Genomic DNA, 288,358 nt, shown 5'->3' on the forward strand with positions numbered 1-288,358 from the left:
TTGACTGCACTTTTCCTTCCCTCAGTTATGACCTGTCACTCTGTCCCCATAGCCTGATGCTGTCACCTCCATCTTCACTGTAGAGATGGCATTAGGCAGGTGGTGAGCAGTCCTTGGTCCTCTCCAGACATTCTGCTTGGTCTTCTGTCTAAAGAGTACAATGTTTGTCTCATCAGATTATTGAATCGTTCCTTTGATGTTCTCAGGCTGTCATTTGTCTTTTGCTCAAGAGTATCTTCTGCCTGGCCACTCTACCATAAACGCTTGTTTTATGGAGCGCTGCTGAGATGGCTGTCCCTCCTATAGTTTCTATCATCTCAGCAGTGTACATCTGAAGTTTTGTTGTAGTGACCATTAGGTTTTCAGTCACTTATCTGGCAAAGGCCTTTCCTTCCCAGTTACTCAGACTGGCCATCTCTAGAAAGTGTCCTGGTGGCTACAAACTTCTTCCGTTTCACAATTCTTGTGGCTGCTCTGCTCCTGAGAACACTCAAAGCTTTACAAATGGCTTTATCTCTTTGTGCTGACCTTTGCCTCACCACAATTTGATCACAGGGGTCTACAGAGGGTCCATTGAATTCCATGGCTTGGTGTTTCTCCTGACATACAATGTCATGAATATACTGTATTTTATTAATATTGACAATCAGGTAAAGGTGGGGACATCTTCAGGGCTTCATCTAGTTAAGAAATCCCACCCTGAGTCGAGAGGGTGCTGCTCCTGCTAATGTCATCACTTCAGTGAGTTCACAGGCCAGAAGACGAGTGACGTCACTTCCCTGCTAATTAAGCTCCACCTCTTCTGGGACACTACTATAAAATGTCACCAATAGTAGGTGTTTATTACAGATCTGTGACTGAGGAAGACGAAGCTCCGACTCACAAGTAACTTTAACTTTATAGCCTTTGATTGCAGCAGACGTCATCATTGTGCTCCGTCTTTGTGCATTTTATTTCATCTTCATCATTAAACGGGGTATTTCAGGGTGGTACCCCAACTCTTTGTGCCCGCTCTCTCTGCTTATTTTCACAATACACATATACAGTATACAGTATGTCTAATGTGGTGGACGGCCAGGATTGACCATGTGCCCTTGGCTGCTTGACCTTAATTTGTGTTTAAACAAATCACTGTCTTTATGTGTAAATGTACATAATTCATAATTTATTAAGTGTGTTTTACTCTGAGGCTGCACTCATAGAAATGTTCAAGACAGCAGGAGCAGATTGAGATGTTCTGATGTTATAAAGCACTGACACTGAGCTCAATTTGATTCCATTAACGTCTTCTCTGTTCTCAAATAAACAATTCATTTGTGCACTGAGTCGGCTTAGCCATTTAAAACACATTTCTTTTCATTAATCTTAAGTTGAGCAAAGCAAAGGAAATAAAAAGAATCGCAAAGTTAAGTGAAAAAAGGACCTTTTAGGAGTGTACATGGAAAAAGTATAAGGAGTATAACATTTCAACTTAAATTTCCAAAACATCTGATTAAAAACAGCTCATTATTTAGAGAGTTTGTTATCACTCATCTAATCACTGTGAAAGGCACTATATAGTAAAAAATACTTAACAATAAAGGATGGCAGATTGAATGTTAAAGAGCAGGCCTTCTTCAGTGTCATCTTATTGTCACTCTGGTCCTCCTCATGGACTTTAATCACAAACTCAATGTCACCAGACGCTGTACCAGATTGATTTGTACCATTGTAATATCAACCCTGTTTAAATGAATGGTGTCTCACTGTGCTAATAAGCAATCTAATATTTACCTTTAACATTCAAGAACTCTGTTTATTATGAGAGTGTCAGCTATTCAATTAACAGTAAAGGCTTAGAGGTAAATATAAAAGAGCAGGCCTTCTTCAGGCATCTTACTGTCTGTGTTACTGTCATTCTGATCCTTCTAATGGACTCTTAACAATGAACACCAAATGACTAGATGACACACCTGATGGAGTCCATGTCATGATCACACAGTGGCTGATCTTCTCCAGAATCTTTGTTAGACCTGTCAGCTCCTTTCTCAGGTCCTCAAATGAGTAACCAACGGTGACAGTGAAGCTCAGCGAGCCTCCAGCAGCAGGAAGGACACAGCGAGATGAGAAGTCTGCATCAGGAGAGAAGAGGGGACGAGATTTCAGAAAGGAGACATTAAAAAGTCAGTAATGCATATAAGAGGGGGCTCTTCTGAATTAAGGATCAGTGGGGTGGGTAGTCAGCGTGGGTTTAGATGGTGAGAATGCCTGTCTTGTCTTGTCGGTTATTTATGAGAGAATATTTGGTGGAGTGTAGTGGAGCATCAGAGATTATTGCTTTTCACGCTGGACTCCAAGAGAAGCGAGTCAAGATAAAGGGATTGGAGGGACAGATGGGTCCAGAATTGACTTGGCACACAAAACAAGGCATTGAGATTTTATGTTTATGAGACAAACAATTAAATTAAATGTAAAGGTTAACACATGTAGGGAGAAAGCTCTTCAATATGATTATATAATTGATGGTCCACAGCTCAGAAGTGTGACTTGTGAGGAAATCCTGGGAGCCTTTGAGTCTTCATCACCATCATCAACCATACAAAATAAAGAAAGCTACATCAAGCTGAGTTACATAGTGACCACTATATATGTAGTGTGAATCAAGAAGAGAATCTCCCTAACCTTTGCAAAACACAGTCGACATTGGGACCATTGTGTTCAATGTGAGAGAAAAGCACACAAGATGAATGTAAGATGAGAGAAGACTGGACTGTGGGGTCTGAGCTGTGAGGAAATGCTGAAGGATTTGAATCTCACCAGTTTAAGGATGGAGACATCAGAAGGTGGCATTTGAAAAGAATTTGGAAACTGTCCTTTATTAGATGTTATTTTTACATTTCATAAAAATTCCCTTTTTCACGCAGACAGCTATATGTTCATCTGTCTGTCATGTACATGAAGTTACCAACTTTGAGATATTTGTAAACAGAATATTTCAGTCTGTGCTAAGCTGAATGGCCTGTTCTTGTTCTGCTGTACAAACTCCTCAAATCTTTTAAATTTCACTCAGGTTCCACACACCCCAGTCTGATCAGACTACCTGTGAAGTGTCACTCTCACCTGCAGGAAGTGGAGATGGTCCTTGGTCTCTGAAAGCTCCTTCAGCTCAGCTTCTCTCCTCTTCAGCTCCTCAATCTCCTTCTCTGTTCGCTCCATGATTTGTTCAGCATTCTCAGTTTCTCTCTTTTCTTGTTCTTTGATCCTCTCATTCAGTTTCTTGTGGGCTTCCTCAATGTGCCATATCAGAGCAGTGAAGCTCTTCTCATTTTCTTCCATCTCTCTTTGCACAGACATCTGATTGTATAGAAGAAAATTTTAAAATTGTGTCATCTAATAAAAATAACCAATCATAAGACACATTTGTTGCTATTTTGATGCTGTTAAGGACATTTTGAATTGGCTGGAGTGACTGGTGGTACTTTATTTGCAGAAAGAATGTCAGTTGCAGACCGCCACCCAGACAATATGTTCACTCCACTATGCCGAGTAACATCATCACTCTACTGATACTCCTATTAAGGAAGCTGCAGGACTTTATGGGATACACAGTCATGAAAGGCATCCTTGCAAAGGATCTTGAGAGCCATTGGCAGGAGCTGCTGGAGAACAGCTCTTCTGTCTTGTGAGGACTCCATTTGACCTGGGAGTTTAAATACAAGTTTCCATTTAGAATGGGTATCTCCTTGGGGTTAGGAGTGGAGTAGGACAACACACAACTAGCATAAAGAAGAAGAAGAAGAAGAAGAAGAATTATAGAGTACTAAACCTATGTGTTGAAAGGTAATTGTGTGGAAATAAAAGAGTTTTTCTCATACAAAGACTAACATGTAATAGTTGCGGTCTACTTTGGAGTCACCATATTAAACCTGTGAAATGGAGATATTAAATATGAAGGTCCAGGTGTTTGCCAAAGGGCTTCAGATTTCACTTAATTTCGTGAACTGCTTGCTTACCGTAGATAGTCGCGTATAAGTCGAAAAATGTATGCCTTAAAATTCATTCAAAAAAACAGAGTCGGCTTATCCACGGGGCAATACAATTTTCCATAGAATTTGGGTAATGTACACTCAACGCTTCACGGTATTAAGTCACCGGTCATCTGCCGTTTCCCATGGTCTTTGAAATAATTATAAGCCAGCAATACTATTGCTAATTAGCTAGTTTTTTTTTTTCTAATTTCATTAAATAATTCTTTAAACTGTGAAAAACTTGAATTTGAGCATTAGCTTTTGCAGGTTTTGGATAACAAACATACCATTAGCTGCCACGTGAAACCAGATTTGGAATCAAAAGGACCAAGGTAACGCGCGCGATGGCGGTAACCGGAAACATACACTCAACATTCATTTGGTGCAACATTTTGCAGCTCTTTATTAAATTTGCATTGAATTGTTTCTGTACACACAGTATATCTAATTTAGGTCCATCTGTTATAAAAGTTGTTTAAATTAGCGTCCACCATTAATATTCCATTAAATCGCCTAGCATCTAATGCTTATAAACAGGTTTTACTTAAATTACCAAACACGAGTCTATGAAATTTGAAATCCACTGACTGTAATTTGTAGTGCCAACTATCATAAAACATGGACCAACTGCAATACAATGAACATTTCATTTTAATTTTCTATTGCTCAAGCTAAACGAGGTGAAGTCCAGCTGACTTGAGCTGTTGGCTATCGCTCTATTAGTTGATAACCACTGTCCTCCGATACTGCGGTTCAGTTAAGTTTCACCTTCCTGATATGCTTTGACTGCTCAATTAGGTCTATACTCAGTGGGGGTTAGTCATTATTGTAAGAGTGGATGTTAAGAGTCCGCTACTCTCCTTACCAGAATTCGGCGTCGGTTTTTCTTGGCTTGCAGGCGACCTCGGTAGTGTAGCCGACTGAGTCTTCGATGTGTGGAAAGGCACAAAGAGATGCTCACCCCAGTTTTGTGGACTATTTGCCAGTTATATTTATTTCTTTAAGAACACAACTGTGGAGATACCACACGGAGCTACACAAAAAAACACTTCTCTTTTTTTTTTCTTTATCTCCCAACTCCAAACACCAAATTTCTCCTCCCTTAAACAATGTATCAATTAACTTTATTGGAATTTCCTGATATGAACTCCTGCTTACATTATAAAGGAAATGCGAAACAATGGAACCGCAATTCGTTGGAAGAAGCTTGAAGACACCGCGTGCTCTGCATTATTAGCCTATGTATATTAATTGCAGTTTATTAGTAAAATAGATCAATATATTAAGTTAAACTTCTTACCGGTATGATCATGACTTCTGAACAGAAGACAAGAGCTTTGTATCCAGCATCATTCACACTAAAAGTTATTCAGCGTGCTGAGGAAACTAATAATTGTGTGGCTGGCAGAGAGTTTTGCATTAGCGAAAAATTTGTAAGAGATTGGATAAAAAATACGTTTTCTCCACAAGCAATGCCAAAGTCTAAGAAAGCATTGTGTTTTGGACTTTCGCCTTTCAGTGGACTGGAAAAGGACTTGAATGACTCGATTGTGGAATGCAGGCAAAATGGATACATTGTGACTCATTCGAGCATTCAGATACGGGCACTTCAATTGGCAAAAGCAGGAAAGTATTTAACGATCGATGGTAAGCTGTGATGATGTGGGTTCTGCTCCATGCTCCCATCGGCTGTTCGGGAGCCCTTGAACCCAACACCGTCGATAGATATAGATATAACCGATATAACTAGACAGTGAGACAACAATAGCAATAGAGCAAGGGGATGATGAAAAAGTGAACAGTGCTTTTATTTAAAACAGTCAATCAAAATCAGTGTTCAAAGTAAACAGTGCAGTGATTCAAAAGAACTCTTCATTAAATAAATAATCCATAAAGCAAACGTGGAGGTTTAAAAATCAATAAAATAGAAAAACAATCCTTTAAAAACCAGAGGTTAAAACATTGCTGGAAGCAGTCTTTAAAATCAATGAGCCTCTTTTAAACTAGCATCTCACCTGCTTCTCCCAGTTGGGCTTTACAGCAGGCGAGACGTTCTCTCAGCAGCTGTCCTTTCTCTCACACACACACACACAGGTCTGGAGTCCTCCCGATTCTGGCTTCGGTTTGGCATTCATCCCAGGCCTGAGACTTGGAACCTTGGCATCCAGGACGCCCACATCAAGGACTTCACCTCCGAGCCTCCCGACTCCCGCTGCCGTCCTGGCCTTACGCGGACAGTCTTTCCTTCTTTGGTCACTCCCGCTACATGATCGCTCAGCGGGAGCAACTTCTGCTTCGACTAACACCCAGGCTTCCACACAGCTGCCTGTGAGCTTATCGTTTGCTCGTTTGCCCAATCACCACCTTAGTCTTTCTTTCTCTTCCTTGTTTTTTTTTTTTCTCCATTTTTCCTTCCTCTCTAACTGACTCGCGCTTCTCTTTATATGCAGAGAGGACATAGCAGCTGCAGCACATTAGCCACAGGAACAATCATGGATGTGGGCAGTCCCTCACCTGTGCGCTAGGTGAGAAACGCCCACACCGCAGATCGCCCTGTGGCTCGCTACAGCCACCACGCCCCCTCACTAAGCTGCAAGCGCGGTGATTATTTATTTAAAAACTAAAACAGTCTTTGCTAAGAGAGCTGTGGACCCATAACACCACATAAGCCTTTGTTGGAATTTCAAGCATCGGCTGGTTGGCGTACCCGGTTTATGAACAGATATGGGCTGCGTCTTCGTCAGGGAACAAAAATCGCTCAGAAGCTGCCGAAAGATCTAGAAGAAAAGGTCAGTTCCTTTCATAAATTTATTATCAAGCAAAGGCAAAGGCATGACTTTGATCTCAGTAACATTGGTAACATGGATGAAACGCCAATGACATTTGATTTGCCGAGGAATTGAACTGCATCAGGTATTGGTGAGAAGACCGTACTTATTAAGACAACAGGCCATGAAAAAACCCAAGATTTTTCCTCGACATATGCGGGTCATAACAAATTTAGCAATTTTCGGCTTAAAAATACACTCGACTTATCTGCGAGATTGACTAATATGCGAGTATCTATGGTATTTACCTTTTGCAATTTTTCTTTTCTATTTTAAACCACAGAGTTGTGAGCCTTAATTTCCATGTTTGGTGTATTTCTGTTTCATTTATGAACTTTTCATTAATACTAATTAATTTGCTATTTTAATTATTGTTCTACTTGTATGATGACACCTGGTGGGGTATTAATATCTGGGAAGTAAATGTAAGGTAATAGATGCCTGCTGTCCAAGATCATCAACCCCAAAGCTGGAGGTGTTCTGCTGATTATAGAACTTGGCACAGCTGGACAGTGACTCATATAACTCTGCGACAGAAGGCAGAGATGAAAAGCCCTAAAAGGTCACATCCTAACCAGTCACTAGAATGACGAAGAAATGATAATATGGGATTTATTTATTAGGGAATTTAGATGAAACTTTACTCCAAAAACAGGGAGTTTCATATGCTGTTTTGCCTTTTGGTACACATGTGAAAAACCTCCCTGATTGGGTGGATAGGTTCCTGTTCAGAGCACAGAAGGAAGGATCCAGTTGTCATTGTCAAATGTGTCCAGTTCTAAGTGAACAATTATAAGAGGTTGGATCAGACCATCAGTTCTACAGGACAATTTAAAAACTTAGGTATAAAGCTGAGGAGAAGTAGTATCATAGTGATCAGACGTTCTGCCTATGCCACACACAAGTCTATAGGGTGGTCCATATCTAACTATGCAACTTTTAATGGAAGCTGAAAAAAAAAAAGTACAGGTTGAGAAATCCAGAAAATCTCAAAAGCATAAGACACAGCTAAATGAACACAAGAACTTTACAAACTCGCAGAGCACATTCACAATGAAACTGTGGGAGACCCTCGGGATTTATAGGGCGGAAGGGAAGCTCCTGCTGGTGATTGGCAGATGGTCCACCTCATGGTGAGCCACACACAAACCACATGGAATGTAACACAAGCAGCTTATAGACAAAGTCAAATACAAAGAATAAAGCAGATACTCAACCAAATCAACATTAACACAAATAAATAAACAAAAAAGACATGAAACAAGACTTTGAACACCAGCTAGTGGAAGGAATCCTGACTAAAAAATGTTGCGGTCAGCATGGGTGTAGAGAGGGGATTTCATGCATCACTAATAAGCAGGAATTCTAGGAGGAAACAACAAAATCAGATGAGCATAGAACCATAAACCAAACTGAAGGTCGGTCTGTGAGGTTGGCTCTCTTTCACTTCTACTTCTTCAACTGTCACCTCTGTGCCTGGATTGGACTACACAGTGTTGAGTGACACATTGTGCCCGCCTACTTTCTTTGAATTAAAGACACCCCCCAGTGGTCTGGTCCTGCTCCATTTAGTACTTTAGTACACTAGATGGCGCTGGTCTGTTTAATGTGAGTCTTTGTTAAATAAATTAGGTTGTATGAATTTGTTCGGTCTGGGCACAGAAATGTGTGTGAAGAGTTCTGACTCTGCATGGATATGAACTTCTCTTAAATTAATCCTGGCAGAACTGGGCACAAGAGTGTGCTACCTTGGACAGTCTGCCAGCTCATTCCAAGATCAAACCCACACTAGCAATCCCAATGAGCCAATTTGGGGTTTCTGCCAATTAACCAAACTAGTAGAGTGTTGTACCGTGTTAGCCATATGAAGGGGCCTTAGCTGCCTCGAAAACTTGCATTTGTAATCTATTTAGTTAGCCAATAAAAGGTGTCAGTTCACCCTACTTTCTTCTGAATTAACCAAATAGAAATATGAGGCTGGAATAACTGGAGGAAACACACTGAGATACTGGAAGAATGGGTCAACACCACATGGAAAGTGAATGGAGGACAGTGGATCTGAAATTCTACAGATTCCACCACAAGACAACTTTACTGTCCTTTGTCAAAAAATGTTAAAGCTGAAGTAAAACATTTGGAGGTGTATGTCATGTAAAGTCTGCACTCAGTCAAACAGTGGAGATCCTTAAGCTGTGGAGTCTAATAAAACTGAGTAATACCAGAATTAACAAGAGAAGACCATTGTGACCTCCAGAATAAATCAAGAATATGCCAGGTCTCCAAATGAGGCCTTGTACAGGAATGGACAGGATCTCCAATCAGAATGTAACCTACTGACAACAAAAGAACCCGAGCAACTCATCTTTAAATCACAGTGAACATGGAGAGAGGCCTAAGAAGATCTTAGGTCAGCAATCGACAAGCAGGAAGTTTGTAATGCAGTTACAGAAATTAGAACCACAACTGGAGATAAAGTCATGAAGCATAAAAATATAACACACATTTAGCAAGTACTATAAGTCGTTATATTCTACTCAGTTAAAAGAAGATACACAATCGGAGGAGTTCTTTGATGTAATGCAAATACAACAGCTGGACACTCTTAGAGCAGAGGAACTGGACAAACCTCAGATACTATAAGAACTACTGGATTCTATAAACTCACTCCAAAGTGGGAAAACAACAGGCCCTGATTGCAATCCAGTGGAATTTTATAAAGAAATTTTTCAACTAAGTTAGTTCAATTATTATTTACAAAGTTTACAGAAGCTACAGACAACAAAATTCTACCTCAACTATTCACCAAGAATTAATTCTTGTTTTTTTCAAAGATATATAAGTATTTATCACAATGTGCATCATACAGACCAATTTCACTTCTGAATAATATAATAACACAAGGCCAAACCAAATTTATTAAAGGCTGTCAATTACCTTGAAACCTTCATTTTCTGTTTAATGTAATATACTCATTCATAAAATCTAACACAGCAGAGATCTTATTATCTTTGGACACAGAGAAAGCCTTTGACTGAGATGAATGGCAGTTTTTTTTCACCACACTGCACATGTCTGCATATTTAACAGCCAACAAAGTCTCACTTAGAAGTTCTGTTCAAAGCTTTTTTAAAATAGGGCAAGATCTTATTAATTCAACTTTAGAATAAGCATTCACAGCAGAGGAAAGGATATTATGCCTTTTAATTTATGTATTGATTTATTTACTTTCATAAATTATTGTTGGTCCTCTATTTCTTGGGTTCCTGTTTGGCAGTTTTTTTTTATTTTTTATTTCGTTCCTGTTTTCTATTTTAACTTTTGGATTTTTTTTTATTATTATTTTTTAGTTTGACATTTAAACTTATTTCATGTGTAAGTTGAACTTGATTGCATGCAATGCTACTTTCTTGAAAAAAAAAATGACCATTAATGAACGTTGTTCCCGCTGATCTAATTCAGAACATCAGCATCGACCTTCAGTGTGAGTTTCTGTCAGTAGAGTTAAGTCCCCTTTAAGCAGCTGATGGAATATCAGAGGACTTTAGGGTGATGCTGTCTGAATCTCTACTGAATAACACTTGGGATTCTGTCAACAGTGAAAGGCCATGAAGGACACCACACAACATCTTCTCTAACTCTCTCTTCTCGTGTCCCTACTCATCATCACCAGTGAAGCTCTGCTGCTCTTCAAGTTTTCATTTATTTCTCTCCTCTTTGATATAAAGTGTTGTCTTTATATTCCACTCACCTTCATCTCATCCATCACCCTCCTCGTCTCCTTCTGTGTCTTCTCTCTCTCCTCAAATCTCCTCTTGATGTCACTCAGTGTCGCCCCCAGCTGTTTCTGTTTGGACACACAAGAGGACACGCGTGGTCAGATCAGAATTCACGTTCACTTTGTGATTTCTTCTTCTCTTTCTGATTTCTGATATTTTCACAACACATTTGTTTTACATTTCATGACACAACTTAGACTTGAATTAATAAACAGGAATGACAAAAAGATTAAAAGAAAAAAGTGTGTGTGTGTTTGAGACGCTGCTCTGAACTGATTCAACCCACTTTAGTTTTCTTACTGAATTTATGAAGTGACCCTAACAGCAGCTAAAGTCTTCTCCTTCACACAGTTATGGTGATGTCAATTCCCAGAATTCATCCACTGGCTTTATCTTAATTACCAAGTTACAGTCAGAAGTTCTCAAACTCTGAGCAGGTGAACTCCTGACTTGTTTTATGGTCATTCAGGTGGAGGTGATGCTTTGTCCAGATTGCTGTGTCCATGGAGAGCTTCCTTTCCTTGCGTTTCTTTCTTTCTTTCTTTCTTTCTTTCTTTCTTTCTTTCTTTCTTTCTTTCTTTCTTTCTTTCTATACATATATATATGTGTATATATATATATATATATATATATATATATATATATATACTGAGTATACTTTATACATAAAATATATGTTGTTGTACCTTGTGTAACTGATTAACCTTTATGGCACAATATCAATTCAATTCATTTACGGTCATTACAGAATTTGCATTTAATAATCTTCTTGTGGGAAAAGGCTGACTCGGATAAATAAGTAGATCCGAATAATGCAGTCAAGTTTCACATACGCCTTCCATTGCGTCTAATGATCGAGTGACTCACCCGGATCAATGCTTTGGTGTGTCTGCCTTTGCTTTTGAATTCAGCTGAGTGAAAAATGATGGCTGTCCAATTAACTGCAATTTTAGTTCCCTCTCCTTTCTCTTTCTCAGATCGCTTTTTGGAAGGAAGTCAGTTTTGTAGTTTTTATGAACAATTCGAAAGAGCCTTTGCACATTTTCCTTCTTTGGAATAGCAATGACAGATTGACAGATCAGACAAATGCACTTCAATTGTGACAATGTGAGAAAAAAATCCTCTTCCAATTCCACACCCAGCCCATACCCTTCCAAACAAATTTTTTTAAATCCCTTCTTTAGTCGATATAAATTGGAAGGCTAACTAGATCACTTAGATAGCTGGAGTTTTGCAGTAGCCCAAGCGTTTGATCGTGTGTACGAAATGACAGAAGAAGAGATCTCAGACTGGCCGCCCTGTATGTCAATCAAGTGGCAAATGCCATAGGGAGGATATATGATAGACTAACGTTTAAAAAAATTTTTTTTGAATGCAACGCAATCTAACTGCACTACCTTTGCGATCTACCAGTCGATCGCGATCAGCGCATTGGGCACCCCCTGTTCTAACAGATTCTGTTTTTTCTCTCTCTGCCTTTTCTCTTTATGGCTGTGGGATGCACTGCAGTTTACAGTTTTTGAGGATTCACTCCAAATGGTTTTCTCTTGCTGGAAAAAATGTACACTTGCTGTATAAACTGAGATCACTTGATCTCTTCCTTCAGCAATTCACTAGAGATGTTGTATGTGGGGTCTTTCTTACTTGTGTACTTTGGTTTCCTTTACCAGGCAGGGCTGAGTGTGACACCCACATGCAACTCTGCTACAGGTGGTCTTCAGCTCTTACAGACTGGCTCTACGTTACCCTTTGGAGTGGAATAGATCATTTAACCTTTGTGATGTCCACAATAAGGGTCTTACTACAGGGTAGAAGCTAATCCAGGGGCAGAGATCAGAGTTCTAGTGCCTCCAAAGGGTTATAAAGGTCGGAGTGGACTTGCTGCTGTAGGTGTCTTGGATGCACAGAAATCCAGCATTTTTACTGCTACTTTCTGCTAAGTGTTGTCTACCAAGCTTGTAAGGGGTCGGGTTTTGGTTCTTTCTTCAATCACAAAGTGATAAAGAGTGACATGCTGAGACATCGCTGGATGACATTTTGCCTGTGGTTGATCAGACGGATCAGATGACACCCAAAACTGTGAAGGAGAGTCCTGGTGAAGTGAACTGAACTCTGACCTGAAGTTACGAGTCAATAAAAGAGGGGCAGGCAGCGGCAGCTTAAGAAAATGAGCTTCTGACCAAGCAATGTGAGTCTGTCCTATAAGTGGATGTCTGTCTGAGGAATTGATTTATGTTAAAGAACCCAAATCAACTGATAGACAAACAATAACAAACATAAGTAGACCAAGAATTAGGTGCTGGTATTAGTGACCTGGCTCATAGTAAACTGAAAAATATCAGGCCCCTTCACAGACTTCAATGTTGTTTAAGATGTTGGTTGCTAAACACGTACTCACCTGTGAGCCAAGCACTTAAATATTACAGCGAGGACACAGCCACATTTGTGTCACTTACTGAGACCTGGCAGAGCCAATGTGACACTATTCCTTTATTTGAAGAAGCACCAAATATTGGACACAATGCAAGTGTCTTTATCTGAACTTACTGTACACTTTGGTTGTGTAGTGGTGATGGGTGGTTTTAAAACTGACTGAGATGGTCAAACTTACTGTTCTAGCAAGTTCCTTACACTCCTGCTGGACTTGTTAGAGTTTTGTGAAAGCTCAGAGTCTTCGTCATAATCGTACATTAGGTGGGATTATCACTCAGGGGTTTGACATTCATAATGTCCTTATTGTTGCAATAAATAAAATGATCTCTAATCACTAATGAAGTACACGATTAGTTATTTCGTTAAAATAAGAATATCTACATGGGAATAGTATATCAAAATTTTTGAACTGATTTATCTTACACTTAACTCTGGAGAACAACATAGATTGACATGTGACTATGATGTGTCTCTTAAAAGGCCTTGAGATCAGCCCAAATTTAACCTCAAATTCTTTAATAATGGACAAACAAGACAAACACAAACAACCCGCTAAGCACACGTACCACGTGTCTCTATTGAAGTGTCAAGCCTTGTGTTGAATTACGTTTATGATGACATTGCATGGTCACTTACTACGCTTACATCAGCCAATGGTAACATCATCTCGTTAAGAACATCTCATGAGGGTCCGAATGTCAGACATTTCTACGAGTAGCCCACGTGACGCTCGCACCCATGCCAGTGGACAGTTGTGGTCTGCAGGTTGTAGTTTGAACTTCACTGCCTGAGATGCTCAAAGAGAAACTGATCAGAGCACAAAGAACGTCAACTCAGTTTAATGAGAGCACTCGGCTCACTCGACTGTCCATTAATAACTTTGAGTGTCTCATCCTGGACTGTTTCACGCCTTACACACAGTGCCACTAGGATAGGCTCCACTGCCCCTCCTATCTATAAATATGACATTTACATTTTTACATTTATTTGCTTGACAAAAGCTTTTATCCAAAGAGACTTACAAAAGCGGTAAACATAATCGAGTAACATTAGGCCTGGGCCTGTTTGTTTAGCACGTGTAGCAGGACAGTTGATACAAGTTGATTACCACACGTGAGAAGATGTGACGACTAACAAATATCACTGGCCAACACACATTTTGGTGCCTCAAATGTCAGACCTGTTTCTTTGTATATTTGACCTGCTATTTCCAAAAATGGCCCCAGTTTTCCTCTATCAGCTCTAGTTTTTGGGGTACAGAACACATGCCATATACCACTCTTTACTCAGTTCGCCCATAAAAAATCAGGATATTTTAATGTAGTGTAGTCTTTTAAACCTGATGGAAACCTATTAAATATTAAAAGAAAAGTGTGAAGAAAATCTACTTATTTCATACTAAAAGCACAGATTTATGATACAAACTTTCTAAGTCATTCGACACACAAGAAGCTCCTTTTGAAAGACTTCCGAGAGTGGGACATGCCAGGACAATCTCGCAGAAGATTCCAACAATAGTCGGCCATCATGTGTGCATCCCATCTTCCTTGGTATCTGACTTCCATTGTTTGTATGCCTTGCTGAAATCTCTCACTTTGCTCTTCACTTAAGTCACCAGGGTTCTCTGAAAAGCCATCTAAGTGACTGTGCAGATGATGGACTTTAACACTCCTGTGACAGCCAAGCCTGTTGAAGTGAAAGAGTACGTCCTCAACTAAGTGTGTGTAGTTGTCTGCCTTCTTGTTGCCAAGAATGTTTATCACAACAAGAACAAATGAAGACCAGGCCTGTGATTCGATGTCATTCATTGATGTTATGAAGTGTGGGTCCTTTAGAAGATGTCTGATCTGTGGACCATCAAACAGTCCTGCCTTCAGTTATTCCGTGGTAAGTCCAGGTAACTTATCTTATGCACTACTGTGTGTATTTAATGCACCAACTGTCTTTATTCAGAGTCTTTACAAATTGTGTCATCAGGCCTAGTTGTATATGATTCTGTCTCGTGCTACCAAAGGTTCATTGATTACATTTTGTCCTCCAACCACCACATATTCCCTCGGAGGCCAATCTTTTGGATGTAGAACTACAGTTGGAAATAAAATGACATGTAAACACTCACTATATCTGCTAACTTGTATGCCAAAATACAAACCAGATAACAGAAGAACAAGTCGAAAAACTCGTTAGAATTTAAATTTCCCATTATGACATCCCAATTCTGCAGAAGAGATCTTTTAAAGAGCGGAGTAAAATTTTATAAATTAAATCATATCTAAGAAACTAGAGCTGATGTGGTCTATCCGATGCAATTTGTTGAATCAGTGCCCCAAATAACCCGAGGAACAGGCCTAAAAACCAAGACACCAAGAAAACAAAAAATTTTGTTGGGCTATTTAATCATAGCTTATAATCAATAAATCAATTAAACTTAAACAACAAACATTTATTCTATCAGTTTGACATATTCACAGCACAGATACAGCACAGATGGGCCTTCAATTAGTCAGCAGTATGGGTGAAGGTGGGCAGCTCGTCACACCAAGTGGAAACTACACAGTAAAAGAGTGGCGATTGAGACCCGATAACACGCAGAGGTGACATCACCAGACGCTGTTCACTGGCAGACCGAGTGGGAGAGAAGGAGCAGAGGACTTCAGCAGGGTCTCCATACACTCAGGTGCTGACCCACTGACTACTCTGTAGGCAACAATCAGGGTCTTAAGATGGATGAATGGATTTCTTTGTCTCACTACGTCACAAATCCCTTAACTCCTGTTACAGTATTTAGTTTAGTTATATTAAACTCACCTCTTTTTCTTCTCTTTCCGTCTCCAGCTCCACCATTTCATGATTTTTATGTCCAGTCACCACACACATCATGCAGATACACGTCTCATCAGTTTTACAAAATATTTCCAGACTTTTCTGATGTTTCACACAGAGTTTCTCTTTCAGATTTCTATCAGGATTAACCAACATGTGGTGCTTCAAGGCGTCTCCTTCATAGTGAAGCTGCAGGTGAGTCTGACAGTAGGAGGCCATGCAGGTTAGACAGGACTTCACCGCTCTGAACTTCTTCCCAGTACAGAAGTCACACTCCACGTCTCCAGTGCCAACATATTTCTGAGATGGAGGAGGACTGATTGTCATCTTCTTTAATTTCTTGATGACTTCATTCAGTAGAGTGTTTCTGTTCAGCTCAGGCCTCGAAGTTTTCTCTGCACTGAGGACAGCTGCACACTCGGCTCTGATCCCAGCAGTCCGTGAGGCACTTCAGACAGAAACTGTGACCACAGGGGATGACGACGGGTCAGTCAGGGTGTCCAGACACACCGAGCAGGTGAACTCGTCCTGTGATACACACAGCTGGGCTTCAGCCATAATCAGTTTGCAAAGAGGCAGGCACAGAGAGTCAGTCAGACAAACAAGGAAGTGACTTGTGAAGAAACCAAAGTGAAAGTGTCTGTGATCAGTGAGGAGGAGGAGGAGATTTCAAGAGAAAGCTGAGAGCTCACAGACAGAACATCTGAGGAGACACTGAGGGTGAACAGTTAATGTGAGACAGGAGCTCAGAGAGTGAAGACCACAAAGTGACAGAAGAGATGACCTGTCACAGGGGTCTGCTAAAGTGTAATTCACGTCAGTATTTCTTATTTATTTATTATGTGTTACAGAGGGTCCACGGCTTCTAAAAAACTTGGCCAGCTTTTAAAATCAGAAAGCCATGTCAGTATCCGTGTGCACGATTGCACGACCACGGGAGTTAATGAGGTAATTGGGACGAAAGTGGGTGTGATTGTTCTCATTTGCTTCATTGGCTTCGCACAGAGACGTATACATATGGGCCAGCACAAGTGGAGAGGGGAGAAAGATATGAAATAACGATCAGAAGATGGCGGTTAAAAGAAGTGAAAGGAAGTCAAGGGCAGACGATCAACACACCTGCATGAAGAAGGCAGCACGAGCTGGGGCTCCATGAGGTGGCGCAGGCTGAGGCACCCTAGGGGCTGTGGTTCACCCCACTAAATAATCATCTAGAGTGAGGCGAGCAGGACAGAAGACCTCCTAATGGATCTGAGGTGCGACCATGTGATCACGAAGGAAGACAGAACTTGTGCTGACCTCGGACAGTCTGGCTGTGCAGTGTGGAGGCGGCCATGACAGGGGTTGGCAGAAAGCAGTTCATGCTGCGGAGTCTCCGCTGGCAACACAAGTGATGGGTGAGGCCGGAGACAGAAGGAGGTGAGCTGAGATCACATGACAAGAGACCTTGCATTTGTAACCTGGATTTATTATGGATTTTATCCCCCTCATCACTGATTTTAAGGATATATTTGTGTACTTTTTTCAGAACACTGCACATGTTGACAATTTTGATTTTACTTTTGACTGTTTTTCAATAAAAGCACTCGAGCACTTTCCACCATCCCCAACTTCAATGAGATTTGTCCGCTCATCTCGATCATAACTATCGACGGCGTTGGTTCATCAGACTCCTATGTGGGAAGAGGGAGTCTGGAGGGCCGTATCATCACATATTACATACTGAAGTCCACATCAGAGTCCATGTTAGTCCTCTTTATTAGTCAAAATGTCCATCCCATAATAAGTTCTCGTGTCCAGCTTATCAGAGTTGTGTGAATGTTGTTGGTGATAAGAATCGACTGTCTGATGTTAATCCACTCAAATAATGAACTTTTTTTTCTTTGTCCATGCCAGTAATTTATCAGATTATTCAGTAAAGACCCCACCTGTTAGACTCTCTTTAGGTAACTGAAGACCACTCAGTCTAAGAAACAGAATCATAGGATTCATTAATAAACACAAGGATTGTAGAAATAAAACTGAGGTAACAGACGGGACACCAGATGGACAGACTGAGAGACAGACAGACAGACAGACATGTAACTCACAGCAGGCTCGCCGCTCTCGGCTCCTTCACAGTTTTTAGATTTTCTCGGTTATTCAAGTCGTTTTACCTCAGGATTTGTGAGACTTAATCAAGTCTCTTGAACAGGCTCGTCTACTCCTGCACCCTACGATTAACACACACAGATCCTAGTCCAGGGGTGGCCAACCAGTCAGAGACCAAGAGCCACATTTTTACTGTGTTAACGCAAAGAGCCACATCATACACATGGGCACACATGAACACCACCCTTCCCTTTCTCACACACACCACTGCTCAGCCAGATTTACTGTAAATGTCACACACCAACATGATAATGACAGAAATTGACTCCTATAGTACTAAAACCACAGGCCAGTCATTTTCAACAATGAACATTGTGTGCACTGCCTCACACACACAAGCTCTCAGTTCAACCAAGTCCACAAACAAAAATATAATAATTTACAAAAGGGTTTTTCTTTTACTATGCATTTTGCTTAGTGGGACTTCTGGCATTCCTTGCCTTGAACAATCCTCTTCAAATCTGGCTTGTATTCCGCTGTTGCCACTCGAAGCAATTCTTTCACATGGGTATCAGGCAGAACAGATCGATGCTTTGATTTCACATGTTTCAGGGTAGAAAACACAGACTCGCAGACGTATGTTGACCCAAACATTGACAGTATCTTAAGCGTAGCCCGTTTGACATTGGAATATTTTTCCATTGGCACACTTTTCCAGAACTCAACGGTCCCTTCCCTTAAAGCAGGTTTCAGTTGGTCCTCCTCACAAAGATCAATCATCTCCAACTCAGCCGCAGCCTCATCTGTGACTAACGGGCTTTCAAACAGTCAGTCTCCGCATTAAATGGGTCGACGAGGAACGTAATCTGTGGCCTTTTCAGTTGTAGATCACAGAACCTGGTCACAATGCTTTCATGCAGGTTTTCAACAAGTGTTGCATATCTGGCTCTTTGCTTATTCAAGGCGGCACTGGTGACTTGCCCGATGGCTTTTAGAAGAGTGGGAAAATGCGTTAAATATCCCTTTTGAATATGAGCCTTGAACAGCTTCAGTTTGTTGACAAACGCAAACACACTTTGCACCAGGTCAGGCAGCATTTTTAACTTACTCTGCAGGGTCAGTTCAGTCTGTCCAAGTGACACAGCATGTCGACCAAAAAGGCCAGATCCATAATCCACTTGAGGTCAGAGAGCTCGGGATAGTCTTTGTCCTTCTCTTCTATTAACAGTTTCACAGCATCCAAAAGCTCAAAGAAGCGAGAGAGTACTTGGCCTTTTGACAGCCACCTCACAGTGCCGTGCAGCGGCAGGTCACCTGGAAGCCCTTGGTCCAGCTCAGCGATGAGATTCTTGAAATGCCTGTGGTTAAGCGCATGTGTGCAGATGTAGTTGACGATTTCCATCAAAGGCTTCATGACGTTGTCTAAATTCAATGATTTAGACACGAGTTGCTCCCTGTGGATGATGCAGTGGAAATTCCAAAACTCAGGAAATGTTTGGTCAGCTTTGCACAGCCCCACAAGCCAGTTCACAGATCTGATCATGGCTGGCACTCCATCCGTGGCTATTGCAGTTAGTTTCGGTATGGACAGATTTGCTTTCGCAAATACAGCCATCATTGTTTCTTTTACATCTATGCCATGGGTTCTGTCTTTTAATGGCACAATATCTAGGAGTTCTTCTTTGATCACACAATCGTTTGACACAGACTGTGCAAATATTGCCAACTGAGGCTTGACTTCTATGTCAAATCATCCAGTGCGACACTAAAATACTCACATGCTTGAAGGTCAGAATTCAACTGTGACTCAATAGCCGTGTTAACGTCCGATATTCTGTGTTCAACAGTGTGGCGGGACAGTTGGACGTCTAATACCATGTGCTTTAGTTTGTCGTTTTCAGGGGACAAGATTTCAACAACGTCACTGACGCATTTTTTAACAAACTCTCCTTCATTGTATGGCTTTTTAGCCCATGCAGTGTTCCAAGCCAGTTGATACGATACGAGTGTTACAGACTCTGAGCGCTTCGTAAATTTTCAGAAAAACTGTATCTGCTTTTCTGCCTGAGTTTTCAAAGTGACCAACTTATGCTTGCGAAGTTCAGTCCCTTTTGAAAATTCCTGGTCGATGTTAGCATGGAGTAAGCTGAAGTGGCGCTGAAGATTTGAAGCTTTGAAATGCGCTAATGATGCCTGACATATAAGGCAGAATGGCTTGCCATTACGTTCAACAAGAAAATATAAACTCTCCCACTCTGTTAAAAACGTCCTGTGTTCATCTTCATATTTTCGTTTTGCTATGCATTTTTTCCCTGCCATTTTGAGAGCGAACTTGACACAAATTGTTTACTTAAATGATCTTGCCCCTACTAGGAAACTTTGTGGTATTTTCATCTCACGCACATGCACATTTGACGAAAATACCGTATTAACCTCAAGCGAAGTGAACACGAACATTAAAAAAAAAACCACAAACACAAACTTCGATATGAACGTAAGAGCAGCATGAAACCAGGCAAAGAGTGGCTCGGGAGCCACGGGTTAACCACTGCTGTCCTAGTCACACAATTGGGTATATGTGATGCCCTGATTCCAGTCCCGCTGTAGTAGCCCACCTCAGACTCATTCCACTTAAGTACATAAGAGTGACCCCCTCCAGCCTGTCACTTCTCTGTGCTCCACACTGAGATTCGCTGTCACCAGCACTAACACATGTACAGATGTCTCTGAGACACATGAAGGCTCGTATAACATTTGGTGTTCCCAACTAAGGGGGTCTTACTTCTGCCACCCTTGCTCTTCTGTAACTAGCAGACACACCACATGCACTTCAGATCAGGTCATCTACCTCAAACTAAACATATTCAGGCCTGGCCAGTACTTGGATTGGAGACCATCTTGGAAAAGCTTGGGTGTCTGATAGAGAGAGGTGTTGGTGTGGCCAATAGGGGGCTTACCCAGTGGTCTGAATGTGGATCCCAATGCCCCAGTGCAGTGACGAGGACACTGTGCTGTATAAATGGTGCTGGTGAGGCGGCCTTCTGCTGTTATGCACCTAAAATCTGGAATAGCCTGCCAATAGGAATTCGCCAGGCTGATACAGTAGAGCACTTTAAAACACTGCTGAAAACACATTACTGTAACATGGCCTTTTTATAACTTCATTTTAATCGTAATTTAACTTAATCCTGATACTCTGTATGTTCAATTCATCATAACAACTATTCATGGTGGCTCTAAAATCGGTACTGACCCCTACTCTCTTTTCTGTTTCTTTTTCCGGTTTCTTTGTGGTGGTGGCCTGCGCCACCTCCACCTACTCAAAGCTTCATGATGCTCCAACAATGATGGACGGATTAAAAGGAAGAAGTCTACGTGACCATCATCATCATCAAGCCCTTCTGTGAGAACCCTAAATCCAAAGAGGACTGTTTCATTTATGTTAGGTAGAATTCCCAGAGGGGACTGGGCGGTATCATGGTCTGGAATCCCTACAGATTTTATTTTTTCTCCAGCCGTCTGGAGTTTTTTTGTTTTTTCTGTCCCCCCTGGCCATTGAACCTTACTCTTATTCGATGTTAATGTTGATTTATTTTTTATAATTATGTCTTTCATTTTTCTATTCTTTAATATGTAAAGCACTTTGAGCTACTGTTTGTATGAAAATGTGCTATATAAATAAATGTTGTTGTTGTTGTTGCTGTCCTTTAGATGAGGCATAACACTGAAGTCCCGACTCTCTGTGGTTATTAAAGATCCCTGTGTATCCTCCATGACGATATCTTGGCTAAATTGCCCTCCAAGGCCTTGTCATTGTGTCCCCCTAATCGTCCCCTCTCTCTCTCATTAGCTAACTGTTTCTCTCACCACTTCACCATCTAATAGCTCATGTGTGGTGAGCATACTGGCACAAAAATGGCTGCCGTCACATCATCAGGTGGATGCTGCACATTAGTGGTGGTTGAAGTGGATCCCCACTCACTGTTTTGAAGAGCTTTGAGTAGTGAGAAAAACACAATCTATCTATATATAATTCACTAAGGCAAGACAACCATGGAAAGCACGCCAGAAGGGGCGTGGACCGACAAGGGAGACACCTATGGCACGCAGGAAGGAGCCACGCCCACCAACTCCAAGACCATTGGATACGACGACAACTCACAGAGCCACGCCCACCAACTCCAAGACCAGTGGATACGACGACAACTCACAGAGCCACGCCCACCAACTTGTATGCGACGACACAGAAAAGCCGGCGTCATTTATATTCGTCTGTCGTAGAGGTCACATGCAGCTCCGACCCACGTTGACTTAATAGAGGCATGTTTCTCACGGAGGTGAATCGCTATATGCGGCGTGTAAATCTGTTTGCGAGGGGTATCCCAGGGGATCCTTAAAACGTTCCTTTACAACTGAGGTTAAAACACAATGAAGTGAGCAGTCTTTAAAAAACGAGTTTTCGGTTACGACGCACGACCGCGTGCACCACAGCAAACTGTTTTACACGCTACATACAGCAATTCGCATCCGCGATGAACATGCGTCTTCTTAGATACTCCTGCACTTTGTACACACCCCCCTCCCACCGTGGTCCGGTGTCTTGGTGGATTATATATAGAAAGGCAGCCAAAACCGCACAGAGCAATGAAAAGTCTACGTTAGTCACAGGTGCATCTGGACTGTACAAAGACGACAACGACTCAAGTGACGAGTTGGAGGTGGGCACATGAGCCGGCAATGCATACTGAACGAGAAACCAGCAGACTAGCATGACGGAGGGAGCGGATGTCCTTCTCCTCTCCTCCCGTTCCACCCTGAGAGCCGCACAGACGATTGTGTGTTGGTTCGTTCCGTGCATTGGTTAAAACCCAATGAAGGAAGCAGTCTTTAAAAACCAATAAGCCCTGTGCCTCTGTTTCATTACCGTCTCACCTGCTTCACCAATGCAGGCCCCGCAACAGGCGATCTGGCGGCGTCATTCCCATGTCCCGCCGGGCAGCCAACCGGGTAACCAAAGTCTTTGGGTTCAGGGGGGAGTATGGTTACAAAGCTGAAACTTAAAGGAATTGACGGAAGGGCACCACCAGGTGTGAAGCCTTTCCTTCATTTGACTCAACACAGGAAACCTCACCCGGCCCGGACACGGAGAGTACTGACAGATTGATAGCTCTTTCTCGATTCTGTGGGTGGTGGTGCATGGCAGTTCTTAGTGGGTGGAGCAATTTGGCTGGTTATTTCCGAAAACGAACGAGACTCCCGCCTGCCAAATAGTTACATGACCCAACAGCGGTCGGTGTCCAAATTCTTAGAGGGACAAGTGGCTTTCAGCCACGTGAGATTGAGCATTAACAGGTCTGTGATGCACTTGTATGTCCGGTACTGCACGCTACACTGAATGGATCAACGTGTGTCTACCCGGCGTGGGGAGGCCGTTGAACCCCATTCGTGATGGAGACCGTGGCTTCCAATTGTTCCCCATGACGAGAAATTCCCAGTACGTGCGTGTCATACGCTCGCACTGATTACGTCCCTGCCCTTTGTAAAGCCCCTCATGGTCGGGTGACTTGGTGGATTATATATAAAAAAGCAGCCGGAACCGCAAAGAACAATGAAAAATCAACATGGAAACCGACTGAGGCGGTGTTTGGAAAATTAACAGTCAACGTGACTCACAGGTGCGTGTGGACTGTACACACAGGTAGGGAGTTGGGGGCGGGCACATAAGCGAGCAGTGCGTACTGAACAAGCACCATTCAACCCTGTCCTTCACTTTAGAAGGAGAAAGCGCGACGGCGCTCCTCCGGTTTTCAGTCACGGACAATTGTATGTTGGTTCGTAGCGTGCATTGCTGCAATGTTACTTTTCTTGGTGGTTTATTAAATTACAGATTTTTCAAATGTTTATTTTTTCCCCTGTGCTTAAAAATCATTTTAAAAGCGTCCTGATATGCTACGCCGTGGGTTGGCTAATAAAAATATAAAGAATTATTATTATTATTCAAATGCAACCTTTCAACGTTGATAACACCCTGGGCAAGAAAGCAGCAACTTCCAACATCTGTTCTCCTAATATTTGCTTCAGTCACTCAAGAAATAAAGACAAAGTATAGAAATGTAAAAGGAATGTGTCATTTAATAAACTGGGATGAAATGTAAGTGATCAGCATGGACCTCAGCAAAATCATTTACAGTGCACCCCTATTTGAATGTACTTCATGTATTAATAAAATGCATTATATTTCCCAGTCCAACAGATGGCACATTACAAACATTTGTAGTAATAGAATGTATGGGATGCTGCAATGACAAATAACAATCTGTATGTCTCTGTTATATACAGTTTAGTATGGGATTTGTAAAGTCTGTGTCGATATTTGAGATGTGCCATCTGTTGGAATGATGAATTTAACATGATGTCTCTGTTACACACCCTTTAGTGTTGGATTTGTAAAAGCAGTGTTAATATTTGTGATGTACCATTTGCTGGAGTGACAAATACAATTAATTTTATTACTATAAATGTTTGTGTTGTGCCATCTGTTGTAATGAGAAAGACAGAGGAACCGAATTGACACGTAGATACACAGACAAAGAGACACTTTTCCTTTTATTAAGGTGGATAATGTTGAGAATTTTGATTAGGGATCAATATGCTTTATTATTAGATTTAGTGCTATTAGCTATTAAAAGTGTAGGCCTGAGACAACTTTAAAAGGTCACCATTTATGTCAGCAGAAGGGTCCTGGCCTGCCAGCCTTTTCACAGGCAGATCTTGTTTTGTGAACGCCGGTGCTGAGCCGCTCACTGACAAAAGACAAACTGCAGGCAGGGTATGAGAGGCCAAACAGGCCAAAAATCATATATTCTTGTACGAAAACTATTGGTTTATGTGTGAACACTATTGATTTATGAATAATTACTATCGGTTTGCATGCATACTTAGTTGGTTTGCATGTGAACAATACATTCATATGAACTATATTGGTTTGTGTTCGTATATTAAAGGTTTGCACGTGAACCATATCCGTTTGTATATGCATAGCACTGGTTTGCATATGAACCATATTGATTCGCGTGTGTATATCACTGGTTCCAGTACGTTTGTTATTGGTTTGTGAGTGAACTGCATCGGTTTACGCTCACATGTTATTGGTTTGTTTATGAATGAGATCGGTTTGCATTCTGTGCCGATCTAATGATGGATTTGTGTATGCACTATATTGGTTTCATGCATATCTTATACTGGTTTCATGTAGGTAACATATGGGTTTTGCGCTTGAACTCTAAGTTGTATTTGTGTACCATGTCGGTTTCTTGTATAAAACATACTGTTTATGCGTGCGCACCCTATCACAACTTTGTGTATGAACTATATCGGTTCTGTGTGCGAACTATATTGATTGTTCATGTGATCTTCAGTGGAAATGGGCAGGGCAAGAAACAGGAACTCAGGGGCCGGTAGAGTCATGGAGCGTGTTGAGAAGCTTACAAGAGACGGATCTGGGTTTATTTTAAACAGCCTAGTATTTTTTTTTCCGCACAATAGGTTTGCGAAAGGACTTGCTGGTAATTATTACTATTTAACAGAATCTGCCATTGAGTCTGTAATGAACACAAGGTTGAAGTTAAGTACGTATTTGGTTGTCTTTTTATTCACTTCCAGCTACATGCTTGGTTGCAACTCGCGACTTTACTTTTTCACACAGCTTTTGCAAACTAGTTACTTATTGTAAAGGCAAAATATTCTACATTTATGACTGATGCCTTTATCCAGCATAACATTTAGTTACTACTGGTTACATTTCTTATTCCCAGTGATCCCACATCCGATCTGCCTAGAGAGGTGAAGTGAAATGCTCATGGTCACACAGTGCCACTATCAGGAATTGAACTGACAAATGCAGGGTTTAGAGGACAAAGCCCTTACCACATTGCCCCAATGCTTCCACATCTACAACATGTATATTGTATGACATAATATTATCAGTCGTGTCCATTCTTTGAAAGGTTAAATATTCCACATTTAGGACCAGTATAGTTGAGTTACATCATACTGGGCCCCCTTATCTTTTACAGTTTTGTGACAAGGTATATGCGTTTTATAAGCTGCAGCCAAGATTTGCCCTGCCCAGTATGAGTACCTACGTATTTCCACTCCAAAATCTGATAAATTGGATTTATTGTGATATTTAACACAAGAATTAACAAAGCCTACGAAAAATCTCATAGATCTGGCCCAACTTAAATCCATTCGCTCCTCTCCGTCAGCGTCTTTTGTCCTGTAAATGTGCAGATAAAGACAAGCAGCAAGCAGCCTGCTATTCCATCCCCCCACCTCCACAGAACATGCACAAAGTTCTCCCAGCTCATGCCTTGATTATCTGGGAGTGAAGTGCTGGAGTTGTAGAGTGGAAATAATAGATCGTTATTTGGAAAACATGCATTTCGTGTGTGTTCCGTTTCTACAATAATCTGTGTAAACACATTGTTAAAACAGAAATGTTTTCATATTTTAGTAATAAATGTTACAAAATGTAGGCAAAAACTATATAATGTATGAAGCCTGAAGTCCGAAGATCAAATAAACACTTTCACAAAAGGTTCAAGGAAAACACAACAGCTTCTGTGGCATAGCGATAAGATTTGCTGACTTGTAATCAAGAGGTCATCAGTTCCATCCCCACTGCCTCCTATATTTGCCATTTTGAGTAGTGAGCTGCTCTTATTGTTAATATTATACAGTACACACATACATTTGGTTTGCATCTGTAACAGACTGTGTACATTTATAGGACTTGTAAAAGTTACCTCTTTTTTCAGTTTTATTCTCTCGGTCAAGATCACAATACATACTACTGCCCTAGGGATCTGACACTGTTAGTTTTTATTTGAAACTGGGAGGAACTGTAGATTTGAATGGTCTTTTGAGGCAATGGAACTGGACATTCTCTGATCTGGAGGGATAAAAGCTGACACACAAACATTGGTGAATCTGCCTTATTCGTATCTCATTGTCACTTGATTTTTTGGGTGTTCCTGCTCACGCTGAATTAGTATGCACCTTATGGTCCATAATGTCAAAGTCACACTGACAGAAAAACAGAGACATAGGTGTATTATCATGGCATTTCTCTCTACTTATCCTTTACCTGTTTTCTCAAGGGTAAGTGTTCTCGTCAAGTTTGTTATTGGGTTGGTCTGCTGTTGCACTTTAAGATGAACACACACATACATAGCTATATGCATACACACAAACCCTAACCACAACAGCGCCCCACGAATGACACACACACGCTAATTAACCTCTAGCACTTTAAACCAGGCAAGTGCTTTAGGAATAACAGCATGTCACTCAGCACTTCAAGAGACTTACTTATTATCGGCACGAACAACATATGATATTTTAGTGATATCTCAGACCTAAATATTGCTTTTGGTCTACAAGAATATAAACATACATAGACTCAGCACTCTTGACTATAGGCCATTTATCAGCCAAAAAAACCTTCTTCTCTTGTATAATAATAATACCACTGGAACAAAGAATTCTAGAAAATAGGTACTGATAGGAAAGTCTGAATATATAGATAGATAGATAGATAGATAGATAGATAGATAGATAGATAGATAGATAGTCTTTAGAAAAAGTTTATGAAAAAAAGTTAGAGATGACAAGGATGAATGTCCCAGGGAGGCGTTTGATTTAGCAATCAATGTTCATGATGCTTTTCGGACGACCAGTGCCATCTTCATCCGTACCTCTTCTTCTCCTTCTGTACTTTCTTCTTCTCCTTCTTCTCTTTGCTTCTCTTCTGTCTGATGTTGTGTTGGCACTTTTTCTATAGTGTCGTTTCTTGTGACTGAAGACAGAGAGATATAATTAAAGTTGGTAAAAAATCTTTTATTAATACACACCAGGCAAGGGTAAGATGACAGAGAAGCACAGTTCTAGGACACCTGCCCTTCATCTGCCTCGAGGGGTCGGTGTCCCAAATCTTTTATAGGGCCTTTGTCTTATGACTTTAGTTGCACAAGAATTTCAAACCGTTACATCTTACAACATTTTGCATGGATCAGCATTTACCACATCCTTTAAGTTCATCAGTTGGTCACTTGTGGTTTTAGTTCATCAGTTGGTCACTTGTGTTTTTTTGTTCGTTAGGAGAAACAAGAAATTCCACTTGTCATGTGCACTATGGACAAGACAGGGTCTGCATGGCTTTTTGTCACATACACCAGATTGATCAATACTTTTATTAATTTTCCACAGTTGCTTTCAAAATGAGGCATATTTATTATAAAGTTTCATTCCATGGTTTCACAACACATGAATGTTCCATGCACCTGATTGGCTGGCTGTCAATATGATGGATGAATTGTGCTCCCCAGGTAATAAAGTTCTTTGATATTGCCTCGGTTTTTCCTTTCAGAGGCCGTAAACCCAATTGATGTCCCAGATGCCCATCCGTAAAGTAATCAATAGCCTGAGGTATCAGCTCAGGCTTCCTTTCCCAGGCTGTAAACCAAATTAGCACTAAGCTATGAACAACTGTCATAAAAGTGAGGTATAAGGAAGAGGATACGTCTTTTTATTATAATGCCTCCTACATCTGAATTAATCTTGTTGGAACTAAGCAAAATATAATACAGAATAAGAAGTAGATTTTATACACCATAACAATAGGTATATATGATATTTGAAATAACTCATTTTATGACCTGTAAAGTACATTTTGGAAAACATTGTGGCATGGATGCAACATTATTCACATTATTCATATTCATTTGCATAACATGTTCTGGTTGTAATCAGTGACCACATGTTTTTTTTTCCCGATCTTGCCAGTCCCCACATGTTGCTGTATGCTGTTTCTTTTGTACTCCAGGGCATGCAGAGGAAAGAATAGTACAGAAAGGTCAGTTCAGCGCTATATGCAATCATCAAATTTAAATTCACAAACACGCAAGGACAGTCCTTCCTACATTTACGACATGTGTACCTGTTGCAATGTACACACTTCTCTCTATGCTGTGGTTTCTATTACACACCTGAAAAAAAGAGACAATATATGTGACATTTTGTAGAAATCATTTTATGACCTGAATAGTACCAATCAGAAAACATCACACAAATGCAATATTATTTGAAAATGAACAGCATTAGATTGGGTGTGAATTTATACTGGCGCTGTTACTTAAAGTCAGATCAGGAGGGGCGGGGTTAGTACAGCGTGATCGTGATTGAGAGAATAAAACTGAAAAAAGCTAACTTTTACAAGTACAATAAATTTATACCCAATGTCCCATATATTTGTCTCTTTCTTTTTTTCTCCATGCTGCATTGACATTGTGCACCAGAAGGCGTGAACTTATTCAGTGTGAGCAGGAACACGCAGGTGGCCAGTTGCTGTGTGCTATAACAAGCTTCACCTGGCGATCAACGGACATGTACTGTACAAGGCATGTATGGGGTCCAATGAGAAAAGAAGAGTGTTCATGGCACACCTTGCAGAAGAACTTCGTTGTCGCATCTTACTAGAAAAAGCGATGGAAAAAGAAAAGGAGGATGCAACATCAACAAGCTTCTGTTCCAAGACAGCCGCTTTCCCCTGGAAAGTAAACTGAGTCAGCAGACCATCCCTCTTGAAGAAACGTGGCCTCTCCCAAAAGAGGTCCCAGTGGTCTACAAACTCGATGCTTTGACTCTCGCAGAAGCCTTTCAGTCATATGTTTAACGCCAGCAAACGACTGTAATACTCATTTGATCTTCTAACGAGAGGTAAGGGACCCGAGCAAATTCTTGCACCTGGGGTCTTCTCCTTCATGGCTTTAATTAGTGCTGTGAAGTCCGCCTTGAGAATCACAGACTGTCGGTGTCTCACATCGTTAACCCCGGCGTGTATCACAATGGATCCCACTGCACTGTTCTTGTACCTCTCGAAGACTGTTGGCACACATCTCATAACATCTCGGACACAAGCACTGGGAAAACCAGAGACAAAAGATTTCTGATTAGGGCATGTAATGTTTAGGTTTCTTACGATTGAATCACCAATCCCAAATAGATCACCCGGAGTTATAAGCAAACTGGGGGCACTGAGAAGGTCAAACCAGTTCTGGGTGGAGATGCTTGCCTGTGCCGATGGAGACGTTCTAGCCTTAAACCCCGCCTGCATAGCTGAAACAGGCCGAGATTCTTCATCGTTGGCGTCGTTGCTCCGATGACGAGGCGCGGGAGTGAAGCTCACTTGGCCTTGAAAGTGAGCGGCACAGCGTGGAATCGATATAACCGAACTGCAATTTGCTCTGGCGATTTCTGATGTCGGGGAGGATTTTTCCAGCAGATACTTCAGGTGCCTCCATCTGGACAGGAGTTTCTTCATCTGGATGTCGATCTTCGACGACAGGGTTCATCTCTCCATTGGTCAATGTTTGCTTCCGCTTCATGCCCTAGGAAAGAATGAATGAATGTGTTTCAGCTTTTATCCCTCCAGATCAGAGAATGTCCAGTTCCATTGCTTCAAAATACCACTCACATCTACAGTTATTCCCAGTTTCAAATAAAAACTAACAGTATCAGATCCCAGGGGCAGTAGTAAGCATTGTGATCGTGACTGAGAGAATAAAAGTGAAAAAAAGGCAACTTTTACCAGTCCTATAAATGTACACTGTCTGTTACAGATGCAAACCAAATGTATGTGTGTACTGTATAATATTAACAATAAGAGCAGCTCACTACTGAAAACGGCAAATATAGGAGGCAGACGGGATTGAACCAGGGACTCTAGATCACAAGTTAGCAAATCTTACAGCTACCCCCCGGAAACTGTTGTATCGGCCTTGAACCTTTTGTGAAAGTGTTTATTTGATCTTTGGAGTTCAGGCTTCATACATTATATATTTTATGCCTACGTTTTGCCATTTACTACTAAAATATGAAAACATTTCTGTTTTAACAATGTGTTTACACAGATTACTGTAGAAACAGAACACACATGAAATGCATATGTTCCAAATAACAATCTATTATTTCCACTCTAAAACTTCAGCACTTCACACCCAGATAATCAATCAGGGCATGAGCTGGGAGAAGTTTGTGCACGTTCTGACGGTGAGGGGATGGGAATACAGGCTGCTTGCTGATTGTCTTTATCTGCATATTTGCAGGACAAAACACGCTGATGGAAAGGTGCTAAGGGATTTAAGGTGGGCCAGATCTACAAGTTTTTCGTAGGCTCTGGTAATTCTAGTGTTAATGGGCACTGTAAAGTGTTAAATCATATTGGGCCACCTTAATTTTCCCAGTTTTGTGACAAAACAGATTCCTTTGTTAAATTAAAGTTGTCTTTAACATTTTTGACCTGTGCAGAACCAAAATGTGGAGTGAGTTGTCAGACCCCTGATGATCTTCTAGATGTTGCAGAGTCCAGAATCTCCTCCCCATATGTTTCAGCAACTAAAAGATCAACGCAGTGAACATGCCTGCCCAGCTGCTATGAAGATTTGTATTACTCCGGGACAAGGAACTGAGGGTGAGCAACATAGCAGCCGATTGACTGCTGAGGTGGGTAAGCGGGTCCAGGGAAAAGATGGAGAATGGCGAGATGTTCAAGAGAAGGGAAGGCTCCTTAGGGAACTTTCAGGAAAATGAAAGAAGGAGAGGCTGAGTGCAGTGGGAATTAAATAGGAGCTGGCGCAAGAAAGGTGTTTTGGGAAGAAGTACAAGTGGGCAAAACAACAGGAAAGTTTGGGGCATAGCTGGAGTGCTGTCTTGTTGTTTCAAAATAAAACTTCCAATTCAGAGTCCCTCACTACTGCCATCCTGTTGGTCATTACAATACATTGCTCATCTCGTTTATTATGTTTATTTATCAAAATTTATGCTAAAAAGAATTTTATTCACAGTGTATTTGTTGGTTGAAACATGATTGAAATTTGCAACTTACTGTACTGTCATTTATATACAAAACAATTTCTTATCCAGATGTGGATATGAGAAAGAGAAATGTCTGCCATTCATTTTGATATTCAGAACATGCAAATTAAGTTAAGTATGAAGAATTGATGGCCATTTTAATCAAAGTTGTGATTAGTGTAAAGTAAAACTTTCACTTTGGTTTCTTCACAAGTCACTTCCTTGTTTGTCTGACTGATTCTCTCTGCCTGCCTCTCCTCAGACTGATGATGGATGAAGCCCCGCTGTTTGTATCACAGGATGAGTTCCCCTGCTCAGTGTGTCTGGACACCCTGACTGACCCGTGTCACTGCATTGTGGTCACAGTTTCTGTCTGAAGTGCCTCACAGACTGCTGGGATCAGAGCCAAGAGTACAGCTGTCCTCAGTGCAGACACACCTTCACCACAAGGCCTGAGCTGAACAGAAACACAATAAAGCAGTAACCCAGAAGCACCACAAGCTGGTTGATCCTGATAGAAATCTGAAGGAGAAACTCTTTGCAAAACATCAGAAGAGCCTGGAAATATTCTGTTAAACTGATGATTTGAGTATCTACACGATGTGTGTGGTAACTGGTGTGGCAGTAATGACCATCACCACGTGGGTGACTCAAAATCTCTAAGAGAAAGCAGGGATGAGGATGTTTATATCACATAGGATTTATTCTCTTTGATTCGGGAGCATTGCTATTACAGGACACTATAACAAGATGCACACAGCATTTCTGCTAATTAAGGTCTTTTATACACAAGGAAATGTTACATAATTTGATTAGTTATTTCATACAAAGATTCTTATCATCATTGGCGGCTTCCAGTTGCTAGCCGGAAACAGGGCAAAAGAAGCCTCAGCAGATTATAACTTAGCATGGTCAGGAGAAACACACACATTTGTCCCACAATCAGATCACTGATTTCCAGCATAGCGTGTGTGCTTTGCCATTTTCAGTTCCTTCCTTTATCAGCACAGACGTTGATGGCAGCTTCCGTCCTCATTCACCAAACAAAATATGGTTTCCTGCTGACAGCCTAAAGCATTCTGCCTGCATCCTGTCTCATATGCCCCGGCTACTTGATAACACCTTTACATTACAGAATACATTTTACTAAATGTGTTTAATTATTTTAAGAAATAAAATTTAAACGTCATAACTATTAAAATTATCACAATACCACACTGGACATAAAAATCATGAAATGGTTGAGCTGAAGACAGAAAGAGAAGAAACCAAAGTGAGTGGGGCTTACTGTTTAAAGCAAACAACATGAATAACAGGAGTTAAGTGATTTATAAATGTAAAGTTAAAAACAATATCTGTTCATCCATTTCTTATACCTGATTTTATAAGTTTAAAGAGTATGGAGATGGAACCTGTCCTGGAGAGATTGGGTGTGAGACGTGAAACAGCCCAGGATGAGACACCCGGCACATCCATGAGCAGTGGAGTGAGCTGAGGGTCCTCGTTACACTGAGCCGAGTTTCTTTGGGCTCAATCAGTTTCTTTATTTTGAGTCATCTAAGGCAGTGGTGGGCAAACTACAGCCTGCAGACCAGAACTGTGCCCTAACTCGGTGTGAGCGTCACTTCAGCTGTTTGTAGAAATATCTCACACTCTGACATCTTATTAAGATGAAGCTACAGCTGGCTGGTGTAAGTTAGTAAGTCACCATACTGTGTCACCCACCACATCGTTCAACACCCCCGGGTTTGACCACATGAATGAGACAATCGTCACACACAGCACAATTGTCTTCAGCTGCCTGCTGGCCTTTGTCTTGTTTGTGTGTTTTTAAATAATTTGTGTTGGCGTTTGGGCTGATCTCAGGCCTTTTTAAGAGATGCGTTATAGTCCCACGTTAACCAATCTCTATTGTATTTCAGAGTTAAGTTCAAGATACTTTCAATAAATTTAATTCAGAGATTGTGATGTTAATTAAATAAGTAACAAAGCACAGAGATCATCTCATTTAGCAGAGCAGTAAGGACACTTTGAATGTTAATTCCTGAATGCGTGGCGGGTCAGCTGCCTTCACGCGTCAGGTGGGCAGCAGTGGCACTCACAGTGCAATGCAATCTGGTTTGTACCTCTCGTCATTGTGAGTGGCCGTACTGTAGACATATCAGCAACACAATCACCTGGGGAGCGATCAGCTGATGCCGGTACCTCACTTTGATTTTGATACAAAGGATCTGAAGTTCAAGATCAAAAGCGAGAGTTCAACAAGTCGGAGTCTGATTCAGTGGTAATACACAAAACGTCGTCCATGGAGTATTTTTTACTTTATGCATTCACTTCACTGACTTGTCAGATGTCGAAGTCATTTTAGATGTTGTTTGCTCTTCACTACTCATGAATTTACAAAGAATCAAGGTCAAATCATCAAAGATAGCACAGAGAGTCAAACTGCACAATGTATAGTACACTAAGTTTAGGTAAAAGGCACTTACATGTTGACCACCATTTGGTGCTGCTTCAATTAAAGAAATTGTGTCAGATTGTCTATGAAAGGTCTCAGTATGTGGACACGGATTTTGCTGTGTCCTCAGAATAATGTTAAAGCAGCTCAGTTCAGAGGTGAACACGTGTTTAGCAAACAACATCTAAAACAGCAATGAAGTGTATATTGAATGAAGTGGCCTTATATTTTTCAAGTTAAAATGAATCGGTTCACTACTTTGGTAATCTGACTCTAATTCTGGGTCTATTGTTATAAGAGGTCTACCTCTTCTACGCAGTGGTGTGCTGGGGAGGGAACATAAAGATGAAGGACGCCTCACGCCTGGACAAACTTGTTAAGGAAGGCAGGCTCTATTGTAGGAATGAAGCTGGACAGTTTAACATCTGTGGCAGAGTGACGAGCATTAAGCAAACTCCTGTCAATCATGAAGAATCCACTGCATCCACTGAACAGGATCATCTCCAGGCAGAGGAGCAGCTTCATCAACAGACTGTTGTCACCGTCCTGCTCCACTGACAGACTGAGGAGACCCCACACTATGCGACTCTTCAATTCCACCCGCTGGTAAACGTTAACATTATACAAAATAATACATGCATTTTTATTACTTTAATTTAATATATATATATATATATATTTTTTTTGTATTAATATACTGCTGCTGGATTATGTGAATTTCCCCTTGGGATTAATAAAGTATCTATCTATCTATCTATCTATCTATCTATCTATCTATCTATCTATCTATCTATCTATCTATCTATCTATCTATCTATCTATCTATCTAAGTAGTTATATGCATGCGGCTTCTATCAAAATGATTTATGACCCTTAAGCCCCGCCCCCTGTAACGCAATACCTGATTGGTTCAGGAAACTGTCAGGGGCCTTTTGATGGATTTCTGCCCCTCATCGGAAAGACCTAGCCCCAACCCCGGCACCTGATTGATTCAGGAAACTGTCAAGGGCCTTTTGATGAATGTCTGCCCCTCCTTGAACCCACCCCCGGCACCTGATTGGTTCAGGAAACTATCAAGGGCCTTTTGATGGATGTCTGCCCCCTCGTTGAACCCACCCCCCGGCAGCTGTTTGGTTCAGGAAACTGTCAGAGGCATTTTGATGGATGTCTGTTCCCTGCTTGAACTCATCCCATAGCCACCTGCTTAATTAAACAAACTGTCAAGGGCAATTTGATGGATGTCTGCCCCCCACCCCTCCTTGAACAGGCATGCCCAGGGCATGTCCTGACAAATCCAGGCAAGTTTCTATCCAGACCCTGCCGTCCACCTTTTCTGAAAGGGCTGTATAAAAAAGCGGATCATCTTCAGTTCTAAAGACTCTGTGAAGAAAAATCGAATCTATGCCCAATACCCTGGTGAAGCGTCCGTTCCGCAGAATCTATTTGAATGATTGTTTGAGAAGGGTTAAAAGATGTTTGGTGCCTGAGTTTCTTGAAGCTGAAGCTCGGTCTAAGTTGCGCGAAACACAGCTGCTATCAGAGGACAACAAGGAAAACTGTCTGCCGGCTTTAGTATTGAAGGACTGAATTCTGCAAATTGAAACGGCGGTCGAGTAACACACTATGAGGGCTGAAACGTAACTCGATTCGAGTGATGACGCCATGGAAAACCCTCCTTTATTTTAAGCCACACCCTTCCCTTTTATCATAAATACATAGCCTGTTAGTCAGAGGACCAAAAGGAGGACCATTTAAAGTTCCCCAGCATGTCGACAGCTACAGACTTTGAAATGACGGGAATCGGCGTAACACCCTCTGGGGTCCCGCCTGAAGCTCCAAAGCCTGAAGCTTCATGGTCTGAGACTTCATGGCCTGAGTCTTCATGGCCTGAATCTTACCAGTTCCATAACTCGGTCCGGACTGACAGACTTCAAGATCCCCAAGAATCTGACCTCCGGTATTTTAGTATACGACCCAATTACAGTCTCTGGTCAAGAGACCTTGAGCCGGATTGTGGATTCCATTCTCCAGGTCCTGGGTGGTCTTCTCCCATCTTCGCTAATGATGATCAGATGGATAACCCCGTCTCCGCCAAGGGTGCTCAGATGGATAGCACCGTCTCTGATAAGGGTACTCAGACAGACATCTCTTACCTAGCTCCAGGACAACCGTGGGTGATCAGACAAGATCTGGAGGAACCGATGTCGATCAAACTGTCTGAGACACAGATGGAGTGCTGCCTGAAACCTGGAAAAAGGCTCAGCAAATTGTTAAAGGGCTGATGACATGTCTGCTGGATATCATCGCCTACTACGACCAGAAAAAAGAATGTCAAGGCTGCGAGATAGCCCATCCCAGCCAAGAGGTATTCTTCAAAAGCTCCAGCAGAGCGTTAACTACGGCTATTTCATCAGAATTTAGAACCTGGAGCGCATTATTAATGAGATCAAATCTTCTCCTTCTGTACTTTCTTCTTCTCCTTCTTCTCTTTGCTTCTCTTCTGTCTGATGTTGTGTTGGCACTTTTTCTATAGTGTCGTTTCTTGTGACTGAAGACAGAGAGATATAATTAAAGTTGGTAAAAAATCTTTTATTAATACACACCAGGCAAGGGTAAGATGACAGAGAAGCACAGTTCTAGGACACCTGCCCTTCATCTGCCTCGAGGGGTCGGTGTCCCAAATCTTTTATAGGGCCTTTGTCTTATGACTTTAGTTGCACAAGAATTTCAAACCGTTACATCTTACAACATTTTGCATGGATCAGCATTTACCACATCCTTTAAGTTCATCAGTTGGTCACTTGTGGTTTTAGTTCATCAGTTGGTCACTTGTGTTTTTTTGTTCGTTAGGAGAAACAAGAAATTCCACTTGTCATGTGCACTATGGACAAGACAGGGTCTGCATGGCTTTTTGTCACATACACCAGATTGATCAATACTTTTTATTATTTTTCCACAGTTGCTTTCAAAATGAGGCATATTTATTATAAAGTTTCATTCCATGGTTTCACAACACATGAATGTTCCATGCACCTGATTGGCTGGCTGTCAATATGATGGATGAATTGTGCTCCCCAGGTAATAAAGTTCTTTGATATTGCCTCGGTTTTTCCTTTCAGAGGCCGTAAACCCAATTGATGTCCCAGATGCCCATCCGTAAAGTAATCAATAGCCTGAGGTATCAGCTCAGGCTTCCTTTCCCAGGCTGTAAACCAAATTAGCACTAAGCTATGAACAACTGTCATAAAAGTGAGGTATAAGGAAAAGGATACGTCTTTTTTATTATAATGCCTCCTACATCTGAATTCATCTTGTTGGAACTAAGCAAAATATAATACAGAATAAGAAGTAGATTTTATACACCATAACAATAGGTATATATGATATTTGAAATAACTCATTTTATGACCTGTAAAGTACATTTTGGAAAACATTGTGGCATGGATGCAACATTATTCACATTATTCATATTCATTCGCATAACATGTTCTGGTTGTAATCAGTGACCACATGTTTTTTTTTCCCGATCTTGCCAGTCCCCACATGTTGCTGTATGCTGTTTCTTTTGTACTCCAGGGCATGCAGAGGAAAGAATAGTACAGAAAGGTCAGTTCAGCGCTATATGCAATTATCAATTTTAAATTCACAAACACGCAAGGACAGTCCTTCCTACATTTACGACATGTGTACCTGTTGCAATGTACACACTTCTCTCTATGCTGTGGTTTCTATTACACACCTGAAAAAAAGAGACAATATATGTGACATTTTGTAGAAATCATTTTATGACCTGAATAGTACCAATCAGAAAACATCACACAAATGCAATATTATTTGAAAATGAACAGCATTAGATTGGGTGTGAATTTATACTGGCGCTGTTACTTAAAGTCAGATCAGGAGGGGCGGGGTTAGTACAGCGTGATCGTGATTGAGAGAATAAAACTGAAAAAAGCTAACTTTTACAAGTACAATAAATTTATACCCAATGTCCCATATATTTGTCTCTTTCTTTTTTTCTCCATGCTGCATTGACATTGTGCACCAGAAGGCGTGAACTTATTCAGTGTGAGCAGGAACACGCAGGTGGCCAGTTGCTGTGTGCTATAACAAGCTTGACCTGGCGGCGATCAACGGACATGTACTGTACAAGGCATGTATGGGGTCCAATGAGAAAAGAAGAGTGTTCATGGCACACCTTGCAGAAGAACTTCGTTGTCGCATCTTACTAGAAAAAGCGATGGAAAAAGAAAAGGAGGATGCAACATCAACAAGCTTCTGTTCCAAGACAGCCGCTTTCCCCTGGAAAGTAAACTGAGTCAGCAGACCATCCCTCTTGAAGAAACGTGGCCTCTCCCAAAAGAGGTCCCAGTGGTCTACAAACTCGATGCTTTGACTCTCGCAGAAGCCTTTCAGTCATATGTTTAACGCCAGCAAACGACTGTAATACTCATTTGATCTTCTAACGAGAGGTAAGGGACCCGAGCAAATTCTTGCACCTGGGGTCTTCTCCTTCATGGCTTTAATTAGTGCTGTGAAGTCCGCCTTGAGAATCACAGACTGTCGGTGTCTCACATCGTTAACCCCGGCGTGTATCACAATGGATCCCACTGCACTGTTCTTGTGCCTCTTGAAGACTGTTGGCACACATCTCATAACATCTCGGACACAAGCACTGGGAAAACCAGAGACAAAAGATTTCTGATTAGGGCATGTAATGTTTAGGTTTCTTACGATTGAATCACCAATCCCAAATAGATCACCCGGAGTTATAAGCAAACTGGGGGCACTGAGAAGGTCAAACCAGTTCTGGGTGGAGATGCTTGCCTGTGCCGATGGAGACGTTCTAGCCTTAAACCCCCGCCTGCATAGCTGAAACAGGCCAGATTCTTCATTGTTGGCGTCGTTGCTTCGACGACAAGGCGCAGGGGTGAAGCTCACTTGGCCTTGAAAGTGAGCGGCACAGCGTGGAGTCGATATAAACGAACTGCGATTTGCTCTGACGATTTCTGATGTCGGGGAGGATTTTTCCAGCAGATACTTCAGGTGCCTCCATCTGGACAGGAGTTTCTTCATCTGGATGTCGATCTTCGACGACAGGGTTCATCTCTCCATTGGTCATTATTTGCTTCCGCTTCATGCCCTAGGAAAGAATGAATGAATGTGTTTCAGCTTTTATCCCTCCAGATCAGAGAATGTCCAGTTCCATTGCTTCAAAATACCACTCACATCTACAGTTATTCCCAGTTTCAAATAAAAACTAACAGTATCAGATCCCAGGGGGGCGGTAGTAAGCATTGTGATCGTGACGGAGAGAATAAAAGTGAAAAAAAAAAATGGTAACTTTTACAAGTCCTATAAATGTACACTGTCTGTTACAGATGCAAACCAAATGTATGTGTGTACTGTATAATATTAACAATAAGAGCAGCTCACTACTGAAAACGGCAAATATAGGAGGCAGACGGGATTGAACCAGGGACTCTAGATCACAAGTTAGCAAATCTTACAGCTACCCCCCGGAAACTGTTGTATCGGCCTTGAACCTTTTGTGAAAGTGTTTATTTGATCTTTGGACTTCAGGCTTCATACATTATATAGTTTCTGCCTACATTTTGTCATTTACTATTAAAATATGAAAACATTTCTGTTTTAACAATGTGTTTACACAGATTATCGTAGAAACAGAACACACATGAAATGCATGTGTTCCAAGTAACGATCTATTATTTCCACTCTAAAACTCCAGCTCTTCACTACCAGATAATCAAGCAAGGCATGAGCTGGGAGAAGTTTGTGCACGTTCTGCGGCGGTGGGGGGATGGGAATACAGGCTGCTTGCTGCTTGTCTTTATCTGCACATTTGCAGGACAAAACACGCTGATGGAAAGGTGCGAAGGGATTTAAGGTGGGCCGGATCTACAAGTTTTTTCGTAGGCTCTGGTAATTCTAGTGTTAATGGGCACTGTAAAGTGTTAAAACATATTGGGCCACCTTAATTTTCCCAGTTTTGTTACAAAACAGATTCCTTTGTTAAATTAAAGTTGTCTTTAACATTTTTGACCTGTGCAGAACCAAAATGTGGAGTGAGTTGTCAGACCCCTGATGATCTTCTAGATGTTGCAGAGTCCAGAATCTCCTCCCCATATGTTTCAGCAACTAAAAGATCAACGCAGTGAACATGCCTGCCCAGCTGCTATGAAGATTTGTATTACTCCGGGGACAAGGAACTGAGGGGTGAGCAACATAGCAGCCGATTGACTGCTGAGGTGGGTAAGCGGGTACAGGGACAAGATGGAGAATGGCGAGATGTTCAAGAGAAGGGAAGGCTCCTTAGGGAACTTTCAGGAAAATGAAAGAAGGAGAGGCTGAGTGCAGTGGGAATTAAATAGGAGCTGGCACAAGAAAGGTCTTTTGGGAAGAAGTACAAGTGGGCAAAAACAACAGGAAAGTTTGGGGCGTAGCTGGAGTGCTGTCTTGTTGCTTCAAAATAAAACTTCCAGTTCAGAGTCCCTCACTACTGCCATCCTGTTGGTCATTACAATACATTGCTCATCTCGTTTATTATGTTTATTTATCAAAATTATGCTAAAAAGAATTTTATTCACAGTGTATTTGTTGGTTGAAACATGATTGAAATTTGCAACTTACTGTACTGTCATTTATATACAAAACAATTTCTTATCCAGATGTGAATATGAGAAAGAGAAATGTCTGCCATTCATTTTGATATTCAGAACATGCAAATTAAGTTAAGTATGAAGAATTGATGGCCATTTTAATCAAAGTTGTGATTAGTGTAAAGTAGAACTTTCACTTTGGTTTCTTCACAAGTCACTTCCTTGTTTGTCTGACTGATTCTCTCTGCCTGCCTCTCCTCAGACTGATGATGGATGAAGCCCCGCTGTTTGTATCACAGGATGAGTTCCCCTGCTCAGTGTGTCTGGACACCCTGACTGACCCCGTGTCACTGCATTGTGGTCACAGTTTCTGTCTGAAGTGCCTCACAGACTGCTGGGATCAGAGCCAAGAGTGCAGCTGTCCTCAGTGCAGACACACCTTCACCACAAGGCCTGAGCTGAACAGAAACACAATAAAGCAGTAACCCAGAAGCACCACAAGCTGGTTGATCCTGATAGAAATCTGAAGGAGAAACTCTTTGCAAAACATCAGAAGAGCCTGGAGATATTCTGTAAAACTGATGATTTGTGTATCTGCACGATGTGTGTGGTAACTGGTGTGGCAGTAATGACCATCACCACGTGGGTGACTCAAAATCTCTAAGAGAAAGCAGGGATGAGGATGTTTATATCACATAGGATTTATTCTCTTTGATTCGGGAGCATTGCTATTACAGGACACTATAACAAGATGCACACAGCATTTCTGCTAATTAAGGTCTTTTATACACAAGGAAATGTTACATAATTTGATTAGTTATTTCATACAAAGATTCTTATCATCATTGGCGGCTTCCAGTTGCTAGCCGGAAACAGGGCAAAAGAAGCCTCAGCAGATTATAACTTAGCATGGTCAGGAGAAACACACACATTTGTCCCACAATCAGATCACTGATTTCCAGCATAGCGTGTGTGCTTTGCCATTTTCAGTTCCTTCCTTTATCAGCACAGACGTTGATGGCAGCTTCCGTCCTCATTCAGCAAACAAAATATGGTTTCCTGCTGACAGCCTAAAGCATTCTGCCTGCATCCTGTCTCATATGCCCCGGGCTACTTGAAAATGCCTTTACATTACAGAGTACATTTTACTAAATGTGTTTAATTATTTTAAGAAATAAAATTTAAACGTCATAACTATTAAAATTCTCACAATACCACACTGGACATAAAAATCATGAAATGGTTGAGCTGGAGACAGAAAGAGAAGAAAACAAAGTGAGTGGGGCTTACTGTTTAAAGCAAAAACATAAATAACAGAAGTTAAGTGATTTATAAATGTAAAGTTAAAAACAATATCTATTCATCCATCTCTTATACCTGATTTAATAAGTTTAAAGAGTAGGGAGATGGAGCCTGTCCTGGTGAGATTGGGTGCGAGGCGTGAAACAGCCCAGGATGAGACACCCGGTACATCCATGAGCAGTGGAGTGAGCTGAGGGTCCTCGTTACACTGAGCCGAGTTTCTTTGGGCTCTAATCAGTTTCTTTATTTTGAGTATCTAAGGCAGTGGTGGGCAAACTACAGCCTGCAGACCAGAACTGTGCCCTGACTTGGGTGTGAGCGTCACTTCAGCTGTTTGTAGAAATATCTCACACTCTGACATCTTATTAAGATGAAGCTACAGCTGGCTGGTGTAAGTTTAGTAAGTCACCATACTGTGTCACCCACCACATCGTTCAACACCCCGGGTTTGACCACATGAACGAGACAATCGCCACACACAGCACAAGTGTCTTCAGCTGCCTGCTGGCCTTTGTCTTGTTGGTGTGTTTTTAAAGAATTTGTGTTGGCGTTTGGGCTGATCTCAGGCCTTTTTAAGAGATGCGTTATAGTCCCACGTTAACCAACCTCTATTGTATTTCAGAGTTAGGTTGAAGATACTTTCAATAAATTTAATTCAGAAATTGTGATGTTAATTAAATAAGTAACAAAGCACAGAGATCATCTCATTTAGCAGAGCAGTAAGGACACTTTGAATGTCAATTCCTGAATGCGTGGCGGGTCAGCTGCCTTCACGCGTCAGGTGGGCAGCAGTGGCACTCACAGTGCAATGCAATCTGGTTTGTACCTCTCGTCATTGTGAGTGGCCGTACTGTAGACATATCAGCAACACAATCACCTGGGGTGCAATCAGCTGATGCCGGTACCTCACTTTGATTTTGATACAAAGGATCTGAAGTTCAAGATCAAAAGCGAGAGTTCAACAAGTCGGAGTCTGATTCAGTGGTAATACACAAACGTCGTCCATGGAGTATTTTTTACTTTATGCATTCACTTCACTGACTCGTCAGATGTCGAAGTCATTTAAGATGTTGTTTGCTCTTCACTACTCATGAATTTACAAAGAATCAAGGTCAAATCATCAAAGATAGCACAGAGAGTCAAACTGCACAATGTATAGTACACTAAGTTTAGGTAAAAGGCACTTACATGTTGACCACCATTTGGTGCTGCTTCAATTAAAGAAATTGTGTCAGATTGTCTATGAAAGGTCTCAGTATGTGGACACGGATTTTCCTGTGTCCTCAGAATAATGTTAAAGCAGCTCAGTTCAGAGGTGAACACGTGTTTAGCAAACAACATCTAAAACAGCAATGAAGTGTATATTGAATGAAGTGGCCTTATATTTTTCAAGTTAAAATGAATCGGTTCACTACTTTGGTAATCTGACTCTAATTCTGGGTCTATTGTTATAAGAGGTCTACCTCTTCTACGCAGTGGTGTGCTGGGGAGGGAACATAAAGATGAAGGACGCCTCACGCCTGGACAAACTTGTTAAGGAAGGCAGGCTCTATTGTAGGAATGAAGCTGGACAGTTTAACATCTGTGGCAGAGTGACGAGCATTAAGCAAACTCCTGTCAATCATGAAGAATCCACTGCATCCACTGAACAGGATCATCTCCAGGCAGAGGAGTAGCTTCATCAACAGACTGTTGTCACCGTCCTGCTCCACTGACAGACTGAGGAGACCCCACACTATGCGACTCTTCAATTCCACCCGCTGGTAAACGTTAACATTATACAAAGTTATTGTCTGTTTTTTACATGCATTTTTATTACTCTTTAATTTAATATATATATATATATATATATTTTTTGTATTAATATACTGCTGCTGGATTATGTGAATTTCCCCTTGGGATTAATAAAGTATCTATCTATCTATCTATCTATCTATCTATCTATCTATCTATCTATCTATCTATCTATCTATCTATCTATCTATCTATCTATCTATCTAAGTAGTTATATGCATGCGGCTTCTATCAAAAAGATTTATGACCCTTAAGCCCCACCCCTGTAACGCAATACCTGATTGGTTCAGGAAACTGTCAGGGGCCTTTTGATGAATTTCTGCCCTCTCATTGAACCCACCCCCCGGCAGCTGTTTGGTTCAGGAAACTGTCAGAGGCATTTTGATGGATGTCTGTTCCCTGCTTGAACTCATCCCATAGCCACCTGCTTAATTAAACAAACTGTCAAGGGCAATTTGATGGATGTCTGCCCCCCACCCCTCCTTGAACAGGCATGCCCAGGGCATGTCCTGACAAATCCAGGCAAGTTTCTATCCAGACCCTGCCGTCCACCTTTTCTGAAAGGGCTGTATAAAAAAGCGGATCATCTTCAGTTCTAAAGACTCTGTGAAGAAAAATCGAATCTATGCCCAATACCCTGGTGAAGCGTCCGTTCCGCAGAATCTATTTGAATGATCATTTGAGAAGGGTTAAAAGATGTTTGGTGCCTGAGTTTCTTGAAGCTGAAGCTCGGTCTAAGTTGCGCGAAACACAGCTGCTATCAGAGGACAACAAGGAAAACTGTCTGCCGGCTTTAGTATTGAAGGACTGAATTCTGCAAATTGAAACGGCGGTCGAGTAACACACTATGAGGGCTGAAACGTAACTCGATTCGAGTGATGACGCCATGGAAAACCCTCCTTTATTTTAAGCCACACCCTTCCCTTTTATCATAAATACATAGCCTGTTAGTCAGAGGACCAAAAGGAGGACCATTTAAAGTTCCCCAGCATGTCGACAGCTACAGACTTTGAAATGACGGGAATCGGCGTAACACCCTCTGGGGTCCCGCCTGAAGCTCCAAAGCCTGAAGCTTCATGGTCTGAGACTTCATGGCCTGAGTCTTCATGGCCTGAATCTTACCAGTTCCATAACTCGGTCCGGACTGACAGACTTCAAGATCCCCAAGAATCTGACCTCCGGTATTTTAGTATACGACCCAATTACAGTCTCTGGTCAAGAGACCTTGAGCCGGATTGTGGATTCCATTCTCCAGGTCCTGGGTGGTCTTCTCCCATCTTCGCTAATGATGATCAGATGGATAACCCCGTCTCCGCCAAGGGTGCTCAGATGGATAGCACCGTCTCTGATAAGGGTACTCAGACAGACATCTCTTACCTAGCTCCAGGACAACCGTGGGTGATCAGACAAGATCTGGAGGAACCGATGTCGATCAAACTGTCTGAGACACAGATGGAGTGCTGCCTGAAACCTGGAAAAAGGCTCAGCAAATTGTTAAAGGGCTGATGACATGTCTGCTGGATATCATCGCCTACTACGACCAGAAAAAAGAATGTCAAGGCTGCGAGATAGCCCATCCCAGCCAAGAGGTATTCTTCAAAAGCTCCAGCAGAGCGTTAACTACGGCTATTTCATCAGAATTTAGAACCTGGAGCGCATTATTAATGAGATCAAAATTGTCGATCGGATGTGTCACCGGATGTGGTAATTGAACAATTTGAGGAGATCGCGGAGGGGTGGGAATTTTAGGGGGCTTTATGGAATATTCTAAGTTATCAGACATCTCTTTTAATAGTCTCAGGTTTTCACTGGACGGTCTTTTCCTACCTTTACGCCCTTCAGGATGTTCACACTCACTGCCACTACCGTCACTGCTTCCGCTAGAGCTGTTTTCAGGCATGACCTAAATTTAATCAAAGGCTACAATTATGAACACAGAATATAATATGCAATTGTGAACACTGAATATAATATGCAATTATGAACACAGAATATAATATTTTGCAAAAAATATTATTTTCATAAAAAATAATATAAAGCGGCTCCATTATTTACGGGTTAGTTGGATGTAAAAGGCATTCATATGCATCAAGTCTAAACACATTTCGGGTGTGGAGTTGTACACAGGAGCCTCCAATTCTACAAAGTCCACCAGTAATTGGCGATGTCGCGCTGTCAGCCGCTCCAGTCTTTGTCGATGTCTCCATTGGTGTTTAGGACAGAGGGAATAACGGTTTATAGGCCGATATCCATGTTTAATAAAGTATCTATCTATCTATCTATCTATCTATCTATCTATCTATCTATCTATCTATCTATCTATCTATCTATCTATCTATCTATCTATCTATCTATCTATCTATCTATCAAAAAGAGGGCGCCAGAGAATACTGGACATCGATCTCAGAGAGAGGAGGGGTTTGTAGAGTTTGTCAGTTACGATACAGGTTTAGATTTTCTGAACTGTCCAGCACTTGCATTAGAATACCCGGGGGACTGGGGTCTGTAAATAAAATGTATGAACTTTCCTCATTTCACATTGTATGCCTTCAATAAACTGAAATGACACTTACTGCGATTGGTCAACCCTGAGGAAGCCCTTTGAGAAACTTCTTCACTGTGTAAAGGACTAGCTTCTAAAAACAAAACAAAAGTCCTAAGCTTCCAAGGTTTGCCTCGCTTCATTAAAAAACACGCGTGCTGTCTCTTTAAATCAATCCATCCACACATACAACCACAGCTCATGCGTTATCACCCTGCAGACTCTATTCCGCTAGATGCTTGTCCATATAAAAAATTCTATTTTACGTTAGCTAGACAGAATCTCGAACTAAATAGGTTATTTTGTAACTACCTGAAACCTCAATCCCTACACCAAGATAATAACTTTATCAAAACAGACACCCTAGTTCTTAATCCTATTCATTTACACATGAACAATACACTGGAGATGTCGCCCGGACTTTGGACACAAGCGCGTGCCCTAGCTCGCGCACACACGCACGAGTGCTCTGAAGCACCTAGACAAGCACCTTGCAAGCCTAAAGCATTTTAAAAAAGGGTCTTACCTGAATCTGTATAATAAATCGGAGACTCTACGGGGATATAACCCTCTAAAAATATCAAAAAAGCATTCAAACCTCCATTTTTAAAAACATGCTCGTTTAACGCTTATAAGAATCATAAAAGGGACTTACCTTGATTCGGAGACAGACCGCTTTCTGCAGGGATTCCTGTATGAACGCTAATTATTTTTCATTTAGTTCTAGTCGTTAAAAGTAGAAATCATTAAGAAGTTCATCAAAACGCACCGTCATGGCTGAAATTCATCTTGTCGTTCTCAAGGCGAACGGAGATATGGGTTTGGTTATGAAGTCCTCTCTTTTTATTGAGAAAAGAGTGGTATTTCGGAAGTGCTTTAATTATAAAATATTTAAAAGGGGATGAAAAAAGGTTTTAGACCAATTTTAAACCATCTCTCTTTATAGAGCGGTATTTTGGAAGTGCTTTATGATAGCAAATGTTTGCCAATCATTTGAACCGGACACAAGCAATGCTCGTTGCCGCGTCTTTTGAATGTCTCCTAAAAACATCCTTTGTTTTACAAGCTGCATTCCGCAAGGTAAGGCAATTTTTCACATCGGACGCATCCTGTTGCCTAGGTGCTGTGAATCGCTCCCTCCTCCTTTCCCCTACTCCGCCGTCTCTGTGCTGTGAAAAGCATTTCTGTATCCTCAGAGGTCCGATCTGTTTAAGGCTTTGGCTTTAAGATCCGAGGGACAAATGCCAGCGTGATTTCGAATCCTGCTTCTGGTAAATATTTGTGTTCCGTTCACTCTGGGATTATCTGAGTACAATTCTAACTTTGCGAAAGCACGGTGAATAGTTTTCTAAATGTGTTTCCTTAGGGGCAGCTGATTATTTAAAATCGGATGTAATGGATGGAACAGGGCTTTTTTAAGATATACAAAATATACATCCGAGGCTAGATTTTAGGACATCTCAAACATTCTTTCAAAGGTGATTTTTAAATCCTATTTAACTGTGTGGGTGATTTTAAATCCTTTAACTTTTAAAGTTACACACATAACTTGTTCTCCCAGCTGAGCATCTGCACGAACGTGCAAGCTTGATGCGCGCTCCCGTTCCGGGTTCGGGTGGGGGGTTGACAAGCATGCGCTCGCAGAACACAGCAAGGGGTGGGGGTGTTTCTGTCAGCAGAGCTCCGTCCTCATAGAGTTTGCAGCTATAGACGTGTGCCTGTTTGCGGGGCCGTGCAGGGGGGGCTGTCCGGCTCTCTCTGTCTACACAGAGCCTGTCAGTTTTGAGAGTCTCTGTTTGTACAGAGATTGAGAGAGAGCAGCGGCTGCTAAAAGCCGGGCTGCTTATCTTTCGAACTATACGCACTTGCCTGCGTGTACGCTTAGAGCTTCAGCCTGAGAGTCTCAGGCTGAGGTTATCTGCTCAGCTCTCATGCGTCAAGAGTGCAGGGTTACTAACAGCTTTTTAGAGTTCCATGTACTCTACTGTGTAGAGAGAGCCGGCAACTCGTATTTCGAGCTTGCCTGCGTGTACGCTTGGAGCTTCGACCCCTGGGCATCTCAGGGGTGCACGCAGAGGCTCAGCTCTCAGCTCTCACGCGTCAACTACGTAGAGAGAGTTAAGGGACAGCTTGTCAGCGCAGAGAATGTCTGGGGGCTTGACTTAGATAAAATAAAAAAACGGTTTACAAGTGCTAAACTAAGGTTTAGATCTTTAAAGTCATAGATTATTTGAAATAATAGATAGATACAGGAGTTCTTACCCAAACCGTAGAGGCAGGTAGCTCTGCCCCTTGAAACGCTTGTGCGTGTGTCCTCGCAAGAAGTGTGCCTGGAAGTGGAGGGGGCCAACCAACATGTACTGCCCAGCTATCAGGGGCTGCCTCACCAGGGGCCGTGGCAGGGCCTTCATGCTGGGGACATGGTGGTCGGGATGGCAGGGTCTGGATAGAAACCTGCTGGGATTTGTCAGGACAGGCCCTGGGCATGTCTGGTCTTGTCGAGGGTCCGAGGAAGAGGGGGGCTGGGTTCAAGCAGGGGACAGACATCCATCAAAAGGCCCTTGACAGTTTCCTGAACCAATCAGGTGCCAGGGGCGGGTTCAACGAGGGAGCAGACATCCATCAAAAGGCCCTTGATAGTTTCCTGAACCAATCAGGTGCCGGGGGCGGGTTCAACGAGGGGGCAGACATCCATCAAAAGGCCCCTGACAGTTTCCTGAACCAATCAGGTGCCGGGGGCGGGTCTAGGTTAAGTGGAGGGACCGGGACTTCCGGCCTTGCGTCATATGGGGCTGAACTTCCGGCATTGTGTCATAGGGCGGGACTTCCGGTATGACGTCACAGGGGCGGGGCTTAAGGGACATAAATCATTTTGACAGAAGCCGCATGCATATAACTATGTATCTATCTATCTATCTATCTATCTATCTATCTATCTATCTATCTATCTATCTATCTATCGCTGTTGTCAGTTGATTGTCTATCATTTGACTTGGATTCATTTACATAATTCAATTCCTTATATGCCTCTGAAGACAGACATCCACTTTTAGGACAGACTGGCATTAAGTGGTTTGGCACATTTTGCTTTATCTGCTGCTGTCAGCCCCTCTTTCGCTGACCCTTAGCTTCACATTACTGTCAGTTCTCCTCACTGGGTCTCTCCTTGACACTCAGTTTCAGGTCTCTTCTTATCAGACTGACCAAAGACAGACAAATGATACCCAGTGATATTTCAGGATGGCACTGCTCATCATTAGGTGAGTGAATGAAAAAACAAAATTTAAACTCTAGCAAACTTAGTGGATAAGACTTTGCACCATTTATCAAGATTGGACTTATGTGAGCCCATGAAAACTACGACAAAATACTCACTTCCTCCTTTATAAGTCTTTATATGCACCAGAGAACTGATCACTGCCCGCTCTCTGCCAGGATTAGCTTCTGCCCCATAGAAGAAACCTTATTGCCACAAAGGCCGAGTGATCCCCTTTAATCCTAAGACTAATGTGGTAGTAGGTGTTAAGAGAAGAGAGGCAATAGGGAAAGTATCTCAATAGAATAACTAAAGAAGGAAATCAAGTGATCAGAGATTACCAGTAGTTGTAATTTTTACTGCCAGCAAAAGAGGACCAGTGTGTGTAAAACCTCAAAGACTGTGACCTGCAATACACATCCACAGCCACAGGGGGAAAAGGCCAATAGAGACAAAAGTATCAGGATGAAGAAGGTCAAAGTGCAGTGAAAGTCCATCCACCTGAAGTGATCATAAACCAAGCCATAGGTTCACCTAATCTGATTCTGAGAACTGCTGGCTGTAACTCGGCAGTTTAAATAAAGCCAGTGAATGAATTCTACCATAACTGAAAGTAATGACCTGTGTGAAGGGGAAAGCTTTAGCTGTTGTAAGGGTCTCTTCATCAATTCAGTAAGAAAACTAAAGTGGGCTTAGAGCAGTGACTCCCTCTGACAGACACACACACACACACACAGAGGAGTGCCACTAATCTGTGTTCAAATCCATGTTACTATGAGAGTGTAGGCTCTAGACCAGGGGTGGGCAAATTACGGCCCATGGGCCACATCTGGCCCGTTGATCTTTTTAATTCGGCCCACCGAAGATTGGCACAAAATTGCCCAAATCAAATCATATAATTATGACTGCATTCATTTGACCTTGTCCTGTAATGCCTGGCATTCCACCAGGTGGCGCATTAGGCGCAGTGATACATTGACTTGATTTTGCGGAGCCCGGGTTACTCTCTGTTATTACTCAACTACAGCTCTGAACCCATCTGCAACAATAAGCGGGCCAAAGAAAAGAAAAGTCGACAGCGAGTGCCGAGTGTTTAATAAGGAATGGACAAGTAAATACTTTTTCACTGTCTGGTGAAAGGCTGTATGTCTTATTTGCCAAGAAACTGTTGTGGTTTTAAAGAAATACAACATCAGCCGTCACTTTTCCACCAAGCATGCTAATTACGCTAACAACCAGTCAACGCAAGAACGGACGGCTACCGCTCAGAGGTAAACTCCTTTATCCGACAAACTGTCATCCAAGAATCAAGCATGAAGGCAAGTTATGTGCAGGCATTCAAATTAGCAAAGACCAGCAAGCCTTTCTCCGAAGGGGAGTTTCTCAAAGAGCGCATGGTAGAGACAGCAGGTATCTTGTGTCCTGAAAGCAAAAACAAATTTGAAAAAATGAGCTTATCACGCAGGACAGTGACTCGCCGTGTTGAGCTAATTAACGTGGACTTAGCTAGCAAGTTAAACAAAAAAGCGGAGTCATTGACATTGTATTCCTTGGCACTGGACGAAAGTAATGACATAAAGGACACCGCTCAGCTTTTAATTTTTATCAGAGGGATAAATGACAATTTTGAGATAACGGAGGAGTTTTTGGCCATGGAATCCCTAAAGGAGAAAACACGGCGAGAGGACTTGTATGACAGCATGTCGGGGATCATCAATAGGCACAAACTACCTTGGAGTATGCTTGCCAACATTACCACAGATGGATCACGAAATCTGACTGGAAAAAACGTTGAGTAGCTCAAAAGAATCCAGGAGAGGGTGAAGGAGGACAACCCTGAGCAGGAGGTCATTTTCTTACACTGCCTAATCCACCAGGAAGCACTTTGTAAATCCGTATTGCAGCTTGACTACGTAGTGAAGCCAGTTGTAAAACTCGTTAACTTTATTAGGGGATTTCAGCATCGTCAGTTTATTAAGTTTCTTGAAAAAATTGACGCGGATCACCGGGACTTCCTTTACCACTACAATGTCCGCTGGTTATGTTTGGGGAAAGCATGTCGACGAGTGTGCGAGCTCAAACAGGAGATTATCTCATTTTTGGAGCTACTTGAGAAAGCTGACGATTTGCCTGAGCTGAGTGACGCAGATTGGCTTTGTGATTTAGCTTTTGCTGTGGACATACTGACACACATGAATGAGCTGAACGTGAAGCTACAAGGGAAAGACCAGTTTGTGCACGAAATGTACACAAATGTCAGAGCCAAACGTGCTTTACAATTCAAGCAGAGCTGGACCTCAAAGACAGAGCCCCTCACCTGCTGATTGATATGTAAGCTGATGTCTTCACAGGACCAATCGACTGCCTCCCTGACACCATACATTTGAACCTGGACAGGTTAGTACAGCCAGTCCAATGTTCTCCACATCATGTGCCAGTTAATATGAAGGATGTTGTCCAGCATGACAAATATGAAGCTGATGGCCATATTGCCTCGGTGTCTGAACTGACTGATTGGATCAGCAAGATCGTAATTGTGATGAAGCCTGATGAATTGTGGGTGAGCATAGACCCAACATTTGTGAATCAAGCACTGCGACCTTCTCACGATATTATGTCCACTCAGGAGGATGTACTGTAGGCTCTTTACCTTAGTTCAGCTCAAAGAGGTTGACTCCTCACCAATCCAATAAACAGTGAAGCTCAGTCTCTCTCTGCTGTCACAAAGGACTCATCTCTGAGACGTCAAGTTAATTAAAGACAATACAGAATGAGCCCCATAATGCCGTCTCCAGTTCTCCATTGCAGATGGCCAGTTCTGTAATTCAATGGTGGTCTGTACAGACTGTCCCAAGTGAGCCGGCACTCTCTTGCCTCCCAGTGTATCCCTCAGGGGTATCTGCATATTTCAGACTGGTATCGGACTTGAACTCACACTTTTTCTACCAGAGCTCCTTCCCTTCTGCAGACTCATATAGCAGATGTTTAGTCTCTCGGTGTCCTCCAGTTTTCCTCCATCACTTTACCTAAAATAAATGAGTTTGATTAAATATAAGTAGTGGCAAAAATGGTTTCATTTTACTCCAATTTTCATTTGAATTGCAGTACTCAAAAAAAGTGAGTATGCAAGGCTGGAAAGTAATGACTTTATAACAAATACATGCTACAATCCATGTATCTTTATTTATTTGAACATACACAGATAGTCACAACAATTGAGTTATATTTTCAAAGGAAAATTAAATCAAATGTCTGAGGATAACTTTTACTGAATTACTGACATTCAAATGTCAATGAAAATTGTCTTTTCTTTTTTTAAACTTTCTTCAAAAAGTATTTCTCAATCAATGTCCCAGGAATGAGTGCTAAACGAGAAGGAAACAGAGTGAAAGAGTGAAATCCTGCAGCAGGTGCCGCTCTTCAAACACGTCCTGCATTTACGCCAACATATCCGCTTAAATGAATGGCCGCCTATTCACTACTTCTCAGTATGCGATAGCAAAAACACTGAAATAAAATAGCAAAAACACTGAAATAAAATAGGACATAGGAAATCAAACATCGCTAAATAAATCACAGTGTTAAAAATTAACCAGAAAATACATTACCTGTGCAGAACACAAATTAAATAAGAGGTCAAATAATACCGTGACGGTTAGGCAGACTTCTTTATATGTTGTTTACAGGTCGTAGTTTAGGACAAACACCATATCGTTCTCAAAATTATCTCAAAGTGTCATTATCTTTTTCTGTGTAAAATAAAAGTTTTAAATGATAAAATATATGATATATGATATATATATGATATATATGATATATATATATATATATATATATATATATATATATATATATATATATATATATATATATATATATATATAAATACAGAACTATCCGAGAAATGTGCTTGCTTTTTATAGCTGTGTGTGTATATATGTAGATATGTATGTATATGTATATATATGTTTATATATGTGTGTATATATGCGTATATATATATATATATGTATTTGTGTGTATATATGTGTGTGTGTGTATGTATGTATGTATGTGTGTATGTATATGTATGTATATATATATATATGTTTATGTGTGTGTGTGTAAATAAATAAATATATATATATATATATGTGTATGTATATATATATATGTGTATATATATATATAAGGAGGTTATTAGAAAGACGCTACCTTGTTCGCTATGTTTCCCACATAAAGGGAAAGGTTTTGTGAGAACAACAAATGCTTATGTCTGTAACTATATGGAATGAAATACTAGTTATTCAATACGAAATTATTATGCTTTATACTTACACATTCGTAGTACAATAGCTCTTATTACGGATAAAAGTTACAGCTGGATGCGTTGTTGTAAAGACCAAGAAATCGAAGTGAGAGGAAGTGCCATCCATCCTCTTCCGCTTATCCAAGGGCGGATCACAGGGGCAGCAGCTTGAGCAGAGAGGCCCTGACTTCCCTCTCCCCGGCCACTTCTTCCAGCTCTTCCGCGAGAATCCCAAGGCGTTCCCAGGCCAGCCGGGAGACATCCAGCGTGTCCTGGGTCTTCCCCAAAGCCTCCTTCCAGTTGGACGTGCCCAGAACACCTCATCAGGGAGGCGTCCAGGAGGCATCCTGATCAGATGCCCGAGCCACCTCATCTGACTCCTCTCGTGTCATTAAATTTAACTTAACTTAAATGTGTTCAATTCACAGTATAGTTTTTTTTTACTTAGAATAAGTTATTAAAAATGTTTACATTTTAAGAAAAATAATAAGTTAACTTTATTCTTGAATTTTTTAATGAATTCGAATTAAATACTCAATAAAAAGTGTAAAACCCATTTTTATGAATTAAGGTAATTATTATTTTGTGTATAGTTAGCTATTTTTTATTATTATTTTCCACACATGCAAGATTTACTTTTTACAGTGTTCATTCAAATCTGTCCTCCAAACCTCTCTGCTGGGCACAAAGAGCTCAGACCTAAAGCTGCAGACACCTTCTGTGCGCTCAGCCAACTGAGGAGCTGCGGTTCAATCAGATGTTTGATTTGTAAAAAGCCAGCACTGATCAGGTGTCGTCTCAGAGATGTTGGCTCTGCTGCCATGTTAGAGACGACTGGCATTTCTAAAGTCCAATATCAATTCAGAGAACTTTCCTCAATATGACCGCCCAGCTGTTGTCAGATTCTCAGCACACTTCAGTGAAAGTCTGAAACATTTCTAATGGTGAAGGAGCCACCGTCCATTAAGTAAATCGCTCGGTCCAATTTCAGGTCACCCACTTGGCACAGGAGGGCACACACTAATGGTTTCAGGGACACCGCCGTATGACCAGAGAGCAGCTTTGGCAGAGTTTGTAGCCTGAAATCATTTCTTCTTCTACAAATGTCTGCCAGTCCTTGTCCTCCTTCACTCCTGCTCAAGTACAAAACACCTTCATTCAGCCAATGTCTGCCATTCAAATAAAGTTAATGAACTCTCTTTACACTTCAGTAATCAAATCAGGGGGGATCCAGGCATGCCAACCTGTGCCAGAGAGCAGATGCCACGCTGTTGTTTCTTATTGGCGTCTGCCTTTCCATATGACAGTCAGGTGAGTGGCCATCGTCAGCATTGTAGTCACTTTGCGACATTTTCTACAACTCCCCCCCATTTCTTATCATCCCTGTTTATTCCTCCCAGTTCTTCATACCATCCCCTGTCCATTTCAGTCCAGATGGCAGTGAAGGTAAAGGACCCCTACAGATTCCCAGTAATACTGCAGAGCTCTTAGTCCAATTCACATGAGCTGCGGACCCCCTTTGGACCCCATCCAGCACAGATAGCAGCCCATCTACATCTTGTCACTTTGCAGCTACCACTGTGAGGTCACCTGCATATGTCAAGATCTTCAAAAGAGCTGCACACCCAGGGACAGACAATCCAGCCACTGGTGTCCTTCATTTGATGAGCAGGGTCTTCACAGTGAGGGCTTATGTCTGACAAGGAGCAACCCTGTCTAACCCCTCGATCAACTCTAAACAGAGCACTAAGACCACCACTGATTATCAGGACACCCTGAATGTCACTATACCCTGTGAGATTTGCCCGGACACCACCAGTTGGAAACCACATCATTATAAAAGTCACACGTTTATTTAACATTTTCCACTGCATAGTACGGCACAGCACGGTTCAGTACAGCTCACCTTGGTTCGGCTCAGTTCGGCTCAGTTTGCGTTTCGACTGCAGTTTAGTACCGCTTTAGAGTGGGCGGATTATTCACGTGTCGTTATAGTTGCGCCGCCTCTACTGCCGTCACATCATCGTAAACACGCCACAAACAAACACACAACAATGGAGCATATCGACGGAATGGTGTTCTTCATTCTCGGCATGTGGATGTTTTTAACAGCAAGACAAAGTAGTTTGTTTCAAAAGAGGCTGATGGCAGCCAAAGAAAACACAGCTAAAAAAAACAAGAGAGTTTTGGAACTTTTACAACAACACGCAGACAACGACAACACTTTAGCTCGACGACGCGCAAGGGTAAGCATCTAAAAAAAGCACAACACTAGCTAACTTTTCTCACTGTTGCAAAGCATAAAATGAACTTAACTGCCAGTGTAACATTAAAATGCTGATTCTGTATATTACAGATCTTCCACATTTTGCAAAAAATTGCTGCAACAGACCATCTGTTTGGACATTTAACCGTGCCTCAGAGTGGTGGGATGTGATAGTTTCCGGTTTTACAAACACTCAGTGGCTGGAGAATTTTCGAATGTCTGAAGAAACATTCATCCACTTATGCAACAAACTGTGTCCAGCGATGGAGAGACGGGACACAAACTTCCGTGTGTGTGTACCTTTAAAGAAAAGAATAGCCATCGCACTGTGGAAGCTTGCAACCGGTGCTGAGTACAGAAGTGCTGGACATCTTTTTGGTGTAAGCATAACAACTGTGTGTCGGTGTGTTCAGGAGTTCTGTGCAGCAGCAGAAACCCTGTTGGTACCAGAGCTAATTTGTTATCCAGATCAGGAAAGGTTTAAAGAAATGGCTGCCTACATTGAGAACAGGCGGGGGCTCCCACACTGTATTGGTGCTATTGATGGATCACACATCCCCATCATAGCACCAGAGGAATATCACTGTGACTATTTCAACCGTAAAGGCTGTCACTCCATCATCCTTCAAGGTGTTGTGGATGGAACGGGACTTTTCTGGAATGTTTTCACGGGACTTCCTGGAAGCCTGCATGATGCTCGGGTTTTGAGACTGTCAACACTGTGGGAGTTGGCAAGCCGTGGAAACCACATACCAGCTAACACCAGAAACATAGGTGGGGTGACTGCTGGCTACTACATTCTAGGAGACTCTGCCTATCCCTTGCAGAACTGGCTCTTAAAACCATTCATTGACACTGGACACCTGACAGCAGAACAGCAGGTCTACAACATGAAAATCTGCAGAGCACGCGTAGTTGTTGAAAATGCCTTTGGTCGATTAAAAGGAAGATGGCGATGCATTATGAAAAGAAATGACTGTGCTGTCAACCTTGTGAAGTCCATGGTGCTGACATGTTGTGCTCTACATAACCTTTGTGAGAGTCATGGTGAGACCTATGAGAATGCTTGGGATTTACCCGCAGCAGCAGAGACTGTGGTGGCAGTGCCACAGGCTGTAGAGGAGGAGGGCAGGGATGTCCGTGCAGGTCTGATGCGTGACTTGAATAGCTAACTATTCACGTTGCATGTTCTGTAAAGTGTATTATCAATAAATTTTTAAACAACATTTCAAAGTTTACAATGTATTCCTTGTTTTTTTAAATTGTTTTGGCTTGTATCGTGGCGGCATTAATCATTTGTCTTTATCAAGAGGTACATTACCTGCTCATACAATAATAAATCTTTAATATAGTCTTGGGGTACACGTATTTGATCAGATTGTTTTTATTAAAGCAAAACAATTATAAAAGGTAAAAATATGAACAGAAAACACTAAAAAAAATACAAAGTGCAAAAAGTATATACATAAGTATATACATAAGAAACTGTTAACAGTGTGCAGACATGTAGTGCAAACAGTATCAAAAAACAAACACACACACATGCCTATGGGATTAGTCAGCAAGAGAGTTCCTATTCCCGTCGGCCACTCATTGCCTGGACAAGCATCCCCATAACATTAAGGAATGCTTGATTGAAAGCAGCCGTCTGAGAGTGTTCCTCTGCCCTCAAGGCCGCTTCCTGCTCCCTCGCTTGTTTGGCCTCTTCAAGTGCCATCTGCAAGTGCCGCTCCCTCTTGGCACGGTTCAGCTCCTGCTGCTGAATGTCTGCCACCTGCATCTCTCTCAATGCAGCAAGATGTTCCTGATAGTGCAGGCTCCGTTTCCTCTTGCCTGGACCAAAGCGTAGAGAATTGGAGTAAAAATGGGAGAAATTATTTTTTTAATTATTTTGATTTTACTCAATGAAATTTACAGTATTTATGGCATTATATGGTAATATTATACTATTTATGGTAAGCAACAGGAATTCATGAGACACGGTATATAGGATATATATCCTATAGTGTGATATCCTATTTGTACATACTATGATATATGAAATATCAAATTTGTATCATACCCGTTACCACACGCTGTGGTGTCGTCGTGCCGCTGGAGGTTGATGGTGATGGTGTTGGCGGGTGTGGTGGAGACGCTGCTAGCACCGCTTGGGAAGAGGAGTCGTCGTTGCATGAAGAAAAAATTGCAAGTGAATCGATTGTGGACAATGAGTCTGAAACGCAGTTTGTCTAATCAGTTGGGAATGCACAACTTACTGCAACACACCAAAAAAAAAAACATGAACATCATGAACAATAGCACTACCACTGATAAATGTTAGCTACTAGGACTTCGTGCTTCATTAGGCCATGATTTTTCAGTCAAATTGCGATATAAAATAAGAATCGACGGTCAATTAACTCAGTAAAGTTAAGATTTCAAACGTTATATTAACACAACGTACCATCCTCGATCGTGTTCTCCAACAACAATGGCGTGGCCCAGTCCAACAATGGCGTGGCCAAGTCCAGGACACCCTCCCTTCCATTGTTCGCTGGTCTATCTCCGTAGATTGCGTCCATTTGGTCGAACCACTTCCACGAGCGCCTGTTTGAACCACTCCGGCTGTTGTGGTCCTTTATACTCCTGTAGTCGCTCTTCATTTTTTTTAACTTGTCTCTACACTGTTTGTAAGTCCGATGGTAGCCGTGTGCGCCCAAGAGCTTAGCGACCTCCTGAAAAACTTTTTCATTCCGCGTCGCCCATCCAGCTCTCGCTGGATCCGCTTCTCGGCTACCAACGAGAGGAACGTCTGTACTTCCTCAATAGACCACGAACCAGCCATTTTTGGTTAAAACAAAATGGTGCGTCCGAACCTTCGCTGGCTGTGCTAAAAATCTAGCGGGTCTGTTGTGTCTCGTGTCGTAAGTTCAGTGACGCAGTAATGACGATTTTCTCCGGCCTATCAGTAAACCAGCAGAGTTTACACGTCACGTTTTGGTAACGGTTCGGCGCTTGGAACCTCGGCTGAGGTGGTACTAAAAAAAAGGACCAGGTACCAGGTACTGTTCCCAGTGGAAAACCCCCCAAAAGTGAGCTGAACTGAACCGTGTCGTGCCGTACTATGCAGTGGAAAAGTGCCAAAATAAACACAGTCCAAATCACAAACAGTGTACTCAACACTAATTCTTCCTGTTTTCAGGCTTCTCTCAATGTCCTTGGCTGCCCTTCTCCTCCTGGGAGCTTCGTCCTGCTCCCTCTCCCAACTCTTGCTCCTCGACTATTAAGAGGCAGCGCCTTTTATTCCCACCCGGTTGCATTCCAGGTGGCTGGAAACGATCTTCCGGCAGCAGTTCCTGGTGTGGCGGAAGTGCTGCCCTTTGCCCCGGAACCACTCTGGGTGTCCCTGGCAGATTCATCCGCCATCTTGCCTGGTGTGGCGGAAGTGACAATTCTTCCAGTCTGATAAGGCTTACGGCGCCCCCTGGCGGTGGCCACTGGTCCCAATGGGTTAAACTCTTTTTGTCCCTTTTACCCGTGGTCCTCTTTTTATCCAGGGCGGTTGCCCTCTCATGACCCAGAAGCTATAAATGTCTCTTTCCGGTCCCACCAAGTATCCCGGCCAGGTAATAACCCTGGCAATCTGCTACAACACCTAAATCATGGAAACTAAGAAAGGTGGGAATCTAAATCCCATTAGTGCTCACCACAGGTACTGGTGCTGCACCTGATCAAAAGCCTTCTTCTGGTCCAAGGAAATGAGATCAGCACGTAATCCAAACAGGTAGGAGATATCAAATGTATCCTTAATAAAAAAATGTTGTCATATGTGGACCTGTTTGGTAGACAGTGACTCTGATCAGGGTGGGCCACACAGCCCAAAACCTCCTTCAGTCTCATAGCCAATGCTCTCGACAATAATCAGCACAAAGCAAGGCTACTGGCCTCTAGTTCTTAATGCTACACGGACCACAAGTATTAGAATGAGGCCAACAACAAATGTTTTCTACAGATCATGGTGTAAACCTTTATCAAAGCAACTCTTGAAGAACAGTGAGCAGGTCCAATGCCATTGACCCCAAAACAACCTGTGAAATTCTACAGTGAGCCCATCAGTGTCGGGGGCTTTACTAGTGTTTATGCTTCACTCTCAGGGAGTCACACACTTGTGCTATCTTAAGGGGGATCTCACAACCAGCGACATTAAGACTCCCGATTTTAAAATCGTTCTTTGGTTAAATAGATAATGAAAACAAGGAGAAGTGCTAGAATAACAGCGAGTAATATAAAAAGTGCAGAATACAGAGACATATTAACAGGTTGTTAGATTAGCAGAGTCATATAACTTTTTATAAAAAATTTTAAGTCTCCACTGCTCCTTGTCCGAAAAAACCTCAGTGCTAACTCAATACAATCACCGTTTAACAGAGGAAATAAATAATTTAATGTCCGCAAAAAAAATTCTGCACATCCACTCTTTTCCTCTTTGTCAATTCTGTAGAATCCAAATCCTTCTGTGGTGTCCTGACTGCTTTCTGACACCACAGAGGAGTCCGTTAAATCAGCGTCCGCCCTGTAGTCTCAAACTGAGGACACTTCCATGTCAGCTGCACCCTCAGCCTCTTCAAAGCTCCTCTTTTTAAAAGCAACTTGTTCATCTGCCCCACCGTGTCTCTGAACGGCCTTTGGTATGTCGAGAGGACTGGCGGAGCAGATACACTCCATGTCCGTATCCACCCGTATGCCTGGGACCACCGATTCATTAACAGAGCCCGAGGACTCCAAGACCCCCGACTCACTAGCTGTGTCGGCTGGCTCCGATACCGGGGGTCCTGATTGTTATTATCCTTAATCACTTTGAGGTCGGCATTAAGTGAATCGCTGATCAATTGGACCAACGCAGACTGATCACTAGTGGCGTCTTCATTCTGATCAACAGCAGCCCCTCTGCTACTCCCTGCGGTGTTATTAACTGCAGACACCTTCTCTGTCGTATCTGTCTGATCTCCAGGGGGGCCGGGGGTCTCATCAGGGGTCAGTTGTTTACCTGTATCTGTAGCCTCATAAATGTCTGTGCAGTCTCCTGCTCCATGAGCAGCTTTGACACATTTAAAGCATTTCATTGTCCTGAGCTGACAAAGATAACATATTCGTGATCAGAACCTCAACGCCACTTTGAACTCCTCCGCTGTATTTTTAAAATCATTCAAACTTGCCTCCTTAAAGACATCACCTGTTTCAATTGGGGCGCTTTACACCCTAAAGGTATTCATTTAATCTACGAGATTGATGGTCCATAGCAAGACAGCTCTCTTTAAAGGGTCTCGTTAGAGAGAAAAGAAGGGACATTAGAAAAGGAGATCTTTGTTGGTGGAGTAATAAGAGACATTACAGAAGTTAAAGTTTCCCTGATAACAACTCCATGATCTACCAATCTGTGGACAAATTCTGTTGTAGCAACGAACACAAGCAGCACGCTGGTCACTGGTGAGGCTGAACGAACATTCACAGCCCGCCACATTCCCTACAGCTAACACACAGTCTACTGGAGAACAGGAGGTCGCTTCTGGCATTAGCTTCACTCCAGGTTGGCAGGTGAGCTTTACAAATTCACCGTCCAGAAAACGGACACCCCCTGAGGAGGCCATTCTGACCTTCCTCAAAATAAAAGACCCCAAAACAAAGATAAATAGATAGAGACAGAATATCAATGAAGAACAAAAAGCAGGAAAAGAAACAAACAGCAGAATCACAAACCTTCAAACTCTCCGACTCTCACTTTATCACAGAGCTCTGCCCACCCAAACTCACACAAAAGAAAGAAAGAAAGAAAGAAAGAAAGAAAGAAAGAAAGAAAGAAAGAAAGAAAGAAAGAAAGAAAGAGTTTGAGTTTTAAAATACCTTTTATTAAACATTCAACAATCATTACAAAATCAACAAACCATCAATAAAAAAGAACATCCTATGTAACCTATGAATGCGTATTTTGCTGTAGTATCCTAATAGTTAATTCACAAAACAAAAACACACTCGTCATTAACAATTTTACAAATTGCGTTATTTGCACACCACTGTTCTATAAATGTATGCAAATTATGGTCATCGTATAAAACTTGAAATCTCATAAAATTCTTATTTTTAATTGTGCTTTAAAGAAACCCACCAAGTCAGACTCCCTGTCACTCTTAATTTTTTCTTCCTCGTGATATAAATGGCAAGCTTAGCCTGTCCCAATAAAAAATTTGCTAATCTGCCAACATTCTTTTTTGCTTTCACATTAGCCAAACCATATATAAAAATCTGATTGGTAAAATAAACACCCAAAACATTAAAGACACTGTCAAGTACAGATAAAAGAGGTTGAATCCTAAAACAGTAAAGTAAACAGTGAAACAGTCTCTCTCTGTTGGCATAAAGGACACAGCTCTGAGATGTTGGGGTTAATTAAGGACAAAAAAGAGTTAACTGCCACAATCCCATGAACAATTCTCCATTGCAGATCGCCAGTTCTCTTATTCAATGGTGGACTGTACAGACTCTCCCAAATGGGGCCGACACCCTCTACCCTCCCAATTTATCCCTCCAGGGTGTATCCGGGTATCTGCATAGTTGGGGCTGATATCGAGCTTGGACACACACTTTATAGAGCTCCTTCCCTTCTGCAGAGTCAAAAGGAAGATATTTAGTTCTTCTCCTGCCATTTTCCCCCATCAAGTTCTCATTGGCATTAATTAACAAATTTGGAAATGCAGACAAAGGCTCTGGGTAATCTGTAGCATTAAAAAAGTCTTTCAATAAATCCTTAGCAGCTGAAGGTATATTCAAAAAAAAAAATCTTTCTGCTGTGCGCACTGATTCAGACCTAAAGCTGCAGCCACTGACTCTGCGCTCAGCCAACTGAGTAGCTGTGGTTGAATCAATGTTTAATTTGTAGAATACCAGCTCTGATCAGGCGTTGTTTCAGAGATGTTGATTCTACAGCCATGGTAGAGACAACTGGCAATTCTAAAGTCCAATATAAATTTAAGGATCTTTCCTCAATGCGACAATCCAACTGTTGCCAGATTCTCAATATACTTCGATAAAAATCTGAAACATTACCTATGGGGAAGGAATCACTGTCCATTAAGAAAAGCGCGCGGTCCAATTTCAGGTTGCCAACTTGGCACGAGAGCACACGCTAGTGGCTTCCAGGACACAGCCATATGACCATAAAGCAGTTTTTGCAGAGTTTGCAGTCTGAACGCATTTTTCTGCTAAAAATGTCCACCAGTCCTTGTCCTCCTGCACTCCTGGGTAGATGCAAAATACCTCGGTACAGCCAATGCTTCCCATTCCAAAAAAAACTAATCAACTCTCTTTGCACTTCAGTAATCAGGTCAGGTGGGGGTTCCAGGCATGCCAACCTGTGCCATAGAGCAGATGCGACAAGGTTGTTTATGATCAGCGTCCATCCTCTATAAGACAGTTGGGGAAGTAGCCATCTCCAGCGTTGTAAACGGTTTCTGACCTTTTCTGTAACGCCTTCCCAATTCTTACTGTCACTGTTTATGCCTCCTAGATGTAATCCCAGGTATTTAAGACCATCTCTTGTCCATTTCAGTCCAGAAGGCAATGAAGAAAAGGACCCATCCAGTTACCCAATAGTACTGCAGAGCTCTTGGTCCAATTGACTTTAGCTGATGATTCTTTTTGGAACTCATCCAGCACAGATACCAGCCCATCCACATCTTGTTGTGTTCCAACTAATACTACGAGATCATCTGCATATGCTGAGACCTTCAAAGGCACTGAACACTCAGGAACAGTCAGTCCACCCACCACTTTCCTTAATTTGATCAGCAGGGGTTCTATAGCCAGGGCATACAACATGCCAGATAAAGAGCAACCCTGTCTAATCCCTCTATCTACTTTAAACGGGCGCTCAGCCCACCATTAATTTTCAGTACACCCTGAATGTCACTGTAGAGCACCCGGACCATGGAAACAAAGCAGGGTGGGAAACCAAATCCCATTAGTACTCGCCAAAGGTACTGATGCTCCACCCGATCAAAAGCCTTCTCCTGGTCCAAGGAAATTAGACCACCATGTAAACCAAACAATTTGCAGATTTCAAATGTATCCCTGATAAAAAAAGATGTTGTCATATATGGACCTGTTTGGTACACAGTAACTCTGATCAGGGTGAATGACATGACCCAACACCTCCTTCATTCTCGTAGCCAACACTTTAGAAAATATTTTATAGTCAGTACAAAGCAAGGCTACTGGCCTCCAGTTCTTAATATTACAGAGATCTCCTTTTTTTGGAATGAGGGCAACAACAGCTCTTCTACAGCTCAAGGGAGGAGACCTTTATCTAAACACTCTTGAAGAACCGCAAGTAGGTCTGGTCCGATGAACTCCCAAAACAGCCTGTAGAATTCACAGTAAGTCCATCAATACCTGGAGCTTTCCCAGTGTTTAAACTTGCCAATGCCCGAGAGTTCTTCAAGGGTAAGCCTCTCTGTAAGGCTGGTAACTCCTCCACTGGCACCTGCGGCAGTCCCTTAGTAAAACCCAACAAGCAGGGTCCTGTTCCATCAGCTCAGATGAGAAAAGCTTAGAATAAAAATCAACGGCAAATGCCCTAATTTGAGAAGAGCTTCTCATCTCACTTCCAGAGGGGTCATGTAAACAATGAATCATTCTGCTTTGGCCCTGTTTTCTTTCCAGCCCAAAAAAGTACTTGGTTGGAGCATCACACTCAGTTTCCGCTTGAAAACGGGCTCTAACCAAAGCACCTTGTACTTTATAATCAGTCAGTTGTGCGAGGGCAGCCTTTCTCACTTTTATCATGTCCAGGTTCTCACTGCCCTTAGAGGAGTCCAAGTCCTGCTGGAGTGCTGCTATCTCTTCCTCCAGTGCTTTCATAGAATCATTCAAACTCCTTGTGACATTCAGAGTATACTGCTGACAGAACTGGCGAATCTGCACTTTACCAACATCCCACCACTGACTCAGAGAAGAGAACTGACATATCCTTTCACCCCACTGTGTCCAAAAGTACCTAAAACAATTTTTAAAATGGGAGTCCTGACATAAAAGCTCATTAAAATGCCAATGAGAGCTTTTTGACTTTAAAGATGAAGAAGAACATTGCAGGTAACTAATGCATGATCAGAAAGGCTTGTTGGCACAATGACACATGAATTAAAACGGTTAAGATGATGGTTAAAAGTATAAAACCGATCAAGCCTGGCAAGTGAAAGGGTGCCACCACGCACCTGTGCCCACGTATACTGCCTGTCGCCCCATTCAGAGCCCTCCACACATCCTTCAATTCATATCGCTCAATGAGCGCTTTCAGCTCTCTGGCAGATCGCGGGTGGGGCTCTGCATGATTCTGTCCAGTGCATCATTAAGGGTGCAGTTAAAATCCCCACCTAAAAACACACATTCATCCGGGTCACACTCTGATAAAGTACGCTCAAGACATTTAAAAAAGCGCACTCTTTCACTGCCAATTGTTGGTGCATAAACGTTAATAAAAACCAACCTGCTGTTGTCCAAGTCAATTTTTACTTTAAGCATCCGCCCTTTTATCACTTCGAAGGCAGACACCGATGTCGGACACACTTGTTTAGATATACCAATGGCAACACCAGAGCTGCGTGTTGACCCATGACTAAAAAAAACGTCTCCTCCCCAGCATTTCTGCCACTCAATTTCTAGAGCAGTTTCACTGTGCGTCTCCTGAAGGTAAGCCACTGTCAGATGCTTCCCTCTCAGGAAGTCGCACACTTTCGCGATCTTAAGAGGGCTCTTACAACCTGCAACATTAAGACTCCCAATTTTAAAATCGTACATTGTTAAAATTGATAATGCAACCAACAAAAATGCTATAATACCATTAAGTAAGATATGAATTGCAGATTTTGAGCCATTGTTAACAAGTTGTTAAATTAGCAGTGGTACGTAACTTTCTTAAAATACTTCGAAGCCTCCACCCCTCCTTGTCTGAAAAAACCTCAGTGCCCGATCGTTGCTTCATTAACCGTTTAACGGAGGAAATAAATAATTTAACATCCGGAAAAAAATTCTGTACATCCACTCTTTTCCCCTTTGTTTCAACCAGAAAGGCTCTAATTCTGTAGAATCCATATCCCTCTGTGGTGTCCTGACTACTTTCTGACACAACAGAGGAATCAGTTAAATACCCGTCCTCCCCACAATCTGAAACCGAGGACGCTTCAGTGTCAGCCGCAGCTGCAGTCTCTTCAAAGCTTCTTTTTTTAAAAGCAACTTGCTCGTCTGCCCCACAGTGTCTTTTAACAGCCTTCGGTGTTTTGAAAGTACTGTCGCAGCCGACACACTCCATTTCCATATCACCCCATATGCTTGGGACCACTGATTCTATAGTAGAGTCCGATACCTCCAAAACACCCGACTCATTAACAGTGTTTCCAGACTCTGATACAGGGAGGTCTTGGTTTTCATTATCCCTATTCAGTTTGGGATCGGCATTAAGTGAATCGCTGATCAATTGGACCAACGCAGTCTGATCGCTAGCAGCGTCTTCATTTTGAGCAACAGCTATCCCGCCGCTACTTTCCGCTGTGTTATTAAATGCAGACGCCGTCTCTGCCGCATCCGTCTGATCCCCAGGGCGGTCGGGGGTCTCATCTGGGGTCAGTTGCTTGCCTAATTCTGCAGTTTAACAACATCTTTGCAATCTCTAGCTACATGACCAGCTTTGCCACATTTAAAGCATTTCATCGGTTCCGAGGTGACAAAGATAACGTATTCGTAACCATCCACTCGGAACCTCAACGCTACGTTTAACTCATCTGATGTATTTTTTAAAATCATTAAAACTTGCCTCCGAAAAGACATCACATGCTTCAACTGGGGTGCTTTACATCCCAAAGGTATTCGTTTAATCTGCGAGATTAACGGTCCATAGCGAGATAGCTCTCTTTCCAGGGTCTCGTTAGATAGTAAAGGAGGTACATTAGATAGTGTAATCTTTTTTGCTGGAGTTGTAAGAGGCATTACAGGAGTTAAAGTGTCCTTTATAACAACTCCATTTTCTACCAATCTATGGACAAAATCCGTTGCAGCAACAAACACTACCACCGAGCTGCTCATTCCATGTTGTTTGGTGAGTTTTTTGAAACCACCGTTCCGAAAACGGACTCCTCCTGAGAAGGCCATTCTGGCCTTCCTCAGAATAAACCAATCCAACAAAAAGATAAACAGTTAGAGACAGAATAACAATTAAGAACAAAAAATCAGGAAAAACAAACAGTAAAATCACAAACCTTCAAACTCTCCCGCTCTCATTCTCACTTTCTCACAGAGCTCTGCCCATTCACCACTCTCACGAGAGAAAGAAAGAAAGAAAGAAAGAAAAAAAGAAGGAAAGAAAGAAAGTGTGATCTCCTCTCCACACTTTGATCCGTGTCACATCTCTGTCTCCATGACAACATAATCCATCTCTCCATCTTTTTTTATCCCCTTAATCAAAGTGAGGGTCTTGAAGAGCCTAATCTGGCAGCCCAGATAGCAAGGCAGGAACCCACCTTGCAGTCCTTTGCAGGACCCCCAGTCCCCCAACACTCACACAAGAATGACATCTGAGGCAATTATTGAAATCTTTGGGACCTGCTGACATGTGAAGAAAACACACATCCATACAGGACCAGGACCAGCATTTGAACTGAGGTCTTTGGGGATGAGAGGCTGCAGCTCCATGTGAGGAAACTGAAACCTTCGTGTGGGAGACGTGTGTTGTGTTATGAGATAAGAGTTGAGTTATGGACTCTCCTGATGTTGTGGAGTTTTCCTGAATTGATGAAAAATATAAAAACAAATAACAGGGAGAGTCAGCTGAACAGAAAAGAGAACTTGAGGGGGACGAATGGCACAAATCTGTAAGAAGACCAAAAGAAAACGAGAGAAACTACATGGAGATCTACAGGAGAGCAATGACATGAAAAGTGTGGCACTGTAACTCTAAGTCACATCATGAGAGGTTACTGGCTTCATTTAGGTTTAAAAAGTTCATTTTGAATTATCCAGTTTGACTGTAAACTTAGTGGCTGGTCAGTGTCAGATATAAAGAAATCCTGTATGTAGACAGTGATGAGAAGTGCAATTTAAATACAAGAACTGAGTTCATTCACTTTAATAAAAAAACAAGTGTCAGTCTGTGTCTCTGTCATTCCAACAGATGGCACAAATGGATTTTACTACTACAAATATTTGTAGTAGTAAAATGATGCACCATCTGCTGGAATGAAAAATGCAATGCATTTCATTGCTATAAATATTTGTAAATAGATAGATAGATAGATAGATAGATAGATAGATAGATAGATAGATAGATAGATAGATAGATAGATAGATAGATAGATAGATAGATAGATAGTGAAGCTGTGTGTTGTGGTGGTGAAGGCTTTGGCCTTCAAACCCAGATGTTGTTGGTTCAAGTCCCACTCCTAACACCACTGTCTGACCCTGAGGTGGTCACTTCACCTGGCTGAGAAATGGAAGTAGTTGTACCACAAATGTCAGATAAAGACATCAGCCCAATAAATAAATGTAAATTTACAAATATCTCAGAGCAGAGTCAGGCAGGTGTAGCACAGAGTCGAACACATCAGTCAGGAAAGGCAGGAAAAACCAAAATGATGGAGGAGTCGCCTTTGATGTCAGAGAGAAGTTCAACTCAGTCAGGTGGAGAGCGGCGTCTCAGTGTCGATGTGTGGATCTGACTTTTCTTCCTCAGAGATTGAGGTCTCATATTAGGATGGTGTTACAGACAATGCTGATTAGAGTTAAACAGTTAAATTATATTAAAAAAGCAAATTTACAGGGAGATATTATACTCCTGGTGGGCTTGAATTGCCCAAATATGAATTGAGCTAACCTGGCAACTTGTGGATTAGAAGAACAGGATTTTGTGAACATAACCAGAAGCTGATTTTTAAGACACCAACGAGGAGCAATTGTCCTGATGTGAAGGTCTGTAATAACAAAGGTGGAGGTGAGGACTGTTAGAATGCAGCAGCGCTGTGCTGTGCCACCATGCAACCTCTCAATTTAAGTGTCATATCTCAAAATACAGTGAATTGAGAAAGTCTTCAGGCTCTTTCTTCACACTTTGTTGTGTTATGGATTTAATTTTTCATGGATGAATTTCCCATTTTTTCCCACTGAATCCACATTCAATAACTCATCATGACAAAGTGAAAACGTGTTAACAGAAAGGTTAATAAATTTATTCTGAATCCCAAACTGAACTCTCTCCTTCCTAGACGTATTCAGACCCTTTCTTGTGTCACTCCATACTGCACTCTGGTCCATCCTGTCTGCTTGAGACATGTCCAGAACTTGAGTGGAGTCCACCACTGAACTGAGTGGCCATCGTTTAGAAAGTCAGTTGCATTTCTGTGTCTTGAAGTTCCTACAATTCACACTGCATCTGAGGAGAAAATGTAAGCCATGAAGTCCAAAGAACTCTCTGTAGACCTCCACAAAGATCACATTCTGGTAAGATGGAGATCAGGGCGAGAGGATCAAATCATTTCTAATACTTATTAGTGTCCGCAGGAGCACAGTGGCTTCAGAAATTGAGACACAGAAGACTTTTAGGACCATTAGGACTCTTCCCAGAGTTGGCCATCCAGCCAAACTGAGTTACTGGACATGAACGGTCTTGGGTCAGGGAGGTGACTAAGAATCCAATGGTCACTATAATAGAGCTTCAGATGTCCTCCACTGACATAGGAGACTTTGTCAGAAGGATGACCATCTCAGCAGGACTCCATCAGTAAGGTGTTCATGGTTGAGTATTTAACGGAAGGCACTCTTGACAGTTTAGAGGACTCTGAGGACATGAAGAGACTCTCTGGTCTGATGAGACTCACTGAACAAGAGCAGGCACTGCTCATCACCTGCCTAATGCCAAAATTAAGAGGAAGAGTGGAGGTGGCCGCATCATGCCAGGGGAACAGGGAGATGGGACAGAAAGAAGGGAAGGTAGACTGCAGCCAAACACAGAGAGGTCCCTGAAGAAGACCTGCTTCAGAGTGGGCTGATAGTTCAATGACCTGAAGCAATGAGCCAAGACAATGATGGAGTGGCTTCAGGACAAGAGTGTCCTTGAGTGTTCCTGGTTTAGACCTCATCAACTGAGCAATTCATATTCTAAAGAAGATCCAGAAGTTAAAATCTGTGCAGTCAACATGACAAGAATAGAGGAGATGACTGAGTTCCTCAATAAACTCATCACTTAGTTTTCAGAATGGCGACGCTTGAAGAAATCAGTGTCTTGGCTCCTCAAGTTTAAAGACTTAAAATGAAAGAAAAACATTTGAAGTAGAAGTCAGCCAATCTAAAGGTAACCTAGAAAAACAAGAAGCACATGAAGAGGTGCAAACGGACGGTAACACCAAACCCGATGTCACTAGAAGACTCGGCTAAAGCTGAAACAGAACTTGGCCACCTCAGTCCACGACAAGAACTTCCAGAAGAATTAAAGGCTTTAAAGAAAAGGACTTGTGTGATAAAGAACAGTCAGATCTTCAAACTGGAGCAAGTCACACAAGATGGAGTAGTGAGAGCTGGAGCAAGACTCAGCAAAGCTGAAATGCCAGATGAAGCTGAACATCCTGCAATTCTACACAAATATTCACATATTGCCCCCCTTATATTCCAGCACATTCATAAAGAAATTGGTCATTGTGGGCACAACTATATACTGGCACAGCTACACCAGAAATACTGGACACCTCAAGTAAAGTCAACTAACAGATAAATCATTTCAAAGTGACCAACATGAGAAGATACAATAAGAAAGCAGGGGAACTAAAATGGCAGATTTGCTGAAGAACATTTGTTTCCTCACCAGCCGCCTTTCTCCAATATCAGAGTTGAATATTTTGGTCCTTCACAAGTTAAAAAATGACAAAGTCAGGCCAGGAGGTGGAGAGTAATCTTCACGTGTCTGACAATCAGAGCTGTGCACTCCGAGATGGCACTCAGCTTAGACTCTGATTCTTATATCAACACCACACGGCGATTCACATGTAAAGGAGGACAAGTTAGAATGACACGCTCAGATAACGGGACAAACGTCATTGGAGCTGAAAGAGAGCAACGTGAAGCAATTAAAGATCTCGAGCAAGAAAACATCAGCAACGCTGTGATGAAGAAAGAATTCAATTTTAATGTCTTTTGGATGAAAGTGTCTGCTAAGTGAGTAAATGTAAATGTAATATATATTAATTATAAAATTAAAATGGTAAAAATTAAAGAAAAAAAATAAAAAGGCAGGCTTGATAAAACAAAAATCTCAAGCGACCAAAATCCAACAAACCTAAACCTGAGCAGGAGAACAAAAGGACCACCAAACATCAAAATGTAAAGCAGAGCTCACCAGACATGACAGAGCCCAGTGTTGGAGTGGCTCTTTCATCTGCAGCTTCTTCTTAAAAATGCCTGGGGGCGGAGCTCCAGCTGCAGTGTTATATGACCCCGCCCCCTGGGCTCCACATGAAGCACACATAAAAAAATAAGAGGGACAATAAAACTAACAAAACATATAAACATGAGATTAATAAACTATACATCAACACACCATACCTACAACAACAAAATCAATACAATTTATAAAACAATTCATAAAAATAGCAAAAGATTAAAGAAAAAGCAAAAGGCAAAATGAAATCCAAAACGAAACATCACAGTTGACTTCCGTCCTCAATGCTCTTCACCTTCTTGTGGTGTCCATGAGTGTCAAATTCACCATTTAATGTCCATCTTTATTAGTAACTGAACATCCGAGGGCACAGCGGACACACAGCAGACACACAGGGGCACACGGGACACATGACAGAGCGCAGACACTCAGATGTGGAATGGAGAGCACTGCTCAGGTCTAAATGATCGATTTCACTGCTAGACTTACAAATCAAATATTCAATCCAAATCAACATCTTATTTGTTACTCACCCCATTGTCTTGAGAATTAAAAAGCATATTCTGACTTTTCAGTGCTACTAAGAAATGGATCATCAATACAGTGTTATATCTTCAGATCAGACAACACAGGAGATGTGACCAGAGGTGGTGACAAGTCAGAAGGTCACAGATGAGCAGATTTGAAAATGTCAGTCATCCTTATTGTTTATTCACCAAACACCATTGGGAGTTTATTAAACAAAATTTAAATAATTATTAAATGTGTATTTTGTTAATACATAACTGTTATTAAAAAGATTAATTAAAATAAATGTTCTTTTCCCATATAGAATCTTACATAACCTAACAAAGCTACACTGTCCTTAAAGGAATGACACTATTAAGAAATCTCCACTAAATATCCATTTGATCAAACCCAAATCTTTCCTCCCCCTCAGCCTTGCCATTTATTTAATATTGAGAGTGGCCACTAGAGGGGCAGTTTGGCTACAAAGAATCAGCTCACCTGTCAGCTCTGAAGGTCATGTGACTGTGTGATCGTGTCACCTTATTTTGCTCTTAATTCATTTAAATCTTAAATAGATAGATAGATATTAGTTTTAGATATAATATTTAAAATTCTTCATTTCAGGTGTTTTATTCTGTGTGTTTTTACTTTATTCTTATTTCTTTTACACTGCACTGTATTCTTTTCTCCCCCCTTCACTGCTGACCTTTCCCATGTGTGTAATATGGCGGGTGTCCACTAGAGGCGCCACTGCACTTCAGTCCCACCCCTCAGTCCTCCTGTTAAAGTCTCCATTCGTCGGACTCTCTGATTGTTTCTCATTCTCTACTTTCATGTTTCACTGCTAAGGATTTCACTGAATGCTTTCTGCTTTTATCTTTTCAATTTCCTTTTTATAAAATTTAGAGTGGTCACAAGAGGCAGTAGTGTGGCTACTGACCAATCAGTGACCCCTTCTGTCCAACCCTGGATAAGGCGGCAGCTACACATGTGCACCAATGTCAAGTGTGTGGTAACTGACAAAGAAATAATTTTTTTAAATGTTGACTATGAATCAACAGTGACCCCTTCTGGTCAGACCACACCTCACTGTGACACACACACACTTGACTGGCTACTCAAACCCACACTCGCCACACTTGCCCCGCATTCTCATCCACAAATTCACTTACAAAGGTGCTGCCCCCCAACCCACCCATCCTGTAAATTTAATTTCACCCCAAACTACAAACACAAAAAGTGCCTGTACTTGTGGGGTCATCAAGAGACCAGTGGAGGGTACTTGTCAGTGGTCTACTTGTGTCAGATGGCTTATTGTTACACTGGAGTAATCATTAAACCAAAACCCTGGACAGAGGGGCTCAGTGAAGGAGGTGTTGAACCTGTGCAGGAGGGTCATTGTGGGTGAGATGCTGTAAAATGACAGAGAGCCAGCAGGCCAGTCCAGATACACACCTATTCTGGAGCTGTAGGAGGCGCTGATTACACTTGTATTGTTATTGTGATGCACAAATTACTTGGAATGAGAACAAAGCAAACTCCAGGATTTGTTGTTGTTTCCAAGGCTGCACTCCCAGCCCTCTCCTTTCCTGCTCAGTCCATTATATGCGACTCCAATCCTCATGAAGTCTCCAATGCACTTCACCTCCCAGTAACAGCAAGTCCCAGTCAGAGCCTCTCTGCACAGAACTTGGACACAGTAGTCAAATCTGTCAGGATGATCAGGATATCCAGCCTTTGTCCCCTTAAATGTCACCTTCTTGTTCCCTTCAGACAGACCGAGGTCTCTGTGTGCTGTGTTGATGTCCAGTGTGACAGGACAGAAGTTTGTAAAGAGAGAAAAGAAAACGAGTGAGGAAATCTGGGAGTGTGTAGTGGAACTGGGGGAGAAGTACGACTCAGACAATTAACAAGAGCCAATCAGGAGCTGTGCTGACAAGACCCTAATAATAAAGAGCTCATCTGATGGGACAGAATCTGTGGGAAAATCTTAAGAGGACAGATTATCTCATATCTTTCCCACAGAAATAAATCCAAAGCCAAGAAAGTAGCAGAGATAAAAAGCGAAATTACTAAAATAGATGAAGAACACAAAAGACTACCAAGCGAGACTCTACATAAGAGGAGGCAGGCTCTACATTCAGAATTAAACCTCTTGACAACTAAAGAAACTGAACAACTAATCTACAAATCCAGACATCATTATTATGAACATGGAGAGAAAGCTAATAAGCTTATAGCTCAACAAATTCACAAGCAAGAAGTGCGCAACGCAATCTCGGTAATCACTAATCACGAACGGAGATAAAATCATCGAACACAAAAATATAATGCACTCTTTCAGAGACTAATATAAATCCCTATATACTACTGAGTTTAAAGATGACAATATAGAATCTAATGTATTTCTGGATACATTACAGATACCACAGATAGACGCTTTTAGTGTGGAGGAACTTGATAAACCTCTGCATTATCAGAATTACTAGATGCTATAAAGTCACTCCAAGGTGGAAAGCAGCAGGCCCTGATGGCTACCCTGCAGAGTTTTACAAGAAATTCTCCGCTCAGCTAGCTCCCCTCCTATTAGCAACATTTACAGAAGCCAGAGATAACCAATTTCTTCCTCAAACCTTTCGCCAAGCACTAATCACTGTTTTCCAAAACAAAATAAGGACTTATTACAATGTGCATCATACAGACCAATTTCACTTCTGAATAACGACGTTAAAATACTCTCTAAAATCATAGCTAGAAGGATGGAGAAAGTGCTCCCTCGTAATATCACAAGACCAAACTGGATTTATTAGGGGCCGACACTTATCTTCAAATCTTCGCCTGTTTAATGTAATATACTCACCAACTAAATCAAACACCCCAGAAATATTATTATCATTGGATGCAGAAAAAGCATTCGACATGATTGAATGGAAATACCTTTTACTACATTGGAGAAGTTTGGGTTTGGCCCGAACATTTGTGCATGGATTAAATTACTGTATACTAACCCAGAAGCTTCAGTTTGCATCAATAACATTTGCTCAGACTACTTTAAACTAGAGCGTGGCACTAGACAAGGATGCCCTTGTCACCACTGCTGTTTGCATTGCCATTGAACCACTGGCAATACATTGTCGAAATACTGATCAGATAAAGGGGATTAGCAGAGAAGGACTGGAACAGAAAATCTCATTATATGCAGATGACATGGTACTGTATATATCGGACCCAGAAAATTCTGTGCCTGCAGTCTTAGCAGCACTCACAGAATTTCAAAAGATCTCTGGTCTCAGAATTAATCTGAATAAAAGTGTACTCTTTCCAGTGAATTCTCAAGCATATAATATTAGATTAGACACCCTACCTTTTATCATTGCAGAACAGTTTAAATACCTGGGGTAAACATCACAAGTAAACATAAAGCTCTTTATCAACAAAATTTCACGTCTGCATGGAAAAAATTAAACAAGACTTGCATAGATGGTCAACCCTTCATCTCACACTAGCTGGAAGAATTAACACTGTTAAGATGAATATTCTTCCTAAGCTCCTTTTTATTTCAAAACATCCAATATACATTAATAAATCATTCTTTAAGCAATTAGATTCAACAATAACCTCATTTATTTGGAATTCAAAACATCCACGCATCAAAAGAGCGACCCTACAAAGACAAAAGGCAGAAGGCGGCATGGCTCTACCTAACTTCCAGTTTTATTACTGGGCAGCAAATATACAGGCGATAAGAACCTGGACACAAATAGAAGAACATACACAGGCTTGGACCGCAATAGAAGTAAAATCCTGCAGTACTTCTTTGTATTCCTTGCTCTGTGCTCCAATAAACACACGTTATCGGCAATACACTAATAACCCAATTGTGCTCCACTCACTTAGAATCTGGAACCAATGTAGAAAGCATTTTAAGACGGAGAAGCTTCTATCTGTGGCACCCTGCAAGAGAACCACCTCTTTCAACCTTCACAAACATATGCAGTTTTAATATCTGGAAAAATTTGGAATTAACTTGCTTAGAGATCTTTATATAGACAACGTCTTTGCATCCTATGAACAATTACATTCCAAATTTAACATTCCAGCTACACATTTCTTTCACTATCTTCAAATCAGGAACTTTGTTAAACAGAACCTTCCAGATTTTCCTCATCTTGCACCCTCATCCATGCTGGAAAAATATTGCTCAATCTCAAGGACTTAGACTCCATCTCTACAATATATAAAATCATTTTACAATCCCTCCTTTCAAAGATCCAAGAGGACACTGGGAAAAGATCTCTCAATTAATATATCAGAAAAGGAGTGGAAAGTAGCAATGCAGAGAATTCACTCAAGCTCCATATGCAAAGCATACAATTATACAACTCAAAATTATATATCGAGCACATCTGTCTCGACTAAAACTCTCCAAAATGTTTCCAGGACATGATCCAACCTGCGAACGCTGCAACCAAGTCCCAGCCTCACTGGGTCACATGTTCTGGGCCTGCACCAAATTAACATTATTCTGGACAAAAATTTTAATTACCTCTCAGACAGCCTTGGACTCACAATCCCTCCTAACCCATTAACAGCTGTGTTTGGGGTTCTTCCAGAGGGTTTAAAGTGGAGAAAGACAAACAAATTGTGATTGCATTCACTACACTTGGCACGCAGACTTATTCTGATAAACTGGAAGAACCCAAACTCTCCTCTTTAAGTCAGTGGGAAACTGATGTGTTATATTATTTGAAATTGGAAAAATCAAATACTCAGTTAGAGGATCGTACAGACTTTTTCAAAACATGGCAGGATCTAATCAGTAATATTTTAAAATAAGTTCATAAAGCACAGAGAACTTATTAATTTAGGTATGTTTACAAGCCTTAAATTTTACACCGTTTGGCTTGCTCTCTCTCTCAGGGTGGGGATCGATCTGTTCTTAACTAATTTTTTTTTGTAAAAACTTGATTGCTTTGTATGGATTGTAATAAAATTAATAAAATAAAAAAATAAAATAAAAGAATCTGTGGGAATTTAACATAAACTTTTGGATATCACAATAAATCCAAATCCGAATCCCTTTGATTCTCCGGTACTTCATGTGCAGGAATCTGATTTGGTAGATTTGGAGCTCCTTATAACGGAACACAACATCACAGACAAACAACAGAAAGAGCTGAAGTGAAAAAGACAAACTTCAATCCAATTTGTAGAATAATCCAATTATAAAGGAGATGTGCCGATAGTGATGTGCCAGTGAGTGTGAGTGTGTAGTGTGTATTCCCGAGTCACACACACATGTCTTCACACTGTACACACACCTTCACACAGTCTCTGACAGAACAAATGAACACACACAGAAGATGGCTAAGTCACTGCTGGGAGAGGCTGTCACTCTGGCTAAGAAACTCTGGAGGTGTCTGTTAGTTTGAGTTTGAATTGACTGAAGCGTTTTGAATAAATAACAGTTTCTCTTCCATGGAGAAAAGAATGGTTGTTCTCTTGCAATGTTGTCTGCTTTAACTTATTTCATATAAATTTGAGATTCTTTTTAAATCCAGTGCTTTAGGCTGTGTCTGTATATCCATATACTGTACATGTATATGTTAATGGTGGTGGACATTTTGTATTTTATGTGAATTACACTGAGCTGCTTTCATTGAAAGCCATGTGATGTATAAATGGTTTATTATTATTATCAGTATTGTAAGGGAATGACTGGAATGCAGAAAGAAAAAACCACAGGAAGTGCAAAGAAAAAAATAAGGCAATAGAAAAAGGACAAAGGACACTGGAGGTCAGACTATTGTTAGAGGTGGATATCGCGCAGTTGGCAGGATTTCATTTTTTTATTTCCCATGAGTTCACTTGACACTTAAAAGACTCAAGTCCAACAGACTGCTTTGTTGCCTCCCTGTCTTGAATCTCAATATCCCATAATGCACCAGTCATTAGACCCCTGTCACTTTCAGGTCATCAGCCCCACCACACTCACATAATGCTTTCATATCATAAGCCTGACCTGAGATATTAAAAGTGAAATGATGATAAATTCAATGAATTGACAGACTCACATTGTAAAAACTCCTGTCTGCTCTGAGGTTCAGTATGCTGTAGGGTGGATTGGAGCTTCACAACCTGAAAATACAAAGAAAAGAGAAGAATGGACAATGATTAGGGCTGTCAGTAGATTGATTTTTCTAATTTCTTTTAATTGAAATTTGTTGATGCGATTAATTGTGATTAATCGCACATTACAGTGCATATTTCACAAAACAATTACAGATAAACTAGGTGTTATTACCTGTACTTACTGTGTTATACTCTGGTTGAGCACTTAATTGTAATAGTCATTCCACAGTTAATATGCATACCTCCTTAGAAAAATTGTGGAATAACAATTACATACTTAATTAACTTAATTATAATTTTACACTGTATTACACAGTAACTACAAAAAATAACATCCTGTAATTATGCAGCTAATGAGATGGTAAGTACAGCGTAATTATAGACACTTAATCTAAAGTGATTCTGGTTAATTATTATATTATATGAACTACATCATCAGATCAGCTATAAATATAATAATGTCAGTATTGTGATATGCTGGAAATAACTCTCAGAGGATTTCCGAAATTCCATTCAGATATTTGACAAACAACAGACAGTATTTTGGACATGTCTATAATGTTGCTCAAGGCCACTGTCTCATTATTTTAACCTTCTTAACCAGTTGCTAAGGCACACAAGTTTGTTCACATTTTCAGATTTCAGAGTAGATCTCTTTTTGTGCACAATATGAAATAGAAAAAAGGCAATTCCACAATGCAGCATCGAACAGGAACATCAAAGACTGATTTTGAAATGCTTGCAAAAATAACAAACCACCTGAGTCACAAAATCCTAATTCTATTGTCAAATTTTCTGCTAATAATTTTGCTTGTTTGTATTTATTAATATTTTGCTTCTATTTTACGAAATAAATAACATTACTGGGCACCGCATTGAGTTGCTTCGGTGATGACTAATCATGTTTATGTTGAATGCTGTCAGTTGCAGGAGCTCAAGAATGAATGTCTAGTAAAAGAAGGCCATTTTTTATCGAGGCAACTGTTATTACATTACAGCTTTAGGTGCCACAGTGTTCTCAGCCTCTTTAATGCATGGTTTGAAGAAGTGATCACTTACATAAAATAACCCTAAAAGCAGTAATTGAAATTCAGAAATTAAAAATCTCAGGATCTAATCTCCTTGCAAATAATCCACACACAAAGAGCTGCCTATCTGTGTTAGAAAGTTAGCTTAATAACAAGACACTTTATCATCACTTCAACAATTACATAAACAACAACACAGCAATCCACTAGCAGACATCTGGAAGCTCATAACTCACCTGCACAGTTCCAGTGGTTTCTCCAGCCAGGTCAGTTTATTGAACTCTGCAGATGTTAACATGGCCAGCTCTTCATTGTCGTGTGTGTGTACTACTTTGATTTTACACAGAGAGATGTCTGAAATATTAGTTTGAAAATGAAACTTTCTTCCGAGAAGAATCATAAGTGTCTCTTCCATTGTTCCATTAACAACTTATTCCTACATGAATTGAGAAGTGCAATGCTCCTGACCATGATATGTATGGGATAAACATTTGTATATAGCATATAACGTAAAAAGTTCAGTTCAGGACATTGCAGCAGACTGCATGAGATGAGATGAAATGAGAGAAGGAGAGCAGATCAGTCCAGGTCAAATGAGAAAGAGGTGACCAGAGAAGGAACGAGATGGTACATTATGGAATCTCATCATAACTTCGTGTTATTTTAAGGATCAAGGCTTTTAAATTAAGCTCAGCCATTAATGTATTCATTCTGACAGCTCTAGTTAAGGTGCACACACGTCTGACCTGTTAACCCTCGTCACCTCACTTTCTGTTTTCCTCTCTTGAGTTATCAGTTGGCCACAGCTCAGCAGTTCTGTTCATGACAGTCATTGTTAAGTTCAATTTATGTTCATCAATGCTGAACTGCTTTAGCGTACAGATTTGTTTAAACACACAGTATCATTATATGTAGACATTATATAGTTTATAATTTATAAAGTCTGTTAATGTGTTTCACCTGTGAACTTGTTATGTGCACTCAGTGGAGTGTTCAGGTGGTCCTGAAGTGGTCAGGGTTCTAATGCACTCCTCTGATTTGCTGATCTTTATCACCAAAATATATGAAGAAATACTCTCACTCTGTGAAACTCTCTTTAATGTCAGTGGGTGTAATGAGTCTGAGTATACGACACCACACTTAGAAAACACATGAGCCTGTGGAAGCATGGCGGAAAATGGATTAACGTGAACTTTTAATGAGGAGCCCATCTGACAGAATGTAAAGGACAGAGAAGACAGCAGAAGCTCATTCAGATTTATGATATCACAAAGCACTGAAGTTGATCCCAATTCAGTTTAATTTATGTTGTCACTGCTTTCAAGTTCACAACACTTCATTTGTACACTGAGCAGGCCCTGCCAGTTTATTTCAACTTTCTGTTCCTTATTTTATGTTGATTGTTATGCAGAGCAAATGGAAATAATCATAATGTGAAATGAAAAAGTAGCTTTTAAGGGAGTAAACAGAAAAAAATATCTCACCATATATAAAGCAATGAAATGTATGAAATTTGGCATCTTAGTTAGGACATAATGTTATCCAGTGTCCACTAGAGGGCAGCAATGTCCAAGAAACAGAAGAAACAAGAAGAACAAAGAAAGAGGAATGTAAGGATTGGCATGTCCGGTGCACTGAGGTTCATAAATGTACAGCATGATCAACACAGATGGACATACCATTGTAACATTAACGCTGTTTAAAAACTGGTGTCTCACTGTGCTAATAAAAAAACAAATATTTACCTTAAACATTCAAGAATTCTGTTTAATATGAGAGTGCAATATCACTCAGCTAGTCCATCTCAGTGTCCCTGTGATTGTCACCCTGGTCCTTCTAATGGAGTTCAATAAAACATGAACAAAACATGAAAATCACAGTACCTGGTGGAGTCCATGTCATGATGTCCCAGTGGCTGATCTTCTGGAGACTCTTTTTTAGACTTGACAGCTCATTTTGCAGGACCTCGGAAGAAAAGTCAGCAGTGACAGTGAAGCTGAGCGAGTCTCCATCAGCAGGAAGAACACAGCAAGATGAGAAAGTCTGCATAAGGAGAGAAGAGGGGACAAGGAGAAATAAAAAGGAACATTAATGAGAAGGACCTCCTCTTAATAAACATCAGAGTGGTGGACAGTCATCTTGGGTTTAGATAGAGAGATTACTTTTCATTCATTTAATGTTTCATTATAATGGACCATTACATGTCATCGTCCTTGGCTTTCAAAAAGCTTACCACACAGAAGCCCATAAGAGGCGAGTCATCGGACTGTAGATAAGTGGACTGAGGGGGCAGAAGACAAGCAGAGGCAGATACAGTTAATTACATAGATAGATCATATCAGGGATATTGTGTGTTAGAGAAATGACAAAACAGCAGAAAAGAAACTCGAGATGAAGAGAGACCAGACTGGACTGTGGGGTTTGAACTGTGAGGAAATGCTGAAGGATTTGAATGTCATCAGTTAAAGGACAGAAACATGAGAAGGTGACATGACAGGAGTGTTTAAAGATATGAAGGAGTTGGTGTCTTTTTTGTCAGGTGGTGTCATTTAAAATGACTCTTATTAAGAATAAATTTCATTCAAATTTAATTCCACAAACAAACAACTGTAGATTGACCTGCTTGTCATGTAGATTAAGGTACTAAGAACTTTGAGATTTTGCATATTTTTTGCAAATATTAGTCAAATATAAAATAGATCTGAATCATCCGTCCTTACCATTTGTAAAAGTCCTCAGATATTTTGAATTTGACTATAAATGTTCTCAGGTCCCACACACCCCAGTCTCATCAGACTCCCTGTGAAGTGTCGCTCTCACCTGCAGGAACTGGAGATGGTCCTTGGTCTCTGAAAGCTCCTTCAGCTCATCTTCTCTCCTCTTCAGCTCCTTCATCTCCCTCTCCAGATGCTCCATGACTCCTTCAGCCTTCTCCACATTTCTCTTTTCTTGTTCTCTGATCTTCTCAGTCAGTTTCTTATAGGCTTCCTTAATGCAGCGAATCAGATCAGTGAAGCTCTTGTCATGTTCCTCCATCTTTTGTTCCACAGAGATCTGATTGGACAGGAGAAAAATAATGACTTGAGCCATCTAGTTAAAAAAAAGCACATGCAACATTAGATGTTGTAAAGGAGTGTTTGAATTAGGAGAAAAGCAGTTTCCCTTGGTATGCTGGGTAGAAGCATCTTTTTAAGGCATCTGCAGGACTGTAGGGAATGTGCACTCTTAAAATTCAGCTCTGTAATATCAATGAGAGCCACTGGCAGAACAGCTGTATTGTCCTGTGAGTGTTACACAGATCTGCCTTTAAAAAGAGCTTCTCCTGGTCTTGCTGGGATTGAGAGTTGAGCTGGAAAATATAGTGGGGGTGGGAAGAAAAAGGAAAAGAAGAGGAAAAATGGTTTATATATATATAGATTTATATATTGTGTCGAGTGGGACACCCAAGAGGACTGGAGGAGGGCTTACGCCTCCTTCAGACCATGAGGGGGCAACCACCCTGGTGGCTTTGGGGACCACAAGGACAGAGCTTAGAGGCTCAAGCCTATAGGAGCCCATAGTCACCGCCCAGGGGGGGCCCAATGCTTTAGGAGCCCTGGCCCTCAGCACTTCTGCCACACCCATAAGTGCTGGGGGGAAGAAGACTAGAGGTTCCCGAAGTGCTTCAGGGTGCGTAGCCGGTATTTCCGCCACACTTGGGAGTGCCGGCGAAAGCTAATTGGGAGGCATCTGGAGCATGTCCGGGTTTGTATAAAAGGGGCTGCCTCCCTCCATTGGGATGCTTGAATAGGGTGGAGGCAAGACACAGCTCAGGAGGAGAGGAGTGGAGGCAGACCAGAGAAAGAGAGGCATTGTGAAGCCTGGACTTTGGGGGCGTTTTGGGATTGTGTGTGGCACTTTATTTGTAAATATTCTAAATAAACGTGTGTTGGGTGAACTAACGATGTCTGCCAGTCTGTGTCTGGGCCAGTTTCCACTATATATATATAACATAGGAAGGAGTTGGTTGTCCACTGCCGTGTCAATTACAAGTCCACAGTCAAGTCAAGTTGGGAAGCATGCACTGGTACATGGCACTGGTTGCCGCACCCACTACACAATGAAACATCTCTGGACCGTGGTTTGCAACCCCCAGGCAGACACACAGTCAAGTCCCACCCTCTGGAAATGACTATCTATCAGTGGCAGCCAGGTGTTATGTGGGTGACCCCTTGGCCTAGTCCAGCCACTCGGGTCCCCAACAATGAGGATCTTATGAGCTGGATCACCATCGGCGGAAATGCGCCACATGGCCGTAGTGTGGTTACTGATGCTCCTTCACAATGCAGGTAATGTGCCTCATTCCGGACTCCATGAGCAACCACTCATTGAACACAAAGTCAAACCAATGGTACCCAAGGATCTTTCGGAGAGACACAGTACCAAAGGAGTCCAGCCTTCGTCTCAGGTCACTGGATAGTGTCCGTGTCTCACAACCTTACAGAAAGACCGGAAGCATCAGGACTCTAAAGACTTGGACCTTCGTCCTTTTGCATAGATATCAGGAGCACCACACACACCTTTCCAGCGATCTCATGACCCCCCATGCTCTCTGAATCCGTCTACTGACTTCATAGGAAGAGTCACCAGAGACATGAATGTCACTGCCAAGGTACGTAAACCTTTCAACAAGGTCAACACTCTCTCCTCAAACAGACACACTGCTGATAGCCGTGCTCAAGAGGTCATTAAAGGCCTGGATCTTGGTTTTTATCAGGACCCTCGCAAGTCCAGACACTCAGACTCCTGTCTCAGTCTCTCGAGCGCCCATATCAGAGCCTCCATTGACTCTGTGGTGATCAAAGCATCGTCAGCAAAGTCAAGATCCCTGAACCCTTCTTCACCAACAGATTCCCCACAGCCGCTGGACCTAATGACCTTGCCCAACACCCAGTCCATGCAAGCATTGAACAGAGTAGGAGCAGAACACACCCCTGACAAACCCCAGAATCAACTGGGAAAAACGCAGAGGTTCTGTCTCCACTCTGCACAGCAATCACAGTACCAGTGTACAGGCTGGCTATGAAATCCAGCAACCTCGAGGGAATCCTCAGGATGTCCCACAGGGCAGCTCGATCAACTGAGTTGAATGCTCTGCGAAAATTGACAAAGGCTGCAAAGAAACTCTGCCAATATTTGCGTTTGTGCTCTATGAGAATGCTCAGTACCAGGATGTGGTCGAAGGTAGACTTCATAAGCATAAAACCAGACTATTCTGTAGGTGAGCAAGTAATCATGGATCCTATTGAGGATGACCCTGGCAAGGACCTTACCCAGCACTGAGAGCAGTATTATCCCCTGTAGTTGCTGCAATCCAGGCGATCACCCTTCCCTTTCCAGATAGGGACGACAAGTCCCATTTTCCAGTCAGTTGGGATGATGCCAGTCTCCCAAATGGAAGCAAAGATTGCTTGCAATGCCAGGAGGACAGCCTTACCACCAGCCTGGAGAAGTTTACCCCGGATACCACAGATCCCTGCAGCCTTTTACCCCATCAGCTGGTTCACCACCTGTGCAATCTCAGTGAGATTGGGTGGTTCACAGCTAATTGGAGGATCAGCCTCAAGAACCGTGGACAAGAGATATCCAACGTCCTAGCCGGATGATCAGCTTTGAACAACTGCTCAAAGTAGCCAGCCTAGAAGTTCACAACTGCAGTGTCATCCATAAGGACCGTTCCATCAGCTGCCCTGACTGCGACACTCTGAGGAACAGATTCAGATGTGCATAATGCTTCGACTCCTCTGTAAGCAGGACGTGGGTCGCTAGACCACAGATGGTGTGTGACTTGCTCACAGATTCCTCTAACAAACGCCTCTTTATCTGCACTGAGAGCTCTCGCAGCCATCCTTCTCAGTTCCCGGTACAGACCAGAGTTGCCATTGAACTATGCACTACGACTCCTCTCAATGATATCCAGGATGCCCTGCGAGATGAAACACCTCCTTCTGGGAACACCGGTAACACCAACAGAACCCTCAGCAATCTTAAGAGTCTTGTCATGGAAGGTCTCCCACATCACATCAGGATCGACAGTCGTTCCCACATCTGAAAGTTCTTCACACAAACTGCATGCAAACTCATTAGAAACAGCCTGGCCAAGTCCAGGTTCATTTTCCTAGTTGGTGGTAACTTACTGGACCTAAGCTGGATCCAAAGAGTAGCAACAACAAGTCTGTGGTCAGAATTCACAAACTGGGTACTTCTGTAGACCCTGCAGCCTCCAGCATCTGCCTATGAGGTTGTGATCGATCTCCTTCAATGCACCACCATTATTGGAGTACCAAGTCCAATGATGCGGTTCAAGTGCTTTGGAATCAGGATCCAGCGATTCACAGCCCCTGACCTTTTGCAAAGTCAAGGATCATAGAGCCACTTTCACCACGGTCACCAGAACCATGGGGACCGAGACAATCCTCATAGCCAGCCCTGTCAGTTCCAGTGGCTGTTTTGAAGTCACCCATGACCAGAGGAGTGTCACCTCGTGGGGAGCCATCAACCACCGAGTGAAGCTGTGAATAAAATATCTCCCTCTCCAAGGCATCACTCACTGCGGTCGAAGCATACACTGAGACAACAGACAAGGCACCCATGGAGTGCCGTAATCTGAGTATCATAATATGCTCGTTGAAAGGAGTGACATTGAACACCATTGGAAGAAGCCAATCCACTACAGCAACAGCTACTCTCTGAGTATGACAGCCATCAGATTGACCAGACCAATAAAAAGTGTACCCGCCCTCAGAGATCTGGCCAGTCCCTGGTCTGCACACCTCAGAGAGTGCCTCCACTGAAATATGGAGTTTACGCAGCTCGTTCAACAGCAGAGGAAGATGATCATCTTGCCAGAGAGACAAGACGTTCCACGTGCCCACCTGTATGGGCCGCCTCAAATTGGGACCCAAGTGCTGCTGTGCATCGGGTGACGCCTCAGCACCACACCAGTTCCGATCCCCAACAGACCTGACCCTACTGGCTCTCCAATGGTTTCAACTCTTCCAGGGGATGGGGCTCCCGAGGTCTTTTCCCCATCCCCTTCATGATGCGAGTAGACTTCCTATGGGCGGCTGCAGCAGAGCTACTCCCGCGAAGAGCAAAAAGGAGTCCTTTCTGTAGTCTCGGAGCTTTGTGAAGTTTTTTTACGGTGGCTGGAGTGCCAATCCTGCCACCAAACCCCTATGATTTCCCTGCAAGTTGGAGGACCGCTTGCAGGGCCAGATGCAGTTTAGCGTCATTCCCAGGACAAGTCCGCAGGCTCACTCTTTAATGTGTCAGTTGCTTTAAAACCGTTCGCTATCCTGGCCTTGAGCTCATTTTCTGTCTTTTCCTCAAGGAAGACTATCTGCTCTTTTAATCTGAAGAAGAGTGCCAATGCAAGATGACGTCAGCGTCACAGTTTGCTTGCTGTGTGTTTTGAGTGCTGAACTGACAGCTTTTGTTTGAAAATGATTACAATTGTTCCTGTCTTCATAACAATAAATCAGATGTTTTTCGGCAACCTGGACTCACCTCCCTCTTTCTTGTACAAGTCTGTGATCCACATATCACTACATACTCTCTATATATTTTGTTTTTGGACCAGAGACTTTTGTGTAATTGTTTTGTTCTGGTTTGGTGTGGGAGCTGTCACCATGTCAATCTAATGAGATCAAGATATTAAACATGAGTGTCTACATGCTGGACAGAGGGTTTCTGATTTCATTTAATTTCACAAACTGTTTGCTCATCAACCTTCACCCATCTCTTTTTACGCCAGGTCAATGTATTTTTATTTCCTTCATTTAACTTTTTATTATTACTAATAACTGCCATTGCAACAATGGCTCGTACTAATATGGCTCACCCAGATGTCATTGGCATGAGATTTAGTGTGCAGGTGGGTCACCGTCAGTTGTAAATGTAGGGTATGAGGTGTACACTATCCAGGATCATCAACACCAAAGCTTGAGGTGTTCAGCTGTTTTAAGGGTCTTGCAGAGCTGGAAAGTCACTCTGATATCTTTGATATCTTCCTCCAAACACAGAGAGTTTCTGTATGATGTGTTGCCTTCTGGGTACTCAGGTACAAAGCCTCTGTGGACAGCCAGATTGGCTCGTGCCCAGAGCAGCAGAGGATCCAGGTGTTATTATCAAGCATGTGCAGTTGCCATTGAATAACTGAAATATGTGGGTCAGACTGCCAGTTCTGCAGGTCAAATTTAAAGACCTCGGTACAAAGTTGAGGAGCAGAACTGACAAAGTGATCATCTCAGGACTTCTACCTGTGTCACAGCAGTTCTTATGACATTAGGAAGATTAGAAGGCTTAATGAACATCTGATAATTTTTATTTGGCAAGAAGTTGGGATGGCTTATATTTCAATTGGAGGGTCACTAATGTAAGTTTAATACTGTATGTAGGACAAATAAATTAATGAAAGCAATTATTAGGAAATAATTTGAGAAACAAAGATCAAGAAGATGAGTGTCAGTGAGCAATCAGTGTGGGCTTAGACAGGGATTTCATGTTTCACTAATGTGCAGGAAATCTATAAGGTAATCAGTAAAGCATAAAAGTATAAACTCTGATGGAGGTCAGTCTGGCAGGAGGGCTCTCTGTCAGTCACTTGTTCATCCTTAACTGTCACATCAGTGTCTTTATTGGACGGCGCCACGATGAGTGACACTTTGTGCCCCGCCCACTGTCTCTGAACAGAAGGACACACACAGTTTACTGGTCCTGCTGCATTTAGTACTTTAATACAAAAGATGGCACTAAGCTAATTAATGTAAGTTCGTGCTAAATAAATCAGTTTGTAAACGTTCAGTCAGTCCGGGCACAGAAATGTGTGTGAAGAGTTCATCATTTATCAGAAGAGAACATTCTCATAAATGAATCATAAAGAATAGGGCAAAAAACAAGGATCAACTCTGGACAGTGTACCAGTGAAAAATGTGATGGGGTCCTAAAGAAACTGACAATGGAAATCATAATGGGTCAATTTACAGTCGCTGTCAATGAACCAACCTGACATGTGAGGATATGGTAGGGGGGACTGGAATAGCTGGAGGAAACCCACGGAGAAACTGGAAGAAGTGGGAAACTCCACATGGACAACTAATGGTGATCTGGAAGGCAACAGAAGTGGCCGTTTCAGCTCCTTACTGTTTTTTGTCATGAAATATGAATGGTTAAATAAAACAGGTGGAGGTGCCTGTCATTTGCACTCAGCCAAGCAGCCTAACACCATGTTATGTTAACACCTATGGAGTCCAATAAGGCTGTGACATATCAAAATGAACAAGAAAAGACCATTAAGGAAAGTGGTGCGGCCTAATCCAGTTCAGAACATCAGTGGCAACCTTCATTAAGAGTTAATGTTAGGGGGGGTGAAATGACCTTTGAGAGGTGGAATGAGATTTATTGAGGACATAAGGATCTAATTTTGTAAAAAATAAAATATGAAATACTGTCTGCAGCAAAATGCTGTGAAGGACACAATAAAACATCTTCACTCCTTCTCCATGTCATTGTCCTCACACGTCATTACCAGAAACTCTCACAACCCTTTTAGTTTTTTTCCTCTCTTTGATATGAAGTGTCATTTTAATTCCACTCACCTTCATCTTCTCCACTGTCCTCCTCATCTCCTTAAGTTTCTTCTCTTTCTCTTCAAGTCTCCTCCTAATTTCACTCCATGTCACCCCCAGCTGTTTCTGTTTGGACACACAAGAGGACACATGGGGGTCTTATCAGAATTCTCTTCCACTTTCTGAGCTCATGGTGTCATTTTGAGTGATTAAATTTGTACAACACATTTGTTTCCCATTCCATGACACAGCTTACTGTTTCTGTCACACTTGTCCTCATATTGACACAGTAGGTGACACTCAGAGATTTAATGAAACAAATATGAATATCACACAAACATTCAAATAAAGGTTTAATTTAACACTTTAATTCAAGATGGAGTTTTGGCTTGAAGAGAGCTACAAATAAAGGAGACAGTCTGAAGGCTCACTGGTGTACGAGTCAGTCCCTGAGATTTAGAGGACATCACATCGACAACCAGGATATCAGAGCTTCACACATAAAAACTGAAGAAACCTGCAAACCCAGGAGACCTCGGATGGCTAAGAACTCCAATTGTAGGACCAACAAGGCCATTGTGGAGTTGAGACTTGTGAGAACTTTCTCAAATGTTTGGTCATTTTATGGAATCAATTGAGATAAGGATACTGAGGAGTTCAGTAAAAAGTTAAATCCAAAGAGAATTTTAATGAGCTCACATAAATCTGACAATAAATTGAATACATAACCTGTGAAAATACTTTAAAAAAATCAGGAAATTTGACAACATTTAAAATTTTATTCTTTAAATGTTCATAGGCACCACCAGTGCAGCAGCAGACAGATGGGACTGTATCTGCAGGCACAGTGAGGTGAAGACTTTTGGAGGATGACCGCATGGTGGATGGTATCAAAAAGGGCAGCAAAGAAGCCAAGAAAAACATCAGGGACAGATTGATGTTCTGCAAATGGTGCAGGTACAGGGATCGGACTGCTGGAGTAAAGTCATTTTCTCTGATGAATCCCCCTTCTGACTGCTGGGGGCATCCAGAAAAAAGAAAAGGTGAGAGGCGCTATAATCAGTCCTGTGTCTGGCCAACAGTTAAGGATCCTGAGACCATTCATGTCATGTGGGTTTGCTTTTCAGCCAATGCAGTGAGCTCACTCTCAATTTTGCCCAGGAACACAGCCATGAATAAAGAATGGGACCAAAATATCCTCAGAGAGCAACTCCTCCCAACCATTCCAATAAAAGTTTGGTGACTAACAACAATGGAGCACCAGGCCATAAGGCAAAAGTGAGAACTAAGTGGCTCTGAGAACAAAACATTGAAATTTAGGGTCCATGGCCAGGAAACTCCCCAGATCTTAATCCCATTGAGAACTTGTGGTCAATCTTCAAGAGGCAGGTGGACAAACAAAAACCCACCAATTCAGACAAACTCCAAGCATTGATTATGTAAAAATGGGCTGCCATCAGTCAGGATTTGGCCCAGAAGTTGATTGACAGTATGGCAGGGTGAATTGCAGAGGTCTTGGAAAAAAAAAGACAGGCCAACACTGCCAATATTGGCTTCTTCCATAAACTTCATGTCATTGTCAATAAAAGCCTTTGAAAATTTTGAAATGCTTGTGATTATACTTCAGAATACCATAGAAACATCTGACAGAAAGATCTAAAAACACTGAAGCAGCAAACTTTGTGAAAACCAATACATCGGTCATTCTCAAAACTTTTGGCCACAACTGTAGATGTGTTTATGAAAGGCCAGTCTTAGACGTTCATGAAGTGGAACAAGCCACAATAACAATAAAAGTGTAAAAGGTAACTTAGAAATATCTAGTCTGCGGGGGATAAATCAAAATAAAATTGTCAATACATTGGAAACAGGAGAGCTAACAACTTCACAAGGTAATCATAAAGAAAACACATTAATGGCAGTTGTGTGGAGGAGCACATAAATATGATGTGACTGTGACAATGTGTTTTGAACACTCATAAAATTAAAATGGCTGGAGACTTTAATTGTGTTTTAAATCCAGACCTAGGGCTTCATGCATAACGCCATGCACAGAATTCACAGTAAAACATGGTGAACAGAGAAAAGTGGAAATGTGCGTACACACAAAAAAATTCAGATGCACAAAACCCTGCATAAGCCAACTTCCACGCACTTCAGCTCCATAAATCCCGGTCCACATAAAAAATAACGCATGTGCACGGGCTTGTTGCCCATCCACGACTTCTCCCAGAGTTACGGCCCTTGGAATATTCAAATTAATTTAAATAACCCCTTTAAATTCAACGTTGTATGAAGAGGCAATGGTAAAAACATGGGGAAAACAGAAGAATTTCAGCAAATACAAAGTGGAAGCAAAGAAAAACATACTATTTGTTATCTTAAGCAGTAGTATAAACAACAACAGGAAGTTGATCGAGTGGTACAGACACTCAAAAGTTCCAAGTTGAGAAAGTGGTACAGTGGCCGAAATAAAAACAATGATCAGATATCAAAGTCGCCATGAAAAGGTGAGTCATTGCCCACCGTCTGAGTATCATATGGAGAGTATTAAGGTACAGAAAAATAAAAAAAAAAAAGTATGGACATAATGTAGGAAAAAAGTTCAAAATGTCAAGTTTAATCTGAAAATTTCCACTTTAATCCCATAGTTTATTTTGTCAATAAAGTAGAATGTCGTAAACCTCATCTTAAAATCGATGTTTAATTTACTAGAGTTTCTCAAATCACATCATTACTAAGTAGCACTTTAAATGCTTCATATTCTATGTGTTCTTCTATGTGCTACACATGTATGAATCAATACGTGCTTCTTAGGGCCGATTTATACTTCACGCTCAGAACGCGTACGCGCCTGCATCATGGCTGCCACGCATTCCCAGCGTACATTTCACGCGTCCTCTGAGCAGGTCCTCAGAAATTTACACACCACGTGCACGAGTTGCAGTACCAGCAAAAAGTCGTGGGGAGCAGTGTGCTAAAAGTCGGAACGTGACGTCAGAGTCTCTGTTTACTATCTACATGTGACAGAAAGCCTCTATGGAGATCCTACAGGGATCGATGTGCGTGCTTCGCTGTTCGATGAATGGTTCGATGTGGTGAAGCAAAATGCTGACACAGATACATTTGTGGTGCTTTTATATTCAAGCGTCACATATTCCCGATCGTAATGACACGATGCATTTTAAAAGTCTCACATAACACCTTTGTGCCGTCTTTTTTTTTTTTTGCAACTTCACAACAGCAATACAATGTATAGTGCTGTATTTGAGCCACTGAGAAAAAAATTAAGGACACGGTGAAAATGTGTATTTTGCGATTAAAGTGGAAATTTTGGCTTTAATCTCGATTTGTTCACTTTAACCACGTAGTTTAGTTCTGCTTAAAGCAGACGGTCATAAACGTCATCCCAGTTTTTAATCGCTACAAGCTCCTTGGACCTGACAGCTGCGGCAAGCAGCAAAAGATCACCACACAGAACAAATTAAATGTATGATATTCCAACTCTCTGCACATTTAGAATCTTTAGATTTATACTTGATATCACTTTCATGATGGAATGCATTAAAGTGTGTATGTTACATTTTACATATAATTTAGTTTAAATAATGAATACTATTAATAATTACACACATGGGGGGAATAATTACAAACATGGGGGTGTCACGGTGGTGGAGCGATAGCACTGCTGTCTCGCAGGGAGTTATGTTGCTGGTATTTCCTGCTTGTATTCCACACTGTGCTTTGGTTTCCTTCCAAAGATATGCAGATTTGGGGATTTGGTGCAGCTAAAATGACGCTAGTGTATGTGTGTGCTTGTATTCACCTTGCGATGAGCTGAGACCTCGTCCAGGGATTGTTTCTCAGTCGTGCCCAATGCTTGCTGGAATGGACACATCCCTGGATTTATGGATTTAATCATTAAACATCCTTTTCAGAGATATTGCGGTAAGGTATAATCGGAATTTAATAAGTGTTCTAGGCAATTCACTACACAGAGAAGCCAAACATGTTCTCACCATGATAATATCTCGCACTGCCACCTGGTGAATTCCTTCAGATTTAAATAAAGTACGCGTGCAAGTATAACCACTACAATGCTTGTGCAGCAGGAGCATCCTCTGCACCATGCATCTCGTCGCGTGAAGTATAACTCTGGCCTTAAAGGGACTTTCTCTTATGCCAACAGGAGCATGCAGGCACTGATCTCCACACACAATATATTACATTCATGATATTACAGCTCTCTGAACATTTTAGAATACTAACATATCATTTTCATTATGAAATTCATTAAAGCATGTGTTAAACATGGGGGCACAGTGGCGCAGTGGTAGCAGTGAGCTGGCACCCCGTCCAGGGACTGTTTCTGCCTCCCTCAATATGCTTGCTGGGATGTGTGTGACCCTTGATGAAATAAATTATAGCAGCAGCACTGTCTCTGTCAAATGTACCAACCCCCAATTCCTGTCCTTAAGTTTTTTTTTCTGCATGTAACCAATCGCCACAATATAAGCTCTGTGATAAATATCAAATCATCTGTATGCTTAGAAAACTGATTTTCCAAAACTTTTAAGGAACATTGAAAAATGTTTGTGATGCGTGTTTAATTATTCCATCCATCTATCCATCCAGGGATGCACCAGTCCCAACAAGCATCAAATTGAAGCAGGAACAATCCCTAAATGGGGTGCCAGCTCATCACTACGGTTGCGCCACCGTGCCCTACATGTTTAATTATTATCAATATACATTATTTACATTTTTAAGGCATTTTTAAGAGGACTGATTATCTCATATCTCTAACACTAAAATAAATTGGAATCCAAGAAGGTATCAGAGTTAATCAGTGAAATTGCCAGAATAGATCAAGAACACGGCAAGTGTCCAAATGAGGCACTTTCTAAGAAAAAAATTGGCTTTGCAATCCAAATTCAACCTCTTGACTACAAATGAGATGGAACAACTCATTATTACATTGCGACATCATTACTATCAACACGTAGAGAAGGATAAGAAGATTTTAGCTCAACAAATCCACAAGCAGGAAGTTTGCAATGCAATATCAGTAATTACACAGATAGAGATAAAATCATTGACCATTAAAATATAATGCACACATTTAGAGACTACTATACGTCCTTATATTCTACTGAGTTTAAAGAAGACAAGACACAATCTAAGGAGTTTGTTGATGCAAACTAGATACTCTCAGGGCAGAGGAATTAGATACACCTCTGGCACTATCAGAATTACTAGACACAATGAACTCACTTCACAGTGAGAAAGTAGAAGGCCCTGATGGCAACCCTGTTGAATTTTATAAAAAAAATATCAATTAAGTTAGCTCCCCTTTTATCAGCAACATTTATAAAAGCCAGAGACAGTAAAATCTACTTCAGTCTTTTCAACAGGCATTAATTGCTGTCTTTCCTAAGAAAAATAAAGACTCATTACAATGTATATTATGCAGACCAGTCTCACTACTGAATAACGATGTTAAGATACTTTCCAAAGTTCTAGCCAGAAGGATTGAGAAAGTGGTTCCTTTTAGTAATATCACAAGACTAAAACAGATTTATTAAAGGTAGACATTTAACTTCCACTCTTCAACGCCTGTTTAACGTGATAAATTCACTCATAAAGTCCAACACCCTGGAGATATTATTATCGTTGGATGCAGAAAAATCATTCAATACAGTTTAATATTTCAGCATAGATCAAACTACTGTACATCAGACCAGAAGCTTCAGTTTGTATTAAAAACATTATTTCCGAATACTTAAAACTAGAAAGCGGTACTAGACAAGGATGCCCTCTGTCACCACCGCTATTTGCAATTGCCAATGAGCCATTGGCTGTTCACTTTTGAAATGCATGAGAGAAGGACTTGAACAGAAAATATCACAATATGCAAAATATATGATACTCTACTGTATATATCAGACCTTCAGTTTTCTGGGCCTGCAGTCCTAACAGTACTAGCAGAATTTCAAAAAATATTTGAACTCTCTAGAACACAACATTAGATTGGACACCTTCTCTTTAATCATTGTAGATCAGTTCATATACCTAGGGGTAAGCATTACAAGTTAATTTAAAGCCCTTTTTTAACCAAATTTTGCTTTCTGCATTGAAAAACTTTAAGAAGATGTGCATAGATGGTCTGCCCTCCATCTCACTTTAGCTGGGAGAATTAACACTGTCAAGATGAATATCCTCCCTAAGCTTCTGTTTCTATTTCAAAGCATCCCGCTATTAACAAATAATTTTTAAGAAATTAGACTCAATCATAACCTCATTTATTTGGAATTCTAAACATCAATCTATCCAAAGGGCGACCCTGCAATGAACTAAGGCAGAAGATGGCATTGCTCTACCTAACTTTAAATTTTATTACTGAGCGGCACATATACAAGTTACTAAAACCTGGACATGGACACAAACAGATGAATACACACAAGCTTGGATTGCAATAGAAATAAAATCCTGCAGTGCTTCTTTATATTCCTTGCTTTGTGCCCCAATAAATACAAGCTATTGTCAATATACTAACAACCCAATTGTCCAACTTTAACTCAGAATATGGAACCAAGGTAGGAAGCACTTCTTGACACCACTAGGACAGCATTTTTTCACTTAAGAAACATAGCTAAAGTTAGACCTCTTATATCATTGAAAGATGCAGAGAAATTAATTCACGCTTTTGTTTTCAGTCGACTAGATTACTGTAATGCACTCCTCTCAGGACTACCCAAAAAAGACATAAATCGTTTACAATGAGTGCAGAATGCAGCTGCTAGAATCCTAACTGGGAACAGAAAATCTGAACACATTTCTCCAGTTTTAATGTCACTACACTGGTTACCTGTGTCATTCAGAATTGACTTTAAAATTCTGCTTATGGTTTATAAAGCCTTAAATATTCTCGCCCCATCTTATATATCGGAATGCCTGACACCTTATATTCCAAATCGTAACCTTAGATCCTCAAATGAGTGTCTCCTTATAATTCTAAAAGCTAAACTTAAAAGAAGTGGTGAGGCTGGCGGCCTTCTGCTGCTATGCACCTCAAATCTGGAATAGCCTGCCAATAGGAATTCGCCAGGCTGATACAGTAGAGCACTTTAAAACACTGCTGAAAACACATTACTTTAACATGGCCTTTTTATAACTTCATTTTAATCGTAATTTAACTTAATCCTGATACTCTGTATGTTCAATTCTTCATAATAACTATTCATGGTGGCTCTAAAATCCGTACTGACCCCAACTCTCTCTTCTGTTTCTTTTTCCGGTTTCTTTGTGGTGGCGACCTGCGACACCACCACCTACTCAAAGCATCATGATGCACCAACGTTGATGGACTGAAAGCCAGAAGTCTACGTGACCATCATCATCAGGTCCTTCCATGAAAACCCTAAATACAAAGAGGACTGTTTCATTTATGTTCGGTAGATTGCCCAGAGGGGACTGGGCGGTCTCTTGGCCTGAAACCCCTACAGATTTTATTTTTTTTTTCTCCAGCCTTTGGAGTTTTTTTGTTTTTTCTGTCCACCCTGGCCATCGGACCTTACTCTTATTCTATGTTAATTAATGTTGACTTATGTTTATTTTTTATTGTGTCTTCTATTTCTCTATTCATTTTGTAAAGCACTTTGAGCTACATTTTTTTGTATGAATACGTGCTATATAAATAAATGTTGATTGATTGATTGATTGATTGATGGAGAAGCTATTATCTGTGGCACCATGACACAATAGCCACCTCTTTCCACCTTCTCAAACTCAAACTAAACTTTTTAATTTTTGGAAAATGTACGGGATTCAATCATTTAGAGATCTGTATATAGATAATGTCTTTGAATTCTACAAACAATTTCACTTAGAGTTTAGCTTCCCTTCAACATAATTTGTGCACTATTTCCAAATTGTTAAATCAAATCTGCCCAATTTTCCTCACCTCCCACCTTTTTATTACAGAAGAAATATTGATCAGTCTTGAAGACTCAGAAAGAATTTCATTAATATATAAAAATATTTTAAAGTCACTTCCTTTCAAAGATTCAAGGGTACAGTGGAAAAAAAAATCTCTTACTGAACATTTCAGAAATGGAGTGGAAGGCAGCCATGCACAGAATTCACTCGAGCTCCCATATGCACAAAACATACAATTATTCAACTTAAAATGATATATTGAGCACATCTGTCTTGTTTAAAATTGTCCAAAATGTTCCCAGGGTCAGATCCAACCTGCAAACGCTGAAATCAAGTTCCAGCCTCACTGGGTCACATGTTTTGGGCCTGCACCAAATTAACTTCATTCTGGACCAGAATCTTTAACTGCTTCTCAGACAGCCTTGGGGTCACAGTTCCTCCTGATCCACTAATAGCTGTGCTTGGTGGGCTCACAGAGGGGCTTAAAGTGGAGAAGGAGAAACAAATTGTAATCGCCTTTACTTCACTACTAACATGTAGACCTATTCAGGAAGAGTCCCAGCCCACCTCAGTGGTAACTGATATTACAGTATATACTATTTGAAATTGGAAAAAAACAAATTCTCACTTAGAAGATCTGTTCAAAAACATGGCCAATCTAATCAATAGCAGTTTAGAATAAGCTTTTTATATTGGGGAAAAGGATTCTCTTCCCATTTTTCTACTCTTGTTTTTAGTCTGGCTGTTGGCCTTCCTCTCTTTCTTTTTGGTAGTTTTGTTAAGCTTGACTTGATTGTATGGAATGCTACATGTTTTTAATAAAACCAATAAAAAAAAATAACTGGCAATGTGTGTTGGTGGTGTGGCATTTCTTTAATAACCGACTGCTTCAAATCTGAACTTATAGTGGGGGGTACAGGGATTTGACCGGAGAGCAACGAGGGTACAGGCCTGACATTAGGAATGTGTTACAGACCCCCAAATACAGATGAGGTGTCAACAGGCATATACAGCTTTAAATGGCTGAGGCCCCACTTATTGCACATATCTGCAGTTATGTGAACAAACACACCAGAGTGCACATTAAGATCTCAAGATGTCAGTTTACTAAACAGTCCAAGGATTCATAAAGCAACAGAGGGAGGCTGAGCTTCTAGCTGCAGGGCCCCATAGTTGTGAACTCATAGGTCATATATGAGAGACCCCTTCACTCTCTGGCTGAAAACTCACCACTTTAGTCTGACATACTTATCTGATTAGGGCTGACTGTTAGTTGTGCTTATTACACCTCTGTTTGTTAAGCTTTTGGATGACAATTTAAGTAGTATAATAATTATGAACTCTTACTAAACCTTCTCTGTTCTCTTTCTCTCCTCATTTCGGTAGTCTGCTGTTCCACTTCTCTACTGTCAAGCTTTTTAGTAGCCCATGACTAAGACAACTGAGGTATTGGGAGCCTTGAAACTGAAGAGTTAAAGGACTGATTAGCCTGCCCAGCACAGACGTGTACGGCAGAAGGACCAGCAGGAGGTTGGTGGCCAGTACACTAAATTTCAGACATATGAAGGTGTCTTTTTCTGCTCTGCCGTTGACTCCCCAGAGGTTTATTTCCTCCAGGGTTGCTGATGATTATAGTTTTTGTTTCTTTTCCTCTTTTGTCAATGGGGGAATCCTGCTTGATCCTTTTGTGTTGCTCAGTTGAAGTTGCTTTGTTTTATGTGTGTTTAAAGTAATCTTTTTTTTTTATGTGCGTTGTGGAGGACTGCCGGCTTCGTGCTCCGGCCCTCACCCCCAGGCCGCCAGGAGGAGCTCTCCCGACAGCAGGATCGTGCCCCGAGTTCCAGCAGGGCCTTATGGACTATGTAGTGTTTTTACACAGCCCTGCTGGATACCTTGGGGGCCACCAGGAGTCGCTGTGGGGGGGCTTATGGGCTATTTTGTGCCCTATGACCCGGGAGTGCGTCGCGGTCATGTGATAGGAAGGAATGACGGGTTGAAGTAAAGGACTGATTGCAATGACCCGGAAGGAATAAGGAACTGTGGACTGTTGGGACAAGAACACCTCCGGGTCAGGGGCTATAAAAGGGCGGTGCCTCAGTCCAGACAACGAGCTGAGCTGGGAGGTAGAGGAGCAAGTGTCTGGGCGAGGAGGAGAGTTTATTGTTAGAAGAGATTATTGTGTTTGTTGTACTAATTTATGAGTAGTGTGGAGGGTGCTTGGTGCAATGTGAAAAAGGAAAATAAAAAGTCTGGGATTTTTATCCGGTGTCTGGAGTTGTACCTGAGGGTTCAAGGGAGCACTAGCACCCCCTACTGCCACAGCATATGTTTTGTAATTTATAAAGTCTGTAATGGTATTTTAACTGTCAAATTGTCTCCAGTGCTGTGGGCCTGCCATGATGAATACAATACAAAAAAATACTGCAAATTGAAAAAAACACCCCCAAGTTTTTAATAATTTACAGGGGATTTGATAGTAATGGTGGAGTTTAATTATCCAAATATTAACTGAGAAACCTTATAAAAAATGATGCGCACATTGGAGATGGGCAGCATGGTGGCGCAGTGGGTAGCGCTGCTGCCTCACAGTTAGGAGACCTGGGTTCGCTTCCTGGGTCATCCCTGTGTAGAGTTTGCATGTTCTCCCCGTGTCTACGTGGATTTCCTCCCACAGTCCAAAGACATGCAGGTGAGGTGCATTAGTGCTTCTAAATTGACCCTAGTGTGTGCTTGTGTGTGGCAGAAAAGTAATGAGACTGGCAACACTGCAAGCAACCTGGCAACGCTGCGCTGTTGTCCTTGATAGAGCACGTGTATCAGTACCCTCCCATAGCTCAGTGCGAGTTTCAACTCCTTCTGTTAACTACGTGATTTTTGTGACTGCTATTAGCGAAGTTGTGTTTTTGGTTGTGCGTCACACAAAATGGAACAGCGGAATTTGGAGCAACGTTGTGCCATTAATCGGCAAGTGTGACATTTGAAAAGTTAAAACAGGCCTATGGGGAACATTCTTTATCCCGAGCTCAAGTTTTTCAGGGAGGACTTCAACTTCGAAAACCAATGAAAACATCGAACGTGTGAACACTCTTGTGAGATCAGACTGTCGTTTAACATTAAGAATGTTGAGTGAACAATTAAATTTGAACAGATTTACCGTTCATCAAATTTTGACTGAACATTTGCACATGCGAAAGGTCTGTGCCAAAATGGTTCAGAAAAACCTGACAACTGAGCAGAAGGACAATCGAAAAAACGCATTCCTGTGGTTCCCCAGCCCCCTTATTCACCTGACCTCAGTCCGTGGGACTTTTTCCTTTTTCCTAAACTGAAAAATGTCCTTAAAGGACGTCATTTTGGGACTTTAGAAAACATCCAAAAGAGTGTAACGGACTTGCTGAAGACCATACCGGTTAAAGACTTCCAGCGCTGCTACCAACAGTGGGTACAACGTCTCCATCGGTGTGTAGCTGCCCAAGGGAACTACTTTGAAGGGGATAACATTGATGTTTGAAAAAAATAAAAACTTTGGTAAATAAAAAATCAGTCTAATTACTTTTCTACCACACCTCGTATGTGTGCGCCCTGCATGGGGTTTGTTTCCTGCCGTGCGCCCTGTGTTGGCTGGGATTGGCTCCGGTGACCCTGTAGTTAGGATACAGCGGGTTGCATAATGGGTGGATGGACATTGGAGTTGATCATTTAATTCCTGGATGGTATAAAAGGTATAAAAGCAGGGCATACAAGGTGGGAAAGGTCTGCAAAACTGGGAGCATTATGGAATTTTAAAAGAGCTGTAATGTGGATCAACAATGTCAGGTTTGGATCTGAGGTAGCGTGCACCATGTCAGCATAAAGACATTATTTTTCAACACCTTTCCATATGATTCCTTATATCTCTAACTACTTCTGGAAATGAACAGTTAAGGGTTCAATAGCAACTAAAAAAATTAATGGATAGTGATAATAGACATCCCCGTCAAGTTCCACTGTCTAAACTGAAAGAGTCACAATGGATCTTATGGAAGAACTACCGTACAGTAACTTAATCCATGTATAACCACAGAGTCCAAACCCAAATCATATTCAAGTAAAAAATAAAGAAAAACAGGGGAAAGCAACAAGGTGCATGTCAGGAGTTAAGGACATGTCCTACTGCGACAGACACAGAGAATTAAACTCATTCAGTCTCAAGTAGAGGACCTAATCCAGGATCCTCAAACACATTGATAAAGTAGATCCTGCAACATTCTTTTACTTAACGGTGAATTACATTCTCCAAGTCATCAGTGGAAATTAAAGGGAAGTGCAACTGAAGATAGGAAGCTCTTCTTTAGACAAACAGTTGTGGAACTCTGGAACAAACTACCGAGACATGGAGTTGAGGCAGAAACCTTGAAAACCTTTAAGAAGAATCTGAGTGAGATATCAGGGCACCTTAGCTATTAGCTAAACAAATGGGCTTGATGGACTGAATGGTCTCATCTCGTTTGTCAAATTTCTTATGTTCTGCTGTTTTCCTGCTAATTTTCAGACCTTCTAGGCTGTATTCCCATTTCACAACTGAATTTACTTGTGTTTTGTCTGACCTCACTATATGATGATCATGTAGTGTAGATGGTGGATTATAATCTTCACATATATTTGGAAATAAATACACTTAGTAAATATTTTACACAACTGCTAGACTTGGTGGGGTTCTTTCCAGGCTGTTAAAGGTCAGAGTCTATCTCACAATCATACAATGTGATTATCACTTAAGGAGCCTGATCAATAATTAGGTGCAGAATTACATAATAATTTAATTAAGTGAGAATATGTTTATTACAAAGCCACTTAAAAATCTATGCATATTATAAGAATTTTAGATCTAATCCCAGACATCAATATTAACTGACATGTGAATGTAACGTGTCTCTTAGAGAGGCCTGAGGTACTCCAGACACAAGTGATCAGAACACAATGAACCTCCGCTCAGTTTATTGAGAGCACTCAGCTCACTCGACTGTCCATGGATCACACTGTGTATCTCATCCTGGACTCTTTCATGTCTTCCACCCAGTCTCACCAAGAAAGGCTCCAGCTCCCTGCTCTCCGATACAGGCAAATTCTGAATCCCCAGAATAAAGGAATAGATTTCTCTGACAAGCTACATTTGTGTATCAATTAACTCCCTTTTTTATTTTGCTTCCATTAAACACTAAACTCCACTCACCTGTTTTCCTTCTCTTTCCGTCTCCAGGTTGACCTTTTCATGACCATAATGTTCAGTCACCGCACACATCATGCAGATACACGTCTCATCAGTTTTACAAAACACCTCCAGACTTTTCTGATGTTTCACACAGAGTTTCTTCTTCAGATTTCTATCAGGATCAACCAGCTTGTGTCCCTCCCAGGCTGCTATTTCATAGTGAAGCTGCAGGTGAGCCTGACAGAAAGAGGCCATGCAGGTTAGACAGGACTTCACCGCTCTGAACTTCTTTCCAGTACAGAAGTCACACTCCATATCTCCAAGACTGGTATGATTCTGAGACAAATGAGGAGTGAGTCTTGGTCTCTTAAATTTCTTGATGACTTTATTCAGCAGAGTGTTTATTCGCAGAGCAGGCCTCGCAGTGAAGTTCTCTCTGCAATGAGGACAGCTGCACACATGGCTGTGATCCCAGTAGTCGGTGAGGCACTTCAGACAGAAATTGTGACCACAGGGGATGGTGATGGGGTCAGTCAGGGTTTCCTGACAAATCAAGCAGGTGAACTCGTCCTGTGATACAAACAGGTGGGCTTCAGCCATCATCAGTCTGAGGAGAGGCAGGCAGAGAGAATCAGTCAGACAAAAAAGGAAGTGACTTGTGAAGAAATGAAAGTGAAAGTTTGTGGTGAGTGAGGTGGAAGAAGAGGAGATTTAAAGAGAAAGCTGAGAGCTCACAGACAGAACATCTGAGGAGACACTGAGGGTGAACAGTTAATGTGAGACAGGAGCTCAGAGTGTGAAGACCACAAAGTGAGAGAAGAGATGACCTGTCACAGGGGATCTGCTAAAGATTAATTTGAGTCAGTATTTCTTATTTATTTATTACACACTGCTGTCCACATTAGACACACTCAGAGCTCAGTGCACAATTACAAATGGAATAAAATGAAAATAAAACACAACACATCAGTCAGTAGAGTCAGATTTGTAATGTGATGGCCAGGCAGCCCTCAGCAGACCAAGACAGTGAGCTGTTAAACTGAGGATTCATTCCATTCATGTCGGTGCTCTTTATTAATCCAGTTGTCCATCCCACAATAAGTTCTCTTCTCTAACTTATCAAAGTTGTAGGAATGTTAAGAGGAGAAGAAGCAAATGTCAGTGTATCAAATAATTCATAATCAGTTGTACTTTTGTCAATGCCAGTAATTCATTTTATTATTCAGTAAAGCCCCCACTTAATTTTCTTTAATTTTCTCTGTAGTTGAAATTCATTGCTATTAGACTTCCATCAACACAACTGAAGCCCACTCAATTTAAGAAACAGAATAATCCATCCATCCATCCATCCATCCATCCATCCATCCATCTATCCATCCATCTATCCATCCATCTATTTTCAAACATATTTGTATTGAGCAGGACTCTGGGGAAATTGGAGCCTCAGTAACCATTGGTGTGTAGGCAGGAACAACCCCTGGACAGGGTGCCAGTCCATCACATGGTGAACACACACACACACACACCTGACGCCATCTGAGCCATTTACAGTATGTCAATATTTTATCAGGGTCATACCTACATAATCCTTGTGTTTATAATAAACTGTACATTGGCCAGAGACTTTGTGTGTGTGTGTGTGTGTGAGTGAGACCTGCCAAGGATAAGCTTCCTTTTCAGAGTTGGTTGCTGTCTTGCATATTTGGCTGCCATGGTGGGCTCCTCATGACCCTGTACTTCAATAATTACTAATTATGATCCTGTTTACAATCATGTCAATCAGTTCTTATTATATAGCGCCATCCCCTTGCTGACCAAACATAACCCACTTTAATAAGAAAACTCATAAACGTGTTAATGTTCAGCTCAGCTCTATCACAGTGTGGTTTGGGAAATGTAGGCATGCGGATCGCAAGATACTTCAGAGGATTGTTAAGCCAGCTGAGGACAGACTTCATCGGTGTGTATCTCCCCTTCTCCCCTCGATACAAAACGCCTACAGCACACAGAACCTCCTCAAGGCATCCAGCATTTTGACTGACCCCTCACACCTATCATATTGGCTTTTTGAGCTCTTGCCGTCTAGCAGACAGAATCACAGCATCTGAGTCGTTCAGACTGTGACAGTTTCTCCCCCATGCTGTCTGACTCCGTAATGCATTAGCACCTCTTACTACTTGATGTTGAACTATGAACTTTGCACTATTTACACATTTGAAAACTGTCTAAATCAAATGCACAAATTTCACTTTATTAGTGGTGAACACTTACTTCATTCCAGATGTAAATTTGTTATTTGCTTACATTGCTAATCCTGTGATGACCTGTTTGACAATCAGTTTCCTCATGCATAATGTTGTGTGCAGAATTCAAATTAAAACATAGCATATGGGTAAAAACAGAAATGTGCATATGCACAAAATAATCCAGATGCATAAATCTGTGCGTACACCAACTTTCATGTTCTTCTGCTACAAAAATCCCGGTCAACGCAAAAAGTAACGCAAGTAATTCCTCCCTGAATTTTAAATATTCAAATCCATATAAATAGCCCCTTATGGCAGGAACAAACCCCATGCAGGGTGCCAGCCCACCGTAGTCATCTTAAAATCATTTAATTTAATAGTTTCTCAAATCCCATCGTAACTAAATTAGCATGTTAAATGCTTTGCATTCTATGTACTCTTACGTGTTTGAATCAGTATGTGTTTCTGAAACGGGCTTTCTCTTACGCCCACAAGACACAGAATCCATCTCATTCATGATTTTACACCTCTCTTAACAGTTTAACTACTAAGATGTATACTTGATATTATTTTCATGATGATAGAAATTAAAGCATGCATAAAACATTGAGGCATGTTAGCGTAATGGTAGTGATGAGCTGGCTCCCACTCCAGAGTTTGTTCCTGTCTCCCGCAAGAAGCCTGCTGTGCCAAGCGCAACTTCGATGAAATAATTTACTGCAGCAATACTGTCTCTGATTCCTCTCCTTCCTTTTCTTTCACCAAAAAACCAATTGCCAAACAATTAGCTCTTTAATAAATGTCAAGCCATCTGTAAGCTTAGAATGCAGATTCTTCAAAACCTTTAATGAACATTAAAATATCTTCATAGTACAAATGTAATTATTCCATCTATCTATCCATTCAGGGTCGTGTCAGCCCCAGCAAAAATACAGAGCGAGGCAGGAACAATCCCTGAATGGGGTGCCAGCTCATCGTTGCTGCTGCACCACAAAGTCCTATTTAATCATTAACATTATACATTATTTATGTATATTACATTATTTATACATTGTTATGTATTTGTATAATGATATATATACTTTAATGCATTTCATCCTTAAAATGATATTAAGAGCTCCACAAAGATAGCACCTCAAAATCTAAATCGATTTTGACGCCAGTTATCATCATCTGTAAATAAGCGCTTTCTTTTATTGAATTGAATTGAATTCTTTTATTGTTATTGTATGGTACAATATGCAAATTCTCCATAAACGTATTTTCATATAAAATGGTAAAATAACAACAACAACAACAATAATAGTAATAGGATGAAAAACAGTGACAAATCTACAATATGAAAGCATAAGTGGCTCAGGTTGTGTAATATTACAACTGTAATGCAAGTTTACAGTGAGGTCATTGTACTTATAAATACAAACAGTTCTACAATATAGATTATTTTAATGAAGTTTAAAACTTATCTGTATAATGTAATAAACATGTTTTACTGCATTCCATCTTAAAAAAGATATCAAGAGCTCCAAGAAAATATCACTTGGAAATCGTATTCGACTTAGAAGCCAGTCGTCATGATATGTAAATACACGCTTTATAATGTGGCTCAGGTTGTGCAATATTATAACTGCAGGTCAAGTTTACAGTGAGGTAATTGTACTTATAAGTACAAACAGTTCTACCAGGAGCACTTGATGGACTGACTGAGTGCATTTAGAGCTCTTGGGATGAAACTGTTTCTGAACCATGAGGTCCGTACAGGAAAGGTTCTGAAGCATTTGCCGAATGGGATAAGTTCAAATAGAATGTGCACATGACTGAGACAGTCTGTGCTAGAAGCTCTATCCCAATATTTCTCCCCACTCTTGACACAATCTGTCGTAGAGCATTCTGATCAGCTGCTTTATCACTGTGATTCCACACTCAGATGCAGTGGGTTAAATACTCTGAGTGGTGCATTGACAGTGACAATGCTAAAGCGGCTATAGTATTTGGAATAGTTTGGCCATTCTGTGAACCATTGTATGGTTACAGGTTGATTACAATCAGATGCCTTAAACTAATAAACAACATGCAGTTAATTACAGTGTGTTTGATAAAGCCTTGTCAGGGATGTGAATCTAAAATATAAAGGGAAACCACACTGGAACAGTAGCACTGCTTTGACGCTGGGTGTCGCCAGTTTGCAAAACCAATTGGAGGACTTACATATGCATGGGGGTTGCTGGCATGTGCGTGGCTTAATGCCAAGTTTAGTTTTTATACATCATAATGTGTGCATGGGAACGGACGTACACAACATTTTTGTGCATACGCACTGTTTATACATGAAGCCCCAGGTGTTTAAGGAATTAGACATCTGTCACACATCGAGACACAGATTTGATCAAGGTTGAATGCAATCTGTGATTACAGGACGGCTATCAGATTGTGACATGTCAAAGAAGAAAAAGTCAGACAGGATGAACAAATCTCAATTATTTATTTATCACGTTATGTGACAACAGCACAGACACACAAGCAGCATGCCCGCTTGACTCAATCAGCCCATTGAGGTTGTTCATCTTGCCCTTTATCCTTTTGACACTTCTCTTTCACTATCACCCCTCACTCCTTCTGTACTTTCTCCAAATCCCTTTAATCCCTTCAGGCTCCAAGAAGGTGACATATTTAGAACTTACAGTCGCCACCTGCTGCCACGGCCTGTAATGCAGGATGGAGTGTCTCTCTACTTGAACCTTTATCTACCTATTTATACAGGCAGATGTCAGTTAACATGCAACATATAGGAATTGTTAATTAATCCTTGAAATGTGTGTGTCAGTGAAAAGATAAAAGCATTCACAAGTATCAATTGTGATTGTCACTTTAAATGTTGAAAGTGATGGTGAAGTTAGTCAGGTTTTGGTGACTTTAACAAACATGAAGCAGGGAGGTGGAGGTGCAGTTTAATGTCTGACGTGATATCAAGTGCCTCAGTAAAACACCAAACCCAATCAGTATGGCCAGTGACTGACAAACCGGTGATTCCTTGTCTTCAGATATTCACAGACAATTTAATCAGAGGCAACAGACCCCTTGAGTGACCAGTGACCCCTTTTGTGTCCATCCCCAAATGGAGGAACACAAAAATGTCTTTTGAGAGGACAGCAGTCTAGATACTTTTGTCACTTTGCTCACACATAAAGCCATCTGTCAACAGCACTTGATAGTTAGCCTTTCACTTGTGCTGCTCCAGCAGGTCCACATTTGTCCTACTTAACAAGTGACATTCATGGGACACAGCAGTTGTTGGGGTCTCGGGCTATAATATATGTGCTGTTGCAAGAAAAAGTAAGTGACCCCTTTGGAATTACCTGGAATTGATTCCTACTAAAATGCGATCTGATCTTCATCTAAGTGACAATTCAAGGCAAACACACTCTGACTACACTAATGACACCCTAACTGCTCTACTTTCCATGTTGTTATTAAGCACATTGAGTCACCGTGTAGGCTGGAAACACTAACTGTGCCCTTGATTTGAAGATCCTGTCGATCCTCCTTTATCAGCCACAACCTCCACCAAACGTTTACTGTCGCTGATTATTAAACCTGCACAATGGTGAGGATGACTTATGGACCATTTCTTAAGTAGTTTTAACAACAGCTGCTCTGAAGGCAGAAGAGACAAAGCCTTTATGGGAAGATTTCTTAAATATGTCCAGTAGTGGTTCTGTAGCAACAACTGGTGAGCTTTACAAAAAATGAGTTGGTAGAGTTGGTCTAAACAACTGATTAAAAGTTTCATTTCAGAAATTAAATCTAAAATCTTCTCAATTTAAACTTATTAAAGTGAACAAAGGCAAGGTCTGACTTGATCTGATCCAATGTCTTTAAAGCTGGAGGCTTAATGTTAACTTCTACGCTACTGCGTTTATTATTAAAAACATTTATACAATCATTGCTACTAGGTTCCTTGTGGAATTGCCAGGCAGTTCTGATTTCTTATTTTTAGATCAACTATTAAACTTGTACTTTTCTAAGTACAACTATAGAGAAATTTATATATTCATCTATTTTTTTGTAGCAGTATTTGTCCTCTTTTGTATTCAGATCTGTCTTATGCCAGTCAATTCTTTCAGTCAATGCAGACCAGAAAGCCTGTAATTTTGGAGATCTCCATTTGCACCCTAATTCACCACTTTCTAAATTGAGACAGCGTGTATTATCATTAAATATCGACAAATTCAGTATTTTTAGAGAAAACATGCTTTCTCTAAATCCATGGCAGCTGATATGTTTGATTTTTTTTCTCCATATTCAGGTTTGAGTTTCTAAAGATGTCACCAAACCTTGAAGTATGACTATTATCTGGACACCTCATAGCTGTGTTTCCAAACAGAGTGTTTATCGACAAAGGAAGGAGATCAGAAATAATTCAAATGATCTACAATGGCACTGATCTAGACAGCACTGTATGAGTTATGAGGCCGGAGCACTTTGTCCACCAGATGCTGGAAGGTTGCTGGAGCCCCGTGTAACCCAAATGGAAGGACACGATACTGCCAGTGTCCGCTAGGGGTACTAAACACGTTTTTTTCCTTCGCAGTATCTGTTAAAGGAACCTGCCAGTACCCTTTTATCATGTCCAGTGTGGTCAAATATCGAGCCTGTCCATGTAGTGATCTCTTAGGTTCGTAGTTTAATCAATTCACAGGATTGAAAGATATAATAACTTTTTAATAGACAGACTTTATAGACATTTATTGTACATGTTACTACTCGTTCTCTAGTTCATGTCCATTCTCTCACTTGCATCCGCATTCACAGGCATTACTAATCACTCTGTAAGTATCCCTTAATAGACCTTACTAATCAACTATCATTACAGTCCAAACCTCTCGAGGAGGTCGTCCACTTGTGGCATTGGATAGGCATCAAATTGGGAGACTTGATTAAGCCGACAGAAGTCATTGTAGAACCTCCAACTCCCGTCAGGCTTACCGACAAGCACAATGGGGCTGGACCAGAAACTATAACTTTCCTCAATCACACCTAGTTCCAGCATGCGCTTGATTTCAAGTTCCACTTCAGCCCTTTTTGCCTTGGGAAGACGATATGGGCGTTCTTGGACAATAACCCTGGGCTCTGTCACAATGCTGTGCTCAACCAGAGAGGTCCCTCCAGGGTTCTCACTGACTACCTCCCGAATGGCCTGGATAACTGTTTCCAGCTCCTGCCGTTGTATAGGACTTAAGTCCATACCAAAGTTAAGGCTGTGTGCGTGAGCGAAGAGTGAGAGGGGCTGGCTGGAGGAGGGGCAAGAAACTTAGAGTGGGAGGTAGGCACTTGGACCATGACCTGATCTCCCGGGTGGAACTCCCGAAGAGACGTGCCGCGGTTGTAGTAACGGGCCTGTGCTGCTTGAGCCTCTTCCATGTGACTTTTAAGGAAAGGTCGAATCTTTCCAAATCTATCGCGTAACTGCGCGATATACTCTAATATGTTTGTAGAGGGAAGATCCCCTTCATCCCATTCTTCTTTTAGAATATTTAATATGCCCCGAGGTTGTCGCCCATACAGTAATTCAAAAAGGGAGAATCCCGTGGAGGCTTGTGGGACTTCCCGATTTGCAAAAAGGATGAGGGGGAGTAGCTGATCCCAGTTCCTTCCATCCTCGCTGACCACCTTACGCAGCATTTGTTTGAGAGTCTGATTAAACCTCTCCATTAATCCGTCGGTTTGAGGATGATACACCACGGTCTTTAAATGCTTTATTTTAAGTAACTTGGCAGTCTCCTTGAACGTCTCCGAGGTGAAAGGGGTCCCCTGGTCCATCAAGACTTCCTTGGGGATCCCCATGCGCGCAAAGACCCCTAGTAATTCCCGCACGATGGCTTTAGAGGTAGCTGAGCACAATGGAACAGCTTCTGGATATTTGGTAGCGTAATCCACGAGGACTAAAATATACTTGTGTCCTCAAGATAAGGGCTCCAGGAGACCAATCAAGTCGACCCTGATTCTGTGGAAGGGAACATCAATCAGGGGAATAGGAATGAGAGAAGCACGGTCCCTCCTAGGAATTTGTCGCAATTGACACTCTGTGCAAGAAATGCAAAAGCGACGAACCTCCTCACTGATTCCCGGCCAGTAAAAGCGGAGCTTGATCCACTCCAGAGTTTTCTCGGTGCCCAGATGGCCACTTAGGATGTGGGCGTGTGCTAGCTCGTAGACCTGCTGTCAGAAGGTCCGTGGGATTAGCAGTAGCCTTCTCTCCCGACCCTCATTCTCAGCTACACGATAAAGAAAGTCATTCTCCAACACAAAGTGAGTACCCTGTGGCATCGGCTGATTAGTGCGCTGGCTGTTGAATAGGACCACTGCATTTTTTGCAAACTTAAGGGAGTCATCATTCCACTATTCCCTTTTAAAAGAAGCCGGCGTCTCTCTAAATTGAAATCGTAAAAGGGAGAGAGGGTCAGGATTGACCTCAAGGGGCGTGGTTTCCTCCCGTTCCGTCTCGGTGCTGGAGGATGACGTATCTGTACGCGATGGTCCGGGAGTTGCCATGTCACTCAAGGGAGCCGCTTTGTCTCTTTCTGCCGGCTGATTACACGACGTGGAGGCAACTTGAGACGGCTCATTCCCTAAGTTGACCTCAGGAGTGGTATGTGTCTCGCCGCTTTTAATTTTAGACCAGTCCCGCCCTAGTATCACCGGGTGTGGAGAATCAGGAAGGACCGCCACGGTTAATTTCTGAACCGACCCTCCGTAGCTGACAACACAACAGGCGGACCTGTACCAGCAGATTTCTCCATGGACACAGGTTATACTGGTCTTAAATTTTAAGTATTGTCACGGCAGCACAAATCGGCGGGCAACAATGGTAATGTTTACGATCACCATTCCCGTTGTGGGATTGCCAAAGGGTTAGTCAGAGCGCACCAATCCCCTCTCCTCCTCCACCTGCATTCCACCTCGCCTCCAAGCAGGTTGCGCGCCCGCGAGTCCGGATACGCTGGCACAAGCTCCGGACAGTATCTAGTTCTTGGGACATACTCCAGGTGAGTTCGACACAGGTACGGTTTTGCTCCCCCCGAGTGTGAGGCCGTCCTTTGTATCTCCAGAAGCTCTATGAGATCAGCCATGTTCTTAAACTGCGCACCCCAGACCGGCTGGGTGAAGCCATGGGGTAGCGCTCTCAGAAACAGATAGCAGGCTACCTGCTCTATTATTTGGTAGAGCTTATTCTCAGTTGGCCGTAACCACTGCATTACCATTGCCCAGAGGGACCAGGCTTATCCGTGGGTCAGCCGCTCTGGGACCAACCTCCAATATTTTAATTTTTTCACCTGCCAGTCTGGGGCACCCCTAGGTGGTATTTGGGCTCTGGTTTCACAGGGAGGGGGCACTCTCCTCTGAGAGAACATAGTAAGCACCTTTTGTATCCCCCCTCCGGAGCAGCCCATCTCTGTGAGCCCCCCACCGGACTCTCCCAGGCCTCTTTAGGTTGCCCAGTTAAGTGTGCCGGGAGCGGAGCTCGTACCGGGTCTTACCGAACCACGGGACACCCTCCCCGCCTGAAAACTCGGCCCTGGTACACTCCCACCTAAGTACAGTGCAGGTCCTGTCCCCTTCTCCACCGGGACTTCTCCATCCTGCCGACTACGCCAGTGTCACAAAAGCCACGATGAGACAAAGCAAGTTTTGGGGCAGCCACCCATAAAATTTGTTCTCCTGGCTGCAAAGTGTTCTTTTCAAATGATAGCACTGCTGTGCACAAAACCGAGTCCAATACAGAACTGAGGGCATAGGGAAAAGGAGGAGGTTTTTAAAGGGGAAGACAGGAAGTGAGATCATAGGGGTCGGGCTCATTGAGGTCTTCAGCCATTGGTTCGAGCCCAGACGTGACATCACAGGAACCGGAGCCGGCAAGATCTCCTTCGATAGGCTCGGTCCCGGAAGTGACGTCAGGAGAGCCAGGTGGAATCTCCCGGGAATGGCCTGCAGGCAAGGAAGAAAAAAAGTCTGTGCACTCTGCCACATCCTGGTATGTCTCAGAACTGTCCTTACCTGAGCCCTTTAGCTGCCTCCCATTCGCAAGTGTGTGACACTGTATACATTAGGGTTATGTAACATGCTGCAATTACAAAAGAAATCATTCCGACATCTAAATTGTCCCTAGTGTGTGCTTGGTGTGTGGGTGTGTGTATGCCCTGTGGTGGGCTGGCACCCTGCCCGGGGTTTGTATCCTGCCTTGAGCCCTGTGTTTGCTGAGATTGGCTCCAGCAGACCCCCATGACCATGTAGTTAGGATATAGCGGGTTGGATAATGGATGGATGGATCAGTCCAACAAGAAAGCTAGCGCCCTCTGTTGGATACAGACGTCCCAGAGCATTTCTTTTTACTCCTACTTGTCTCAAAGTACAATTAGAATCATACCAAGCTGAACTGAATCAATGGTCCAGTAACTCAAGCATTCAAGAAACCGTGTTTTTTTTAATCTTCTTACGACTATTCACAAGGCCGCCCATTCTATACATTTTAAATATCGTAGCGTTTTCACTAAATGGATAGAGTTTTATATAGGAACTCTTTCATTTCCTGCCACAGCAGGCCCAAAGAATACTGAGAATGATGTGGATGAATATATAACAGTTATCACGAGAACAGTGGAAATACTTTCTGAAGAGGTTTTGATGTCATTATCCTTTTTACAAATCATATTTCTCTAAAATTCAGATTGTTGTCACACATGACTGATAAAATGGGAATGGAGCTGCAGTGTGAATGGGGAGTTTTTTGTTTTCAAATGCCAAGTTGTGCCCGGTGGTTTATCAACGGTGAAGTTGTCCTCAACAAAATGGAGACGTTCATGAATCAGAAATAAAAATAACAATAATAATTAATCATAATAAATGGTACAAAGTAGAACACTTCACACTCCATAACTATTAATGATATAAAATAACTGTATTGAACCCTGAACACACCAAACCCAGACCTGCACTAACAGAGGCCTAAGAAATTCTTGACAATTTGGGACTCACTGAAAATAATAAACTGCAATACAAAAGGAAACACAAAAATAATTTGCTCCAAAATGAAAGGTCCTGAAGGGTTTAGATGGGATGGAGTTTGAATAACGTGGTGGAATTCTGAGAGAACACAACAAAAGCAGATGGCTGATGAGGTTATTGATGTGAATTTCTACTTACTGTGGCTTGAACAAAGTATGGTGCTTATCCTGCTTTTATATCGTGTGAGCTCAGAAGAAATGGATTATGTCCTAATGGGTGACAATGGAGCAATTTGGGCAAAGGGGCCAGCAGTCTGTGTACATCTGTGATCCAAAGAATGGCCGGCATGTCAGTATTGTAATTGTGTCTGTTAATATCTGTTAATAAAGTGGTAAAGTGGGCCCCGTGACCGATGAAGACTCACCAGACAGCATTCCTATTGGCTACTTTATTCACTAACATGCACTTCCTGGTTATGGTGTGTTTCTAATGTAGAACAGCAGCCGGAGAGCTGACAGACACACCAAGTCCTGCTGCAGTCTCAGGTTTGGCCTCACAACTCCTGCTGAAGTCGAGGGGCCACAGCGTCATATTGAATAAAGTCACGTCATCACTTCACCGGATATCAGGGACATAAACAGGTAAGGAGAGCAAAACTAAAAAACTGCAGAGTAACGTGTGATATTCTAGTCAAGCAGGACCCTGGAGGGTGGCAGGTGACTTTCAGAATCTCGTATTTGACTGTTGGTAACAAAGACGTTAAATTATACTGAGCTGATGGAGCAGGATGGAGTTACCTGGCCTGGAGATCTTAAACAATATTGACATGTATATTTTTGTGTAGCACAGTTTCACACCTATGTGTGTGCTTTACAAATAGCAACAGAAAAATGAAAGCTATTATGAAGCCCATCCTGAATACATCTACAGTTTGTTTCTGTGTCAAAGAATTGAAAACTGATGGCTTTGTCACAAATCCCCAAAGTGGCCCATAATAATCACAGTTCCTGAGAAGTCCCTGCTTGTCAGTTGAGGTGCAGCCTTGTGTTTCCTGTAAATCCTGTTTTTCTGGTCTTACTTGAGTGCAGTTCTCACAGATCACGTGGTTTCACCTGCACGGCGCTCACAGGCTCTGCACCAGTTCATCGCTCATTGTATCTCAAGGCTGGCAGTTTCTAGTTCTTATTGGTCTTGTTTGGTCTTTTCACAAATCCGTCAAACATGCTGTGTGTTCCAAAGTCAATATTAGTTTTGTTTCTGTTTACTTCATGTCATTTGTAGGATGATCCTTTTAGTTTAAAGTTGATGTTTCCCAGCTGTCGTCTGTGTTGGCCTCAAGAAGGCTTTAAGCTGATTGCTCTACATGAGGGTCAAACGGCTCGCTTAGTTGAAGTCATCTGGAAATGACTCGGGTGAAGCTGGGATTGAACTGGTCAGAGCGTCCAAGCTTAGTGTCCATCTGCCAGTGAAGTGAACAGTTAAACAAGCGAGTTTCTCCAAGTCTGCTCTTCACCTCTCCATTTGTAACGCTGTGTCCTTTTGGCAGAGAAATCTCAAGAGTCCACCGGTTTCAAAACCCCCTTTAGCAGTTCTGTGTGAGTGATGTGAGGAGTCCCCATTGTGAGAGCGGACACAGACAGATGTCATTAGCAGGCATTAAATAAGATGGCCACATGCATCGCCTGACTCAGGACCAGACAAGCTCTCTGACGGTTCCATGTTCTTTTGAACTGACATCAAACCTGAAGCAGTCTTACATAGTTAAAAATAACTTATATAGTACAGTTCACTTCTCTTAAGATAAAAATAATAATAAAGCTAAATAGTGGTAATAAAAATCCTTAGCGGCTCAGAGACCACAGGGGTGCTGTGCAATGACTGACCCAGCACTCGGACCTCTAAAGGTCACGTGAAAGGCCCCCTCAGGGATTAATACAAGGCACCAAATATCAGATGTGTCAGCCCTGCGTATGTGGAGCCTCTGGTGAGGCGCTCTGCTCCTTCTCAGCCACTCGGGTCTGCCATGAACAGCGTCTGGTGATGGCGCCTCTGTGGGGTATCAAGTCTCAGTCCAGACTCTCTTCCTGTGGAGTTCTCAGTTGGTGGACTGAGGTGCAAACCTCCATCTGACCTGCTGACTCCCTCAATGCATTTAAGAAGAGCCGTCTGTGTTGTGAACAGAAAAAGGGTCAGAAACAAGGAAAACACACAATAACTATGGTCTGTCATCTTTTATATTGTTGGTGGGCTTGTTGTTTAAGTTTAACTACTTTATTGATTATAATCTATGATTGTTCATTATTAGTTATCACAACTTTCACTTGTGCCAATCATCTTTTGGCACCCTAACCCTAACCCTAACCTACAACACTTGCCAGCCTAATGTTACTCGATTATGTTTACCTTTGTTGTAAAACACTTTGGATAAAAGTGTCTGCTTTAAATGTAAATGTAAATCTTTATGCCAAATTAAACAAATAAATAAATAGGCTGTTGAACTGACAAGGCTTTCCTGCAGTCCTGGCACTGATGTTATGGACTCCTCCATATTTGAAGATGTGGAGCTGCAGATGCCTCTTGTCTGAATTTGAAGACAAATAACAGAGAAACAAGCAGAACAAACGACTCTTTAACGTTATTACTTTAGCCGGCCCCATAACATAGCCAGCAAAATTTGACATCCACTGCACATAACAGACAAATTGTCACAAAGTACGATGTGAAGGAGAGCAGCTGAAAGTTTTACTAATTAGGAGAGCAAGTTAACCTTTAAAAATAGCAAAAAAGTTATCTGCAGGGTCATTTGTGATCTCCTGACTCCCTCCTTCAGTAATTCTACAGAGAAGTTGTATGTGGGGTCTCTCCTGCTTGTGCAACTTGCTTTCATTTCATGAATGTGATACCCACGTCCATCTCCATTACAGATGGTCTTCAGTTCTTACAGTCTGCCACTATGTTACCCTTTGGAGTAGAAGAGATCATTTAGCCTTTGTGATGGCCACAATAAGGGTCTTACTACAGGCCAGAAGCTAATCCAGGGTCAGAAGTCAGAGTTCTAGTGCTTGTAAAGGGTTATAAAGGAAGGAGTGGACTTGCTGCTGTAGGTGTTTTGGATGTGCAGAAATCCAACCTTTTTACTGATAATTGCTGCTAAGTGTTGAGTCCATCAGGTTGAGTTTTGGCTCCTTCTTCAGTTACAAAGTGATAAAGTGTGCCATACTGAGATATCGCTGGGTGTCATATGCCTGTGGTTGATCAGACTGATCAGATGACACCCAAAACTACACGTCAAGGAGAGTCCTGGTGAAGTGAACTGACATCTGAGCTGAAGTCAATAAAAGTGACAGGCTGTGGCAGCTTAAGAAAATGAGCTTCTGACCAAGTATTGTGAGTCTGTCCTATAAGTGGACGTCTGTCTTCAGAGCCATCTGAGGAATTGATTTATGTTAAACAATGTGATAGCCAAATAAAAAAATTAATTAAATAGACCAAGAATTAAGTGCCAGTATTAGTGATCTGATTCATACTAAATTGAAAATAATAAGGCCACTTCATAGACTTCATTGTTTTTAAGAAGTTGGTTGCTTAAAATTCATTTGTCTGTGAACATAAGAATGTGGCAGCACTACAAAGTGTCTCTGTTCATTTGTCCAAACCTGGTGTTTTGTTAAGTTTTGAATGACACTCCATGGTGACTTACTACTCATCTTTTTAAGAACACCTCAGGAGGGTCAGAATGTTAGATGTTTCAATGAGTAGCCCACATGATGATCACACCCCTGCCAGTGGTTCTGGTCTGCAGGCTGTAGATTGAAAAAAAAAAAAACTGATTAAAGAACAAAGAAAGTCAACTCAGTTTAATGAGAGCACTCAGCTGACTTGACTGTCCATGGATAACATCGGGTGTCTCATCCTGGGCTGTTTCATGCCTTCCACCCAGTCTCACTAGGACAGGCTCCAGCTCCCTGCTATCTGTATTTGAAATCTGAGGGTTTAAAGATGGATGAATGGATTTCTCTGTTACACTAAATTGCAAATCCCTTTACTCGGAGTGGTGGTTCTGAGGCTAGGGATCTGCACTGGCAATTAGAAGATTGCCGGTTCGAATCCCGTAAATGCCAAAAGGGACTTTGCTCTGTTGGGCCCTTAAGCAAGGCCCTTAACCTGCAATTGCTGAGCGCTTTAAATAGTGAGAAAAGTGCTATATAAATGCAAAGAATTATTAACTCCTGTTATTCAATTTCTATCCATTTAACATTCAACTCCCATCACCTCTTTTTTTCTCTTTCTGTCTCTAGCTCAGCCATTTTATGCCCATTATGTCCAGTCAGCACACACATCACCCAGATACACGTCTCATCAGTTTTACAGAATATCTCCAAACTCTTCTGATGTTTCTCACAGAGTTTCTCCTTCAGATTTCTATCAGGATCAACCAGCTTGTGGTGCCTCAGGGCGTCTCCTTCATAGTGAGGCTGCAGGTGAGTCTGACAGTAGGAGGCCATGCAGGTTAGACAGGACTTCACCACTCTGAACTTCTTACCAGTACAGAAATCACACTCCACATCTCCAGGGCCAGCATTATTCTGAGATGGAGGAGGACTGAATCCTGTCTTCTTTCATTTCTTGATGACTTCATTCAGCAGAGTGTTTCTGTTCAGCTCAGGCCTTGTGGTGAAGGTGTGTCTGCACTGAGGACAGCTGCATTCTTGGCTCTGATTCCAGCAGTCTGTGAGGCACTTCAAACAGAAATTGTGACCACAGAGGATGGTCCAGACACACCGAGGAGGTGAACTCGTCCTGTGATACAAACAGCTGGGCTTCAGCCATTGTCAGTCTGAGGAGAGGCAGGCAGAGAGAATCAGTCAGACAAACAAGGAAGTGACTTGTGAGGAAACCAAAGGGAAAGTTTGTCTGAGCTCAGTGAGGAGGAGGAGGAGGAGGAGATTTAAAGAGAAAGCTGAGAGCTCACAGAGAGAACATCTGAGGAGACACTGAGGGTGAACAGTTAATTGACTGATTGAAGTTAATCCATCAAATGATTATTTTTTGTTGTTTCTTTGTCCATGTCAGTAATTTATCAGATTTTTAAGTGAAGCCCTCAGCTGTTAGACTTCATTAAGGTAACTGAAGCCACTTAGTTTAAAAAACAGAATAATAGGATTCATTAATAAGGACAAGGATAATAGGAATAAGAAAACTTCTTAAAAATTAACCTAACAGACAAGACACCAGACAGACAGACAGACAGACACGTAACACAGAGCAGGCCCTCGCTGCTTTCAGCTCCTTTACAGGATTTGTAGATTTTCTTAGTTATTTACGCTGTATTATCACAGGATTTGTGAGATTTAAACAAATCTGTCGACTAGGCTGGTGTACCACTGCGCCCTACGATTAACACACACGCACTCACACACACAGAGCCTATTCACATAATTAGGTATAAGTGATGCCCTGCTGCTCCCTGCACTACCTCTAATTATTAAACATTTCAAAATTTTTCTTGAACAAGCAAAAAATCCTAACCTTTGACATGCAGTACAACATATTTTCCAACTTACTCACTTCTTTGCGCTTAACGTGGCTATGCAGCTGGCCTGCGTCCATTCCTCTTTTATCCTGCCTGTCTGAAGTCTCCACACCTCAGGGATCGGCCCGTTTGATGATCAGGTTATGACTTCTTGATGATGTCTGTGTCAGTTTCATGTTATTGGACAGCCATGTTGGGCTTTGAGACATTTACATGTAGTATCAAACATAATAGATTACTCCATATTTTTATTTAAATATATCAACTACAGTAATTATGACAACTGATATTCACAAAAATATGGAACTGAACACCATACATAAATTTCGATGTTTATTTTTTATAGTTTCTTTATATTTTTATTGTCACTACGCTCGGTAATTTAGGTTTGGTTAACATTAACAATATATGGTTGTTCTTTCTCCTGTTAATAAAGCCATTGAAGATCATGTGAATTATTTCTGATCTCCTTCCTTTGTCAATAAACACTCAGTTAGGAAACACAGCTATGAGGTGTCCAGATAATAGTCATACTTCAAGGTCTGGTGACATCTTTAGAAACAAACCCAAATATGGAGAAAAAAAAATCAAATGTATCAGCTGCCATGGATTTAGAGAAAGCTGGTATTCTCTAACAAAACTGAATTGATGTGAAAAGGAATTTGTCGATATTTAATGATAATACAAGCTGTCTCAAATTAGAAAGTGGTGAACTAGGGCACAAATGTCAAAGTTGGAGGCTTTCTGGTGTGCATGGACTGGGAGAATTGACTGGCATAAGAAAGATCTGAATATGAAAGGGGATCATTACTGCTACAAAAATAGATGAAAATTTTAAATATCTCTGGAGTTGTATTTAAAAAAGTGCCTGGCAATTCCACAAGAAACCTAGTTAGTAGCAAGGACTGTATAAATGTTTGTAATTATAAAATCATAACATAAAACATAAAAGTTAATATTCAGCCTCCAGCTTGAATGACATTGGATCAGATCAGGTCAGTCCTTGTATTTGTCACTTTAATAAGTGACAAATTAATCAGATTGCATGTTATTAGGAATCAGTTCCAGGGGATTCCAAAGAGGGGTCATTTACTATTTCTTGCAACAGTATATATATTACAGCCCGAGACCCCAATAACTGCTGTGTCCCGTGAATGTCACTTGTTAGGTAGGACAAACATGAGGACCTGCAGGAGCTGCACAAGTGAAAGGATGAGTATGAAGTGCTATTGACAGATGGCTTTATGTATGAGCACAAAATGACAAAAGTATCTAGACCGCTGTCCTCTCAAAAGACATTTTTGTGTTCCTCCATTGGAGATGGACACAAAAGGGGTCATTGGTAACTCAAGGGGTCTGTCTCCTCTGACTAAATTGTCTGTGAATATCTGAAGATGAGGAATTATCGGTTTGTCAGGCACCGGCCATACTGATGGGATTTGGTGTTTTACCGAGGCACTTGATATAACGTCAGATATTAAACTGCACCTCCACCTTCCTGCTTTCATGTTTGTCAAAGTCACTCAAACCTGACTAACTTCACCATCACTGTCAACATTTAAAGTGACAATCACAACTGATACCTGTGAACACTTTTATATTTCCACTGACACACACATTCCGAAGATTATTTAACAATTCCTAAATGTTGTATGACAACTGGAATCAGCCTGTAAAAATAGTAGATAAAGGTTCAAGTAGAGAGACACTCCTTCCTGCATTACAGGCTCGGCAGCAGATGGCAACTGTGAGTTCTAAATCTGTCACCTTCTTGGAGTCTGAAGGGATTAAAATAATGTGGAGAAAATACAGAAGAAGTGAGGGGTGATAGTGAGAGAGAAGGGTGTCAGGGGGAGAAAGGGCAAGATGAAAAAACTCAAAGAGCAGAGTGAGTCAATCGGGCATGCAGCTTGTATATCTGTGCTGTTGTTATATAATGAGATAAAAACATTTAGAGAAATTATTATTTAAAGAAATAATTCAGATTTGTTTATCCTGTCTGACTTTTTCTTCTCTGACTTGTTACAATCTGAAAGCCATCCTATGATCACAGATTGCTTTCCTCGTTGATCAAATCTGTGTCCTGATGTGTGACAGACGTCTAATTCTTTAAACACCTGGTCATCAGACAGGCCATCACGTGATCAGCAATATAAGCAGATAACAAATAAACATCTGCAATGTACTGTTTAGCACTAAAAAACTGCAATTTGTGCATTTGATTTAGACAGTTTTCAGATGTGTAAATAGTGTAAAGTTCATAGTTCAAGATCAAGTAGTGAGAGGTGTTGAGGAGTCAGACAGCATGGAGGAAGAGAAACTGTCACAGTCTGAATGACTCAAAGGCTGTGAATCCGTCTGTTAAATGGCAAGAGCTCAAAAAGCCAATATGATGGACATGAGGGGTCAGCCACAATGCTGGATGTCTTGTGAAGGTTGTGTGTGCTGTAGGTGTCTTGTATGGAGTGCAGTGACACAGCGATGAAGTCCGTCCTCAGCTGTCTTAGCAGTCCTCTGTAGTAACTTGTGATCCACAGCACTACAGCTCCACACCATGATGGAGCTGGTCAGCACATAACACATTCATGAGTGTGCTCAGTAAAGTGGCTTATGTTTGGGCAGTGAAAGGATGGCGCTATATAATAAGGACTGATTGGCAAGACTTTGAACAGGAAGATAATTAGCAATTATTATAAGTAGGGTCAGGAGAGGCCAACCATGGTAGCCGAATATGAAAGACAGCAATCAGCTTTGAAAAGGAAACTTGTCCTTAGCAGGGCCCACTTACACACACATACACACACTCGCACACTCACACACACACATACACACACTGATGCCATCTGAGCTAATTACAGTATGTCAATATTTAAACATGGTCATACTTACATAATCTCTCTGTTTATAATAAACTGTAAATTGGCAAGTGAGTGTGTGTGTGTGTGTGTGTATGTTCACCTTGTGATGAACTGGCAGCCTGTCCAGGGGTTGCTCCTGCTAGCACTTCAATAGTTACTGAGGCTCCAGTTTCCCCATAGCCCCGCTCAGTACAAACACATTTAAAAATGGATGGATGGGTGGATTATTCTGTTTTTTATAATGAGTGGGCTTCAGTTACTTTGATGGACGTCTAATAGCAGGGAACTTCAACTACAGAGAAAGATAAGGAAAATAAAGTGGGGTCTTTAGTGAATAATAAAATGAAATAATGGCATTCACAAAAGGAACAACTGATTAATTATTTCATAAACTGACATTTGCTTCTTCTCCTCCTAACATTCCTACAACTTTGATGTGTTAGAGAAGAGAACTTACTATGGGATGGACAACTGGATTACTAAACAGCACCGACATGAGTAGAGTGAATCCTCAGTTTAACAGCTCGCTGTCTTGGTGTGTTGAGGGCTGCCTGGCTGTCACATTACAAATCTGTTTATGATGATTTATGTGTTGTGTCTTCTTTTTACTTTACTCCATTTGTAAATGTTTATTGAGTTCTGAGTCTGTCGTAAGTAGACTGCAGTGTGTAATAAATAAATAAGAAACACTGACATGAATTGTACTTTAGCAGACCCCCTTATGACAGGTCATCTCTTCTGTCACTTTGTGGTCTTCACTCTCTGAGCTCCTGTCTCACATTAACTGTTCATCCTCAGTGTCTCCTCAGATGTTCTCTCTGTCAGCTCTCAGGTTTCTATTTAAATCTCCTCCTCCTCCTCCTCACTGAGCACAGACAAACTTTCACTTTCATTTCTTCACAAGTCACTTCCTTGTTTGTCTGACTGATTCTCTCTGCCTGATTCTCCTCAGACTGACGATGGCTGAAACCCAGCTGTGTGGATTACAGGACGAGTTCACCTGCTCGGTGTGTCTGGACACCCTGACTGATCCCGTCATCTTCCCCTGTGGACATAATTTCTGTCTGAAGTGCCTCACGGACTGCTGGGATCAAAGCCAAGAGTGCAGCTGTCCTCATTGCGCAAGGCCTGAGCTGAACAGAAACACTCTGCTGAATGAAGTCATGAAGAAAATGAAGAGACCAAGACTCAGTCCTCATCCATCTCAGAATTATGCCGGCTCTGGAGAAGTGGAGTGTGACTTCTGTACTGGAAAGAAGTTGAGAGCGGTGAAGTCCTGTCTAACCTGCATGGCCTCCTACTGTCAGACTCACCTGCAGCCTCACTATGAAGTAGCGGTCCTGAAGCACCACAAGCTGGTTGATTCTGATGGAAATCTAAAGGAAAAACTCTGTGGGAAACATTGGAAAAGTCTGGAGCTGTTTTGCAGAACCGAGGAGACATGCATCTGCATGATGTGTGGAATTACTGAACACAACAGTCATGAAAAAGTTGAGCTGGAGACGGAAAGAGAAGGAAAACAGGTGAGTGGAGTTTAGTGATTAATGGAAGCAAATTAAAAAAAAGGAGTTAAGTGATACACAAATGTAGCTTGGCAGACCAATAATCCCTCCAATCAGTGGGTATTTCTGCCACTCCAAGCAGTCCTACGCCATGACAGCCTTGAACCATGGGGTGGGGGTCAGCTGAACCCCTTCTACCTGATCAGGTCCAGGGTACCCAGAGACACAATTTCTCTGGCACCTGGAGATGAGAGCGCAGATTTCCCACCCTCCCTGCTGGGCACCTGGATGCTGACTTTCCTACAAACAGGCCTGGTCTCGGAAACATCCTCCTGGGAGGTATGACAAAGAAAGATGACATCCGTTGGAGGTGCTTTCTAACCGCCTTGCCTGCCTTTCCTAGTTGATCATGCCAGTAACATGTGCCAGTCTCAGAGATTAAGCCATGCATGTCTAAGTGCAAACGGAAGTGACAGTGAAACTGCGAATGGCACATCACATCAGTTATGGTCTCTTTGATCGCTCCATGTTACTTAGATAACTGTGGTAATTCTAGAGCTAATACATGCAAACAAGAGCTGACTCCTGTCCTGGGGAGGATGCATGCATTTATCAGGCCAAAAACCCACCCGAGTCCCCGTTCCCAGTCAGCTTTGGTGACTCTACATAACCTCGGGTAGATTGCGGGCCCCCAGTGGTGTCAACGACTCATTCGAATGTCTGCCCTATCAACTGTCAATGGTACTTTCTGTGCCCACAATGGTGACCATGGGTAACAGAGAATCAGTGTTCAACTCAGAAAAAGGAGCCTGAGAATTGGCTACCACATCCAAGGCAGGCAGCAGAAAAATAACAATGCAGGTCTCTTTGAACCCTGTAACTGGAATGAGTATACTTTAAATACTTGCACGAGAATCCATTGGAGGGAAAGTCTGGTAAAGTTTGGTGCCAGTAGCTGCCGTAATTCCAGCTCCAATAGCATATATTAAAGTAACTGCAGTTACAAAGCTCGTAGTTAGATCTTGGGATCGAGCTGGCGGTCCGCTGTGAGGTAAGCAGCCACTTGTCCCAGCCCCTACTTCTCAACGTCCCCTCGATGCTCGACTGAGTGTCTCACAGGGTCCGAAGCGTTTACTGTGAAAAAATTAGAGTGTTACAACCACAGTGAGGAAAAATGGAATAGGACTCTGTTTCTATTTTGTGGGTTTCCTGAACCGGAGCCATGATTAAGAGGGATTGCCGGGGGCATTCGTATTGTGTCACTAAAGATGAAATTCTTGGACTGGAGCTAGAAGAGCAAGAGTGAAGGCATTTGCCAAGAATGTTTTCATTAATCAAGAATGAAAGGCTTAGGATGGAAGATGATCAGATCCCATAATAGTTCAGACCATAAACAATGCCAAATGGCAATCTGGCGAGGTTCTTTCCTGAGACCCGTCGGGCAACCAACCGGGAAAAAAAAGTCTTTGAGTTCTGGGAGGAGTATGGCTACAAAGCTGAAACGTAATGGATTGACAGAAGGGCACCACCATGGAGTGGACCCTGTGGGTTAATTTGACTCAATACTGGAAACCTCACCCGGCCCGAACACGGAGAGGATTGACAGACTGATAGCTCTTTCTTGATTCTGTGGGTGGTGGTGCGATTTGTTTGGTTAATTCCAATAATGAACGAGACTCCCTTCTGCTAAATAGTTATGTGACCCCCGAGTGGTCAGTGTCCAACTTCTTAGAGGGACAAGTGGCTTTCAGCCATGTGAGATTGAGCAATAATAGGTCTGTGATGCCCTTAGATGTCTGGGGCTGCATGTGTGATACACTGAATGGATCAACATCTATGGGTAAACCGTTGAACCCCATTCGCGATGGGGAATGGGGTTTATAAATGTTCCCCACCAATGAGAATCACGCCAGGATCAGGTCTCCTCAGAGTCTCGTTATTTGGGAATGCAGTACAAAGTGGGTAGTAAACTCCATCCAAGGCTAACATGAGCACGAGACCGATAGCCAACAAGTAGTGTAAGGGAAAGTTGTAAAGAACTATGAAGAGAGGGTTCAAGAGGGCGTGGACTGACCAAGAGGTAAACGGTAAACAGGTGGGGTTTGTGCCATCCACATAGAGGATTAAACCCAGCGGGACATCTGGGTTGACCATCCCAGTGTCAGTGGATTCTTCAGCCCCATTCCATCCAACCCTGCACAGCTGCCCTTTCCCCCCATTCTCTGGGGTGGGGAGGGGTGTTCTGGGCACAGGGCCCCCTGTTCTCTCCAACATGGATGTCTCCCTGGGGACGGACTGGGGTGCACCCATGTACCTTGTGGCGCCAGGGGTTAGCGGCAAAGTCAGCTCCCCACCCGACATGTCTTGAAACATGGACCATGGAGTCTAAAACATGCACGAGTCAGAGGGTGTTGCTCAACAACAACAACAACAACAGCAACATTTATTTATACAGCACATTTTCATACAAAAAAAATGTAGCTCAAAGTGCTTTACATAATGAAGAATAGAAAAATAAAAAACACACCAAGTCAGGGACTATCCAGACGTCCCAGCCAGGCAGTGTCCCCAGTCATCTGTGACACTGTACATTAGGAGAATATTTTAATCTAGTAATAAGTCTTGCAATTTTAATAATTTACCATGGGTGGGGGGAGGCTTACATTTCTGTAGCGCTTTGTGACTGTATGGTTTTTAACAGCTGCAGACTTAACTCAAAAAAAGAATCGGCTTTCATAACAACTGCATGTGATTTCCTAGGGTTTGATATTCCATAACGATTTGCGACTGTTTGCTTTTTAACTACTCCAGGCTTAGCTGAAGATCTGCATTTTAGTTTAAAATCATTAATTGAGCCCTTGATCTCATTATAAACAAAAAGGAGGTGTGCATATTAGGATTCCCAATAAATACTTTCTTTAATATTACTAGCGCTGATTCTCACTTGCTTGGCTATGTAATACAAGCGTGACAAGTGTATATTTTTAATGAGGTTCTATTATTTTATATTTAGTTTTGAATCTAATTAAGTCACATGTGAAGGGTGGCATAAGTTTCATAATTGATCATTTCTGGTGGGTCTAATGCTGTCAATTGGTCATTTTTCTCTCCCTTTTTGACAGTTCTAGTCTGATAGTATTACTTATTAACTCGGTCTGTAGCGATAACTAACTATTGATCTATCCTAAAACTGAATGAAAGAGCTCAAGATAGGAAGTAATAAAATACACTGGTTTAATGAAACGGCCCAAAAAGTCTGACTTCACTGGTTATCTAACCAATGTTGGAAGAAGAGAGGGGACAGAAAAAGAAAAACAAAAGGAGAAGATGGAGTTAAACTTTAAAAAGCAATAAATTCCTGAATCTCTCGGTTCGTTTTCAACTTACAAAAGCCTAGATCACATGTATTGCAAAAATCATGAATCTTTGCCCTAAGATTCCTCAATTCATGCTTAAGAGCACCATCAAATCCTCCTTCCGACACTCATCCCAATCACCTTATTACTTACATCCTTAAATATGGGACCCCGTTGACGAACAACATTAAAACTTGGACTAGGCCCAGTAACAGGCTCCAAACTAGCCACATACCGAGTCATCTAATTAGTGATGTGCATGAATGGATGAATGAGATTCCCACTGTCCCCACCTACTATTTAGTGAAACCACAGCCAAGGGAATGGGCTTAGTAGAATCAGCGGAAAAAGAAGACCCTGTTGACCTTGACTCTAGTTTGGCACTGTGATGAGACATGAGAGGTGCTGAAGAAATGGGATACCCCCGGGCTTGCCCAGGGTGTCGCCAGTGAAATTCCACTACTCTTACCATGTTTTCACTCACCCAGTGAGGCAGGAGGGGGAGCTGGAGTCAAGCACCGAGCCACCATGAAGTGTGACCCGCTTCGGGGACAGTGGCAGGTGGGGAATTTGACTGGGATGGTATACCTTTCGAAATGTAGTGGAGGTGTCAGGGACGCCAGAAACCTCCCGTGGAGCAGAAGGTCAAGAGCTCGTTTGATCATGATTTTCAGTATGAGTACAGACCATGAAAGCAGGGCCTCGGGATCCTTCTGGCTTTTAAGCAGGATGTGTCAGAAAAGTTACCACAGGGTTAACTGGCTTGTGGCGGCCAAATGTTCATAGCAACGTCAATGTCGGCTCTTTCTATCATTGAGAAGCAGAATTCACCAAGCGTTGGATTGTTCACCAACTAATATGGAATGTGAGCTGGGTTTTTGTGAGACAGGTTAGTTTTACCCTACTGATGATGGTGTAGTCGCAATAGCAATCCTACTCAGTACGAGAGAAACTGTAGGTTCAGACATTTGGTGTATGTGCTTGGCTGAGGAGCCAATGGTGCAAAGCTACCATCTGTGGAATTATGGCTGAACACCTCGAAGTCAGAAACCCTCCTAAATGTGACGATACTCTAGTGCTGCGGAGCCTCCGTAGGCCAGGGATAGCTGGAAGCCACCCTCCCCCATGGGGGTCAGAATGGTGCTGAGGGCCATCCGAAACAGGGCCAGGGAGTGGCCCTGATGAGCAGCCACTCCCTCTTCATCTTTCACACAGCATGTTCATGGAGAATCCGATGCTAAATCATTCATAGACGACCTGATTCTGGGTTGGGGTGTCGTATGTACCAGAGAAGCTCCCTTGCTGCAATCTATTGAAAGTTAGCCCTCAAGACAAGATTTTGTCCCCTTCCCCTTCCCCACCCACAACACTTACATGCCCAGAAGATGGCCCAGGAACTTTGTACACGTGACTGGCTGGGTACATGACCAGATGTCCGTTTGCCTCTGGCCCAGGGCTGTGAAATCCCTGAACTCTGATTTAAGGTCGGTGGTGGGGTTTAATAGTCAAAAAGGCAGAGGGTCATGTAACTTAACCTTTAAACCACCAAAACCAGCTATATTCAGTTCCCAATGCAATTTGCCAGCACGCCCGAGCCGAGTATATTCGTCAAAGAACATTCATTGAATGCCGCAACCAGCTAAAGTCGGTTTGCAGTGCAATTTGGAAGCATGACAGGGGGCCGAGTAAATTCAGCGACGTACATTCATTAAACAGTGCAACTGGCTAAAGTTGTCTCCCAGTTAAGTTTGCCAGCACGCTGGACCAAGTATATTTGGCAATGTAAATTCATTGAATGCTGCAACTGGCCATAGTCGTTTCCCAAAGCAATTTGCCAGCATGCCGGAGCTGATCAGTCAGTGCTGTACATTCGTTATGCAGCCAGCTCATGACCACTGCTGACCTCAGCAGAACTGCAGCATCACTGTCCCTGGAATTGAGCCGCTGCACTAGATGAGCCTGTAAGCATCAGCGTTGGCCTCTTTGTGTTTGCGTGCAGCCAGTTCAAGCGCAGTTGGCTTGGTGATTTACTGAATTTCATCAACGGCATCAGTTACATATTGTACATATAATAATAGATTGTTGCAGTAGGAGGGCAATGGGACATGCCAGCTGGGAGGCAGATGGTCGTGTAACCGAGGTGAGCAAAGGGTCATGTAGTTTGCAACAGGGGCTGGAAAATATTCTAAGTCCCCTCAGGTGCAGAAGGTCAAGCAAGTTCAGAGACAGAAGGTCATGTAGTATGCAAGGCACATGTAAACCTGCTTCTGCCCACCTGTCCTGGCTACGTGACCCTCTTCCTCTGAGTTCACATTACCCTCTGCAGGGTTGGCAAAAGTAGGTTTACAATTGTTTGCAAGGAAAAATACATGCAGGTCATGATTATTCCAGCAAACTCACAGCTGTAAACCTACTTTTACGCACCCCTGTATATAGTACCATATATTCTGCTTATAGTGATGTTTTCTGTCACTCTCTGAAAATCCCCTTTATCTCAGACACATTTCAAAACTGAACAATGGCTCAATTGCAATTGCAAATAGCAGTGGAGACAGGGAGCATCCGTGTCTAGTCTGAACTAGTCTGAAATAATATTAATATATTCTGAAGCTTCTAGTCTGGTATACAGTAGTTTGATCCCTGCACATATGTTAGGGCAAAACCCAAATTTGTGTAATGTGGTACATAGGTAGTCCTATTCAATCATATCCAATGCTTTTTCTGCATCCAAAGACAATATGATCTCCAGGGTGTTTGATTTTGTTGGTGGATATATTACATTAAACAGGCATTGAAGATTGGAAGCTAAGAGTCCGGCTTTAATAATTCCAGTTTGGTCTTGTGATATTTCAGAAGGAAGCACTTTCTCAGTCCTTCTAGTTACGGCTTTGGAGAGTATCTTAATATCATTATTCAGAAGTGAAATTGGTCTCTATGATGCACATTGTAATAAGTGCTTATTTTTCTTAGGAAAGATGGTAATTAATGCTTGACAAAGTCTGAGGAAGATTTTATTGTCAGTGACTTTTAAGAATGTTGCTAATAAAAGGGGATCTAACTTAATTGAATTTGTTTTATAAAATTCATCAGGGTAACCTTCAGGGCCTGCTCCATTCCCACTCTCAAGTGAGTTCACAGTGTCTAGTAATTCTGTGTGTGTCAGAGGTTTATCTAGTTCCTTTTCACTAAGAGTATCTAGCTGTGGTATCTGTAATACATCAAAAAACTCCTTAGATTATGTCTTGTCTTCTTTAAACTCGAATATAAATACTTATAGTAGTCTCTAAATGTGTGCATTATATTTCTATGGTCAATAATTTTATCTCTCTGTGTTGATAATTACTGATGTTGTATTCTGAACTTCCTGCTTGTGGATTTCTTGAGGTAAGATCTTATTATCCTTCTCTCCATGGTCATAGTAATTGTCGCAATTTAAAAATGAGTTGTTCCATCTCATTTGTTGTCAAGAGGTTGGATTCGAAATCTTTTCCTATAAAGTGCCTCATTTGGAGACCTGCCATGTTCTTTATCTTTTCTAGTAATTTCACTGATTAACTCTGACACCTTCTTGGTTTCCAATCTATTTTTGTGGAAGAGATTTGAGACAATCTTTCCATTTAAAAATGCCTTCAGAGTTTCTCAGAATATTCCTGTAAAGACCTCTGAGGATGCACTTGTCTCTAAAAAAATCAATTTGCTTGGATATAAATTTTGTGAAGTTCTCATCAGCTAATAACAGGGGTTTAAGATGCCAGCTTCAAGATGAGTATGTGGGGCACAGTGATTTCAGCCCATGATCAGAGGGGCATGGTGGGAGATAACAATAGAGTCGTACTTACAAGATGTAATTGTGGGCAATACATTGTTATCTATAAAGAAATAATCAATTCTTGAGTAACAATGATGTACTGGTGAGAAGAAGGAATATGCTCTTGAGTTTGGATTTAGAAATCTCCAGGGGTCTTATAAGTTGTGATCAGTTACAAACTGTGTGATTGTCTTTACAGTGTTAGATGTTATAGCCCCTGTAGTTGAAGACTCATGCAGGTCTGGAATTAAAACACAATTAAAGTCTCCAACCATTTAAATTTTATGAGTGTTCAAATCTCATTGTCACAGTCACATCACATTTATGTGCTCCTCCATATAACTGCCATTAATGTGTTTTCTTTATGATTACCTTGTGTGGTTGTTTGTTCTCCTGTTTCCAATGTATTGACGGTTTTATTTTGAAATCTCCCCTGTAGATTAAACATTTCAAAGATACCTTTTATATTTTTTTATATCATTATCACAGCCTGTTCTTCTTCATGAACTTCTAAGCCTGGCTTTTCATGAACACATCTATAGGGTCAAGCTCATGTTATTTTTGGTCATTTTCACTATCATTGTGATATTTCACTCTTTTCTAACTTACTATTATGATTATAATCTTTTCATTTATTAGTGTTATGTTTTTGTTTTCCATTCAGTAGTTTGATTATATTGTCAAGTATTCCTTCTGTGCTGCTTTGGTGACAGTAAAAATTATGAGGTGAAGCCCACCCATCACCGTTCATTTCTCATCATTCATTAAGTTATTCTCCTTTTTTTTGCTTTTCTGACTCTTTTTTCTTTAGTTCTTGTTTCACTTTTCCATTTTCCAAGTCACACATTGTTATTTTGGTTGTGATTTTCACCGCCTTAAGAACAGCTATGTAGTTCGCATGACCTCTTATTTTTTATTTATTCTATTTCATTTTCTTAGAAAACTGGGTTCATTTATCTGAAGAAAGAGTTTTTGCGCACTTGAAACAGGCTGACTGTGTTTTTTGAAGCATTAGATATTTAGGTTTGTTGACTTAATAAAAGCCATTGACCACTGATACAGACATGAAGTAAGTAAGTGGATCAGTCTGACCAAACTGACTCAACGGTCTTTTCTTATTATTTTGAGACTTGTTTTGTCTTGTTCTGCAGTTTTATTCCAGCCTCTTGTCTAACTGATTATATGCTCAGACTCTCACTACTTGAAACAATTGAGAATTTGTTATGACTCTGTAGTTCATTGGCTCATTATCACCGTATTGATGTTATTTTGGGTGGCACGGTGGCGCAGTGGTAGTGCTGCTGCTGCCTCTCAGTTAGGAGACCTGGGTTCGCTTCCCGGGTCCTACCTGCATTGAGTCTGCATGTTCTCCCCGTGTCTGTGTGGGTTTCCTCTGGGTGCTCCAGTTTCCTTCTATAGTCCAAAAACATGCAGGTCAGGTGCACTGGCAATCCTAAATTGTCTCTAGTGCGGGTGGGTGTGTGTGTGTGTGTGCGCTCCCTGCGGTGGGCTGGCGCCCTACCCGGGGTTTGTTTCCTGCCTTGCGCCCTGTGTTGGCTCCAGCAGACCCTTATGACCCTGTATTTAGGATATAGCGGGTTGGATAATGGATGGATGATGTCATTTTGATATTTGATCTATATATATATATATATATATATATATATATATATATATATATATATATATATATATATATATATATATATATATATACTATTCTGATTGTTTCTGTTACTTTTGTTCATATTATATTTACATATTTCTCTTTAAAGTTTATGACTGTTTTTGTATTAGTGTATATTTTTGACTTTGTTGATATTAATATTCAGTTTAAAACTTAATGAAATTTACTGCCTGTCCTGTTCATGACTGTCTAAACCTGGACTTTTCTAAACATGTGAAAAGTCCACGACTGACCTCCTTGTTTGTCTTCCCATGTAACCCATGCCATGGGTGCCGCTGCCATCTGCTGTAAAAATCACCCTGTGCCCTTCCATCTTAAACCCATTGTGAGCCTCATGTTAAACTCTCTGATCTTTCCAGTCCTCCCAGGAGTGTCTTGTGTCACAGACGGCACTTCTGATAAGACCACCATGTGTCTTCTACTCCTAATCTCAGCTCCTCACAAGTTTCTTACACAATTGCCAGCCTTTTCTTCCTTTTGTCACTTACTGTGACGTTAATAATGACAACTGGACCTGCTCCACTTTGAAAAATAGCCAATCCACATGCCCTCTAAGCCTTAAATCAGCCCACTGTGTAGCAAATCGTTTGCTCTTCTCCATAATAAACAACAACAACATTTATTTCTATAGCACATTTTCATACAAATGATGGAGCTCAAAATGCTTTACATGATGAAAAAAGAAAAGGGTAAAATATAAAAATACAGCTAGGTAATACTAAATAACAAAGAATAAAAGACAGAATAAAAAAAACTCCAGAGGCATGGAAAAAAAACCAAAATCTGCAGGGGCTCCAGCTCCCACTAGGCATTCTACCCAACATCAATGAGTTACAATCTGAGTAAGTTAGCTTTCATGTGTCTTCTTATTTATAGAATTAGATTAGAAATGTTGGCCAATTTCCGGATGTTCTGTTTAAATATTTCCTCAATTTACTGTCAGATTTCTCTGAGTTCATTAAACTTTTCACTTTATCCTGAACTCCTCAGACTCACTCGTGTCTTCTCGGCCTCACTTATCTCACTTGACTCCATAAAATGACCAAACACTTGACAAAGTTCTCACAAGTCTCAACTCCACAATGGCCTTGTTGGTCCTACAATTGCAGTCCTTAGCCATCCGAGGTCTCCTGGGTTTGCAGGTTTCTTCAGTTTTTGTGTGTGAAGCTCTGATATCCTGGTTGTCAATGTGATGTCCCCTAAATCTCAAAGACTGAATCGTACACCAGTGAGCCTTCAGACTGTCTCCTTTATTTGTAGCTCTCTTCAAGTCTAAACTCCATCTTGAACTGAAGTGTTAAATGAAACCTTTATTTGAATGTTTGTGTGATATTCATATTACTTTAATTAAATCTCTGAGTGTCACCTACTGTGTCAATATGAGGACAAGTGTGACAGAAACAGTAAGTTGTGTCATGGAATTTGAAAATATAGTATTGCACATATTTAAGCACTCAGAATGACACCAAAAGTGGAAGTGAATTCTGATAAGACCCCCGTGTGTCCTCTTGTGTGTCCAAACAGAAACATCTGGGGGCGACACAGAGTGAAATTAGGAAAAGACTTGAGGAGAAAGAGAAGAAACTGAAGGAGACAAGGAGGACAGTGGCGGAGATGAAGGTGAGTGGAATTAAGACAACACTTCGTATCAAAGAGAGGAAAAAAAAAGTGAAAGAGTTGTGGGAATTTGTGGTAATGACGTGTATGGGCAGGAAATGGAGAAGGAGAGAAGATGTTTTATTGTGTCCTTCATGGCATTTTGCTGCTGATGGCATTTAATTTTTTATTCATTAAAAATTCAGACAACAAGACCCTAATGTCCTCAGGTTTCTCATTCCTCCTCTTAAAGGTGACTTCGCTCACCCTAACAATAGCTCATAATGAAGGTTGGCACTGATGTTCTGAACTGGATTAGGCAGCACCACTTTCCCTAATGGTCGTTTATTGTTCATTTTGATATGTCCCAGCTTTATTGGACTCCATAGGTGTTAACATAACATGGTGTTAGGCTGCTTGACTGAGTGCTGATAACCTGCATCTCCAACTGTTTATTTAACCACATATTTTATGACAAAGGACAGTAAGGAGGTGCAGTGGGCACTTCTGTTCCAGATCACCATTAGTTGTCCATGTGGAGTTTACCACTTCTTCCAGTTTCTCTGTGGGTTTCCTCCAGCTACTCTAGTTCCCCCCTACCACATCCTCACATGTCAGGTTGGTTTATTGGAAGAGACTGTAAATTGCCCCATTAGGATTTCCAGTGTGGGTTTCTTTAGGACTCTGCCACATTCACTGGCACACTAGCATGAGTTGCTCCTTGTTTTATGCCCTATTCTTCTAGGATTCATTTATGAGAGAGTTCTCTTCTGATAAAGGATGAACACGTCACACACATTTCTGTGCCTGGACTGGCTGAACTTTTCCAAATTGATTTATTTATCATGGACTTACATTAATGGGCTTAGTGCCATCTGTTGTATTAAAGTATTAAATGCAGCAGGACCAGTAAACAGGGTTTGTCCTTCTGTTCAGAGACAGTGGGCGGGGCACAAAGTGTCATTCATTGTGGCACAGTCCAATAAAAACACTGAAGTAACAGTCAAGGATGAACAAGTGACTGAAAGAGAGCCCTCCTGCCAGACTGACCTCCATCAGAGTTTATACTTTTATGCTTTTCTGATTACCTTATAGAATTCCTGCACATTAGTGAAACATGAAATCCCTGTCTATGCCCAATCTGACTGCTCACTGACACTCCTCTTCTTGATCTTTGTCACTCAATTGATTTGTGCTACATATTAAACTTACATTAGTGCCCCTCAAGTTAAAATGTAAGCCGTCCCTATTTCTTCCAACACTAAAATTATCAGATGTGCATTAAGCCTTCTAATCTTCCTAATCTCATGAGAACTGTTGTGGCACAGGTAGAAGTTCTGAGATGACCACTTGTCAGTTCTGCTCCTCTACTTTGTAGGAACTCTTTAAATTTGTCCTGCAGAACTGGCAGTCCGACCCACCTATTTCAGTTGTGCAATGGCAACTGCACATGCTTAATAATGACATCTGGTACTCTGCTGCTCTGGCCATGAGCCTATCCGGCTATCCAGAGAGGTTTTGTACCTGAGTACCCAGAAAGCAGCACGTCATACAGAAACTCTCTGTGTTTGAAGGAAGATATCAGAGTGATTGTCCAGCTCTGCAAAGCCCTGAAAACAGATGAACACCTCCAGCTCTGGGGTTGATGATCTTGGACAGTGTGCACCTCATACCCCACACTTACAACTGATGGTGACCCACCTGCACACTAAACCTCACGCCAATGACATCTGAGTGAGCCATACAAGTATGAGCTATCGTTGAAATGGCAGTTATTAGTAATAATGAAAAGTTAAATGAAGGAAATAAAAATACATCAACCCGTCATATAAAGTCTTACAAGTCTGAGGTTTATAATGTAAAACAGATGGGTGAAGGATGATGAGCAAAGAGTTCATGAAATTAAATGAAATCAGAAACCCCTTGACCAGCATCTAGACAATCATGTTTAATGTCTTGATCTCATTAATTTGGCATGGTGACAGCTCACACACCAAACCAGAACAAAACCATTATACACAAGTCTCTGACCCAAAAGAAATATATAGAGAGAGTAAGTGGTGATATTTGGGTCACAGAGTTGTATTAGAATGAGGGAGTTCAGGTTGCTGAAAAACATCTGCTTTATTGTTGCGAAGACAGGAGCAGTTGTCGTCATTTTCAAACAAAAGCTGTCAGTTCAGCACTTAAAACACACAGCAAGCAAACTTCTTCTTCTTGTCCTTCTTTTTCTTCTTCCAGCTTCACTCTCAATCCCAGCATGACCAGGAGAAGCTCATTTTTAAAGGCAGGTCTATGTAACAATAGAGCTGTCCTGCCAATGGCTCTCGTACATATGGAGGAGCCAATTATTAAGAGTAAACCTTCCCTACAGTCTTGCAGATGCTGTTACCCAGCATACCAAGGAAAACTATTGTCTGGGAGACTAGGAGATGGTCTGCAACTGATTTTCTCCTAATTCAAACTCTCCTTTATGACATCAAAATACCAACAAAGGTGTCTTATGCTTTTTTTAAGTAGCTGGCTCAATTCAATATTTTTCTCCCATTCAATCAGATCTCAGTGAAACAAAAGATGGAAGAACATGACAAGAGCTTCACTGATCTGATTCAATGCATTGAGGAAGCCCATAAGAAACTGACTGAGAAGTTCAGAGAACAAGAAAAGAGAAATGTTGAGAAGGCTAAAAAAGTCATGGAGCAACTGGAGAAGGAGATCAAGGAGCTGAAGAGAAAAGACTCTGAGCTGAACAAGCTTTCAGAAATGAAGGACCACGTCCACTTCCTGCAGGTGAGAGCGACACTTTACAGTGAGACAAGTCTTGCTTCTTGAAAAATCTTTGCTGATTGTGACAGGTACCTTCTTGGTATGCTCAAATATGTTTTGGTTTTACTGCATCACATAGGAACTCTGAGAAATAGACATTTATATGTTTACTGACAATAGCGTATTTAGTCCCATTTATGTTTCACATAAGATATTAAATTCAACAGAATTATAAGTGCTTTTCTCCCGATTTTCTTTTGTATTCGATGTCTGGTGCATCACATTGCAGTGTCCAACAGTAGTCAGCAAGCATTTATTGATTCCACTTGCCCTGGTATCGTTTCTCCATCGTAGCAATGTCCTGCTGAAACCTTTCACTGTGTTCGTCACTGACAGCACCGAGATTTGCAGGGAAGAAGTCTAAGTGTGAGTGGAGGAAATGAATCTTGAGTGACATGTTGCTCTTCATTATCTTGTATGCTTTGAGAAGTTTGTCTACCAGCTGAAAGTAGTTTGGGGCTCTGTAATTGCCCAGAAAATTGTCAACAACGTCTTTGAATTCTTTCCAGACAATTTTTTTCCGGTCCAACTAACAGATCTTCAAACCGCTTGTCACTCATAACATGTCTGATCTGGGGGCAAACAAAAATGCCCTCTTTGATCTTGGCATCAGTTATTCTTGGGAACATCTGTCTTAAATAACGAAATCCTTCGCCTTCCTTGTTTAGTGCTTTCACAAATTTCTTCATCAGTCCCAGTTTTATGTGAAGATGAGGCAAAAATATCTTTGCCGGGTCAACAAGCGATTCATGTGCTACATTTTTCTATCCTGGAACTAACTTTTTACGGAGTGGCCAGTTCTGTCGAGAATAGTGCGACTCTTTAGCACGGCTGTCCCATTCACAACAGTACTTTGTATAGCCGAGCTGCACTCCTAGTAACACAGCAACAACTTTAAGATCTCCACAGATATTCCAGTTGTACTTGCTATACTGGACGAGCTTCAGCAACAGTTCTATATTCTCATACGTTTCTTTCATGTGTGCTGCATAGCCAACAGGTACTGAAGGATAAAGGTTGCCATTGTGTAGCAAAACAGATTTCAGGCTTAACAATGACGGATCAATGAAGAGACGCCACTCTTCCAGGTTGTGATCACAACCTAAGGCCGAGAGCAATCCTTCAATGTCACAACAGAAACATATATCATGATGTGGGCCTCGAAACACATAAAATGCAGTTTCAAACCCAGCAGCTCAGGTTTTGCTGTGTTCCCCAAATCTCTGACCAAATCGTTCAATTCGGACTGTGTTATCAGATGTGGATCGCCTGATGAGCACGGTTCAAAATCCAGGTCAATGTCACTGTCAGTACCCTGCATTGCAGTTTCTTCATCTGGTTCATCTAAGGTTCAATCCCCTGGTAGTTTTGGAATTGGAAGACTGTCGTCATGTGGCACGGGTCTCATTGCTGAAGGCAGAGGAGGATATTCAATTGACTTCTTGTTTTTGGCAGAGGAAGCAGACACATTAGTCAAAAAGAAGTAACAGTCTGTCACATGCTCTTTCTGTTCTCGCCATATTATGTCTTTCTAGTGCCTCTGAGCCAGGATCTCAGACTGACAGCACATGTTTCACAGCAAATGTGAGGCATCCATTCCTTGTCTTGATCACCAGCCAAACTACAGATGATAAGCTTTCTTCACAAGAGCAGTTATCCAACGTCTCTGAGGCACAAGTGTATATTCGCCACAGATACAGCAGAATATATCGAGGCTGTTATGACACTGACGAGACATATCACCATGATGACACCAAAACGTCTATAGCATCAAGCTTACTTACTGTTCTATTGTTAGAGATACTATACTTTACTATACTGATACTATACATACACACTGACTATCTATATTAACCAAAGGAGCAGGATTGGTGTATGCAAGCCACCTTTATAGCATGTGAGACAACGTCAAGCTCGTTCCGACCTGCCCAGGATGTCAACTTCCACAGAACAGCTTCCAACTTGGCCTGATGCCATACCTGGACATGACCAGGCTGCACAAACCATTGTTGATAAGTCACTTATGGGAGCAAAAATGTTTGGATACAAATATAAGAAAAAATCAAAACTGAAATGGTATGTGATGGGTAAATGTTGATGTGATATTCGTGATCAGCACCCAAAACTCTATAAGAAACACCCAACAGGGTTCAAAAAGCAAAACCTTTGTTGTGCAGTGTATTCAAAGTCAAATTCAAAAGATCTGAGGAGTTTTTACAAATGGCAAGAACAGGCCATTCAGTTCAATTTCTTATTTGACTAATATTTATTACATTTATGAAAAAAACTCTCAAAGTTCCTGCCTTTATCTACAGTACCTGACAGGCAGGTCAGTCTATAGTTGTCTGTTTGAGAAATTAAATCTGTATGAAATTTATTCTTAATAAGAGTCATTTTAAGATGACACCTGACAAAAAAGACACCAACTCCATAAACTCTCCTGTCATGTCACCTCCTCATGTCTCTGTCCTTTAACTGATGACATTCAAATCCTTCAGCATTACCTCACAGCTCAAACCCCACAGTCCAGTCTACACGACAGATTACAGAACTGTGATGAGCACAAAAGGCTCCCAAATCTTTCTGACAAGTCACACAATTTCTAGCTGTGGACCTTCTAGTGTAGGATTATACTGAATAGTGTGCGTAAGTCTTTGGATTTAATTTAATTGCAAAATTTCCCCCTTTGGACAAATGTACAACCGATCTATCTATCTATCTATCTATCTATCTATCTATCTATCTATCTATCTATCTATCTATCTATCTATCTATCTATCTAATTACGTTTATCTGCCCCTGCCTATCCGTTGCCCCCTCAGTCCATTTATCTACATTCCTATGACTGATCTCTTATGGACTTCTGTGTGAAAAGCTTTTTGAACATCAAGGCCAATGACATCTAATCATCCATTATAATGAAACAGTCTCTTAAAAATAAATAGTAAACGAATGAAAAGTATTCTCTCTATCTAAACCCAAGATGACTACCCACCACACTGATGTTTAGTTAAGTGTAGGTCCTTCTTATTAATGTTACTTTTTATTTCTCCTTGTTCCCTCTTCTCTCCTGATGCAGACTTTTTCATCTCGCTGTGTCCTTCCCCCTAATAGAGACTCACTCAGCTTCACTGTCATACTTGACTTTTCTTCTGAGGACCTGCTAGAGGAGCTGTCAGGTCTAAAAACGAGTATGGAGAAGATCAGCAAGTGGGACATCCCGATATGGACTCCACCAGGTACTGTTCCTGTTCATGTTTTGTTAAACTCCATAAGGAGGACCAGAGTGACAATAAAAGGGACACTGAGATGCATAAAGAAGGCCAGCTCTTTTACATTTATCTCTAAGCCTTTACTGTTACGACTGTTTTACTGTTTCTTACAGTGACTAGCTAAGTGATATCACACTCTCATATTGAGGAGAATTTTTGAATGTTTAAAGTAAATATTTGATTTCTTATTTACACAGTGAAACACCCATTTTTAAAAAAGGTTAATATTACAATGGTATGTCTATCTGTTTTGATCATGATGTAGATTTATGAACCTCGGTGTACCTGACATTGGCATTTCTAAATTGGCCCTAGTGTGTGGGTGTGTTTGTGTGTGTCCTGCGGTGGGTGGGTTGGCACCATGCCCAGGATTGCTTCCTGCCTTGTGCCCTATGTTGGCTGGGATTGGCTCCAGCAGACCCCCGTGACCCTGTGTTCGGATTCAGCGGGTTGGAAAATGGATGGATGGATGGATGGATGGATGGTGTACCTGACAAGCTAGCCCTTACATTCCTCTTTCTTTGTGCTTTTATGTTTCTTCTGTTCCTTGGACATTGCCACACTTTAATGGACACTGGATGACATAATACCCTGGCACAGATGCTGGACACCAGACTTTCCATTACTTTAAAATGAACTAAATGAGCTTCTGCTCAGATGGGTTTCATTTCATTCAGTTTCAGTCTCTCAGTCGCGATCATGATCTTACCCCCCCACCTCGCCACCTAACACTGCTATTTTCACATAAAGAGCGCTATAGCTTTGCACTCTGTAGAAAGTAAGTAAATAAATCCAAATAAATAACATCTGGACAGTGTATGTGCCCTAAAAAGAAGTCAGAGTGCATTCTCGTACCAATGCTGGCGAACTGAAGTGTCTATGTGCACTTTTTGTGGCATTACACGTGTATATTTTGAGCATGCCCATGTCGCTCAAACACAGGAAGCTCTGCAATGTAATTGTGACTTTCTTTTTTCTTCGGTTATGGTCTTGAATAAAAGTGCACTTGTTTTGTTATACTTGTACATCACCATTTATATGTTACTTTCATAAAAGCCTTATCGAATGTTATTTATTTGGATTTATTTACTTACTACCTACAAAGTGCAGAGCTATAGCGCGTCTTTATGTGAAAACAACAGTGTCAGATGGGGAGGGGGGCTAGGGTAGGATCATGAACACGACTGAGAGAATGAAACTGAATAATTAAAAAAAAAAAAAAACAAAGCTAACCTTTACAAGTATCATACATTTACACCGGCTGTTACAGACTGAAATCAAATGTATGTTTTTATTCTAAAATTGTAGGAATAAAAGCAGCTGACTTCTCATAACAGACTCATCGGGGATCAAACCCGTGAAGTTTTGAGTACCAGTCAACAGTTGATCACGTTGCACCACTGAAGCAGTCGTAGTAAATACGTGTCAATGTCGCACCCTAACGCGTGTTGTTTTTCTGCAGTTATATCTTTGAATAAAAGCGTACGTGTTCTGTTATATTTGTACCTTTTGTGAAAGTGTTTCTTTGATATTTGGACTTCAGGCTTCACACATTATAAACTTCATGTCTACATTTTGCAAATTATTACTTAAACATGAAAAACGTTTCTTTTTTAACGATGTGTTTACATAGATCGTTTTAGACACGGAACACACATGAAATGCATGTGTTCCAAATAACAATATGATATTTATAAAAGGTGTCATTTTGCTTGACTTCTCATTCTATACAACTCCAAGTAACTGACACGCAGGTAAACAGACTTGAGCTGAGAAAATTGTGCCTCGGAGGGGGATGTGATAGCAGGCTGCTTGCTGCTTATCAACACATTTACAGGACAAAAGATGCTGACGGAGAGGTGAGAAGCGATTTAAGGTGGGATGGATCTTCGAGTTTTTTCGTAGGTTCTGGTAATTCTAGTGTTAAAAAGCCTGAGGACGCTGTGGTGCTTAAAGCTGTAATGTAACAACAGTTGCCTCAATAACAAAAGGCCTTCATATACTAGACATTTATTCTAGAGCTCCTGCAGCTATAAGTATTCAAAATAAACACGATGAGTAATCACAGAAGCAACTCTATGTTGTGCCAAGTAATGTAATTTATTTCATAAAATAGCTACAAACTATTAATAAATACAAACAAGCAAAAAAATTGAATTACAACCTGACAATAAAATTAGGAGGTTGTGACTCAGGTGGTTTATTATTTAATTTCAAAATCAGTCTTTGATGCTCTTGTTCGATACTACATTGTGCAGCTGCCTTTTTACTTTTTCATGTTGCGCACAAAAAGAGATCTACTTTGGAATTTAAAAATGTGAACAAACTTGTGTGCCTTAGCAACTGGTTAAGAAGGTAAAATAATGATGTCAGTGGCCTTGAGCGAAGTTACAGACATGTCCAAAATACTGTCTGTTGTTTGAAATAACCTTAACAATGAATGAAATTCCTGAAATTCACTGACAATTAATTCCACTATATAACAATACTAAAATTATTATATTTATAGCTGATCTGATGATGTAGTTCATAGGATATAATAAACCATAATCACTTTAGATTAAGTGTCCATAATTATGCTGTACGTACGATTGAATTTATTTGTATAATTACAGAGTAACTGGGTGTTATTACCTAGTACTTACCTTGTAATACAGTGTAACACTATAATTAAATACTAAATTATAATTCTTATTCCACAATTTTTCTAAGGATGTATGCACAGCATTACACAGTAAGTACCAGGTAATAACACCTAGTTACTCTGTAATAATTCTATGAAACATGTGCTGTAATGTGTAATTAATTACAAATAATTTCATAGAAGTTCAATTGAATGCAATTAAAAAAATATTCTACTAACAACCCTAATCGTAACATTTTCCATTCTCTCTCGTTTCTTTGTATTTTCAGGTCGTGAAGCTCCAATCTTCACACTACAGCCTCCTGAACCTCAGAGCAGAGAGGAATTTTTACAATGTGAGTCTGTCAATTCATTGAATTTATCATCATTTCACTTTTAATATCTCAGGTCACTCTTATAATATGAAAGTGTAGCCATCGGAAAGTATTATGTGAGTGTGGTGTGACTGAAAAGCTCAAAGTGATAAGGGTCCTGTCACTGGTGCATTATGGGATATTGAGATTCAGGATAGCGAAGCACCAAAGCACTCTTTTAGACTGGAGTCTCTTAAGTGGCAAGTGATCTCATGGGAAATAAAAATGAAATCCAGCCAATTATGCCATATCCACCTCTAACAACAGTCTGACCTCCAGTGTCTTTTGTCCTTTTTCTATTCTGTTATTTTTTTCTTTGCACTTCCTGCTGTTTTCTCTTTCTATATTCCAGTGTCTCCTTTCTGATGCTTTTCAACTTCAGTCATTCCCTTATAATTTTGATAATAATAATCAATTTATACATCACATGGCATTAAATGAAATCAGCTTAGTATGTTTCACATAAAAATACAATGTACACCAACATTAACATATACATTAACAGTATGGGCAGTCCCCGGGTTATAGCATCACTAAGAAGGCAGAAAGAAATTAAATATTTCACAGCCAATTCTTATTCAGTTTCACAAACCCGTAATTGAAAGTGTAATCGCATTCTCCATTGGTGTCTGGTTTGGCTCACCAAAGTTACACTTCATAAATAAATGAAAGTGTGTTGCTGTTCTCCTCATCTGTGCAGACCTGTAGACATCTCGTGTCACTAACCGTGTCATAAGGACCACCACGGACTCCTCTCAGCAGCTCATCACTTCTTCACACAAACTCCCAAACGCTTCTGTCAATTCAAACTCAAACTAACAGACACCTCCAGAGTTTCTTAGCCAGAGCGACAGCCTCTCCCAGCAGTAACTTAGTCATCTTCTGTGTGTATTCATGTGTCAGAGACTGTGTGAAGGTGTGTGTGTGTGTGTACAGTGTGAGGACATGTGTGTGTGTGAGCACGGGAATACACACTACACACTCTCACTGGCACATCACTATCAGCACATCTCCTTTATAATTGGATTATTCTACAACTTGGTTTGAAGTTTGTCTTGCTATTTCTATTATTTGTCTGTGATGTTGTGTTCCGTTATATGGAGCTCCAAATCTACCAAGTCAAATTCCTGCACATGAAGTACTGGAGAATAAATGGGATTTAGATTTATTGTGATTCTAGAATTTTATTTTAAATCCCCACAGATTCTGTCCAATCAGAACCCAGCCACAGGGGATGCACAAATAGTGTGTTTCTTTGTGCCGATCCCAAGCCCAGATAAATGGGGAGGGTTACGTCAGCAAGGGCATCCGGTGTAAAATTTTGCCAATTCAACTTGCGGACAACAATACAAATTTCCATACCGGATCGGTCGAGCCCTAAGTTAACAATGACCGCCACCAGTACTGTTAGCCAAAGAAGAACAAGAGGGGGAGACATATCCGGAGGCAGGAGGAGAGGAGGAAAGTAAAGAGAGTGGAACTGAGGCTAGGAACTTTGAATGTTGGCTGTATGACTGTAAGGGGAGAGATTAGCAGATATGATGGAGAGAAGGAAGGTTGATATATCATGCGTGCAAGAGACTAAATGGAAGGGGAGTAAGGCCAGGTGGATCGGAGGTGGATTCAAATTGTTCTATAATGGTGTGGATGGGAGGAGAAATGGAGTAGGGGATATTCTGAAGAAACAGTAGGTTAAGAGTGTTCTGGAGGTAAAGAGAGTATCAGATTGCGAAGCTGGAAATTGGAGGTGTGATAATGAATGTTGTTCGTGCATATGCACCGCAAGTTGGGTGTGCAATGAATGAGAAAGAATATTTTTGGAGTGAGTTGGATGAAGTGATGAACAGTGTACCCAAGGGACAGAAAGTGGTGATTGGAGTGGATTTCAATGGGCATGTTGGTGAAGGGAACAGTGGAGACGAGGAGGTGATGGGTAGGTATGAAGGAATGAAGAAGGTCAGAAGATAGTGGATTTTGCCAAAAAGATGGACATGGTTGTGGTGAATAAATATTTTAAGAAGTGTGAGGAACATAGGGTGATGTACAAGAGTGGAGGAAGATGCACACAGGTAGATTACATCCTATGAAGAAGAGTTGATCTGAGGGAGATTGAAGACTGCAAAGTGGTGACAGGGGAGATCAAGAAGAGGAGAAGAGTGAGGGCAGAGCCAAGGATCAAATGGTGGAAACTGAAAAAGGAAGACTCCAAGTTTGAGTTTAAGGAGGAGGTGAGACAGGCACTGGGTGGCAGTGAAGAATTACCAGACAGCTGGGAAACTACAGCAGATGTAGTAAGGGTGACAGCAAGAAGGGTGCTTGGCATGACATCTGGAAAGAGGAAGGAGGAAAAGGAAACCTTGTGATTGATTGGGGAAGTACAGGAGAGTATACAGAGGAAGAGGATGGCAAAAAAGAAGTGGGATAGTCAGAGAGATGCAGAAAGTAGACAAGAGCACAAGGAGATAAGGCGGAAGGTGAAGAGAGAGGTGGCGAAGGCTAAAGAAAAGCATATGATGAGTTGTATGAGAGATTAGACATTAAGGAGGGAGAAGAGGACTGGTGGGCTAGACAGAGGGACTTGAGCTGGGAAAGATGAGCAGCAGGTTAGGGTGATAAAGAATAAAGATGTGCCTCTAGAGGAGCTGTGGTATTGTATGAGGAAGTTGGGAATGACAGAGAAGTACGTAAGAGTTGTACAGGATATGTAAGAGGGCAGTGTGACCGTTGTGAGGTCTGCGGTAGGAGTGACGGATGCATTCAAGGTGGAGGTGGGATTACATCAGTGATCGGCTCTGAGTCCTTTCTTATTTGCAATGGTGATGGACATGTTGACAGACAAGATTAGACAGGAGTCCTCGTGGACTGTGATGTTTGCTGATGACATTGTGATCTGTAGCGATAGTAGGGAGCAGGTTGAGGAGACCCTGGAGTGGTGGAGATCTGCTCTGGAGAGGAGAGGAATGAAGTTCAGTAGGAACAAGACAGAATACATGTGTGTGAATGAGAGAGAGGTCAGTGGAATGGTGAGGATGCAGGGAGTAGAACTGGCGAAGGTGGATGAGTTTAAATACTTAGGATCAACAGTACAGAGTAATGGGGATTGTGGAAGAGATGTGAAAAAGAGAATGCAGGCAGGGTGGAATTGGTGGAGAAGAGTGTCAGGAGTGATTTGTGACAGACGAGTATCAGCAAAAGTGAAAGGGAAGGTCTACAGGACAGTAGTGAGACCAGCTATGTTACATGAGCTGGAGACGGTGGCACTGACCAGAAAGCAGGAGACAGAGCTGGAGGTGGCAGAGTTAAAGATGTTAAGATTTGCACTGGGTGTGATGAGGATGAATAGGATTAGAAATGAGGACATTAGAGGATCAGCTCAAGTTGGACGGTTGGGAGACAAATTCAGAGAGGCAAGATTGCGTTGGTTTGGACATGAGATGCTGGGTATATTGGGAGAAGGATGCTAATGATAGATCTGCAAGGGAAGAGAAAAAGAGGAAGGCCTAAGAGAAGGTTTATGGATGTGGTGAGAGAGGACATGGAGGTGATGAGTGTAACAGAACAAGATGCAGAAGAGGATGATCCGCTGTGGCAACCCCTAATGGGTGAAGCTGAAAGAAGAAGAAGAAGATTCTGTCCAATCAGATGAGCTCTTTACTAGTAGTGTCTCGTCACCGCAGCTCCTAATTGGTTCTTGTTAATTATCTGTGTTTTGCTCCGCCCCCAGTCCCATTACACACTCCCAGATTTCCTCACTCATTTTCTTTTCTCTCCTTTCAGACTTCTGTCCCATCACACTGGATATCAACACGGCACACAGAGACCTCCGTCTGTCTGAATGGAACAAGAAGGTGACATATGAGTGGACAAAAGCCGAATATCCTGATCATACTAACAGATTTGACTACTGGGCCCAAGTTCTGTGCAGAGAGGGTCTGACTGGGACTCGCTGTTACTGGGAGGTGGAGTGCAGTGGAGACTTCATGATGATTGGAGTCGCATATAAAGGACTGGGCAGGAAAGGAGAGGGTAGGGAGTGCGGCCTTGGAAACAACGAAAAGTCCTGGAGTTTGCGGTGGACTCAATCCCAGTACTCTGTGTGGCACAATAACAAGCGGACTCTAATTAGCGCCCCCTACAGCCCCAGAATAGGTGTGTATCTGGACTGGCCTGCTGGCTCTCTGTCATTTTATAGCGTCTCACACACAATGACCCTCCTGCACAGATTCAACACCTCCTTCACTGAGCCCCTCTATCCAGGGTTTTGGTTTGGTCATAACTCCAGTGTAATAATCTGTCATTTGACACCATGTGACCAGTGACCAGTACCCTCCACCGGTCACATGATGTCCCTACAAGCGCAGGTCCTCTTTGTGTTTGTAGTCTGGTGTGAAATTAAATTTATAAGATGGGTGGGTTGGTATCACCACCTTTGTGATTGAATTTGTGGATGAGAATGAGTGGCGAGTGAAGCTGTCAGGGTCTCCATTATCATTGGGTTTGAGTAGCTAATCAGTTGTGTGTGTCACAAATACCAGTCTGACCAGCAGCCAGCAGCAGGGGTTGATTCACAGCCACATGTCCTTCAGGCTGACACCAAAACAATTACTAAGGCCCCCAAGTGTCAGTGAATGTCAGCTGTTAAGTAGGACAGGCGTGTGGTCCTGCTGGATCAGCACAACTGAAAGGCGCTATACAGACTCAGTATGGAGAGCTCTTGAATAGTGACTATATATAGGAGCAGAGAGTGACAGATGGGACTGGAGTGTTGTCCACTCACCAGACATTTTGTGACCCTCCATTGGTCACTCAAAGGGTCCTTCACTTCAGAATGAATTCACTGTGAATGTCTGAAGATGAGGACTCACCAATCAGTCAGATGTCAGCCATACTGACAGAGTTTGGTGTTTTAGTTGATGTCACATTAAACTTTAAACTGCACCTCCTCCTTGTCCCCAGATTTGTCACTCTTGGTACCCTGAAAGCTCCAGGATTTTCAAAAAATGAATTCTTTGTCAGTTGGCACACACTTGACATGGGTGCACATGTGTGGTTTTGCAGTGGACTGGCACCCCATCCTGGGTTGGCCCACCTTGTCAACTAACCTGAAATTGAAAAGCGGATAAGAAAGACAACGAATTGACAGAAGGGGTCACTGATTGGTCAGTCGCCAAAGTACTGCCCCTTGTGGCCACTCTAAATATTACACAGCAATTTATACAAAAAAGAAAACAAAAAGATAAAAGCAGAAAGCATTCAGTGAAATCCTGAGCAGTGAAACAAGAAAGGAGAGTTTGAGAAACAATCAGAGAGTCAGACGAATGGAGACTTTAACAGGAGGACTGAGGGGTGGGACTGAAGTGCAGTCCGCCATATTACACACATGGGAAAGGTCAGCAGTGAACGGGAGAACAGAATACAGTGCAGTGTAAAAGAAATAAGAATAAAGTAAAAACACAAGAATAAAACATCTTAAATAAAGAACTTTGAATATTATATCTAAAACTAATAAATATTTAAATGAATTAAGAGCAAAATAAGAGTGACGCGATCACACAGTCACATGACCTTCAGAGCTGACAGGTCAGCTGATTCTTCTGTTGCCAAACTGCCCCCTCTAGTGGCCACTCTCAGTATTAAATGAATGGCAAGGCTGAGGGGGAGGAAAGATTTGGGTTTGATCAAATGGATATTTAGTGGAGATTTCTTAATATTGTCATTACCTTTAAGGACAGTGCAGCTTTGTTAGGTTATGTAAGATTCTATATGGGAAAAGAACATTTATTTTAATAAAGCTTTTTAATAATCGTTATGTATTAACAAAATACAAATCTAATAACTGTTTACATTTTGTATAATAAACTCCCGATGGTGTTTGGTGAATAAACATTAAGGATGACTGACATTTGTCAAATCTGCTCCTCTGTGACCTTCTGACTTGTCACCACCTCTGGTCACATCTCCTGTGTTGTCTGATCTGAAGATATAACACTCCGTATTGATGATCCATTTCTTAGTAGCACTGAAAAAGTCAGAATATGCTTTTTAATTCTGAAGACAATGGAGTGAGTAACAAATAAGATGTTGATTTGGATTGAATATTTGATTTGTACGTCTAGCAGTGAAATCGATCATTTAGACCTGAGCAGTGCTCTCCATTCCACATCTGAGTGTCTGCGCTCTGTCATGTGTCCTGTGTGCCCCCGTGTGCCCCTTTGTGTCCTCGTATACCCACTCCAGCCTGACACCCCCACACTATTGAGATGTTCAGTTACTAATAAAGATGGACATTAAATGGTGAATTTGACACTCATGGACACCACAAGACGTTGAAGTGCATTGAGGACTGAAGTCAGCTGTGATGTTTCATTTTGGGTTTCATTTCTGCCTTAAATGAGTTTATTTTTACATTAATCTTTTTGTTATTTATATTAATTGTTTTGTAAATGGTATTGATTTTGTTGTTGTATGTATGGTGATTTGACGTGTATTTTGTTTTATTAATCTCATGTTTATGTATTTTGTTAGTTTTGTTGTCCTTCATTTTCTTTTGTGTTTTTCTTGTGGAGCCCAGGAGGAGGAGGAGCTCCGCCCACAGGGGTATTTAAGAAGAAGCTGCAAATGAAAGAGCCGATCCAACACTGGGCTTTGTCCTGTCTGGTGGGCTCTGCTTTTCAGTTTGATGTTTGGTGGCCCTTTTGGTCTCCTGCTCTGGTTTTGGTTTGTTGGATTTTGGTATCTTGAGGTTTTTGTTTTATTATGCTTGCCTTTTATTTATTTTTTTTTTTTTTTGTAAGTGTATTTTACTCCATTCTTTAATTTTTATCATTTAAATGTTCAGTAAGCTGTGTTTAAGATATTTTAGTTTTTCTATGTTTTCATTTACTCATTTAGCAGACACTTTTATCCAAAAGACATTAAAATTGATTTCTTTCTTCATCACAGCGTTGCTGATGTTTTCATACTCGAGATCTTTAATTGCTTCACGTTGCTCTCTTTCAGCTCCAATGACGTTTGTCCCGTTATCTGAGTGTGTCATTCTAACTTGTCCTCTTCTACACGTGAATCGGCGTGTGGTGTTGATATAAGAATCAGAGGCTAAGCTGAGTGCCGTCTCTGTGTGTGCAGCTCTGATTGTCAGACACGTGAAGATTACTCCGCACCTCTGACCTGACTTCATCATCTTTTAACTTGTGAAGGACCAAAATAATCAACTCTGACATCGGAGAAAGGCAGCTGGTGAGGAAACAAACGATCTTCAGCAAATCTGCCATTTTAGTTCCCCTGCTTTCTTATTGTATCTTCTCATGTTGGACACTTTGAAATGATTTATCTGTTAGTTGACTTTACTTGAGGTGTCCAGTATTTCTGGTGTAGCTGTGCCAGTATATACTGTATTTGTGTCCACAATGGCCGATTTCTTTATGAATGTGCTACAATATAAGGTGGTCAGTATGTGAATATTTGTGTAGAATTACAGGATGTTCAGCTTCATCTGGCATTGCAGCTTTGCCAAGTCTTCCTCCAGCTCTCACTACTCCATCTTGTATGACTTGCTCCAGTTTGAAGATCTGATTGTTCTTTATCTCACAAACCCTTTTCTTTAAAGGCTTTAATTCTTCTGGTAGTTCTTCTCATTGACTGAGGTGGCCAAGTTCTGTTTTAGCTTAAGCCAAGTCTTCTGGTGACAATGGGTTTGGTGTTACCGTCAGTTTGGACCTCTTCATGTGCTCGACAGTGAGTGTTTCTTGTTCTTCTGGGTTACCTTTAGATTGGCTGACTTCTACTTGAAATGTTTTCTTTCATTTTAAGTCTTTAAACTTGAGGAAGCCACTGATTTCTTCAAGCGTCGCCATTCTGAAAACTAAGTGATGAGTTTATTGAGGGGCTCAGTCACCTCCTCTATTCATGTCATGTTGACTGCACAGATGTTAACTTCTGGATCTTCTTCAGAAAGTAAATCGCTCAGTTGATGAGGTCTAAACCAGGATCACTCAAGGACACTCTTCTCCTGAAGCCACTCCATCATTGTCTTGGCTCTTTGCTTCAGGTCATTGAACTATCAGCCCACTCTGCAGCAGGTCTTCTGCAAGGACCTCTCTGTGCTTGGCTGCAGACCTCCTTCCCTTCATTCTGTCCTGTCACCCTGTCCCCCTGGCATGATGCTGGCACCTCCACTCTTCATCTTAATGATGGTATTAGGCAGGTGATGAGCAGTGCCTGCTCTTGGTCAGTGAGTCTCATCAGACCAGATAGTCTCTTCATGTCCTCAGAGTCCTCTAAACTGTTGAGTGCCTACCATTAAACACTCAACCATGAACACCTGACTGATGGAGTCCTGCTGAGATGGTCATCCTTCTGACAAAATCTCCTATCTCAGCTGAGGACATCTGAAGCTCTCTTAGAGTGACGGTTGGGTTCTCAGTCACCTCCATGACCCAAAACCTTTCTTGTCCAGTAACTCAGTTTGTCTGGACAGCCAATTCTAAGAAGAGTCCTGGTGGCCCTAAACGTCTTCTGTGTCTGAATTTCTGAAGCCACTGTGCTCCTGAGGACACTCATACGTGTTAGAAATGGTTTGATCCCCTCACCCTGATCTCCATCTTACCAGAATGTGATCTTGGTGGAGGTCTACAGAGAGTTTTTTGGACTTCAAGGCTTACGTTTTCTCCTGACATGCAGTGTGAATTGTAGGACCTTCTAGACACAGAAACACGACTGACTTTCTAAACGACGGCCACTCAGTTCAGTGGTGGACTCCAGTGAAGTTCTGGATATTTCTCAAGTAGACAGGATGGACCAGAGTCCAGTTTAGAGAGACAGAAGAAGGGGTCTGAATACGTCTAGGAAGAAGAAAGTTCAATTTGTGATTCTGAATATATTTATTAACCTTTCTGTTAACATGACTTCACTTTGTTATGATGAGTTATTAAATGTTGATTCAGTGGGCAAAAATTGGAAATTCATACATGAAAAATTAAATTTACAACACAATAAAGTGTGAAGAAAGAGTCTGAAGACTTTCTAAATACACTGTATTTTGAGATATGATACATAAATTGAGAGGTTGCATGGTTGCACAGCGCTGCTGCATTTCATCAATCCTCACATCCACCCTGATTATTACAGACCTTCACATTGTGACAATCGCTCCTCATTGGTGTGTTAAAAATCAGCCACTGGTTAAGTCCACAAACTCATGTTCTTCTGCTCCTCTCTTTGTCAGGTTAGCTCAGTTCATATTTGGGCAATTCAAGCGCACCAGGACTATAATATCTCCTTGTACATTTCCCTTTTTAAGATTATTTAACTAATTAAATTATCAGTATTGTCTTTAACACCGTCCTAATATGACACCCCAATCTCTGACGAGGTCAAGTCAGATCCACACATCCACACTGAGATGTTGCTCTCCACCTGAGTGAGTTGAACTTCTCTTTGACATCAATGGCGATTCCTCCACCATTTTGGTTTTTCCTGCCTTTCCTGACTGATGTGTACGACTCTGTGCTACACCAGCCTGACTCTGTTCTGAGTTATTTGTAAATTTACATTTATTTATTGGGCTGATGTCTTTATATGACATTTGTGATACAATTACTTCCATTTCTTTTCTTTTTCCAAATAGAGCCCAGGCAGGTGAAGTGACCACCTCAGGGTCAGACAGTGGTGTCAGGAGTGGGATTTGAACCAACAACCTCAGGGTTTGAAGGCCAAAGCCTTCACCACCACAGTCTACAGTTTATCTGTCTATCTATCTACAAATATGTGTAGCAATAAATTGCATTACATTTTTCATTCTAACAGATGGTGAATCATTTTACTACTACAAATGTTTGTGATGCTCCATTTGTGCCATCTGTTGGAATGACAGAGATGTAGCAGCTGGACAGATGCACAGACAGACACTTGTCCTTTTATTAAACTGCATGAACTCTGTTCTTGTATTTAACTTCCACTTCTCATCACTCTCTGCTTACAGAATTTCTTGAAGTCTGACACTGACCAGCCAGTAAGTTTACAGTCAAACTGGATAATTCAAAATGATTTTTTAAATCCTGAATAAAGCCTGTAACATTTCATGATGTGACTCAGAGCTACAGAGCCACACTTTCCATTTCATTGCTCTCCTGCAGATCTCCATGTAGCGTCTCTCATTTTCTTTTTGTGTTTTTCTAACAGATTTGTGCCTTTTGTCCCCCTCAGGTTCTCCTTTCTCTTCAGCTGACTCTCCCTGTTATTTGTTTTTATATTTTAAATCAAATCAAGAAAACTCCACAACATCAGGAGAGTCCATAACTCAAGTCTTATTATCTTATTATAACACACCACACGTCTCCCACACAGAGGTTTCAGTTTCCTCACACGGAGCTGCAGCCTCTCATCCCCAAAGACCTCAGTTGAAATGCTGGTCCTGATCCTGTATGGATGTGTGTTTTCTCCACATGTCCGCACATCCCAAAGATTTAATTATCTGCCTCAGATGTCATTCGTTTGTGTGTGTTGGGGGACTAGGGGTCCTGTAATGGACTGCAGGGTGGGTTCCTGCCTTGGTCTTCGGGCTGCCAGGTTAGGATCCTCAAGACCCTCATTTTGATTGAGGGGATAAAAAAAAAGATGGAGAGATGGATTATGTTGTCATGGAGACAGAGATGTGACCCTGGTCAAAACGTGAAGAGGGGATCAGACTTCTTTCTTTCTTACTTTCTTTCTTTCTCTCGTGAGAGTGCTGAGTGGACAGAGCTCTGTGATAGAGAGTCTGAGAGTTTGAAGGTTTGTGATTTTCCTGTTTGTTTTCCTTCTTTTCTTCTTCATTGATATTCTGTCTCTATCAGTTTATTTTTGTGTTGAGGTCGTCGCAGCAAAATATGTTTATTATATTATACAGATACAACTTTAAATAATCTATATTCTTCACTGGGAGTGTCGTGAAGGATAGAATAATTAAACATTTACTATGAAGATATTTCAATGTTCCTTAAACGTTTCGAAGAAACGGCGCTCTAAGCTTACAGATGGCTTAACGTCTATTACAGAGCTGATTGTATGGCGATCGTTTACTTGGAGAATGAAAAGCAAGGACTGCAGGGGTGGCCACTCCAATATATATTGAATATGAAAGAGAAAATAACGACACAGCTAAAACGCAGCTGCAAATTTCGACAAAAGTTAAATGCTTGTGTCATGAGCACGAGGCGGCTATGCAGTGTCTGCAACGGACGTGGCCATCCACCGTGCATAAGCTACCATACTGACATTGGAGGGCGAAGGAGCCACCGATTCTTCCTCTGCCCAGTGCCACCACAAGCCTAGAGCCACCCCTGAGTACTGCTGCAATAAATAATTTCATCGAAGGTCACACACAATCACTGCGCCGTGAAACCCATGAGTAATAATGTGCTGTAACTCCTATCATCATGAAAATGATATCATGTATACATCTCAGTATTTTAGTTATTCAGAGAGCTGTAATATCACGAATGTAATGGACTCTGTGTCCAGTTGGAGGAAGAGAGCCGGTTTAAGAAGCAAGTAGTGATTCACACACACAGAGCACATAGAAGATCAAATACAAAACAAAGCATTTAACGTGCTACTTTAATTACGATGTGATTTGAGAAACTGGTTAATTAAATGATTTTAAGATGAAGTTTATGATGTTCTACTTTAATGACAAAATAAACTACGTGATTAAAGTGGAAATGTCGAGATTGAAGTGGACATTTCGTGCTTTTTCCTACTGTGTGCCTTTTTTTCTCTGTACCTTAATAAGCTGTCATGTGACAGTGGGCTACAACTCGGCTTTTCACCGCGACTTTGATATGTGACTTCTTTTTTATTTCCGGCACCCTGTGATTTTGTGAATGTGAGCTTTCAAGTTTCTCCAATACGCTATGTCACTCGATCAACTTCATTTTGTTGATTATATCACATTTTAAATCAACAAATGTATGTTTTTACTTTGCCTTCACTTGGTATTTGCTGAAATTCTTATATTTCCCCCGTGCTTTCCCCATTGTCTTTTCACTGAAGGCTGAGCTTAAGGGTGATTTATATTAATTTGCATATTCAAAGAAGTGTAATTCTGGGAGGAGTTGGGGCGGGACAGAAAGCGCGTGCACGAGCGTTACTTTTCACACTGACCGGGATTTATGTAGCGGAAGAACGTGGAAGTTGCAGTACGCACAGATTTATGCATCTGGATTTTTCTGTGCATAAGCATATTTCAGCTGTTGTGCTTACGCCATGTTATAGTGCGAGTTCTATGCACGGCGTTATGCATGAGGCCCCTGGACGTTCACAGAAGACAACAGTGGTGGATGATCACAGAATCATTTCCATAGTGAAGAAAAACCCCTTCACAACAGCCAACCAAGTGAACAACACTATCCAGGGGGTCGGCGTATCGATATCCAAGTCTACCATAAAAAGAAGGTGCAAGGTGCAAGCCACTCATAAGCCTGAAGAATAGAAAGGCTAGATTGGACTTTGCTAAAGAACATCTAAAAAAGCCAGCACAGTTAAGGAAAAACATTCTTTGGACAGATGAAACCAAGATGAACCTTTACCAGAATGATGGCAAGAAAAAAGTATGGAGAAGGAAGGCGTGGAACAGCTCGTTATCCAAAGCATAGCACGTCATCTGTAAAACACGGTGGAGGCAGGCAGTGTGATGGCTTGGGCGTGCATGGCTGCCAGTGACACTGGGACACTAGTATTTATTGATGATGTGTGACACAGGAGAGAAGCAGCCGAATGAATTCTGAGGTGTTCAGAGACATACTGTCTGCTCAAATCCAGCTAAATGATGTCAAGTTGATTGGGTGGTGTTTCATGATACAGATGGACAATGACCCAAAACATACAGCCAAAGCAACCCAGGAGTTTATTAAAGCCAAGAAGTGGTAAATTCTTGAATGGCCAAGTCAGTCACCTGATCTTAACTCAATTGAGCAGGCATTTCACTTGTTGAAGACTAAACTTTGCACAGAAAGGCCCACAAACAAACAGCAACTGAAAGTAAAGGCCTGGCAGAGCATTAAAAAGGAGGAAACCCAGCGTCTGGTGATGTCCAGGAATTCAAGACTTCAGGCTGGCAAGTATTAGAAATGAACATTTTATTTGCAGTTATTTCATTTGTCCAATTAGTTTTGAGCCCTTGAAATGAAGGGATTGTGTTCAAAAAATGCTTTAGTTGTTTTTGTTCAACCCACTGAATTAAAGCTGAAAGTCTGCACTTCAACTGCATCTGAGTTGTTTCATTTAAAATTCATTGTGGTAATGTACAGAACCAAAATGAGAAAAAAAGTTGTCTCTGTCCAAATATTTCTGGACCTAATTGTATGTGACTAGGAAGGAGAAGATGAAGAGAGACAGAGAGTCTGACTTGGGGGGCTTCTGTAGGGCACACTGAGAATTCTGGGAGATTACAAGTTTTACAAGAACAGTGGTGTGTAATGAATACAAGTTTAAAATTGGGAATGAGGATTTGGTTTTCCTGTTGTGACTTAATGACTGTATGATACTACGACATTGTACTCAGTCAGAGGTTACAGAAGGATTTGTCTCTTTTGATGTTTTTGGTTTGATGGTTTTTGTAATGATTTCTGATGTTTAATAAAAGATAGATTTCTAACTCAAAAAAATCTTTCTTTCTTTCTTTCTTTCTTTCTTTCTTTCTTTCTTTCTTTCTTTCTTTCTTTCTTATTTATCATTCTGATCATGTTTAGCCTGTATACCACTCAATCTTTATTTTATATAGTGTCTTTATTTTACTGATTTTATTTTGGACTTACTGAAACGTATTAGGGCCACGGAGAAGAAAGAAAAATACGGACATAGTGAGGAAAAAAAGTGTATGTCGAGAATAAAGCTGACATTTCCTCTTCATTTTCACCATTTAGGTCGAGATTACAGTCGACATTTCCACTTTAAACAATTGTGTTTTCTCTCTCTAGTTTAACTTTGCAATGCCCTAAACTTCATTTTTAAATGAGTGTAGATTTTCTCCACCCCATCATAACTAATGCAGCACATTAAATTAGTGATGGCCGCTCGATACTCAGGTTTCGACACTGTGTCGAGCTATTGAAGCACTGGAGATCAAAGCACCGCTTCGAGGCTTGCTTCAAATGTGCCCGTCACGTGATTTTGAATCACGCTAGCGTAATGACGTCATTGATATCTGCACAGTCAGCAGTCGATTTGGTCAGTTACTACTCTGGTGAAGTGCTTTGGCTCAAAGCGTAAAAGCGGTTGTCTATGCTACAGCGATAAAGTTCGCTAACCCATGTTCAAATCGTAATCGGGGCTCGCATATGTTGAAGTAAGAATTTTGTATACAACAGTTCAGTAGTACTTGTCTGTAAGTTAACAAATATATTTTGGAGACATTATGAACGATGTACATGGGACACTTTTTCCTTGGTGTGGAATCGTGTCCACCAAGAATCTGTAACAAATTGATGAGCATATTCTGCGTAAGGTAGCACGTATTATAACAATCCAGAATCTATTCTACCCCATGTCGATCATATCACAGAGGCTAAGAAACGCTTCACTAAAGCCGACGTGGTCATTACACCAGTATATGCAAGACATTCCTCATTAAACGTTTTTACTATTCAGTGATTCCCAGATCTGTTGCTGATTTGTATTATTGATTTCCAAAAAGCAATGTGAGTAAAAGCGTGTTCTGCAGAACTAATCACAACTGTCTTTAAAACAGAATCAGCGCCATCAGCAGTGTCTTCTGCAATTTTAGGAAAGCCTCGGGATTTCTGCGTTAATGAAACAAAAAGTTATAAAGAAACTTTGCGAATTCATCCAGAGGTGAACGTAAAAATTACTCAAGTACTGAGAAGAAGGAGCAGCTGGATAAGCACATCTGGAGCCAAACTTTCAAAAAAACATCTGACTTTGTCAGCAACATCCTTTCCTTCTCAATGCATCTTATCAAAGGCTGTAAATAATTGACGTAAGTAGAATTACTGAAACACTAAGCTTTTGTTGTTTCTGTATTCTTAAACCATCTTCAGTCCCACAATCCCCCGAAGTCAATGTCACATTCAATGTCCCCTGCTTCTTAACCTGTCTTGTTACCCAAAGCATCAACACTCAGTTTCATTCAAGGCTTTATCGTCCTTTCTTTCATAGATATAAAATAAGACACACACTTTCTCTACATATGTGTTCAATAATAATAGTAAACTGGCAGGAACGAGAAAAAGCACAAGATTGGAATATTTATGACAACAGCCTGGGCATCAGGGTGAGAATGTACCTTGTCACCCATTACGTGAGCTCGTCTGCCTGGCACACATTACACTGGGAACAAATGCAATGGAGAATACCGACAATGTACACCTTCAGAAGTGGAATAAATCGACTGTATAAGTAGAACAGTTCAGATAAACGATGAGATGTGTTAATCATAAACAATGTAACATAACTATTATATGTGTTGTTACTTTTTATTTATACTCACCAAACGTTACAGATCTACGAGGGAAATGAACATGGGTAATATGTTTATAATCATTCTCACTAAAATACACTGTCTAAATATATTACTAATGAGCAAACCAGAGGTGTGACCAGAACATCATGTGTGGGTGGGCATTTGGCTTGTCTGGGGGGCAAAAAATCTCCATCCATCCATCCATCCCTCCCCATTTTTGTAGGAAGGTGAAATAATAATAACAACATAGTTTAATATAACATATAAAATCAACAATTGTGGCATAAATCATAACCTATTGTTCAATAAAATAAACAGAGGCAATGGAACTCATATTATTATTTTTTGTGAACAAATATAGAACTACATCTACAAGGTAAATATCAATAAAGTCAAATGTATACAACATATGAGAGCAAGAACAGAAACGTGGCTCATTGTAGTCATTAGGGAGGCTATGATATCAGTTTCCAGTGTTTAACCTGGATATTATCTACAGGACCAGTCTGCGGTTACTCTTGGCAAATTCTAAAATAAATTAATTCATGTCAATTTTCTGTGATGTTTTTCTCATGTGCCAGAATGAAAAAATTTCTCTTCCTTGAATGCAGCATTGTTCGGCGGAGTGGAGTGAGAATGCGGTTCAAAGTAGAGAAAGAGCTTTCGCATGCAGCTGAAGACACACCAATGATGAGTGCTGTGACATATAGCGAATGCAACATAGGGAAGGTCTCTTTGTACTGCTAAATGCATTTGCATTCTTCAGAGAGATTAGCATAAACTGGCAGTTTATTGATCAACATGGCTTTTGCCACAGCAATTTCATTTTGCAAGCTCATGCTGTTTTGCTCTGTCCCTGCAAGTGCCTGAAGAGGTTTCAGGAGAGAGTGATCAAGAACTAATTCTGATTTTGGCAGGAGAAGCAATGTGGCCCTCAATAATTCAACATTACTCTGAGAGAATCTTGTCTCCATTTCCACAATAGCTCTATCAAGAATGCTGAACATAGGCCTTTTAAAAGTCTGATTAGGAGCAATTTGTTCATCAGAGTCATCAAGCCCAAGTGTAGACACGACAATACTATCATCAAACTGTGAATTAACTTTCTGTTTCCTTTTGAACGAATTGGTAGGCCTGCTTTCACACTGAGAGAAATGCTCCTCCCAGAATGAGTCAAATCTCATCTCATTCAATGTGGCCAGTGAAGCTGTCACCACCTCCCCAGCTGTGCACAAATCCACTGCATGTGCCTTGTCAGGGATGCCAGGGGCAACAACCCGGCCGGGACGCCTTGAGGGACCAGAGGAGGGTCTACGCGCACCCTGGATCATGTGGGGGCCATCATCCTGGTTGTTTTGGGGGCCACGGGCACAGAGCTTTGAAGCTCCACCCTGTAGGGGCCCGTGGTCACCGCCAGAGGGAGTTCCCATGCCTTGGGAGCCCTGGACCTCAGCACTTCCGCCACACCAGGAAGTGCTGGGGGGAAGAAGAGCAGGGACACCAGGAGTGCTTCCAGGGATGCAGCCGGCACTTCCTCCACACAGGGGAGTGTCGGAGGGTGATTGCCGGAGCCCACCTGGAGCACATCCGGGTGATAATAAAAGGGGCCGCCTCCCTTCAAAAAGGGCAAAAGTCGGGAGTGGAGTGGACTGAGCTGAAGAGGAGAGAAGGAGGCGTTCTGAAGAAGGCATTGTGTGGCCAGGACTTTTGGGGACTTTGGGGGTTTTGTGGTGCACTTGTGTGACTTTATTGTTGTAAATAAACATGTTGTGGGTGAAATGAACATATCCGCCTGTCTGTGTCTGGGCCAGCTTCCACAATGGCATCCTAGATGGGACTTTCCGCCTGGTTCAAGGCGGAGGGCCCTGTCACAAAATAATTTTGTGGACAGCCCGGCGCAGCAGGTGTGCCCACACACGTGCCGCGGGTGCGGCGTGCCCACAACCCCGGGACAAGGAGTCGCCCAGCAGACTGCTGCTGGTTCGTGGAGGACTGGTGCTCACCTGGTGTGGGAGAGAAACAACGGAGTGCAGCGGGCTCCGACGAGCGTGCCGGCGCTGGAGGCGCTCGCGACAGCATGTCGCCCAGTGAAGCCATGCCGTGGATGTTTCCTCAGGTAGACGGGATCCAGGAGGTAAGTTCCCTGCTTGTCGGCAACCGGCCCTGTGGGGCCGAGTCTGTTCTTTATTTACAGAGCAGGGGCTGCCCGGATCCGCGTCAGTGGCGGGGACATGTCGGTTTGCGGGGCTCCAGCGGTAAGGCAGCAGCTACGAGAGCTGCGGAAAGGGAGCCTGCCGCTCGTGATAGCCCAAAAAGGCCACTGCACCAGGAAGAAGAGAGCAAAGATGGCCGCGGACTGGAAGTCCCACCCGCTGACAGGCACGGGATTGGTCGGTGTGTCTTGTGTGCCCGCAAATGACTGTATAGAGACGGGACCAAGGAATGTCCGTCTTGTGCCCGGGTGAGACCCGATTGGGCCGGAGGAAGAGGCTCACAGGAAGTCGCTGGCGTGTGTTGCTGACAGACAGGTGAGCTCACCATTGGCTAACTTCCTTTCTTTGCCGGCTGCTCTGCATGAGCTTGAAGCGTGCCTTCAGCCTGCGGAGCAGCGGTTGTTACAGGTGCTACGAGCCCTCCTGGCAGAAGTGCAAGTACTGGAGAGGAAGGCGGTCGCGTCGATAAAAGTGCTACGGATGGCGACAAGACTGCGCATCGCTGGAATCTACAGCCAGAAAGGTACGGTGGGGACGATGAGTACAGCCGACCCCGTACAGCATAAGGCAGAATCCGCCAAAATTGGCTGTGATGATAATAACCAGCAACGAGTACGCGGTTCTCCAACAACAGACGCGGCAGGGAGTGCTGTGCGTGAGGTGAGGAGCGAGAGACCGCAGCGGCTAGCAGGACACGGGGTTAACAAGTGCCCTGGGTCCTAGCGCACTACGCTCTGAGCCCGCGGTAGTCTCCCGTTGCTCTGTAGGGACGCAGACGGGATCGGATCTGAGCGCTTGCCATGCTCAGACCCAGACCGTCACGGCGTCCCAGAGGAAAAGGAGGAATCGAGGGAAGAATGCCAGTTCCTTCGATACGGGAGGACGTGAGGCAGGCGGCTCACGTCCGGTTGCTGGCCAACCTCTGTTAGGGCAGAGGGAACCCATGAAATAAGCGGGGAGGAAAGGACTGAAGGTGGTCCCGTCTGTTACATCAACAGGAGGGACACGAAACCCACGGAGGGGGTGCCGAACAGGCAAGTGCATGTGTGGCACAAGGGGATGCCAGGGAAAGGTGTCCAGGCAGCGGCTCTGCCCCCATCTTTCTGTTTGTTGCATGACCGGACCCTGGACGTGCAATAGGACCCACTTCGTTGGGACCCTGCCCTCATGCGACGGGCCGTCTGACGGGATGACTCTCCGCTGGTGAGGGGGTGCCGCCACAGCTGGCGGAGGCTACGAAGGATCGAGTGGCTCCAACCATAGGGGCGCGAAAGTCTCAGGGGGGGTGCTGAAGGAGTGGGCACCGGGGTGCCGGTAAGAGGGGGGAGCACAGGAGGGCACCAACTGGTGGTGTTCAGGTGGTGTCTCCACCCTTATCCCTGTTATGAGAACAGGGCCGGACCTCACGGGACGTGTCGCTCCTCCCGAGTGGTTTTCGCTGGCTGTGGGGCACTGTCAGGGATGCCAGGGGCAACGACCCAGCCGGGACGCCTTGAGGGACCGGAGGAGGGTCTACGCGCACCCTGAATCACGTGGGGGCCGCCATCCTGGTTGTTTTGGGGGCTTTGAAGCTCCACCCTGTAGGGGCCAGTGGTCGCCGCCAGGGGGCATTCCCATGCCTTGGGAGCCCTGAACCTCAGCACTTCAGCCACGCCAGGAACTGCTGGGGGGAAGAAGAGCAGGGACACCCGGAGTGCTTTCAGGGATGCAGCTGGCATTTCCGCCATACAGGGGCGTGTCGGTGGGTGATTGCCGGAGACCACCTGGAGCACATCCGGGTTATAATAAAAGGGGCCGCCTCCCTTCATTCGGGGCGAGAGTCAGGAGTGGAGTGGACTGAGCTGAAGAGGAGAGAAGGAGGCATTCTGAAGAAGGCATTGTGTGGCCAGGACTTTTGGGGACTTTGTGGGTTTTGTGGTGCACTTGTGTGACTTTATTGTTGTAAATAAACGTGTTGTGGGTGAAATGAACGTTTCTGACTGTCTGTGTCTGGGCCAGCTTCCACAGCCTATAGAATTGCATTGACTGGTTTCAGCACACCAAGCACATGAAGGAGGAATTTTCCTGTATTGAAGAAATTCTGCTTTTTTAATTGGGTCAAAAGACCACATGCCTCTATGCAAATGTCAACAAGTGTCAGCCTCTGCTACCTCTGTGAGAAGCCCCTTTATAGCTTCCTCATTGTTGACAATGGACTTTGTGACATCATAATGAGTGGTCCATCATATTTCTAGAAGTCTTTTCAGTTTGGGTGTATTGTATGTGTGTGAAACATAATGTCTGTGACAAAATGTGTTCAATGAATTTGACCAGTCAAAGAACTTCTTAGCCAGAGGTTCTGATTCCATTGCATGTGTCACTGCTAAATGGAGCTGCTGGTTGTAGCATTGTACATATGGAGTGTACTTGTAAGAAAGCCTGGACACCACGCCTTGCACCAGACATGACAGAAGCACCATCAAAACACTGACACACTAAATTGTCTGGGCTGTAACCTAGATGTGACTGAATTTGGTTACAAATATATTCAGCATCAAGCTGATTCAGTTCAATTAAGCCAATCAGGAGTTCTTCAGGGATGGAGATCTGGACAAATCTAATCACTACAGACAAATTCTCAATGTTACAGCGATTCCTGGTACCATCACTTTTAATGCAAAGTCCAGGAGAGTCAGCTTTTTCATATTTGGTCCTGATATCTTTTACCATCATTTTCGCAAGAGTCTCAATTATTTCATTTTGAATTGCATTAGATGTGTATTTTGCGTTGTCTGGGATGTATTTTACAATTTCTGCAAGTTTGGCTTCTTTTCTGATTGTGTAATCAAAGAACTTAAGGATAAGTCCGTCCACCCCACCTACGTGATTGTGACCACGCAGAGCCAGTTCATTGACTGAAAGGAACTGAATGGCCTCCCCAATGCTTTTCACATAATATCTATTCTTTTCTGGGCTTGACCCAGTAGTTGAACTATGCTTTTACCCGTCTCTGCCCGGTGCCGATACTCTTGCCATGCAAACTACTAGACGCGTGTTTGTGCAAGCCTCCACCTTCTTTTTCTAGAGCTTTTTTCCATTTAGTGTAGCCGTGTTTGGTGAATATGTCCTTGCGCTCCAAATTGGAAACATTAAATTTGCAGCAAGCAAAGCAAAAGCTGGCATCACGGACATCAGAATATTCAATCCATTGTCGAGACTGATACCAGCTTGCACTTAAATATCTGAGTGTCTTTCCGAATGAGCACTTGGGATAATTAATTAAAATGGGCTGGGATGGGCTATCCATATTTAAGTCAGGCAGTCCGGACTGTATATTTTGTTGAAGGCAGAGGTTTGGAGTACCCGACACGGGCAGAGCTGGATGATTGTGTAGGCCCATCTGCATCTTTTGGAGTTTCAGTTCCCAACGTGGGTCCGCTGTGCTTCGTGTTGGTGGCAACGGTGCTGGGCTCAACAGTAGAGCCAGCAGCTTGTGGAGGGACAGAGGTTTTAAGATGTCTGCTTTTTAATAAGCCACCTATGCATAGCCTTTGGTGTTACCAACCAGAAAATAAAAGAAGAATGGAACGTATACGCTGTTTTAATTAAGGAATGCGGTCAACAGGTTCAAAACGTGCTGCAAAATGTGCAGCGAAGTGAACTGTGAAAATCAAATGTTATTCTTCTTCAGAGTTTTCATTGGACAGACAGAGCATTTCGCAGGATGGGCACGGCTTGTCTCTGGGGGGCAATGCCCACCCAAGCCCCCCTGTGATCACGTCTCCGGAGCAAACTGAGACACATTGGCCTTTAGGAAACATAAAAAAGTGTGTGCGCTGTCATTTAGGACACAATGCATTGTTAACGTGACGCACTCTCTACTGACACAATGTCACGAAAAAAAAGAAACAGCGCAGTCCATGCAAACTCACAGCCTCCTTGATGTTTGACCTTATGATATTGTCATTATCATATAAATAAAATCATTTTAAGAAGATGACAAGTCTGTTATAGTCAGTTCAATTAACGCTCCTTTTAAAAAGTTTGCTTATACAGAATATAAAACAGAATCTCAATGATACGGGACTGGTGAGTAGTAACGAATAATATGTGACACTGAGAAATGATAATTAATAATAATGGGAACAAGTAAAAACTACGACTTGCTAAAACGGACACGGTAAATGTAGGCATTTCAATAAATAATTTAGGAGACTTGTGTGTGCATTTCAATATCGATTTAAGAACTACGTAGGCCACCTGTTGTACTTACTGAGGCGGATGTAGAAATATGTTGTTTGACATTTGCACGTTAAATTGGTTTAATTGACATGAGAGTATCATTGTTGTATTCTCCTAATGAAGACGAAAAAAATATATTTATAGATGTATACTATATGACATACGGTTTTGAACAAAATTAAGCTTTCCATAAAAAGGTTGCATGATTTACCTAATCTTTTCAAATATATAAAGTTGATATATGACAATATATCTTTGACACTATGTATCAGACAAAGGAAATCACAGCAATCCACAAGAACAATAATTAATTATCATTAACTACCTGAATTGTAGCTTAACCATATCAACTGAAATGTGTAATGTCAATACGAATTACAAAATATAACTAGAGAGTTAAGTGTCAGATACAAAGAACGAACAAAACCGATAATATGCGGACACGAACCAATTTAGTTCATATGAATGAAACCAGTATTGTACGCAGGCAAACCAATTAAGTATGCACGCAAACCGATAGTAAATATTCATAAACCAATAGTGTTTGCACGTAAACCAATAGATTACCTACAGAAATATATGATTTATGGCCTGTTTGGCCCCTCATACTGAAGGGCGTTCCATGATATGGAGGGCATTCTGTGAGGTATTGTAGTCTGCAGCTTCACTCTTTCGGTCTCTCAGCCGCAGAGAATCCATTCAGGTAGGGGCGGGACTTAAAAAGGATTTTGTCCAGGCCTTAAACCCCATGTATGTTCGCCCCAGTAGATAAACCTCAGCCCAAACAATTATTCCACGACTATATAACATGGCGCGTGCATTGTGTCAAGACAGGGTCAAAACAGCTTCAGCAGTTTGCCTGACAGCTGACTGCCGGACATCCAGAGCGACCCGCTCATACAAGTCTGTCACTTGTCACTTTATTGGAAAGTTTAAGGTGACATTTTGCCTTCATGACTGTTGTGGGTTTACTTAGAGAAGTACTGCAGAAACCTGGCAGAGGAGCTGCTGAGAGTGACAACAGAGTGACAAGTAGACGACCCAGTGGCGTGCTGTGTTACTGAATATATACTGTATGTGACGTGGAGAGGCTTGTCCGCCGTCAGCCGACATCAGAATTCAAGTGCAGTCCTCTCTCTTACCGTTAGACGGCATTTCTGTAATCACTAATATGTCAGTTATTGTTTTAGAAATAAGACGTGATAGTATTCTTAGGAGTACTTATAATATTTGTAATTTAATTTGTATAATGGAATAATTTAAAAGGTGGAATTATTAAAATAACTAAGAAATTTAATGAAATCCAAAGAAATGTTTGAATTGTACATATATTTTATCACATGGGTTTTAATTTGAAATGTTGCACCTAACCTGCATGTCTTTGGACTGTGGAAGGAAACCGACGCAGGCACAGGGAGAACATGCCAACTCCAGGGAGGACCCAGGAAGCGAACCCCGGCCCCTTACTGCGAGGCAGCAGTGCTACCACTGCGCTACTGTGCCACCTCTGCCAATAGTGCATTTCCAAATTAAAAGTTATTGTTGTTGGGTGGATCTCAATATAATCAAAAATCTGAAAATGTTCATAAAAACTTTGAGGTGGAGGTTGCCACAAAAACTAATATGAAAAAATGGGGCACACATGGCAAAAGGTTGAGAAACACTGATATAAGAAAATGTTATACGAGCCTTCATGTGTCTCAGAGACATCTGTATATTTGTTAGTGCTGGTGACAGCGAGTCCCAGTGTGGGGCACTGAGAAGTGACAGGCTGGAGGGGTCACTCTTATGTACTTAAGGTGAATGAGTCTGAGGTGGGCTACTACAGAGGAACTGGCAGTATGGAATCATCATCATCATCATCCTCAATATGCCACACTGACTGCCAACATGATGAAATGCCGCCATTGTTTTTTGTGTTTGGCAGCTTCAAGTGATGATCCAAGGAAAGCCAGATCCACTTGTATGATGTCATCCCTGCAGGTTTGTGGTCTGCCTGGTTTCTTCCTCCCGTGTGTTGTTTTGTGACTAGGATCTGTGTGTGTTAATCGTAGGGTGCGAGAGTAGACTGGCCTACCGGACAGACTTGGTTAAGTATCCCAAATCCTGTGATAATATGGCTTCTGTAACCAAGAAAATGTAATAAACCTGTGAAGGAGCTGAGAGCGGCGAGCACCTGTGATGTGATACGTGTCTGTCTGTCTTGTCTGGTGTCCCACCTGTTATGTCGCTTTATAAGTTTTCATATTTCTACAATCCTTGAGTTTTTAAATAATATCATATTATTCTGTTAGACTAAGTGGGCTTCAGTTATCTTGATAGAGTCTAACAGCTCAGAATTTACAGAATAATCTGATAAATTACTGACAAATAAAACTCATTATTTGATGGATTAACATCCATCAGTCAATTCTCCTCACCCACTCCATTGACACATCTCTGATGATTAACAGTCAAGAACTTACCATGTCGATGGATAATTTGAATAAAACAAGGACCAGCATGGCAACATGCAAATCTGTTTCTTCTGACTGATTTGTGTTATTTTCATTTTATTCCATTTGTAAATGTGCACTGAGTCTGTCTTAGGTGGACTGTAGTATATAAAAAACAAATAAGAAATAATGACGTGAATTACACTTTAGCAGGCCCCCTGTGACAGGTCATCTCTTCTCTAACTATATGTCTGTTCACCCTCAGTGTCTCCTCAGATGTTCTCTCTGTGAGCTCTCAGCTTTCTCTTTAAATCTCCTCCTCCTCATCATCAGTGAGCTCAGACAAACTTTCACTTGCATGTCTTCACAAGTCACTTCCTTGTTTGTCTGACTGATTCTCTCTGCCTGCCTCTCCTCAGACTGATAATGGCTGAAGCCCAGCTATTTGGATTACAGGACGAGTTCACCTGCTCTGTGTGTCTAGACACCCTGACTGACCCCGTCACTACCCCCTGTGGTCACAGTTTTTGTCTGAAGTGCCTCATGGACTACTGGGAAATGAGCCAAGTGTGCAGCTCTCCTCAGTGCAGAGAAAACTTCAGCACAAGGCCTGAGCTGAACAGAAACACTTTGCTAAATGAAGTCATCACGAAATTAAAGAAGACGGCACCCAGTTCTCCTCCATCTCAGAGTTATGCTGGCCCTGGAGATGTGGAGTGTGACTTCTGTACTGGGAAGAAGTTCAAAGCAGTGAAATCCTGTCTGACCTGCCCGGCCTCCTACTGTCAGATTCACCTGAAGCCTCACTGTGAAATGGCAGCCTGGAAAGACCACAAGCTGGTTAATCCTGATAGAAACCTAAAGGAGAAACTCTGTGTGAAACATCAGAAAAGTCTGGAGATATTTTGCAAAACTGATGATTCCTGTATCTGCATGAAGTGTGTGGTGACTGGACATAATGGGCATAAAATGGTCGAACTGGAGACGGAGAGGGAAGAAAAACAGGCGAGTGGAGTTTAGTGTTTAATGAAATCTTTTTGAACAACTTTGGGTTAAAGAATTTCTAGAAGCTTATTTTGCAGCTTCAAGAGGTGATCCGAGGAAAGCCAAATCCACTTGTGTGAGGTCATCACAGTGAGTGTGTGGTCTGCTTGGTTTCTCCCTGCAATGCATCGTTGTGTGACTAGGATCTGTGTGTGTGTGTGTGTTAATCATAGAGTGTGAGAATTAATAGACCGGCCTACTGAACAGACTTGGTTGAGTCTCCCAAATCCTGTGATAATGCTGTTTATATAACCAAAAAAATGTAGAAAACCTGTGAAGGAGCTGAGAGCAGCAATGACCTGCTGTGTGTTACGTGTCTGTCTGTTAGTCTTACAGAGATATTTATCCATCTGTCTCATGAACCTGAATTCTGAGCCTGTCCTGGTGAGACTCGGTGCAAAGCATGAAACAGTCCAGGATGAGATCCCCAATATTGTCCATGAAGACCTGAGTGCTCCCATTACACCCAGTGGAGTTTCTATATGCTCCAATCAGATTTTCTTTTTAACATCTAAGGCAGTGGTGGGCTAACTACAGCCTGCAGACCAGAACTGGCCACTGACAGGGGTGCAGGTGTCAGATGGGCTGCTGTTGAAAATATCAAACATTCTGATAGTAATAAGGTGATCTTAGCAAAGTGATGTTACAGTTGGCTGGTGTAAGTGTAGTTAGTCACCATGAAATGTCATCGTTCACATAATTCAATGTAAGTTTGACACATTAATAGAGAGTCTCTGTAGTGCTGCCACTTACACGGTGTGTTTCATGGGTCTGCCTTGTCTTGTTTGTCTGTTTAAAAGGATAATGAAGGTACATTTTGATTTGCGCTGTTTGCTGAAGCCTAGGAAACACGATCCTTTATTCTCATTTCTTTGCCAAACTGTCCCATTTTCGCCATGATATGGTCCTGCTCATGGATCTTTTCCTTCCTCATTCTTTTCTCCCTTCAGCCGGTAGTAAGTCAGAGGTACTGTGAGGTCCAGAGGTTTCTGCAGTGGTGGCCATTGCAGTCTCTGTGTGAGCTTCATGTGTTCAGCAGCCTCTGTAACATGATCCTCATAATTAGAGCCTGAATCTCCACTCCTCTCAGAGCTCTCCTCATGTAGAAATAGTCTCAGAGCCTCCAAGTCTGGCCTGTTTTCATGTGCTTGCCATTTTTCCCTAAAAACCAAAAGCTGATGTTAACAAAATCAACATTATATAGTTATATTCTGATTTATTACAGCCAAACACAATTTCTTTATTTCCACACCCACACCCTGCATGTCTTCATTATACTCTGACTGCATAGCAAACTATCCATCCATCCATTATCCAACCCACTATATCCTAACTACAGGGTCACGGGGGTCTGCTGGAGCCAATCCCAGCCAACACAGGACGCAAAGCAGGAAACAAACCCTGGGCAGGGTGCCAGCCCACCGCAGGCATAGCAAACTATTTTACATTATTATCTTTTATAACAGAACATAAACTTTCCATGTTATAGTTACCTAACACTTCATGATGAAGCTATGCATTGTATTTCAGACTCTGAACTTATCTCACCTCAGAACAGCAGTCAGTGAACAGAGGAGCTGTGGAAATCTCGAGCTGCTGCTGAATGACTAACAGAGTGTCACTACACCGATGACAATGTGTGACAATCAAACTGAGGACCCTTTACAAACAGTGGCTGAGTAAATTATTACATTTCTTAAAACTGAATAGGCGGGATTGGGGGCTTTTGACATTTGTATTTTTAAAAAGCAATAAGCAGAAATAGAAAAATGTGACATTATTAGGAACAAACTGCTTGACAAAATCATAAAAATAGGAATGACAAAAAAGCAGCTGTGAGGTACGACAAAATATATACCTCTGGGGTCCCCAAAGACCCCAGTCGGTAGTTCAAATGGCATGTTATTGTCACATGTCATTTTATATTGAACGATCATCGACCTGAGGCCTAGGGTGTCCTGGTGCCAAGTGCACATATGAACAGAGTTAAGTCTAAGATTCTTACAACACATTCAGCTCAGAAATTTCAATATAGTATTACTGTATAGATGTCCTCATTTTAATTAAATAAGTAATCATACATTTCATTCGTTATTGGAGATAAATGTATTTATTGGACAGTGAGGTCATTTCACATCTCCAAACCCTGGAGTGATGATTCAATTTCATGTATGATTATGACAAAGACCAGGGGTTGGCAGAGGTAATGCTGTAAAGTCGCTCAGCGTGCCAACCTAAGCCCACCATATTTTAATATACAACAACCACTGAAACACAATACATTGATCTTATATTAACATGTTTCCAATGCATTACATAACTATTCTATTCTTGGTTGATTATTCAATATTTTAATTCAAATAGGAACAAATACAAAAACCATGTTTTGCAAAATTTAAGTTTTGAAACCATTGGAATTTTATTAACATTGTCAAATGTATGTTTTGTTAAAACAGAAAGTCCAATAGTTTGAAGAACAAATCAATTAAATAAATCAAACCTAAAGCACATCATTAAAATGTTTCATCTGAGTAATTATTGATTGGTATTGACCTGAGTCATTAATTTATTACGGTGACTCTTGTCCTTCCTTCTCCTGAGCTAATTGTTCAATATCAGGTGAGTATTTGGTGACTTTCGGCTTCACACAGCCGTCTGAATGCACAGGCGTCAGGCAACTTCTCTGTGGACTCAAAACAGATTTCATGTGTGAGAAAATGTGTTCACATGTATAAGTCGACCCAAAAGCCAAAAGCAATGCAAATGTAACTTTCTTCAAACAGGTGAACACTTCAAGCAGGGATATCCAGGGGCTGAGGATAATAGCTGACTTTTCCAAGCAGTTTCCTTCAGGAATTTTCCACACTTATAAAAATTGTATCATCTATAACTCTGATGACTGATGACATTTGAAAATTGTCAACATCCATCCACTTGAACAGAGACATCATATGTGGTGGTAGAAAGATCAGTTAAGGTGGGCTTGATGAGGTAAGAAAATACGGGCCTGTTAATTTGGTAGTCTTGCCCTCGTTTAGCAAACCCTCCTTTGAGCAACATATTTCTGAAGCTCATCTCTGTTGACAGTAAATCAATGAGAATGAGCCTTTAGGTTTGGAAAGTGTTTATTGGTATTAGTGGTAATATCACCACAAAATATATCTGTTTGTCCCTGACCTTGTAAACTCAAGCTCAAGTCACTCAGGTGTTTAGTTACGTCAGCCAGAAACATCAGCTTACACAGCCAGTCGTCGCCATTCATTTCTGGGAAATGTTGTTCTTTTTCATGAAGAAACACCTTGATTGCTTCTAGACTTGATCCAAATCTGTTCAAAGCATTACCTCAACTAAGCCAATGAACATTTCTGTAAAGCGGGAGGTCCATATTGCGCTCTCCGCTTCTTATAGAAGAGACTTGACTTGCCTGTGAGTCAATAAAGAGCGAGAAACTGTGAAGTTAACTATCTTGATAACAGTTTCCATTACAGAGTTCAAGCACAGTGACAAACACTACACACAAACTCTCCTGGTGTATAACACAATCAAAGCTCAATACTTGATGTCCAATATGATCCTGAAGAAGTTTACCAAATCCTTTGTTCTCTCCAACCATAGCAGGGGCCGCATCATTAGTAACAGAGAATATTTTATTCATGTTAATGTTCTCATTTTTGAAATAGCTTAGAAATGCAGTTATCATGTCCTCTCCCAATCTCAAGTAGCACAGTTCTTTATCAATATGGTCGTTGTCACAATATCGCCCAAGTATAAGTAGGCACGCCACGTCATTCACATCACCAGTTTCGTCAAGAGCGACACTAAATGCAGCTTGTTGTAACCCAGGTGTATGTTTTACTGTTACATTTTCAGCCATATCAGTTATGTTTCTCTCGACTGATCTCGCACAAGCCAGTATTTCTCAAATCCGACGGAGGATTGTTTCTTTATTTGGTAAGTCGCTAAACAAAATTTTAGCACTGCTCAAAAAACAGTTTCCTTGGCAAATTCTCCAGCTATGAAAGGCTGGGCCTTCAAAGCCACACTCTGAGCAATCTTGTAACTTCATTCGGTAACTTTATTTTTGGTTCCAATTACTTGACTAAAAATACTAGTTTGGTTTTAGTTGCCACAAACAGCCCTTTTTTATGGCTTCACATGGACTGATGTTTGAGTTGATACACTTGATGTACGGCACACAACAATTTCACAACATAACGTACAGACAGCACAATCCTTTTGTTGTATGAATCCATATTTGTTTGTTCAAAATTCTTGAAGTGAATGGATATCAAGTTTATGCCTTTTTTTAGTCATTTTAAGGGCACCATATTACTTAATAACAACACCAGCTTTAGTGTTATGGTGCACAGACTTTACTGGCATGAGTTAAGCTTCCACTGCCTGCCTCTCTTTTATTGACTCATAACTTCAGCTCAGATGTCAGTTGACTTCACCAGGACTCCTTGACGTGTAGATTTGGGTGTCATCTGATCAGTCTGATCAACTACAGGCAAATGACACCCAGCAATGTCTCTGTATGGCACTCTTTATTACTTTATGACTGAAGGAGCCAAAACTGAACCACTTTTAAACTTGATGGACACAACTTTACATCGATTAGTAGCAAAAATGTTGAACTTCTGTGCATCCAAGAAACCTAAAGCAGCAAGTCCACGACTTCCTTTATAACCCTTTGCTAGCACTAGAACTCTGATCTCTGCCCCTGGATTAGCTTCTGCCCAGTAGTAAGACCCTTATTAAGACCCAGCCTTGTAAAGGAACGTAAGATGCACAGGTAAGAGGGACCCCACATAAGAGTTCTCTGTAAAATTGCTAATGGAGGGAAGCAGTTGGGCACAGAAGACCAAGCAGTTGTACGTTTTTTGCCAGCAAAAAGTGTGAAACCTCAAAGACTTCTTTAACTGCAGAACAACTCAACATCTACAAGGAGAAAAGGCCAAGAGAGACAAAAGAATCTGTTAGAAATAGGACAAAGTAAACTGAATGTTCTTCAGGTGTGCCAGAGGAAACTCTCCATGGTTACAGCAATCTGGAGAAAGCATCACCTCCACCTGGAGTGACCATAAACCAAGTCAGGAGTTCACCTGCTCCGAGTCTGAGAACTTCTGACTGTAACTTGGTAGTTAACATAAAGCCAGTGGATGAATTCTGGGAATTGACATCACCATAACTGTGTGAAGGAGAAGACCTTAGCTGATGTAACGGTCTATTCATAAATTCAGGGAGAAAAATAAAGTGGACTTGTATGAGTTCAGAACAGCATCTCTCCAACACACAGAGGAGCTGTAAGTGAGTGCAATTACAGTGCTGGATTTAGAAGCTTGATCTTGTAGCTAAGAATCTAACCTTATGAACTTCTGACCAGAACTGCTATGTGCCTTTTTCCATAAGTACAAGAAACAGAACCAACTAAGATAAAGAAGATATGTGTTGTGTTATTTGTGAATGCTCTTTGTCCATTTAAACTTGTATATTTAAATCTTCAGTTATCCTTATGTTATAAATATGTTGTTTATTTTGATTGGTGTTTGTGTCCTCCAGGTGCTCCAGTTTCCTCCCAACAATCCAAAGATATGCATTTTAGGTGGATTGGCATTGCTAAGTCCATCCATCCATTATCTAACCCACTATATCTTAACTTAAAGGTCATGGGGGTCTGCTGGAGCCAATCCCAGCCAACACAGGGCGCAAGGCAGGAAACAAATCCTGGGCAGGGTGCCAGCCCACCACAGCATTGCTAAATTAGAACTATTATGTGTGTGTGTGTGTGTGTTGTGTGTGTGTGTGTGTGTCCCCGTGTGTGTGTATGTGTATTTGCCTTGTGATGGACTGGTGCCCTTCCCAAGTGTTGCCCCTGCCATGTGTCCAGTGTTTTCTGAGATAAGCCTTCAGGTGACCTTTGACTTCACCTTAGATAAATGGATTAAGAACATGGAAAGATAGATGAATGGATGGATCATTTACTGCAGTAAGAGTGTTTGAGTCAGTTGTTAGTCCATCACCATGTCTGAGCCACACACTGAGAAAATGAAAGCTGATTTGTGAGGACTTTTGACAATTTTTGAATTTCAGGCATTAGCTGATCAGATCTCTTCAAAGTTCTGGTGTCTTGGCTGTAAAGTGAAACCAAGACTTCCAGCTCTGGACTTACTGTTTGGTAGTTTTAATTAATTAATTAATTAATTAATTAATTAATTAATTAATTAATTAATTGGAGTCTTCACCTACTCAGTCCAGTTATTTTGTGTGTGAAGTACTGATTTCCAAGTCGTCGATGTGATGTCTTCTAAACATCAAGAACTAACTCACACACCAGTGTGTCTTCAAACTGACTTCATGATTTGATACACTCTATAAGCCCAAACTCCATCTTGAATCTGTGATATTTAATGTTTCTTTGAATCTTTTATGTTATTCAGATTTGTTGAATCAAATCTCTTTGTGTCACCTACTGTGTCAAAGTGTGACGGAAGAAGTATGTTGTGGCATGAAATGTAAAAAAGAAATGTGTTGCACAAATATCAGGATGCAGAAACAGATGAAGAAATCAAAAGGTAAAAGTTAATTCTGATCTGACCACGCGTGTCCTCTTGTGTGTCCAAACAGAAACAGCTGGGGGCGACACTGAGTGACATCAAGAGGACACTTGAGGGCAGAGAGAAGACACTGAAGGAGACAAGGAGAACTATGGAGGAGATGAAGGTGAGTGGAATTAACATGACACTTCATATCAAAGAGAGGAGAACTAACTTAAAAACAGAAGAGCCAGCAGAGCCTCACTGGTGAGATGATGTGTAGAGACAGGAAATAGAGAAGGAGAGAAGACATGTTTTGGTGTCCTTCATAGCATTTAACTGTTGACATTATTCCATGTTTTATTCTTTAGAGATTCAGACGGCATCACCCTGATGTCCTCTGACATTCCATTCACTTCTTAAAGGGGACTCAACTCTCCCTAACGGTAACTCAAACTGAAGTTCAATGCTAATGTTCTGAATGAGATTAGTCAGCATAACATTCCTTAATGGTCTGTTCTGTTTTTTGAATGCTTCCTCTAAATTTGTATTAATTAAAAGGAGGGATTGTGAGCCAAAGGCTTGAAACGCTTGGAGGTTTCATCTTGTCCTTGACACGTTTTGGAAAATTATAAATGAGTTAAATATGATAAGATTTTAGCTTGAATAATTGAGTGCTTTGTGAATATTGAGCTGGAGTGTACTCTGTGCAGAGCTGGTTTCCTCTTCTTTTCGTAGATGGTAATTGAAAGGTCCTTTTTCCACCGCACCACAGGATCTTTGAAAAACGTGTTTGCCTTGGAACTGACTGCAGGTGTTTGCAATTCCTCCGTAAGACAGCGCCATCTTCAGTCTGCACTAAAATGACTGAGGCTCTGGTGTTTTGTTCACTACAACAGCTGGGTTTTTCCAATTCTTCTTGGTGTCAAGCTTTAAGAGAACTTTATCTGGCAGGGCTTGGGCAGAGTGTCTTCAATCATAGAACTCCTTTCCTCCTCACCATGTCATGATCAACAGTTTGGGGCTGGAGTTTGTTCTCCAACATAGGCAGGTTAGTTCTGATTTGTCGACCTATCATCAGCTGGGCTGGACTCATTCTGTAGCGGCATGAGGTGTTGTAAGTGCTAAGTGAGGATCGGGTTGAAGGAGTATATTTTTGCAGTCTGGACTGCTCTCTCTACAGCTCCACTTGACTGAGGATAATGGGGGCTGGATGTTGTATGACAAAAATCATAGTCTTGACTAAACTGCCGAAACTCCGCTGAAGAAAACTGTGGGCCATTATCTGACCCCAGCTGCAAGTGCGAAATTTCAATGTCGTGAGAACAGTAGTCTACTACTACAAGGTAAGTTTTACCATTTAGTTCACACAAATCTGATGCTTCTTTACACCAGTAGCCAGAAGGCAGAGGTGTAATAATGAGAGGTTCTTTACTTTGACTAGGCCTGTGAGCTCTACAAAAGGCACACATTGTCACTTTTCTATAATTGTCCTTTCCTAACAGAAACCACCATACTGACATTTTTGCTCTCTGGCGGCATTTTGTAAGTCCTTGATGACCTTTTTGGATTTGGTTTAACACATCCTCTCGCATTTCAGTTGGAATCACAATTCTGTTCTCAACCAGTAGCAAACCATTTCTTTCTGACAGAGATGCTCTGGCAACATAATATTCATTTAGATGGGAGGGTATGTGCCTGACCAGTCCTCACGGAGGAACCAAATTCACTGCATCAATGTCAGAATCGCTTAATGTTGCCTCCCTAATAATTTTTAACAGGGATGTTGACACTTGGCAGAAACATGTATTGCTGTTTTATCTTGGTAGAGTAATATATGTATTGCTCTACAACAACAACATTTATTTATATAGCACATTTTCATACAAACAGTAGCTCAAAGTGCTTTGTAAGTAAAATAGTGCTCTACTTTCCCCTATTCTATTACTAATATGTAGCCTTAGAATGCCTAATCTCACAGACTTACCACTGTTTATAAGATATTATTTTATATAACTTATCCCCACCTTCCCTTCTATATCTATAACCTCAGGCAATTAGATGTAGTAAAAAGACAAGCAGGAGTTAAGTCACACATAAAATAATGTATTACTGATAATATTCATAAAAAATAACAAAATGTAAAGTACATTTGAATATTGGCAACCATACAACCTGATAAAATGGTGTGTAATTCAGGTGGCACACAGACTTGTAGTTACTTAAAATGTCTCTAGTTAAGGCATCGTTGGGGCTCAGCTTTCAGCCACATGTCTGTTCAATATGGCTGCTGAGCTGTGCTCTTCAATGTGTTGTCTTCATCATCACAGGTTAGCAAGAGAGATGCTTCTTCATATGTGGGTCAATCAGAGAGAGAGAATGTGGTTGAGCAAGTACATTTATAGGTTTTATGTCCAAGCCCTTCAGCCAATCCAGACAGCCATATCTCAGACCAATGGGGGGAATAGTACATCTTAACACCTGCAACCCCCCCAAGACCATATGTTAAGCTAACCTGGCTTTGTGTGGGGAATGAGAGAAAGACTTTAGCAGAGAAATACTCATCAAACTGGTTTAAGACACATCCCCCAAATCCTGTCGTAAAATTACAAAGAAAAGTCGTAAACGGGGGGCTGGGCAAACATGAATGCCTCTCACCAAAGTAAAACTAAATTACATTGAAATGCCTAAATTACAAATTAAGACATACAAAACATTTATCAAGTTATATGCAAAATCTCACATCACAACAATTGCATTCACATTAAAACGCATAAGTCGTATTAATAAACGCTGACATCTCAAAGGGGCATGATCGATATCGTAGGAGTTAATCAGCAGAACCAAATGTTTGTGGTCTGTTTAAAGGCAAAATCCTTCCATGCCTTGCAAGTACCGGGCAAACTTTTCACATGGCCACACTGTTGTTAGACACTCTTTTTCAATTTGAGAGTATCTGCATTCTGTTTCAGTTAATGTTCTTGAGCAGAAAGCAACTGCATGAACTGTGTCACCATGGACTTGGAGTAGTGCAGCACCTAAACCAAAACTGCTGGCATCAGCACTAACTACAGTTGGCTTCTTGGCATCATAATAAGCAAGAGTGGGAGAAGTGACTAGCATGTGCGTTACCTTATCTAAGGCCTGTTCTTGTGCTACTGTCCACATCCACTCTTTTTCTTTCTTAAGAAATGAGGTCACGGGTTGAAGCTCTGTAGACAGCCCAGGGACATATGTGTCTAGATAGTTGATCATTCCCAGCATTTGCCGGAGCTCCATCACGTTAGTCAGACTAGGCATTTCTGTGATCACTTTCACATATCTGGCATGATGCCTCCATTGCTGATTATGTGTCCAAAGTACTGCAGCTCTGATTTATTAAAACAACATTTGTCTCAATTCTGTTTCATTCAAGAATTTTTAATTGTTTTAAGAACAGCTTGAAGGTTCTCGTCCCGAACTCAAAATAATGTATTCTGCTAGCTCGTACAGACTCCTAACAAAAGCTTTTACTGTCTCTCCAACTTTTTGTTGCCGTTGGTGGAAGAGAACCCGCTCATATATAACATTTCTCCGAGGTATGAAATGTTCTTCAAATTTTTTGACAACAGCCTCAGAATTATTCTTGTTAGAAACTTCTGCAAACGTAAATGCAATGTATGTAATCTCGACACCTTTGGCCATTGAATATAGCAGAGAATTAACTTGAACCTCAAATTCCTATTCCGTAGTGATGCGGAAACAATTGAAGCACTGAATCCACATCGGCCACGATGCTGGTTGTGTAAAGTCAAAAGCCTCCGGGGCATTGAATTTACACATTTTTCCTTCTCTTTCCAAAGCTCCGTATGTGCGACTAAACTTTTGACACCATGTCACGCAAAGAGGGACAATTCAGGACAACAGTTTAATTAATAATAACTCTTTAATCCAAACTCACAGTACAACAACAGTGTCCAATACTGATCCCAGAACATGCATACACGTTCCCCCCCAAAAGATTACATATTACTTATCTGATTGGCCAGCAGACACATCCATATCTCCACAGCCATGACAGACTAAACTTAAATTAAATTTATTGTGCAGACTGACATTAAACAGTCCAGCGCCATCTAGTGTATTAAAGTACTAAGAGCAGCAGACCCAGACCAGTGGGAGTGTCTTTAGTTCAAGGAAAAGTAGGCGGGTCACAGTGTGTCACTCAACACTGTCTAGTCCAATTAAGACAAAGATGGACAGTTGAGGAAGAATCAAGTAAAGGAGAGCCGTCCTCACAGATTGACCTTCACTTTGGTTATGCTTTTATACTCATTTGATTTTGTTGTTTCCTCCTAGAATTCCTGCTTATTAGTGATGCATGAAATCCCCTCTCTACACCCATGCTGACTATGACATTTTTTAGCCAGAGGTCCTTCGCCTGCATAATGTTCAAAGTTTTGTTTATGTCTTATTTATTTATTTATTTATTTATTTATTTAAATCATTGCCAATCACTGTCAGGAGCTTCCCTTCCGCCCAATAAATATGTGATTTTATGCATTTTTCAGCCTGTGCTTTGTTTTTCAACTCTCTTTAGATTCTGTTTTGAAACTTTATTTGCTTTAGATTGCCTTGTTTTGGTCAACTGAGTGTCTTTGTATTTGGAATACAACTTTATGAAGAATACATTTTTAATTCCATAAAGATTCTATGAGTTCCATTTTATGTCTATCTAATTTCCTCAGTCTTATGTAGACTTGTGTGTGTCATAGGCAGATACGCAGATCACAATATCACTACTGCTCCTCAGCTTTGTACCTAACTCTTCAAATTGTCCTGCAGAACTGGTGGTCTGATCCAACCTCTTATAATTGTTTAATTAGAACTGGACATATTTGACAATGACAACTGGATCCTTCTTTCTCTACTCTGAACAGGAGCCTCTCCGCCCAACCAGTGAGGTTTTCCACATGTGTATCAAAAGGCAAAACACCATATGGGACTCTCTTTATCTGGAGCAAAGTTTCATCTAAATTCTCTAATAAATAAATCCCATATTATAATTTCTTCCTCATTTTAGTTGCTGGTTAGGAGGTGACCTTTTAAGTCTTCTCATTCCTACCTTCTATCACAGAATCATCCTAGTCACTGTCCAGCTGTGCAAAGTTCTTAAAACAGCAGAACACCTCCAGCTATGGGATTAATTATCCTGGACAGCAGGCACCTTTTACTTCACATTTGCTTCCCACATAGTAACACACAGCCAGGTATCATCATACAAGTATGAGCCATAACTGCTATAGTAAATTCATTAGTAATAATGCAAAGCTCATAAATTAAGTAGAAATACATTAAACTTGGAAATGAAGACTCGACTCTGAGATTTGCATTGAAAAAGAGATGGCAGAAGGTAAATATGCAAAGAGTTCATAAAATCAAATGAAATCTGAAGCCCCTTGACCAACACTTAGACCGTCTTGTTTAATATGTCCATCTCACAGGATCTGACATGGTGACATCTCACACCCCAAACTGGAACACAACTATTACACACAAGTCTCCATTGCAGAGTGACTTTCCACACAAACTTCCCACATTCAAGTTCACTCCTTACTAATAATCATAATAATAATAATAATAATAATAATAATAATAATAATAATAATAATAATAATAATGGTGGCACAGTGGCGTAGTGGGTAGCTCTGCTGCCTCGCAGTTAGGAGACCATGCATGGAGTTTGCATGTTCAACTCGTGTCTGTGTGGGTTTCCTTCAGGTACTCTGGTTTCCTGTAGTTAGGATATAGCAGGTTGGATAATGGATGAATGGGCAGATAATAATAATACTTCTTCTTCTCCTCATCCTCCTCACCCCTCCCGCCCCCAGAGGCTCAGCAGGAGATGCCCTTTTCAAAGGCAGACTTTTATACAAACTACCAGGTGAAGTGGAGTCCTCACAAGACAGTAGAGGTGTCCCCCAGCAGCTCCTGCTAATGGCTCTCAAGATCCTTTGCAAAGGATGCCTTTCATGATTGCGTATCTCATAAAGTCCTGAAGTTTCCTTAATAGCAGCATCAGCAGAGTGATGATGTTACTCGGCGTAGTGGAGGGAACATATTGTCTGGAAGGCGGTTAGTAATTGACCTTCCTTCTGCACATAAAGTACCACCAGCCAATACAAGCTGTCCTTCACAACATTAAAATATCAACAAATGTGTCTTGTGATTGGTTATTCTTATTAGGTGACTCAATTCCAAATATTTATCCTATTTATTTAGATGTCTGTGGAAAGAGACATGGAAAAAAATGAGAAGAGCTTCACTGCTCTGATACGGTCCATTGAGAAAGCCCAAAGGAAATTGACTGAGAGGATCAAAGAACAAGAAAAGAGAGAAATAGAGAAGGCTGAAGGAGTCATGGAGCAACTGGAGAAGGAGATTGAGGAGCTGAAGAGGAGAGAAGCTGAGCTGAAGGAGTTTTCAGTGACCAAGGACCACATCCACTTCCTACAGGTGAGAGTGACACTTCACAGGTAGTCTGATCAGACTGGGGTGTGTGGGACCTGAGAACACATAGAGAGAAATTTAAAAGATCTGAGGAGTTTGTACAACATGACAATAGCAGGCCATTTGGCTCAGGACAGATTGACTTTTCATATTTCCTTAAAAATATCTCAAAGTTGGTAACTTCATGTACATGACAAATAGATGAATTTACAGCTGTCTGCATGAAAAAGTGAATTTTTCTGCAATATAAAAGATGATATCTAATAAAGGACAGTGCCAACTGTTTTGAAAGGCCACCTTCTAATGTCTCCTTTCTGAAATCTTCTCCCCTCTTTTCTCCTGATACAGACTTTCTCATCTCGCTGTGTCCTTCCTGCTGATGGAAACTCGCTGAGCTCCACTGTCACTGCTGATTTCTCATCTGAGGACCTGAGAAAGGAGCTGTCATGTCTGACAAAGAGTGTGGAGAAGATCAGCCAGTGGAACATCATGACATGGACTCCATCAGGTAGAGCGTCTGGTGACATTGTGTTTGTTATTGAAGTCCATTAGGAGGACCAGAGTGACAGTAAGAGGATACTGAAGAAGGCCTGCTCGTTAACATTTATCTTTCACTTTCTGCTGTTAAATATTTTTTACTATATAGTGCCTTTCACAGTGATTAGCTGAGTTATAATAAACTCTCTAAATAATCAACTGATCTTAATCAGATGTTTTGGATTTTTAAGTTGAAATGTTATACTTCTTATACTTTTTCCTTATACTCTCTTGAAATTTCATTTTTTCGCTTAACTTTGGGATTTTTTTTATTTCCTTTGCTTTCCTCAATTTAAGATTAATGAATAGAAATGTGTTTTAAATGGCTAAGCCGGCTCAGAGCACAAATGAATTGTTTATTTGAGAACACAGAAGACGTTAATGGAATCAAATTGAGCTCAACGTCAGTGCTTTATAACATCAGAACATCTCAATCTGCTCCTGCTGTCTTCGCTGTCCATTACATTCTGCTGGATGGAGTCCACGTTAAAAGTTCACGTTCATCCATTTTCAGCTGTGCTCCCCCTGGGCTCTCATGTTTTATATGCCTGCTGTTGTTTGCTCAGACGTCATGTCTCCCACCGACATTTAAATGGATTTTACACACCAAAATCATTTTATTTGATATATTTTGGTGTTGAAGATAAGCAAATTGGAGGATTGTGTCAGAACTCTGAGATACTTGAGGACCACCTGAACATTTTAGTGAGTGCAGCCTCAGAGTAAAACACACTTTATAAATTATGAATTACGTTTACACATAAAGATAGTAATTTGTTTAAATACAAACTACGGTCAAGCAGCCAAGGGCACAGGGTCCATCCCTGCCGTCCACCACATTAGACATATACTGTATGTGTGTATTGTGAAGATAAGCAGAGAGAGTGGGCACAAAGAGTTGGGGTACCACCCTGAAATACCCCGTTTAATGATGAAGATGAAATAAAAAGCACAAAGATGGAGCACAATGATGACGTCTGCTGCAATAAAAGGCTGTCAAGTTAAAGTCACTTGTGAGTTGGAGCTCCGTCTTCCTCAGTCACAGATCTGTAATGAACACCCACTTCTGGTGACATTTCATAGTGGTGTCACTGAAGAGGCGGAGCTTAATTAGCGGGCTGTGGAAGTGACGTCACTCATCTTGTGGCCTGTGAACTCATTGAAGTGACGACATTAGCAGGAGCAGCGCCCTCTCGACTCAGGATGAGATTTCTTAACAAGATGGAGCCCTGAAGATGTCCCCAACTGTACCTGCTTGTCAATATGTATAAAATACAGTGTATTTATGACATTGTATTTCAGGAGAAAAACCCAGCCATAGAGTTCAATGTAGACCTCCTTGATCAAATTGTGGTGAGGATTAGAGCAGTGCACAGGGATAAAGCCATTTGTAAAGCTTTGAGTGTTCCTAGGAACCCAGTGGTATCAAGAATTGTAAAATGGAAGAAGTTTGGAACCAATAGGACATAGTCTGAGTAACTGGGATGGAAGGGCCTAATGGTCGCTACAAAAGAACTTCAGTAGTTCTCTGCTGCGATGAGAGAAACTGTAAGAAGGACAACATTCTCAGCAGTGCTGCACAAATCAGGCGTTTATGGTAGAATGGTCAGGCAGAAGATTCTCTCAAGTAAAAGAAAAACGAGAGCCTGAGAGCATCAAGGGAAAGTTTCAATAATCTGATGAGACATAAATTAATCTCTTTAGACAGAAGACCGAGTAGGATGTCTGGAGAGGACCAGGCACTGCTCACCATCTGCCTAATGCCATCTCTACAGTGAAGATGGTGGTGACAGCATCAGGTTATGGGACAGAGTGATAGGTCAGAATTAAAGGAAGGAGAAGTGCAGTCAAATACAGAGAGGACCTTAAAGAAAACCTTCTACCTCAGACTGGGGCGATAGATCAACAACCTGAAGACTACAGACAAGACAACTCTGGAGTGGCTTTGTGACAAGTCTGAGGGTCCTCGAGTGACCAGACTGAGACCCCACAGAATGTGTCTGGAGAGACCTGAAGATGGCAGTTCACAGACACTTCACTTTACATCTAACAGAGTTTGAGAGGATCTGCCACGAAGTATCAGATCAACTGCTTAAACCCAAGAGTGTAAAGCTTGAAGTGACATTTAATGATGAAGACTAAAGAGTCTTTCACAAAGACCTGAATTAAGTGTCAGAATACTTCTAGGAAGGAGATGTTTCAGTTTTGATTTGCAATAAATGTGCAGACCTTCCTGAAGACCTGCGCTCACTTTGTAATTATGGGTTACTGAGTGTAGACTGATGAGCACAAAAGGCACATTAATCCATTTAAAATTAAATCAACAACACAGTAAAGTGTGCAGAAAGTGAGGGGGTCTCAATACTCTCTGACTCCCTGTATGTTTATTATTAATATGAATATTCAAATTGACATTTTTGTCTAATTTGCCAGCCCTTGTATGTTTTATAAATGCTTTATTTGAACTCCTCTGCATTTGCAATATGTGTTTAAGAACTAAATTAAGATCACACAATGCCACCTTCACAGTTTCCATTCTTCTTCTGTTTTCTTTTTATTTTCAGCTCATGAAGCTCCAGTTTTTGCCCTCCAGCCTCCTGAACCTCAGAGCAGAGACGACTTTTTAAAATGTGAGTTTGTGCTTTGACTGAATAGATCATCACAATAAAAATCATTAAAGTTTTAATAACTTGGCTTAGGAAATGAAAGTCTGAGTGATGTGTGACTGATGGGCTGAGAGTGATGGGGGTCCTGTGACTGGTGCATTATGGGATAGAGAGACTCAGGCAGTGAATCACTAAAGCCGTGTCTTGATGTGTCCATAAATGTTAAAAAAGGAAACAAAAAATAAAATCCATGTCATGGGGTGCACTTACTTTTTCACATGACTGTATATACAGACACAGTATTAGTTTAAAAATGAAGCACATTTGTATGTGAAATAAGCTAAAGCTGACAAAAGTGCTCATCATCCTCCATTCTTTACTCCACAGAGCAGACAATTTGCTTTGAGTTCTCGACTTCACAATTTTAAACCTTAAAACAAATGAAATGGCAGAGAAAATTATTAGGGGTCCTTAGAAGTTCAAAGACCCCACTGGACTGTGGTGACATCTCAAGCCGACTGATTCCTCTAATGAGTGTCACCGGGGTCTTCAGTCACTCAGTCAAGTCCTCACTCTGCTGTGTTCTGTCATTGTGTGCCTCACACTGAATGAGGACAAGAGAAGAGGGGGAGATGAAGAAGGTCACAGCCTAGGGTGGTCAAGGTGAAGACTACAAGACCACCTCAAAGAGCTTCATGTTCCAGTGAGCACAGCTGCTAATATTAGGATGTTTGAGGGTCCACAGGACTGTAGCCCACCTCCCTGATGAGACCACCAGAGTAAAGATGACCTCAAATTGAACAGAAGGAGAGTTTAAATGGTGGAGAAAATGCAGTGTAGTGTGGTGGTGAAAACTTTGGAGTTCAAACCCTGAGGTTGTGGGTTCAAATCCCACTACTGACACCACTGTGTGACCTGAGCAAGTCACTTCACCTGCCTGGACTTTGAGTGGACAAAGAAAAGAAAAGGAAACAATGGAATCTCAGATGATGGGAGTCACCTTGGATAAGAATGACAGTCAAATAATAATAAGAGATGACAGGAAACACATGAAAGAAAGAAAGAGAGACAAGACAGATGACAGATAGATAGGAAAGGATACTATATGATAGATAGATAGATAGATAGATAGATAGATAGATAGATAGATAGATAGATAGATAGATAGATAGATAGATAGATAGATAGATAGATAGATAGATAGATAGATAGTTGCTGATTGTAACTTTAATTGAAATCATTTATTTGTTTGTGAAGTGTGGTAATGGATTAATTTTAAATTAAACAGGTGGACTTTAACAATAAAAAGTGTCATTTAATAAAGCCAGTGGTCAGTGTGGACAGTCCATTAGAAGTTTGACCTCAATAGTGACCTTATGGTGTTTCTCATAATTTCTGACGACTGAGACGACTTCCAAATGTCCGACCTGCCTGCCTTTCACTTTGTTGTCTGTCATCTTTCAATGATTTCATTTTAAATCCCCACAGATTCTGTCCAATCAGATGAGATCTTTATTATTAGTGTCTTATCAGCGCAGTTCCTGATTGGTTCTTGTTAATTGTCTGTGTTGTGCTCCGCCCCCAGTCCCATTACCCACTCCCAGATTTCCTCACTCGTTTTCTTTTCTCTCCTTTCAGACTTCTGTCCCCTCACACTGGACATCAACACGGCACACAGAGAGCTCCGTCTGTCTGAAGGGAACAAGAAGGTGACACGTGAGGGGACAAAAGCCAAATATCCTGATCATCCTGAGAGATTTGACTACTGGGGACAAGTTTTGTGCAAAGAGGCTCTGACTGGGACTCGCTGTTACTGGGAGGTGGAGTGCAGTGGACACTTCATGAGAATTGGAGTTGCATATAAAGGACTGAGAAGGAAAGGACTGGGCTGGGAGTCCGGCCTTGGAAACAACGACAAGTCCTGGAGTTTGCAGTGGTCTGATTCCCAGTACTCCGTACATCACAATAACCAGCAGACTGTAATCAGTGCCCCCTACAGCCCCAGAATAGGTGTGTATCTGGACTGGCCTGCTGGCTGTCTGTCATTTTATAGCGTCTCACACACAATGACCCTCCTGCACAGGTTTAACACCTCCTTCACTGAGCCCCTCTATCCAGGGTTTGGGTTTTATTTTAGTCTTCACTCCAGTGTAATAATCTGCCATCTGACACCATGTGACCACTGACCAGTACCCTCCACTGGTCACTTGATGTCCCCACAAGCGCAGGTCCTCTTTGTGTTTAAAGTTTGAAGTCAAATTGACTTTAACAGGATGGGTGGGGGGGGGCAGCACCTCTGTGCCTGAATTTGTGGATGAGAATGCGGGGCGAGTGCAGCTGTCAGGGTCTCCATTATTATTGGATCTGAGTGGCCAATCAGGTGTGTGTTTCAGGGGTCACTGTTGATTCACAGCCACATGTCCTGCAGGCTGACACCCCAACGCTGTGTCCTCTGAGTGTCACTGAATGTCACCAGTTAAGTCAGTCTATATAGCGCCTTTCAGTAGTGCCGCTCCAGCAGGACCACATGCCTGTCTCAGTATCCAGAGCCTCATTCCAGTGACTATTTAGGAGCACAGAGTGACAGAAGTGACAGGAGTGCTGGCCTCTGAACAGACATTGTCTGCCCCTCTATTAGTTACTCTGGTGGTCTGTCACCTCTGAATGAATTCACTGTGAATGTCCAAGAGATGAGGACTCACCACTCAGTCACATGCCGGCCATACTGATGGAGTTTGGTGTTTTACTGAGTCACTTGGTGTCACGTTAGACATTAAACTGCACCTCCTCCTTGTTGTTCCCAATCTCACCCAACCGCAAGGAGTCAAGTCAGCTGACTGACTTCACCTTCAGTATTGGTGTTCAAAGTGACAATCAGATGTGACACTTTTATCTTTCCACTGACACACACATTCCCAGGATTAATTTACAATTTCCTCAGGTCCTTCAAGGAGCGGCTGGTCACCTGACATCAGTTTGTGTGAAGAAGTCAATGAAGGCCGAGGCTCACAGCCCCCCCACTGTGTATTGCAGGCCTCACCAGCAGATAGCGGCTATGACTTGTAAATCTGTCATCTTCATGGAGCCTGAGGGGTTAAAAGGAAGAGGAGAAGATGCAAAACGAGTGAGGATGATAGAGAAGAGTGTCAGGGGGATAAAGGGTGAGATGAATGACCTGAGTGAGTCAGACGAGTCTGTCACTTGTGTGTTTGTGTTGTTACTTAAATGAATAAAGAGCTGAGGTTTGTTCCTACTGTATCATTTTCTGCTCCTTGACTCTTTGGCACACGCTGATGGTCGATGAGCACACTGGACACATCGTCAGTCACTGATAATCGACTCCACGTCAGCTCCTGTGGCCCTCATCATGTGCTGTCAACTCAGACGCTGGTCATGTGACTTGCACCTTAGTGACATTCCTGTGACTTTCAGGGCTGTGACATCAGCTGATTCTTCTGAAGCCAAACTGCTCCCTCTAGCAGGCTCTCTTCATATTAAACACAGGGAAAGTTTTGGTGAGATCTAAAAAATATTCTGCGTATTGACATTACTTTGAAGGACAATTCAGTTTTGTAAGAATTAATTATGTAAAAGAATATTTAACTTAATCATTAATTAACCTTTTGTTATTTATGATTAGATTTTACATTCATGGAAGTCAATGGCCTGTTAAAGCTTCAGAATTTGTAAAATTGTGAATGACTTATTAATTTAAAAAGATAAAAAAAAAATATAAGGACAATTGTTATTTGTCAAATCTGTTTATTTGCAAATTTGATTTATAAATTCCTCTGATCATATCTCATATTTTGAATGTTCTGAAGATATTAGGACTTCTTGTTTATGATTAATCCTCTTTAATAAAAGGACAAGAGTCTGTTTGTCTGTCTGTGTATCTATCCAGTCACTTTGTCTCTGTTTCCAACAGATGGCGCCTCCTAAACATTAGCACAGCATTTATGACTCCCATACAAATCAATATCATCCATTTGCAGAGCCGCAGCACCAGACGTCACCTCTGATATCAGCCAGCAGTTTTATGACAGAATGAGTGTTGGTGTGAGTGTGTTTAGTGGGCACCATACCGGCCTGTAAACCTCTCTGCTGACACACAACTGCTGGTGCAGACCTGCGGCAGTTTGTTGTACTTAAGCTCAGCAAATAGAATGGCATATAGAATAGAAATATCAATTACATTTGTCACTCCCACATATGAAATATCACAAACATTTGCATTAATGCATTGTACTACTACAAGTGTTTGTGATACACCATCTGTTGGAATGACAATTGCAATGCATTTTATTACTACTAGCATTTCAAAATACTTTCTAACAGATGGTGCACTGCAAACATTAACACTGAGATCTACGTTGATTACTTAGAATTCAACTCATCTTAGACGTATGCAATGTTCCCTCTAAGCTGAGTGCGTGAGCGATCGCTCACACAAATTCAGAGCGCCGCTCATACTTCCCGCACGATCGCTCATTCCGGCGTCGCTTTCTTTATCGAAAATTGGTGCTCATAAATTTTTTCCTAAACAAAATGTCGCTCATAAACAATGTTTTTTGCTCACTATATGCTACTCCTAAGGCCAGAGTTATACTTCACGCGACGCATGCTGCAGCGGGCGCTCCTGCTACATAAGCGTTGTAGTATTCATACTTACGCATACTTTAAGTAAATCTGGAGGAATCCACCAGCTGGCAGTGCGAGATATTATTACGGTGAGAACAGGTTTGGCTTCGCTGTGTTGTGAATTGCCTGGAACACTCATTAAATTCTGATGACATCTTACCATAATATCTCTGAAAATTAAGTTTATTGATTAAATCCATCAATCCAGGGATGTGCCCATTCCAGCAAGCATTAGGCACGAGTGAGAAACAGTCCTTGACGAGGCCTCAGAACATCGCAAGGTGAATACAAGCACACATACACTAGCGTCATTTTAGCGGCACCAAATCCCCAAATCTGCATATCTTTGGAAGGAAACCGGGCGCAGTGTGGAATACAATCAGGAAATACCAGAAACATAACTCCCTGCGAGACAGCAGTGCTACCACTCTGCCACCGTGTCACCCCACGTGTGTATTTATTAAGAGTATTCATTATTTATACGAAACTATATGTAAAATGTAACATACACATTTTAATGCATTTCATCATGAAAGTGATATCAAGTATAAATCTAAAGATTCTAAATGTGCAGAGAGTTGGAATATCAGACATTTAATTTGTTCTGTTTGGCGATCTATTGCTGCTTTCCAATGCTGAAGCCAAATGCCGACATACAGATGCATTCGTGGTGCTTTTATATTCAATCGTCGCATATTCCCGATCGTAATGACACAATACATTTTAAAAGTCGCACATACCATCTTTTGTGCCATCTATTTTTATTTTTTACTTTACCTGCTGTCAGGTCCAAGAAGCTCGTAGTGATTAAAACTGGGATGACGTTTACAACCGTCTGCTTTAATGATAAAGTAAACTACGAGGTTAAAGTGGACAATTCGAGATTAAAGCCGAAATTTCCACTTTAATCACAAAGTACACGTTTTCACCGTGTCCTTTATTTTTTTCTCAGTGGCTCAAATATAACGCTATACATTATGTTGCTGTTGTTAAGTTGCAAAATTAAAAATAAAAAGACATTTATAAATGACATGATACACTTTAAAAGTCTCACATACCATCTTTTGTGCCGTCTATTTTTATTTATTTATTTATTTTCTTCTTCACACCGGCTACATAATGTATAGCGCTGTATTTGAGCCATTCATCAAACAGCAAAGCTCGCACATCGATCCCGAAGGATCTCCATAGAGGCTTGCTGTCACATGTAGATAGTAAACAGAGACTCTGACGTCACGTTCCGACTTTTAGCACACTGCGCCCCCCGACTTTTTGCTGGTACTGCAACTCGCGCACGCGTCGCGTTAATTTCTGAGGACCTGCTCAGAGGATGCATGAAATGAACGCTGGGAACGCGTGGCAGCAATGATGCGGCGCGTACGCGTTCTGAGCGTGAAGTATAAATGAGCCCTTAGAGGGAACATTGGACATATGGCACAACTAGTTTTGTAATAAAAAGCAATTAGTTATAAAAAATATGTATATAATTTTAAAGAAAATGGAGAATGCAGCAACAAATATGGTGATGTCATAGGAATATTTTATTTTTCCGTTCACATCAATGAAGCTAATTATTAAGGCTGTCTGAGTGTTTGTGTCCTGCTGTGTGTGTCCATATGACGCATGTGTAGAAAGTCCACTGTGATGAGATGAGTGGTCCCTGTGACTCCAGTCTGACGCCACACATTCCATTTCAGCTGCTAATAAGTCCTGACATTAAACTTTATTAGGTACGCTTGTTAAACACTTTTAGTTTTTTCTCACCATAATATTCAAGTGATGGCTGCTTACATTCTGTATGTACTGCTGATATTATATGTGGAGTCAAAGCTGCTGTAATTCTGCTAAGATGTGGATTAGCAATAAGAAGAGACGGCTACTTCAGTCACCTCCCGAAGGGCAGCAGCTCATATTCAGATTCGCTTCAATCGAGACCAAGTGTGCATCTCTGCAGCCCGGAGCCTCAACCCTGGAGCTCCAAGGAGGTGGCGTTGTCTCCAATGGGCACCAACGAGGAGGAACTTGGAGTTCAAAACACTAAAGAGTCCTGCAATTCTGAGAAATGTCCACTAGAGGGGAGTGAACCATCATATTTATTAGAAATTGAGGCATAATAATGAGATGATAAGTCATAATAATATAATAATAATGATCAAGTGCCAGTGACCTGCCATTACTATTAACAGACTTGCATTTTATTTGGTTCTGCTTTTTTAGCAATGCAAGACTCTCATTCAGATTAACTGGATTCAATTAACGTATTTAGGGGTTGTGTTAAGAAGTGAGTAGTCAAGTAAAATGACCCTTTTATTGGCTAACCAAAAAAGACAACAATATTCAAGCTTTTGAGGCAAATCAGGCTCCATCTTCAGGCAAGATGTAATCCAAAATAAAACTTTATCTCATTTATCTCATTATCGCTGATTATTCAGCAACTCAAGTTCTTACAGATTTGCGCCACTCGTCCAGCTCAAGTGTTCCTTCTTGCTCAGCTGACCTTCTCTGTTATCTGTTCTTTTATTTTGTACCAATTCACCAAAACTTCACAACATCAGGACGTTTTCTTTTCCAAGCCCTCCCATAATACTCCACGTGTCAAGTCACAGACACTCCCTCTGTAGATGTCACTCTCTCCTCGGCGTCTCCATTACTGTTGTCCTCTGCCTTCTAATTCTCTCTCCTTTTGTCCCTCTGCAGACAGCACCTCCCAGTAGCACCGCCTCTGTTCCTGCCTCTGATGATGTCACTTCCTGAACCATATAATGACATCCCATTCAGTCCAAAACCCGCCTCTGCAGACATCACTTCCTCTTCCGGCCTCCCAAAACTCCACCTCTTCCTGCTTGTGCTATATATACTGTGTACCCAAGAACCTAACTGTGCCATTCTGAACTCCCTTCTGTAAAGACGTGCGTGTTGTTTTCAGTATACGGGATGGCCAACCGCAAACCTTTGTCTACTTCTTACAAAAGAAAACATGTGGACAGAAGGGGTCACTAATTGGTCAGTAGCCAAACAACTGCCTCTTGCAGGCCACTTTTAATTTTACACAGCAGTCGACAGACAGACAGAACCTCAAATCAGAAAAAGCTGGGACGGCATGTAAAAACGCAAATTAAAAAAAAACAGAAGCGCGGTGATTCTTAAACGTACTTTGACTTTTTTCTTTGCAGACACTCTGAACCCAAGGTGCTTCCTGTTTTGTCTGTCAGCTTCATTTCCTTTGTTAATATTCATCCATTCCTTCATTTCAGGATACAACACTTTTTAAAAAAAAACATCCAGCACTTTGTAATGTCGTCGTCATTCCACCAAGCGATGAGACATGCGATGAGACATTTCAGCTGCCATTTTGTCTCATTCTTCCTGCAAACACATCTTCAGCTGTGCAGCAGTACGGAGTTGTCTTCGCATTTTTCCTTTCAAAATTCTTCACACATTCTGTATTGGGACAGGTGAGGACTGCTGGAGGGACAGTCCAGTACCCATAATGCCTTCTTTATAATGTGTGCAGAATGTTGTTCTGCATTGTTTTGGTTGTCCCTGGAAAAGAAGTCACCTTGAGGACAGCATATGTTGCTCGATGTTCTTTTCTACCTTAATGCTGCGATCACACAGATGGAACTTGTTGCTGAGAACAGTCTGGATGGTCCTTTTCGTCTTAGGTCAAGGCTCAAGCTGTCCATTTCTTCCAAAAAAGATCTGGAATAATAATTCATCTGACCACAATACACATTTGTTTGGTCCATCCCAGATACCTCCGAGCTCAGAGACGCCAATGGCACTTCTAAACATGGCTAACATGAGGCACAGTAAAGTGGCATTTGTGAATGGACCTCTGTATTGCAGTGCTTGTCCTTGTGTTTATGTCAGCTATCGATGAGGTAGTGCCTGCCGTCTGAGGGATCGGAGGTCACGGCTCTTCGGCTCAGGCTTGCGGCCTTGTCCTTTACGCACTAAAATTCCTTCTTTAATGATATTATTTGCTGTAGAGGGAGAAATACACAAATCCCTTCCAATCTTTCTTTGAGGAATGTAAGAGCCAGTCTTAGAAAGGTAATGGTTTTAAGTGAAATTCTTACTTTGAATAGAATAGAATTTACACTCACAGCTATAGATTAGATTATGGTGTAGCCTTTTACCCCCAGTAGTTAACATGAAACAGAAGCTGTGTGGCTACACCTGTAATACAGAGTGGTAATAAAGCCTGTTTTAGAATTTGTCTCATTGCTAACATGGACTGATAGACTCCTCATAAGTGGGACACCACAGTTTTCTGACCATTTTGAAAAGGATTGACTGTATGACCAAAATTAGAGAAACCAAACAAGATTAAAGCCGTAAACAGAGTTCTCTTGAAAAAAGGACTTTTCTTTACCTTTCAATACCAACTTTTACTCTATTCATCTTTTACTAAAACTTTTAAAAATGAGGATATTTGGTCTGTGGAATAATTTCAACACGTGTCACACTATTGCCAGAATCCCATGAAATCAACTAAAGCTGCAGAACTTTGGTAAGTCACTAACTGTCCCGTCTCCATTGCCTTTCCTGTTCCCTCCTGGCCAGAGAGTGCATTAAGGTCCTCCTGCTGTTCTTGAAGTAGTCTTGCCTGGTAAGGCCTAGCTTCATCCCTCAGCCAGTTTCCAGCATCCTTAGCCTTCTCTAACCCTGGAGTCAGCATACTTAACCTTTCCACCTCAGGGGCGGCATTGGGCTCCTGGGAGGTCTGGACTGTGTTGAGCCTCAGATTCACTCCTGGTCCCGCGCTACCTCCAGACATGGTCAGGTCCGGTATGTTCAATCTGAGTGGTGAGTTTTTTAGGTCAGAGAGTGTGTTCAGTATTGTTCCCTCTGTTAGTTTTTTATCTAGTTTTATCACCGCCCAGTTGCTAGCTACTGTGAACACTTCCCAACCGACTTGTTGAATTCGTCCCGTACTGCCTCCTTTAAATCCTTCTGTAATTTTTCTTGTAATGTGTGTCCAGAACTGCCAGCAAATATTGAGCCCAAGCAGTGATGTTTTGAAAAAGTAGCTCTGCCGTTGCTGAGCTCGGAAAGACTGGGCACAAGTTCTGGGTCATCACACCCAGGCATAGCTGGATAAAGGACGGGAACTCTATGGCTTCTCTATTCTTCACAATCACATGTTGATGGTGATTTGTTTGGATGAGTTTTTGGGTAATTTTAGCTAAACCGGTTAAACTTGACATTTTTTTTAGATTAGTAATTACTTTTAATTGGGAAGTTTCTTTTACAGTTAGTTTTATCCTATTTTGTGTTTATTCTTGTGAGTGGGCTTTCTAATTCCTTTTTCGTTTACACTTAAACTATATTTTATACACAAAAGTTTGAGTAAGTAAGGTAGGGTTTTAAAAAAATATATATTTTTGTTTTACTTCAAAGGATTTTTAGTTTTAAGTTGTCTATTTATTTAATTCATGGTTCCCTACTACAGATTAACTACATCGGGTTGAACTATTTTAGTTGCTAACACATACGATGACAGTTGATATAATTACAGTCCCAAAGTTACTTTTAAAGATTTCAGATTCTAAGTTGTCTATTTATTTACATGAAGGTTCCCCCCTCCAGATTAACTATATCGAGTTTAACTATTAATGGCTAACACACACTATAACAACTGATACAATTACAGTCAGTAAGGTCGGGTTCTTCTTAAAGAAGGATCTACGATTACTATGAAGGATTTTTAGTTTAGAGCTGTCTGCTTACTTCTATCAGGGATCTTTACTGCTGACAATTCTATACAGAGTCTAGCTATAGACTGCTAACTCACACTATTCAAACTGATACAATTACAGTCTAGCTTCTTACAATAGTTCTATCTAGTAATGAATACATCTAACACAGTCGCCAATGTCAATTTAAACAATGCTAATGTAACCAATTCCACAATATCAGAGCAGGACTAGGAATGTTAATGCAATCTTTCTACACAGGCAAGGCAGCAAAAGCAACATATGCAAACAGCAAAGCAATAATATGTACGTCCTAGCAGTTAAGAAAAGACCACCACTTGGTTCTAGAAAATAACCCTGTGGTTTTTAATACTATACCGTTTTTCTTTATGTCCTTTGCTTGGAGGTCCAAACCTAAATTTTATTATTTGGAAGGAAGGAAGGGTTAAGCAAATAAAACTAAAAAGCTGCACGACGCCTTTCCTCTCTTTTGAGGCTTCCTCAGTTGCAAGAAATAAAACAGAAAGCAGGTAAAAGCTGAACACCAGTCCAACACAGCAGCAGTCTCTCTGTATTCTTCCAGAATAAGTGAGCCCCTACTAGTGTCTTCCAGCTACCCATACTTATACCTCACTTCCCCTGGTCTTCAGGAGTGTTAGTCCCATTGATCCTTGAGAAAGGTCCTGACCATCTGTGGCAAAGGAAGATTTATACTGGGTCGTGGCTCCAAAGGATGCTCTGCCTGTTCAGGCCTGGGGTTCATCCCTGGTCCATTTTCTTTTGCGGGCCTTCCCATCACCTGACCCTGAGTGGTGATGTTTGTGGATGGTTTAGGAGTGTTCAGGTTCGACGCTGACCGGGGCTCAAGTTCGTGGTCTGCCATGTTGGGCTTTGCTTGTGACTAACTGTCCCTTCTCCATTGTCTGCCCTGTTCCCTCCTGGCCAGGGAGTGCATTAAGGTCCGGATCCTGTTCTTGAAGTAGTCTTGCCTGGTAAGGTCTAGCTTCGTCCCTTAGCCAGTTTCCAGCATCCTTAGCTTTCTCTAACCCTGGATTCAGCTTACTTAACCTTTAAACCTCAGGGGCAGCATTGGGCTCCTGGGAGGTTTGGACTGTGTTGAGCCTCAAATTCACTCCTGGTCCCGCGCTACTTCCAGACATGTTCAGATCTGGTATGTTAAATCTGAGTGGTGTGTTTTTTAGGTCGGAGAGTGTGTTCAGTATTGTTCCCTCTGTTAGTTTTTTATCTTGTTTTTTCACCACCCAGTTGCTAACTACTGTGAACACTCAATCCAAAGTTGTTGAATTTGTCCGGTGCTGCCTCCTTTAATTACTTCTGTAATTTTTCTTGTATTGATTTATAATGCGTGTCCAGAATTGCCAGTACCAGTTCTTTAATAAATGACACATTGATTTGACATTTTTATACTTTGTCTTTATTTCTTGAGTGAATGAAGTAAATATTTTGGTACTAGGTGTGGACAATTGCTGGTTTCCTGCCCAGGGTGTTATCAACACTGAAAGGAAAGGACACACTTCAATGATAATAATAATTCTTTGCATTGTTATTGTGCTTTTCTCACTACTCAAAGCTCTTTATTGAGTGGGGATCCACTTCAACCACCACTAATGTTCAGCAAACACATGGATAATGAGATGGCACCCATTTTTGTGCCAGTATGCTCACCACACTTGAGCTATTGGGTGGTGAAGAGGTGGTATTGGGACTCACCTTCAGACCACCAGGTAAGCGCCCTCTGCTTCCTCACCAACACCTCTTCCAGTAGCAACCCAAGCTATTCCAAGATCTCCCTTCCAAGTACTGGCTGGACACAACCCTGCTTAGCTTCAGGTTTATGACCTCTTCTGAAGTGCTGGTGAGATGTCTGCTGGCTATAGAAGAGCAAGTGCAGCAGATGTAAGACCCCATTAGTTTCTAAGTGACACATATAAAGCCTTCATGTGTCCCAGAGACATCTTTACATTTGTTTGTATTGGTGGCAGCAAGTCCAAGTGTGGGACACTGAGAAGTGACAGGCTGGAGGGGTCACTCGTATGTACTTATGTAAAATGAATCTGATGTGGGATACAACAGAGTGACCGGCAGTAGGGAGTCATCATTATCCTCATCATCATCATCATCATCTTCATCAAGCCGTGTGCATTGCTGCACTTAATACCAACACAATGAAACACCACCATTGTTCTCTGTGTTTGGCAGCTTGTTTCGAAGCTTCAATTGATGATTCAAAGAAAGCCAAATCCACTTGTATGTGGTCTGTGGATACGTGGTCTGCCTAGTTTCTTCTTCCTGTATGTCATTGTGTGTGTGTGTGTGTGTGTGTGTTAATCATAGGGTGCGAGATCTGAAAGGCCCAGTCCACAGACTTGGTTAAATCCCACAAATCCTGTGATAATACGACTTGTAGAACCTGTGAAGGAGCTGAGAGTGGTGAGTGCCTGCTGTGTGCTACGTGTCTGTCTGTCTGTTATTTAAGTTTTTAAGTTTTCATATTTCTACAATCCTTGTGCTCATCAATTAATCATATTATTCAGTTTCTTAGACTGAGTAGAAACAGTTGACAGAGTCTTACAACTCAGGTCCTTACTGAATAACCTTCTTAATTACTGACATGGACAAAGAAAAAAACAAAAATTAATAATTTTATGGATTAACATCAGTCAGCATTCACACAACTCTGATCAGCAGGAGACGAGAACTTATTATGGGATGGACAACTTGACTAATAAAGAGAACCAGCATGGCGACAAGCACATTTGTTTCTACTGACTGATGTGTTGTGTTTTATTTCCATTTAATTTCATTTATAAATGTTCACTGAGCTCTGACTCTGTCTAAAGTGGACTGCAGTGTGTAATAAATAAATAAGAAATACTGACATGAATTACACTTTAGCAGACCCCCTGTGACAGGTCATCTCTTCTGTCACTTGGTGGTCTTCACTCTCTGAGCTCCTGTCTCACATTAACTGTTCACCCTCAGCGTCTCCTCAGATGTTCTCTCTGTCAGCTCTTAGCTTTCTCTTTAAACCTCATCCTCCTCCTCCTCCTCACTGAACACAGACAAACTTTCACTTTTGTTTCTTCACAAGTCACTTCCTTGTATGTCTGACTGATTCTCTCTGCCTGCCTCTCCTCAGACTGACGATGGCTGAAGCCCAGCTGTTTGTATCACAGGACGAGTTCATCTGCTCGGTGTGTCAGGACACCCTGACTGACCCCGTCACCATCCCCTGTGGTCACAGTTTCTGTCTGAAGTGCCTCACGGACTACTGGGATCAGAGCCAAGTGTTCAGCTGTCCTCAGTGCAGACACATCTTCACCACGAGGCCTGAGTTGAACAGAAACACTCTGCTGAACGAAGTCATCAAGAAATTAAAGAAGACGACAATCAGTCCTCCTCCTGCTCTTCCGTCTCAGAATTATGCCGGCCCTGGAGACGTGGAGTGTGACGCCTGCACTGGGAAGAAGTTCAGAGCGGTGAAGTCCTGTCTAACCTGCCCGGCCTCCTACTGTCAGACTCACCTGCAGCCTCACTATGAAGGAGACGCCCTGAAGCACCACAAGCTGGTTGTTTCTGATAGAAACCTGAAGGAGAAACTCTGTGAGAAACATCAGAAAAGTCGGGAGATATTTTGTAAAACTGATGAGATGTGTATCTGCTTGATGTGTGTGGTGACTGGACATAAAAATCATGAAATGGTCGAGCTGGAGACGGAAAGAGAAGAAAAGGAGGTGAGTTGAGTTTAGTGTGTAATGGAATGTATTTGAATAACTGAATTAGGAATTTCTGGCACCTTGTTTTGCAGCTTCAAGTGTTGATCTGAGAAATCCACTTGTATGACGACATCACAGAGAGTTTGTTGTCTGCCCGGTTTCTAACTCCTGTGTGTTGTTGTGTGACTAGGATCTGTGTGTGTGTGTGTTTGTTAATCGTAGGGTACGAGAGCAGACCAGCCTACTGAACAGACTTGGTTAAGTCTCACAAATCCTGCAATAATACAACTTGTGTAACCAATAAAAAAGAAAACCGCTGAAGAACGGGAGAGAAGTGAGGACCTGCTGTGTGTTATGTGACTGTCTGTCTTTCTTACAGAGATATCTGTCCTTCTATCTTATAAACCTGATGTTTCAAGTTCAGAGAGTAGGTTCCTGGAGCCTGTCCTGGTGAGATGATGTAAGGCATGAAACAGTCCAGGATGAGAACCCCAATATTGTCCATTAAGACCTGAGTGCTCTCATTTCACACAGTGGAGTTTCTTTGTGCTCTGATCAGATTTTCTTTTTAACATCTAAGGCAGTGGTGGGCCAGCTACAGCCTGCAGACCGAACTGGCCACTGACAGGAGTGTGAGTGTCACGTGGGCTACTCTTAGAAATATCAAACCTTCTGATAGTAATAAGGTGATCTTAGGAAAGTGTTGTTACAGTTGGCTGGTGTAAGTGTAGTAAGTCACCCTGAAATGTAATTATAAACGTAATTCAATACAAGGCTTTGACACAAGAATAGAGACACTCTGTAGTGCTGACATATACATGGTGTGTTCAGCTGACTGTCTGCCTTTGTCTTGATTGTCTATTTTTGAAGAATGTGATTTGCATTTGTGCTGATCTTGAGGTGTGCCATCCTAAGCCTACCAAATTTTTATAGACAACAACCACTGAAACACATTAACTTGATCTTATATTAACATGTTTCCAGTACATTATATAACTAGTCTACTCCTTGTTGATCATTCAGTACTTTAATATAAATAGAAAGAAATGCCAAAGCTTTGTTTTGCAAAATTTAAGTTTTTTGGAATTTTAGATCAGTTAAATTACGCTTGATAAGGCAAGAAAATATGGGCCTGTAAATTTAGAAGTCTTGACCTCATTTAGCAAACTCTCCTTTGAGCAGCTCGGCATACTTCTGAAGCTCATCTCTGTTGACAGTAAATCGATTTGAGTGAGCCTTCATGTTTGGAAAGAATTTGTAGGTGTCAGTTGTAATATCACTGCAAAATATATCTAATTTTAATGCAGTCCTTTCCAGTGCTCAAAACGTTCAAGTACTGTTTGCCCTTACCCCTGAAAACTCACATTTAAATCATTCAGGTGTTTAGTTACATCAGCAACTTACATAGACAGTCGTCGTCATTCAGTTCAGTTTGCTTCTAGACTGGATACAAATCTGTTCTAAACATTAAGCCAATGAACATTTCTGTACAGTAGGAGGTCCATATTGCGCTCTCCATTTCATATAGAAGAGACTTGTAACACATGTGCACGCGCCTGTTGCCACTTCCCAACTCCTCCCAGAATTACACCTCTTTGAATATGCAGATCAATATAAATAGCCCTTAAGCTCAGTGTTCTGCGAAAAGGCAACGGCTAAAGCACGGGTGAAAATAGAAGAATTTCAGCAAATACCAAGTGGAGGCAAAGAAAAACGTACTGTTTGTTTGTTTAAGCAGTGATATAAACAACAAAAGGAAGTTGATCGAGTGACAGAGAGTTCACAAAGTCGCACAGTGCCCGAAATAAAAAAGAAGCTGTCAGATATCAAAGTTGCCGTGAAAAGGGGAGTCGTAGCCCACCATCTGAGTGTCAAATGAAAGCTTATTAGGGTACAGAGAAAAGAAAAAAAAAATAGGGACACAGTGGGAAAAAAGCAAGAAATGTGAACTTTAATCTAGAAATTTCCACTTTAATCATGTAGTTTATTTTGTCATTAAAGTGGAACATCATAAACTTCATCTTTAAATCGTTTAATTTAGTAGTTTCTCAAATACCATCATAAATAAAGTATCACATTAAATGCTTTGTTTTGTATTTGATCTTCTCTGTGCTCTATGTGTGTGAATCACTACGTGCTTCTTAAACCGGCTTTCTCTTCATCCGACAGGACACAGAATCCATTACATTCATGATAGTACAGCACTCTGAATAATTAAAATACTGAGATGTATACTTGATATCATTTTCAAGATGACAGGAGTTAAAGCATGTTATTAAACATGAAGCTACAGTGCCACATGGCTAGCGACAAGATTGTTCCTGCCTCCTTCAAGATGCTTGCTGCGCCGTGTGAGACATGACATCATTTATTGCAGCAGTACTATCTCTTTCAAATGTACTAACCTCCAATTCCTGTCTTTCCTTTTCTTTCTCCAAGTAACCAAATGTCACACAATCAGCTCTGTAATAGATGTAAGACATCTGTAAGCTAAGAACGCAGATTCTTCAAAACTTTTAAGGAACATTGAAATATCTTCGTAGTACATGTTTAATTATTCTATCCATCTATCCATCCACTGTCGCTCCAGCCACAGCAAGAATGCAGCGCAAGGCAGGAACTATCCGTGAATGGGGCACCAGCTCATCGCTAGCGCTGCGACACCGAGTCCTTACATGTATTAATTTATTAATAATACAGATTTTTAAAATGATGTTAACATTTTATCTGTATAATTTAATAAACATATTTTGCTGCATTTCATCTTAAAAATGATTTAATTATCATATGTAAATATGCACTTTATAAAGTGGCTCAGGTTGTGTAATATTATAACTGTAGTGCAAGTTTACAGTGAGGTGGTTGTACTTATAAGTACAAACAGTTTTCCAAGGAGCACTTGACGCACTGATTGAGTGCATTTATAGTTCTTGGGATGAAACTGTTCATGAACCACAAGGTCCGTACAGGAAATGCTCTGAAACGTTTGTTGCATGAGAAGTAGTTCAAATAGACTGTGCCCAGGGCTGAAGCAGCGTGTGCCTGATGCTGTACACCGATAATTCTCTTTCTGATCAGCTGCTGTAGAGCTGTGATTCCACACTCAGATACAGTGAGATAAATACAGTACTCTGATTGGTGCAGTGAGAGTAACAACGCTAAAGCAGCTAAGGTATTTGGAATAGTTTGGCCGTTCCGTGGGCCATTATATTGTTACAGGTTAATTACAATCAGATACCTTAAACTAATAAACAATATGCAGTTAATTTCAGTGTATTTATAAAGCTGTGTCAGGGATGTGCATCTCAAAAAGAAAGAGAAACCACACAGGAAAGGAAGCACTGCTTTGACGCTGGGTGCCACCAGTTTGCAAAAATGAGCAGAGAACTTGCATACGCCAAGCATTCAGCTAGCATGAAAATGTGTGTTGCTTTGCGCCAAGTTTAGGTGTTATACATTATGAGGTGAGTGTGGAAATGGGCTTACATAACATTTTTGTGCATACGCACTGTTTATACATGAGGCCCCTGGTGTATAATGCAATGGAAGCTTAATACTTGATGTCCAATATGATCCTGAAGAAGTTTAACAAATCCTTTGTTCTTTCTAACTAAATACAGTTATGATGTCCTGTTCCTTGGCTGTACCACCAAGAGGTATCAAGCAGCACAGTGCTTCATAAATACGGTCGTTGTCACAATATCGCAGAACTATCACTAGGTATGCCACATCATTCACATCGACTGTCTCATGAAGAGCAACACTAAATACAGCTTGTAGTAACCTGGTTGTCTGTTTTAACGGTTACATTTTTAGCCATATCGGTTATGCGTCTCTCGATTGATCACACACAAGCTGGTATTTCTCAAATCTGTGACAGCAATGTTTCTTTATTTGGTTAATCGCTAAACAAAGTTTCCTTGGCTATAACTCCATCCATGGAAAGTTGGGCCTTCAAAGCCACACTCTGAGCAATCTTGTAACTTCATTTGGTAGCTTTATTTTGGTTTCCAGTACTTGATTAAAATACTAGTTTCTTTTCAACCCTTTTTATGGCTTCATTTTTCTCCTCAGAGTTTTTAACCATGGACTGATGTTTGGTTTGATACACTTGACGTATGGCATACGACAGTTTCACAACATAACACACAAACAGCACAATCCTTTTGTTGTATGAATCCATATTTGTTTGTTCAAAAGTCTTGAAATGAGTGAATATGAAATTTTTGCACTTTTTGAATTATTTTAAGGGCACTTAACAATAACATCAACTTTTGTGTTACGGTGCACAGACTGTACTGGAATGAGTGTGTGACACACGAGAGAACTCTAGAGGTGGTGGTGGTCTGGAAAGAGAAGAAGTAGAGGACGAAATAGAACTTCATCAAGGTCACTCATTGTGCTCCACACTCACTCAGTCAATTTGCACATTCTGACCTCTAATGTCTAACAACTTTCATTTTGAAGGGATGTAAAAGCAGGAATAGCTTTAAAAAAATGTTATGCTTCTATTTAATTAAAAATACATTTTTATGAGATCATAATTACTGAAATTTCAACTTATTCAGCGTGCCACTAAAATGATTCTATGTGGCACACTTGTCACATGTGCTTTAGGTTACCTACATCTGACAGACTCTGAGCTTTCACAACTTGGTAAAGCTCAACCAAGTCCAGAAGGTGAGTAAATGTTAGATAGATAGATAGATAGATAGATAGATAGATAGATAGATAGATAGATAGATAGATAGATAGATAGATAGATAGATAGATAGATAGATAGATAGATAGATAGATAGATAGATACTTTATTGATCCAGAGGGAAATTTAAGTACATTTTTTGCCAACCTTTTTATCTACCTCAGAAGGTTAATTACTTGTTAGAGGCATCAATCTGACCATCTGAGCCAATTTTAAAATCACTCATCACTACTTCACAATCACAATGCATTGTAAATTTGGATAAAAGAAACATTTTGTCCACCATTTGGTGCTTCTTTAAATAAAGGAATAGTGTCACATTGGCTCTGCCAGGTCTCAGTAAGTGGATATAAATGTGGCTGAGTCCTCACTGTAATATTAAAGAGTCCAGTTCACAGGTGAACACATGTTTAGAAACTAACAACATCAATGAAGTCTGTGAAGTGACCTTATAATTTTTAACTTAATATGAATCAGATCACTAACACCAGCTCCTAATTCTTGGACTATTTTTGTTTTCTATTGTTTGTCTACCACTTGATTTGGATTCATTTACATAATTCGGTTCCCCAGATGGCTATGAAGACAGACATCCACTTGTAGGACAGAATGACATTGCTTGGTCAAAAGTTATTTTCTTAAGGTGTCACTGCCTGCCTGTGACAATGCGGGTTCTGCTCCATGCTCCCATCTTGCTTCTGGGAGCTCTGAATCCCACAAAGTCGGTAATGTCACCGATGAGCTAGGCAGTGAGGCACAACAATGAAGCAAGGGGATGGTACAAAAATGCAAAGTGCTTTTATTAAAACAAAACCAACAAAACAGTGTTCAAATAAATGGTGCAGTGCTTCATATCTTTAAATAAATAATCAATACAAATGAGTGGAATAGGTGGAAATTAAAAATAAATAAACCTTTAATACAAGGTTTAAACAATGGCTGGAAACAATCCCTTTAAAAATCAACTTGGTGCATTCCTACTGGTGACTCCCCTGCTTCTCCCATCTAGGCTATGCACCACGGGAGCCACCCTACCTGCAGCTGACCTTCTCTGCCTTCTCCTGCAGGTCTGTTCTCCTCACCGATCCCTGGCTCTGCTGGGCTTCACCAGACCTTGATATGGGCTCCCCCAATGACCACGGTGCTCACACTGGGGAGGTTCATTTCCAAAGTCCTGACTCCCGCTGCCTTCGCTTGCCTTATACGGCGAGCCATCCTCCTTCCGATCACTCCCGCTCTTCAAAATGCTCAGCAGGAGCAACCACTACCAACCGCCCTATATTTCGGCCAAACACACCGCTAGGACTCACTGCTCAGCTGCCCACGAGCCTGCACCTGCTACTGTTTCTCAGTCTATTTGACTTCTTCTTTATGAATCTGAAACATCTGCCTGAAGGCAGGCGTTCAAACAATGCATGTCCTGGGTGTGATGGGTCCTGAAGAATTCTCTTGATGTTCCTGAGACAACAGTGTGGAGCTCTTTCCTTTGTGCTACTGTGCAGCTGGAGGACCAGGCACAGAGACCGTAGACCAGGATGCTCTTTTCTGTGCAGCAGTAAAAGGACACCAGCAGTTTCTCAGGGATGTTGTTCTTCCTGAGAACTCTCGGGAAGCAGAGTCTCTATTGGTCCTTCTTCACTACCTCAGCAGTGTATGTTCCCCAGGTCAAGTCCTCCCTAATGGTGACTCCCAAGAAGTGGAAGTCTGAGACCCTCTCCACACAGTCCCTGTTGATGATGAATGGCTGGGTGTTGTCTGCCTTCTTCCTGAAATTCATGATGAGCTCCTTGGTCTTGACTATATTTAGGAGCAAGTTGTTATTTCTACACCACGTTATAAGCCAGCGATGACACCCAGAGATGTCTCAGTATGTCACTCTTTATCACTTTGTGAGTGAAGGATCCAAAACTCAACCCCTTGCAAACTTGATAAATAAAACCAATTAGTAGCAAAAATGTTGGATTTCTGTGCATCCAAGACACCTACAGCAGCAAGTCCACTCCGTCCTTTATAACCCTTTCGAAACACTAGAACTCTGATCTCTGCCCCTGGATTAGCTTCTTCCCTGTAGTAAGACCCTTATTGTCTCTTTTACAAAGGCTGGAATGATCTCTTCTACTCCAAAGGGTAATGAAGAGGCAACCTGTAAGAATTGAAGACCATCTGTAATGGAGATGGGCGTGAGTGTCACATTCAGTCCAGCCTGGTAAAGGAAACCAAGGTGCACAGCAAAGAGAGACCCCACATAAGACTTCAGAACTGCTGAAGGAGGGAATAAGTTGGGCACAGAAGACCAAGCAGTTGGATATTTTTTGCCAGCAAAAGAAAACCAGCAAGTGTGAAACCTCAAAGACTTTAAACTGCAGAACAATTCAAAGTGTGTGTCATAGTGGTGGCTCTGACTGGTAATCAGAAGGTTGCCAGTTCAAATCCCGCAAATGCCAGAAGTGACTCTACTCTGTTGGGCCCCTGAGCAAAGCCCTTATCCTGCAATTGCTCCGTCCTGGGTATGACGTTAATCTTTATCCAGCCTGCAAGTAGGCCCTCCAACCTGCAGGGAAAAACCTGGGGGTTGGTGACAGAATTGGCACTCCAGCCACCATAAAAAATCTCACACTGGTTTCATTCCACCTGAACTAGTGCGGTGCTGAGGTGCCACCCATTGCATGGCTACATTCAGGTCTTAATCTGGGATCCTAAATTGATTTGTCATGTGGTGGGTGCGGCAATCCTAACCTCCTGTGTGTGTCTTTGTATTTTCTTTGAGATGGACTGATGCTCTGTCCTGGTGTTGTCCCTGCCTCGTGTCCAGTGTTTGCTGTGATTAGCCTCCAATTGACCTTTGACTTTGCCCTACTTAACGGGTTAAGAACATGTAAAGTGGATGGATCATTTACTGCAGTAAGAGTGTTTGAGACAGTTGTTAGTCAATCACCATGAGTGGGCCACAGACAGAGAAAATGAGAGCTGATTTGTGAGAACTTTTGAAAATTTATGAATTTCAGGTATAAACTGAGCAGATCTCTTCATAGTTTTGGTGTCCTAGTTGTAAAGTGAAACTATTATCTCCAGCTTTGGATTTACTTTTTACTTAGTTTTTTTGTGTGTGAAGTTCTGATTTCCCATTCGTCGATGTTATGTCTTCTAAACATCAAGAACTAACTCACACACCAGTGTGTCTTCAAACTGACTTCATTATTGTATGCCAAGTGTGACAGAAGTATGTTGTGTCATGAAATGTAAAAAAAGAAATGTGTTGTACAAATATCAGGATACAGAAACAGAAGAAGAAATCAAAAGGTGAACATGAATTCTGATCTGACCACGTGTGTCGTCTTGTGTGTTCAAACAGAAACAGCTGGAGGTGTCACTGAGTGACATCAAGAGGAGACTTGAGGAGAGAGAGAAGACACTGAAGGAGACGAGGAGAGTGATGGATGAGATGAAGGTGAGAGGAGAACTATCAAAGACAGGAGAACTAAACTAAAAGTAGAAGAGCAAGCAGAGCTTAAAGGTTTTATTTAAATTGCAGACCAGGCTGGTATAAATTAATCAATTCGTTTCAATTTCCAGGTCTTTGCCATCCAGTAATAAAATTGAAAGTTAGGTAGTGCCATGTTACATTACCTTACATTACATTATTCAGAATTGAAATTGGTGTGTATGATGCCCACTGTGATAAATCCTTATTTCTCTTTTTAAAAATATGAATTAATGCTTAGTGAAAAGTTTGAGGTAGAATTTTGTTGTTTTTACCTTCTGTAAACTCTACTAATAATAGTGGAGCTAACATAGTTGGAAACTTCTTTATAAAATTCCACCTGGTTGCTATCAGGGCCTTCTTTTTTCCTACTTTGGAGTGAGTTTACAGCATCCAGTAAACTCTGTTGTATTTGTATTAGTCCTTAGATTATGTCTCATCTTCTTTAAATTGAGTAGAATATTAAGACTTATAGTACTCTCTAAATGTGTCAATTATATTTTAATGGTCAATGATTTTATCTCCAGTTGAGTTGGTAATTTCTGTTATTTTGTTGCAAACTTCCTGCTTGTGGATTTGTTGAGCTAAGATCTTTTTAGCCTTCTCTCCGTGATCATACTGGTGACGTTGTGTTGATATTGTGAGTTAAAGATGATTTGTTCAGCTCCTTTTGTTGTAAAGATGCTAAATTCTGATTGTAGAGCCTGTCCTTTCCTGGTCACGTTTGCTGAATCTCAGATCCACTGTCCTCCATTCATTTTCTATGTGGAGATTACCACTTCTTCCAGTACCTCTGTGGGTTTCCTCCAGTTATTTTAGATCTTCCCCCACATCCTCACATTTAGGTTTGGTTCACTGTTAGAAACCCTAAATTGGCTCATCATGATTGCTAGTGTGGGTCTGACCTTGTGATAAAATGCCACCCTCTTCAAGGTAGCATGCTGTCTCATGTCCAGTTATTCCAGGATTCATTTATGAGAAGTTCTCATCCAACATAGGAAGAACTCTTCACACACATTCTGGTGACAAGACAGACTAACGTTTTCCAGCCAAAATTTTTCTAGCAAAGACATTACATTACATGGACTGGCGCCATGTGGAGTTCTAAAGCACTAAACACAGCAGGCCCAGACCACTGAAAGAAAGTTGGTGGGTCACAATCTGTCACTCAACACTTTGTAGTCCAATTAAGATAAAGAGAGAACAAATGAGGACATACAAGTGAAGGAGAGCCGTCCTCACAGATTGACCTCCTCATTGGTTTATGCTTTTATTGTCATCTGTTTTTGTTGTTTCTTCCTAGAATTCCTGCTTATTAGGGATGTGAAATCCCTCATCTACACCAATGCTGAACGTGACATTTCTCAGCCAGGGTTCCTCCCCTGTGATTCAATGTCGTGTTTCATGTCTGTTTTGGATTGTTTATGTTAATGTTGATTTTGCTGAGATTGTGAATTATTCTTTGTATTTGATCCTGTCTATAAGCTGCCATTGTTAAGTTCCATGTGTTTTGTGTGTGGTTCCCCAAGAGGCGGGGCCACCTGCCAATCACTGCCAGGAACTGCCCTTCCACCCTATAAATCCAGAGGGTCTCTCACAGTTCCTGGTGGTTCATTGTGAATGCACTCTGTGAGTTTTTTGGAGCTCTTGTTCTTTTTCTTGTGCCTTATGCTTTTGTGATTTTCTGGATTTTTGAACCTGTGTTTTGCTTTTTGACTGCTCTCTTTAGATTCTGTTTTGAAATGTTGTTTTCTTTGGATTGCCTTGTCAGGCTCCACAGGGCATCTGAGTGTTTGAAATACCACTTTGTGAAGAATAAATCTTTAATTTTATAAAGAGTCTATAAGGCCCTTATTGTGTTTAACTCGTAATTTTAATGGTGTCCGGGGTGACTTTATTGGAAGTGCTTTTGGAACTTAGAGATTTACGTGCTTTGGCACTCCTAGTTCACAAGAGACTGTTCATTAATGCGCCCATTCTTGATAAGTGTTGTTCAATTATAACAGTACCCCTAAACTCAAAGTGAGATATTCTACAATGTCAAACTAATCTTAAATTGTTTTTGTAACAATCGACCTGGTTGTTCTGCTGTTCTCCCCCCAAAGCTCATGGTCATGCAAAGACAAAAGCAAAATATCAAAATTTTCAATATTATATCTAAAGGAGAGTAACAGGTATATTTTAGCTGAACATTCACATACCTTTTCTTTTCACTTAACATAGACTATATAATGTTACATTGATCTGCCCCCCAATCAGTTTCCCACCACTACATATATAAATCCCCATAAACTCACTCAATATCACTTTTAGCTATTAACGTCTTATTGTCCGTGTGGGGAGGGGAGAACGTTGGAAGATGAAAGACAGATTTTGTGAATGACAGAAGATTTGAAGATCACACCAACCAAAAAATAAAAAAAAAGTTTCAGATTTCACCCTCTGAAAACTGGCTAGTCAGAACTTAAGGACAATCTTAAAAGCAATGAAGGTGGCTATCTCACTAACCATGACCATCCTGACAGTCAACAGGTCATTTCCACCATTTTTATTAGCATTCTCAGAATCATCTTTTGTAACTGTAACTGTCACATAGATCGGCCATTCCTCCAGATTACTTCCGTCTCCCTTTTTAAGTTTTGGTGCTCAGACCCGTCATTGGTTACTGACTGGAACAGTTGCAGATGGACACTTCAGGATTCCACCCACAAAAGGATGATGCTGCCAATCACTGCCTTCCGGCTCACAGTCCTGTCCTGCAAAAAACTCCTTCATCTGTATTTAAATGTGTGTAAGCCCAGGCAGAGAAGAGCAGCACACAAGAAACAGAGAATGTATGATACAAAGCACACAGCAGGTTTACTACAATATTATTATTACAGTGTACTACTTTATGAGGCAGTGCAACACAATCATTTATTTATTGCTTCTTCCATTACTTTGATTGTGATACATATCAAGCTTACATTAAAGCTCCACCAGTTGAAATACAACCCATCCTGACTCTGTCATCCAACACCAAGATTTCAAATGTGCATTAAGCCTTCATATCCCCTCAGTCTTACCTGGACTGGTGTGTGGCACAAGCAAAACTTCTGACCATGTTGTCACTTCTGCTCCTCAGCTTTGCACCAACCTCTTTAAATTGGTCCTGCGGAACTGGCAGTCTGATCCTAACTATTTCAATTGCTCACTGAGAACTGGACACCATTAAGAATGACAACTGGATCCTCCTCTGCTCAGGCCAGGAGCCTATCCAGCTATCCACAAAGGTTTTCTGTCTGTGAACCCAGAAGGCAACACATCATGTAAGACTCTCTGTATCTGGAGCAAAGCCTCATCTCAGTTTCCTAACAACTGAATCCCATGTTGTCATTTCTTGTATCTTTCTAGGGACTGTTTTGGATGTGACCTTTTAAGGCTTCTCATCCCTGCCTTATACCTCAGAGTTATCAGAGTCACTGTCCAGCTGAGCAAAGTCCTGTAAACAGCTGAACACCTCCAGCTTTGGGGTTGATGATCCTGGACAGCACGCACCTTTTACCTTACATTTACCTACCACTCTGACAAACCTGCATAGTAAACGTCCTCCAGGTGTCACCACACAAATATGAGCCATAATTGCAATGGCAAATTTGAAACCTCACATCAGAAAAAATTGAGACAATATGGAAAATGCAAATAAAACAATAAAACACAATGATTCTTAAATGTACTTTAACTTGTATATCATTACAGACAGTATGAAGCCAAGATATTTCATGTTTTATCTGCTCAACTTCATTTCATTTGATGATATACTGTGGAGGACTGCCGGCTTCCCATGCCGGTTCGCACCCCCAGGCCGCCAGGAGGAGCTCTCCCGACAGCAGGACCATGCCCCGAGGTCCAGCAGGGCCTTATGGACTTTGTAGTGTTTTAACACAACCCTGCTGGATACCTTGGGGGCCACCAGGAGTCGCTGTAGGGGGGCTTATGGGTTCTTTTATGCCCTATGACCCGGGAGTACGTCAGGGTCACATGACAGGAAGGAACGATGTGCTCCCGGGTTAAAGAAAAGGACTGATTGCCCTGAACCGGAAGGAGTAAGGAACTATGGACTGTCGGGACAGGAATACCTCCGGGTCAGGGGCTATAAAAGGACGGTGCCTCAGTCCAGACGGTGAGCTGAGCTGGGAGGAAGGGTGGCTAAGTGTCTGGGCGAGGAGGAGAGTTATTGATAGAGTGTTGTTGGTTTATTGTATGAGTAGTGTGGAGGGTGCTTGGTGCACTGAAGAACAAAATAATTTTACCTGGTGTCTGGAGTTGTACCTGAGGGTTCAAGGGAGCACTAGCGCCCCCTACTGTCACAATACATACATACCTGCATTTCAGGGAACATATCAGGCAACACATTCCAAACAAATTTGGATGGTAAAGTATTCACCACTTTGTAAAATCGCCATTTTCTCACAACACTTAAAAGGCATTGCGGCACTGAGGATACCAAGCGATGAAACATTTCAGTTGCTGTTTTGTCCCATTCTCCCTGAAGACAAGGTGAGGACTGCAGGCAGGCCAGTTCAATATCTGTACCCTCTTCTTCCACAGCCATGCCTTTGTCATGTGCGCAGAATGTGGTTTTGCATTGTCTTCTTGAAAAATTCATGGACATCCCTGGAAAAGATGTAATCTTGATGGCAGCATATGTTGCTCTAAAATGTCAATGTACTTTTCTGCATTAATGCTGCCATCACAGAAGTATAATTGACCTTTGCCAAGGGCACTGACACAACCCCATAACATGACAGGCCCTGGAGACTTTTGGACTTGTTGCTGACAACAGTCTGGATGGTCCTGAGAAATCAGCATCCATTTATTCCAAAAAGGATCTGGAGTATTGATTCATTTGACCTCACTGCACATTTCCACTGTGTGATGGTCCATCCCAGACGCTTCCGAGCCCAGAGAAGTTGATGTCACTTCTGAACATGGTTAATGTGAGGCTTCTTTTTTGCATAGTAAAGTTTGAAGTGGTATTTGTGAATGGATGTCCATATTAGAGTGCATGACAAAGGTTTGACAAAGTAATCCCTTGACATCCCATGTGGTTCTGTCAGCTATTGATGAGCAGTCTGAGGGAATCAGAGATCACGGGTGTTCAGGTTAGGCTTGTACCTTTGCTCTTTACGCACTCCAATTCCTCCAGAATGCCTGAATCTTTCAATGATATTAACTGCTATAGATTTAAAGATTTTAATCATTTTCTCATGCATGTGTTGACAAACTGGAGATCCTCTGTCCATCTTTGCTCCTCAAAGGCTCAATGTTTTGTGGATAACGCTTTTGTACCAAATTATGACTACAGTCAACTGTTTGAAATTACTTCATTATTTAATTATTTTACCACATTACTGGCCCTAATTTGCCACCGTTCCAGCTTTCTTTGGAATGAGTTGTAGACCTGAAATTCAGTAATGGATGTATATTACCAAATTAAATAAAATTGAACAGACAGAATATGAAATATTTGTGGTTCATACAGACTGCAATGAAATAAAAATCAAAGTAAGTTTAAGAATCTCTGTTTTTTTTTTATTTGCATTTTCCATACCATTCTAAATTTTTCTAATTTCGAGATGTATTAGTAAAATTAAGAAGTTCCTAAATGAAGTAGAATAACATCAAATATGGAAATAACGACTCACAACTCTGAGGTTTACAATGGAAAAGAGATGGGGTGAGAAAAGTAAGCAAAGCATTCATTAAATTAAATAAAGTTAGAAGCCCCTTGACAACTCCTATGCACTTCAGCTCCATAAATCCCAAGCAGCGCAAAACGTTAACGTACGCACACAAGGGCCTGCTGTCCCACCCCGACTCCTGCCAGTATTTTGCATATTTTAATATACAAATCAATATAAATATCACCTTATGTTCAGAGATGGTTAAAAGACAATGGCTAAAGCACATGAAAAAAAAGAATTTCACTGAATGTGAAGTGGAGGCAATGAAAAGGGTTCTATTTGTTGGCTTAAGCAGTGGTATAAAAAACATAAGGAAGCTGATCGAGTAACAGAGTCAAAAGTTCAAGTTCAGAAAGTCGCACAGTGCCAGAAATACACGTGTGTAGCTGCGTTTACCCAAAATTACGAAAGTTCAGCAGCTCTAGTTTGCAACATGGGATTCAGCGATAGCTTGACATATTGAAATGACTCCACAGACAAAATATCTTCATTTTAAAACTTTAGTAAAAATTCAAAGTAAACAGTTCACACAAAAAATAGAAAAAAAAAACTGATATAGCAAAGAAAAGCAAAGTTCTGCTTAAAGCTTATTCATCTTGTTTCATTCTTTAAGTTGCTTATACAGTTGAACCATTTCTAAACGGTCAGAAAACTGTATGCTTATCTCATTGTCAAACTGTAAATGAGTCTTTCGGTCCATGCTAGCCATGAGACTAATTCCAAACACACACTGACTTCATTAAACACAATGCATTACAGATTTAGCTAAGAAAGTTCTATCTCAAATTAACTTACAGGGGGTGAAAGATATTCTATAAGAAGGTAATATTCTATAGAAGTCAAGCAATCACTGTTTGAATTTAACTTTAAGTATTAACTTTCTAAGATTGGCTCTTACACCATTAAAACGTGAGTCATAGCCCACCATCTGAGTGTCATACAGAAGCGTATCAGGGTACAGAGAAAAAAAATAAAAATAGGGACACGGGGGAAAAAACGGAAAAATGTCCACTTTAATCTCATAATTTATTTTATCATTAAAGTGAAACGTCATAAACTTAATCTTAAAATCAAGGTGTAATTTACTAGAGTTTCTCAGATCCCAGCATTACTAAAGCAGCACATTAAATGCTGCATATTGTACGTGTGCTTCTATGTACTCTATGTGTGTGAATCACCACTTGCCTCTTAAACAGGCTTTCGCGTACGCAGACAGAACTCAGAATCCATTACATTCATGATATTACAGCTCTCTGGACAATTTAAATTTTAAGATGTATACATGAGATTATTTTCATGATGAAATGAAGTAAAGCATGTATTAAACATGGGAACATGGTGGCGCAGTGATAGTGATGAGCTGGTGCCCTCTCCAGAGATTGTTCCTGCCTCCCGCAAGATGCTTCTGTGTGTCCATTGATGAAATAATTTATTGCAGCAGCACTGTCAGACGTACTAACCTTCAATTTCTGTCCTTCCTTTTCTTTCTCCACATCACCAATCACACACAATCTGCACTTTAGTAACTGTCAAGCCATCAGTATTCTTCAAAACATTTAAGGAACATTGAAATATCTTCATAGTATATGTTTAATTATTTCATCCATCCATCCTTCCAGTGTCGTGCCAATCCCAGCAAGCATACAGTACAAGGCAGGAACAATCCCTGAACAGGGTGTCAGCTCCTCGCTAGCACTGCAACACTGTGTCAATATGTTAACATATTGCATTATTTAATTGAACTTAAACATGTATCTGTATAATATATTACACATGCTTCAATGCATTTCATCTTAAAAATGATATCAAGAGCTCCAAGAAGACAATGCCTGGAAATCTAAATCGATTTAGAAGCCAGTCATCACCATCTGTAAATACGCACTCTCTTCTGTTGATTTAGAACATTAGAACACTCTAGACGAGAACCGGCCATTCAGCCCAACAAAGCTCCTATCCACTTATTTCTTACAAAAAAACATCAAGTCGAGTTTTGAAAGTCCTTAACGTCTTACTGTCTACCACACTACTTGGTTGCTTATTCCAAGTGTCTATCACTCTTTGTGTAAAGAAAAACTTCCTAATGTTTGTACAAAATTTACCTTAACAAGTTTCCAACTGTGTCCCCATGTTCTTGATGAACTCATTTTAAAATAACAGTCTTGATCCACTGTACTAATTCCCTTCATAATTTTAAACACTTCAATCAGGTCACCTCTTAATCATCTTTTACTTAAACTGTAAAGGCTCGGCTCTTTTAATCTTTCCTCATAATTCATCCCCAGTAGCCCTGGAATCAGCCTAGTCGCTCTTCTCTGGACCTTTTCTTGTGCTGCTATGTCCTTTTTGTAGCCTGGAGACCAAAACTGCACACAGTACTCAAGATGAGGCCTCTCCAGTGCATTATAAAGGTTGAGCAGAACCTCCTGTGACTTGTACTCCACACATCAAGGCGCTATATAACCTAGCATTCTGTTAGCCTTCTTAATGGCTTCTGAACACTGTTTGGAAGTTGATAGCTTAGAGTCCACTATGACTCCTAAATCCTTCTCATAAGGTGTACTCTCGATTTTCCGACCGCCCATTGTGTATTCAAACCTAACATTTTTACTTCCTATATGTAATAACTTTGCATTTACTGACATTAAATTTCATCTGCCACAAATCTGCCCAAGCCTGTATGCTATCCAAGTCCTTCTGTAATGATATAACGGATTCCAAATTATCTGCTAATCCACCTATCTTGGTATCATCTGCAAACTTAACCAGCTTGTTACTTATATTCCTATCTAAATCATTGATATATATTAAAAATAGAATCAGCCTTAGCACTGACACCTGCTGGGCGGTCTCTTGGTCTGGAATCCCTGCAGATTTTATTTTTTTCTCCAGCCGTCTGGAGTTTTTTTTTGTTTTTTCTGTCCACACTGGCCATCGGACCTTACTTATTCTGTTAATTAATGTTGACTTATGTTTATTTTTTATTGTGTCTTCTATTTTTCTGTTCTTCATTTTGTAAAGCACTTTGAGCTACATTTTTTGTATGAAAATGTGCTATATAAATAAATGTTGTTGTTGTTGTTGTTGTTGGTCACCACTCTTAACATCAGCCAATTCTGATGAGGTTCCTCACACCATCATCCTCTGCTTCCTGTGTCTGAGCCTGCACCCATCTAAACACATCACCCTGAACTGCCACTTGTTTTAGTTTGATGCCCAACTTCTCATGTGGCACCTTTCTTGCTTTCTGAAAGTCCAGATCAATAATATCATAAGCTCCACTTTGATCTTAGCCTTTTGTTGCTTACTCATAGAATTCCAGCATGATAGTAAAGCATGATCTCCCTCTTCTGAACCCATCCTGACTGCTCAGAGAAACTCCTGTCCTTGCCATGTGCTGCACAGTCTTATCCTTATTAGTTCCTTCCATTAGTTTTCCTGTGATGCACATTCAGCTAACTGGCCTATCATTGCTTGGATCCACCTATCTTGGTATCCTCTTGGTATCAATTGAATTGAATTCCTTTATTGTTATGGTATGGTACAATAAGATTCAATATGTAAATCTTCCATAAACTTATATCCTATAAAATAATAATAATAATAATAATAATAATAATAATAATAATAATAATAATAATAATAATAATATGATAAAAAAACAATGAAAAAGAAAGTATAACTACAATAAACATGTACATATAGTGCAGATAGTGCAAATGATTTATAAAGTGACTCAATATTACAACTGTAGTACAAGTTGCCAGTGAGGTAATTGTACTTAGAAGTACCAACAGGAGCACTTGATCGACTGATTGAGTGCATTTAGAGCTCTTGGGTTAAAACTGTTTCTGAAGTGTGAGGTCCCTACAGGAAAGGCTCTGAAGCTTTTGCCAGATGGAAGAAGTTCAAATAGACTGTGTGCATGACTGAGGAAGTGTTTGCTACAAGCTGTATCCTAATAATCATCTTCATTCTCAACACAATCTGCAGTAGAGCTTTCCAATCAGCTGCTGTAGAGCTGTAAATCCACACTCAGATACAGTGATATAAATACTCTGAGTGGTGCACTGACAGCGACAACACTAAAGCAGGTGTGGTATTTGGAATAGTTTGGCCATTCTGTGGACCATTATATTATTGCAGGTTGATTACAATCCGATGCCTTAAATTTAGAAATGATATGCAGTTAATTTCAATGTTTTGAAACTGAGCCGAAAAATTGTGTATGCATGGGATTGACCTGGCATGAAAATGTGTGCGGCTTTATGCCAAGTTTAGTTTTTATACATCATGATGTCAGCATTTAAACAAATGTGTGAGTATACAACATTTTTTTGCTTAAACACCGTTTATACATGAGGCCCCAGGTGTATGTTGTTCTACTCCACTCCTAACCCCAGACTGAGCAGGAGATACCCTTTTTAAAGCAGACCTTTGTAAAACTATCAGGTTAAATGGAGTCCTCACAAGACAGTAGAGGTGTCCTCAGCAGTTCCTGCCAATGACTCTCAAGATCATTCACAAGAATTTATTTTATGACTGTGTATCCCATAAAGTGCTGCAGGTGCATTAATAGGAGCATCACCAGAAATATGGGTGAACATATTGTCTAGGAGGCAGTCTTCAACTTCCCTTCCTTCTGTGATTAAAGTACCACCAAATACTCCAGCAAGTTCAAACTGTCCATTAAAAAATCAAAATTCCAACAAATGCATTTAATTTTCATTATGTGACTCATTTCTAAATGTTTCTGCTATCCAATCAGATGTTTGTGCAAAGAGAGATAGAAGAAAATGAGAAGACCTTCACTGCTCTGATACAGTGCATTGAGGAAGCCCACAGGAAACTGACTGAGAGGATCAAAGAACAAGAAAAGAGAGAAAAAAAGAAGGCTGAAGGAGTCATGGAGCGACTGGAAAAGGAGATTGAGGATCTGAAGAGGAGAGAAGCTGAATTGAATGAGCTTTCAGAGACCAAGGACAATCTCCAATTCCTACAGGTGAGAGCGACACTTCACAGGGAATCTGATCAGACTGGGGTGTGTGGGACCTGAGAAACTTTAGAGTCAAATTTAAAGGATCTGAGGAGGTTGTACAACACAACAGGAACAGGCCATTCAGCTCAACACACATTATCTTTTCATATTTCCTTAACATTTCAAATATTCTGTTTACAAAAATCTCAAATTTGCCACATTTATGTGCATGATAGGCCAATGAATCTACAGGTGTTTGTGAGATGAAGTGAATTTTTATGAATTAAAAATGGTGGCAACTCTTCTGCCAGGCTACCTCCTTATGTCTCCATCCTCAAATTTTGACATTCAAATCCTTCAGCATTACCTCACAGCTCAGACCCCACAATCCAGTCTCATCTCTCATCTCTCATTATCATTGTGTGGTTTTATCTCACACTACACACAACAGTCCTGATGTTGACTGTGTTTAGCAGACGTTACAGAGATTCTCTTCTTGATTTACACTCCACACATGGTGGTCGCTATATAACTTAGCTTTCTGTCCTTTGTGTGGTTGATGATGGTGATGAAGACACAAAGGCGCCAAGGATTTCCACACAAGTCACAGTTCTGAGCTTTAGACCTTCAATTGTTTAATCACATTGAAGAGTTTTCTCCTTACATGTGTTAGTCTTTATATTTCATGTTTTTCAGTCTCAGAAAAATGAAAAACCCAACACTTTGTTTTGTATGCCAAGTCAATTCTCGACCCACCTGTCCCCTCAATCCCTTTATCTTGACTCGTCTCTCATGGAGTCCTGCATGAAAAGCTCATTGATAGTAAAGGTTGATAATCTCTGATGTTCCACTAAACTCCACCAAATATTCTCTCATAATAATAACCAACAAGTCAATGACAGGCGTTCTCACCATCTAAACCCAAGCTGACTGCCCACCACACTGATCCTTAATTCAGAAGACCCCCTCTTATCAACATTACTTTCTTTTTAATGTCTCCTTTCTGAAATCTCATCCCCTCTTGTCTCCTGATCCAGACTTTCTCATCTCGCTGTGTCACTCCTGCTGATGGAGACTCACTGAGCTTCACTGTCACCACTGATTTCTCATCTGAGGACCTGAGAAAGGAGCTGTCAGATCTGACAAAGAGTCTGGAGAAGATCAGCCTTGGGGACATCATGACAAGGACTCCATCAGGTATGAGTCTGGTGACATTGTGTTTGTTATTGAAGTCCATTAGGTGGACCAGAGTGACAGTAAGAGGACATTGAAGAAGATCTGCTCTTTAACATTTATCTGCCATCCTTTGCTATTAAGTATTTTTACCATATAGTGCCTTTCACAGTGATTAGCTGAGTGATAACAAACTCCCTAAATGATAAGCTGTGTTTATTCAGATGTTTTGGAATCTTAAGTTGAAATGTTATACTCTTTATACATTTTCATATACTCTCTTAAAAAATCCTTTTTCACATAACTTTGGGATTCTTTTTATTTCCTTTGCTTTTCTCAACTTAAGATTAATAAACAGAAATGTGTTTAAAATGGCTAAGCCGGCTCAGAGCACAAATGAATTGTTTATTTGAGAACAGTGAAGACGTTAATGGAATCAAATTGAGCTCAGCGTCAGTGCTTTATAACATCATAACATCTCAATCTGCTCCTGCTGTCTTCGGCGTCCATTACATTCTGCTGGATGGAGTCCACGTTAAAAGGTCACGTTCATCCATTTTCAGCTGTGCTCCACCTGGGCTCTCGTGTTTTATATGCCTGCTGTTGTTAGCTCAGAAGTCATGTCTCCTATACCCTGTTTAATGATGAATATGAAATAAAAAGCACAAAGACAAGCACAATAGTAACGTCTCCTGCAATCAAAGTCTGTCAAAGTAAAGTCACTTCTGAGTGGGAGCTCCGTCTTCCTCAGTCACAGATCTATAATGAACACCCACTTCTGGTGACATTTTATAGTGGTGTCCCAGAAGAGGTGGAGCTTAATTAGCACACTGATGCAGTAACGTCACTCATCTTGTGGCATGTGAACTCATTTAAGTGATGACATTAGCAGGAGCAGCACCTTCTCGACTCAGGGTGGAATTTCTTAACTAGATGGAGCCCAACTGTGCCTGCTTGTCAATATTTATAAAACACAATATATTTATGACACTGTATGTCAGCCCACAAACCAAGACATGAAGTTCAAGAGACCTTCTGTAGACCTCTGTGATAAAATAGTGGTGAGGCAAAAATCAGGGTAATGGGATAAAGCCATTTGTAAAACTGTGAGTGGTCCCAGCAGCATTGCGGCTTCAAGATTTGAGAAATGGAAGAAGTTTGGAAACACCAGGATGCTTCCTAGAGATGGTCAGTCTGAGTAACTGGGAAGGACGGGCCTTGGCCAGGGAGAAGACCGAAAACCTAATGATCACTACAACAGAACTTCAGAAGTCCTTTGCTGAGATGATTGAAACTGTAGGAAGGACGGCCATCTCAGCAGGACTCCACAAATCAGGCGTTTATGGTAGAGTGGCCAGGTCTGATATCCCATGTAGTAAGAAAGCGGCCCCCAGCCTACACTCTGGACATCTGATAGTTTATGCGCTGAACAGGATCGGCGGAGAGACTAGACACAGACTAAAATTAAAGGGTGAAAGGTGGGAGTTTATTTACAAGAATGCTGAACAACAACAGTGAAGGTGGTCTTCCGTTATTTTTGGCTCAAGAAGCCCCTCCAACAGGAAAAATAAATAAAGAAAGAAAACAAATGAACAAGAACAAAAAAAAAAAAAGTGTGTGTGTAAACAAGAAAAAAAAAAAATGACAGCAATCCCAAAATCAAAAACAATCCCAACATCAAATAAATATATATACCTCAACCAAAAATTGTCACCAGGAGATATATATCTGTATGTAAAAAAGAATATCTACAAAGCCGCCAACATCACACCTGCTCCTCCAATAGCTCAGCAGTTCTTAATCCTACCTCACCTTTAGGTCTACTGACGACCTCTGATGGCCGGCAACTCCCTTAATTATCACAGTCAAGATCCTCCAGCCAATCTGCCACCTCATCTACTCCACTCACCTAACCAGATAGACGCTGGCATGTTCACGCCACGCTCCACGACACGCCCTGAGTAACTTTCGATTTAAACTCAACCCCTGCCGGTCGCGCGTGTGTAAACCCCCCATGGACTGCTAACAGCGATGCTGAGCTCAAGCACTCCAGTTGCCGACTCACAAGTAAGTAAATTCAGTTATTTACAATATGGGATCCCCATCTCTGACTCTGAAAGTGCCGGCTTTCTCTTTCAGGAACTCTGCACCTTAAACCATCTGTGCTGGGCAGGCTGCTAGGACATCAGCGTGTAAAACTGAACAAGAGTGGGGTAGCCCATACTGGTCACGATACAGCTCCACGTGTGCCCAGAGTCACCACGCCTCATAATGCTCACCCGGCAGGCAGCCCTGAGTTACCGCAACAGCGACTTCAATGCACAAACGGTAAGCGCACTTCCTTTACGATGGCATACATTTAACCTTATAAATAACGCTGATCAGTTTAAGGCTTCTTTAACTTAAATATTGTAAGGCACGGGGTTGGACATTACCACACCAGGAAGAAGATCCTCTCGAGTAAAAGACAAATGACAGCCTGAGAGCATCAAGGGAAAGAGTCAATGATCTGATGAGACAAACATTGAACTCTTAAGAGAGAAGACCAAGCAGGATGTCTGGAGAGGACCAGGCGCTGCTCACCACCTGCCTAATGCCATCTCTACAGTGAAGATGGTGGTGACAGCATCAGGCTATGGGGACAGAGACCAGAATTGAGATAAGGAGAAGTGCAGTCAAATACAGAGAGGACCTGAAAAAGAATCTGCTATCTCAAACTGGGCAATGGATCAATGACCTGAAGACTACAGCCAAGACAACTTGTCACAAGTCTGAGTTTCCTTGAGTGACCAGACTGGGATCCTACAGAATGTGTGTGGAGATACCTGAAGATGGCAGTTCACAGATGCTTACCTTGAAATCTAACGGAGTTTGAGAGGATCTGCCAGGAAGAATGGGATCAACTGCCCAAATCCAGGAGTGTAAAGCTTGAGGTGACAGTTAATCATGAAGACCACCAAAGGGTTGTCCACAAAGACCTGAATTAAGTGTCTGAATACTTCTAGGAAGGAGATGTTGCAGTTTTGATTTGTAATAAATGTGCAGACCTTTCTGAAGACCTGTGCTCACTTTGTCATTATGGGTTACTGAGTGTAGACTGATGAGCACAAAAGGCACATTAATTCATTTAAATTTAAATCAACAACACAGTAAAGTGTGCAGAAAGTGAAGGGGACTCGATACTCTCTGACTCCCTGTATATTTATTATTAATATGAATATTCAAATCGACATCTGGCCTAATTTGTCAGCCCTTGTATATTTTATAAATGTTTTATTTTAACAGTACTTCATTAGTAACACATATTTAAGAACTAAACTAAGATCCCACAATGCCATCTTCACAGTTTCCATTCTTCTTCTCTTTTCTTTTTATTTTCAGCTCATGAAGCTCCAGTTTTCGCCCTCCAGCCTCGTGAACCTCAGAGCAGAGATGACTTTTTAAAATGTGAGTTTGTGCTTTGACTGAATGAATCATCACAATAAAAATCATTGAAGTTTTAATAGAGCAGGACAGGCTTAGGATAAGAAAGTCTGAGTGTTGTGTGACTGAGGGGCTGAGAGTTATGGGGGTCCTGTGACTGGTGCATTATGGGATAGGGAGACTCAGGCAGTGAATCACCAAAGCCAAAAGTTGAACCCGAGTCTTGATATGTCCAAAAATGTACAATAAGGAAAAGAAAAAAGAAAATCCACATCATAGGGTGCACTTACTTTTTATTCTATACACAGACACAATATTATTTGAAAAATGAAGCACAATTGTATGTGAAATAAGTTAAAGCTGACAAAAGTCCTTGTCATCCTCCATTCTTTAGTCCACAGAGCAGATACTTTGCTTTGAGTTCTCGACTTTGCAAATTTTAAACATGAAAACAAATTAAAATGGCAGAGAAAATTATTTGGGGTCCTTCAGAAGTTCAAAGACTTCATTGGACTCTCGTGACATCTCCAGCTGACAGATTCCTCTAATGAGTGTCACCGGGGTCTTCAGTCACTCAGTCAAGTCCTCACTCTGCTGTGTTGTGTCATTGTGTGCCTCACACTGAACGAGGACAAGAGAAGAGGAGGAGATGAAGAAGGTCACAGCCAAGGGTGGTCAATATGAAGACTACAAGACCACCTCCACGGTGCTTCATGTTCCAGTGAGCACAGCTGGTAATATTCTCAAGATGTTTGAGGGTCCGCAGGACTGTAGCCCACCTCCCTGATGAGACCACCAGAGTAAAGTTGACCTCAGATTGAACCAAAGAAGAGTTTAAATGGTGGAGAAAAAAACAAGAAAACATCAAGAGAGACTCAGGCTGACCTCCGAGATCAAAGGACAACAGCGTCAAGTCACACCATCTGTTACTGTGTCAAAGACAGTGTGCTCATTGGTAGAAGACCCCACTTGTGAAGGACACACACAGACTGGGCATGTTAACAGCGTGTTAATCAGCCACAGTGCTAGAGAAGAACCTTTGGACTGAAGAAACAATATGAGAGCTTTATGGTGAGTCACAGCAGCTCTGTGTCCACTGAAGACAAAGTGACGACATTAATGGTCTGAGGTTGAAGTGCTGAATCCGTGAAGGCCACAATGAAATCAGGAGATCATCAAGGTGTTTGGGAGTGAATGTCACAAAGGTGAGACCACCAAGAATGGGGGAAAAGAAGACACTGGAATGTTGTGAAGTGTCTGCTATGAGCCCTGAACAGAATCCAAGTCAATATCGACGGAAAGAGCTGAACGTCACAGCTGGGAGAAAAAGGCCATCAGACTTCAAGAAGAGTGGGCCGGGTGGGCAGTGAGAGGAGTAGAAGTCTCATCCAAAGCCACAGGAAGGGCTTGATGGCAGTTATTACCTCCAGATAATGAGCAACAAAACATGAGATGAGGGTCTGAATCACTTTGTGTGAGCCATCGGTATCTCATTTATTGTTTCAAATAATCTGTGAAGTCAAAATACAAAGAAAGAGTCTGCTGTGTGGAATAAGAATGGCGGGTGACAGTCTCAGTGGTCAGTTTACACTTATTGGACTGAAAAGTGGAATTCGTGTTTAAAAAGTGGAAGGGGACCAAAACTACTGGGGGCAGATCAGAGATAGAAACAGTAGAGAGATAGACATGAAAGGCGCTATATAATATAGAGATATTAAAGTTACTATATACTGTAAGAGATGGGAAAGACATGATGTGATAGATGGATAGAGCAAAGAGAAAGACATAATATCACACAAAATATGAAAGGCACTATATAAGAGAAAGATGAGAAGTGCACTAAAATAATAAATAATAGAAAAGACATTATAACAGAGAGAGAGAAAATGACAAATAGCAAAAGAAGTAAAAGACAAATACAGCAGACAGATGTGAAAGGCACTATAATAGACAGATATACATGAAAGGCACTATATAATAGATAAAGGAGTAATGCAGTGTGGTGTGTTTTGGTAAAGACTTTGGACTACAAACTCTGAGGTTTGGCTACAAATCCCACTACTGACACCACTGTGTGACCTGAGCAAGTCACTTCACCTGCCTGGACTACAATTGGACAAAGAAAAGAAAAGGAAACAATGGAATCTCAGATGATGGGAGTCACCTTGGATAAGAATGACAGTCAAATAATAATAAGACATGACAGGAAACACACTAAAGAAAGAAAGAGAGAGACAATGACAGATGGGAAAGGCACTATATAATAGATAGATAGATAGATAGATAGATAGATAGATAGATAGATAGATAGATAGATAGATAGATAGATAGATAGATAGATAGATAGATAGATAGATAGATAGATAGATCTCATTGAACTCATGGAAAATAAAAATGAAATCCTGCCAACTACATCATATCCACCTTTAACAATAGCCTAACCTTCAGTGTCCTTTGTCCTTTTTCTTTTGTCTTAATTTTTACTTTGCACTTCCTGCTGTTTTCCTCTTTTGTATTCCAGTGTCTCCTTTCTGATGTTTTTCTACTTCAGTCATTCCCTTATAATATTGATAATAATAAAAATCCATTTCTACAGCACATGGCATTCAAAGAAAAAGAAACTTAGCATGTTACACAATAAAAGCACAATGTCCACCACCATTAACATAAACATGTACAGTATATAGATTTACAGACACAGCCAAAAGAATTGGATTAAAAAAGAATCACAAATTTAAGTGAAATAAGTGAAAGCTGACAAAAGTACTCAGCATCCTCTGTTCTTTTCTTCATAAACCAGAAACTTTGTTATTAATTCATGACTTAACACATTGTAGGAATTAAACCAAAAGAAGATGGCATAGATAATTTTGTTGAAGCCATCAGATGTTGAAAGGCATCATTGAATAAGAATCAGTCCACTATGAGAATCACAGGGGTCTTCAGTCACTCAGCCCTCACAAAGCTTTGCTGAGTCATTGTGTGCATCACATTGGACATGGATAAGAGAAGAGGAGGAAATGAAGAAGGTCAGAGCCCAGCATGGTCATGGTAAAGGCTAAAAGGCCATCTCCACAGAGCTTCATATTCCTGTGGCCTCAGTAACTAACATCAAGAAGTTGAAGGTCCATTGGTCTGTAGCCAAGCACACTGAATGCTGCTGCAGATTGAAAATGGACCCCCAATTGAACAGAAGGAGAGCTTCAGTGGTGGAGAAAGAACCAAGGCAAACATCAGAACAGATTTAGGCTGACCTCCAAGATCAAAGTACAACAGCTTCAAGTAGCTCCATTAATCACTTACTGAATAGAAGAGGGCTCCATGGTAGATGATCCCACTTCTGAAAGACAGAGTAAAAAATAAAATGAAAGACAGAGTAAAAAATAAAATGAATAACTAACTGGAGTTTTCTAAAACACATGTTGACACTCCACAGTGCTTGAGAAGTTCCTTTGGACTGATGAAACTAAATGAGAGCTTTACAGTAAGTCACAGCAGCTCTGTGTCCACAGAAAACAAAACGAGTGTTCAAAGAAAAAACACCAAACATGTAGGAGGCTCATTAATGTTAGGGGGCTGCTGTGCTGAATCTGTGCAGGGCACAATAAAATGAGAGGATCATCAAGACATTCTGGGGCAAACGTCACAAAGCTCTGTCTGAAGTGGGGATCATGGATCCTCCAGAACATACAAAAAAGACCACCCAAATTTGGTGGAAATCACAATATAATGTTCTGAAGTGGACATCCAGTGCACGAAGCTCCCGTTCCACCCCATCCCAAAGATGCTCTATTGGGTTGAGATCTGGTGACTGTGGGGGCCATTTTAGTACAGTGAACTCATTGTCATGTTCAAGAAACCAGTTTGAAATGATTCGAGCTTTGTGACATGGTGCATTATCCTGCTGAAAGTAGCCATCAGAGGATGGGTACATGGTGGTCATGAAGGGATGGACATGGTCAGAAACAATGCTTAGGTAGCCCATGGCATTTAAACGATGCCCAATTGGCACTAAGGGGCCTAAAGTGTGCCAAGAAAACATCCCCCACACCATTACACCACCACCACCAGCCTGCACAGTGGTAACAAGGCATGATGGATCCATGTTCTCATTCTGTTTACGCCAAATTCTGACTCTACCATTTGAATGTCTCAACAGAAATCGAGACTCATCAGACCAGGCAACATTTTTCCAGTCTTCAACTGTCCAATTTTGGTGAGCTCGTGCAAATTGTAGCCTCTTTTTCCTATTTGTAGTGGAGATGAGTGGTATCCGGTGGGGTCTTCTGCTGTTGTAGCCCATCCGCCTCAAGGTTGTGCATGTTGTGGCTTCACAAATGCTTTACTGCATACCTCGGTTGTAACGAGTGGTTATTTCAGTCAAAGTTGCTCTTCTATCAGCTTGAATCAGTCGGCCCATTCATTCTCCTCTGACCTCTAGCATCAACAAGGCATTTTCGCCCACAGGACTGCCGCATACTGGATGTTTTTCCCTTTTCACACCATTCTTTGTAAACCCTAGAAATGGTTGTGCGTGAAAATCCCAGTAACTGAGCAGATTGTGAAATACTCAGACCGGCCCGTCTGGCACCAACAACTATGCCACGCTCAAAATTGCTTAAATCACCTTTCTTTCCCATTCTGACATTCAGTTTGGAGTTCAGGAGATTGTCTTGACCAGGACCACACCCCTAAAGGCATTGAAGCAACTGCCATGTGATTGGTTGATTAGATAATTGCATTAATGAGAAATTGAACAGGTGTTCCTAATAATCCTTTAGGTGAGGACCGTCATGGCAGTGGTGGGTTTACATTGCAGAGATTTTTAACACAACATTGTCAAACTGGTTTAATCCAGTTCAGGCTGTGTTGTGTTAAGTCAGGTGCTCACAACCACACAAGGCCAATTCAGAGTCGCCAATTCACCCAACATGCATGTCTGTGGATTGTGTGAAGAAAACCAGGAGTTAGATGAGAAGAACACGCTGACCTGACATAGACATCCACTGGGCGCCAAATTCAATGTCGTGAAGATCAATCTGTGAGGCCGCAGCTCCAACCCCTCAACCATCATGCTGTCCCGAATTGAGTTTTGACAGTTCTGTTCCTCTTCTTCACATCTCCTATTATTCTGAAACCACATCTTTTGATTTTAAAGTTCATTTCTACTGAATGATATTGTCTCCTTTAATGATTGAGTAGCTTCAGTTCACTCCATGATGATTTTCTTCATGAACTTCACATCTCTCAATACTCAATTGCCGTCTTGTTTGCTGGCCTGTAAATCATCGAGCTGTCACTTTGTGATGAAGTGTGACAGTGGATTGATTTTAAACTAAAGAGGTGGACTGTGACAATCAAAGTGTCATTTAATAAAGCCTGTACTGTGTGGACAGTACATTTGAACTCTGACCTCGACGGTGACCTCATAATGATGGCACTGATCAGGGCAGCCACACTTGTTTGCTCCCTGCTGATGTGTTGTTTTTCTGTTAACTTTGCCTTTTGTTACAATATGAGGATTACATACACACAAGATCAGCTCCTGTCTATTGTGATTGGATTTTATTTCCTCTCCACTGATAAAGGACACTTTCATACAGATTTAGCATTTATGAACCTCCGACTGCAGACTCGGACTCCCAGCCAGGTAACTCCCACCTGAAGAGGAGAAGGAGGACATGCTCAGGGTCTCTCGTGGGGTTCAGGAGACGCGCTTGTCGAGTGCCCCTTCCCTTACTAGTTTTATCAACGTCAGACCACTGAGGCCCAAAACAGATGAACTTCATCTTCTTCTCAGCCCCAGTAAGGATTATTCTCTCTGCTCAGTGTATTGCTGTGTGGACACCTGGCTTACTGCATCAGTTCCTGACTATACATTAGAACTGCTGGGTTTCTGATTTACAGAGCAGTTAGAGATGCTGATCATCACAACAAGTCAAAGGTGCTGGAGTCTGCTGCTACATTAGTATGTTTGTGTGGACTCCCACCTCTCAGACTGTCTCTGTATCAGCACAGGTGCCCTTCAAGGCTGTGGGCGGCCCCCTTACTTTACTCCTTGTACCCCAATGACTGCAGGTCCACTGATTCTTCAGTTAAATCATTAAGTTCACTGATGACACCACCGTTTTTGGTCTAATTACTAATGATAATGAAACACAAGAGGGGTCTCGTCTTGTGTCTTGGTGACATTTAACACCCAGCTGCTTAAGACCCCCGAGTCAGTGGAAATGGCCATTGACTTTCACAAACAGCAGTCACAACCTCAAACACTAGAAATGAATGATTCAGCAGTCAATATGGTGGACTCCTTCAAAGTTCAGAGCACAACAATCACAAACACTCTCAGGTGGGACATGAACACCACCACATCACTAAGAAGACACAGCGGCGATTGGACTTCTTACGCCAGATAAAGAAATTAAATACTTCACAGCCAATCCTTGTTCAGTTTCACAAAGCCGTAATTGAACGTGTAATCACATTCTCCATTGGTGTCTGGTTTGGCTCACCAACGGCACACTCCATAAATAAATGACAGCGTGTGGTGAGGTCTGCTGTGCTCTTCATCTGTGCAGACCTGTAGACATCCCGTGTCACTAACCGTGTCATAAGGACCACCACAGGCTCATCTCAGCAGCTCAGCACTTCTTCACACAAACTCCCAAACGTTTCAGTCAATTCAAACTCAAACTAACAGACACCTCCAGAGTTTCTTAGCCAGAGCGACAGCCTCTCCTAGCAGTGACTTAGCCGTCTTCTGTGTGTATTCATGTGTTCTGTCAGAGACTGTGTGAAGGTGTGTGTGTGTACAGTGTGAGGACATGTGTGTGTGTGACACAGGAATACACACTCCACACTCACACTCTCACTGGCACATCACTATCAGCACATCTCCTTTATAATTGGATTATTCTACCACTTGGTTTGAAGTTTGTCTTTTCAGCTTCAGTTATTTCTGTTATTTGTCTGTGATGTTGTGTTCCGTTATAAGGAGCTCCAAATCTACCAAGTCAGAGTCCTGCACACGAAGTACTGGAGAATAAAAGGGATTTTGATTTATAATGATTATAGAATTTTATTTTAAATCCCCAAAGATTCTGTCCAATCAGATGAGCTCTATACTATTAGTGTCTCATCAGCGCAGCTCCTCATTGGTTCTTGTTAATTGTCTGTGTTGTGCTCCGCCCCCACTCCCGTTACACACTCCCAGATTTCTTCACTCGTTTTCTTTTCTTTCCTTTCAGACTTTTTTCCCCTCACACTGGACATCAACACGGCACACAGAGCCGTCCGTTTGTCTGAAGGGAACAAGAAGCTGAAACGTGAGGGGACAAAAGCCAAATATCCTGACCATCCTGACAGATTTGACAGCTGGCCTCAAGTTCTGTGCAGAGAGGCTCTGACTGGGACTCGCTGTTACTGGGAGGTGGAGTGCAGTGGAGACTTCATGAGGATTGGAGTCGCATATAAAGGACTGAGCAGGAAAGGAGGGGGTGTGGAGTGCGGCCTTGGATACAACGACAAGTCCTGGAGTTTGCGGTGGTCTCATTCCAAGTACTCTGTGTATCACAATAGCATAGAGACTGAAATCAGCGCCCCCTACAGCCCCAGAATAGGTGTGTATCTGGACTGGACTGTTGGCTCTCTGTCATTTTATAGTGTCTCACACACAATGACCCTCCTGCACAGGTTCAACACCTCCTTCACTGAGCCCCTCTATCCAGGGTTTTATGTTAGTCATAACTCCAGTGTAACAATCAGCCAAATAACACCATGTGACCACTGACCAGTACCCTCCACCGGTCACTTGATGTCCCCACAAGCGCAGGTCCTCTTTGTGTTTGTAGTTTGGGGTGAAAATTAATTTAAAAGGATGGGTTGGTTAGGGGTGCACCTCTCTGGTTGAATTTGTGGATGAGAATGAGGGGCGAGTGTGGCTGTCAGGGTCTCCATTATTATTGGGTTTGAGTAGCCAGTCAGATGTGTGTGTCATAGTGAGGTGGTGGAGACACCTCAAACCTACAAATACCAGTCTGACCAGCAGGGGTCACTGTTGATTCACAGCCACATGTCCTTCAGGTTGACACCCCAACAACTACTGAGGCCCCCAAGTGTCACTGAATGTCACCTGTTAAGTAGGACAGGCGTGTGGTCCTGCTGGATCAGCACAACTGAAAGGCGCTATACAGACTCAGTATCGAGAGCTCTTGAATAGTGACTATATGTAGGAGCAGAGAGTGACAGATGGGACTGGAGTGTTGTCCACTCACCAGACATTTTCTGACCCTCCATTGGTCACTCAAAGGGTCCTTCACTTCAGAATGAATTCACTGTGAATGTCTGAAGATGAGGACTCACCGGTCAGTCAGATGTCGGCCATACTGACAGAGTTTGGTGTTTTAGTTGATGTCACATTAAAAGTTAAACTGAACCTCCTCCTTGTCCCCATATTTGTCACTCTTGGTACCCTGAAAGCTCCAACATCTTCACAAAATGAATTCTTTGTTGAGTTGGCACACACTTGATATGGGTGCACATGTGTGGCTTTGAGGTGGACTGGCACCCCGTCCTGGGTTGGCCGACCTTGTCCACAAACCTGAAATTGAAAAGCGGATAAGAAAGACAACGAATGGACAGAAGGGGTCACTGATTGGTCAGTCGCCAAACTACTGCCTCTTGTGGCCACTCTGAATATTACACAGCAATTTATACAAAAAGGAAATCTAAAAGATAAAAGCAGAAAGCATTCAGTGAAATCCTGAGCAGTGAAACATGAAAGGAGAGAATGAGAAACAATCAGAGAGTCTGACGAATGGAGACTTTAACAGGAGGACTGAGGGGTGGGACTGAAGTGCAGTGGCGCCCTCTAGTGGACACCCGCCATATTACACACATGGGAAAGGTCAGCAGTGAAGGGGGGAGAAGAGAATACAGTGCAGTGTAAAAGAAATAAGAATAAAGAAAAAACACAAGAATAAAACACCTGAAATAAAGAACTTTAAATATTATATCTTAAACTAATTAAGATTTAAATGAATTAAGAGCAAAATAAGGGTGACACGATCACACAGTCACATGACCTTCAGAGCTGACAGGTGAGCCGATTCTTCTGTAGCCAAACTGCCCCCTCTAGTGGCCACTCTCAGTATTAAATGAATGGCAAGGCTGAGGGGGAGGAAAGATTTGGGTTTGAACAAATGGAGATTTAGTGGCGATTTCTTAATATTGTCATTAGCTTTAAGGACAGAGCAGCTTTGTTAGGTTATGGAAGATTCTTGTTATAAAGTCCTTTGCCAGATTAAATGGCGAGCTCTAGTGGCAGAATATTAGAAAGCACTTGTGGAACTTTTTCTTATGTACTTCCGGGTAAAAGTTCATGCTTTGTTATCTTTTTCGTTCGTTTGTTTACTTACTGCACGTTGTACGATCAGTTTGTCCTTTTCCCATATAACCTGAGCCATTAATGCTGTGCGTTCTTGCGGAAAAGTAAGTTTATTCTAGATAATTTAATATAAAGCGGTTCAAAAGTATGTTATGTTAAAGTTAGACGTGCAGAGCAATTAAAATGAGTACTTGAATGTGATGTTGTGACTGAGCGTATGTATTTAACTTCATTTACAGACCACAGCAATAAGAATTAAAGTCCTTTCTGAGTTCAGACTGCGTTTGGAGTGATTTCTTACTTCTATATCACCTGGAAGGGGGAGTTTACAGCAGTCAAGTTGTGCAGCTGTGGAGTTAATAGCGGCATCTCCCGCGGCCAGACCTCTCATCGTGTCTTCTGCCTTTCGGATTTTATTTCACACGCATTTCCTGCACCAGCCTAACGTACCGAGGCCAGCCCTCACTTACTGCGGTTTTGAGTTCTTCAGTTGAGACCGGGGCTGCCAGTTTTTGTGACTTTTGATGAATTAATAGATTTCAAATAAACATCCACTGCCTCTGCCGACGGGTGCTCATCGGAAGTAAAAAGTTTAGAGTAGTGATGGGCTGCTCGATACTGACATGTCGACAAAATGTCGAGCTTTCGAAGCGCCGCTCTTGTTTCAAATGCGCCCGTCACGTGATTTTGAGATTCGCTAGCGTCATGACGTCATTGATATCTGCGCAGTCAGCTGTCGATTTGGCCAGCCACCCATCTGCCGAACGGCTTTGGTCGGTCAGTCTGTCAGTCAGTCAGTCAGTCAGTCAGTCAGTCATTCTCCAACCTGTTCAAAGCTTAAAAGCAGTTGGCCCTGCTGCATCTGTAAGGTGTGTTGACGCAAGTTAAAATCCTAGTTGGGACTCACGTATGGTAAGTTAAAGAAGGACTTTTTAAAAAGAGTTATTTAGTACTTGCCTTTAAGTTAACAAGCACCTAAAATCTGGAATAGCCTGCCAATAGGAATTTGTCAGGCTAATACAGTGGAGCACTTTAAAACACTGCTGAAAACACATTACTTAAACATGGCCTTCTCGTAACTTAATTTTAGTTTAATCCTGATGCTCTGTATATTCAATTAATTATCATAACTCTTCATGGTGGCTCCATAATCCATACTAACCCCTACTTCCTCTTCTGCATTTTTCCCGGTTCTCTGTGGTGGCAACCTGCACCACCACCACCTAATCAAAGCACTGTGATGTCCTACATTGATGGATTAAAGGCCAGAAGTCCACATGACCGTAATCATCATGTCCTTCCAAGATAACCCTAAATACAAAGAGGACTCTTTCATTGATGTTAGGTAGAATGCATACAGGGGGCTGGGTGGTCTCGTGGCCTTGGACCCCCTGCAGTGTTTATTTTTTCTCCAGCCGTCTGGAGTTTTTTTGTTTTTTCTGTCCTCCCTGGCCATCAGACCTTACTTTTATTCTATGTCAATGAGTTTTGTCTTACTTTTCTTATTTATTTATTTTGTCTTTTTTCTCTTTCTTCATCATGTAAAGCACTTTGAGCTACACTATTTGCATGAAAATGTGTTCTATAAATAAATGTTGTTGTTGTTGTAATTTAGGGAAAGCCTTGTGAGTTCTGCGTTAATGAGATGAAAATGTTTTAAAGAATTCATCCAGAGGTGGACATAAAGATCACTCAAGTACTGACAAGAAGGAGCAGCTGGATAAGCACATCTGGAGCCAAACTTTCAAAAAACATCCGACTTTGTCAGCAGCATCCTTTCCTTGTGAATTCATCTTTTCAAAGGGGGGTAAATAAGTGATCTTCTGAAGTGCAGCACAACAAAGTAAATCATTGATGGAAACAGAATTCTTGAAATGCTAAGCTTTTGTCGTTTCTGTTTTCTTAAACCATCTTCAGTCCCACAACCCCAGCAGTCACTGACACGTTTAACGTTCTCTGCTCCTCACCTGTCGTGTTACCCAAAGCATCAACACGGAGTTTCATTCAAGGATTTACCGTCCGTCCTGTCACACACATAAAATAAGACACACATTTTTTCTACATACAGTACGCGTTTAATAATAATAATAAAAATAATAATTAATAATAGTAAACTGGCAGGAATGAGAAAAAGCTCAACATGGGAATATTTATGAGAAGAGCCTGCATGTCATCAGAGTGAAGAGGTGCCTTGTTTCCCGTTACGAGAGATCGTCTGCCGCCCTGCATCGTCTGTGGATTTGTTGTACATTTTTTTCTTTTAGAAATGCTACAAAGTCTGTTGATGTGAATTGACATCCATTATCTGACACTACAGAATGTGGATTTCCAAATCTGCTAAACACTGAAGTGAGGAACTCTATAACATTCTGAGCAGTGACAGAAGCAGACTTCTTGCTATGATGATCAATGAGGGTCTGAGCATAATGACAATTCCAGACAGCTGTTTCAAATGGAGCCACTATATCTATGGCCAACCTTTGCCAAGGTTTTAATAGAAATGGCACAGGCTGTAAAGGTGCAGCAGAAGGACTGGCTGTCTTGTCAGATGACTGGCACAGTTGACAATTTTTAACTTGAGCTGCGACCATATCATCTGTACCTGGCCACCAGTATAGCTCACGCAGGCGCTGTTTAGTTCTCACAATGCCTTGGTGACCTACATTAGCAAGTTCTACCAAGGTGTGGCACAGAGAAACAGGAGCAATGAGACGAGCACCATGGAACACAAACTCGTTTTGTGCACTAAATTCATCTTGTAATCTGAAATATGGACGCACAACTGTGTCAACTGCATTAAGAGAAGAAGGCCAGCCACAGGTAATCTGATTTCGTAGAGCAGACAACTCACTGCAAGACGCAGAGGCAGAAGCAAAATCACCAGCGGAGATGGCAGTCAGAGCAGGAGACAACATCACCACAAACTCAGGTTCTGTTGCAGAAATGTCCTCAGCAGCAGCAGGCAAAGGCAAGCGAGAGAGACAATCAGCAATGTCACTCTGTGACCCAGGACTGTAAGCAACAGTATAGTTGAAACACAACAGTCGTGCTGCCCAGCGTGCAATTCACATGCCTGCACGATCAGACCCATTTGAGGACAGTAGAGTGGTCAACGCTTGATGATCAGTGCGGAGGATAAATTTACGACCCCACAAGTTAGACGCAAAGGCAACAGTCCACTCTGTTCGGTCAGGTTGGACTTGAGCTAGAACAGCTCCGAGCCCATAATCAGACGAGTCAGTGGAAACTATAGAAGGCAAATCAGGGTCAAATAAGACCAAAGATGGACTGTCAATTAGCAACTGTTTCATTGAGCTTCGTCAGACCAGGAAAACTGCGTGTCTTGGCAGAGGAATGCACATTGGGGTTCTACAATAGTGGCAAAATGTGGGATAAACTTATAATACCAAGATGTAAATCCAAGGAAAGAACGTAACTTGGCAAGGTCACTTGGAGTTGGAGCATGCAGAAGAGCAGCAAGATGCTCCTGATCAGTTTGTATCCCTTGTGCTGTAACAGTATGACACAGGAAAGGAAGACTGGCCTGATTAAAATGACATTTTGATTCGTTTAACTGCAATCCTGCATCTTTCATGTGTTTAAGAACTGCTTGAAGTGTCTGATCATGGTCGGCTTGTGTTCGTCCCCACAAAATGATATCATCTAAGTAGTTTGCAACATTTGGCAACCCCTGCAAGATTGTAGCGAACATCTTTTGAAAAGCAGATGGAGCAGATGCTAACCCATTTGGGATCCGGCAGAACCTGAACAGTCCTTCATGAGTAATAAAGGCAGTCAGATCACGGCTGTCTTCGTGAAGCATAAGCTGAAAGTATGCACTTTCTAAATCAATAGTGGAGAACACTGTTGCTCCGCTCAGCCATGACAGCATGTTATCAATGTGAGGAAGAGGAAAGCTGTCTGTAATATTAGTTTTATTTGGTTCTCTCAAGTCAAGGCACATATGGATACCCCGGTCCTCTTTTGGACCACCACAATGGGTGAGTCATCAATGCTTTCAATAATCCCTGCTTGAAGAAGGTGATTTAGCTCTTCACTGACATCATACCAAACTGACAGTGGTAAACAATGTAATTTTTTTTCGTACTGAAGTAACAGAGTGTAATTCTTTAACTTTGTGTATGAAGCCTTTTGCACAACCTAGGACAAGCGGAGGTGATGGAGCTGTAGAAAGACACATGACAGGAATAGAGTTTGTGGTAGCACATGGTAAGACAGTACCGCCATTAAAACACAAATGTAGGCCCTTTATTAAATCCATTCCCAACAAATCAGTACCAGACTCCACTATGAAGACTGACGTAGAGCATGTACAGTAACATCACCTTTGGACACAGTAACAGGTAAGCAACCAAGCACAGGGAGTGGAGAACGTGAATAAGTCACTAGCTTAACTGAAGGTGGCAGTAAAGGTTCTCCTTGAAAGTTTGCATCATTTATACATTTAGGCAAAATGGATACGGATGATCCAGAATCCACAGTTAGATCCATGAGTGCAGTAGCAGTTGACGCTTTCATTGTGAAACTGCAATGGATTCTATCGGCTGCTGAATGGTCACTTAAGTAAAGGATGTGAAGCTCAGGTAAGGCAACTTCTTGCACAGAGCATATTTGCGGAGAATGGCACACCCATGCAAAATGACCAGTCTTTTGACAGTTTTTACATTAAGCAGAAGCAGCAGGGCAGTTTTTATTATTTGCAAGATGCTTATCAGATCTGCAGCGAAAGCAAGCATGTACAGGTAAAATTCTGTTACAATGAATATCTTCACAACGAAATTTTGATTACAACGAAGTATTTTTATGGTCCCGACAGCTTCCCCATATGACACAAGTATATAGAAATCTTATTACTATGAAGTACATTCAGCAGATACTTTCATTACAACAAAGTGCCCAAAAGACCTTGAAATGCCTGAATGAATCATCCACAGAGCAGTTAGTTCGGAGGCCGCAGCTCAGTTGTGCACAATGATCCCCCAAACAGAAACACTGTAATTTTTCTTTCTTTCTTGGAACTTTCCTCTACTGTTTTTTTTTTTTTTTTTTTTGTTTCCTGCGGTTTTCAGTGATACCTTTTGCTTATTGCTCGTCAACATCTGAAAAACATCCATTGGAATTTAACTCATTGTCACTCTCCTATAGAAACAGCAGACACGAAAAAACGATAACAGTTCATATTAGAAAAAAAAAGTGACATATTTGCAGGTCTCGATTGCAGCAAAAATAAAAAAGACATCAGTGAATTTTGCCTTTGACACTGTCAACTGTCTTGAAAGACTGAGCAAAATAAAGAAGAAAAATCTCGGGTTGCAAATGTATGTGAACTGCTGCATTAGAAGACATCGAAAAAGCCGTTTTTATGTGCTTCAGTGATGCTCGTTCAAGAAACTAATGCGGCACTCATTCAAGAAAATGTGAGGTTTGCAAACTCTCTTGGGACCTCCGTCAACTAGACAGCACGCCAAAGTGCGATCTCTGCATCTGTACGGGGCAGGCTCACAGCTATGCTGCGTATCTCCGCCATAGTAAACAGAAAAGATCTCGGTTGGTGATGCAAGGTTAGGAGCAGTACATTGTAAATGCAGATAACAGGATTACTTGGTCACTGATCTGACCACATCCCTGCCTGACTGCTGTGTCTGTGTATAGCAGAGTGGCAGATCACGCTACAATAAATAAGTGTGCCGTTCCTGTTTCAAGCTGAATAAAGCTGGTTTTGCTAAAGTACTGAGACTAAGCCTCATGTTTGGGGTGCAAGACAGGAACTTATAGTGCACCCCAATCTTTTATGATTTGCTTCTGTGGCACTTCACTGAAGTGCTGTGAGCCTGCTGTTGGCCTGCTCCGGCAACAGACAAACAATCTTCCACAGACGCTGCAATTGCGCTTCGGGACGCACTTCAGTGTGTTGTTCCCATTTGGTGTCTCAAAAGAGTTCAGAAACTTCACAATATGAAGATGAAGAAAAGGATGATTCGGCTCCTGATTGATAACTGTGCTGCCCACAACATGCTTCCACATTTAGATAATATTCTTGTTGAATTCCTCCCACCCAATTGCTTCAGCCATTGAATTTGGGCATCATTCGAAATGCTGAGAAAAATTCTTGTCAGCATAACTTGTAGACAGGAGGAGATTAAAATTAACACAGAAGAAGCTATTGAAATGATTGTTAAAGAGGTTAAAGAAAGCACTATATCAATAAATACAGAATCTCATTAAAATAAAATTTTCATCACAACGAAATATTCTTTAGGTCTCTGGTAGTTTGCTGTAATGGAATTTTACTTGTACAGTATATATATTGTGGACGCGGCCCGGACACAGACAGGCAGACATGTTGTTAAAATACCACCACACGTCTATTTACAATTATTTACAATAGTTCAATGGTCACACAGACCCAAATAAAGTGCACAAACCCCAACACACACAGTCCAGGCCACAAATGCCTTCTTCGGGCCGCCTCCACTCTCCTCTCTTGCCTCATCCTTCTTCCACTCTAGCGCTGAATGAATGGAGAAGGCCCCTTTTAAACAGTCCCCGGATGAGCCCCAGGTGTTCCTGGCATTCCTCCTCTGGCCACGCCCCAGCGTGGCGGAAGTGCCGGCTGTCCTCCCGGCAGCTCTCCGGGCGCCGTCCTAATTCTTCCCCAACACGACGAAAAACAGGTACCCAAGACATTGGGGCGCCTCCTGGCGGTGACCACTGGCCCCTACAAGGTGGAGCTTCCATGCCCTGTACCCGTGGCCCCCAGAGCAACCAGGAAGGCGGCCCCCACGTGATCCAGGGTGGGCTTAGACCCACATCCGGTCCCTCACGGCGTCCCGGCCAGGTCATTGCCTCTGGCATCCCTGACAATATATATATATATATATATAACTAACGCCAACAGGCAGAATGCACTATACGATAGCAAGATTTAAAATAAGACACCTCACTCATGGATTCCCGGCTCTTTCAATGAATATTTACTTTTGCACTGTATCATTATAATCGCTTCTGTTATTAGCATTATAATTAACCCTCATCTTTCTTGAGATCACATTTAATAGCCTTAAATGTTTCCTTTGTTCTGAATTAATTAAAATGGAGTAGACAGAAAATAAAGGTTTATCCCTGTACTTTGCCATAATATAGTTAAGCACATTTGAGAAATAAAAGGTGAAATCCTTAAATCACAAATGTTATTATTCATTAAAGTAATGAGATATTTAATTTATTTTATACTTTACAATATTTTGTGGAGCACAAAAATAAGTTTGCTACGAAGAAAAGTCACCATCAGTGGCTCAACTGACTAAGGTGGTTGCTTTCCAAATTCTGAGCGTAGTGCTAGCTCGAGTTCAATTGAATTAAAGAATCACCAGAATTAATAATAATAAAAAAAATGATCAGGAGTGAAATCTTTATAACCAATTTGAACTAAATAATTTTGAGAGATACTGTGGAAGGATCACATAAGAGATCTGTTCGGGAATCACCAAAATCACCATCAAAATGCAATGACTAATTGTAGATGGCAGCTCACGTCTTTACATTAATTCATCTTCTATTCATTGTCATTTGTCGTCCATGAATCCCTCCATTGAATAAGGTGATAACAAACACATTGTGGCAGATCAGGTTGAATTTGCTCTGCTGCACCAAACATTCAAAGGTGTCAATCCAGAGCACATCAGAGAGGCTGAGAGACACGGAGCAGATCAGTCACCGGCACACCGACACACAGACACACACAGGACACTCCAAGGTGAGCAGGGCACGTATCAAGGTCAGCATTAAAGATTGAGTGCTGAGGCAACAAAAAGCAGCGGGATAAACACATCTGAACCTGCTGTTGAAAAAGCATTTGCCTTTACCAGCAGCATCCCTACCTCGTGAACAGATTGTTCAAGGTCCGGATAGGTGATCAGTAAAACATTGTCTTACTCACAGCACAGTATAATAATAAAACATTTCCTTCAACAAATATAATAGTTGTCCTGTCTGTATCATTCCTAAGCAATCTTCCAGTTATAGACACGCAATCCCAGTCACTAACACATTGATCGTCTAGCCACCCCCCCCAACACTGAAAGTGAGAACACATTCCACCTGATTAATTTCATATTTAAAAAATTTAAACCGCTAAACCCGCCATCAACAACTACAATAACAGTTGAAATCATCATTCAAATAATTTGTTTTATTATAGACATAAAACAAGATGCCTATTGATATATTATATACAGGTATACCCACATGTTTGATATGTCTTTACTAGGGGTGTGTGCAACTTGGCCGCCTATGGCAATCCAAACCCACTTTGTAGGTCGCCTTGCTCGCTCTCGGTCCACGGTGGAATTTACTGTTAAATGAAAAAACATGAAAAAACAGACTCTTTGAGGTAACAATTCACACTCGATGGACATGGGACCCGAAACCATGTTTGCCTTATTAAGGGACTTCAACGCTACTGCTACCCCACTACTGTATTTAGCAGAGTGAATGTGTATAATGTATGTTTTTTTTTATGTATGCATGCATGAAGATGAAAGCAATTATCTACAGATGTATACTATATGACATACGTTCAGTGTTGCATGAAAACGCTGCACGAGGTGAAGAATGGAAATTATAGTGAGAGAGGTGTCATCACCTGTATTACTAAAGCTCTTCTTTGCAGCATTCTACAAGTCAGCATTTGTATGATGTATAGTTTACAGTTTTATTTTTTGCCACTAAGTATTATCAGGTACAATCATTTAAAATGTATTAATCGTCCACAAATATTCATTTGGCCAGGCAATTCAGTCGAGTTTTTGAACTAAGTTGATGTCATATGTACTTCAAACTGGAGCTCGATGAATAAAGAGTCGAAGCACTAAGCAGACATGCGTACTGGGATTGTATCATGACACGCGGTTCGGAGCTCCGAGCAGACATGTGCACTGGTTGATGAACCGTCAAGGTGGTCAAAGCACTGAGCAGACCTGAGCATTTAAAGGAGGCTTTGTGAAGCCTCAGCACACTCGCGGGCATTGACCTCGATAATTGTGAGAGTATCTCTGACACTTAACTCTCTAGTTATATTTTGTAATTTGTATTCACTCTACACACTTCAGTTGATATAATTAAGTGACGGCCTTTAACGACAATTCATGTAGTTGCTGAGAACACTTTGTCTGATACATTGAGTCAAAGATATATTGTCATATATTAACTTTATATATATATGAAAAGATTAGGTAAATCATGCAACCTTTTTATGGAACACAATTTTGTTCAAAACTGTACGTTATATAGAATACATCTATAAATATATTTTTTTCGTCTTCATTAGGAGAATACAACAATGGTACTCTCGTATCAATTAAACCAATTTAACGTGTATATGTCAAACAACATACAGTATTTTATCCGCCGCAGTAACAACAGTAGTAGTAGTGTAAGAGCGGGTGTTAAGAGTCCGCTACTCTCCTTACCAGAATTCGTCGTCGGTTCTTCTTGGCTTGCGGGCGACCTCGGTAGTGTAGCCGACTGAGTCTTCAATGTGTGGAAAGGCACAAAGAGATGGTCACCCCAGTTTGGTGGACTATTTGCCAGTTATATTTATTTCTTTAAAAGCACAACTGTGGAGATACCGCACTGAGCTACACAAATAACACTTCTCTCTTTTTTTCTCTCTCTCTCTCCCAACTCCACCCACCAAATTTCTCCTCCCTTAAACAATCCATCAATTAACTTTATTGGAATTTCCTGATATGAACTCCTGCTTACATTACTCCTTTACTCCAGATGAAATGTCCTCATTTCAATAATATTTTTCAGAAATATAGTTAAAGCAACAACAATGTAGGTGAACCACAATCAGACCTCACCTAAACAGTAATTAAACAGTAATAATTAATTAAATGCAGGTTTCCCCATAAAATGAGAGGGGAGTTCTAACAAAATCCAAAACATCAGCAAGTAATGGATTTAGCATTAGTCCAGTGAGCATTTAGCTCTAATCAAAACAATACTAACAATAATACAACTTAATATAACACAAAGTCCTTAAATCTTGCAGGCATGTTCCTCTGACGTGGAGGCAAGTCATTAACATAAGGAGAAGAAGCTGATGATCCTGGGCTACCTAAACTTATGTCATTCCTGGATGAACTGGGTGGTGTGGGGATTGGGTCTGTTGTAGAGGAAGTACAGCCCTGGCTTGCAACAGTAGGATCAGGCAATTGCACTTGTGACTGAAGCTGTGTAGGAACTGAAGGTACAGCTGGTGGTACATGACTTGGAATAAGACCTGATAAGTTGTTTAAAGGTGGAGGTGAAACAAAGTTTGGGTGATGATGAGAAACCTCATGATGAGGTTTTGTAACATATGACTTCAGTCGATTGTAATGAATAACTTTTGGTTTAGTCTCGGGTTTTGACAAATCCTGGAGCTTAAAAATGACAGGAGGGTCATTTTCAGATGATTGTAGAGGCCAAAGAATCTCATAAGGCCAATCCAACAAGGGGCTAATTTGTTTTGACGATGTGCTGGGTTATCCATCAGTACTAGGTCTCCAGTTCTATAGGTGTGTACTTTACATGGCGATTGTAGTACAGCTGCTGCTGTTGTTGCGCCTTATTCCTAAATACAGTTGCAGATCTGTAGGCATTTGTCAGTCTTGCTTTCAATGAGGCTGCATATGCAGCAGGGGTGCCAGCCATTGCAGAAAGTGGAATAGCCAATTTCGTTGTCAATTATGTTAAATGGAACTCTGGCCTCCCACCCATGAGCCAAAAAGAAAGGTGTGAAACCTGTGCTGGCATGAGTTGTTGTGTTATATGCCAATGCCACTTGAGGTAAATGATTGTCCCATTCTTGACCTAAGTCAAATAGATCTTTAGCCAGTTCCTCCTTTCAGGTACGGTTATAATGTTCCACTGCTCCATCGCATTGTGCATTATAGGGAGAAGTGCGGCGCTTGTTGATTGATAACAAGTTGCAAAAGTGTTTTATGAGGTCTGACTCAAATTGACGACCTTGGTCTGAGTGCAGAGCTTCAGGAATTCCATGTTGTGGGATAAATTGTTCAAAAATACAACGTGCAACTGAGACAGCAGTCTGATCCCTTAATGGATACAGGTTGACAAATTTAGTATAAAGATTCATCAGCACTAACACATAATGGTGGCCTTTCGTGGAAACTGGCAGCTCTTTTATATCTGCAGCAACAATCTGAAAAGGCTGTTCAGGTGAAATGGAAACCAAAGGAGCCCGTGGGTGAGGTACAGGGGACCGCCTGGACTGACAAGCAGCACATTGTTGACAGTAATTAGCGATGTCCGAAGACATATAAGGCCAGTAAAAAGACTGTGTTGCTCTGTCCATTGTTTTGGCCAATCCATAATGACCAGCTGCTGGGTGTCCATGAACATAATGGAGTACTTGGGGAATCAGTGAGGTAGGAATAATAATTTGTTTAACTTTTCTGTGAGAATTTTGGCACAAGCGTCGATACAACAGTCCATTATCTAGTATAAGACGACCAAACTGTGACCATAGTTTCCTTAGATAAGGGGATGCATCATGATGTCTCCAAAAAGGGGGTCGGTGTCCCCTCTCCAGCCAAGAAAGAACAGTTGTATGATCAGGATCCTTCTGTTGCTGTTCAGCAATGTTCCAATCCCCTTGTATGTGCACAAGACTAGTGGTTGAAACTGGCTGTGATGTATAACTTTGAGAAGCAGTGAGCTGAAGTTGAGTGAGTGTTGAAGAAATATCAGTCTGGGTTGAAGCTGTTGCAGTTTGAGTACTTGATGTGACAGGTAATGATGACAGAGCAACCTGGAAAGGGTCAGGTGGGCGCCGAGACAGGGCATCAGCATTAAGATGTTTAGCTTCATCATGACGGATAACATGCCAGTCATAAAGGTCTAAGTCGACAGACCATTGTGCCCTTCATCATGTGGGTTCTTGATCTAAAGGAAGCTTTTTAAGACCAACCAAGGGTTTATGGTCTGTGATGATTGTGAAGGGATGGAAAGTTAAGTAATGGCGGAAGTGACGGACTGACCAAACAATAGCAAAGAGCTCACGGTCAGATGTTGACCACTTTCTCTCTGAAGCTGAGAGCAAGTGACTAGAATATGTTATTACAAGCTCTTTGCCATCAATGTGTTGTGCTAAAACAGATCCAATAGCATGAAGAGAGGCATCTGTGTATTGAAAAAAAGGAATTGACAGATTGGGAAATGCCATGATTGGTGGGGATATTAAAGCCTGTTTTAGTGTGTGAAAGCTTCATCTGCTTAAGCTGTCCAGATGAATGGCACACCTTTGTGCGTCAGGTGATGCAAAGGCTCAGCGGTGTGGGCAAACTGTTTAATGAATTGTCTGTAATAGGAACAAAGGAGAAGAAAGGCTCTGACCTGAGTAGGTGATCGTGAGACAGGCCATGATGCGACTTTGTCTGTGTTTGTAGCATCTGACTGAATGCCTTCACTCGAAATGCGGTGGCCTAAAAATGTGACAGAGGATCGTGCCAGATGGTACTTTGTGGGTTTGAGCTTGAGCCCAGATTCACGGAAACGTAGGAAAACCTCACGTAAATGCTGAAGGTGTTGGGAGAAATCCTCACTATAGACAATAATGTCATAAAGATATATTAAACATATGCTCCAGTGTAAGCCATGGAGCACCAACTCCATCAAGCGCTGAAAACTTGGAGGGGCATTAGAAATACCCATTGGCATCATTCTGAAATGATAAAGTCCAACACCTGTAGAGAAAGCAGTTTTCTCCTTGTCTCTTGAATCAAGTGGAATTTGCCAATATCCTGCAGTAACGTCAATAGTACTAAATATTCGGGAACCAGATAACCTATCCAGTGTGTCATCAACCCTGGGAAGTGGGTGAGAGTCTTTAACATTAACAGCATTAAGGTGACGATAATGAACGCAAAATCTGTGGGTACCATCAGCTAATACGACTGGAGCCGACCATGGGCTATGAGATTCCTCAATAATATTATGCTCCAGGAGCTTCTTCACTTCCTGTTGCAATAGACCCTGGGTTGCTGGAGAAACTCTATATGGACGTAATTTGATTGGATTGGTGACCAGGTTTGTTCTGCCGTAATCATAACGGTGTGAGCTAAAAATATCTGAATAGTCCCTTAGTAAAGTTTCAAGTTGTATTACTTCTGCTGAAGACAAATTCGTTTCAGACATGTCCACCTGTGTCAGTGCTTCGTTAGACACATTCCTAGAGGTAACTGCTGACACTAAGGTGTATTCCTCGTGTCCCTGGCCTGAGATAGAAAACAGCTGGTCATATTGAACTTCTGTGTATAATGATGGAGTCCTGTCAGCACATTTCTGTACATATTGGAATCGATTTGATAAATAAGAACTAAACCAAGCGAGCAAGGGGCCTGTAAGCCCAATATCATTTTCTAGCCTGTGCAGTAAAATAGAATGGTCAATGGAGTCAAATGCTGCACTTAAGTCCAACAACATAATTACAGTGGAGTTTCCTTCATCAGAGGATATCAGAATGTCGTTTACAACCCGTGTTAGTGTCGTTTCTGTACTATGACCAGTTTGAAAATCAGACTGAAATTTCTCAAATAAATTGTAATGCGTAAGGTGTGACTGAAGATGACTGGCGACTATATTTTTCTAGTATTTTAGAGAGAAAGGGTAAATTTGAAATAGGCCTATAATTATTTAGTATGTGTGGGTCTAGGTCTGACTTTTTAAGTAAAGGTTTAATGACTGACACTTTTAGTGCATCAGGTATGGTGCCATGCAGTAATGAACTATTGATAACGGTTAGAATAGGTGCTGCAAGAACATCCATTGCACTTTTTACTAGTTTTGTTGGCACTGGATCTAGGGAACAAGTAGTGGGCTTCATTTTAGAAATTAAAGTTAAGACTTCCTGGTGAGTTACAGGATTAAAATTACTAAAGTGCTGAATGCAATGTGCGGCAGGGTCTGCTAAGCTAGTATTTGGTTTGTACCGTGATGCTGAGATCTGGTATCTTATATATTTAATTTTCTCATTGAAGAAGTTCATAAAGTCTGTACTGCTAATATCTGTTGGTATTTTGCACTGTTGATCTGAATTCCCATTTGTTAATTTAGCCACTGTTCTAATCAGTACTCGAGAATTTTTATTATTGCTGTATATTAATGTAGAATAGTATTCTGAGCGAGCTTTAAAGAGGGCTTTTTATATTTATTAACACTCTCTGTCCATGCAATTTGAAAGACATGTACTTTACTTGTTCTCCATTTGCGCTCCAGTTTTCGACACTCTAATTTAAGAGCTCGAGTATTTTCATTAAACCAGGGAGAGTTTCTATGTGCTTTGATCACTTTTGTTTTTAGGGGAGCCACTGTGTCCAGAGCATCTCTCAATGTCACATTATAATGTGATGTTAGCTGATCTCAATTGTTTTCCACAATTACACTCGACTTACTCAAAGTATCTATAAATTTTGAAGCAGAATTACAATCTAGACATCGCACTGTCTTTGTTTTAATCTGTGAGTCCGTTGGTAAGGGCAGAAATAAATCAAATGTAATTAAGAAGTGATCGGAAATAACTTCATTTAATGGAGTAATATGTAAATTTAGAATTTCAACTCTGTAAGTTATAATTAAATCTAATGTGTGGTTATGATTATGAATTGGACCTATGACAACCTGACAAAATCCTACTGAATTTAATAAATAAGTAAAACATTTGCTAAAAGTGTCAGTTTCCACATCAATGTGTACATTAAAATCCCCCATCAGTACTATGTGATCATAATTTATAGCCAAATCAAATAGAAGGTTGCTAAATTCAGTCATGAACAATGAATATGGCCCTGGTGGTCTGTAGACTAGCACTATAAGGCCTTGTTCACACGGGCGTTAAGTTTTTGGATAAACGAACTTGCTCTGAACATCCTAGACGTTTATGTTGCATTTTGTGGTGGCGATCGATTGACTTCTACAACGGCGTTCGTTTGTCTCAGTCTAACTCCAGCCTGCAGCCCAAATTGTAGTTTGTGTGTTAACCTGTGGAGGCAGTGTCGGGAACTGGATATGAAAGCCCTTGTCGTTTTATTTGAGGTGCCGCCTTTCAATATGGACCATTTCGCTATGTTAGATATTAATCTTCTTGTTTTAAAAATACTTGCGACGTAGGGAGAGAAAAAATCGCCACCGCTACTGGGTTCATCCTCTGACTGCACAACATCGGGTTAAAGGAAGTTTTTTTGTGCTTTATGAAGAAATGCGAAAATTTCTGCGCAAGTTTTTTAATTACTGTCGGGTGTCGGTTTCCACTTTTGATTGTCTGCTGCAGCTGGTGCAATGCCACATTGCACGCCGATCAACCAATATGCGACTTAGTGTTAGCCCCGAAGAGAGACTACTTGTCACTTTGAGGTAAGGAAACAGTCGAGTGTGCGCTTACACGGTGTTATGCACTGAAATGCCCCCGCTCCTCCGACGCGTAAAATAAACGCGCAGAAAACGAACTAGAAGCGGATTCCTTGCGTTCGTTGGGTTTTGAACGCCAAGAAAAAGCTGCATGCAACGTTTTTTTGATGCTGTATAAACGCGCAGCCGGAACAAACGCACGTCACCAAAGCCCGTGTGAACACTCTCATTGACTCCTACGTGTAGAAAACACTTGGCGCTTGATCCGCACTCACCAGACGCTACGAACGCAAAAAAAACGCTTGATTTTAACGCCCATGTGAACAAGGCCTAATTGTGTTGGAATCTGTTTTAATATTTAAAATGAATGCCTCAAAGGATGTAAAGTTGCCTAAATTTTTAGATGTGATTTACATTTTGCTACAATGAATTATTCCAAGGCCTCCTCCTCGACCAGAATCTCTAGACTTATGAAGGAACGAGTATCCATCTGGTGACACCTCAGCTAGGGGAACAGTATCACATTTACTAAGCCAGTGAGAAGACACAGATCAGATTTTAAACTTAATATAATACCATTTACCAAAACAGCTTTAGTGCCAAGAGAGTGAATGTTCAATAAACAGCATTTAAAACTGCATGGTTCTTTCTGAACATTCCACAGGCATGAGATGTGCTCCTTATTTCTTTCACTTCGTGTTTAAGGTCTGAAAACTGCTGTGTGAGTTTGGCCAGTCTCTCATCGGTATAGCATTTATTAGACTGTTGTAAGTCATGTAAGACAGTCCACAGATCAGCAATAGCAGCGACTAAGTCAGTCATAGGATCAGCAGCACGGCTGTCTGCATTGTGTTGTGTGACAGTCACTGGCATGACATTTGACGGGCAGCTATGTTGAGAGCTAACTGAGCACGTTCACACTGCCTTGCTACTTTCAATGCAGCATCCAGTGTCACTGCGCCGTGCTCATGGGTTTTTAGTTGAAGAGACGGATCTAATCCCGACACAAACTGTCTAAAAATTTCACAACATTGAGCATCAGCAGTGTATTGTGGAAAAGCTTCAGTGACTAAGTTAGTCAAGTCTGCGGCATAAACCTCTAGTGGTTCTTTGGGTTTGCGAGGACGAGCATTCAAGTACGTTTGAAATGTGGCCAAAAACCGCTGTCTTTCAAAAACGGTGCTCAGACTAGCGTTAGCCAGCCATTACATCAGGGGAGATGAGAATGCCACGCCACTGAGTTTTGTTGGGAGAAGCTTAGCCTTTTCTAACGGAGCTACTGAAACATCCAGAGCAACTTCTAATCGTTGTATCCACAAAGTAAATGGCTCAACTCCGTCGCCAGTGAAAGGTGGAGGCAATTCGACTCTAAACGGGAATTGCATGTGCACAGTATCGGCGATAGCCCTATGCTATGGAATAACAGCGGGTTGTTGTTCGTTGTGATGTTTGTGCAGAAAAGGGGGGTGGGGGTGGTGTAAGAGAAAAACGGAAGTATTGGTTGGTTGGTGTGGATGAGAAATAAAGAAAAGATAGTTAAACATTACACGTGTCTGAACTGCTACTTCTGATACAACATTTTGGCGACGAGGATGGGAGAGTTTGGTTTACCTCCTCCAGCTCCTTTCTTGCCAATACCTGGTGAACCGCTAGTTCCCTGGAGACGCTGGTATCGTTCGTTCGAGACGTACCTGTTGGCAGCCGGGTTGGATAACGTTCAGACAGCAAGGAAAAGGGCGCTTCTATTACACTGTTTGGGAGCGGAAGGACAGCGCACTTTTTCTACCTTGCAACCGACTGACGAGTCTTTTGCAGCCGCGGCGGCAGCACTGAATGGCCAGCCAAAGCGTCCTTCGAGCCCACTTTCGTCAGCGTGCTCAGCAGCCTGGTGAGTCAATCACACAGTTTGTTTCAGCGCTGCGTGAGCTTGTGCAACACTATAAGTTCGGGACACTACAAGACAAGTTAATAAGGGACCAACCGATTGAGAAAACGTCTTGAGCGTTTATTATTGGAACCGGACATCGTAACGCTAAGTAAAGTCATAGAGATTGGAAAACAAGTCGAAGCAGCGATAGTGGCCGCGTATAAATTGTCAGGCACAGGAACAGCACCACCTACTGACACATCATTGCCAATGCTAGTGCAGGCTCGCCAACGGCGTTGTGGAAACTGTGGCTCCCTCAGACATTTTACCAAAGCACGAGACTGTCCTGCTCTCTGCCAGCGCTGTAGAAATTGTCAAAAAATGAACCATTTTGCTCGGTGGTGCCGCTCTGCTCCAAATTCACCCCCTTCTGAGACACCTTCATCTTCAGAAATAATTAACTTGGTGTCCAGACCAGGCAACCCTTTCATAACGTGTGCCTGTTATGTAAACGACATTCTTCTCCCTTTACTCATTGATACAGGAGCCAAGGTTTCTTTGTTGAATAAAGTGACATATGACAGATACTTCTTTCAAGTTCCACTCCAACACACCTCCGTACCACTTGCAGGATATGGCAATTCAACCATACCAGTTCTGGGCACTGTTTGTCTTGCAGTTCAGTATAAAGACCAAGGGCCTTTTGATTTAACATTTTTTGTTACCACAATGGATGCAAATCTAATGGGTTTGGATCTGCTTCACAGATTACAATTTCATTTGTGTGATTCAAGTGGCAGTGGCATTATGCAGGTGACATCACAATGGCAACAGGCCTTCCCAATGTTATTTACTGGGTTGGGCAGCATTACTGGGTTCATCCATTGACCCACAGTGGATAAAACAATTTCTCCAGTTATCCATCCGCTGCGCAGAGTGCCATTATCATTAAGAGACCAAGTTTGGACAGAGCTCCGCCACTTCCTGGAAGAGGACATCATTGAACCAGTAGATGCTTCCCCATGGATTTCAAATTTAGTTGTGGTGAAGAAAAAATCAGGTGGTTTGCGTGTTTGCATTGATCTGCATTTTCTAAATAAAGCAATTATTCCTGATAAATACCCTTTGCTAACAGCCAAGGTGCTGACCACACATTTTCATGATCTAAAGTGTTCAGTAAACTAGACCTAAATCATGGCTATTTGCAGGTCCCCCTTGATCCTATAAGCAGAGATCTAACAGCTTTTGTGACACACCTCGGTGTCTTCCATTATAAGAGGATGCCATTTGACCTCAGCTCAGCACCTAGCTGTTTTCAGAAGGTCATGTCTCTCATGCTTGCAGGAATTCCAGGTGTAGCCATTTATTTGGACGACATCGTAGTGCATGGTACCACCCTGGGCCAACATGATTAATGCCTTTCTAAGATGCTACATGTCATTCTTAACTCGGGAAAAGTGTATTTTTGAGGTGCAAGAAATTGAATCTGTGGGGTACAGGCTCTCAGGGCAAGGCATCACGCCCATAATTTCGCATGTGGATGCCATCCACTCTCTTCCAGAACCTCAAACATCCTTACAACTGGCATCCTTTTTGGGAATGGCTACATATTATCTTCGCTTCCTCCCACAGTTTGCCTCAACAACAGCTCCTCTGCATCATCTCCTTAAGAAGGATGTTCCCTGGCATTGGACAGCAGACTGTCAGAAGGCAATTGAAACCCTTAAGCAGCAGCTCACCAGTTCTCCTACTTTAGCTCACTTTTGTCTTACAGCTCCCACTATTGTGACATGTGATGCTTCTGTTGCAGCTCTGGGAGCAGTCCTTTCCCAAGTACACAATAGCGTAGAAAGTCCTGTCGCTTATGCTTCACGGGCACTGTCTCCTGCTGAACAGAAGTATTCTGTTGGAGAAAGAGAAGTTTTGGCCTGTATATGGGCTTGTGAATGCTGGCACCTCTACTTATATGGCAGGTCTTTTACTCTCCGTACTGACCACCAGGCCGTTACAACACTGTTACACACAAATGGATCTGATTATAAGCCCCTCAGGTTACTGCGTTGGGCAGACCGTTTGCACCAGTACTGTTTTAAGCTTGAATTCACACATGGGTAGGCACAATGCAGTAGCAGACCTCTTATCCCGAGCAGTTGTGCCAACTGCAGTACAGCAGATTTGTGACCTGGAGCCTGATCTGGTGCTCCCCTCTCTTCTGTTATCTCTTTGGACCAGCTATGCCAAGCATTTGGGCTTGCCAGACATGATCACTACTGATAATGGGCCCCAGTTCACTTCTGGTGAATTTCATAACTATTTGGAAGATAAGGCCATTAAGCACATTAGAACTGCTGTGTATCACCCGGAATTGAAATGGCGGGGTTGAGCGCCTCAACAGCACAATAAAAAATGGAATCCGGGCATACCTGATAGAAGGTTGGAAGTTTGAGGCAGCTCTCCTCCAGACCCCGTTACATTTTCGAGCAACGAAACATACCACAACAGGGGTATCACCTGCTTCCTTAATGTTAGGTAGAGAGCTGACTCTTCCTTTGGACCATCTTTCTTTGGGTAAATTGTTAACTGTATCAACACTCTCACAGACACAGGCCCATGTTACCTCTCAACAGCAGCATATGCAGCAGCATTTCAGTCAGGCCAGGAAACCAAAATTGCCATTGCTAAAGGAACAAGACTGGGTGCGTGTGTAGCTTCAACGCTGTATCAACAAGATGAGACCCCGTTAGTCAGATCCATTGCAAATTACTCGGCAGCTTGGACCAGCTACTTTTCTTTTGCAAGATGGTTCCAGGCGTCACACAAATAGCCTGAAAAAAGTCACATCACCAAGTCAGCTGAATCATGGCCCAAAGATGCATAGTCTGATGACATGGGAGCCCCAAACAGTGGCTGGAAATGGACTGGCTGCTCCTCAATCACCCCCACGGGTTTCCAATGAGGGTTCACTTTCATTCAGGTGCAAAAGACCTCCCTCCTGGCTTAAGGACTAAGTTACCAAGTAGGCCTTCATTTTAAAATGGGAAGGGAAATGAGATGTCTTTGCAGAAGCGGATGTGGGGGGTTGTAAGAGAAAAACAGAAGTATTGGTTGGTTGGTGTGGAGGTGAAATAAATAAAAGATAGATAAACACTAGTAGTGTCTGAACTACTACTTTCTGATACAACAGTGACGGGGTCGGTCAGGGTGTCCAGACACACCGAGAAGGTGAACTCATCCTGTGACACAAACAGCTGGACTTCAGCCATCGTCAGTCTGAGGAGAGGCAGGCAGAGAGAATCAGTCAGAAAACAAGGGTTAGGGGTTTTTAGCAGTTTGTTAAAGTGCTCCATCATATTAGCCAATCGGTAAGCTATTCCAAATTTTAGGTGCATAACAGCAGAAGGCCACCTCACCATTTCTTTAAAGTTTAGCTCTTGGAATTATAAGCAGACTCTCATTTGAAGATCTAAGGTTATGATCTGGAGTGTAAGGTGAAAGACATTCTGAAATATAGGACGAGGTGAGATGATTTAAGGCTTTGTAAACCATTAGCAGTATTTTAAAATAAATTCAAAATGGCACTGGTAACCAGTGTAGTGAGGCTCAGACTGGTGTGATGTGTTCAGATTTTCATTTTTCTAGTTAAGATTATGGCAGCTCCATTCTACACTCGTAACTGATTGATGTCTTTTTTTGGGTAGTCCTAAGAGGACTGCGTTACAGTAATCTAATCGACTGAAATCAAAAGCATGAACTCATTTTTCAGCATCTTGCAAGTTATAAGGGGTCTAACTTTTGCTATATTCCTTAAGTGAAAAAATGCTGTCCTAGTAATCTGATTAATATGTGATTTAAAAATCAGGTCAGAATCAATAATTACCCCTAAATTCTTTACCTCCATCTTGACTTTTAAGCCTAATGGATCAAGTTTATTTCTAATAACCTCATTATATCCATTTTTGACACTCACTGGGATTTCTGTTTTCTCCTGATTTAGTTTGAGAGAATTCCTAGTCATCCATTCAGAAACACAAGTAAGACATTGTGGTCAGTGAACCAAGAGAGTCGAGGTCCTCAGGCGCTACTGATAAATACAGTTGTGTGTCATCAGCAGAGCTGTGATAGCTCACGTTATGCTTTGAGATAATCTGACTTCATGAAAGCATGGAGATCGAAAAGAGCAGCGGACCAGGAGAGACCCTTGTGGACCACCATATTGAACATCGGGTTTATGAAGAACTAGCAAAATACCCGCGCTTTGCAGCGGCGAAGTACTGCATTAAAATTTTTATTAAGAAGAAAATTAAACCTTTTTAAACTGAAGGAAAATATGCCAATAATTATTTGTTAAGGATCTCTTTGTATACCATGTTGTCAGTTCAGCCCTCCGGTTGTAATATGACCAAGCTGTGCGCTGAGCTTACTCTTGAGCATGTAACGTACAGTCGGCCATGTGAACAGTAATGTTGTCTCAAATCTCACAGCTTGGATTTCTGCGGTCATAATCGGTTTGAGTTTCATGGTTTGTTTCAATGATGACAGTATTTGCAGGATTTGTTGTGTTGAAGTGACATTTGGCATCTGTCAAGCGTTGTAAGCACACAACCGGTTTCATCGATAACTTCACATCCAGCTTTTGAGAGTTTAAACATTCATAAACATCAAAGTGTCCACTACTGAAATCGTCACCTGTGAATCTAAGATGTTTAAGAGGCATTGGCCGTTGTCAAAAAGGTGTAAAATATTTGGCCATTTCGGTACACTTGAAAGCGACAACCGAACAATTCAGCGGCAGCCATCAACTCACATGCAGAACCATAGGTGAAGGGCTTAAGCATTTCACTCTTCTAGTGCTCCTGTGTAGTCTAATTATCTCATGTACCGTCATCAGTCCACACCTTGAACCTGTCCCAGTCATTCAATACATAAGACACAATGTTCCTCCGGATATCAAGAGTGAGCCTGATATGGCCGTGCAATATGTAACAAAGAGAATGGAAAAGGCAGGTGCCATCTCCGGTCATGGAAACCACTCGGTAAGTGACAGTTCTTTGATCGATAGTGATCATCTCGATAGACATGGTAATGGGGGTTGGAATGATAAAGGAAATGGGTACCTGAGCAATGTAAAGTAAGTGTAAAATACCTACACAATAACTATAATTGTAATAAACAAACAATAAAACAGGAGAAGCCGTGGATTAAACAAAAAGGCTGTAGTTATCAGTAGGGAGACGTGAATCCTGTGGCGAAGCAAGGAAGGGAATGTAGAGACCGGAGCGAGGACAGTCTTATATAGGCTGGCAGCCAACAATGTGGGAGGCGTTGGGATGGGGGACCCAACGCCACCTCACATGGTGACCGAGGTGCAGGCTATGGACGTATATATGTACGTAAGGAGGATTCAGTTAGCGTTGGGATCCCATGTACAAAATTTCTTGAAGATGGGCCCATAAGTAACAAAGACTGTTGAAAAGTTCAATATGGCGGCCGACAGTGGCATCATATCACCAAAATAAGTATGTACATTGGTTTCGGTTTGTGCAGGGAAGCCGCCTACCAAATTTCGAGAAGATGGGGCCATAAATAAGAAAGTTCAACATGGTGGACATTGTTGACCATTATGACCATAACGCATAGAATTTCAAAATGAAACCTGCTTAACTTTTGTAAGTAAGCTGTAAGGAATGAGCCTGCCAAATTTCAGCCTTCTACCTATATGGGAAGTTGGAGAATTAGTGATGTTGGAAAGTTCAATATGGCGGCTGACAGTGGCGTCATACCACCGAAATATGACGCATACATTGATTCGGTTAGCTCAGGGAAGCCACCTACCAAATTTCGTGAAGATGGGGCCATAAATAAGAAAGTTCAACATGGCGGACATTGTTGACTGTTATGACCGTTACGCGTAGAATTTCGAAATGAAACCTGCTTAATTGTTGTAAGTAAGCTGTAAGGAATGAGCCTGTCAAATTTCAGCCTTCTACCTACACGGGAAGTTGGAGAATTAGTGATGTTGGAAAGTTCAATATGGCGGCCGACAGTGGTGTCATACCAACGAAATAAGTACGGACATCGGCTTCCGTTAAAAGTTCAATATGGCGGCCGACAGTGGCATCATACCACCAAAATAAGTACCAAATTTCACCCTTCTACCTACACGGGAAGTTGGAGAATTAGTGATGTTGGAAAGTTCAATATGGTGGCTGACAGTGGCGTCATACTACAAAAATAAGTATGTACATTGGTTTCGGTTAGCGCAGGGAAGCTGCCTACCAAATTTCGTGAAGATGGGGCCATGAATAAGAAAGTTCAATATGGCAGACGTTGTTGACCGTTATGACCATTATGCGTAGAATTTCAAAATGAAACCTGCTTAACCTATGTAAGTAAGCTGTAAGGAATGGGGCTGCCAAATTTCAGCCTTCTACGTACACGTTAAGTTGGAGAATTAGTGACGTTTGGAAAGTTCAATATGGCGGCCGACAGTGGCGTCATACTACCAAAATAAGAACGTACATCGGTTTTGGTTAGCGCAGGGAAGCCACTTACCAAATTTCGTGAAGATGGGGTCAGCCTTCTACCTACACGGGAAGTTTGAAAATTGGTGACATTGGAAAGTTCAATATGGCGGCCGACAGTGGCGTCATACCATCAAAATAAGTAAGTACATCGGTTTCGGTTAGCGCAGGGAATCCGCCTACCAAATTTCGTGAAGATGGGGCCATAAATAAGAAAGTTCAACATGGGGACGTTGTTGATCGTTATGACTGTTACGTGTAGAATTTGAAATGAAACCTGCTTAACTTTTGTAAGTAAGCTGTAAGGAATAAGCCTGCCAAATTTCAGCCTTCTACCTACACGGGAAGTTGGAGAATTAGTGATGAGTGAGTGAGTGAGTGAGTGAGTGAGTGAGTGAGTGAGTGAGTGAGTGAGTGAGTGAGTGAGTGAGTGAGGGCTTTGCCTTTTATTATTATAGATAATTACCACAACTAACAAAGAAATTTTTACCTGTCAAGTAAGACTCTTTTAAGACCCTTCCAGAGAAGCCCACCCACTGTCTAAGGTGATTTCTAAGAATATTGTGATTGATTGTATCAAATGTGACACTCGGATCTCAGAGGATGAGAACAGATAAATGGCCTCTGTCTGTATTAACCTGCAAGTCATTTACTACTTTAACAAGTGCAGTTTCTGTAATGTGATTTGCTCTAAATTCAACTAAAACTTGTCAAGAATAGCAGGTTTATTGAGGTGATCATTGAGCTGCATAATGACTGCCTTTTCTAGAATTTACTTTAAGAAAGGCAAGTTAGAAATTGGTCTAAAAATTTCAAAAGCAGAGGAGTTGAGATTATTTATCGTAATCAGGGATTTAGCAACAGCAGTCTTAACACAGTCTGGGAAGACCCCTGTATCTAATGATGACTTCACTATGTCAAGCACACTATCAATTAGCACGTCAGATACTTCTTTGAAAAAGCATGTTGGTGTTGGGTCAACGACACAGGTGGAGGGTCTCAGTTGAGAGATTATTCTACATAGATCAGGTAAATCTATCATGGTGAAAGAATTTAATTTGCTTAAGATGGAATACCAGAGATTAATAGGATCAGTTTTGGGGGGGTGTACTATATTATTTACAAAATCGTTAAAAGTTTGATTAAAAAAAATAGCAAAATGTCCCACCTTACTATTTACATTATTGTAACTATTGTAGTAAGAACTACAAACAGACTGGTTGTGTAAAATGTATCGATCTATCTATCTAAACTTTGAAGCTTTAGATGAATTAAAGAAGAACAATACGCTTCTCATTTGCTTTATCTATCAGTATTTCTATATTAAATAATAAGAGAAAATGGTCAAATAAACCGATATCCACAATCTGCCTCACATCAAGTTTTAACCCTTTAGTAATCTCTAAATCCAATGTGTGTCCCCCTTTGTGTGTCGGGTGGCTAGCATACTGGCTCAGATCAAAAGAGTGCAGGAGGTTCATGAATTTAAGCTACAGACCACCAAAAATGACATCTCATACGTGTAAAATAATGAAGTGTACAGTTACATCAGAAGAAGAAGAAGAAGAGCGATGGATCTGATTATCAAAGTAGTTTGGAGAGGTAGAAGGACTAGAGACTCTTTACTAACAGGACATTATGAGAGCGCAGGGGAATAAAGAACTTCTTAAGTGCTGTACTGTTTGATTTTGAAAAGCTGATGATGTGTTGTGAAAGGAAGGACTTCAATCATTCAAGTTACAAAAGAAGGACTTCAATCATTCAAGTTACAGAATATTGGATCATACTCTCAACTGGGGGGGGGTCTACACTATTCAGAGTGGGGTTGATTTATTTGACAAAGGAATGAGGTATAAAATGGACCTCGGCCAGGCAGGGTCCTTAGCCCATTGCGGTGTAATGTCATTATAAGTGAAGAGGTCTTTCCTCACATAGGAAATAAGGAGCTGAATCTTTGTTTGCTGCCATGTCAAGATGCTACCCTGATAGTCAAATCCACTCTGCCCACATCAGGGTAGATATCTCCACACCACATGCTAATTCATTCTTCCATATGTGACTGGAGCCCTCAGCCCAAATCTGTTTGTAAAGACTGCACAGCCCAGTCAGGTGAGAGGCAGCAGCCAACGACTCAGAGCGGCCATCACCACACCACAAACAGCCCGTCACTGTGACAGACTTCAAATCAAGATTTTCCCAGTTTCCCTCTGCATCACTGGACACTGCAGATCTTACATTCTCATCTGTCATTCTCAAAATGTGGTGCCTTAAGAGCAGAGGAATGTGAATTAGACAAAGTGAGAGATGAGAGAGTGATAGAAATAGAGGAAAAAATAGTGGAAAAGACAAGAGGACACAGAAAGGAGAAAATAACATCAAGTTATTGGGCCAGCACTTGTGTGACACAATGACATACACACAGTAATATCAGGGGCCTCATGTAAAACGCTGTGCGTAGAACTTGCACTACAACATGGCGTAAGCACAAAAGTCGAAATGTGCTTACGTACCGAAAAATCCAGATGCAGGAATCTGTGCATACTCCAACTTCCACGTTCTTCTGCTACATAAATCCCGATCAGCGTGAAAACTAACGCTCGTGCACGCGCTTTTTGTAACGCCCCAACTCCTCCCAGAATTACTCCTCTTTGAATATGCAAATGAATATAAATCGCCCTTAAGCTCAGCCTTCTGGGAAAAGACAATGGGAAAAGCACGGGGGAAAATATAAGAATTTCAGCGAATACCAAGTGGAGGCGAAGGAAAAACATACTATTTGTTCAAATAAACCGTGGTATAATCAACAAAAGGAAGTTGATCGAGTGACATAGCGTGTTGGAGAAACTTGAAAGCTAACATTCACAAAATCGCGCAGTGCCGGAAATGAAAAAGAAGTCACATATCAAAGTCGCAATGAAAAGAAGAGTTGTAGCCCACTGTCTGACTGTCATATGAAAGCTTATTAGGGTACAGAGAAAAAAAGGCACACAGTGGGAAAAAAGCACGAAATGTCAACTTCAATCTCGACATTTCCACTTTAATCACGTAGTTTATTTTGTCATTAAAGTAGAACATCATAAACTTCATCTTAAAATCGTTTAATTAACCAGTTTCTTAAATCACATCGTAATTAAAGTAGCACGTTAAATGCTCTATTTTGTATGTGATCTTCTATGTGTTCTATAAGTGTGAATCAATACTTGCTTCTTAAACCGGCTCGCTTCCTCCAACTGGACACAGAGTCCATTACATTTGTGATATTACAGCTCTCTGAATAACTAAAATACTGAGATGTATACGTGATGTCATTTTCATGATGATAGGAGTTAAAGCACGTTATTAAACATGGGTTTCACGGCGCAGTGATTGTGTGTGACCTTCGGTGAAATAATTTATTGCAGCAGTACTCATGGGCGGGTCTAGGCTTGTGGTGGCACTGGGCAGAGGAAGAATCGGTGGTTCCTTCGCCCGCCAATGTCAGTGAGGTAGCTTATGCACGACGGATGGCCACATCCGTTGCGAACACTGCATAGCCGCCTCGTTCTCATGACACAAGCATTTAACTGTTGCCGTAATTTGTCGCTGCGTTTTTAGCTGTGTTGTTATTTTCTCTTTCTGTTTTATATTCAATATATATTGGCGTAGCCGTCACTGCAGTCCTTGCTTTTCTTTCCCCAAATACCCAATCACCACACAATCAGCTCTGTAATAGACGTTAAGCCATCTGTAAGCTTAGAGTGCCGATTCTTCAAAACGTTTAAGGAACATTGAAATATCTTCGTAGTACATGTTTAATTATTCTGTCCTTCACGACACTTCCAGTGAAGAATATAGATTATTTAAATGAAGTTAAAGTTTTATCTGTATAATATAATAAACATATTTTGCTGCATTTCACCTTAAAAATGATATTGTCATCATATGTAAATATGCGCTTTATAAAGTGGCTCAAGTTTTGCGATATTATAACTGTAGTGCAAGTTTACAGTGAGGTAATTGTACTTATAAGTACAAACAGTTCTACAAGGAGCAATTGATTGAGTGCATTTAAAGTTCTTGGGATGAAACTGTTTCTGAACCGCGAGGTCCGTACAGGAAAGGCTTTGAAACGTTTTGCCATGGCTGAGGTAACATGGGCTTGAAGCTATATACCGATAATTCTCTTTCCGATCAGCTGCTGCTGTGATTCACACTCAGATACCGTGATATAAATACTCTGAGTGGTGCAGTGAGAGTAATATGGAAAAAGATGATCCACTGTGCCAACTCCTAACGGGAGCAGCTGGAAGAAGAAGAAGAAGACCATTATATAATTATATTATATAATGGACCATTATATTCTTACAAGTTTATTACAATCAGATGTGTTACACTAATAAACAATATGCGATTAGTTTCAGTGTATTTATAAAGCCGCGTCAGGAAAATAAGAAGTAACCACACAGGAACAGTAGCATTGCTTTGACGCTGGGTGCCGCCAGTCTGCAAAACCGAGCAGAGAACTTGCGTACGACAAGTTATGAGGTACCGTGGAAAAGTGCGTGGCTTTTCGTCAAGTGTAGGTTTTATACATTGCGATTTGAACGTGGAAAAGTTCTTACGCAACATTTCTGTGCGTATGCACCGTTTATACATGAGGCCACAGGAGAGGACATGAAGTGTCACAGATACTCATCATGATCACCAAATCAATAAGAACACAAACTCACCTGTAAAAACTCCTCAGCGCTCAGAGGTTCAGACGACTCCAGGAGGATATTTGGAGCTTCGGGACCTGCACATGAAAAGAGCAGAATGGGGACAGTGAAGATGGTGTTTTGTGACATCAGTCCATTCACTGGGCAGTAATTACTAGGACAGGATGTTTCAACTGTGACACAAACTGATTAGCAGCGACCTGCTGAAGCCCACTAAAGCATCACTCAGTGCCCACCATACCCACTGGCACATCTTGTCAGAACACTGGGCTCTCTGGTGTTTAAAGACTTTTGGTAGACTCACCAGCTCTCACTTTATGTCTCAGTTGTTCTTCTTCACCACAGACAGTCTTCAGGTCCTCTCAGTCAGAGAAGTTGGCCATGAAGAGTTCAGCTGCAGAGCCCACCAAGAATGAGCAGAACACAATGTGCTGAGTGTCTTTAAAGGCTTCAGTCATCCTGTGCCTGTGGGTCTTCATATTTCTATTTCTCTGTCACTTTGTATCCAAGCACAACCTTTCACAGAGTCTGACTCTCCAGAGGTTTCAGTCTTACATGAAGAGAAGAGCTGCAGGGTCACTGTGGCCGACAGTGGGGGTCTTTTCACAGGGGATGATTTAAAAGGAGACATCAGCTCTTTGGTGAGGTGCCCTGTTGGTCACTTTACAAGTTGAGCACACAACTCTTAACCTGAAGATCCCATTTCTACTGTGCCTGTACATTTATACCATGTAGTCGATGTGATGAGGAAGCCCTTATGAATGGATACCTTCTTATAAGTACTTAAAACCAATCAAATCATAAATATAGTTGATGACTTAAATAACATTAAAATAAAACTCTACATCTATTTATGTATTAGGCCAGCATTGTGGTGCAGTGGTTACCACACCTTCTACCTCAGATTCAGTCACATGAGTTCAAATCCCATGTCCCATTGTTGTTCATGTAGAGCTTTTATGCTCTCCATGTGTCTGGTGGTGACCATCTGAAGACTCGTTTCCTTCTCTTCCTTCTAAGAGTTTCATTTAATACTAACAGTCTCTTCAGTTCTGGTCACTTTGGTTGTGGAAATACGTGAGGTGATGGTGTTTGACTGATGATGAGCCGACACCACATTGAGGTCCGTCAACACGTGTTGTTGTTACCTAAAATACTGAATGAAATTAGTGGATTTGAGAATGTAAATGCTTATCGATTTAATGATTAAAGAAGCACAAATTGACCTCTGCAGGCTGTGCTGTTACTTTGGAGTCTCTGAAATTGATTTGTTTTGTTACAAATGCAAACATTAAAGTCTCAGTATGTGTGTATGAGTTGCTTTGGACCACCAGGTTAACGCTAAAGGACACACAAAGCACTGGGGAGGTTAAAATGCATCTTTTCAATCCTTGTATTTGCTAAATTCTGCAGCTCATTAAATGTCTGACTTGCGCTCGATGCTTGCTGGGACTGGCACAACTAGATGGATTGATGGATGAATGGATGGAATCATTAAACATTGTGACAGATAGGGGGTGCTGTCGTCCCCTTGAACCATCAGACATTTAACTGTAAAAGTATTAGTAACAATTTGAATGATGTCAAAAGTTATTAATTTTATAATGGACAAAAATTGCACTATTTTTATACATTATTGGTAATGTTTTCATGTTCCCAGTTGTAAAAATGCAAACAAGAAAAAGAAAGAAAGAACTGTACTAATAGCAAAACTGCAAAGTTTTTTTGTGTTTTCTAAGAATAAATCATTTTAAGCCACATTAAATAAATAAATGGTAAGTATTCATAATTACAAATTATCTTTATAACTACATAAAATTTATTTGATTAAAAAAGACTAAAAACAAAAAGAAAAGTTTCAAAGAAAGGACCAATAATGGCGGTGGTCTCACCAAGGTGACCAGAGTTCAGATCTCAAGTCCTCCCTGCCCAGAGCCTGCATGTTCCATCCATGTCCATGTGGGTTTCCTCCCGGTGCTCCGTCTTCCTGCCACACTCCATTGGCTGTTGTCAGTGGGCTCACCCTGCGGTGGGCTGGCGTCCTGTCCAGGGATTGTTCCTGCCTCGCACCTGACTCTTGCTAGGACTGTGCTCCACCATGACGCCTGTTAATTCTGTATTATTGATGTGTCACACATGATTAGTTTGCTAACTGGAAATCTCAGTGTATAGTAAGAAGGTAACGGTGTCTCTTAATATTACTGTTGTCATGTCTGAAACAGGGCAATGCTAATATACTTTTTTACTTTCAGTATAATGTGACACTTATTAAGTAACCTTTTGAAATAGTAACTATTTGGCAGGGTGCTTAGAAATTAGTTACGTCAATTTAAAAAAGCTTCGACAGCGTAAGTCTGAGACTAAAAGACATTTCTGCTTGTCCCAAGTAACATCAATTGCTGTCTTTCTTACAGCGGCCGTAGCTTCAGTGATTCTGCCTTTCAATAAGCGGGCAGTTCATCCTTGCAGTGGGCATCCCGTGAAAGACGTTGTGGGCGTTCCGTGAATGACGTAATAGCTACTGTATCTACCACGTGCTGCAGTTCCTCTCTCTTTGCTCTTGTGAGACCCTCGTGCTCAGACTTCTTCACGGTCAGAAGATCAAGCAAAGGTGCGGAAGGTGAGACAAAGTCGAACGTGGGGATCGCGTACGGGTGGGAATGCCGGCAGTGAGGAAGGTCGCAACTTGCTGAGCGGCTTTAAATTTGAGGAGGTGCCTGAGGCCGCGTGGTTCGCTTTTAAATGTCGGGGATTGAGCGCAACGTGGAGGAGGAGGAGGTGGCACAGCAAATCGCACCTTCACGAGGTTATTGTGAACGACGGGGTTCGCGGACTTTTTTGTTAGTGCTACGTTACTTTATTTCCCGGTCGATGTCACGTGAAATCTAATGCTACATCTGACCTTGGCCGAGGCGCGTTAACTCGGGATTGCTTCTGCTCTCTTCGCGCGCGTGCACTTTTAGCCGTTTCTCCTTTTGATTTCGCGCATGGCCTGAAATGTCCTGTCCGCCGGGTACGCGCTTGTTCAGTCGCTCGCTCCTGCACGGCCCCGTCTTTCATTTCTGATTTTTCTTGAGCTCTGCGTGTTTTTTGTGTTTTTCCTTTTTCCTCTAAAGCCATCATCGGTAAACTTTATTAAAGTGGCGGCGAACGATGTGACTTTATAGGGCGCGTTCAGGTTTCATTTCCAGCAATTTGTCTCATACTGAGACATATTAGAAATACTTTAAATGATTTCAATTATTGGTATTTTCTTATCGGGAAAGATGCTCGAGCGGTTTCACTATAACAGGGAGACTGATTTGTTTATTGAGAAATTAACAAAACAAGCATTACACAAGCGAGTGCTGCTAGAGGGATACAGTAAAATCTACAGCTGACATGGCATTACGAGTACATTTTAGTGATATTTCAAATGCTATTGTTTTATTTAATGTCCTTTATCCTTTAGTACTTTCAGTATTTCTGTACACTTTGATACTTTAGCTTACTAGAGATGGCGTGTTAAATGAAGAACAGGACTCAAGCCACTCGCGCTGTTTGTGTCGGACCACATGAAGCCATCAAAATACAAAATGTGAAAGCTTCAGAGCTCAGCCGAGCCGCGACTCGACTATTATGGGCTGGAGCTCAACTGTCTGTCCTCATTGTTTAAAGTGGCGAGCAGGGGGTCTGAGAATGGGCCACAGTGTTCACAAATAAGGGGGCAAACCGACAGACGGCATTTACTGCGAGTGCAGGGCTTTGGAAATTGGGGGCGATTGGGAAAATATTTAGTTAGTTTAGTCAGTCATTATCACAGGGTGCAAGGCAGGAAGAAGTCTCGAGCATGCTACCAGTCCACCGCAGGGCACACACTAGGGACAATTCAGGATCGCCAATGCACCTAACCTGTATGTCTTTAGAGGGTGGGAGGAAACCTACGCAGACACGGAGAGAACATGCAGGTCTCCTTACTGTGAGCCAGCAGCGCCACTACTGCTCCACCGTGCTGCCCCTTTGTTAGTTTAAAGTGTGCAAAATTCTTTTAAAATGAAAGTAGATTACGCAGCTACACGACTTTGAAGTAGAAGAGCCTTTTGAAATGTATTTTCTTTAAGTAAAGCGTGTTTGAAAAGCAAAGCAGTTATGAGGAATATGTGAAGAAGCGTTAATCCAAATGGCAGGGACTTTAAAGTGAGCCAATTCTTTACATCCCAATTGTCGTTACTTCCGATTAGGAATTGTGTTCTCTGAGAAATCTGTTCTCAGTTTATACAGATGTATGTTAAAATATCAGACAATAGCATAATTAGATTAATTACAGATAGCGGTGACTGTAACATCTTACATTTCCTGTATAGAAAAGTATTGGAATCCTACGGAAGCCGAGAGAGGACGTGCATTATCGTTATTATTATTATTACTTTTTAATTTCTCCTCGATATATCAGACTAATTTCATCGCGATCTCGAGAAAACCAAACTTGCATCAGGCTCGCTTACATTGGGACGCCTATACAACTGAAGCCTTGCTAACCGTCTTCTTCAATGGCGGACACTAACGTTATTATTTTCTAAACTAAGGTATAAACATATTTCAGCCATTGATTGAACAAAATGTGACGCGCTGATCAGTACAGTTCTGCTCGTCTGCCATTTCAAACAGGACGTGGCTTCAATACGCTAAACATTACACGTCAGATACAATTATTTCATAATTTCGGAATAACAAGACCTTTTGTTTTATCGATAGCTAAAATTATTCCGTTATCTCGGGGGTGGGGAGTTAAAAATAACGATATTGCACGCCTCTCTCAGCTTCTGTAGAATCTGCCAAAATTCGATTTCACAATTTTGATGATTTACACCTCCATGTGTGCGAAAATACCACTTCTGGAGTGGTGTGTAAACTCGATAACTTGAGTACATTTTCAATTTGGTCAACCAAGTTTTGCATACAAGTATTCGGTACAAACCGTAGATTTCTATCAACTTTTGAGCTCTTTCCGCTAACCGACAGTGGTACTTTACCTGAATATATACTCAGTTTTTTTATTCATGCAGTTGCAGAGTCCGATTTATTTAACTTAACTTTTATAATAAATGTTCAATATATTATTATTTTGATTTGAGTTTGTGTTGATGATTCTTTACTATATATAATTTAAAAATATAATCGTTGTCTTGCGGTTTACTCCTCAATTATCCATCCCCATATCTGAGTACAGGAGAAAGTCCACTCACGATTTATTTTATTTTTATTCTCACCTTCTCCACCTCGACTTGACTTGACTTGGTTTGAATGTCTTCCTTTTAACTTGAGACTTGATGTGACTGATGAAGGTCAGGACTTGAAGCTTAGATAAGATTTCCACATGTAAGACTTTGTTCCTTCTTTGGTATCAAGCATCACAAGAGTACACCTTAAAAACAAAATGTTAAAATTACCGAAAAAGCTGGCAGCTGTGGTTGGCAGAAGTTTACTGTTAAAAATAAGGTGAGAATATTTTTAGGTGTATAACATTTTTATTGTTGCATATTATGAAGTAAATAAATGTGTTTTTATTTCTTTACTGCACATTACAATAGACATGAACATTTAACCTGAAGCTGAAATGCATGTGCTGTAATAAAAATGCCAATCACTAAACCATCACAAATGCTGTCAGAAGCCCAGACCAGTATCAGTAAAAGAGCAACAGTCAAACATGGCACTCCATTCACTGCAAATCAATATAAATCGCCTTTAAGCTCAGCCTTCTGTGAAAAAACAATGGAAAAAGCGAGAGGGAAAATGGAAGAATTTCATCGAATACCAAGTGGAGGCAAGGAAAAACGTACTATTTGTTGGTTTTAAACAGTGGTATAAACAACAAAAGGAGCTGATCGCCTGACATAGCACAGTGCCCAAAATAAAAACGAAGTTGTCACATATCAAAGTCGCGTGAAAAGGCAAGTTGTAGCCCACCGTCTGAGTTTCATATGAAAGCTTATTAGGTTACAGAGAAAAAAAGGCACACAGTGAGGAAAAAGCACGAAATGTCAACTTCAATCTCAATGTTTTCACTTTAATCATGTAGTTTATTTTGTCATTAAAGTAGAACATCATAAACGTCATCTTAAAATTACTTAATTAACCAGTTTCTCAAATCACATCGTAATTAAAGTAGCACATTAAATGCTTTGTTTTGTATTTGATCTTCTATGTGCTCTATGTGTTTTATCTGTATAATATAATCAACATATTTTGCTGCATTTCACCTTAAAATGATATCGTCATCATATGTAAATACGCTTTATAAAGTGGCTCAGGTTGTGAGATATTATAACTGAAGTGCAAGTTTACAGTGAGGTGATTGTACTTATAAGTCCTAACAGTTCTACAAGGTGCAATTGATTGAGTGCGTTTAAAGTTCTTGGGATGAAACTGTTTCTGAACCGTGAGGTCTGTACAGTAAAGGCTTTAAAGCGTTTTGCCGTGGCTGAGACAGCGTGTCCTTGAAGCTGTATACCGATAATTCTCTTTCCGATCAGCTGCTGCTGTGATTCACACTCAGATACAGGGATATAAATACTCCGAGTCGTGCAGTGAGAGTAATATGGAAAAAGATGATCCGCTGTGGCAACTCCTAACAAGAGGAGCTGAAAGAAGAAGAAGTGAGAGTAACAACGCTAAAGCAGTTATGGTATTTAGAATAGTTTGACCATTCTGTGGACCATTATATTGTTACGAGTTAATTACAAACAGATGCATTATGCTAATAAACAATATGCAATTCATTTCAGTGTATTTATAAAGCCGCGTCAGGAAAATAAAGAATAACCACACAGGAACAGTAGCACTGCTTTGACGCTGGGTGCCGCCAGTCTGCAAAACCGAGCGGCAACTTGCGTACGATAAGGCATGAGGTACCGTGGAAAAGTGCGTGACTTTACGCCAAGTGTAGGTTTTATACATCGTGATTTGAACGTGGAAAAGTTCTTACGCAACATTTCTGTGCGTACACACCATTTATGCATGAGGCCCCAGGTCTGCTTTCAGACAGTATGGTGCATTGTCTGTCAGCTCTGCTCAAATGTCATGAAGATTCAGCTGGTTGATGTGAAGGAACTGAAGTGCTGCTGCCTGTGAAAAGGGGGAGAAGTTACAGCTCTCTATTAAGATAATATTTGTCAGAAAGTCCTGGGGCCTCATGTATAAGCGGTGCGTATGCACAGAAATGTTGTGTATGAACGTTGTTAATTTATAAAAGGGAACCCGTTAACAACCAGTGCCGTTCACTAATAACAGTTTTCTATGTGAAAGACTCTTAATATCAGTTAAATATAATGTAATTAGTTACATGATGTCCAGTAAATACACCTCACACAGTTAGAACTGCCTCCATAAAATAATCGCCATACAGCCGAATGTTTACTCGTCTATCACTGTGTTGAGAACGCTGTGCTCTCGGCTATCTGTGCTTTTATCAACTAGAACAGAAATTTTCTTGCCAAGAGTCTTTCGAAGAATGTCCTCCATATGTTATTGAAAGACATGGGCCAATGAATTTGACGAAGACTGCTCTCAGTTTCTGGCAGCGCGCCTCCCTGTTAACAATGTTTAATAAAGAAAGGACGCGTCTTCATCGTTTTTTTGAGCGGTATGTCCAACTCCATACACAAGGCCACAAAGTCCTCCACAAACTGGCGTCTTCCATCTGACGATTTTGTTGTTTTCTCTGCTGTTACCTGAAGGTGAACACCTATTGATCTTAATTTCTCCTTGTTCTTGAGATGGGTTTTAGATTTGATGAGGTCATTGCAAGTATCTTCTCGTGTGCAGTCTATGGTGTGCTGGCAAAACTTGCAGAAAAGTTGTCCCGATTCATAAAACTCATTGGGATATTGTTGTACCCTTTAATTTTGCAGTTAAGCTCGTGTTCCTTAGTATTTTGGGCGTAGTTGGGGTATCTAATTCTGCTCGCTTTAACATTTCTCTCTTATAGAGTTAGCTAATTCACATATCTTTAATGAGAAAACTTACTGGAAAGGCACACAAACAGACAGAGGTGCGACTGAATTTCTATAAAGAATTGTGTTCGATTGAAAAAAACAAACTAGAAAATAGTATCTGACTGATAGAAGTACAGAGTATTCAATCGTTTTAATATTGGGAAGATTTGTAATAGTCACCTCTTCAGTCTCTTAATTCTACATATTTCAATTTTTAAATCTAGAATCAATTTTTATGGTTAATTCTGTGATTCCATCCATGTTTTCCATATTGCAGAAATCATTGGGCCCTACTCATATAAAATCATTAACATGGCATGCAGGTATTCCAATACGGTGCCATCTTCATCCAGCCAGTAATAAACTGTGGTATCCACTTGTTAAACTTCTCCAGCTGTCTTCAGCGTGATCTCCTTTACTTTATTGTACCAGTGAAGTGCTGTGACTGTGAGATCCCCACCCATTATCTAACCCGCTATATCCTAACTACTGGGTCACGGGTGTCTGCTTGAGCTAATTCCAGCCAACATAGGGCACAAGGCAGTAAACAAACCCTGGGCAGGACACCAGCCTACCGCAGGGCACACACGCCCATACACCAAGCACACACTAGGGATAATTTAGGATCGCCAATGCAAACTAACCTGCATGTCTTTGAACTGTTGGAGGAAACCAGAGTACCTTGAGGAAACCCACGCAGAAATGGGGAGAACATGCAAACTCCACGCAGGGAGGACCCGGGAAGGGAACTCAGGTCTCCTAACTGCGAGACTGTGAGACCACACCGACATTTCTGAGCCTCCAGTTTTCCAGCACTGTTAGCCTCAGTAGTTGGATGAATATAAGTTTAATGTGTGGCAGTAATGCCCATTGCTACCAGACTTGACTTTTCTACAAATATTCCCATTAGCACCAATTCTGTTGAAGCAAAAGTAAGTGCCATCCATGCTGTTAATGCCATCTGCCTTTGGTTTGTATCTAAACACGCCGTGTAAAACAGCTTAAAAGCTCGCACAGCATCAGGACAGCCATGTTATATCTACACACACAGGTCATTCCATGTCACATCATCACACTTACGGACCTCATCATCACAGATTTTAACGAGACTTGGCCTGCTGATTTGGTCATCTGTGTGACCCATGGAACTGAAATTGGACGTGTCTTGGATCAACAATAATAAGGAGATTTAAGATAACAGAGTTTGAACGCTGTGCTGGATTATGACTTCGACTGTCTATTTCCACCTAAATATAACTGATCAGAAATGTTTCTCATATTGTTTTAAAGCTCTTTTTCCTGCTCTCTAGTTTGTGTAAATACTATACAATCCCCAGATATGAACAAATGACCATGTTATGAGTGATTATAATGTTAAATTTTGAATAGCAAGAAAACCTATATGTTTAAATTCACTAATTTTCACTAATGCTACCTTGTAGTGTCATGAACATCTCCAGAAAATTTCATTTTTGTTAAAATCTGTGATGATGAGGTCCGAAATTGTGATTATTTGACGTGGAATTACCCATCATGCTGGGGAGGCAGCATAAAGAAGGACGCCTCACGCCTTGACAAACTGGTGAGGAAGGCAGGCTCTATTGTATGCAGGGAGCTGGACAGTTTGACATCCGTGGCAGAGTGACGGACGCTGGGCAGACTCCTGTCAGTCATGGAGAATCCACTGCATCCACTGAACAGGATCATCTTTACTGTAACGCACTCCAGTTTTGATGTCACTACACTGGTTACCTGTGTCATTCAGGATTGACTTTAAAATTCTGCTTATGGTTTATAAAGCCTTAAATAATCTCGCCCCATCTTATATATCGGAATGTCTGACATCTTATATTCCAAATCGTAACCTCAGATCCTCAAATGAGTGTCTCCTTAGAATTCCAAGAACAAAACTTAAAAGAAGTGGTGAGGTGGCCTTCTGCTGTTATGTACCTAAAATCTGGAATAGACTGCCAATAGGAATTCGCCAGGCTGATACAGTAGAGCACTTTAAAACACTGCTGAAAACACATTACTTTAACACGACCTTTCTATAACTTCATTTTAACTTAATTTAACTTAATCCTGATACTCTGTATGTTCAATTTCCTCATAATAACTACTCATGGTGGCTCTAAAATCCATACTGACCCCAACTCTCTCTTCTGTTTCTTTTTCCGGTTTCTTTGTGGTGGTGGCCTGCGCCACCTCCACCTACTCAAAGCTTCATGATGCTCCAACAATGATGGATGGATTAAAAGGCAGAAGTCTACATGACCATCTTCATCAAGCCCTTCCATGAGAACCCTAAATCCAAAGAGGACTATTTCATTTATGTTAGGTAGAATGCCCAGAGGGGATTCTTTATTATGTAAAGCACTTTGAGCTACTGTTTGTATGAAAATGTGCTATAGAAATAAATGTTGTTGTTGTTGTATCTTGTGACAGAGGAGCAGCTTCAGTGACAGACTGCTGTCACCGTCCTGCTCCACTGACAGAATGAGGAGACCCCACATTATGTGACTCTTCAATTCCACCCGGGAGTGTAAATGTTAACATTATACAAAGTTATTGTCTGTTATACCTGCATTGTTATCACTCTTTAATTTAATATTTTCTTTATCAGTATGCTGCTGCTGGAGTATGTGAATTTCCCCTTGGGATCGATCTATCTATCTATCTATCTATCTATCTATCTATCTATCTATCTATCTATCTATCTATCTATCTATCTATCTATCTATCTATCTATCTATCATATAGTGCCTTTCACATCTATCTATCTATCTATCTATCTATCTATCTATCTATCTATCTATCTATCTATCTATCTATCTATCTATCTATCTATCTATCTATCTATCTCTACTCCAAATCAATGATACAATCCACCAAACAAATTGCACTTGCCCTTTTAACTCTGTAAAATCTGAATATCCTCATAGATACGATCCTTTGTCTCCTATAAACGCGACATCAGGCCTTTCTATCAGAACAGTCACACCTTCATCTTTGTTCAGATCTTCTGCTCAAATTGACATCTCAATTCTGTTCCTGTAAGCGACAGTCCAACCCCAAGTGCATGTTTTTTTTATTTCTAAGCTCAGTAACCCGTGTCCATATAAAATCTTCATTATTCCAGCTCTCGTATTTCTTTCTCTTGTCAAATGCAGTCAGGATTCTATAATTATCAGCCATCCTCTACTACGAATGTTAAACTTTAATAACAACACAACACCTTTGATGTTAGCCACACACTTTTTATTCTTCTCTTCTATAAAACACACCCGTTATGAGTAACCTCCTACAAACCCTCTCTCCTCAAACCCCGAATGTCCTACTCCCAGTTGGGATGCAGTCCCGTAATCTCACAAATAGGAGCACATATATAAGATATAGAATATAACAACTTCACAGAATGAAGCTCCCGATGCGCAGTTCAGCGAGGATATCCAACAAAGCCCTAAATATGACGGCTTTAATAGACCTGCCATTGCTGTGTCCAAACATGATGGTGCCATGTAGATAAAGTGTTGTCATATCTACATGGTGGGACTGAAATGTATGCCAATCCCCTTTAATGAGGGTCTGCAATGCACTTTGATCACATCTGAATTGTTGGATTTGTCATTTTAAACTGAAGCAGAAGAAAGCAAGAAAAATGTGTCTTTGACACAAACCTCATGGAGGGCACTGTGACCCTGAAGTGTGCTCATTATTTTAACTGAATTTATGAAGTTAATTCTACACTTTTATTTTCACAGGACTTTCCCATTTCACTTGTCCATACACTGAGATGTCTAATGGCCTCCAGCTCAGGGCTGCCCATGTGAGAAGAGAATCTGAGAAGAGAAGGGCAGACACTTAAAGAGAGAGAAGAGTTTCCCACAGAGCATGGCCTCTTTCAAAGAAGATGGTGTGGATGAAAGAACGGTGGACATTAAAGAAGAGGAGTGCGAGCGGCTCACACCAGAGGATGTGTGTGTGAAGCTGGAGGATCACGAAGAAAGAATTTCAGTTTTTAAAGAGGAAGAGGAGTGCAAGGGGGTGACTGCTGCCATTAAAGCTGAGGATCTGAATGATTTCTCCATTGGTCGTGAACTTCAAAAACATGAAACTGAGGATATTTTCAAGCAAGAGGCCTGTGAAGAATCTCCATCTAGTTTACAGCCCTGGTCCACTAATACGGGACGACTGGCTACACAGGAGAATTCTGCAGAGCTGAAGTCAGAGTTATCAGAGTCTGAAGAGAAAATCACAGAGGGAAATGGGAGAGAAGGAAAAGAGTCACCTGGGAGTGTTGGAATAAGTGAGTAATGTGATATAATATAAAAGAAAGAGAACATTTATAAATTTTAATGGTGGGTGTTCTGATGATTTTACAAGATTGAAATGAGAGTGGAAAACACGGTTAATTGAACTTGGATAAAAAACACCTGTTTGGGTGTGTGATAACAAACAATAGGTTACCTAATAAATGATAAATTAGAAAAACTTGGGTGAATAAGAAAAAATCTAAAGTGTTAAGTGCATGACTTGAACATCAAGAAGGTTTGACGTATGTTAGGCCAACAGTGCCTTATGTTCATTGAAAATATCAAAAGTCATATTTTGTTAAAGACGTGTATATTTCTTAAATTGTGTGGCGGTTAAGGTAGAAATGTCCACAAAAAGAAAAAAATAAGTAAGAATAAAATCCTCACCGCTGTGCACTAAATAAGAGTGAATTTGCTCAAGCCATTGCACACCTAATATGTGCCTTATCTTTCTAATGGTAATCTCATGCACTTTGACGTTAACAGTGACAACAGCTACATGTACGAGCCATGATGACATTCAGGGGGTCTCGGGGTCTTCATTCAGCATCTTGTGTTCTGCTCTCAGCCTGAACTTGCTGGGGCAGCATGGCCTGGACAAGTTGGCAGTGGTGTGAAATCTTCACTTGGAGATGATCTTGGGCACTTCCGTCTCCCACAGTCACATCGGGTCAATTTGGAGTCACCACTCCACTTCACATGCATGTCTTTGGGGATGAGGGGAACAACCAGAATAATCAGAAACGCCATTCAGAGCTCCTGTGTAGAACAACTATGGGCAGGATTTGACCCCAGGACACCTGAACAATACAGCAGCTGTGCTAAACACTGTGTCCCCATAACACAAGCAGATATATTTGTATGTTTATTTGTAGGCCAGATGAGTTTCTAGAGGATGTAAATATCATCACATACATTACAATTAAGAAGAGAAAACCCAAATTCAGACGCATTGTTGGGTAGGGAGGCTCTGATCAGAGTCTTTAGAGTTGATATTGATCACCCATTCCATTCCATTAGGATCTGCTGATACCAATAATAATAATAATAATACTGTGCTGTTGTTTTTTATTTTAAATAATAAATGTATTTTTAGCCATGAATAAACTTCACATTCCATAATAAAGTGCTACTGTATACAGCATACACAAAGGACATTTACCCATAATGCACACATAACGTAACAAAAACAAGCTGAGCAAAACAGAAGGCATGTCTTAATCATACTCCACATTTCTAATCAGTAAAATGCTAAATTAGATATTTGTAGCCGTCTACTACGACAAGAAGAAAATGAGACAGTCTTGGTGAACGCTTCAGGTTCTTATCTAAGAATATTAGCATCTCTGCATGTGCTGAGGACAGTCTGGTCCTCCTGTCATCCACGACGTGTTCTGCCATACTGAACAGACCCTCACTGTCCTCACTCGTATAAAGAGGGCACAGGTAGGATGACGACTTTTATTGGTCCTCCAGAAAGCCAGTGGCCCAGCATCTCTTGTGGTATGAAGTTCACAGAGATAAAGATTCACCTCTGATGCTGCTGACTCAAATATCATTTTTATCTTTATTCACAATTTCTTTGTGCATTCGGCAGTTCTGTTGGCAGGGAGTTTCTTTGGATCTCTCGGCTGTCATCTGTCACTCCGAGTGTGTCTGTGTGGTCGAGACACCAACATGAAGCAGTTTATGTGTCTGAGATTTGCAATCATCTGTGAAATGCGTGTCTTTGTACCATTGTTTAATTTGGGGAAAAAATCATTATGATAATAATATCTGTTAAGGAATTCATAACTGTATAGTGACTATTCACACTCAATGCTTATTATGCATAGTTAGTATTATTTTATTTACTCTAGGTCTAAAAACTAGGCTCATACCATTCTACCCAACACGCCAATAAGAGGACTGATTACAATTTCTAACTAATCGACCTCCACTTGATAACGATTTATATTTATGTACCAGCTCAGTAATCTTTGCATTCCTTTCCTCCCATCTACCTACACATTCACTAAAAGGCTAATCAAAGGGATTTTAGTCAAAATAGCTAATGCCTGGTTAATTAATTATACAAATAAATCAGTCAACAAACACTCACTGGCAGATGGAATTGTGGATCTAAATGATCTAGAAGGTGACATCTTCCAGAACTGAAAGTGGCTGGTTGTCCAGGCTTACAAATTCCACTGGTTTTGTTGTCACAGTAAGTCTTTGCCGTTCTTGATATCAGTATTATAAGGTTGAGTTTTCTAAGTGCTGCCATTACTGGAGGCCGAGTGAGAGTAGGTGACTGAGTTAGACTAAGCTTGCTGGTCACCTCAGCCCGAACAGCTCGTTCTTCACACCAGTCCCTTTTGTGTTGACTTCTCAGATGCTGAATAAGGTTTGTATTGTTGAAAGTGTTAGCAATGAATCCTCCATCACAGACTTCTTTTTGCACATTTATTACAAACCATAAATTTGTTACCTATCATTGGAAAGCAATTAAACTGTTAGACGGGTGAGGACGTGTTTCGGTATTTTGGTAATGTTAGAACTTTGTCTTGCATCCTTTTTATCATTCAAGATTAGATGTTAATGTCAGCTAATTTGCTGATCATCGGTCAAGTCATTTGGAGTGAAAATTGGCTGATTTTGATTTGTGATTGATTGGTCAGATCAGGCCTGTCATACGAAAGAAAGGTCAAGAAATTGAACAGACAGCACCAGAACATTTAAAGACCGCAAACGGAGTGGCCAGACCAGAAATGGAACCTCAGTGCAAGGAAGGAACGCCAGCCAGTGTGCCACCACTTTACTTGTACTGTTTCATTTATTTTAACAGGCGGGTATTGGTTAGGAATTAGGACATCAAACCCTGTAGTTGCAGATTCAAATTCAGCTATTAACACCATGTGACCACGAACAAGTCACGTGACCTGCCTGTGCTCCTGTTGAAAAACAAGAGACATGTAACCAATTGTGTCTCAAATCTTGTGAGTCACCTTGGATAAAGGTGTCAGGGAAAAAATAATAGTTAAAATGTTCTTGTTATTTCAGGTTTACAGAAGAATGTCCGCTTCTCTCCACCTTCATTTTGTCAGCCCTCTCCTCAATACAAAAATAAAGGTATGAAGAAATCCTCAATAGGATCAGAGAGCCTGACAACAGCATTTTTGCAGTGCAGTTCTCTCCCTGCTACTGTACCAACACTGACAGAAGCCATCGAAACTGATCGACAGCAAGTGGAGAAAAAAATCCAAATTCACACTGGAAAAAAATGTGTGGAATGTGGCAAACAATTTAGACACAAAGGTGATCTTAATAGGCATATGAAGATTCACACGGGAGAAAAATCATATTGTTGTCATGAATGTGGTAGGCCGTTCTCTAGCAGAAGTGAACTTCAGAGGCACAGAAGAATCCACACAGGTGAAAAACCTCATTGCTGTTCAGAATGTGGTAAGTCGTTCTCAACGAGAGGCCATCTTCAGACGCACCGAAGAATCCACACAGGTGAAAAACCTCATTGCTGTTCAGAATGTGGTAAGTTGTTCTCAACGAGAAGCCAACTTCAGACGCACAGAACAATCCACATAGGTGAAAAACCTCATTGCTGTCCAGAATGTGGTAAGTCGTTCTCAAGGAGAAGCCATCTTCAGCGGCACAGGAGAATCCACACAGGAGAAAAACCTTATTGTTGTCCAGATTGTGGCAAACAATATTCTAGCAAACTCAGTTTTCAAAGGCACACAGAAATTGATACTGGAGTGAAGCCATGTTGCTGTTCTCAATGTGGAAAGAGGTTTTTCAACAGTAGGTGTTTTCGAGTACACACACAAACTCACATTGAAGAGAAAATGCAGTATGTCTGTTCTGAATGTGGCAAATGTTATGCAAACAAGAAAAGTCTTCAGATACACACCAAAATCCATACTGGAGAAAAATATTTTGCTGTTTTGAATGGGGGAAACAATTCTTAAACTTAAGCGTACTTCAGTCCCACATCTGAACTCACACTTGCGAGAAACCATATTGCTGTCCTGGATGTGATAAGCAGCTCTCACAACAAAGCATCCTACAGAGCCACATCAGCTTCACACTGAAGAGAAACCTCAGCATTGCTTGGAATGTGGGAAACAATTCTTATGCCTCAATTCACTGTATGATCATAGGAGAAGTTATATTGGAGAAAAGCCTTACAGTTGTTCAGAATGTGGAATATGATTCTCCTATAACAGTTCTCTTCACAATCATTAAGTAATTCATTCTGGTAAGAAACAAAGCTGTTCTGACTGTTGCAAGCTTTTCTCAGACAGCAGGACTCTTGAAGATCACATGAGAATTCACTCTGGAGAGAAACCTCATTACTGGCCAGAGTGTGGCAAATGATTCTCACATCATAGCGCACTTATCTGCCACAGAAGGATCCACGCTGAAGAGAAGCGGTACACCTGTTATGAATGTGGTAAAGGGTACTCTTCCAGAAGAGGTTTTCGGAGACACACAAAGTCATATTGGAGTACAGCCTGTCCCAAAAATGATAAATGATCTTTCCATTGGATCCTCAACAAAAATAATTCTTCTGAATGCTTTAAAGGACTCCAGTTTAAAGTAGTTAATAAGTACATAATAATAGTGGAGAAAACACTGAAAGTGGCAAACAGATCGCAGATGTAAGGTCACCTCAGAGCCACATATGAATTTACACTGGAATACAACACATTTCACAAACAACAAGAATCTTCTTCAACAACTTATAGGTGCAAGAAAAAACCTCATTGTTGTCCTAAATGTGGTTAATGCTTTTCAGACAGCAGTGGCCTTCATAGTCATGAATGACTGGCCTACTTGTGGTAAGCCTCTTAGCTGTTCTGAATGTTGAAAGTGGTCCTCCTGTATCAACCGTCATTAGCAACATGTAAGATTTCATGAAGGACTCAGAAGCGGTACTGCCAGGACGTCAGCCACACATGGACTGAACACAACTGAAAAAGTTGAATGTAATAATGAAAAAGTGGAGAAGTCAATATCAAATCCACAGTGCAGTGCCAACTACCAGGAGGTGCCACTGACAACAAGGGGAATATTTTTGTTTCGAGCTTTGGAGATGGGGCCTTATTTGAGTAGCAATGAACTTCTACCGTCTCTGGGATGTCAACTGATGGCTGACGCCTGGGCTGAGTGCAGACAGCCGTTCTTAACCCTGATAATGAAGAAGTCATTTAGTGACGTCAGCTGACAGCCAATGCTGTCCAATCAGATACTGGGGAGGGACAGTCGAGGAGGACTGGAGACTTAAAAGAGACCCGTCACATGACAGACCAATGTAGAGGGGCTTTTTAAGACTTTTAAACTAATTTTGGTTATCATTTATAAATAAGAGTCTTTACAAACCAAACACATTCATCGGCTGTTTTTCAAGAGTGAGTCCGAATGTGGAAATTTAAGAAGATCAAAATACAAATAAAATGAAACATTCAGGGTTCAAAGAGAAATGTTTAAGACCTGAAGAGGGAGTCACAACAGCATGTTAGGGTTAGCACAGGGGACAACAGTGTGAAGAATATCAATTAATGTGTAGAGGGAACATTATTTAAAATAATAATAATAATAATGTTATGGAAAATGGGATACCATAATAAATGCACAATACAATGAAAATGAAATGAACTGATTTTATTGTCTGATATATAAGTGAATAAGGGAAGACAAAGCAGAAAACACGCAGGGATCTCTGCTGCCCCAGCTGTTAATTTGATAAATTAACCTAAAAATATAACTGATGTCACTTTGCTCCATGTCAGTATATGCTGGGTGGTGTGTGAAGGACGCTCTATACTCTGAATGTGTTGGTTCAGGTTTCAGTTTGAGTTCAGCACCTTCTTCATATCGATACCCAAGACAACGTTTCTTCATGTTGAGACTACAAGCAGGATGGACGATTAAAAGCTCTGCTTTGAGAGAGTGTCAGCTACACAAAGCTTTGGCTTCATTAACTTGACAGAAAACTCCAAAAAGCAGAAGTGGCCCCTTCTGTACCCCCACCACTGAAAGTCAAATTTGACCCCCTCACTATTCGGCGTTGGTTCACTCTGCTTGGACTTTCTGTATTTTGTAATTTTATGTTTCATTTTTTAGTCACACTCTTTTTACATTTTAGGTCATTAATATTCTCAAATGTGTGAGTATTGCTTGACTCTTACAAGGACTTATCTAAAAAGGGTACATTGGCCATGAAATGCAAGAAGGAAGAAAAATATAAAAAGTGGAGACCACAAAATGAAGAGGTGACATCGATGTAATACGCTCAGTGACAGAGGTGATGAGGACAAAATCAGAAAGGACAGCACAGAAAAGGCAGGTACTAACTGAAAACAAAAGAAGAAAGCTGATGGGTGGAAAGAACTGTCAGTCACTCCTAAGTGGACTGTTAAGGACAGCCGTGGCATGCAGACTTCAAAGTTAATGTGTTTTTGATTTCAAATCTGTGACCATGTACTGAATAAGTCTGTTATTTATCGGTTAACATATATATATATATACACTGCTCACAAAAATTAAAGCAACACTTTTTTATTGGGCCTGGCATGAAATCAATTAAACCTGTCCGATAATTTTCTGGTTGGTTAAGCAGCTGAGGTCATTGTTAATCACTTTCAGCTGTATTGGTGTTCATGGACTTAACGACAGGTGCACTAAAGTGGCAACAATTAGAAAACCCTCAAAACAGGACTGGTTTTACATGTGGAGGTCATTTCAAGTTTCTCCCTCTTGATCTTTTTTGGCTGGTTTTCCACTCGTGCTAGTTTTGGCTTGAGTAATCATCTCTACTGGCAGTATGAGGTGATTCCTTAACCCTACAGAAGTTGCACAGGTTGTCCAACTTCTCCAGGATGGCACATCCACACGTGCTGCAGCAAGAAGGTTTAATGTGTCTCCCAGCACAATCTCCAGAACATGGAGGAGATTTCAGGAGACTGGCTGTTATTCTCGGAGAGCTGGACAGGGCCGTAGAAGGTCCTCAACCCATCAGCAGGACCGATACCTGCTCCTTTGTGCAAGGCAGAACAGGCTGAGCACTGCTCGTGCCCTACAGAATGACTTCCAGAGGGCCACTGGTGTGAATGTCTCTACACAAACAATTAGGAACAGACTTCATGAAGATGGCCTGAGGGCCCGACGTCCTGTAGCGGGCCCTGTGCTCACTGCCCAGCACCGTGGAGCTCGACTGGCATTTGCTCAAGAACACCAGAATTGGCAAGTCCGCCACTGGCGCCCTGTACTTTTTACAGACGAGAGCAGGTTCACCCTGAGCAGCTGTGATAGACGTGAAAGAGTCTGGAGAAGACAAGGAGAACGATATGCTGCCTGCAACGTCGTTCAACATGACAGGTTTGGTGGTGGGTCAGTGATGGTCTTGGGAGGCATATCCATGGAGGGACGCACAGACATCTACTGCGTAGGAAATGGTGCTCTGACTGCCATAAGGTATCGAGATGAAATCCTTGAACCCATTGTCAGACCCTACGCTGGTGCAGTAGGTCCTGGTTTCCTCCTAATGCATGGCAATGCCCGGCCTCACGTGGCAAGAGTATGCAGGCAGTACCTGGAGGATGAAGGAATTGAAACAATTGAATGGCCTTCACGATCCCCTGACTTAAACCCAATAGAACATCTGTGGGACATTATGTTTCGGTCTATTAGGTGCCACCAGGTTGCTCCTCAGACTGTACAACAGCTCAGGGATGCCCTCATACAGATCTGGGAGGAATTGCCACAAGTCACCATCCGTCGTCTCATTAGGAGCATGCCCCGACGTTGTCAAGCATGCATACAAGCTCGTGGGGGCCACACAAGATACTGAAAAGCATTTTGAGTAGCAGAAATTAAGTTTTTGAAAAAATGGACTAGCCTGCCACATCTTCATTTCACTCTGATTTTAGGGTGTCTACACAATTGAGCCCTCTGTAGGCAGAAAACTTTTATTTCCATTAAAAGACTTGGCATCCTTTTGTTCCTAAGACATTGCCCTGTCGTTATTTGTATAGATATCCAACTTCATATTGAGATCTGATGTGTTTCTTTAAAGTGTTCCTTTAATTTTTTGGAGCAGTGTATATATACATACAGTCTTTGGGGTGTGAGCAACTGTTGCTGGGGGTGCCAGAATCCATGAAGGAAGAAAAATGAAAAATATTATTTGTACAAAATCTTAATTTATTTATCCATTCCTAAATAATTAAATGGGCAGGCTATTTCGTATCAGTGCAATACGCTGCTTGTTAAAACGGATGACTCCCGCTCTTACGTGCAAGTCTGCGTGGATATTATGATTATTACGTTTCTTTTCAAGTTCTATTTAAATTTTAAATAGAAGGAATTTTTATTTAGTCGACAGAATATTATTCCGGAATAAATCAACTCAAACCTTAAATAACTTATAATATTTTGTTGTCCATAAAAATATATCCTGTCTAAATTATACAAGTTAGAAATAAAGTAAATGTTAAAAGAACAAACATTCAAATTTCTTTACTCTTATGTAATTTTATATAAAAATAAACTTAAATTTTAAATATCCCAAAAGATTTTGCTCTCCATAAAAATATATCCTGTCAAAATTATACAAATTCAAATATGAACATGGTGCATAACAAAACCTGGAAATATAAATAAAATGTGTTCTTTTCAGCAATAACAAATCAAATCATTCAGTTGTCTTTGCTCATATGTCATTTTATCAGAGCTGGACGCCTGGCATCTTTTTTTGGCCACAAGTTCGTTTCTGTTTGGTGTGAGGTTCTGTGTTGTGGAGATTCTCAGGATGGACTGCAGGTGCTCATCAGTGAGGCGACTCCTGTGTGCTGTTTTGTTAGTCTTCATCACTGAGAAGAGCTTCTCACACAGATATGTGCTACCAAACATGCACAAGGTTCGAGCCGCATGTAGACGGAGCTGGAGCATTTCTGCGGGAATGGAGTGAATAAACTGTGCAGGCCCTGCAGTATCGTACTTTGCCTTCAGTGTGCCATTACACTGCAGCTCAATCACCTCCATCTGAATCTGCACAGGTGCAGTTTCCACATCGACAGCAAATGGGTTGCGAAACAACTCAAAATTCTTTTTTTGTTCTTCAAAGTCACCAAAAGTGCATATTTGGGAACACCGTTGTGCCGATTTGGTTCAACATTACTTGGCAACAGGGAAAGTGGGGCAAGTTGCACTGGTGCATTTGTGTCTCCCATAAAAGTAGCTTCACTTGAAATCACTTTGTGATTTTGCACGGTAAAACGTCTGCTGAAGTGTCAGATTCTTCTTTAACTCTTCTGCTTTCTGTATCTTCTGCATTGCATTCAGGTCTTTCAGGTTATCTTGATGTTTTGTCTCATAGTGCCATCTTAGATTAAATTCTGTAATTACAGCCACATTAGCTCCACAAATGAGACACACGGGTTTACCGGCAATGTCAGTAAACATATACTCAGCCTCCCATCGGTTTTTAAAGGCTCTATGTTCAGAATCACCTTTTCTCTTGGCATCGTGTGAGCTAGCTTCGCAATAACTTGCAGCATCATAAGCTAGACTTGATTAACGGTAAGTGTTCGCAAGGCAGCTGAAGCGCTGCATTATGGGATCTGTAGTTTATTGTGTTACCAGCGCTTCATATCCCCGGGCCATTAATAACAATAATACAGTATAAAAAATGATCTCGCGGGCCGGATATAATTACACGCCGGGCCGGATGTGGCCCTGGCCTTGAGTTTGACACATATGGACTAAATAGAACTTGAAAAGATATATTTTTCAATGTGATCGCAATTCAGATCGAGTTGACGCACTACAGTACATCGAGCCTGCGTGCTATTGTGGTTTTGCCTGCGTGCCTCAATAAGTTACCCTCCCCTCTCTCTTACTTTTTAACCGTTCATCTAATGAATACACTGAGTATGGCTTTACCAAAACAATCATTGATGCGAATAAAGTATCCATTATTCATAAAGCTTCAATTGGTGATCTGTCTTTCTGCGTTAACCGCATATTTTTTCATACGTCAAGTGGATGCGAAGGTAAAATGAATCGTGAAGCACGCGTACATACTCAGTGCACCCCCTCCTGGGAATCGAACCTCGGACGTCAGCGCTAGAGGCGAAGCCTCTACTATTGCCACGGCGTGTGGTTTGTCTATTTGAGCGTAGCAGTGTAATTCGGTTTTTGTTCAGCACTCTTTGGAACTGTTGCTTTTTGTCTGCGCACGCGCCAGTTCACGTGAGCCGCTAAATATGGTTTTATATGTCACTTGCTCGCTTCTAAATGTTTCGCTGCCTTCTTAATTATATAATGCATGTTTTCTTAAGCGCTTTTTGGAGCTCTTCCTGGTTTTCTACATACTGTGTAATTACTTGGGAGGCGTGATGATTTCACACGAAACTCCGCCCCCCACGGCTTTCGAGCTCAACTCCATTATAGTAAATGGAGAAAAATAGCTTCTAGTTATGACCATTATGCGTAGAATTTCTAAATGAAACCTGCCCAACTTTTGTAAGGAAGCTGTAAGGAATAAGCCTTCCAAATTTCAGCCTTCTACCCACACGTGAACTTGGAGAATTATTGATGAGTCAGTGAGTCAGTCAGTCAGTCAGTGAGTCAGTCAGTCAGTGAGGGCTTTGCCTTTTATTAGTATAGATGAATTACTATTCAATAGGTGGTACACTGCAGATGATATCGCTGAGGTCCACGCTGATCACTTATATTTCATCTCAGCTTATTAAATGACCCAGGGTGTTACCAACTCTGAGAGGTTGCACTTGAATAATAATAATAATTCTTTATATTTTTATATTGCTTTTCTGACTACTTAAAGCTCTTCTACACAGTGAGTGGGGAGCATGTTCAACCACCACTAATGTGCAGCATCCACCTGATGATGTGACGGCAGCCATTTTGTGCCAGTATTCTCAACACACATGAGCTATTAGATGGTGAAGTGGTGAGAGAAACAGTCAGCTAATGAGAGACGGGGACGATTAGGGGGACACAATGACAAGGCCTTGGAGGGCAATTTAGCCAAGACATCTTTATGGAGGATACACAGGGATCTTTAATAACCACAGAGAGTCGGGATTTTAGTTTTACGTCTCATGCGAATGACAACGCCATTTATACAGCACAGTGTCCTCGTCGTTGCACTGGGGTATTAGGATCCACATTCAGACCACCAGGTAAGCCCCCTATTGGCCTCACCAACACCTCTTCTATCAGACACCCAAGCTTTTCCTAGATGGTCTCCAAAGCAAGTACTGGCCAGGCCTGAATATACTTAGGTTGAGGTAGATGACCTGATCTGAAGTGCATGTGGTGTGTCTGCTGGCTTCAGAAGGGCAAGGGTGGCAGAAGTAAGACCCCCTTGGCTGGTAACTGGCATAAAACCAAATGTTATATGAGCCTTCATGTGGCTCAGAGACATCTGTACATTTGTTAGTGCTGGTGACAGCGAGTCCCAGTGTGGGACACTGAGAAGTGACAGGCTGGAGGGGTCACTCTTATGTACTTAAGTGGAATGATTCTGAGGTGGGCTATTACAGCAGGACTGGCATCAGGGCATCACTTATACCCAATTATGAGACTAGGATCTGTGTGTGTTAATCGTAGGGTGCAGGAGTAGACGAGCCTGTTCAACAGACTTGATTAAGTCTCACAAATCCTGAGATAATATGACTTGAATAACCAAGAAAATCTAAAAAACCTGTGAAGGAGCCGAGAGCGGCAAGCGCCTGCTGTGTGTTACATGTCTGTCTGTCTGTCTGTCTGTCTGCTGTGTGTTACGTGTCTGTCTGTTTGTCTGCTGTGTGTTACGTGTCTGTCTGTTTTTCTGTCTGGTGTCCCATCTGTTACTTCTGTTTTTAATCAGTTTTCATATTTCTACATTCCTTGTATTTATCAATGAATCCTATGATTCTGTTTCTTAGACTGAGTGGTCTTCAGTTACCTTAAGAGAGTCTTACAGGTGGGGTCTTTACTGAATAATCTGATAAATTACTGGCATGGACAAAAAAAAAAAAATTCATTTTTTCAGTAGTTTAACATCAGTCAGTCGATTCTCCTCTCTAACAACATTCACACAACTCTGATAAGCAGGAGACAAGAACTTATTATGGTTTGGACAATTTGACTAATAAAGAGGACTAACATGGACTCTGAAGTGGACTTCAGAATGCAATATGTGACGATGCCGGCCCCTCCAGACTCCCTCTTCCCACATAGGAGTCTGATGAGCCAACGCCGTCGAGAGTTATGACCGAGATGAGCGGACAAATCTCATTGAAGTCAGGGGATGGTGGAAAGTGCTTGAGTGCTTTTATTGAAAAACAGTCAAAAGTAAAATCAAAATTGTCCACATGTGCAGTGTTCTCAAAAAAATACACAAATAAATCTTTAAAACCAGTGAAAGATGGGTATAAAATCCATAAAAAATAAATCCGTTAAAATAGAGGTTACAAATACAGGGTCTCTGCACAGTGTGTCGCTCACATACATAATCGGCCCAGATTAGAGGTTACTTCCAGAGCGTAGTTTTGGAGTGAGAATATCATACTTTAAGTCATTTTGAGGCGCTAAGCAGACGTTTCTTAAAGATTACGACTAGCAGATTGTGGTCAGTTTCTGCAGTGATCTCCCCACACCATACAGATCGCTATGAAAGGCTAACACAATGCTTACACATTCCTTCTCGATCTGAGCGTAATTCTGCTCGGTTGCGGTGAGAGCTGTGGAAGCAAATGCTACAGGCTGCCCTTCCTGTAGTAGGCAGAAGCCGAGGCCATTCTGACTGGAGTCACTCTGTACTGTTATGGGCTTGTTAACATCGTAATATCTTAGTATTGGCACCACAGCGATAAGGTGCTTGACTTCATTCAAGGCCTTCTGGTGCTTCGGCAGCCTGCAGTGCCACTGTGTGTCTTCACCTCTGAGAAGCAGGGCATGAATTTCGACAGGTATGTAACGAATCTGATGAACCTTTGTACACCCTTTGAATCTGTGGGAGCAGGCATGTCTTTTATATCCCTTACCTTCTCTGGTTCTGGCTTGAGACCCTCAGCTGAGAGTATGTGTCCATGAAAATGAACTTCGTTTATTTTAAACTGCAGCTTGTTGATTCTCAGTCTCAGCTTCAGTCAGCATTACATAGTGGGACCTTTTCAGAGCTTTGTTCAATGCCTTTGGATCAATTCAGATTCGGATTTTCCCATTTTTTTTACTATGGCCATGTTGCTTATCCATTCCGTGGGGTCAGTCACTGGGGCTAGATGAACATCACGTATGTGTTTGTCCATTTGGGCTTTGACAGCTGTCCTGAGGGCAACTGGAACATTGCACAGTGAGCATTTTACTGGTGTGACAGTCCGATCCAGGTCAAAATGTACTTCCAGGGAGAGATTCAGTGGAATTCCTGAATACTTCCCGGTATCTGGTGGTAAGTTCGTGTTCAGTGAGCGTCTCTGTGATATGGCCTTCTAAATTATGAAGTTCTTATGAAGCATTGTGATGTGCATCAGTCCCAAACGCTCACATGTTGAACCTGATAGGAGCAGATTTTAATTTGTTTCAGCTATTTCATATCCTAGCTTGTGACTATGTCCCTTTATCAGACATTCGGTGCGCGAAAAAGGCCCACTGACTTCATCACCTCCTCTGAATACAGTTTTAGTCTCATCTGGCTAGGAATTAGCTTAACATTGGGTGCTAGCTTACATTTATCCCGTAGACTCGTGACATTGCACGTTGCTCCCAAGTCCAGCTGGCAACATTGTCAGGTGTCATGGAGCTGTATGTTGACAAACTACTTTTTCCCTCGGAAGCTGGGCAACCCCATCATACTGGCGGTGTATATCTGTCTGTCAATGTCGTCATCCTCTTCCCGTTCAAGCTCAGCTTGGGTGACTACTGTATGCAGCTGACCATCGCAAAGTGCTTGAGAGTTCCACAGAGTTGGCAAACCTTGCCAAAAGCTGGGCACGTGGCTCTTCCCCGGTTATGTGTGCTGCCACAGTACTTGAACTTGTCAGCGCTCCTGGGGTTGCTCGGAAGTCTTGACTTGGTGGACTTGAGTGTACCTTATTGTGTTGGCTTTCGAATGTCCGCGGCGTTAATTATGTCATCCTCTTTAGCCTGCGTTAGCGCCTTCATTCATAAATCTGTTTGCTCCGCTGCTCGGCAGATGTCGATAACGGATGACAAAGTAATTTCCCCTTCTCTTAGCAAGTGGCGTTCATGTGCTTTCATCAGAAATACCTAACACAAGCCTGTCTCTTATCAGGTTGTCTTTCAAATGTCCATAATCACACGTTACAGCTTTCTGCCTTAGTTTAGTTACAAATACGTCTACTGTCTCACCTTCCTTTTGCTTAAAGGATCCAAAGACAAAGCGCTCAAATATAACATTCTTTGTTGGCTTGAAATGCTTCTCAAGGTCAGGCAAAATGGCGGTGGCGTCCTTTTGCTGTTCCTCCATCAAGTGCAGATTGTGTCGGTAGACATTTCGCCACTCACTACCCATTACTCGTCTGAGGGTGGCTGCTTGTACATCTGCGGGTTTCTCATGTAGTCTGGTGGCTAACATAAAGTCCTGAAATTCTGCTTTAAAGATCTCCCAGTTCGTGGCCAAGTCGCCAGACATCTTCATCTCGACTGGAGGTGGTATGGCGTTTGTGTACATGGTTGCTTGGTTATAAAGTACTTTCCAAATGGCTTTTCAGCTGGATATGTGGTTGATTTGTCATAAAATCGGAGTGGTTGCGGTTCACACTTCTGACCCCATGTTTGTGTGTACAGACCACGCAGAGCCACAAGTGAACTCTGTCTGCTTTATTCTAAATGTGCATTACAGTCAACTGCCCTCAGGCCTCCAGCTGCAGAGGTCACACACCCGGCCTTCCACGCCTCCTGCCTTCCACAGTCCGCCCCACAACCGCCTACAGTCCGTAGAAAGAGAAGGAGACGAGCTGCTGTATAGTTTTTCCAATACAAAAAAGAAAAGGAGCTGAAAACGTTTTCCGACACGGAACAATGGCACAGCAGACCCAGGTATGGACTCACAGAATAAAAAGCTCAGTATATTTAAAGAAACTTTAGATTCATTAAACAAAACTAATGAGATGTACGATTATATATTGTATAGCGAATCCAAGTGTTCTCTGATTATCGTCATTACTGACATATCCTATTTTTAAGCATATCGTTTTAATTATCTTTTACCTTTTGTATTATTTCCTTTTAATATTTGCCATATTATTTAATCTATTTTAACTTTTTCACTTATTTATGAGATGTTATGTAGAGAATCTGCAATGTTAGTGTACAATATGAAAGGTGTTTATGTTTATCGTTGTCATTAACGTGTGTTAAATTTCTTATTTAACTTGATTTTTCTATAGTTAAGTTAGCTATTTATAAAAGCACGTTAGCGGTTTGTGCCAAATTAGTATTCCATATTATTTTTGTCTTGATTTCCACAGTCACATTTCTCCATAAAGGCAGAGACTATAAAACCAACTTTGATTACATTGATTAAATATCAAAATGAATCCAAGTGCCCTCTTTGTAAAAAGCACAAAGACTACAGCATCCTGCTGCCTGCCTTCAGAGTCATGAAGACCACAGTGTCAAGTGTACAGGTAGTGTGTGTATGCCAGGAGTGTGTGCTTGCAAACAATACTGACGTTTAGATTTCTGAACTGGAACTTATTTAAATACAGATTAAAAAGCTGAGCATTATCTGTTTGGCAGGTTTTACTATTTACAGATGTAACAACAAAGGGTGTGTAACAAGCGGGCAGTTCCATTGTTGTTTTTGTTTAAAAGGCATTGTCAACAGTTTACTGTATGTCAGTATTTATTATTTTTGTTTGATATTTTTTTTTTACCCCTTGTATTAGTGCCTCCCTAGTGTGTGTTTGGTGTGTGTGTGTGTGAGCCCTGCGGTGGGCTGGCGCCCTGCCCGGCGTTTGTTTCCTACCTTGAGCCCTGTGTTGGCTGACCCAGTAGTTAGGATATAGCGGGTTGGATAATGGATGGATGGATGGATGTATTAGGGCCTTCCAAGTCAGATGAATAGCCATTACTGTGGAATTACCATGTTGATGGTATG

At 41.4% G+C, this 288,358-nt stretch overlaps 6 protein-coding genes across 11 annotated transcripts; 4 read left to right on the forward strand and 2 right to left on the reverse strand.

Annotated features, from left to right (window-relative positions):
• Positions 1 to 30,216: 30,216 nt before the first annotated feature.
• LOC120528430 (E3 ubiquitin/ISG15 ligase TRIM25-like) lies at positions 30,217 to 102,888 on the reverse strand. 5 transcript variants are annotated; one of them, XR_005633525.1, is made up of 9 exons: positions 102,275 to 102,888; positions 89,155 to 89,250; positions 82,337 to 82,570; positions 81,400 to 81,559; positions 78,431 to 78,494; positions 52,162 to 52,870; positions 46,620 to 46,682; positions 45,874 to 45,949; positions 30,217 to 30,407 (listed from the first exon to the last, which is right to left on the reverse strand). XR_005633525.1 is itself a non-coding variant. In XM_039752584.1 (6 exons), the coding sequence occupies exons 1-5, from the start codon at positions 102,854 to 102,856 to the stop codon at positions 78,460 to 78,462; spliced, it is 1,107 nt and encodes a 368-aa protein (XP_039608518.1). In that variant the 5' UTR covers positions 102,857 to 102,888; the 3' UTR covers positions 57,577 to 58,231; positions 78,431 to 78,459. The 5 variants fall into 5 exon arrangements, 1 of the variants encoding a protein (XP_039608518.1); XR_005633524.1 differs by lacking the exon at positions 30,217 to 30,407 and adding an exon at positions 38,461 to 39,473; XR_005633526.1 differs by lacking the exon at positions 46,620 to 46,682.
• Positions 41,167 to 149,487, forward strand: LOC120528429 (tripartite motif-containing protein 16-like). Of its 2 annotated transcripts, none has more exons than XM_039752581.1 (7): positions 41,167 to 41,403; positions 123,022 to 123,416; positions 133,771 to 133,866; positions 136,399 to 136,632; positions 139,748 to 139,907; positions 142,854 to 142,919; positions 146,715 to 149,487. In XM_039752581.1, the coding sequence occupies exons 1-7, from the start codon at positions 41,217 to 41,219 to the stop codon at positions 147,254 to 147,256; spliced, it is 1,680 nt and encodes a 559-aa protein (XP_039608515.1). In that variant the 5' UTR covers positions 41,167 to 41,216; the 3' UTR covers positions 147,257 to 149,487. The 2 variants fall into 2 exon arrangements, with proteins under 2 accessions (XP_039608515.1, XP_039608516.1); XM_039752582.1 differs by lacking the exon at positions 41,167 to 41,403 and adding an exon at positions 113,765 to 114,143 and having other exon boundaries at positions 122,846 to 123,416.
• Positions 116,947 to 118,365, reverse strand: LOC120528432 (tripartite motif-containing protein 29-like). The gene is made up of 2 exons (XM_039752586.1): positions 117,775 to 118,365; positions 116,947 to 117,305 (listed from the first exon to the last, which is right to left on the reverse strand). Exons 1-2 carry the CDS (start codon positions 118,005 to 118,007, stop codon positions 117,251 to 117,253), a joined length of 288 nt encoding a protein of 95 aa, XP_039608520.1. The 5' UTR covers positions 118,008 to 118,365; the 3' UTR covers positions 116,947 to 117,250.
• Positions 149,488 to 167,636: 18,149 nt separating the features above from the next.
• On the forward strand, positions 167,637 to 222,455 carry LOC120529021 (E3 ubiquitin/ISG15 ligase TRIM25-like). Its single transcript, XM_039753082.1, has 7 exons — positions 167,637 to 168,268; positions 174,935 to 175,030; positions 181,105 to 181,338; positions 218,477 to 218,636; positions 220,752 to 220,940; positions 221,994 to 222,026; positions 222,430 to 222,455. The coding sequence occupies exons 1-7, from the start codon at positions 167,690 to 167,692 to the stop codon at positions 222,453 to 222,455; spliced, it is 1,317 nt and encodes a 438-aa protein (XP_039609016.1). The 5' UTR covers positions 167,637 to 167,689.
• An 800-nt stretch (positions 222,456 to 223,255) lies between these two features.
• LOC120529022 (stonustoxin subunit beta-like) lies at positions 223,256 to 229,803 on the forward strand (the record flags this gene model as incomplete). Its single annotated transcript, XM_039753083.1, has 2 exons — positions 223,256 to 223,394; positions 229,283 to 229,803. Coding segments are annotated over exons 1-2 (660 nt in total), but the record flags the coding sequence as incomplete, so codon positions are not given.
• Positions 229,804 to 262,502: 32,699 nt separating this feature from the next.
• LOC120529023 lies at positions 262,503 to 277,096 on the forward strand. Its single transcript, XM_039753084.1, has 4 exons — positions 262,503 to 262,560; positions 271,678 to 272,222; positions 275,272 to 275,340; positions 276,975 to 277,096. Exons 2-4 carry the CDS (start codon positions 271,808 to 271,810, stop codon positions 277,094 to 277,096), a joined length of 606 nt encoding a protein of 201 aa, XP_039609018.1. The 5' UTR covers positions 262,503 to 262,560; positions 271,678 to 271,807.
• Positions 277,097 to 288,358: the final 11,262 nt, after the last annotated feature.

Source organism: Polypterus senegalus, chromosome 4, assembly GCF_016835505.1.
Source record: "Polypterus senegalus isolate Bchr_013 chromosome 4, ASM1683550v1, whole genome shotgun sequence".
In the NCBI taxonomy this organism is placed as follows: domain Eukaryota; kingdom Metazoa; phylum Chordata; class Cladistia; order Polypteriformes; family Polypteridae; genus Polypterus; species Polypterus senegalus.

Bases quoted from the DNA above. Each gene is read 5' to 3' on its own strand.
- LOC120529023 (XM_039753084.1), top strand. From the start codon at position 271,808: ATGGCCTCTTTCAAAGAAGATGGTGTGGATGAAAGAACGGTGGACATT. The intron at 272,223-275,271 runs GTGAGTAATGTG...TTGTTATTTCAG, and splicing joins ACCTGGGAGTGTTGGAATAA to GTTTACAGAAGAATGTCCGC. The intron at 275,341-276,974 runs GTATGAAGAAAT...AACAACTTATAG, and splicing joins TCCTCAATACAAAAATAAAG to GTGCAAGAAAAAACCTCATT.
- LOC120528432 (XM_039752586.1), bottom strand. From the start codon at position 118,007: ATGGCCTCCTACTGTCAGACTCACCTGCAGCCTCACTATGAAGGAGAC. The intron at 117,306-117,774 runs GTGATGGGAGTT...TTCAATCTACAG, and splicing joins ACAGAAAGAGAAAAAAAGAG to CCTGCAGACCAGAACCACTG.
- LOC120529021 (XM_039753082.1), top strand. From the start codon at position 167,690: ATGGCTGAAGCCCAGCTATTTGGATTACAGGACGAGTTCACCTGCTCT. The intron at 218,637-220,751 runs GTATGAGTCTGG...TTTCTCTTTCAG, and splicing joins CATGACAAGGACTCCATCAG to GAACTCTGCACCTTAAACCA. The intron at 222,027-222,429 runs GTGAACCTCAGA...TCCATTCTTTAG, and splicing joins AGTTTTCGCCCTCCAGCCTC to TCCACAGAGCAGATACTTTG.
- LOC120528430 (XM_039752584.1), bottom strand. From the start codon at position 102,856: ATGATGGCTGAAGCCCACCTGTTTGTATCACAGGACGAGTTCACCTGC. The intron at 89,251-102,274 runs GTGAGTGGAGTT...GTGTCCAAACAG, and splicing joins CGGAAAGAGAAGGAAAACAG to AAACAGCTGGGGGTGACATG. The intron at 81,560-82,336 runs GTGAGAGCGACA...CTCCTTATGCAG, and splicing joins ACCATCTCCAGTTCCTGCAG to ACTTTCTCATCTTGCTGTGT.
- LOC120528429 (XM_039752581.1), top strand. From the start codon at position 41,217: ATGATGGATGAAGCCCCGCTGTTTGTATCACAGGATGAGTTCCCCTGC. The intron at 139,908-142,853 runs GTACTGTTCCTG...TTGTATTTTCAG, and splicing joins CCCGATATGGACTCCACCAG to GTCGTGAAGCTCCAATCTTC. The intron at 142,920-146,714 runs GTGAGTCTGTCA...CTCTCCTTTCAG, and splicing joins CAGAGAGGAATTTTTACAAT to ACTTCTGTCCCATCACACTG.